The 278,800-nt window shown below is 43.0% G+C and overlaps 7 protein-coding genes across 10 annotated transcripts; 4 read left to right on the top strand and 3 right to left on the bottom strand.

Annotated features, from left to right (window-relative positions):
• The first annotated feature begins 3,336 nt into the window (after positions 1-3,336).
• GOLGA5 (golgin A5) lies at positions 3,337-31,035 on the top strand. Its single transcript, XM_033140791.1, is given in 13 exon segments — positions 3,337-3,388; positions 6,779-7,389; positions 9,637-9,855; positions 10,891-11,110; positions 13,190-13,313; positions 13,965-14,168; positions 18,150-18,320; positions 19,956-20,099; positions 23,176-23,274; positions 23,735-23,960; positions 26,037-26,142; positions 27,426-27,489; positions 30,172-31,035. Coding segments are annotated over 12 exon segments (2,223 nt in total). The 5' UTR covers positions 3,337-3,388; positions 6,779-6,824; the 3' UTR covers positions 30,253-31,035.
• A 4,247-nt stretch (positions 31,036-35,282) lies between these two features.
• LOC117060856 (putative mediator of RNA polymerase II transcription subunit 26) lies at positions 35,283-40,745 on the bottom strand. The gene is made up of 2 exons (XM_033173428.1): positions 39,802-40,745; positions 35,283-36,571 (listed from the first exon to the last, which is right to left on the bottom strand). The coding sequence occupies exons 1-2, from the start codon at positions 40,743-40,745 to the stop codon at positions 35,398-35,400; spliced, it is 2,118 nt and encodes a 705-aa protein (XP_033029319.1). The 3' UTR covers positions 35,283-35,397.
• A 39,843-nt stretch (positions 40,746-80,588) lies between these two features.
• Positions 80,589-106,226, top strand: CHGA (chromogranin A). Of its 2 annotated transcripts, XM_033140770.1 has the most exons (9): positions 80,589-81,005; positions 81,995-82,041; positions 94,309-94,402; positions 94,619-94,687; positions 96,376-96,474; positions 100,031-100,621; positions 101,598-102,052; positions 103,931-104,041; positions 105,604-106,226. In XM_033140770.1, the coding sequence occupies exons 1-9, from the start codon at positions 80,963-80,965 to the stop codon at positions 105,685-105,687; spliced, it is 1,593 nt and encodes a 530-aa protein (XP_032996661.1). In that variant the 5' UTR covers positions 80,589-80,962; the 3' UTR covers positions 105,688-106,226. The 2 variants fall into 2 exon arrangements, with proteins under 2 accessions (XP_032996661.1, XP_032996668.1); XM_033140777.1 differs by lacking the exon at positions 103,931-104,041 and having other exon boundaries at positions 80,592-81,005.
• An 8,169-nt stretch (positions 106,227-114,395) lies between these two features.
• Positions 114,396-227,023, bottom strand: ITPK1 (inositol-tetrakisphosphate 1-kinase). The gene is made up of 10 exons (XM_033140757.1): positions 226,921-227,023; positions 196,664-196,688; positions 157,366-157,491; positions 143,195-143,312; positions 123,040-123,138; positions 122,269-122,309; positions 120,691-120,856; positions 119,904-119,971; positions 117,904-118,066; positions 114,396-115,529 (listed from the first exon to the last, which is right to left on the bottom strand). Exons 1-10 carry the CDS (start codon positions 227,013-227,015, stop codon positions 115,210-115,212), a joined length of 1,221 nt encoding a protein of 406 aa, XP_032996648.1. The 5' UTR covers positions 227,016-227,023; the 3' UTR covers positions 114,396-115,209.
• Positions 227,024-244,350: 17,327 nt separating this feature from the next.
• On the top strand, positions 244,351-253,584 carry TMEM251 (transmembrane protein 251). Its single transcript, XM_033140744.1, has 2 exons — positions 244,351-244,508; positions 252,684-253,584. The coding sequence occupies exons 1-2, from the start codon at positions 244,369-244,371 to the stop codon at positions 253,093-253,095; spliced, it is 552 nt and encodes a 183-aa protein (XP_032996635.1). The 5' UTR covers positions 244,351-244,368; the 3' UTR covers positions 253,096-253,584.
• Positions 253,585-258,495: 4,911 nt separating this feature from the next.
• Positions 258,496-259,951, bottom strand: GON7 (GON7 subunit of KEOPS complex). The gene is made up of 2 exons (XM_033173024.1): positions 259,754-259,951; positions 258,496-258,629 (listed from the first exon to the last, which is right to left on the bottom strand). The coding sequence occupies exons 1-2, from the start codon at positions 259,938-259,940 to the stop codon at positions 258,505-258,507; spliced, it is 312 nt and encodes a 103-aa protein (XP_033028915.1). The 5' UTR covers positions 259,941-259,951; the 3' UTR covers positions 258,496-258,504.
• A 306-nt stretch (positions 259,952-260,257) lies between these two features.
• On the top strand, positions 260,258-273,583 carry UBR7 (ubiquitin protein ligase E3 component n-recognin 7). Of its 3 annotated transcripts, none has more exons than XM_033140732.1 (11): positions 260,258-260,560; positions 262,456-262,589; positions 263,458-263,518; positions 265,760-265,855; positions 266,465-266,518; positions 267,442-267,547; positions 268,869-269,011; positions 270,031-270,162; positions 270,993-271,155; positions 271,900-271,961; positions 272,417-273,583. In XM_033140732.1, exons 1-11 carry the CDS (start codon positions 260,387-260,389, stop codon positions 272,507-272,509), a joined length of 1,218 nt encoding a protein of 405 aa, XP_032996623.1. In that variant the 5' UTR covers positions 260,258-260,386; the 3' UTR covers positions 272,510-273,583. The 3 variants fall into 3 exon arrangements, with proteins under 3 accessions (XP_032996623.1, XP_032996605.1, XP_032996613.1); XM_033140714.1 differs by having other exon boundaries at positions 260,259-260,560; positions 268,839-269,011; XM_033140722.1 differs by having other exon boundaries at positions 260,387-260,560; positions 268,839-269,011; positions 270,034-270,162.
• The last annotated feature ends 5,217 nt before the right edge of the window (positions 273,584-278,800 follow it).

The raw sequence follows: 278,800 nt of genomic DNA, 5'->3' as shown, positions 1-278,800 counted from the left end.
GTAGGATTTTTTCTCTCAGCTTCGCTGGCCTTCGGTATTGTTATGTACCTTGATTGGGAAGTGAGAGGCCAGTTTGCTGTTCTGCCTCAGAGAACAAAATGTCTTTGGACAGGTCTAGAGGGCGATATGGCTCCTACACAAAATACTTCGAAAATATTTGAGAAGTTTCAGTGACCTCTACTGGATGAAAACTGAAATTCCATTTGCTGGAGAAGGAAGTTTCAGTTCAAAACATATTTTTAATCTCTCTTGCGCCAACTTTTCTTCCCAGCTTGGCAACTTGTTAAAGTACTTAAGTCATACTGATTCAGCTTTATAATGTAAGGATGGTCAGTTCATGGGGTACATTAAATAGACTTTCTCCATATTAATAGTTAATAAATGAACTACTGTATGTTGAGGTAAAATATATCCCAACCTATTGTTGCAGCCACAGAACTAATGAACTTAATGCTAATTAATCTCTCTCTTCTGACTGCAGAGATAAATGTTTTGCCCAAAACAGTCCATTCTGAAAAGCAGTGCTATCTTTCTAGAAAAAGAGACACCTTGTCATCTTATTATGACACTGGTGCCAGGACTGAGTTCCTGTGAGCTCCCCCTGGAATAAAATGCCCTGATGAAAAGTAGAAAATGTCTTATACTTTTTTAAAAAATATGGTTTAACTGTTTAGAAACCAAACCAATCAACTGTGCACATTTGAAAAAGGGCACATGTTTTGTAAACCTGAGTGTCTCTGGGCCTCCTTTCCCCAGGGAGTGGGGAGGTAGCCAATGTTAGTCTTGCTGAGTAGACCCATTGAAATTAAACAACATAAGACTAGCTTGCTGGGTTATGCCGACAACCCTTTTGGTCCACCTTCATGTTCTTACAGTCGCTAAGCAAGATGCCTATGGGAAACCAGGGAACAGAACATGAGCACACAAGATCACTCTCCCCTCCTATGGTTTCCAACAGCTGGTATTTTGGAAGCATTGCTGCCTCCAGCTGTAGAGACAGAGCATAGCCATCAAAACATTGATAGCCCCTCCTCCATGAACTGGTCTAATCCTTTTTAAAAGCTATCCACGTTCGTCATCACTCCCTCCTGGGGGAGCGAGTTCCATAGTTTGTTTAAGTGCTTCGTGAAGAAGTAATTTCTTTGACCAGACCTCAAATCTTCCAACATTCAGCTTCATTGCATGTCCATGAGTTCTAATGTTATGGCAGAGGGAGAAAAACTTTTCTCTATCCAATTTCTCCATGCATGCCATGTGTAATTTTATAAACTTCTATCATGTTGCCTCTTACCCGCCTTTTGCTGCCACCTTTCTCCAATCCCCTTAATCATTTTGGTTACCCTTTTCCAAATCTTTTTGTAGTTATTTTCCCAACACCTACAATATCCTTTTTAAGGTGAGGTGACCAGAACTGTACACAGTACTCCAAATATGGTTGCACCATAGATTTTATACAATGGCATTGTGATACTGGGAGTTATATTTTCAATTCCTTTCCTAATTACCCCCTGGCATGAAATTTGCCTTTGTCGTAAATGTACAGCATGCTGTAGGTTGAAGGAAAATTATATGAAAACGATGTATCGTTGCTACCTAACTCCTATTAAATTAGCAGAAATGTATAGAACTGCTACAAATATATGCTGAAAGTATAAAGAGAAAGAAGGCACATTCTACCATATGTGGTGGACGTGCAAGATGATAAAAGCATATTGGGAAATGATTTATAATGAGTTGAAAAAAATGTTTAAAATGACTGTGAAAAAACCAGAAGCTTTTTTATTAGGAATTTTAGGTTCAGAAATGGCAAAGGAGCAGAAAAGACTGTTTATGTATGCCAAGACAGCTGCGTGGATGCTGTTAGTCCAAAGATGGTAGGAAGATAAAGTAACTATAAGAGAAGAATGGCTGATAAAGATGATGAACTATGCCGAAATGGCAAAAATGACTGGGAAGATCAGAGATCAAGAAGATAACAAATTTAATAAAGAATGGGGAAAGTTTATAAGTTACCTAAAAGAACACTGTAAACAAGTAAAAATATTGGCAGGATTCTAGAAAAACATTTGCACTGTAGCGAGAAATATGGTGAAAACTGAGGGTTAAGAAATTGTGGCCTGTTTGTACCCATAACTAAGACCTGCATCCGTACCATACATTTAAAGCACTTTTATACAATTTTGAACAGCTTTCCCCAAAGATTCCTGGAAACTGTGGTTTGTGAAGGGTCCTGAAATTTGTTGTAGACTCCTGTTCCCTTCCCAAAACTAGTTTGGAAGAGTAGCTTGTCAATCTTGCTTCCCAGGGAACCCTGAGAATTTAAACTGAGGATTCAAGAAAAAGGGCCATGCAGCTCATAGTTAAACTCTGGAATTCACTACCACAACATGTAGTAATTTTCACCAACTTTTAAACCTTTAAAGGAGAATTAGGAAACCTCATAAAAGATGAGGCTATTAAATACCTCTTATCATACTTGTTCCCATATGATGAAAACATCATCAATATAATGTTACCCCTAAAGTGATTGCAAAAATGGATTGCAAGAAACAAAAATACATTTAATATCAATGTCCTCTGTAGAGATTAGTTTTCTCAGATAACAGTCAATGTGTGATCTCAGCTTCAGTTTACTTTAAAACATGGTGGCATCATTATCTGCTCACCGTCCACATGAGCAGAGGACACTATCTGCTAGAATTTCACATGTGCAAATACCTGATGCGCTCAATAAAGGCTTTCCCTTCATTTACTTCTGAGTAGTAGAGATCATCCCTGTAGTCAGGGATGATGGGAACTCTAGTCCAAAAACAGCTGGAGACCCAACTTTGGAGAAACCCTGATCTGGCCAGTCTTGAGCATCTGGAGAAAAGGCAGAAGCTCAAATCAAGCTCGTGAGCATTGGAAGTAGGAGTGGGAAACCCCTTCAACTATCAGGATCACTTCCCCATCTAAAGAACTGGGCGGGTTTCCCTCTCCTCAAGGCACTCCCAAGGCAAAGAGGGAGAAAGCAAAAGAAAGTTCGGGTACGTTTCAACTCCACGGGCTACTCTAACCGTGGCCCTATCTCTATACACTTCGAACGACGCTTTTCTCCGTAACGGGGGGCGCGGCCACCGCGGACGTGCGTGCTCGCGTCACTTCCGCACGGGTCAGCCGCCTTGCGAAGGGATCGCTGACGTGAGGCTGATGCCGCTGGGTCCTCGTGCCCGCGGGTTAGTGGCCACGTCTCCCGGAAGATGGATCCGGGGATCCCTGTCTAGACTGCGGCCTGGGCAGTAGCCGCTGCCGCTGTCGGCTTTTGTCCCGCCTCACTCCTTTCCTCGGCGTCGTAGGCCTTGGCTTCGGAGATCTGGGGTGGGAGTCGGCATGAAGTGAGGCCGCGAGGGTAAGCAGAGGCCTACCTGGGAGCGGGGTTTGGACACCTAATAATAATAATAATAGTAATAATAATTGCAATTAGGTTATCTACTGTGGTGTAATTACGCTGTGTCTTGTGGAGCGGCTAGTGCCGCGCGATTGCGATTTTATTTGATGTTTATGATTACACCGGCGTTTATAGTCTTCCTTTTCGCCCAAGGTCGCTCACACGCTTCTCCCCGCTCTCCCATTTCATCCCCACAACAGCCCTGCGAGGTAGGTTAGGCTGAGAGGCTCGAAATCAACCCGTGGGCCTAATGGTTGAGTGGGGATTTGAATCCTGGTCTTCCAGGTCTTAGCCTGGCATCATCATCACCCATCGTTATTATTACTGTTACTACTACTATTATTAATTTATTTAAACCCCATTATTATTGTTGTTGTTGTTGTCGTTGTTATTCATTTCTTTAAAGCCCACCTTTCTCTGAAGGCTTTAACCACTATTTTACACTGGCTCTTCTCTCTCTCCCGCCAATTATTATTATTATTATTGGCGAGAGAGAGAGGATACTCAGTGTAAAACAATAATAATGATATTATTATTATTATTATTATTATTAACAACAACAACAGTTTAATTTATATCCCGTCCATTTTGCTGCGTTTCCCCGGTAACTCTGGACAGCTTACAACATCTATAAAAAAACAACAAAGCATCAAACATTTTTTAAAAAATAATCCTATATGATCAACAAACCAACCAATAAATCAATAGAAACCAATGATAAGTAACACTAATAAAAACAATAAACAGTTTACAGTTATACCCAAGTTAAAATAACCCCCAACCCTCACTAAACATTTAACCAACATCAACCCGACAAAAACAAAACAGAGGAACCAAAATTAGAACCGTTTAAAACATTTTAGCCAGTTGCCCCAACTCAAGAGTTGTTCCAGCAATGTCCCTCTGGCTTCTCAGGAGCTTCTTTTAGAAAGGACACATAGTGGCTCCAAATCAGAAGGTAAGTAACCTGCTAATTGCGTACTAAGTTGAGATTTAGCAGGTGAACCCCACCCGTAGAGAACTGCAGCACAAATAGAGATTCTGCCTTCCAAAAAAAGAGCTTATTGTTGTTCAGCAGGAAAAGGCACAGGAGCCTGGCCAGGCAAAAATTTTAAAAAGGTGGCAAACCTTCTGTGGTGGAATTACTGCCATTATAGAACTGTTCTTTGTTAAGGAGGTGAGGTGGTTTGCATAGAGAGGAATGTGTGGGTCAAATATAGAAAGAAATAGGAGGTAGGAAGAAGAGGGTTGGAAGCATTGTGGAATTTACTGGCTGCAGTGAGGGCATGGGGCAGAAATTAAGTCTGAGGTAATATCTCTGGAAAAAGATGGAGCCTTTGGCAGAGCGGAATCCGATGAGCAAGATTAAAATTTAAAAGGCAAACAAATAGAATAGGAGAAAAGGAGTATTGTTGATTGACTGACTGACTGGAGTTTGAGCAAATAACAATGCACATCTCAGTATTTATACCAACCCCTGGACCCACCCACATGTTGTTTTATTCTTGAAGCATGTCCCTCCTGTTCACTAGAAGAAACACCTACACAATTTAATCTACATAACAGGAAAGGGTTTGCCAAGGTTGTGGCTTTCTTAAAAAAAAAAAAAACAGTTGTAGAGTGCTATATATTTAAAGGTAACTTGGGTGTGTGTGTTTTTTAACAAAATGTGTTGTTTTTTCCTCCAGATGTGCAGTTGCAACCATCCCCAGGCCTGGAATACATTTATGTAAAACATGAGTAGAGCAATCACTGGTATGGCTGGCAGCTGTTTTCATGATGGTAGTGGTTTAAAAATCTGCTGCCATGATCCAAGGATTTGGTGTTGCCTGCCTGTTTCTGTGATTGTTTTCACACATTTGCCTCCTTGGATGAATATCATAGCTTGGGGGAGACTAACCTGGCCCCATCCATTGGGTAGAGGAGCAGCAGTACTCCCCCCCCCACTCTATAAATAATAATAAAATAATTATTATTATTATTACTATTTATTATACCACTCTACTGTGACTTTCTAAATTTTGCTTGCTTCCCTCTTTGTTCTCCATCCTTTTGCCTTTTGTATCATATTTATTGGCTTGTGAACCTGCTGAGAGGGAATCTCTTATGTTTTAATAGCTCTATAACACTTAGAAAGTTTTTGGTTTTTTATAAGTGTTTCCTAGAGAAATGTAACATTTTTTTTGAGGCCAGAATTGCTCATATGAAGAATAAATTATTGTGTGGATGGACCCTAGATGATGTGTGGTAACTCAACCAAACAAATTTATTAATATTTTGGACTGATCTTTATTCGTATTTCTGGTCACATTTTCCAGCAGTGGGGTAGATGAACTTGTTATATATAAATACTTAAACCAGTACTGTTTTGTAACCTTCCTCCTTGTAGAAAACTGGCATTTGAACGGATCTAATATAGAATTCCACTTGGATTTATTGTAACTAAAAAGGCTGATATGTCCAAATTTGTCTCTGGCACAGCTTCCATTGATTTCAGCATGACTTGCACAGAAGAGCTTCACAGTGAATTGTGTCTTGTTGTGTAAATCTGTCTGCCATTTGTCTGCTTTTAATAATTCTCAAAATCCACACATACATCTGCAAGCACCAAATGTTATGTCATTACATCCAATACACATGTTTACAGCCAGATCTTCCATAATCTCATAGAAAATAGTGATTTGTGGAGCAAAAATAGTGTTTTGTGGAGCTAAGGTGTATCTTTCTTCATCTCATAGCTTATGTCCCCATAGTCCAACTCCACCAGAGCAGTCAGGGTCACAAAATTGTAGAGTTGGAAAGGGACCATGTGGATCTTCTAGTCCAACCCCTGCAATGCAGGATTTTTTTTTTTTTTGCCCAATGTGGAACTTGAACCCATGACCCTGAAATTAATAAGAGTCTCATACCAACTAAGGTATACTTCTCCCCCACTCTTCCCTTTTGCTCACTGAATGGGGCATTCTTACTTTCCGTGTGATTGAGTTAGATCTGTTTTGAAACCCATGGATTTGCTCCCATAGCCTATGTCCTGTGGGGCTGCCTCTAGAAGTACTGCTGAATGAAATGAAGATGCTTTCCATAAATGTACCACGTTAGATGGCTTTGCCTTTCTACCTGACACTTTCATTGAGGATATAATTTTAAAGAATAAAAGAAATGTTAACTTGGTGATTTGTTGGGTTCCAGCTCCGGTTTATGTAGTGATGGAGAAACTTCCTCCACCAAGCTCTACAAAATTGACTTTGTGTGGCAACCTGAAAGAAATACCAGCTGAATGCTTTAGTTAAAAAAAAAAATCTATGTGTGATCTAAAAATCCCATTGTTTGACTCTTTTCTTCTCCCACCAGGGCGAATATTGGATCTTCAAATTCCATATAATTTTTTACTTTCATTATGTCTTGGTTTGCTGACTTGGCTGGAAAGGCAGAAGACCTTCTCAACAAGGTGGATCAAGGTGCTGCATCTGCTTTGAGTAAGAAAGAGAGTTCTGGCAATGCAAATTACAGCAATAGTACCTTGGATGATGTCGGCGAGTTCCCCAAAGTGCACCAACAGACTCAGGATCAGCAGTATCAAGGATCATCTAAGTCTGGCTTTGTCTCCTCAGCAGCAGATAATATTAAACATCAAAAGGCAACAATCCTGGCAGGAACCGCCAATGTTAAAGCATCATCCAGGATATCCATGGAATCTTCCCCTTCCACAGAGGCAGCATCCATGCCCAGACTGTCTTCCCAGTTTGTGAGAAGGAAAAAGTCTGAACCCAACGATGAACTCCTTTTTGACTTTCTCAATAGCTCTGAAAAGGAACCAAATGGGAAAATGGACCTTAAACGAGAGAAAAGCAGAGCAGCTGCTTCTCAAAATCACTCTCGGACTTCAAGCATCAGCTCCGTGTCGGCAAGTTGCCAGAGTGTCAAAACCGGTGAAGACACTTCCGTTCGGAGTCAAGGCAATGGTAGTTAAGCATAACTACAGAGGTTAAGGAATATGTTAAAGTGTGGTAGTGGTGAGAGGATTCTGGCCTTTATTATGATGATTACATGTGCAAATTCTGATTTCTGTGTTATTAAAGGATTTTATTTTAGGATTTTTCTGCTTGCCACTTGGGGGGGGGGGAACCCCCTCAAGGTGGTTTCACAATAAAATTAGTAAAACAAATTAAAAAGATACAGTTCAGCTCATGAAAACTAAAACTTAAAATAACTTTCTACAAGCCATCAATAAAACAGTAGCAGCAGTTAAAATTCCGGATTGGAAATATAGACCAGCATCATTATTCAATAAAAAGGGGTTTTCAACAGTCAAACCCTTTTAAAAACAATTACCGGTAAGTGAGGAAGCCAAACAAACACCCCAGAGGAAAGAGTTTTAATATGATGGGGCCCACTGAAAAGGCCCTGTCTCTTGTGTCTTCTAGCCTGTTAGATCTTACCATTGACCCATGTGAGGGGTCTCCACAATTTACCTTAAGGCCTTAGTAAGATCATATAGGTACATCTGCCTTATACCAAGTCAGACCATTGGTCCATCTAGTTTAGTAGTGTCCACACTGACTGGAAGCTGCTCTCCTTTGTCTTAGGAAGGGGGACATTCTCACCCCTACCTGGAGATGCCATGGATTGAACCGGGCACCTTCTGCATACAAAGCAAATGCTATACTACTTCGCTGCAACCCTTCAACCCTTCTTCTTGAAGGTGGCAGGTGATCCTTCAAAGAATGTAGTCCCAAGCTATTCAGAGCTTTTAAATTGGGCCTGGAAATGTGCTGACAACCAGAACAGCACTGGTGCTTTATCCTCTGATTGCCTGACCCCTCACAAGCTGCCAAGCAGCTGCCCAGTGTTGTCTAAAACAGTACATGTTTGACTCTTATGTTCTTAGCATTGCTTCCTTGGTACATGTGTGCTGCAAGTACCATTTCTTTTTGAAATTCCCTGCCATCCCCTGATGTTTGGGTTTTTTGCGAGACTTCAAATATTTGGCCAGTGGCATCGGTCAATCTTTCAACAATGATCAAATCTATAAGGAGTTTTTCTAGTTAACACAATAGCAGCTCTTAATTTTAAAGGTCTTTGTATCTTTGAGAGGAAGGACAGAGTATAAATTAATATGATAGTAATAAATAGTTTATATTTTCTGTGTACTGTATTAGTTAGCTGAAAATTATGAAATGCAAGCTGGCACTTAAAAAGTAGCATCCGTTGTCCATTAGGTTTGGCTCAAGATGTTTGGGTGCCTAGGGAAGAAAAGCATGCTAGTTAGCATGAGTGGCAGAACCCACTGAGTTTTCCTCTGCATGTTTTATTGTAGTGAACAGGAGCTGTTCCTTTGTGTGCTTCCCATTCATTTCATTACACTGGAGTTCTTACTGGGAATTTGCACCCTGTGGGCCTGTTCTCATTTTAATTCTGAGTTGACCACCTCCCCTTTCCTCCTGGTAGGCCCAACCTTCACCATGCATAAGTGTACAAATATTCTGCATGCAGTTTTGCACTTTCATTTGGCTTTCATTTTCTCTCCCATGTTGCATTTCCTACCATGCAGAGAGCTGAATGCAGGAATCGGGGTACCATGTCTTGGCTTTTGCTAGCATCTGTTTACTGTGCCAGTGACAATTAGGTTAGGTTTTGGGCTTTGTTTTGGTTAGCACGTTAGGGGGGAAAAATAGATGGAGCATCCTGTTTCACACGTGTCTCCTGCATGGCGGTGAACATCATTTTGGATTTAAAAAAAAAAATGGCAATGTGCTCCTACGAAGGCATACTGAACAGTCAGTCAGGCTGGTGGGGTGATGAAAATGGTCAATTTTGATGCACATAGTGATCATCAACCAACACCAGTCCTATGCAACTTTTGGCCCACTAAGTCTTGCACACTCCTCCAACAGGGCACAATTGTTAGGACAGGGCCGTTGAAAACAGCTCCACTCCCATCAGGTGATTGGAATTGTGTGAGGCTTGAACACCCAAACAGGGCTATGGAGTAAGGTGGTATCTTTGTATTTGTGGCAGTAATGTAGACATTTAAAAAAAATAAATATCTGGTGTGTCTGACTGCTATGGCAGATAATTGTATTTCATTAGACTACCTGGGAGTCTGTACCTAGGAGCCTCTGTGAGGCTTGTTTCTGAGCAGACAGGCATAGGGTTGCGCTGTTGTATGCAAAGAGATGTGCTTGCTTTAAATGTGGCTTTCTATACAGATACTCTGGATAGTTCCAGTTCTGGACTGGAGACTGATGTGGATGTTAAAAAAGACCCATTGCCAACTGCAGAAGCTAACCCCAGCCTCGCACCTAGTGATGGGAAATTGCACGAGTTGTCCAATCTCCGCCTTGAGAATCAACTTCTGCGGAATGAAGTGCAATCTTTAAATCAAGAAATGGCATCATTAATTCAGCGAGCCAAAGAAACACAAACAGGTAGAGGATTTATAGCTTTGACATTTCATGCTATTAGCACCTTTGGAAATGGTTGAGGGTAATATAGCAAATGATTGGGAATGGTGCTAAGATAATTTATGTAAAGCACTCTGAATACTTGAAACATGCTGTAAAAATTCCAAGTATTATTATTGACATGGGGTTGGATCCAGAGTTCCCATTGGAGGAAATAGCAGGGACATATTATACTGACATATTCTCCCTCCTGAATGTCTTTGTTGGATTCTCCATGCTAGTGAGAACCTTATTTTGTATTTTTACAAGTGTCTTCAGTCCTTAAGACTTTTTTTTTTACACATTTCTATTGTTTTGCTTAATAATAATAATATTTATTTATTTCAGGTATTCATAGGCCCCATTTCCTAACTGTACTTAAGAAATTTGTAACACTGGGTTTCATCCAGGCTTCGCCCTCCACAAACAGAAGGACTACTTCTGTCCATGGATGGCTTTTTGATCCAGCGGAAGGATTGTGGTGAAAGAGGCAGGGCAGTTGGGGGAGGCCGCGTTTGTCCCCAGCACCACCCACTGCACTGTTTCAAAGGGTTCCCCAGTCTTCCGTAGCATATTTTAGAAGACGCTCCAAGGAATGCTCTTCTAAAAGGGAGCTGACAAAAGCATCCTCCTTCTTTTTGTTGGTGGGAGCAAAGTCTGGATACAAGTCGGTGGTATCCAAGAAATGTGTCCTGTTAGTGCAGGGATTTCCACTGGTGCAATGCTGCTTCCCCTCTCCTTTCACCGCACCCTCCCCAGATCTGCTCTGGGGGGCTGGAGAATGTTCAGAACAGATTAAGGAGGAGGAGAAGGGGAGCTCCATTGCACAAGTGGAAATCCTTGTGCTGAAGGGGCATGTTGATTTGAAACTGCCCAGTATATCTGAATTGGGACAATGTGGTCAAACACTGCTTATTTACTTTCATATTTAGTATCCAAATTTCTAATCACTGGCAAAACTGTAACTAGATAAGCAACCTTGTCACTCACATTGATGTCTGGTGACTTAAACTTTTGCAGAATTAAACAGTGCCCGAGCAAGAGTTGAAAAGTGGAATGTCGACCATTCAAACAATGACAGGCTCATTCGAGAACTTCAAGCTCAAGTGGATGATCTGACAGAAGCCGTTGCCGCCAAGGATTCCCAGCTGGCTGTCCTGAAAGTGAGGTTACAGGAAGCCGATCAGCTTCTCAATTCACGTACTAAAGCATTGGAAACAGTGCAGAGTGAAAAATCACGGTACTAATCTATTCCTCTTGCCTTATTATTTTTTAACTACAGCAGGGTTTCCCAAACTTGGGTCTCCAGCTGTTGGACTACAACTCCCATCATTCCTCTTAGCCTGCAGGACCAGTGGTCAGGGATGATGGGAACTGTAGTCCAAAAACAGCTGGAGACCCAAGTTTGAGAAACCCAGAATTAGAGAAATCAAGGTCTTTTAGGCTTGCTGTCTCTTAATGGATCCCTTTTGCTAATAACATTTTTGTATCTCTCAATAACCTGATCATTGGCTTTATCCTCAAAGGCATCAATCAGATTGCTCCAGTGGTGGTACTTCTGTCTATAAATGAGAATGCTCATCATATGCTGTGCTGAGGGCCTGATTCAACTGATAAATTTAGTGGTGTAGAAGCTGCTGCCACAACTACCAGAGTTGCTTCCATGTGGTTTGGCCAGCTTGCATGATTTTGAAACCTAATCTGTGACATCTGCAGGTGTGGTTTCGAACCATGGAATCTGCCCAAACTGTGTGGAAATCTTATGTCCCTTGTGATGTGGGAGCCACCCCAGAACAGTGGCTCATTTAAATAGGGCCTAATTTTCACTGGAATGTGCAGTTCCTCTCTGGAGGTGGAGAATGGGCAGCTCCTGAAAGCCCATTGGCTGAAATGCATCAATCCAGGCTCCTTCAGGGTTTTTAGGGGGGGGGTGATGTGAGCTCATTGCACCTCTTGTTTTTCTCAATAACAGCATCATCATGCAGTGTTGCAAGCTGTTTCTCAAGCTCCCTGAGGTATTAAGGCCCAGCTCATTATGTAGTACTGGTGACGGTTACTTAGAAAGCAGAACAGATGGAAAATCTGTCTGCATTTTCTGCATTGGGAAGTGTTCAGTTTTAAGGTAGCTCTTCCTCCTTCATTTGGTTTGTAGAAACTGGGCTGAATTCAGACAAATTCATAGAGGTTAAGGCTCTCAGTCGTTACTAGTGATAGTGGCAGTACGTTACCTCTAGTGTTAGAGATGACATGCACTGGAGTACTTATTGCCAGGGAACAACAGCAGGAGAGAGCTGTTGTCTTGCTCGTGGGTTTCCCATGTGCATCTGGTTGATTCTCATGGGAGACCAGAGACTTTTAATCTGATCCTGCAGGAGTCTTGTAAAGTTGAGTTTTTCTTCTCTGGAAAAATGAAAGGAATCAAAGAACCCAATGCAGTCACTGTCCTCGTCAAACAAACTTGAAAATGTAGTTGGTAGTTTGTTTGTCTTGAGATTAATTTTCCCTTTATAAACTTTGAAAAAACACAGGGAAAGTATGCAATATAACATTTGGCTCGGTGTTTTGTTTTGTTTTTAATTGAGACTTTTTGTGAAAGCTAGGCACTAAACTAGAAGAATACTGTGGAGAAAATGTTGAATAGGACTGAGTAGAACGAGAGTAAGGAACCTCTTCTCTGCAGGCCAAGTTTGGCCCAGCTCAGGTCCTGATTTGTTCAGTTAGGGCTCTCCCCCCTAAACTGTACCCACCTGCTGGAAGATGTGACGTCAGATGTGGGGCAGGCAGAGATGCAGCTGGATCATTGTGAAAAATAGGATAATGCAGCATGGTTCATGTCACTGCCCATCAGCTGATGTCTGTTGACTCTAAGCCTGCTAGACCTGCTGTGCAACAGACTTCCCTGTGGGGAACATGGTTGCGCAGCTCATCCCTTTGCGCAGCTCATCCCTGCTCAGAAAGCAGCTTTGCCCACCATGTGCTCAGCACTGGCAAGCATAGGGCGGGCAAAGCCCCTTCCACAGTAGTTCCTAAGTGCTTGCGCAAGGGCCTCCCATGGGTGGGTAGGATAACCCACCAGTCAATTGTCTGGCACCATAATGGAATCACGTGATTGGCAGGTGAGTTTTCGCACCCACCTGTCAAAGTTGGCCTGCTGGATCGGGGACAGATAAGGATCTGGTCCACAACACACACAAAAAGGTTCCCCACTCCCAAAGTAGAAGTAATTTTACAATACTGTGGAAAAGATGGCATTACTATGAATTGTGTCTTGATATTCTTCACATCTGTTTCACTAAACCTTTGCTGTCTTCCTCTCCAGAATAATACAGGATAACAGCGAAGGGAACAGCCTGCACAATCAAGCTCTCCAGACTCTTCAAGAGAGATTACATGATGCAGAGTCTGCGCTCAGACGGGAGCAGGAAGGCTACAAACAAATGCAGGTTAGAACAGCAAACTTGGAAGCTGGTGCTTCACTTCAGTGATTGAGGAACTGCAATTGACAGAATGCAGTAAAGTGCCTTCAAATCTTGGCAATGCTTCTCCTCCCTAAGCACCCCTCATGCAGAGTCTGCCCATATGTCCACCTAGGTCAGTATTGTTGACACTGACTGGCAGCAGGTGTCCTGGCTTTCAGACCGGAGTCCATCTCAGGCCTACCTGTATATAGATATTATCTCTTAATTATGGATGGTTTGTGTAACAGGTTTTTTATTATTTGTAAACTGCTTGGAAGCCTATTTTGTTACTAAGAGTTATATAGGCTAATAAGAAACAATAATAAATAATGCCTGGCAACTCCAGGGATTGTACCTTCTGTGTGCTGCCACTGAGCTACAGCCTTTGCATTTGTACATTATAGTTATAATTAGTCACTATGTTGCAGGGTCATCTTTCTTTCTTTCTTTCTTTCTTTCTTTCTTTCTTTCTCACACCCTCCAGAGCCAATTTTCAGTCCGCAGGGGAGAGCTGTGGGGAGAAAGGGGTGGAATCAATTCCACCAACAATGTCCCTTCCAGTTTTCTCATTTTTTCCTCTACGTCTCTTTTTATTGTTTTGAAGTTGTTATAAAAACACTAATCTTTCCTTTGCAGAACGAGTATGTGGCTCGTCTCGGTAAGTTGGAAGCTGAGCGTCAGAACTTGGCTGAAGCAGTCATTGCAGCAGAGAGGAAATCTGCAGAGGAGAAGCGGAGGGCAGATGAATTTCAGCAGCAAGTCAAAATGGCCAAGAGCGGCTTGGAGTCTGCTAGGCAAGAACTGGTAGACTACAAACAAAAGGCTACACGCATACTCCAGGTGAAGCAAATTTATTGGATCAAAATTCATACCGAGTCGTGTGTCCCCCTTTTTATCTCTTTAAAAATAAAAAATAAAATATCCATACAAAGTAACCCAGGCCTTATCCACAAAGATACGTATGCAGTCATGTTTTACTGATAGCTTGGGTTGCTAAGGAAAACCTTCAGGTATTATTATTATTTACTTATGTACTTACTTACTTACTTACTCATTCCACCTTTTCCCCTGACAGGATTCAAGGCATCTTATGGATAAACTTAAGAGTTGCTAAAAACCTGTTGTTGTTGTTCAGGTCGTTCAGTCGTGTCCGACTCTTCGTGACCCCATGGACCAGAGCACGCCAGGCACGCCTATCCTTCACTGCCTCTCGCAGTTTGGCCAAACTCATGTTAGTAGCTTCGAGAACACTGTCCAACCATCTCATCCTCTGTCGTCCCCTTCTCCTTGTGCCCTCCATCTTTCCCAACATCAGGGTCTTTTCAGGGAGTCTTCTCTTCTCATGAGGTGGCCAAAGTACTGGAGCCTCAACTTCAGGATCTGTCCTTCTAGTGAGCACTCAGGGCTGATTTCTTTGAGAATGGATAGGTTTGATCTTCTTGCAGTCCATGGGACTCTCAAGAGTCTCCTCCAGCACCATAATTCAAAAGCATCAATTCTTCGGCGATCAGCCTTCTTGATGTCCAGCTCTCACTTCCGTACATTACTACTGGGAAAACCATAGCTTTAACTATACGGACCTTTGTCGGCAAGGTGATGTCTTGCTTTTTAAGATGCTGTCTAGGTTTGTCATTGCTTTTCTCCCAAGAAGCAGGCGTCTTCTAATTTCGTGACTGCTGTCACCATCTGCAGTGATCGTGGAACCCAAAAAAGTGAAATCTCTCACTGCCTCCATTTCTTCCCCTTCTATTTGCCAGGAGGTGATGGGACCAGTGGCCATGATCTTAGTTTTTTTTGATGTTGAGCTTCAGACCATATTTTGCGCTCTCCTCTTTCACCCTCATTAAAAGGTTCTTTAATTCCTCCTCACTTTCTGCCATCAAGGTAGTGTCATCAGCATATCTGAGGTTGTTGATATTTTTTCCGGCAATCTTAATTCCGGTTTGGGATTCATCCAGTCCAGCCTTTCGCATGATGAATTCTGCATATAAGTTAAATAAGCAGGGAGACAATATACAGCCTTGTCGTACTCCTTTCCCAATTTTGAACCAATCAGTTGTTCCATATCCAGTTCTAACTGTAGCTTCTTGTCCCACATAGAGATTTCTCAGGAGACAAATGAGGTGATCCGGCACTCCCATTTCTTTAAGAACTTGCCATAGTTTGTTGTGGTCGACACAGTCAAATGCTTTTGTGTAGTCAATGAAGCAGAAGTAGATGTTTTTCTGGAACTCTCTAGCTTTCTCCATAATCCAGCGCATGTTTGCAATTTGGTCTCTGGTTCCTCTGCCCCTTCGAAATCCAGCTTGCATTTCTGGGAGTTCTCGGTCCACATACTGATTAAGCCTGCCTTGTAGAATTTTAAGCATAACCTTGCTAGCGTGTGAAATGAGTGCAATTGTGCGGTAGTTGGAGCATTCTTTGGCACTGCCCTTCTTTGGGATTGGGATGTAGACTGATCTTCTCCAATCCTCTGGCCACTGCTGAGTTTTCCAAACTTGCTGGCATATTGAGTGTAGCACCTTAACAGCATCATCTTTTAAAATTTTAAATAGTTCAGCTGGAATATCATCACTTCCACTGGCCTTGTTGTTAGCCAGGCTTTCTAAGGCCCATTTGACTTCACTCTCCAGGATGTCTGGCTCAAGGTCAGCAACCACATTACCTGGGGTGTATGAGACCTCCATATCTTTCTGGTATAATTCCTCTGTGTATTCTTGCCACCTCTTCTTGATTCTTCTGCTTCTGTTAGGTCCTTTCCACTTTGTCCTTAATGGTGGTAATCTTTGTACGAAATCTTCCTTTCATATCTCCAATTTTCTTGAACAAATCTCTGGTTTTCCCATTCTGTTATTTTCCTCTATTTCTTTGCATTGCTCGTTTAGAAAGGCCCTCTTGGTCTCTCCTTGCTATTCTTTGGAAATCTGCATTCAATTTCCTGTATCTTTCACGATCTCCCCTCGCATTTTGCTTGCCTTCTCTCCCCCCGCTATTTGTAAGGCCTCATTGGACAGCCACTTTGCTTTCTTGCATTCTTTTTCATTGGGATGGTTTTCGTTGCTGTCTCCTGTATAATGTTACGAGCCTCCATCCACAGTTCTTCAGGCACTCTATCCACCAAATCTAAATCCTTAAACCTGTTCTTCACTTCAACTGTGTATTCATAAGGGATTTGATTTAGATTGATCTTACTGGCCCAGTGGTTTTTCCTACTTTCTTCAGTTTAAGCTGGAATTTTGCTATAAGAAGCTGGTGATCTGAGCCACAGTCAGCTCCAGGTCTTGTTTTTGCTGAGTGTATAGAGCTTCTCCATCTTTGGCTGCAGAGAATATAATCAATCTGATTTCGATGTTGCCCATCTGGTGATGTCCATGTGTAGAGTCGTCTCTTGTGTTGTTGGAAAAGAGTGTTTGTGATGACCAGCTTGTTCTCTTGACAGAACTCTATTAGCCTTTGCCCTGCTTCATTTTGAACTCCAAGGCCAAACTTGCCAGTTGTTCCTTTTATCTCTTGACTCCCTACTTTAGCATTCCAATCCCCTATAATGAGAAGAACATCCTTCTTTGGGTGTCATTTCTATAAGGTGTTGTAAGTCTTCATAGAACTGATTAATTTCAGTTTCTTCAGCACTGGTAGTTGGTGCATAAACTTGGATTACTGTGATGTTAAAAGGTCTGCCTTGGATTCGTATCGAGATCATTCTATCATTTTTGGAAATTGCATCCCAGTACAGCTTTCGCCACTCTTTTGTTGACTATGAGGGCCACTCCATTTCTTTTACGGGATTCCTGCCCACAGTAGTAGATATGATAGTCATCTGAACTGAATTCGCCCATTCCCGTCCATTTTAGTTCACTGATGCCTAGGATGTCAATGTTTATTCTTGCCATCTCATTTTTTACCACATCCAGCTTTCCAAGGTTCATGGTTCTTACATTCCAGGTTCCTATGCAATACTTTTCTTTACAGCATTGGACTTTCCTTTCACTTCCAGGCATATCAGCAACTGAACGTCCTTTCGGCTTTGGCCCAGCCCGCTTCATCAGCTCTGGATCTACTTGTACTTGTCCTCCGCTCTTCCCCAGTAGCATGTTGACGCCTTCCGACCTGAGGGGCTCATCTTCCAGCGTCATATCTTTATATGCCTGTTGTCTTTGTCCATGGAGTTTTCTTGGCAGGGATACTGGAGTGGCTTGCCAGTTCCTTCTCCAGATGGATCACGTTTGGTCCAAAACTCCTCCACTATGACCTGTCCTTCTTGACCTGTCCATAGCTTCCCTGAGTAATTCAAGCCCCTTCGCCACGACAAGGCAGTGATCCATGAAGGGGATCACTGCTAAAAACCTAGAAAAGCAATAATTAAAAAACAAATAAACAATGACAAAAATTAAACAATACACATATAGAAAATATATTTAAACCATACCGATAATTACAATAAAACTAGCATGGCAGCACCCCTTTCATCGAAAGCAGTTGTTTCCCAGCTGCGAGGGTTTGGTTGGCGAGAACACATAACTAGTTACAGAGTTAGTATCCCTCCATGTAACAGCTGCTGAGGATGACACAACAGGGAGCTGCCTTCACCTTCAAGTCCTGCTATTGCCAAATTCAAAGTGAGCCCTTCTGGGGTAGTAAATGTAAGGGTGTGTTTTTTTAAGAAAAGTGTGTGCAATCAAGCATAGACTCTGGTGATTACTTTGCAATTTCATTAACATTACTTCTATATGTTAGGTTGTTTTATGCATGGCTGTAATGTTCATTTAAAAAACAACAATTAAGCAGCTAATATAAATAGTAAAATTATGTCTTAAATCTCAGTCAAAAGAGAAGTTGATAAACAGCCTGAAAGAAGGGTCTGGCATTGAAGGTCTGGATAGCCAAACCACAAGCATCATGGAGTTGGAGGAACTGAGGCACGAGCACGATATGCAAAGGGAGGAATTGCAAAAACTGCGGGGGCAGATACAGCAACTGAGGACAGAACTGCAGGTATTGTAACATCCGTAGCTTATTATTACTACTATTACTACTACTATTACCACCCTCTTGCTTACTACATAAAATATCTCAAACCAATTACATTAAAAAAAGTTTTAAACAAACACTGAAAAAGAATAAAATGATGGCATTTACTAAAAGTGCTCATCTGCAGTAAAGGACAAAACCCTACCTCACCTACTAAAAAATGAACACCACTACAGGCTCGCATGTGGTCATACTTTTCGATCCCAGTTAGGAACCAAATGCATGGGAAAGGTCTTAACATACTTTCCTGTTGCCTAAAAGTTGGTAGTGATGGTGCCAGGCGCACTTCTCTGTAGGTAGCCTGGGTGGCATCAAGGAACAGACCTGTTCTCCTTTGCACGGGGTCAGAAATGCAGGTTCCAGGTTGGTTAATGTGCACAAGAATCATGAGCAGTGGAAACTGCCTTGCACCAAATCTTGGCCGCTAGTCTGTCTAGTTTAGTATTGTCTACACTGAGTGGCCAGTGGCTCTCCAGGGATTTGGCAAGGCCTCTTTGCCAACACTGCCTAAGATGCCGGAGGTTTAATTTTTTATGACTGAATATGGCTTGGGGAAAGAAAAGAGAACTACCGTGGGGCTCCATTGAGAGGAAGGACAGATATAAATTTAATTTTACAACAAATAATGAGATGGCTGGGGTGTTGCTTTTGGACGCAGGATGTGCCCAGTTCAGCCTTAAAGCTTGCAAAGTGACCCATGAGCAGCCGCCTGAGTCTAACTTTCTTCGCAAGGTGGTTATGTGAGGATAAAATAGGATAAGCATACAAAGGAAGGAAAGTGTTATTACACAAATGTGAGAAATAAAATTCATCTGCCTGCCCCAGTGCTACCTTCTTGTTCATTAAATTAAAGCAACGCTATCTTTGGCCCAGTGCTTTAAGGTGGCCTCACCCATTGGCCACAGGAGCTTCCATTAGAGGATCTTGTGGTGAGGCAGGCAGGATGCATAGAGATAGAGTGTGTGAGAGAATGTGTGTGTGTGTTTGTGTGTTCATCTGCCACCTTTCCCTAGGATACAGGACTGGGCGTCTCCAGCTACTGGGCAGAGAGATTTGAAGCATTGGCCACCATAGATTAAAAGATAGAAGTTCAGAAATACACAGAGCAGTAGAGCTGGAAGAGACTTCAAATGACATCTGGTCCACCCCACTGTCAGTGTAGGAAATTGAGTAGCGGCTATCTAGCTTCTGCTAATCTCTTCAGCAAGAAGTTGGCCTTTTCAGTACTCTAATGAAGCACCACCAGCACATCACTCAGGAGACTGCATGTGCAGTTAGCCACACTTCTCCATAGTCCTCTGGAGTTGCTCCCAGTGGGACTGCCTTGGCGCACAAGCCAAATTGCTGAGGAGGAAATGTTGTGTGTTGCAAGGACACCCTGCAGCTATCGCATGCAACCAGTTGTGGCTGGTGAGGTGATGCGAGTGGGGCACTGTAGCTCTCCCAGTTTCCCAGCAGGGAGTTGCTGGTGCTTACTAAGAGGGATCCTGTGAGAAACTTGGCTCTGTGTGCGTATGAAGATAGGGGCACTTGCTCCTGCTCGTAAGAGTTGCCATTTATGAAATTGCATACATAAGTAACATTTCCTTATAATGCAGGGATATGGAAACCCAGCAGATAACGAAAAGCCGAGTCCACAAGAGAACAGATTCAGATTTGCAGGATCAAATTGCAACACAAAAAGCATCCAGGCAAGAAGTGGAAGCTGAACTAGAGAGACAAAACAGGTAATGTTGGAGAGAGGTTATCGTTTCACCATACTTAATTTCCTGCTACCCAGAACTTGGAAAAACAATTTTGGCTGGTGAACTGCATGTCTTTCTGAGGGGAATTGAGGAAGGTGTGATTAACAGGTGCTTATTGAGCCTACTGAATGAGGTCTATGGAGGCAGGACAGGATTGTAACTTTTATTAAACAGACTTTAAAATTTAAACAAAATAGAAAATTCTTTCCAGTAGCTCCTTAGAGACCAACTGAGTTTGTTCTTGGTATGAGCTTTTGTGTGCATGCACACTTCTTCAGATACACTGAAACAGAAGTCACCAGATCCTTAAATATAGTGAGGGAGTGGGGAGGGGTATTACTCAGAAGGGTGGTGGGAATGGGTGATCAGCTGATAGGTGTGGAAAACCTGTTGACAACTCTTAATGGCTGCAATTAGTTTTGCAGGGAATGGCAAGGGGTGAGATGGCTAAAGATAGCTTTGTTATGTATAATGAGATAAGAATCCAATGTCTTTGTTCAGACCAGGTTTCTCCATGGTTTTAAGTTTGGTGATTAGTTGCAATTCAGAATTGCAACTTCTAGAATTGCAAGGATTTGAGCCTCTCAAATGTAGGTGGTCATTAACTCCCTGAGCCCATAAAATCCCCAGCTACCAAACCGAAATACTGCATGGTTCTGCAGACAGGGACATGGAGTGCTTACCACCACAGCTATGGTGTTCATACATTAATGGAAATCATGGTGTGCTTTTGGACATTATTTTGATGTTATGAACCCTTGACAAGGTCAATGAAGAGCCCTCAAAAAATGTTGTAATCTAACCTAATTCGAAAGGTCCTACCAATGCCCACTTGGAAACAGATCGGTTTCCCTGTATCTCATGAATCTTTCTCATTTGTTTTTTGTTTTCATCATGTGTGTTGTGAGATGAAGACAAAGTCACAGGGAGTGAAAAAGGTTTAATTTGCTTTACCTGGTTGGAACTCTCCATCTTGCAGGATTACTTGTCCTTCCAGAAATTCCATATTAACTAGAGAGTGGCAGGCTGAACTAATGAAAAGGCAAAAGATCTACCTTCGCTCTCGGAAGGCAGCTGCATAATGTTTATTATTATAGTATTATGAAGCCATATGGTGTGCCCTGTTGCAGTTTTATGGACAGTCTGTTTTTAGCTCTGAGGTGGAAACACTTAAATGTACCCTGGCTCATCCATTTGAATTGGCTTGTTTTAGCACATGAGTATTGGGTGTAATTTGCTTCAGCCTTCGTGCTTGTTATTCCTGAGCAATACTTGGGTTAAATAGTTTGAAAATGAGGATGAAATCTGCCAACAGTGTAGTCCTGCTTTATAGTCATTAAAGAGCAATTACTGTACATGTCAGGTAGGTGCCATCGCTCTTGTCCTTTTGGCATCTGTTGAAGACTTTCCTGCTTTAGAATAGAGATCTTGCTATTGGATTTGAAAATGATGTTAATGCATTTTAATGACTTTTGTTCATTTGTATGTGCAAACAAATTTGAATTGGGTTTTTATATATAGAGACTTTTAAGTATGTATATGCATATGTTCATAAATAAAATAATATCGCAGTACTGAACACAAGGGTAGGCAGCCCTTGATCCACTTACTGCATGTGACCAGAGAGGCACTTGTTGCTTAAACACTGCCTTTCTAGCCTGCAGAATAAGTCTGGAATATGTAGTGCAAACTCCCTCGTAAGCAGGCATGGGGAACCCGTGGCCCTTCAGATATTGTTAACTACAGCTCCCCTCAGTCCCCCCCCCCCAGTCATGTTAATTGCATGCAAGGGGGAATGTCAGTTCACTCAGGCCCGTTTCCATAATAGATGTCCTCTCTGCTGCTCAGCAGTCCAGTCCTTGTGAAGTGACAGGCCTTTCAGATAGACTGGCAAGGATCATCTGCCTTTTGGGGACAAAGGAAACACTTTGGAAATCTAAGAAGTGTTGTGAGCACCACCAAATTCTTATTTCACAGATGAAAAACTGGAGCTGTTCAGATTCCCTCTCCTAAGCTGGCAAATCTCCTATACACACACACTCCCAAAGTGCAGGTGGCCACTAAACTCCCACTCTCTCTACCTGACAGAGTGTTAAATTGTACTTCTGGAACCATACAAAATATTTTTGGGCAGTATTAGTATTCCAAGAGGCAGCCCCACATTTGATGTACTGGGTAGCCTGGGGTGGTTCCTGCCAGTTTGGTGGAGGGTGCTTCTGTCCATACTCTTTAAGTGCCAACAATGCCAAAACACTTCTCCACAATCCCCATCCTTAAAACACATCATTATGGATCCCCCAGGCCCATTTCATTCAAAGTCTTCATCCTGTGTCATACTCGTGCTATTTCACAGTGCCCTGAGTTGTAGTTTCCAAGATGAGACATGTTCTGAAAAAGGGCCCCGATCAGGTTCTGCTCATTTGTTTCCATATTCATACCCGGAGGATGTTGCTGACAGGACTGGGAGTCTGTAGGTGTCTTTGTCACCATGCAGAACTCACATAAGATGAAGCCAGTGTGCAAGGAATGCAAAGAAATGAGGCAGGGGAACATCTAGATGTGAACATCAGCTTTTCACCACTAAAGAAAACAAAGCATGTTGGAGCTGTCTCCACTTGTACCATTCTTGTGTGATCAGCCATTCATCTACAGTGGTACCTCGGTTTACAGATGCCTCAGGTACAGACTCTCTAACCCAGAATAGTACCTCGGTAAGAACTTTGCTTCAGGATGAGAACAGAAATTGCGTGGCAGCAGTGGGAGGCCGCATTAGCTAAAGTGGTACCTCAGGTTAAGAACAGTTTCAGGTTAAGAACGGACCTCCAGAACGAATTAAGTTCTTAACCCGAGGTACCACTGTATATGGCTGGCACTGTATTCCATTGTCCTTAATTTATTCAGCCTTGGATAGCATTAACATGCTTTTTCTCAACTCTGGCATACCCTTTCAGCTGTGGATGTGGAAACAACAATCCATTGGTAAAAAGCAAAGGGACCTGGTCAGTGGCATAAGGAAGCAGAGTTTGCTTAACCATCCCATTTTAGCCATCATTGCTGGATACATTTCTTTCCAGGAGCTACGTTACACTGAAGAAGAACTGTACCGGACAAAGAATACTCTGCAGAGTCGGATATCGGACAGAGAAGAGGAAATTCAGAAGCTGAGAAACCAGGTAACTTGAGTAGACTTTAATTCTTCTCATAAGAAGGGGAGAAACGTGTAAACCCTTTGACCTCCTTGGAGGAAAGGTGCAGTGTAAATGTAGCACAACAGAATTATTAGCCAGCGTACTGCTGCTAGATGCTGGAACAACCCAAAAGCTTCCCGTGAAAGCACATAAATGCTTTGGATGTGGGGGATGCTGGCATCACACTGGCCTGGCATCACAGTGGGAATGCTCCAGATGTTGGGTTGGTATTGTTTATTTTTTTAATAAAAAAATGGATTATATTAAATACTGGCATCCTTGTACCTGGGATTGCTCGGGACTTCAAGTTGTGCAGTGAGTGATATTGCTCTGTATCATTGCTTGTGTTCAGGGAGAGCCAAACAGAGAAGTTGATTTAATTCATGCCACTCTTATGTGATAGTCAATATGTTTTCATCTCCTCTATCCCTTTCCCTCTACCTAGCTGACAAACAAAACACTAGGTAGCAGCAGTCAATCAGAGTTGGAGAATCGGCTCCATCAGTTGACGGAGACACTAATTCAGAAACAGACCATGTTGGAGAATCTGAGCACAGAAAAGAACTCCTTAGTCTACCAGCTGGAGCGATTGGAGCAGCAGCTGAAGACTGCCCAAGGTCCTTCAACAAATGGCGCCTCTATTAATATGGTGGGAATCGACGGCGGCGAAGGTAAAAATGAAGGCATGTTGACGACTAACCATTGTGTTCACTAAGGATGTGTGCATTGTAAATAAATCCATGTTAGTACATGGATAGGCTGGGGAAATACCTGATAGCTAAGCAGTTTATGTTGCTTTCCTCCCCTTCAGTTAGAATCCCGTGGGACCCACAACATAGGAGTTGGTCATATACAGCAGTTTTAAGAGAAGCAAGCCAATGACTGCGTAGGGCTTTTCATTGAACTACAGTGGTACCTCGGGTTACGTACGCTTCAAGTTACATACTCCTCTAACCCAGAAACAAAGCTTCAGGTTAAGAACAGAAATCGTGCTCTGGCAGCGCAGTGGCAGCGGGAGGTCCCATTAGCTAAAGTGGTGCTTCAGGTTAAGAACAGTTTCAGGTTAAGAACGCACCTCCGGAACAAATTAAGTACGTAACCAGAGGTACCACTGTATTGTTAAACATTTGTTTACAACCAGTATTGAAAGTTTAATCTGGCCCTTTTGTAGAGGTCGGTGGGCTACAGGAAGACACATTGAGGCAGAGGCGGGGGTGGTGGTGGCAATTTCTTTTCAAGCAATTTTGTTGCCATATACCTGAACTTTTCTGCAACGTAGTCAAAATAAAACCTTCCCTTTTTGAAATGTTTAAGCTTGAAAGGAAGTCCTTCTTTAGCTTTGATTATTTCTTTCATGATTCTATTGTCGTGTATATTTTGCTCAGTCTTTTGAGAAATGATAAATATTCCCCCCACTCCTATTTAGTTGTGGTCAGATGCTTAATGATAGTAAAACTAAAAAACCCTATGCAGTCATTAGCTTGCTTCTCTTAAAATTTCTTTTCACTCCAAAAGTTTCTTTTGATTTGATTTTCTTGTCTTAAAAAAAAACTTCAAAATAATTATGCATGGTTGGGGGCTATCTTTAGCCTGCCCACCCCCTACTACCTCTACTTTGAACCTATTAGAAATTACAAAACATTGTTGTGTGGGACAAGAAGTGTGAGCCAGTCAATTGAGTGTAATTAATCAGTTACTTCATCAATGACACATAAAAATGTGGATTTTAATCACAATTGTCCCCAGTAAGAAATTTCATTACTCGTTATGTTCTGATGTTCTTAATGCAACCAATAAACTCAACAGGACATTCCATCTTATCAAAAGTTATTTTAGCAAGGGAAGTCTTTCATCCTGACAGAGTTGTAGGAGAATTTTCAGAATATAAAGTATTTCAGCACTCTTCTAAGGCAGTAGCAGCCCACCCCCAAGCATCAAACGGTCCAACTCAACAGATTTAATCCCATCATCTGGACTAGGGTACCACAGTCCAGGACTCAGAAACAAACAAGGTGTCTGGTGCCAGAGTTAAAAGAAAACCCACACTGGTTTAGTAAAAGGCTATGGATGACTTGAGCAAGTTGGCTCTGCTTAGCACTATATTTGAAGTACTTTCAAAATGCAGTGCAGCACCAGTTTACTCTGAAATAAGATACACTTTCCATTGAGGCTTACTTCTGAATAACTGCGTCTTTATGATGGCAACCTTAATTCGTCCTTTGGCTGCAATCAAGATAGCTAAAACTCCTTAGTCACTTTCCAGTCCTGCAGAAGTGTTGGGCCTGTGTTGTATATTTTCTTCCCCTTCTTACTACATTTAAGTCGGAGCATTTCCCCCAAAAAGAATGAATCTCATTTATCTGTGTACATGAGCTTAACATGTGCTCCTTCTGCTATCCCAATTGTGTGTGCACATATCTTGGGATTTTTATTCCATTGCAGAGCACTCGGTGTGACTTTCAAAATAGGAGCTTGCTGTTGAAATCAAGTAGCATCTAAGCTGGGTCCTTCAAGTGTTGTGTTTGGGTGGTATCCCAATAGGTTCTACTTAAGAGTAGAATCATTGAAATGAGGGGACCTAACTTAGTCATGTTGGTTAATGTCAATAGGTCTGCTCTTGAGTAGGACTATAGCCCTTTTCACTTTTTGTCACAGTAATGTCAAGCCGTATGTGGATTTTCAGTCTTACCGACTGGTTGATCAATTCTTTTTCTGCTACTAATTTTTTTTAATTGTTTTTAATCTAGGTGCACGCATGCGAAATGTTCCTGTCCTTTTTAGTGATCTTGATGTTAATGCAGCAGGAATGTATGGCAGAGTCCGCAAGGCTGCCAGCAGTATAGATCAGTTTAGGTGAGGAATTGAAGCCATTGTGGTTTTCTGCCTTCCCCTCCCCACCCCACCCGTCTACTTACAGTATCGGCTAGTAATATAAACGTAATTCTGAAAAACCGGTGAGGTGAAGGTTCTGAATCTGGTACGTGGTCATTTTAGAAGTAAAGAGCCCTCCTCGTTCTCTCCTACAAGCCCACTGATCTGCATTCTTCTGCCGTCATTGCTCTGGTGGGGCAGGAATCATTCTCATTGTCCCATTTCTCCTTACTCTTTGAAACCTCAAAAGGTATTCTGTGTTAATCTTGAAAAGTTACATATGTAAGCAAACGAAAGTTGTCTCTGTAAAGAGATAAGGCCTATAGATCAACCACCTCTTATAGGGATTTCAGAATCTATCCCCATCTGTGTGGAGCTGTATGATGCAGGAAACTCTAAAATGCTTTGTTCTTTCATGCCCCATTTGATGGCTTAGAGCTGGGTTGAGGAACTCCCACCCACAGGGTGGATATGAACCACAGCCAAATTTTATCCAGAAAGTTCTCTCCTGCCCATCAGCTATTTAACAGGGAGCATTTGGGATGGAAAGGGTTTGATGTTTTGCAAAGTGTGCCATTACAGATCTTTCTTCTGTAAGAAGTTCTGTTACAAGAAGGTCAAGGAAGAGGGGGAGATGTCTCAGCAGAGAGGTAGACCTTCGTTCTTTGTGAACATGCAAAATGCGTCCATGCATTTTGCTATTGCATGCAAGAATTTTCCAGGATGCAGTTGTATTTAGAAGTTTGAAGCTTTGATTAGCTCTCTGCTGTGAATTGATGCTTTCAGCTTCTTTTGGTAGGATTCTGGAGTTATTTTTGCCTTTCGTGCAATCAGGAAAGATAAACTGCTGGAGAGAGTGGCTTTTTTTTTTTTTACAAAGTTTTTAATGGAGAAAATAGAAAGTGACACTTGAGTTTAGTTACCAAGATTTAAATGTATGTCCATTGTCTGTTATTTTGTGTGGGCCTTGCCCCACCCACTACTGGAATACAACCCCCCCCCCCAAAGCCTCACCTCTGGATACTGCAACCTATTCTCTTGACTGGCAGAATGCTTCTTTCAAGCCTAATTTCAGCAGGGGATGGGAACCTGCCAGGAACATGTCAGGAGTGCCCACAGGCTCCATGTTGCCAGCCCCTGTCTTACCAGGTTGTTGTTGTTTAAAAAATTAACCACTGCTCCAGAAATGATTTCAACAGTAGTTCATGGCTGCAAGCTAATAACCATATATTATTCCCTAATGTTGATATTGCATTTGGTTGCAGCATTCGACTTGGAATCTTTCTACGACGGTATCCCATCGCAAGGGTATTTGTAATCATTTATATGGTGAGTCTGTTTAGCCTACTTTGAAAGCACAGCAGTTTTATTCCTTCTTACATAATAAATAATCTTCATCTGACAGGCATTGAGTGGCATGTACAAGAAAAATGGGATATAATTAACGTTGGCAGCTGAGCATGCTCTGTAAGTAGGTTATGCAAGCTGCATCTTGGAATCATGCAGCACAATAGATGGTGGCTGTTGCCTTTTTAAAAAAGGTCTCGTGCTTCAGTGCAGTTTTACAGTTGGCTCTTAACTTCTAGTAATAATAGTTTGCTCCCTTTAAGTAGCAATGTGCCGTTTCTGGCATTAGTAGTTGCTTTGTTTGACTTAACACTTGCTTTTGGCAGAGCAGCATTTCCAAAATGGAAGCCCTGTGGCGGCGGCTGCAGCACAGGGAGCTAGGAACTTTCAAAGGTTGAAACAGGCACATGGCACCCCTGAAGATAAGCTTTCATGGGAAGATCACTCGGGTTGAACACCTGGGACTGCCTTAAGAAAGGAAACTGAACATCCTGTTCTGTACCCTCACCCCAAGGCCATCACAGCAAACAAGCTGGAGGCTGGTGCCTGTTTGTTTCAGGAAGCTCAGGAGAATGACCACATTATGGTTACAACCCTGGAGCTGTATTGCCATAGTTGTGCCTCTCTTTGTACCTTATCAATGTTTAGACCTACAACAAACTTTAATTTTTAAAAAAAGATTTTAATAATAAAAATTATACTTTTTATCCTAATTCAAACAAAACAAAACAAAATCAGATTCTGCCGCTGTTGCTGCCTGGATCCTTTCTATTTATCTCAGAGCTTCCTTGCAGCTAAAGCATACAGTACCATCCTATAGGTGGAAATCAGAATGCACAGAAATGCCGTTTACCTTCCCACTGCAGCAGTACCTATTTATTCACTTGCACTGCCATGCTTTCAAACTGCTCGGTTGGCAGGAGCTGGGACAGACCAAAGGGAGCTCACCCCATCGTGGGGGTTCAAACCACCGCCCTTCTGATCGGCAAGCCCAACAGGCTCAGTGGTTTAGACCACAGCGCCACCCGCATCGCTACTTGGCCCATTTAGCTCAGCATTGTCTCCACTGACTAGCATAGGAACCATGCAGAATTTCAGCCAAGGGACATTCCCACCCTACCTGGAGGTGCTGAGAATGCATGCAAACCAGATGTTCTATCATCATTGTTTTGCTGCTCTATCATCACCACAGATAAGATTTTTTTTTTGTATGCCATGATTGTCCCAAAAGAATGCATCTGTTTCACCTCTACAGGGGTGAGTTAATTCCCAGCGCGTGTAAAACTCCTGTCCTTTTCCACTAGAGGGAACTTCAGCCTGTGCTTTGTTGTGGTATCTTGCCTTGTTATATAAGCAATCCCTTTTTGAATTTCATCTGTCTTCTTTTGGTCTCTCCACTTGTCGAAAAAATGACTTTCTCGAGAGAGCTTATTACTGAGTGTCTGAGATTTTCATTTTTCTGGCTTCACAATAGTGACGTACTGCAGGGGGCAGAAAAACACTTCAGCTGAACACCTACATGTTGTTCCCCCCCCCATGCCAGTTCCAAATATTAAATCAGATGGGCCATGTTAATTTCCCTCCATCTTTTAAAATTATTCAAGACCCAAAAGTCCACTCCCACTTAACAGTAAAATCTTTAGATTAATATCCAAGCTCAGTTAGCACCTGCAGTTTTTATCAGCGGGGGTTCAGCCTTTCCACAATGTAATCTATAATCTCTTCAGCAGCCATTGTCGCTGCCCACAGGAGACACTCACAAGGTCACTGTAGTATTTGAAAGGCTTTTCATAACGTGTCTGAAACTGCACTTTACTTTGCCATCGCTCAGAGCCCTTGTCGTGACTAATGCAAGCGTGCGCCTTCTTGGTTTGGTGGAAAAGGGGAAAAGTCAGAATTCATTTATTTTGTATTGCTCCAAAAGCTTTTGCTTTAACCGTTTTTGGCATCTTGGGTAGGTAGAGTGCCTGTGTGATGCAACAGATAGAACATTGAGAAAACCTGAGTTCAAATCCTCCATTGGCCAATAAGCTGCCTGGGTTTACTTTAAAGTGGTCTCTTTTCTCTTTCTCTTTCCTCTTTCTCTTTCTCTTTCTCTTTCTCTTTCTCTTTCTGCCTAGCTTACTTCCAGTACATAAGCATCTATGGGGCATTCCTATTTTTCCTTCAAAAAGCAGATGAAAGGATAGCATGGAATGGCCCTGTGTATGCATAGGTGAACTCAGCGGAAGAGCTGATATTCAAATGCAAATGGGTCTCTGTGCTTATGGCATTTCCCCCCAGCCAATGCAAGTTCCCCATCTGCACTTGTGAGATTTTATGGGGAGCACATGTCCCATTGCTGTTTCCTTTGTGGAATTGGATGAAGTTCTCCTAACTGTACATCAGGAGTGGGATCCAACATAGCACTAAGTCTCTCATTCCACCAGAACATTCTTCCCCTCTTGTCTCCCTGCTCACTCCCTAAATCTTTTTTAGGGGTTCCCCCAAAACACCTGGAGCAGATTTGGAAAGGGTGTGTGCATGGGGGGCCCCCCAGAGAGTCCAGTTCTACAAGATGAAATCCATTTGCTGGCGGGATGCGGTAATTGAATACTGCCCAGGGTGTTTGGGCTTCTTACAGTTCATCGTGTTGTGCACTAACTCCTGTTTCTCTCTTGCCAGGCACTGCTTCACCTCTGGGTCATGATTGTTTTGCTCACCTACACCCCAGAAATGCATCATGATCATCCAAGTGGGAAATAAAACCCAATTCTGGAACAGAAACATACTTAGATTGTTTATGTAACCTTCATTGGCCAAGGAGAACCCCCCCCCCCAACAGCTGACTTTTTGCAAGGGAGAGGGGTTTTGGCATTGGGGAAAAACAGGACAGCGGCTGCATTTGTTTCCTTGCTACTTTGGCAAACTTAAATTATTTGGCAGGTGATCTAATTTAAGTATCTTTCACTTCCACGAGACAAAAGCCATATCCCTGGGGGAGAAGGCTATTCAAAGAATTCTAGCCTCTGTTCTGTCTTTCGTCACTCCCTTAGCGTTGCACACACTTATGAAGCCTGTGTAGAGCAACACCATTTTTTGAAACGTATATATATGGATTTGGGGCACACTGTATTTTTGATCCTGCAGGAAATGGGCTCTAATCAGGGAAACTTAACTGTAATTAGAAGCTAAAATGAACTTTCATTCATTATTGCACCTTTTAACTTTGTAAATATACATTTAGCTTTTCTTTAATAAGCTCTCATACCACAGACCTGACAGCTGCTTCTCAGAATTTACCTTATCTGTAAATAGCTTTAAAGAGAAATAAAGAATATATTATGCATTGCTTTAACTTTGGTCCTTCAGAATTTTGGAAATGTGTCATCCATAGTAATGCAGAAAACTGATATTTTTGAACCATATTTTGATAGTCCTGTATAGTCGTGTACATATGCAACTGTTAGATTTGAGTGCCTTTCGTTCTTTGCATCTCTGCCATTGCCCATCGGTTGCCTTATTAAATCTTTCCTGTCTTCAAATTTTCATGGTATCGATCTTAGCATCATGCTCATTTAATAGAACGTATTTATTTATAAATTCAAACACATTCAAAAAACATGTTGGGGATTCATCATTAAAGGGGTTGGCAGCTGGCAATAAAAGCAACCACCAAGCTTGAGCTATTTTTGACCACTGTTGATTTCATGCAATTTGTATATCCTCCTATATCTGTGGTCTATTGATCTGCCAGTACAAATTTCCTGTGATCTTTTGACATGCTTTCCTATTAAGAGACATTTCTTCCTTTTGCTTGTGCAGCTGAGAAACACAACAGTGATTAAGGTTAAGGGAATTGGACCTTTTGGGTGTGAGGAAGGGGTATGGGGCAAGCCATCAGCCCCCTTTGGCTTCCACTGGAATTTATTCCCAGCCTGTTCTGATGATAAAATTAAAGGAGCATCTGAAGCAAGAAATGTAGCAATGGGGTGATTTCACACAGACTGGCTACATATATGTTCCTGTTAAAATTTCTAGATACCCTAAATGACTATGCCCTAAAGCAGTGGTCCTAGGCTGCAACTCCTGTAGCCAAGCTGGTGCCAAGCTTTCCTTTGGGAGACATCAGCGAGGCTGAGATAGGGGTCTTATCATCTGGACAGCCCAGAACCTCCATACACATTGCCCAGGCTTGCGACTTGGGGAGGTCACATTGGTACTTGCTAACACAGCGATTTTGTTTCACCCCTGGAGGTGCACTCCATTGTCTCTTTGAGACAGACTGATGCCAACAATAACAGTTGGACATGGAACCAACCAGAGGGAGGTTGACCCTGGACTTAAGTGGGTTCACACTCAAGTCCAGTTTCCTCAAATACCCATTGGTGTTTTTCCAGGCAATAGGCAAAACGTAATTGTAATTGTGGTTGAACCAATTGGGAGCAGCGACAATAGGAGGAGTTGAGCCCACTCAGGGAGGGGTTCTTCCTGAGGGCATCATGCCCAAGGGTCCTCCAAAAGCTGGAGGCAAGAGTGCTCTCCTTTCCCTTCAACTTAACCCACTACTTAACCCTTCCCCTTAACCCACTACTGTCATCATTCCCTGCCAATCAGATGTTGATTTGTTTTTAGCATCCCTGCATGCGGTCCAGCATGGCTTTCTCGTTCTCCAGCTGCTGAACTACTGCAGGGTCTGGCTTTGAAGCCACACGAGTGCTACCTTCATTTTTCCAGAGAGAAAAAATATCAAGGGGATGGAGCAACTTGCCTATGCAAAAAGGTTGCAGCATTAGTACTTTTTCTTTTAGAGAAAAGGCGACTTAAGAGGTGGCGTGATAAAAATAAATAAATTATGCATTGCATGGAGAAAGTGAATAAAGAAAAGTTTTCCTCCCTCTCATAAACACCAGAGACATCCAGTGAATCTGAATGTTGGAAGATTCAGGACAGGTAAAAGGAAGTATTTTTCCACCAAGCAGATAATTAGACTATGGAACTTGCTTCCATGGGATAGCCACCAACTTGGATGGCTTCAAAAGAGGATTGTACAAATTCCTGGAAGATAAAGCTGTCCAAGGCTGCTTGCCACGATGGCTATATTCTACCTCCACCTTTTGCCTCTACCAATTCCTGGGATTTGCAGGTGGGCCAAGTGCTCTTGTGGGCATCCCACAAGCATCTGGTTGGCCACTGGGAGAACATGATGCTGGACAAGATGGGCCATTGGCCTGATTCAGCACCAGGCTATTTTTACACCCTTGTTTCTTCCTGCAACGTAACTAGAGATCGCCTATTGAATTTCTCATGGAAATAGAATTGGCTTAATTAAGCAGCCAGCTGGAGTATTTTAACCAATGAATGAAATCTAATGTCCACATTTCACTAAAAGTTGATCAGCAGTACCAAACATGGGCTCCTCATTTATTAACACTGAACCTTTTCCAGTAAAGCCTCTAATAAAAAGACCGTATCATACTTAGCTGCTTATCACGTGGAGTTCATCCTGTGATCTCCTAATACCCTTTTAAGCATTCTTTTTATATTACTCTTGTCTTTCCATTAAATCTGCCTTTTGCTCTATCTTGGTCAGCTGTTTCATGAACAGAACTTCACTGATGCAGCACAGCTCTGATATTACAGTTTGCCATGCAGCATGGCTATGTTTTTGAACTCCTTACTCTGCGATTCCAAGGGCTGTGCCTTACGATAAATCACAGCTTTTCTTGGTGATAGATGAGAGGAATGGCCCCTCCAAATGTCCTTTTTGTTAAGCATGCATGATGATTTGTGCTCATGATGGCACTGGGGTGATTCTACGCGGTCCTGCTTGTACCTGCAAAAGTTCTGGGGGGAGTGCACTTTCCCGCAATTGATGTGTGTCCCACAGCTTCCTGTTAAAACCCTCTAACTTCTTACACCGCAAATGTGGGGTAGGATGGGTGTTGTCTCGCCTTTGTTGTGTTAAAATGAAAGGGTGCCCTTCCAGAAGACAGTGATACGCTATCACTGAGGAACTATCACAGAACAATGAAGAAAGCGGGATGATGTGCAGATGCTCCAGTATAAAAACCCAACCACTGGCACACTTCTCGTGCCAATGACATGCTGCAGAATGCAAAAATGAAAACACCTGCCTGGAAGGAACCAAAATAGAATCATAGTAGAGTTGGAGGGGACCACAAGGACCACCTAGTCCAAACCCTTGCATTGCAGGACTCTCTTGAACAACCTTCCTCAGAAAAAATCTCTGTGAGGAAGGTGGCCATGGGAGCGCCTGTTGAAAGTTTCACATTTTAATTTCCTTTTTCAAGTTTCCTGTCTGGCAACCCAGCACAGACCCTCCAAGTGTTCCTATTTTTCAGGGATAGTCAGATGGGCGGATTATTGTTATTATCAGGGCCGTCTTAAGTATATCTGGCGCCGTGGTGCAAAGATCCCTCTGCCCCCCCCCGGCAACTCCAAAACAAGGGAGGGGGCGGTGGAAAATATCCTCTGCCTCCCCCACCGCCCTGATCCCCAGTGTGGTGGCGGCTGTCAAGCAGGAAAACGTGCCCGAGAAGCCAGCCCGGAAAGGCTGTGCGCCGCCTTTCGCCAGGAAGCGGGAGGAGGACAACGACTGGGAGCAGGGCCATGTTTAGCAGGTGCAGAGGCTTGGGAGGGAAGTTGCGCACAGCTTCCTTCCTAAGCCTCTGCGGGGATCGCTCTCCTGCGGAGGCTTGGGAAGGAAGCTGCACGCCTGCCAGCCATATAGTTGGCGGGGTACAGCATGCAGGGAAAGGGCAGGCTGCCACAAAGCCACGCAGCTCCCCCACTCACTAGGGCGCCCCTGAGAGGCTGGTGCGCTGGCACAACAAACCACTAAAACCAATGGGAAAGACGGCGATGATGATGATGATGATTATTATTATTATTATATAGGATGTCCCTGGGAAATGTTGGAGGGTATGATCTAAGTCTTTTAGTTTTGACTGTTAGTACTGAAGTTGGGTCTGGATTGTGTTGGTGTACCACTCACTTAGCCGCCTATCAGTCTTTCCCTCACCAGACTTAATAGTTGTCTCCCCAGCTGTGGGGGAAATAAATTGTTGTTGGCATTGATGGGAGCACTGATTGCAGCAACGGGTGGAATTAGATTTTCCTTGGGATCACAGCTGGGGAGTGAAGAGTTAACCTTCTCCTTCCTGCACACTGTGGTCCCTATGAGAATTTCCCCCCTTCCCAGCACATTTACACTTAAATTCTTAAGTCCTGGTGTGGTTGCTCATCGTGCAATAAAAGTAACATCTAGTTTAGTCAGATGCAACAAGAGACAAATTAGTAACACAATTCTGAGTGCTAGAGCTGCTGTAAAAAAGCCTCAGTCAAACTTCTCTGTGCTAGATCAGCATGAAGGAAATCATGTTAAGTTATGTCCTGGTTTTGAGAATATACATTGAAGATATCTACATACAATATGCTAACAAGCTGGGTGAAAACGAGAGATCTTTGTCGTGATTTGGGAGCTCATCAAGTTGTCCTCACCATAGTCAGGAAATGTGACCATATAAATGATACCTTGAGCCATTTATAGTCGACAAACAAGACAGCAATGCAGATATAAGCAGAAAGCCTTCTTGCAGAAGACTTCTTAGCTAAAGTTTAACAAAGTTAAAGGAACTTTAGCAAATGTTTGGTCAAAATAACGTGAAAGATAGAAGCTTTTACTGAACGATGTTTTCATTTGAATTGGAGTGAGCTGTGTGGCTTTTCAACTACAGTAAGTTGAATGGAACAAACGGCTATTTGCTCTAACAGATATCTCACAGCATTTAATCTGGATAACACTCCCAAGTATTTAAATTGTCCAACTATCAGGAGAAGAAGTGGCATTTGAAAACACAAAAAAAACCAATGGGAACGGTATAGCAATTAGAACTCAAAAGGATCTGGCCAATTAAAGAAGGAGTTCTGATCTTCTGGTTTTTGTGTACTGCCAGGACATAGCGCTTGGTTCCCTGAATGTGGAAGAATTTCTGAAAGTGGCTTTTTTTCCCAGATGCGACTTGTCTGAATCGTACTGTCTCTAATTTTCTTGCCTGTCTTTTGGCTAACCCGAACTGAATCCTCCTCAGCGTTAGCTTCAGTTGTGTTCTGCTGCTCCACCGGTTGCTGCTCCACTGGCTGCTCCTCCACCAATTGCTGCTCCACCGGCTGCTGCTCCCCATGCTGTGAGAGCTCTTCCTCTGCCGGGTGATCTTTTTGCCCCGATTCCTCCTCCGGTGGCGGCTGATCATGTTGGGATCCTGTTTCCTCTGTTTCCGTTCCTGCTGGTGGTTGATCACCGTTCTGAGATTCTTCTGCTATAGGTTGGCAGCCCTCAGTGTGCACAACAACTTCATTTGCGTCCATCGTCTCCCAGTCAATGACTTCGTTTCCCTGAGCTGTTGTCCAAGCAGGACACAAGATCTTCGCAAGAGGTATTTTTTCCCAAACGGAACTTGTCTGCGTTAAGTTGCTGTGCACTTCTTTGCCTGTTCTTGGGTTTATCATAGTTCTGCCATCACTGGAGCTAACTACATTTGTAAGTGGCATGTGAGATTTTACCTGCTGGGATGTGCGGCGGTCAGTGGATGAGGGACTTCTTTGGAAGCTCTGGCTTAAGGACGGCTGCCTTTTGACATGGGACTGTTGCCTGGCAATACTACTTTGGATTCCAGGAACACCCTGGTTTGGGTTCTGAGCCTGTTCCTCAACCTCATTATCTGCAGTTGTTTCCTCTTGGGCTTCTCCCTTTTCTTCTTCACCAGGAACATCTTGCTGCTGGCTTGGGTTCTGAGGCTGTTCCTCAACCTCTATATCTGCAGTTGTTTCCTCTTGGGCTTCTCCCTTTTCTTCTTCACCAGGAACATCTTGCTGCTGGCTTGGGTTCTGAGGCTGTTCCTCAACCTCTATATCTGCAGTTGTTTTCTCTTGGGCTTCTCCCTTTTCTTCTTCACCAGCAACTTCACTTTCCTGAGGTTCATTACTTTCATTGTTACTCTCCTCATTAATTTCACTGTTAGGTTTTTCCTCCTGGACATCAGAGACTTCTTCATTTGTGATGCTGCTCTCAAGAGCTTCCTGATCAACCTGGCCTTCAGAATCCCCCATCCTTCCTATTTGTCTCCAAACTACTACTGTCAGTCAGTCCGCTTGGAACAGATGCTCAACATTTCCTTTTCCTATTAGCTACCTGCAAAGTTAGCACGTCTTTCCCTATTTTCTTCTTCCTTCTCTCTGAAAACAATACATCAAGAATAATTGGGAGGTGTTTTCCCTCTTATTTCAGTATGGCTCCACCTTCATGAAGTCTCATCTGAGTTCAAGCTTGTATGGCTGTTGCATAATGGATCCAGATGGGCTGCAGATGTCTTCTTTCCTATTTTTCCTGAGAGTGAGTTCACATCATGGCATTGATACAAAAGCCATTGATAGGCTGGGAAAGACTTAGGTGGAGTCTTTCTGTTTTTACTGTAGCTGCTACACTGTTCTAGAACCTCTGACTGATTTCTATGACATCACTGTCTGTTCTACACCAATGTGCTCAGGGATAGGCAGGCTTCTAGATTACACCTTCTCCTTTTCTTTCTTTCTTTCCACTAGAAACTCTGTGGTCCACCAATTTGTTTTAAGTTTACAGAGCAAGAGCACATAGTTGGAATGTATTAAGGCACAATTAATTTTTTGTTTAGTGATCTATGTTCTTGCTTCATAACAAAAATGACATGTTGGATGTGAAAAATCACAGTGTTGTGGGAAAAAAATGGAACCAAGGAAGGGACTAGGGGGAAGTCAATTTGTTTTGTTTTAATTCTGTGTTGTTGTTGTTTTTATTTTTGTTACTTTTGGAAAATTAATAATAAAAATGTTATAAAAAGCAAACCAAAACCAAACCAAACCACAGTTTCTTGGCAGTACAGCTTAGGCTGGTACACTAGTTATGATGCTAACTTGCTTCGGTTTCCCATGCTTTGGCAACTTCCAGTTTCGATTCACTCAATATTAATGCAAAACACACAGTACTGATTTTAGTTCAAAGCAGAATAGAAATGCCATTGCCCCTGGAAAAAAACCACAGTGAAAGATGTTGGACATAAGGCCTTCCTTTGCAGGAATGGCTTAAATCCAAACCACGCATGCAAACATGGAAAGAAAGAATGGGTAGGACTCTCCCCGATTCTTTCATTAGCTGGGTATGTTTAGCTTGAAAAGAGGAAACTGAGATATGATAGCCATCATCAAATATCTCAAGGGCTGTCACATGGAGGAGGGAGCATGCTTGCTTTCTCCTGCTCTGGAGCGTAGAACTTGAACCAATGGCATCAAGTTACAAGACAGGAAGTTCCAACTAAACATTAGGGGAAACTTTCTGATTGTAAGACTTCCTCAGGAGGTGGTGGACTCTCCTTCATTTGAGGTTTTTAAGCATAGAATGGATGGACATCTGTCATGGATGATTTAGTTGAGTTTCCTGCATTGCAGGGGCTGGACTAGATTACCACTGGGGTCCCTTCCAACTCTATGATTCTATGAAGTTCAGTCACTGGGTGCATCATGATGTCAGATGATTGACAGGTGGAGGGTCTCACCTGTCGAAATGGCCTGCAGGCAGGACCAGCCCAATCAAGAGGCAAGATGAGGCAGTGACTGCCTCAGGTGGCAGGATCCACTGGGGTGGCAGATCCCAGTGTCAATCTTTCTTTCCCTGCTTGGACCTTCACCCTTTTTTCTCTAGTGGGGGATGGGGCACCATTTGGGTGTTCCCTGCTTGCTGGGGTGGGGAGCATATTAGCCACCCATTTTCTAGACAGGATTTAAATTATATGTGTGGGTAAAGGTAAAGGTAAAGGGGCCCCTGACAGTTAGGTCCAGTCGCAGATGACTCTGGGGTTGTGGCGCTAATCTCGCTTTACTGGCCGAGGGAGCCAGCGTTTGTCCGCAGACAGCTTCCGCGTCATGTGGCATGACTAAGCCGCTTCTGGCGAACCAGAGCAGTCACGGAAACGCCGTTTACCTTCCCGCCAGAGCAGTACCTATTTATCTACTTGCACTTTCACATGCTTTCGAACTGCTAGATTGGCAGGAGCAGGGACCGAGCAACAGGAGCTCACCCCGTCGTGGGGATTCGAACTGCCAACCTTCTGATCGGCAAGCCCTAGGCTCTGTGGTTTAGACCACAGCACCACCTGCGTCCTTTATGTGTGGGTAGGAATTGCATTATTATTATTATTATTATTATTATTATTATTATTATTTTATTATTATTAACTTGTACCCTGCTCAGTCACTCTAAGTGGCTTCCAACAGAATATAAAACAACATAATGAAACACCAGACATTAACACCTTCCTGATACAAGGCTACATTCAGGTGTCTACAGAAAGTAGTATAAATGCTTATCTCTTTGACTACTGATGGGAGGGCATTCCACAGGGCAGGCCCTCTGCCTGGTTCCCTGTGACTTCACTTCTCACAGTGAAGGAACTGCCAAAAGGCCCTCAGAGCTGGACCTCAGTGTCCGGTCTGAATGATGCAGGTAGAGACACTCCTACAGGTATACAGGACCAAGGCTGTTTAGGGTTTTTTAAAGCTCAACACCAACATTTTGAATTGTGCTTGGAAATAATAGACAGGTGCCATCTCTGTTGCATTTTCAACACCTGCTGGAGACCTGCTTTCAACAAACCTTTGAGGTGGAGATCTTTCCCAGCATCTGTGTTCCAGATATTATTTGACGTTTTAATTGTTTTATTTCAGTTGTGTTGCCAACCTGGACTCCTTGGAAGGGGGTGGGATGTAAATTTAATGATTAAGAAACCTGCACTTTTAACTAGGAGCATTGAATTTATTGAACACTATTGCCAGTTTTAAAATTGACCGGTGGGCAAAGTTGATGAGAAGCAACCCCACCCCCAAGATGAGAAATGAAGGTGAGGGGCCCAAGGTCCAAATCAGAACCACAGAAGGTTCCCTTCTCCAAGATAGGATTGACTCATGTCTGCAATTTACTTTTAAAGAGCCAATCATGCAGTTGCTGATCACATGATTCATGGCATTTGAAAGAAGAAGGTCGTACATAATCATCGGGCTCTGGGATGACCTGCGGAACTACGTTCACTAGTTTCTGCTCTCGTAAGAGGAATTGGCATTTTGTCCAGTGGAGGAAAGACATAGTAACTTGGAGAACAGCACAGATACTCTGCCAGTGTTCTTCAACCCCAAAAGAAACTTGTCTGCATAGTACTGCCTACATGTCAGCTTAGCCAAATGGCATCCTCCTCAACATTAATTTACCGGTATTTCGTTTGCTGCAGCTGCTTAGTTGTTTTGCTCTGGAGGTATCTTTGCTCAATTGATTGTTGACTGCTCTGCTGAGATCCCGGATCCGCTAGCTGTTGGTGGCTGCTAGGAAACGCTTGCATCAACTGCTTGATTTCTGGGCCACTTGCCTTTCTGCCTGTAGAATGCAGGTACTCTGAAAGAGTTTTTCCATCCCAAAAGAAAGTTGTTTGAGTAGCACTGCATCTAAGCTCCTTGCCTGTTCGCGGGCAAATCCAAACGGCGCTTTCTTCAGTTTTAGCTTTGTTAGGTTGCTGGAGTGGGTAAGCTCTGTTTCTTTCCGGAGACTGGTTCCTGTACTTGGATTCTGCGACTGCCGATGGTTGACTGCCGCTCTCACAATCCTGCCCCACTAAAAACTGGAAGCTCGGGACCAATTTATACAAGGAAGACTCTTCAGGCTCCGAGCCCCCAGGAGGAGCTGTACCTTCTTTTGCACCTCTCCCATCTCTCTCAGAATCTTTGTTTACCTGCCGTTTGTTACTACAAGGGCTCAGGACTTCTGCAAGAGGTTTCTTTTCCCAATGGGGACTTGTCTGGTTAAAGTTGCTATGCAGTTCTTTGCCTGTTCTTGGGCTTAACAAAGGTTTGGTATCCTTGGTGCTAGCTTCATTTGAAGGAGGCACTTGGAGAGTTTTAGAGCTCTGTAAGCAATGGTGGCCAATGGATGGGTGGCTTCTTGGGAAGCCTTGACTTATTGGCTGCTGGCTGGTGTTATGGGAGTGCTTTCTGACCGATGTTGTATTGTTACCTGCTTTGCTGCCAGGCAGACCTGGTGTTTCCTGGTGTTTGCTCATTTCATTGTTGCTTTCCTCGGGAATTTCACTAGGTGTTCCGACCTTGACACCAGAAATTTGTTCCTTTCCGCTGTTCTGATCAAGACGGCGTTTCGGATCCATACTTCCCTTTTGTCTCCAGACTACTAACGCCAGTCAGTTCCCTTGGGAAAGATGCAGCAAAGTTTCCCGTTTTCTACTAGCCACCAGAGAAACACTTGGGAAGCCTTCCCCAAATGTCCTCCTTCCTTCTCTTTGAAAACTATAAATCAAGAATACTTGGGAAGTGTTTCTTCTCTTATTTTATGCTGATAACAGGTGTCTCCTCCCTGTTCTTCCCATCTCAGCTCCAGCTTGACAGAATGTTGTGTAATCCCATAATGATCCAGACGGGTGGTAAGTTTCCTGTTTCTTTTGAGAGCAAGTTCAAATCATGGTGTATTATCTATATTAAAGCAGTAGCTCTGAGTCTGCTGCAGGTGGATTTCTATGGTATCTTCATGTTTTCACTGGCTCTACCACACTATTCTAGAACTTCCGGTTGATTTCTATGACATCACTTCCTTTTCTACTCCACCCATGAACTGTAATCCCGAGCCTACCAAAGTTTAGTGTGCAGTGCCAGCACCAATCAGGGGAGAAGCTGTGCATGATCAAGCCATCTACCTACTCAACAGCTTCAATCTGAGGAACTGGCACTTACGACAAGTCCCTCATAGTATTCCGCATTTACAAGGGATCATGAGAACATAAGAAGAAGAGAATCGGGTCAATGGCCCATCTAGTCCAGCAACCTGCTCTCACAGTTGTCTACCTGCGGGAAACCCAAATGCAGGATCTGAGCACAAGAGTATTCTTCCCTCCTGAAGTTCCTAACAACAGGTATTCAGAAGCATATTGCTTCTGACCATGGTGGCAGAGCTAATAACCATGGATAACCTCCATTAATTTGATGGCTTTTTAAAAGCCATCAAAGTTGAGGGCCTTCACTGCCTCCAGTGGAGGCACATTCTATAGTTCCACATTTCATTTTATATTTATTGAACTTGTTTGTCTTGCCCAGGGTAACCCAAAGCGACTTACAACCAACCAAACAGACAAACAAACACACACCCCACATCGATTCATTAAAACCAAGACACCTTAGACATTTTCCATAGCTTGGCGGGAGGTTGAGAGGAAGTTGGCTTAGAATTCTTTAGTAGGGTTGAGGGGTAAGGCTTACCTTACTGAAACACAGTAGCTGACAGACCCCTGCCCCTGTCTTTATGGTTTAAAAATGCTTCATCAGCATCACCCACTAAATATGAACGCAACCAGGCAAAAAGGAAAAAGGAAGAGGCGGGACATGTGGCTCCTTCCTGTCTTAACCTGGCAGTGACCTCTCCACCCAGCTGCAGCAAGACGAGATGAGCAGGGCTTCTTCACTGGCACTGCTGAGAGAACAGCTGCATTTGCTGCTCTTCCTCTCTCTGAACTTTTCCATTCCGACAAGCCATGATGAGAAGTCCTGTTTAAGATTCAGAGCCCAAATTTGCTTAACTCCCCCTTCTCTCTAACCCCTCCTCTTTTCCATTTGTGTTGCCTTTTAAATTGGAAACTTGCAGGCAGAGACTGCACAGTTTTTCACCACCTGGGGAGCCTGTTTGGCTGAAGAGGAGGTTAGAAATGCTTTTATTTATTTATTTATTTATTTACAATTCAATCTTTATTGGTTTATAAACAATACATCCAATCCACTTGAAACACCAAAACTCAAAAGCACTACAATTAAATGATTTTGCAGAACTCTGTTGAAAAGCAGGGTGCAACGTTTGGAAAAGCAGAACAAAAACCCCCCGCTTTAAACGAAAAATAAACAATTAAATAAAACTCTAGCTATGAACTGTGTGCGCCAAAGACTCAAATAGCTTTGCTTTTTAAAAGTGTGTGTGTTTTAACTTAGCTTCCTATGTTCCTATTTAACCTTTCTTGTACTTAGTCCAACCATTGGTCCATCTAGCCCAGCACTGTCTACACTGACTGGCAGCAGCTCTCCAGACAAGGGTCCTTACCAGTCTTACCTGGAGATGCTGAGGATTAAACCTGGGACCTGCTGCAAGCAAAACAGATGCTGTTCCGCTGAGCTAAAGCCCTTTCCCCCAGCCTTGCTATAGTAATTAAGAAGCATAAATAAGCTCACAGCCAATAATAATAATAATAATAATTTATTTGTGTCCCGCCCATCTGGCTGGGTCTCCCCAGCCACTCTGGGTGGCTTCCAACAAATATTAAAATACATTAAAATATCACAGATTAAAAACTTCCCTGAACAGGGCTGCCTTCAGATGTCTTCTGAATGTAAGGTAGTTGTTTATCTCTTTGACATGAGATGGGAGGGCGTTCCACAGGGCGGGCGCCACTGCCGAGAAGGCCCTCTGCCTGGTTCCCTGTAGCTTTGCTTCTTGCAGTGAGGGAACCGCCAGAAGGCCCTCGGCGCTGGATCTCAGTGTCCGGGCAGAACGATGGGGGTGGAGACGCTCCTTCAGGTATACTGGACCGAGGCCATTTAGGGCTTTAAAGGTCAGCACCAACACTTTGAATTGTGCTCGGAAACGTACTGGGAGCAATGTAGATCTCTCAGGACCGGTGTTATGTGGTCCCGGTGGCCACTCCCAGTCACCAGTCTAGCTGCCGCATTCTGGATTAATTGCAGTTTCTGCGTCACCTTCAAAGGTAGCTCCACATAAAGTGCATTGCAGTAGTCCAAGCGGGAGATAACTAGAGCATGTACTACTCTGGCGAGACAGTCTGCGGGCAGGTAGGGTCTCAGCCTGCGTACCAGATGGAGCTGGTAAACAGCCGCCCTGGACACAGAATTAACCTGCGCCTCCATGGACAGCTGTGAGTCCAAAATGACTCCCAGGCTGTGCATCTGGTCCTTCAGGGGCACAGGTACCCCATTCAGGACCAGGGAGTCCCCCACACCCGCCCGTCCCCTGGACAGAGAACGTTTATTAGGCCACTGGCAAAATTACCAGCCATTTTGCAGCTGTTGAAGCTTTAAGATTATTTTAGGCCTGCAGATGGGCTCCAGCCCTTGATAATTAACTATGTTATGCTTTAACTAGCCACTAGGTAAGTGTTGCTTTTCTCCCTAGAGTAAGGTACGTGCCCATTTTATCAACTATATTTTTCCTGGTGGTGGAGGTAATTTGGTTACTGTGTTCCCCTTTGCTTTGTACCCTGTCAACAAGGCCATGTGGCAAAACAAACAAGTCTTTATTAAAGCCATCTATTTGCTAGCAGTCAAGCCGGGGAATATTACGAGGAAATGGATGTTCATCTTTTCCGACTAATATCCTTATCTTTTTTAATTATCGCTGCTAATGAGCTGGCAGCTGACATGGCCTGTTATTGACTGGTTCTCTGCGTAAACTTTCATTCGAGAAACTGCAACATAATCACAGAGGAAGGGTGGTTGGAAAATTCTATAGACTCGGGCAACGTTTGTGTTTTTCATTCATTACGTGGGCAAACACAGCCCGGCCCTTTCACACCAAAGCTTTGTTCCCTCCACTTCTTTTACTAGTCAGAAAAGATGACTCAGACCACATCCCAGTGGAGGCAAAGGCAAAGGATTCAGGTATTTGAGTTGCTAACTTCCACTGTTGGTTCATCAGTTTACATTTGGAGCTCAATAGCACAATTGCTTTGGGGAAATACTGAATAATTCCCAGGGCGATTTTTAAATAAGAAAACAATCCAATCTTTTAATTTGATCTCTGTGCTGGAACAGTATTGTTTTATAAAGGAACATGTTACAGCAGGGATAATTTTTTGTCAGCCTGAAAGTGCATGAAGATCCTGCGTGACAAACATTGTGTGTGTGTGTGTGTGTGTGTGTGTAGGCTTTGCCATTTCACAGGTAAGCACAACAGAGTTAGCACAACCCGACCGGAAGCAACAACATCCGGAACAGCTGCTGCTGCTGCTGCTTCCAGGTATCTGGCTGGCCCAGTGGTGGAGCTTCATGCTCCGGCACCAGGGGCAGGAAGCAGGCAGGGGCAGGGCTGGTGCGCGCTGGTGCGCGCTGGTGCGAGATGGAACCCTACCGGGATTGCGCTGCCCAGGGTGCCCCACCCCCTACACCCCGCCCTTCCTACGCCAGTGGGCTTGCCACTGTGGGAAACAGAAGGTTGGACTAAATGGCCTGGTCCAGTGAAGCAGAAGTTGCTTATGCTGTTCACAGACCCTCTAATTGTCCCTATTTTCCAGGTGTCCCTGATTTAGAGAAGCCATCCTGGATTCTGATTTGATCCCGGAATGTCCCACTTTTCCTTAGGATGTCCTTATTTTCATTGTAGAATTGTTGGAGAGTATGGAGTTATCCAACCCCCGAGCCATCGGAAGGCAATCCTGTATAGAGAAGGGTGTTTTTTAAAAAAAATGTTTAATGTTTTATTATGTTTTTATATATGTTGAAAGCTGCCCAGAGTGGCTGGGGCAACCCAGTAAGATGTGTGGGGTATAAATAGTAAAATTATCACTATGGAATGGGACGTCCCTATTTTCATCGGAGAAATGTTGGAGGGTATGTCAGTACCTCTATGCAGTTGACATTTCAAGTAAATGAGCACAGTTCAATTGTCTAGGACACTTTAGTGACAAGCAATAATGAATAGTCAGAAATCTTTTCTGCTTTTTTCTCTCTTGCAGAAGTGGTCTCTTTGCTCTCGACCTCCAATCCCATTTACTGTCTCCCATTTGAAAGCTAACCAAGAGATTAAAAGAAGAGATTACTTTAGAGGTACGTTTCAGGGTTAAGAATCCATTCCAGTTCTATTTTAGCGTTATCCTGTCGAGGTCTTGAAGGACTTTGATTATCAGGGAGCTTTAGAAACCGGATTTTCCAAAAACTTCATCCCATATGACATTTGAACATTGCCTTTTACCCATGTGAGGCCTGAATTGAGGGTGCACATGTTCCCATGTTCATGTGAGGCCTGAATTGAGGGTGCACATGTGTGCATAGAAACCTCTCGCCTTTTTTGTGCTGGGAAAGGACCGTACAAAGGTTGTACAGAGGTAGGGTTGCAAAAGAGAGGACACATTTGTAGGTGGGATGGGGAGGGGTGGAAGAAAAATAGTAGTGATAATATGTGTGCAGGTGGATTGGAATATTTAATGATGGTATTAAAAATGGAAATGACATGCCCTCTAACATTTTGTGAGAAAAATTCGGGGCACCCCCCACCCACCATCCCCAATCTCTGTCACTCTCCCCTTCCTTCCCTCCCCTCTCTTCCCTTTGCTGGCTTCAACCCAGTGGCGGAGGAAGGAGGGGTTGCGGCCTGCCCCTGGTGTCATCACTGGAGGGACAGGGACAAATCGAGTTTTTTTAAAAGGGCTCACGAAACTTTTTAGGAGTGACGTGGTGGCTTGATGATGATGATGATAATAATTTATTATTTGTACCCTGCCCATCCGGCTGGATCTCCCCAGCCACTCTGGGCAGCTTCCAACAAATATTAAAATACATTAGAATATCACAGATTAAAAACTTCCCTAAACCGGGCTGCCTTCAGGTATTTTCTAAATGTCAGGTAGTTGTTTATCTCTTTGACCCCTGAAGGGAGGGCGTTCCACAGGGCGGGCGCCACTACCGAGAAGGCCCTCTGCCTGGTTCCCTGTAGCTTTGCTTCTCACAGTGAGGGAACCGCCCGAAGGCCCTCGGCACTGGATCTCAGTGTCCGGGCTGAACGACGGGGGTGGAGCCTGTAGGTTCTGCGCTGCCTAAAAACGGCAGCGTGGGACTTGCGTCTGCCTATTGCCTCTCCCTCAGCCACCCTACAGCTGCGGGGGAGGCGGCAGAGAGGCTCCAAGCACCGGAGAGGCTCGCCCCGCCCCCATGGACGGATCGCCCCGCCCCCGGCTGCAGGACACGCCCTCACACCAGGCACCCGGGCAGCTGGCTACGCCCGCAAACAGGACTGGATTAACCATGAAGCAAAATGAAGCAGGTGCTTAATGGTCACCAATTGCTCAGCTGAGCGCTATTTTCTCAGTTGGAAAAAACCCCAAGAGAACAACTATGCAAGAAGGCAGGCTGGATGCCTTATCTCTATTAAGTATAGAAGCAGATTTGTTGTGCAAGATTAGTTTTGAGGATCTGATCAAAGACTTCGCAGTTAGAAAAAGCTGGAGAAATATGAACAAAGTGGAAGTATTCCAAAATTAAGCATTATTTTTCCATCTTGCTGTTGGCTTTGTTTGGTTTCAAAAAAAATAACAATTTGTGGTTTATTAATTGTTTAGGTTTTGAATTAGATATATATGGGGGCACGAAAATCTTTTAAGGGCTTAGGGCCTCTAAAGGTTTTTAATTTGGCCCTACAAAGGAAAGCAGCCTTCAGGCTGAAAAAGATTGCCCTTTGCTTGTATTAAGTATTAAGGCCCCATCTGCATTATACATTTAAACCAGTATCGTACCAGAAGTATCAAAGAATCCTGAGGGCTGTAGTCTGTGAAAGGAGCAACAGTGGAATAAACTAGGCACATAAACTAGCAGCCTGCCTGCCAAAACATGCAGTTCTCCGACCAAGTACAGTAATGTCATGCAAAAGTATTAAGTGGAAATAAAAATGCATATATTGGTGAAAACATACAGAAATACATCATATTAGGGAACACAGAATTATGAGTAAAAGTACATTAGGAGAAACGTGCACATTAGGACAAATTTGCACTAAGGTGCTGATTAATTTTCATTCGAAAGCTGATGTGAAAATATGGAGAACTGAAGACTAGGGGGAAGAAAGAGGAATTGAGAGAAACTGAAATTGACTGAATTTGCTCATCCGACTATTATTTTAGAATAGACAAGATTTCCTTAGGCAATCTATTGTTCCAAAATATCAAAAAATAAATTGCTCCCATTGCTTTTGTGTACAATAGCAAAGCGTGATCACAGCCAGTCAGTTCTCTTAAAATTGCCAGCAGCTTAGCATGATTATAATGTATCTGATTTTCCTACCCCATTAATCAAGCAGTAGCCATCTTTAGATCTTTCCAATATTTAGCTGTCAGCCTTTGGGCTCCAGCCAAGAAACTACTGCATGTCAGTTTAAATGTTAGCTGGTCTAAATACAAACAGCACCACACTGTCATATTTGGGTAGACTGGATCAGTGAGATACTGAGAGATCCAGAGATGTAGCCGTGTTTTTTTTTGTCTTGCATGCTTGTAGTAGGAAGCCCCCCAATTCAGCAAACTAACCACTATTGTTCTGCTCTAGGTGCCCCTACTTGACCAACCTTAAAGTCAGCCCCATATACTGTAGAATGGATTAGTCCAGTTTAGGGAGAAGGCTGGAGAAACCTATGTGTATAGAAACACTTGAGTTTTGCATGGCTGAAATGTAACCTTAAGAGTCACAATCCATTGGTTGTCTCACTTTTGCACCTGGCCCCACCTACTGCTGGGATACAGCCCCCTGAAAAAAAGGTTGCCTACATGGGAATGCAGCCTGTGTAGAGTGGGTGGTCTAAACCACTGAGCCTCTTGGGCTTGCTGATCAGAAGGTTGGCAATTCGAATCCCCGTAGAGGGGTGAGCTCTCATTGCTCTGTCTCAGCTTCTGCCAAACTAGCAGTTCGAAAGCACACCAGTGCAAGCAGATAAATAGGTACTGCTGTGGCAGGGAGAGTAAACGGCGTTTCTGTGCACTCTGGCACTCGTCACGGTTTCCCATTGTGCCAGAAGCAGTTTAGTCATGCTGGCCATATGACCAGACAAGCGCCCGCTCCCTTGACCTGAAAGCGAGATGAGCGCCACAACCCCATAGTTGCCTTTAACTGGACTTAACCGTCCAGGGGTCCTATACCATTTTTTTTTTTTTTTTTGCCTTTTTGCAGCCCTTAAGCTGAAAGAGGCTCCCCACCTCTGATTTAGATGTTCATAGAATCATAGAGTTGGAAGGGACCACAAGGGCCATCTAGTTTAACCCCCTGCAATGCAGGAATCTTTTTGCCCAAGGGGGTGCTTGAACCTATTACCCTGAAATGAAGAGTCTCCTGCTCTACCGACTGAGCTATCCCAGCACTCTGTTTGGGTGGATGTGGTTCACTGCAGCACCCTATAGCTCAACTGCCAGGGGACCAAGGTGAAATCCAATGCCCTTTTGAAATGTGTTGGGGAGGGGGGATGTAATTGGTTTATATATATATATATATTGATAATTGAACCGTAATAAAGAATGTGTGTGTGATACTGTGATTTTATGTTGTAACCACCCTGAGACCTGCGGGTATAGGACGGTATACAAATTTAATAAATCATCATCATCATCATCATCACTGAATGTCCTTCCCTAAAACTGGCCCCATAGCTTAAAGAGAGCTGCAGTGCCTCCCCCCCCCCCCAGCCCACCAAGTCAGTGATGCCATGGCCAATAGTATCAAAAGGCCTCTCCTGATAACGTCATCCATCTGAGGCACCATGAAACCAGCTGCGTTTCCCGCACGCCAAATTCTTGGCTTTGCTTCTGCTTCAAGAAGAAATTCATCAGCATACTTGTTTGGCAGATTGCCATCGTGTTGTGTGTTTCATTTACCATTCAGCCTTTGCAAGCTGGTTGCTGCAGGCTTTTAAGTCTTTTGGATCCTTGATTGAACCTTGCTGGGTTTGCAGCCTGTTCAGTGACAGTAACATGCATCCCCTCTAGCAGCGTGCAAATGAGACACGACCTCTTGCAAGCAGGGAAGCAAAACATTTTTATTTAATTTTTGACAGACCTCCCTGGTCTGCTTGTATTCCAAGAAGCAGAGGATCATGGGAGAAAATTAAATGACCAAGATACATGACGGGACAGGGGCAAAGTTTTGTAATGAAAAGTGGTTTGTTTAGAAAAGTTTCTTTTTCTTTTTCCCCAAGCAGGGTTTTGAACCTTGGGAGCACAGCATGAAGGTAGAGAGGGCAGCTCATTAACATAAGCCTGAGCTCGTTAGCAGCTTACTGCTAATTTGTTCGGATAGCTAGAGAGAGTAGATGCTAGTGACCCTGATACGGCTTTGAAGACTTGACATCCACAGTGTGTCTAAAACAATGAGCTCTCATTTCTAGGTACATTCTATGTCACAGCTCGTTTTCACTTCAGTATATCCACACATTCACTCTGGAATAAGGCGATCGAGTCTGAGGAATTGAGGCAAATAGTGGTGATGAGAGACAAAGTTCTAGGTCTAGTAGATCCACCCCCCCCCCCCCAAAAGAAAATCACCAGGCATCCACTCAAATGTGAAATTGCTGCTCTTCTAACAGAAATATGTAGTTCCTCCCCAAGGTTATCCATCATACCTGAAGGCTAGAAAGTGCCCAATGTGACACCATTTTTAACAAGGGATACAGCAAATTACAGCCAGTTAGCTTAACGTCTCTCCCAGGAAAACTGGTTGAAAGTATTGTTAAAGATAAGATCACCAAGCCTATAGAAGAATAAGTCTTGCTGAAGCAGAATCAGCATGGCTTCTGCAAAGGTTAGTCCTGTCTCACTAACCTCTTAGAATACTTTACTGCTGCTACTATTATATCCTGTGCTGCCCCCAAAGAAACTTAAAAACTGTATTTTGACAGTGGCTTTGAAGATAGAAAAAACGACAGATTCTTTCCCCATGGGAAATACTCTGCAAGATGCCACAGGGATCTCCCTCCCCCCCCCCATGTTTGTCAACATATATAAGAAGGCACTGTGAGGATTTGGGGGTAAGGTATGAGCAGAATAGCACCCAACTTTATTTCTCCTTTTCTTTAGAGCCAAGTATGAGGCTGGAGTCCATGAACTGGGGTTAGCAATGGGCTGAATGAGGGTGAACAAGCTTAAACCAAGTCAGTTATTGATGGGAGCAGTCCCAATTGGCTTTAGAGTTGCTGGGTTGCCTGTTTTGGAGGGAATTGCCCCCCACATACACACAAAAAAAGGCTCATGGCTAGGGCGACATTTCTGCATTTTTAGGCGCAGGTGGCATTTGTGGCCAGGAACAGTTGTTGCTGTTCTTTGCGCAGGAAGGGCTGATTGGCAGGTGAATGAGATGGTTGGAGGTGCACCTCAGTAAAGATGGACAGAATCTGTCCTGTTTCATTTTTGCTGGTGCTCAGTCATAGGTCCCATTCTGTCCCACTTTGTGTGGATTTTTGTTTTAAGAATGTGTGAGAATTTTGCATTTAAATTGTGTGCATTATTATATGCGTTTTTGAATGCATTTTGCCAAAATAGGTATTTTCTCGTGTGCTTTCCCATAAAATACATATTATTTATGCACCTTGAATGAGGAAAAAATGTATTTTATGTATGTAAATCAGAAGTTTTCCACTTTTTTGAGTCCATGGCTCCCTTGACTAAATACATTCTTTCTGCAGCACCCCTGTGGGGCTCAGGAGCCCAGTTACGTCACCCTTGCCTGCAGAGATGGCAGCCTCTCACCCTTTTTCAAACAACCTTCCTTGCAGAGGTTTCCCTCAGCCTCCTCTCCCCTCTCCTTGGGAGTCCTCTGGGCAGTTGCTGCTGCCACCCCTGGTCTCTGACCTGCCCCCCCCTTGCCCCAAAGAGAGATGCCTCCTCACACTGCCCCACAGGGGCCTGGGACTTGTCTGTTCATTTCCAACAGCAAGAGCTGGCTGGCTGGGCTCCCTTGCCCACTTGCTTGCATACTCTCAGGCCACCTCAGCTCCTGGCAACCAGCACCCCCTGCAGCGCTTGTAGCCAGGGCTGCTGCAACAAACACCTGTGCAAGCCTCTGGGAGGCAGAGACACAAGAGGACATCAGAGGAGGGAGGGAAGATAAGAGGGACAGAGGCCAGTGTTGCCCATGGCACCCCTGACCATCATTCAAAGTACCCCATGGTGCCATGGCACACTGGTTGTAAACCACTGATGCAAAACTAGAGAAGTGCACAATCCAATCAAGAGTTCAGTTCCCTTCTGTGAGCAAGTTTGTTGCCATTGAATTCAATCAGTCCTTTGCAAAAAGTGGTCCAGACAAATTCCTCCTCCATCTTTCCTCTTCAGTATCAGTACTTGCTCACAGGTGAGAAGATTACCATGGTTGAGTAGCAACCAGGGGCCATGAGCTCCTGATGACAGAATTCCTGCAGTGGTGTCGGCCTTAGCAGTTCTGGGACCATACAACCCCAGGAACCAATCCTGGGGATCAGGATATTTCAGGGCATAGTATATTTCTTATTATCTTTAATCGTTTGTTTAGTTCACCCTAAGACCCTTCTTTCCTCTCTCCTCAGGCTCTTCCAATGCTCTGCTTATGATTTCCGATACAGCCCTGCATGGCTTTTCTAACTGTCCAGACAGGCAATGCTTTTTTTCCTGCCATTTCAGGCAGAGATCTAAACGAGTTACTTCATCGGCCAACACGCTGATGCAGGGAAGTGGTGCTGTTGCTAATACATCCTCTTCGTTAGGCAAGTCAGTGGAGTCTTCTGTCATTTCGTTGTAAAGCACAGCTGCAATTAAGCATGCTACACTTTGCGATGGGATGTGTTAGGCGATGAAAGATGGGCTGTGGATCAAGTGAGACAGAGTTTATAGCAAAGGGGATCATTTTAGATTATTAGCAGCAGGAGAATCTGTACAGAATGAGGAGTAAAAGCAGCCAGAGGTTTTGTTAAGCGTAAGGCGAGTTTCCTTGAGCGGGATTTGCAGGGGGTCAGTTCAAAAACCTTGCCGACAAAGGTCCGTATAGTTAAAGCTATGGTTTTCCCAGTAGTAATGTATGGAAGTGAGAGCTGGACCATAAAGAAGACTGATCGCCGAAGAATTGATGCTTTTGAATTATGGTGCTGGAGGAGACTCTTGAGAGTCCCATGGACTGCAAGAAGATCAAACTTATCCATCCTTAAAGAAATCGGCCCTGAGTGCTCACTGGAAGGGCAGATCCTGAAGTTGAAGCTCCAGTACTTTGGCCACCTCATGAGAAGAGAAGACTCCCTGGAAAAGACCCTGATGTTGGGAAAGATGGAGGGCACAAGGAGAAGGGGACGACAGAGGATGAGGTGGTTGGACAGTGTTCTCGAAGCGACTGGTATGAGTTTGGCCAAACTGCGGGAGGCCGTGGAGGATAGGGGTGCCTGGCGTGCTCTGGTCCATGGGATCACGAAGAGTCGGACACGACTGAATGACTGAACAACAACAAGTTCAAAAACCAGCCAAGTTTTTTTTCTTTTCCAGTACAGCGCAGGTGGGGAATCTGTTGCCTCCAGGCAGGGCCGTCTTTAGCATAAGCGCTGCCAGGGTGCAAAGATCCGCCCAGCGCCCCCAAATTTAGTTTTTTTATTGAGCTTTTTTTGGGAGGGGGGAATTGCTCACCTGTAGCAACGACACAGCGAAAGAAACTGCTTTTGTTTCCTGACTCGCTGGGAATATTTGACGCTACAGAGTAACAGAGTGACGGGGAGGGGGGGGGACTTTCGCTCCATTGCTTTTCACTGCCGCCAATTGAGGGGGACCTTATACAATAGGTATACATTCGGTGCCCTCCCCCAGAATTCAGCGCCCGGGTGCCCCCACACCCCTTGCACCCCCAGGTAAAGACAGCCCTGCCTCCAGGAGATGCTGACTCCAACTAACATTATTCTTGGCCAGTAGCCCTGCTGGCTGAGGCTGATGGGAGCTGTAGTTTAACAACACTGTCTCCCACCTTGCAATACAATGGCAGGAAACAGGTATATAAGTTCTAGGTCAGTGGCAGTCAGAGCCTAAGAAAGGACAGTTGCCACATGATGCTTATTTCATAGGCAGAAAGGTGTATTGGGTTAGAAGGAAATGATTTGATTTCATAGATTTCATAGAATCATAGAGTTGGAAGGGACCCTGAGGATCATCTAGTCCAACCCCCTGCAATGCAGGAAATTGCAGCTGTCCCTTACAGGGATCGAACCTGCAACCTTGGCATTATCTGCACCACGATCTCACCAACTGAGCTATTTATATGTGGGTTGTCGTCCCCTCCCCCCAATAAAGGCAGTATGAAAAGAGGGGAAGGGGGCCAGGTTGTCTGCACTCATTTCAGTTTCATTCTGGTAAACAGGTTGCACAGGTTTTTGCATTGTTTCAAAAACCTGATTGACCAGATGCGTACAGCACAGGAAGCAATGTAAACCACTTCCAGTTTTCTTTAAGAAAGACTTTCTATCCACTGGAAACTGGTTGTTAGTATCAGTTCACTACTGATGTAGGTTTTCTTTCACTTCAAAAGGCAAAAGTGTCTTATCCACACAGACCTGAGCAAAGCCAGCATCCTTGGTACATATTTTGCAGAGCTCCTGGTTCTATGCAGCAGCTGACAATCCCCTGACACTATTGCAAGCAGTGTCATTATGGCTGTCAGCTTTAATTAAATGCATTCCCGTTTCTGTGACAGCCTGAATCCTGTTCCTGCACCAGCTATAATTCAATATGTAGTCGGGTTTCATCAGAAAGGTTCTCTGGATTATTATCAGGGTCGGCCCTGAGGTGAAGAACAAGATGGGGCCCAGCCCCCACCAATTCTTTGTACAGAAGTTAACTAGGCTGTCAGTTGACAGTTTGACATGGAGGGGGGGGGAGGGCAGTGTCCTTCATCTCCAGCTCACCTGAGGGCAGCAGATTTTGGCTCCATCTGCACTACATTTAAATACTTCTTATACCACTTCAAGCAGTCCCATCTTTGTGTAAGTGAGGGGGGTGAAGAGACAATGACAGACCCTCCAAGTGCCCCTATTTTCCAGGGACAGTCGCAGATTTACAGAAGCCATCCTGGTTTCTGATTTGATCCCGGAATGTCCCACTTTTCTTTAGGACGTCCCTATTTTCATCGGAGAATTGTTGGAGAGTACGGAGTTATGCAACCCCCAAGCCAAGGAGATAAGTAACTATACAACCTTTAGAAGACATCTGAAGGCAGCCCTCTAGTCTATCGGAAAGGGTTTCGTTTGTTTGTTTGATATTTAATGTTTAATTACGTTTTTACATCTGTAGAAAGCCACCTAGAGTGGTGGGGACAACCCAGTCAGATGGGTGGGATATAAATAATAAAATTATTATTATTATGGAATAGGACACCCCTATTTTCATAGGAGAAATGTTGGAGGGTATGCAACGATGGGCCTTGGACCTGATACAGCAGGTTTTTATGAGGGGGCTGGAGGAAATGTCTTCTACAGAGGCTCTGGGTGAGTCTCTGATCACCTGGAGGTAATCTCTATTGCAGATGGAGCTACTCCTCTGTTTGAGAGAATTGGAACATCCATCAGTTTCAAGAGAAATATTTTTTAGAAAAATCAGTGGAAAGTTCCAAGCACTTTTATCTGAGGCATAAAACTGATTGTTCTATTGAAGTCTTGTTCCACAAAGAGGCAGGGATGGAGGGAGGGAGGGAGGGAACGAGAGAGAAGCAGGGGAACGTGCTATAACAACTTTTAAAAGAGTGATTAAAATAAAATACCAGAGAGATGTGAACTCCTTCTGATAAGCCATCTACATATTTTTTTTTTGTGCAATTATCCTGCTGTGTGCGAGAAGCTGATTCACGATCCTCTCAAAATACAGCAAAGAGGAGGATAAAGCTGCAACAATATGCCGTGATTTGTTTTTAAGTCTGCCTTGGCAGCCATGTCACTGTAGCAGGAGGAGTGAAGTATCTAGGCAACCAGCCAGCCTTGATGATTAGAAATATGGTGCCTGTAGCCTGATTTAATGAAATCTCTCACAAGGAGACCTGACAGGGCTTGCGCCAAGGAAAAATCACAAGCGGGGGGAAAGAGAAAAGTAAATATGGTATGTTTCTTGTAATCTATCTTCACTGGTGTGACACCCCAAACAAAGTAGGCGTTGTATAGAGAGATGAGGACATAAACAGTCACAGTGCATCTGTTTTAGAGTAAAACTGTGAACAGGATCAATACGGCGGTTGCATTGTGTCAAGAAGAGTCCTGAAGAACTGCTTCTGTCTTTATATGTGAGACGATCTACTTAGGCTGACAGATCCTCTTGCTGCCACGTGATAGAAGACAGGCTTGACTAGCTTAAGTATAGTAAGGAGCAGGTAGTGAACCCTACGTAGAAAGCTGTCAAACCTACTGGTCCATTTAGCTCAGACTTATGTACTTACCGACAGCGGCACTGCAGCGTTTCAGAGAAGGAAGATGCCAGGGACCGAAGCTGGGATCTTCTAAATGCAAAGCAGATGCTCTTGCTACTGAGCTACGGCCCTCCCGCTTCTCTCAGAGCCATCTCACCTTGTATGGTGACAGAGATGTCTGCCGTATTTACAGCGGGGTGTTCTGCTGCAAATGCAACATATCAGCGTGCAGGGGAGGTGACTCCCAAGCACATGTCCGCTGCACGCCCCAAAACTATTTGGAAATATCTGCCTCCCCTTTACACGTTATGTACTCCTTCCAAAGAGTTGCAACCAGGAGGTGCTGCATTTCTCTTCCCCAGGGTTGTGGGAAATGCAGTCGGTTTCTCTTGCTTTATTCCTCTGTTAGTCTCGACACCATTTCATCTGTAGGCATTGTCTACTTTGGGGGGGGGTTTCCTTTTTTCTGTTTTGCTTTATGCTGGTTCTAATGTACCTGCTTCTTACTCATGGATCAAAGCTGTTTTGAGTTGCTACTATTGTTAATTCTGCACTAGCTGCAACTAGGCACAAGGGTCGTCCCCCCCCCCATACAGAGCATTACAGTAGTCTTAAGTGTCAGAGAGACACAGGTGGCGCTGTGGTGTAAACCACTGAGCCTCTTGGGCTTGCCGATTGGAAGGTTGGCGGATCGAATCCCCGCAGTGGGGTGAGCGCCCATTGCTCTGTCCCAGCTTCTGCCAACCTAGCAGTTCAAAAGCATGCCAGTGCAAGTAGATAAATAGGTACCCCTGTGGTGGGAAGGTAAACGGCATTTCCATGAACTCTGGCACCTTTACCTTTACCTTAGTCTAATTGTGATGTTGCTAATGTGTGGACCACCATCCATACACTGATCTTTGACTGGTTCTCCATAGTCTGGAGCCTCTGTGTGTGGTTCCTCATCATCCCCCCACTTTATGTCACTTGCCATAAATCAAAACTTGATAGATCTTTTTGGTCAAGCCAGTGCAATCTGTACCACATTGTCAATGCTTGTTAAGTAAACATTTCTTGATTTAAACCCCAGTTCAAACAGCTCTGGTTACTTTGCCAGCTTATTAAAACCCCGCCGTCCCTATGCAACTTTGCACACATAAGTCAATTAGTTCCATGCATGTTCATAAAGCCAGCTTTAATTGGGTGGCCCTGTTTGTTTAGAGTCATCATATCTTGTTTATATGCAACAGCAGGATATTGAAAGCAGATGTGTGGCTGACAAAGGTCTAGCTTAATATTTCTGGAGAGAGAGACAAAAGCAACCCACTGGGAGATAGTCACTGTTGTGCAACTCCCTTAAATTATAGCCAGGAGGGAATTAAGGTACTGCATTAGCCAATAATAAAAATGGATTCGAACTAAATAAGTATGAGGCTCATCATTATCATGGATCATATGTTTAAAAGGAACAACCATGTTTATTTCAAATAAGTTGTCTGAGTCCTTATCATTAGAAAGAGGAGCCTAGTAATCAGCTCTGAAAGGCAAGGAATCAGGAGGAATCATTATGGTTTTAAGACACACCCACCTTGCTGAAGCCAAGGGCAGTGGGCCAATGCTTGGAGGAGATGCTACCTGAGAATCCAGTGTATTCCATGTTGAGTTCCATGGAAGAAGGAAGACAAGGATATATATGTGCTACATGAGTTATGTTGTTAGTCCTCCAGGAACATAGGAACAAGGTCAGAACTTTGGTCCACCTAGCTCAATATAGTCTACACTGACTGGCAGTGGCTCTACAAGTTTCCAAACAAGAAATATTCCCAGCCCTACCTGGAGAAGCTAGGGATTGAACCTGTGACCTTCTGCAGGCAAAGCAGATGCTCCACCACTGAGCCATGGCCCTAGGAGACTCCTATTCCCTTCACAGAACTACACTTCTCAGGGAAGGAGGACTGACAGACCACTCTGAGAACTGGCATCAGAGTGGGAGAACCAACACATTGGGGAGGGGTGTTGGAGAACACCCCAAAAAGAAGGTTTTTAGATTTGAATATGGCACATAGGTCATGCTTTAGCCATCTCTGGTGTACACAGTACTGAATCAGATTGTCCACTGGCTTGACTTAGTATAAGGCAGCTTCCTGTCTTACTCAAGGTGCTGGTTAATAAGCATTTATGAGTGCAAGTGTTCCTAGCATACAGAAAGGTGAAAAATTCTGAGATATAGATCATGTTGCAGATTTTAATATTGCACAGATTGAAGTGACTGAAAGCATAAGAACTGACTCCTTTTGGAAGTAATCATTGTCCATGCCCATAAAAATATTATTCAAACTTTTACTTGCAGAACTCTTTTAAAAACAAAACATAAGCATCAAAGATACATCAAAAATAGCCACACAATGTCTTGTGCTGTCCAGCATAGGCTCAGCATCTTAGAAAATATGAAATAATCCAAACAGACCCAGAAGCAGAGGTCTGTCTCTCTCTACAGCCTGCTTTCCAGCCTCCATTGACCTTACTTAGACTGTTTACTCTCCCTTCAGGAGGGCTTCATTTACATCCTCACTCCATGGGGTTTGGGAAAGAAAAGACTAAAAGCAACTCCCTTTCAAAATGGGGATTTGCAACTCAATACCTTCATCACATGATAAAAAGTTCACTCTCGGCACAGAGTAGAAAACAACCAACAGTTGTTCATTAACCCACCAAGGAGCTCAGAGTCCTTTACAAAACAACATTGGAAAAAAACCCAATGTTAGCAACCCTTCAGGTATTGATTAATATACAGGCATTTTCATTCCAGTGTCAATTAAATCAATTACACCTAACAGATCATAAAGGTAAAGGGACCCCTGACCATTAGGTCCAGTCGCGGACGACTCTGGTGTTGTGGCTCTCATCTGGCTTTACTGGTCGAGGGAGCCGGCGTTTATCCGCAGACAGCTTCCAGGTCATGTGGCCAGCATGACTAAGCCGCTTCTGGCGAACCAGAGCAGCGCACGGAAACGCCGTTTACCTTCCCGCCGGAGCGGTACCTATTTATCTACTTGCACTTTGACGTGCTTTCGAACTGCTAGGTTGGCAGGAGAACAGATCATAGAGGCAACAATTATCATATTGCCTGCTGTTTGTGTGAACCAGGCCTTCACATATAGATCATGCCCTGGTTGTGGACTTCCCAAAGCATACAGCTGGCCACGTTGGACCTTTTGCCTGACCCAACAAGCCCATGCTGATGTTCTTGTCAGACCGATGCCTGCCTCTCTTGTTGTGTACAGCAGTGGCTTCATGCTGCAATGCCACCTGACATCCCACAGGCAGCTGAGAATACAAATTGAAACTGGTCCAGGAAAACAGCACTGCTTCCTGACGTGTCCTTAGGACAAGATGCTGGAAGGGAGCTTTTGTGGCTGCCTGAGACAATGCCAATGGCTACTTTATACACCTGCCTAGCACTTCCTGTGAGCTTAATTAATGTGATGGACGCAAGAGCAAAGGCTGCAATTAATACAGCAAACAAGCAGGAAGCAGCAGGTATGCTTTGCAATGGCCCTGGCACTGTAGCTTCTCTCAGGAGTTGCTGGTTGCATGCCAGGTCACTTTTTACGTGACATGGAGCGGCAGCCAGAGTTCTGTGTGTTTTGCTTATGTTGCTCTGTAAAGCCCCACTCATTGGCAGAAAGAAAGAACTGATGCCAACGTATCATTCTGCAGAATATTAATAAAAACAAGGGTGTTGCTTGCAGTGATTCATTCCATCAAACTGGTGCATCAAAGCTCCCCAAGGAAGCCTGATTAGACTGGCCTGGCCCAGGAACCATATTACTCATTTGATGGCAAAGGGATAGAGGCCATGAACTTTTCCCCATGGCTCTGCAGTCTTGGCTTTCTCAAGAAGGTCAAGGAGCCCTGATAGGCCCAAGAGTGGACTTAGTTTGTTTTTTTCTATGGTGGTATATGATGTAGGATAGGCGTGCCTGGCGTGCTCTGGTCCATGGGGTCATGAAGAGTCGGACACGACTGAATGACTGAACAATATGATGTAAGACAAGGGTTGAGAGCCTCAGGCCAAATGCAGCCCACCAGGCCCCTGTTTCTGAGCCTGAGAACTCTCCTCAGGCCACAACCCTCACTGATCCACCTTTGGACTTGGGTTTTGTCGGGGTTTTCTGTTGTTGTTTCTTGCTTGTCTGGCTAAAAGAAAGAGATGGGTGCATGAGTGTGTATGGAAACTAGCCTTCTCCCTTCTAGCTGAAGCCAGACAGGTCCCCTCCCTCTTAATGAAGACATTTTTTTTCTTCCAGCAGGCATCTATACTGGTCTGATTTTAAAGTTTTAACTGATTTTTTTTTTACATTTTCTTCATTATATTTTCTGCACACAACTTTGATCCAATTGTAGTCAAGCGGTATATCAATGGTTCCAATAAATAAAAATGAACAAATCCCTACGGCTGCAGGATTGTGTCATTCACTGCCACAAGATGTGCAGGTGAAGGCCACTCGCGTAAATGGCTTTAAAGGAGGAGGAAATGACCAGTGGCTACTAGCCAGGATGGCTATGCTCTGCCTCCACAATCAGAGGCAGCAATGCTTCTGAATAGCACTTGCTGGAAGCCACAGGAGAGGAGAGTGCTGTTGCACTCATGTCCTGCTTGCAGGCTTCCCACGGGCATCTGGTTGGCTGCTCTGAGAACAGGATACAGGACTAGATGGGCCTGATCCAGCAGGACTCATCTTAGGAGTGATATAGAACTGAAGCATTAAGTTTTTTTTTTTTAAACCGTTTATATTTTTATTAAATTTTCACATAATCCATCTTCAGTACACTTCAAGTTATCATTTTTGTTTGAGTGCCCTTATACTGCCCTTGATAAGATGTCAAATCTCTTTACTGCCCGTTTGTTTTATCCCTTGTCCTGTTTTTCCAAGATAGAGTTGAGCTAAGCTGAGGCAGTTTGCATTGTTGCATTTCGTTTTTCCCAAAATCATAGAATCGTAGAGCTGGAAGGGACAACAAGAGTCATTTAATCCAACCCCCTATAGTGGAGAAATCTTTTTTGCCCAACATGGGACTTGAACCCTCAACTCTGAGATTAAGAGTCTCTTGCCTCCCCCTCCCCCAACACACACAACTCAATTTCCAGTGTTCTAAGGCCAGTATGAAAAAGGTGGATTTAAAAAGGCATTTTTACTTGTCAGTTTGCATTTGCACGAATGGCCTCAATTGGCAATATCGATTGACTTTATGCAGCTCATTCTGTTTAGCTCCAGGAAGGCTGGCCGGTCAGCCTAATGACATCGCTGCACGTTCCCATTTGTCTGAGCACTTCGTTAAACTAGAAGGAACCATTTGCTCCTTTATAATAATACACATTGTGCAGCACATAACTCTACTGCAACGGGGAGCCGTTACATCAGGGGTGGCTGCTGTGGCTACAGTTCCCATCATCCCATACCATGTGGCTTGCTTGCTGGGGATGATGGGAGTTGTAGTCCAGCCACATCTGGAAGGCAGCAGGTTAGCCAACAGCATTAGATGCTCAGACAGTGCCCAAACATCACAGCTGGAGAATAGCCACATGACCCCCCCCCCCCTTTCTCATGTGGGCTTTTATGGGAGGCCCATTATCTCCACTCCAGCTCCCTACACCCACCCAGGCTTATGATGCAGCAGCAGCCTATTCACCTGCTGACTTTTAAAGCCCTAAATGGCCTTGGCCCTGTATATCTGAAGGAACGTTTCCACCCACATCATTCAGCTGGGGCACTGAGCTCCAGTTTTGATGCCTTCTGATGGTTCCCTCACTGCCAGAAGTGACAGGGAACCAGGCAGAAGACCTTCTCAGTAGTGGCACCTACCCTGTGAAACACCCTCCCACCAGACGCCAAGGAGATAAGTAACTACACAAGTTTTAGAAGGCATCTGAAGGCAGCCCTGTATCGGGAAGTTTTTAATGTTTGATGTTTTATTATGTTTTTAATGTATGCTGGAGGTCGCCCAGAGTGGTTGGGGCAACCCAGCGAGATGTGTGGAGTATAAATAAAATATTATTTATTTATTTATTTATTTATTTATTTATTTATTTATTTATTTATTTATTTTTTATTATTATTATTATTTGCTCCCGCAAAGAGTATGAGCACACCATAGGCTGTAGATGCAGGAGGAAAATGGGCCTTCCAGCAGAATATACAAATATAATAAAACATCAAATGTTAAAAACTTCCTGATACAGGGCTGCCTTCAGGTGTCTTCTAGAAATTGTGTTGTTTAAAAAGCCACAAATAGTAACGTGCTAAAAATGCTCTATGTTCAGAGTAGCAATCTCAAATAAAGCAAAACAAAAACCAGGGCTGTAATAGTGTGAAAGGCTCCCCCCCCCGCAAAACACACACACACACAGGTGTTTAATAACACTGGCTTAATAGTAGCTCAGAGGAAGCATTTATCTGTGTGGCCTTGCAAGAAAGTGGTTTTGATTAATTAAAAGAAGAAGATGAGATTGCTAAATGGATTTAAGTATTCTGTAGATGTGTTATCAGATCGCCTTCCCAATGGAACACATTGGTTATAATAAATGTAGAGCAGATGGTTTGCTACAGTGGAAGCAGATATGGTGCCTCCCCATAGTTCTCTGCCATCCTCTCCTCTCCTTCCTTAACTTTATTTTCTATCCTAAAACACCTATTTCCAGATTGTTATCTGATACAGGAACAGGCAATTGGTGGCCCAGTCTAGTTCCCAAGATTCATTACACCACCACTAGCACTCAACTTTGCCCCGGTGGCAAGTCTCCCCTTGCTTTCTAGAGCTGTGTTTTACTAAGGCCGCAAGACGCAGGCAAAGAGCTGCTGATTTTCAGTTCCCTCATTTGAACTACTACAGAAGCTTTGTATGAATTCTTCCTTTAATTATGCATTTATTTATTTAAAATATTTATAAGCTGCCTTTTCGGGTCATACCCATGCAGTATAATTGATGAACGATATAACAGTTACAAGTACAGTACCATAGCATAGCATTCATTATTGTATATATTGATCTGGTTTATCCCTAACGCTAAACCAATCCATCGTTTAGCACAGATACTGTATGTGAGCAGCTCCCAGAGAGAATTTTGCAGCTGCATTGCTCCTCTGCGATGAGCCAAGCCATGGTTTGGCTTACCGTGTCATCCGAACGCAGGCTGGTGGTTTGTCTTGCTCCAGGCAAACCATATGCTTTAACCAAGGTTTGTTCTTGGGTTTACAGCTCATGGTTTGCCTGGAGGAGACAAACTATGGGTGTGACCACCAACACACCTAGTCAAACAACCATGGTTTAGTGCATAGCAGAAGGATCAGAGGAGAAGCAAAGTGACCACAATCTCCTCTCTGAGAGCTGCTCACACATCTGTGCTAAACAATAGATTGGCTTGGTGTTATGCATAAACAAGGTCAAAATATGCAATACAGTCAAACCTCAGCTCCCAAACGCCTCTGTTTTGGAATGTTTCGGCTCCCAAACGCCGAAAACCCAGAAGGAAATGCTCCGTTTTTTGAATGTTTTTTGGAAGCCGAACATATGACATGTCTTCCACTTGAGTGCAGGAAGCTCCTGCAACCAATCAGAAGCCGTGCCTCGGTTGTTGAACATTTTGGAAGCTGAACGGGCTTCCGGAATGGATTACAGTACATTTGACAAATGAGATTTGACTGTATTTATGCTATGGTTGTTGTGCTTTTTTTGTCCAAAGTTGTTGAGCTTTTGTAAGTTTTGTCCAAAGTTGTAGAGCTTTTTTGGCAAATTCGCAAAAAAAAGAATTTTTTTTAAAGCTATTTTAAAGGAAAAACGACACTACCGACATGGGTTGCCATACGTCCACCTGGACACTGCTTTATTGGTGTCCATCAATTATACTGCATGGGCATGATCCAGAAAGGCAACTTAGAAGTATTTCAAATACCAAATACATCAAATCGCAGTACACAGATTAACAACATCTTCCTAGCTCTTTTCTTCTAATTATGAATACTGATCTTTAGCCATGCAGCATTTTTATCGATGAGACAAGGCCATTGCTGCTGCTGGGATTGAGGGAATGTTACTGGCAGGGTTGATTTGGGATTGGCTTGCCATATGTAGCTCAGATAACGTTGCCGGAGGCTGTTGCAGACCTAATTGTGAAGAGGTTTGGAATCAAATGCAACTGTAGCTTTGAGGTGCCCAGAATTCTACTCACCAGATTTGGTCTGCCCATCTGAAATATTTGTACAAACTGGGGAATTGTCATCTTCTGCCTCTTTTGGGGTTTACATTTAATTTGTGCATGTATTGATGTGCCTAAAAGCAAAATTGCACTCAAAATGTACTGTAGCCAGTGGAGACCTACCAGTAATTAAACAAGAGCTGCTGTAGAAAACATAGTGACTGCAATTTTTTAATCGTGTTACTGTAGCCAATGTATAGGAAGTAAGAAATTCAATAATGAATTGGATTTAAAAAAAAAAATAATATTAACTTTTTCTTAAAAAAAAACCTGAAGACTTTCTTTTAGGAATTCCAGGTGCTGAAATCCCAATGGAGAAGAAAAGATTATTTATGTATGCGACCACAGCGGCACAAATATTATTGGCCCAGAGATGGAAAGAAGATGAAGTCCCTTACCAGAGAAGAATGGCAGATTAAGTTGATGGATTATGCTGAAATGGCTAAAATGACCAGAAGAATCAGAAATTTTAATTTTAAAAAACCATTGTAAATAGCTAGAATCATTAGTAGGATTGGAATAACACTTGTAGTCGAATGGTGAATTTTGGACATAATGGAGATGTAAAAGATTTGGATTATCATAAAAGATGCAGGAGGAAATGATTAACAATATGACCCACAAAGGGGAGGAGGGAAGTCCAGGAGATTCTTTGGAATCTTGTTTTTATGTTGTATGTTGGATATGTGATTGTAAACCTTTTATCTGAAAAAACAAACAAACAAACAAACAAACAAACAAATAAATAAATATGTATATATATACAGGTGAAACTCAAAAAATTAGAATATTGTGGAAAAGTCCATTTATGTAAGCAATTGTTTTCATTAGCTACTGGAGTTTAATATATGAGATACATGCAAAGCGAGATATGTCAAGCCTTTGCTTGTTATAATTGTGATGATTATGGCATGCAGCTGATGAAAACTCCGAAGTTGAAATTGTTAATTTGGGGTTCTCATCAGCTGTACGCCATAATCATCACAATTATAACAAATAAAGGCTTGACATATCTCACTTTGCATGTCATGAGTCTATCTCATATATTAGTTTCACCTTTTAAGTTGAATTACTGAAAGAAATGAACCTTTCCACAATATTCTAATTTTTTGAGTTTCGTGTGTGTGTGTGTGTGTGTGTGTGTGTGTGTATACATACATACACAGGTGTTGTTCAAAACCCATACTTATCCAAATTTTATTATGCAGTTCTCTAACAAAAAATGTTTGCAAAAATTCATATGTTAGGGGGAAATGTACGAAAAAGGAAAAAACTGACAGCAGGTGCAGCATGCAGATTTTGTTGCAGAACACATACACAGCCATATCCCGTCAAGGAAGTGCACCTTTGCTCATCCAAACAGATCCCCTATGCCACTTAGTTAAATTAAACTGTAACGCATATGGCAGATTTAATGGCAATGTTATCTTGCATCAAGGGACTGGAACCCATTGGTTTTTCTAAACAGAGATATTCAAAGATTTTTCTTCCTCATCCTTAGCGGGATAAAAGATAACAGCCTCATCAGATATACTGTTGAGCGTTGTTTCTTCCAAGCACTCGATACCATATCCCTTCTGGAGGTCCTTTAACCAACACACACAGCATTTGTGGTAATTAAAGTGAGCTCACCCCACCCCACCCCGCTTCAAGGACAATCAAGGCTGCTGTTTATCTCAGTATTCCCACTGTGGATCAAGGTTACTGTATTCTGGGCACAATTTTGTACTGTTAAGATTTAAGGCATCTGCGGCGTTACTTAGCTCCTTGATCTCATTAGTGAAGCTGCTCTCCGATTTTGCAAAACAAGCCACTTTCCTATGAGATCAGAGATAAAGATTCCGCACTCACTGCCAACAAATCAAAAAAATCTGACTCAACTTGAGGGTTCGAAAACCCCTCTCTAGTGAATGCGAAATCTTACAAGGGTAACTGCCGGCAGAGAGAGGCCTTTTAGTGAGTCATATTTTTGGCATCACAGACATCTGCTTCCATTGAGTAGTACAGGTGTATTATTAATAGATGGTGGCCACGGTCCAGAACACAAACTGCAGCACGTGAAAAAGCCCTCAGACCCTACATTAATAATAGCAGGTTACTTAGCAAGACCAGATCCAGTTTGCAGAGAAGTAACTGTGTTAATTGTTTTATTACCTATCCCTGCTGTTGTAAAGGGCCACTGTGCTCATTCGGCACACATTGCAGCTCTAATTGAATTGGCACAGAATTCCTTCTTCCATTTTGTTTCCCTTTTACCTGGCTTATTGCAGTTCTCCTCATTCCACCCCCCAAAAACTCTGGCTTGTCTTGAGGGTGACGATGTTCCTGAGAACCTGGTTGGGGTAGATGTAAGCTAAGAAAGATAAAGGAAATAGAAAGAAGGTTATGAAGTGAAAATTGGGTACCGGTTGATATTGCAGTGAAATAAAGATATATGGGAAGATATGTAGACATGTTGATATACACTCACAAATAAGAGTGAGTCATACGGTTGGGTCTGACAGGAAGTCGGATGGGTGTGGAATATTTGTTGGTATTGTTTTTCTTAATTTTGGGGTGTGGGGGGTGAGTGTATTTCTGTTTCTTTTTTTCTTTCTTGCTGCTTTGTTTATGTTTTGTTTAATGATATGTTTTGTTTGGTATATACTACTCAAATTATTACAGATTCTCTTGTAATAATTTATAGGAGAATAGAATTGGATATTAGTTAAGAAAAATAACCAAACTAAGCGATTACAGTAACTGTAAATGCTTTTTTCAAAGCTTTTATTTTTACTTGTACATGGAACGTTTATTGTACACTTTTGTTAAACAGCGTATAAACGATAAATAAACGATTTAGAAACTTAAAAAAAAACACAAAAAGGATCCCAGTCAAAGGCGACTTTGGGGTGCAGTGCTCATCTCACTTTTCAGGAAGCTGGCGTTTGTCTGCAGACAGCTTTCTGGGTCATTTGCCCCGCATGACTAAACCACTTCTGGTGCAACAGGACACCATGATGAGTGCCAGAGCGCACAGAAACGCCATTTACCTTCCCACCACAGTGGTATCTATTTATCTACTTGCACTGCCATGCTTTTGAACTACTAGGTTGGCAGAAACTGGGACAGAGCAGCGGGAGCTCACCCCATCATGCTCAGTGGTTTAGACCACAGCGCCACCCGCGTCCCTTCATGGTTGGGGACCAGATATGTGGTCATCCCAAAGTCAGGAAAGGACCCTGAATATGTGGACTCCTATCACCCTGCTTCGCTCCTCAGCCAGGACCAGAAACTTTCTACAGCCTTCCTAGCAGCACAGTTTAATAGATATAAATCCACATACATCCATCTGGACCAGGTGGGATTCATAGCAGGCAGACAAATTATGGATTCTATCTGCCACTTCGCTCCCATAATCCCTTAGTTCTCATCATTTTTGATGCCTTCAAGGCATTTGGTTGTCTTGAGGGGCCCTATATTCTATCCCCCCGCCCCATGATGTCACCACCATGCTCCAAGACGTAAGGACTGCCCTCCCTGATGTGATGAAGACCGCTGATACATGGCTATCTAAAGTATCTAACTGTTGGAGATGCAATAAGGATAATGCTTCTCTAAAACATTTGTTTTTTCGTTGTCCTGTATTGAAAGATTTTTGGCAGAAGGTAACTGAAACCACCAAGAGAACTGTATGGAACATCCTTACATTTACAGAGCAAAATATCCTCTTGGATTATATATCCAGCACATGGAACCTTACAACAGGACAATATGAGTGGGCTCTCCGTGCCCTTACCACAGCAAAAAGACTGATACTGATGAATTGGAAAAATAAAAATGCGGCTCCCTTCTACGATTGGATTGAAGACTTTTACAAACCTGCAACGTATGAACAACTTGCATATAATCGCAGACTTGCTAAGGAAAAATTCAATGATATTTGGAATCCGTTCTTACAAATACTGTAATAGGATAAGATCTGGTGAAGTACAATAACAACCTTGTAAAATATACAGTTTGGGGTTCCCCCTCCCCCTCCCCCTTTTTTCCCTTCTGCACGGGTTCTGTTTCTATTTTTCTTTTTCTCTTTTTTGCTTGCGTCTCACCATGTTTGGTGCACATATAGTTATGTACTTTTTGAACTTTCAATAAAGGAGTTTGTTTGTTTGTTTGTTTAAAAAGACCACTGATACATTTGGTACAGAATCAAAATTATAATAAATCTGAATTCCTCTCTGGTTTTTGGAGCATCAGCCCTTGAGTCCAGTTGGATATACCGGTACTTTGACCCTGGAGACAAAGATTTTTTCTGCAGGCTCTATGTTATTTAGGGATCCAAATACTCAGGAATCTGAGTAAACTATAAAACTGGGACGTGCTTTTCCAGGTATTATAGAGATCTTACAAAAACAGCATCCGTCTCCAATATTCCCTTCTCTTAAGGAAACCGATCCTGCAAAAAGAGACCCTGGAACTTTCTAGCACTTGGGAAGGTGGGGACATGATAGAAAGTGCTCTTCTTTTTTTCTGAAGTATGTGCATGGGAGAGGGATGTGTCTTGTGACTATTGGTGAGATTGCGCAAAGTGCATTTGTATTAAACTCCGATCCAGGGGTAGCCAATGTGGTGTCCTCCAGATATTGTGGACTACAATTCCCATCAGCCCCAGCCAGTGTGGCCCATAGCCAGGAATGATGGGAGATGTGGTTCCAAACATCTGGATGTAACCGTATCTTGTTACCCGTGCACTGCAAGTAAAAACAATTCTTGCCAAGAGCAGGGGCCCAGAAACCGGTCATTTAATTTGGTCTTGTCTCCTGGATGCTTTTGATTATGTAACTTCCAGAAGCCCACAATTTGGAGCCTAGTTGTCTGTCTTAAAACCTCATTGGATATTTTGCTCTTGTTATGCGTGCTGTGAAGGCTGGCAAATGAGGACGCTGTCAAATGACATGGTGCAGCAATTGGGGGAAAGAATCCATTTGGTTTTACAGAATATTTCCCTGTTGGTGCAGCCTCCTTCTGCCATCTGTCAACACCCCTATTTCAGCCATTGTGATCACCAAAATGGATCCAACAGCAACAGCAACAGCAACAGCTGTACCTGTTTCCAACCATTTCAACTAAGAGAGCAGACTTTCTGAAAGACAGGCAAATGCGCGCACACCATCTTTCAGGCTGGCTTCTGTCCCCGCAGAGTGGCTGGCAGAAACCAGGATGTGGGATGCTGTCCAGCATTTAATTAATGCAGCAGTGAAAGCATTAGGAAAGGCAACAGAACTTAAAGCCAAGCACAGCCTGAAAACTCCAGTCACGGAGGGGCAACTCCGTAAATAGGCTGCATAAATGCTACAGGATGCGATTTCCTTGCGGCAAGGGAGGCTGTTCTGCTTCTGCTTCAAGGGCTGTTCACACAATGTGCCTGACATGGTGTGGGAGCCTTGGCTTGGATCCACCACTGCAATAGCACCTCCCTTCCTTGGTTACCGGCAGCGATGCCTGGCATTGGGAAGCCAGGTGAGCAACAGCACCCACATGTACTGCCCCACCAGTCTCATGTCGGTTGTCTGTGGACCTGCTGTTTTCCTACAGCCATAGACATCTGCGTAGGAAGAAAGCCCTCTTTGCAGTAGACCCAGAGCCGCTTCACAACACCAGCAGGCCCGCTGCAGGGTCTGTGGTCTGTCTTATGTAAGTTGAAAATAGCCTTGATTCTTTTCTTAGATGTTTTTTCAATATTGAGCTTAAAACAAAGCAAGGATAAGCAGAATAAACTGCCCCTTTCCCCCCAGTCTCTCACACTTTCAATTGCAGATCAATGTCCTTGTTCAGGAAAAACATTTATCCAGAGATGGATCTCTGTAGCAGGCTGATGCTAAATTTTTATCACTAAAAATGATATGAATGGATGCCACCTTTCAATAAAATTGTCCAAGTCCTGGGTGTTATTTAACACGTTTATATACTTAGTCAATATCTCCATCAGGTCTGTCATTCAGACCTTTTGCCTCTGCTGCAAAAGATGGCTCAAAACTATTCCAGCTCTGTGCCATATTGGTTTCTGATTGCATAAGCACATGTACACACAACCGCACATAAGCATCTTCATAAAACACAAAAAGCATGTTTTCTCTTGCATGCTCTGGAATAAACTTCAGCTCCCCTGCCCCCCTGTGCACACCTGCTAATTCTCAGCCATTCCTGGCACACGAATCAACTACCCACATAGTAAATACCATTAAAATGGATGTCTGGCTATGAGCGAATGTACAAAACAGCGCCTGATCTTGGTGCAGCAGCAACCTGTCCCTGTTCACTGTGAAACAGCTCTGGGGAAATCCAGTTCTGGGCAGATCTAGGAACAGCTCTGGCCACAAGAAAAGATCTCTTCATAGTATGCAGAGCAGTGCCGCCACGACACCTCTAAGAAGTCTGGTTCATTCCATATACAGGCAATGGCTCAGAGGGCTGCAATTCAAGTGCATGCAGGGATAATGTGGGGTGCTGCTCCCCCCCCCACCGGTGGGAGATTATCTACAGTGGCATTCCCTAGCCTGCTGCTTTCCAGCTGTTTTGGACTACAACTCCTATCAGCTGTTGGGCACTCAGTTGTTGGAGGCAGCCCTCCAATGTAATTGAAGAGAATGCTGAATAACATTTCCACCAAGCTGGATAGGACTTTGAAAGTTATTCCTGCAACTGACAGTTTTAATAAGTTCTTTGCTGGCAAAAGTCATGTTCGACATTTTAATATGTGACGTAAGGGAATGCCAAGCTTCTCATCCAAAGCAATCTGCACTCCTAATGATCACTGGCTGACCTTTGTGTAGCTGTGGCTTCCTACATGGGTTTTTCCAGGTCCCCTAGATTGTCCATGAAGTTCCTTCTTCTTCTTCTTCTTCTTCTTCTTCCTCTTCTTCTTCTTCTTCTTCTTCTTCTTCTTCTTCTTCTTCTTCTCTTAGATTGTGACAATCATCTCCCAAACAATGCAAATTTGTGCAACCTTCTCAACATCTAGATCAATATTAAGATGCTTAAGAATACTTGACATCTATTTGCAAGATTTATTATGGTAGAAAATGTCCCCCTTATTAGTTGGGAAAGCATAACATGTACAGTAATGAGTTGCATAACTGCCTGGACTTCCTTCCTGTTGCAGATCATTAAAACGATGTCATTTTCATACTTTACGGGTAAGGGGATGTGATGATAGGAGAGATGTGTATCCCCAGCCTCCAGGTAATAGTTCTTGCACATTACTGAAAAGCAAAATGTTTGTTCAGAACCAAATGGGATGTTATGTAATAAAATTAAAATATTTCTTCCCCCAGTTTATGAGCTTGTTGGTAATTGGTTAAACTGCTGTGATATAACAGGATGCTCAGGAATTTTCTAAATGCCAGGGAGCATTTAGCCAATCACAAATTGTTAATAAAGCAGCACAGCATTGGGAAGGGAAGTTTGGTTGGGGGAAAGCCTTACACAGGGCCTAGGGGCAGGAGAAGGTATGTAGTTCTGGTTAGGAATGTGCAGAGATGTTAGATTGTATTTAACTCTGAGTAGGTTGGCTAAGATTTACAAGACAGAATCAGATACGTGTTGGACATGTAAAGATGTGGAGGGAACATTCTTTCACATGTGGTGGATGTGCAAAAAGAGTATTGGGAAATGATTTATAATGAACTGAAAAAATGTTTAAAAATACTTTCCCAAAAAATTCAGAGTCCTTTCTGCTGGAGATAACTTAGACTGAAATCACCAGGTGTCAGAAAAGGTTATTCATGTACGCAACAACTGCAGCCCATGTTTTTTTAGCCCCAAAATGGAAAGTGAATGAGGTCCCAACTAAAGAAGACTGGCAACTCAAGTTGACAGAATATGCACAACTTGCAGATTTAACATATATAATAAGAAGACAAGAAGAACATACGTTTAAAGAAGATTGGAAAATGTTTATTGAGTCTATGGAAAATAACTGTACAGCTGAAAATGCTGGCAGCATTAAGATAAATCCAACAGAGTAAATAATTCTTGATGGATGTAATAGTGGGAAATTGATTTGAATGGTTATTGTAAAATATGCAGGGATGTAAGATATGTAAAATGAACCATGGAAAAAGAAGAAAGGAAGTCATTAGATATTTTAAAGTTTGTAAAATGTTTATTTGAAATTGTAAAAGAGAGAATTTAATAAAAAAAATATTATATAAAAAGGAATGTGCAGAGAGGTAAGAAGGTCTGAATTCAGTTGGTAGAGCAAGAGACTCTTAATTTCAGGGTCATGGGTTCAAGTCCCACATTGGGCAAAAAATTCCTGTATTGCAGGGGGTTGGTGACCCTCATGGTCCCTTCCAACTCTCCAATTTTATGATTCTGTGATTTCACATACCACTCTATGTATAGTGCTGTCTTTGAAGATAGGCTGGCATGAAACTCCAAGTCGTTGTGCAGCTACCAGGGTTTTAAGCGAGGTTTTAGAGGTTGCATCATGTAATGCCAGTTTTGTATCAACTACAATGCCTACTTATCTGTTTCCGGAGATGGTAGGGATTTAAAACCCAGAGTCTTCTGCACGCAAAGCTGATGTTCTACCACTCTACTTGGGTCCCTTAATAACATAAGAGGAGCCTGCTGGATCAGGTCCATCTAGTCCAGGATCCTGTTCTCACAGTGGCCAATCAGATGCCTTTGGGAAATTGACAGACAAGACCTGGAGACAAAAACCCTCTCTCCTCCTGCAGTTTCCAGCAACTGGTATTCAGAAGCATTGCTGCCTCCAACCATGGAGGCAGAGCATAGACACCATGGCTTGTAGCCAATGATAGCCTTGCCCTCCATGAATTTATCTAACCCTCTTTTAAAGCCATCCAAGGTGGTGGCCATCACTGCCTCCTATGGGAATGACTTCCATAGTTAAAGCCATGTGCTGCACAAAGAAGTGCTTTCTTTCTTTTATCTGTCCAACATTCAGGAAAATAAACAGCCATAAGCCTTCCCCCCTTTGATGATAACATCATTCAAATCTTTTCTGCAGGAATCACAAGAGAAGCTAGATTTGTAATTCTGCAATGTGAGTTAGCACAACACAGTAACATTTCTGAAAGCATCATTTAAAAATCCAGATAGATGATGATGATAGATGATAGATAGATAGATAGATAGATAGATAGATAGATAGAGGATAGGTAGGTAGATAGATAGATAGATAGATAGATAGATAGATAGATAGATTATAGATAGATTATAGATAGATAAGATAAGACAAGTTTTTAAATACAATTTCCCAAACCTAGCTTAAAGTGATGCTGACAAGCTATATATCTGGTTTTATTGAAAAATAAGGTCAATTAAAAACTGCAGGTTTTGTTTGCCAGAACAATGAACCACACCAGCTGCTGTAGCAAAATAAGACTTCCCATGCACAGATCTCAGAAGTTGAATATGCATTGTGGGAAAGGCCAATATGTTAAATATATGTGGGAACAAGATATTCCAGGTCATCATTCACCAAACAAAGAATCCATTATATCTAATGGACTCCAGCCTGGCAAAAGATACACACAGAACACAAGTAATCAGCCTCCAAGGTTCTCTGGGAAATCCAGTTGTTTGCTTGAAGTGTTATTACACATTGTTCAGTTGAGAGAATTAGTGAATCAGAGGATCTTCAGCCTCGGCATCAATCCATTTTTGCTAACTGTGAAACCAGTGCCAAGTTCCAGTGCTCTTCTTGGGGTCTTATTTAGGGGAAAGTAGATCATGCACCTGCAAGCACTTGCTAAAACCTGGTGTCTTCCAATGAAGTCGATGTGCAGTAGCTCTGGACAGTCAAAAGAAAATGCTTTGTTACATAATGCACTCCTTTCGAAGGAAGCATGGTTGGCTTCTGTACATGTAATGGGGCAAGGGAGAGGCTGTCCTAGGCCAGCCCTGGGGCTGTTTCCCTCCTTCTCTGCTTGTGGGCTTCGGATTGGTCTCCAAGTGAAACAGGATGCTGGACTAGAAGGAGTATATATATATATATATATATATATATATATATATATATATATATATAATTTTCATTGATATATATTACAACAATTATTAAATTATAATTTTAACATTTCTAACTCTGACTCCCTTCCCCGTCTTTCTGTGGTTCTTTACATTTTTCCCCCATCTAACTGCGTACTCCAAATTATCTCAACATATTCCTTTATATATCTATTCCCATATATATCCCATATATATTTTGAAACCACAGGTTTTTACATTAATCCTACCAATGTCGTAATCTGTTTGTAAATACTCAATAAACCATTTCCATTCCTTTCTATAAAAAAATAGTTATCTTGATTTCTTATTCTCCCTGTAAGTTTCGCCATTTCTGCGCAGTCCATTGTCTTTTGTTTCCATGGAAGGACCTATTCTTCCTTCCATTTTTGGGCAAATAAAATTATTGCAGCTGTGGTTGCATACAAAAATAAATTTCTATTCTGTTTAGGTAGTTCTGATCGCATAATTTCCGAAAGAAAAGCTTCTGGTTTTTTAAAAATAAATATTATCTTAAACATCTTTTTCAGTTCATTACATATCATGTCCAAGTAAGCTTTAACCTTGTTACAAGTCCACCACATATGAAAAAGGTACCTTATTTCTCTTTATATTTCCAGAACACATTTGATTTGGATTTATACATTTTTGCCAATCTACTGGGTGTTGCTGTAGTTGTGTCTGACTCTTTGTAACCCCATGGACCAGAACACACAAGGCACTCCTGTCTTCCACTGCCTCCCGCGGTTTGGTTAAACTCATGCTGGTAGCTTCGAGAACACTGTCCAACCATCTCATCCTCTGTCATCCCCGTCTCCTTGTGCCCTCAACCTTTCCCAACATCAGGGTCGTTTCCAGGGAGTCTTCTCTTCTCATGAGGTGGCCAAAGTATTGGAGCCTCAGCTTCAGGATCTGTCCTTCCAATGAGCACTCAGGGCTGATTTCCTTCTACTAGGTGTTAGATACCATCTATATAACATTTTCATATAGTTTTCTCTTAAACTATAACATGCTGTAAATTTTACACATTCCATAAACGTTCCCATGCATCAATTTCTATATTATGACCAATATCTATTGCTCAGTGTATCAACTGAGGATTTCACTTGTTCATCCTTTGTCTCCCATTCCAATAACAGCTTATACATTTTAGACATCACTTTAACATTACAGTTTATCAGGTCTCTTTCTAGTTGTTATGTGTATTCCCCAAACCCCCACTTCATATCCTTTTTAAATACTTCATTCAGATGATGATATTGTAACCATGTTGTTAACATCTCTGATAAATCCTTACTTTTTTAATTTTAACTCTCCACCTTCTTCTCTTAATAAATTTATTTAAGTTGCCCAATTTCCCATCACATTTTTCTTTTTCATTGCTATGGCTTCCAAGGGTGAAAGTCATAGTGATGTTTTGGTCTCCAACAAGTTTTTATATTTATCCCATACTCTATACATTTTTTCCTAATTATATGGTTTGTAAAACCCTTATGTACTTTCACCTTTTTATACCACAAGTAAGTGGGCCAACCAAAAATATTATCATGACCTTCCAGATCTAAAATATGTGAATTCTTCAATAACAACCATTCCTTCAACCAGCACAGACAAGATGCTTCATAATATAATCTCATATCCAGCAAGGAAAAACCTCCTCTCTCTTTCACATCTATCAATGTTTTATATTTTATTCTTGGTTTTTCCCCTTGCCAGATATATTTAGAAATATATTTTTGCCATTTGTTGAAACAATCTGTCTTGCCGATTACCAGTACTGATTGAAACAAAAATAACATCCTTGGTAATATATTCATTTTAATGGTTGACACCCTACCCAATGATGAAAGTTTCATTCTACTCCATATGGACTAGAAGGAGCTTTGATATGATGCAACAAGACTCTTACATTCTTGTGTTCTTAAACATGCCCTGTGTCTATTGATTTTCCATCTCATGGAGCTGGGCCCAAGAACACTTAGACTGGGCAAATGCAATGAGAGTGAAAATGAAAGAAATTTACTGTCAGAATATGACACTATTTATGTCTCCCTCTCTGTGTATTTTTTTGGCAGCGTGTAAGCGAGATGCTTGGCAATTCATGCAATTAATTCCAGGCTGCTGTAAGTGCAGTCGAGGCAAAGGAAAATCAAAGGGATTCACATCACTTTGCTGCTGACCTAAAAAAATGACAACAAAAGATGAATACCCTTTTGTAGATGGGCGACAGCTTGCTCTTTGAAGCTGTTAAATTTGGGGGGAATATATTATTCTGTTTTGACATGTGAGACATATTTCACTTGCACTATGAAAACAGCCCCGTTCTCAGGGAAACATGAGGCTGAGGAAATATGGGAACGTTATCTGTTCCACTCTCTTGAAGCAGCTGAGCTGGAGTTTATGGGCAGGAAGAGACCAGAGGTCAATGGTAGAGCACATCGTTTATATGCAAGTTTAGCTCTCACACCTGCGGTTGAAGTGTCTCAGGTATCATGAGTGGGAAGGACCCAGTCCTTGGAGTCCTTGGAGAGATGCAACCAGTCAGAATGGACAACTCTGGTACAATACAGTTCTGTCTCAACACATGAAGAGTTTCAGTTGTTTCCATTAGTAACTCAAAGTCAGCTTCCCCATAGAGAGTGGTAAAAATTGGAATCTTTTACAAGGGGCTATATGAGACCTCTTCTGTAAGTAACACTTAAATGCCCACTACTTATAAATGTACAGCATATTCAGTGCTGTTAGATGGACTTCTAATAAATTAGTAAGCTTTGTTGGAGTAACAGGACATGGGAAGGGGTTAATTTCCTTCATGACTGTAAATCACCTCATGGATGAGCTAATCGCAGGTGCAAGGTGAGCCAATCCAGTTGCTATGGTAATGGCCCAGTGCCCCGATATATGTGATTAATGTCAGCTCAATAGTCTATTGCTTGACCGGTGTTACATCTTGAATTGCTGAACTTATTTAACGGAGATACTTTGTATGTCTCTGTCTATATCTGTACCTGCAAGAGCCTACAAGCTGTATATACCTATGTTCAAAACTGTTTTACTGCGTCTTATCTTCTGCAACAGTAAACTATTTGGACTTCAAGCTACTTTCATGTGGTGACTGGTACTAGGAGCAACTTCTTGAGATTCCCAACAAACTTCCCATAGAGTCTGGTAGACTTCCCAGCTACAATTCCACAGGCACAATTCCAGAGCTTCACACAAGCTTCACGGATGAAACTTCCTTGCCACCCCCTGCTTTTTCCTTTAGGATGTTCCTTGCAACCATGGATGATGGTGACACAGCTCAGCAGCCTAGATGAGAATGAAATCTGTGTCTATAGATAAAGAAGTAGCAGATAGTTCTCCAGTAAACCTCTTAGGCAGTGTCTGAAACCACATAAATATGTGGATTGGTGCAATATTGGTTGCATGCTGCTTCTCATCCCACCTAAAACAAACTCACCTTGGTAATTTCATTGTTCATTGGCTACATACTGATGTGCATCTATAGCCAGGATATCTGTTGGTGAAGAACACCCACATCAATTTTTTTAAGAGCAGTCACCATTGCATCTTTCACACTGCAAATAAGAATCACAACACTTTAAACAATTGCAGAAGTGCTCCAGGAATTGGAGAAAGAGATATGTTGCCAATGGCATGGGTGCTAGCCAATAAGCACCCAACACATACAGCTTTTCTCCTCAACAGGCTGAAAACTTGCAGAAAACTTTCTTCCTCTTCAGAGCAAACTCAAGGAAAGAAGAAACTATGTGTATTTTCAGGGCAGCCTTCAAATCACCTTCACCATGTTTGAAATGTTATGCGCATCTTCACCTGAAATGACAGACTTTCTTATCACTGGTGAAGCTGTGCCACTTTCATTGGCCTCCCTAATCAAAATAGGGTCATTTGCCATGCCATTCCTGATCTTCAATGTAATCACACCTAATTGCAAGGTGTAGAAGAAGAAGAGTTTGGATTTGATATCTCGCTTTATCACTACCCGAAGGAATCTCAAAGCGGCTAACAATCTCCTTTCCCTTCCTCCCCCACAACAAACACTCTGTGAGGTGAGTGGGGCTGAGAGACTTCAAAGAAGTGTGACTAGCCCAAGGTCACCCAGCAGCTGCATTTGGAGGAGCGGAGACACGAACCCGGTTCCCCAGATTACAAGTCTACCGCTCTTAACCACTACGCCACACTGGCTCTAAATCCACTTGCGTATGTCTAAATCCACTTGCGTGTCCATTACACATGTTCCTACTTGCAAACTGGTAACAGTTAAGTTTGGCTAGTTAAACACAAATATTAGTATGCTGATCTTTTCTGTTGCTTATAGGGTCAGGATGCTAATTATTCATTCCAGGTCACATCTTAGAGAGGCGCTTGTACTAGGGTCACAGATAGCTCATGAGGTATTATATATTAGGCTCAGCTGCCCTGATGTCATGATCCATAGAAAGAAACCATGTAAAAATCCAGACTAGCACCCATTGTTCCATGCCTGTCCACCAACGTTTTAATGCATTAAGAGCAGAGTCAGCTGGCAGTAGAAAGTACAGTCTTAGAAAATATTTGTGACTCACCTTTGCAGAAAGACAATGGTTCATTTCTTTATTGTGCAGGAGTGAATTTAGAGCACTTCCAGGCAGGTGACTTTCCAAGTGGCCTGGAAAGATTCCTTACATCCTCCTGTTACAGACACCTCCTCACAAAGAGCTGTGTTGAAATGTAAACAGAGTAAGATCTAGAAAACTCTGCTAGTATTGACTGATGTGCCAGGGGAAGAAATGAAGAGGTTATTCTCATGGCAGTTTTTCAGAGTTCCATGGATATTTAGCATAGTAAACATGTGAAGTGTGTAAGGGAGGTGCACCTGTGGCAGACCCATAATGTGCTACAGTTGTCTGGCAGGTGTCCACCGTAGCATTGCCTTTTACCTCACTTCATATTAGAGGAAGCATGCATGTACCTTGCGTACAGGGCCATGGAACCTAGCGCCCTCCAGATGTTGTTAACCCATAACAACCATGACCACAGATGTTCAGCAACATCTAGAGGGTCACAGATTCCCCACTGCAGGCTTTAATAGATCCATATTTAACCACAATGGCTTAACTTCCAGTGCTGAAAGTAGCACAAGAGGTTGGAAGCCTGTTGTGTAAAATGGCTCACCCCTTATTTCCACAACAGTCACCTTGGGTAAGCAATGCTTAGAGACAATGACTGGTCCAAGGTCACCCGGTGAGTTTCATTGCTGAATGGGGATTTGAACCTGGGCTTCCCCAGTCCTAGTCCAGCACTCTAACCACTGTGCCATGTTGGCTCTTGGCCTAATTATTAAGAGAATCCTCTAGGGCCCTGTTTTGCCTCCATCATAAGTAGCCCCACAGGATGGGGGCTTTCTGATGTTCTGATGGTCGACGGCAAGAAATGAAGTTCAGCATCATCACAACACTCCGTATGATGACCAGGTTCCCCCTCCAGCATATTGTCTTTGAGTTTATTGTAGTTTTAGCCTAATTGCATGCATTTTATTGTTTGATATTGTTCTAATTTCCTATCACGTTGTTTGCTACCTTGATTTATTTTTCTTTTATAGGAAAGAAGGAGACAGCTGTTGAAAATAAGTAAAGGAATAAGCAAACATGCATGCCCGAATTAGCTCTTGTCCAATTTCAGCTCCATAGAAGTTTTCTAGTGTGTTTGCATACCTTCACCCCTCCTTCCACTGTAAGAAAAGACTGGTTGACGTATGATAAGACCTGTTTTTCCTGTAAAGTGGCCCTAAAGGTACACAACAGAAGCTTTCTGCCTCCTTGGGAGGAAAAAAAGGAAGCTTTAGGGGGCAATTTGAAGTGGAGAAATTACAGGGGCAGGAGATGGGAGCACTTAACCCTCCTTCCACCTGCTACTTCTCCTCTTCAAACCGCCACCCCATCCCCCGCATCCGAATGAGCTTCTACACCTGTAATGTTCCAGAAGTGAGTTTGAAGATGGAAAGCAGTTAGGATTTTTGTGCTTGTGTACAACATGTAGTTAGGTCCTAAATGTCTGTGAAAACACAATTTAGTGGTTGCAGTTCTGTGTCCCTAATCTAACAGGAGTGCCATTTCAGATGTGGGGGAGGGAGGAAAGATTTTAGGAGGACTCAAGATCCACAGCCAGCTTCAGAGGCGAGCCTTAGGGCAGAGTCAACATTAGATTACCGAAAAGTACTCCCTTGAACTTTTAAGGGTTTATCTGCTGTGGCCATCTCTTTTCTTCTTCTTTTGACATCTTTCAATCACTAGACCTGTAACTGCTCTGAAGAACATGACAGCCCACCATAATTGGTGCCTCTGCACCGCTCCCTCCCTCCCTCTTTGGAGCCTACGCTGCGCCATAGGTTACACCAGCAGTGAGCATTTCGACTGGGCGCATTTGTGCCTTCTTGTCACAGCTTGCAGAGTGTGAAAAGGGAGGAGCTGACATACGCCTCTCTTCCTGGAGCCGAGCGCTGTCCGATAGCAGCAGCAGCAGCAGCAGTGAGCAGGGCTTTTAGTAGGCTAGCCAGGTTCCTGCTCTAAGAGGGAAGCTCAGAAAGAGTAGCTGAGTAGCTTAGCCGCGCGTCGGCTCTGCAATCCCTAGCCAAGGAGATCTGGGACGTACCCTTCCTGGGAGGGAGAGATGGCTTCCTCCTGACGCCGTTTCCGGAGGGGAGGGGGAGAGACAGAAGGGAGGGGATGAGATGGGAGGGGGGCCCTATATAAATGAGGTTGCTGCTGCAGTGCCCCGTCGGGGATCATCAGCATTAGAGAAGGAAGAGGATCTAGGGAAGGGAAGGGGACGGGCTGATTAATCTGCCTCCCGGCTCAGCTCTCGCCCGATGCCAGAGTCCCCTCCTGCCAGCTGCTACCTCTAAAACCCGGCGTCAGCAATAAAGGCAGGAGAGATCTCCTCTAGCCATCCTTCGGCGCTGCAGCCCGTTTTGCCAGCGTCATGACCCGCAAAGTATTGCTTGCTGTTCTCCTCGCAGCGCAAGGTAAGCCTCCGAGGCAGCGGCGGGTGGGCTGGCTCCGTCTTCTGCCCGCAGTTCCTCTGCCTTATGGAACTTGCCTGGGGACCGCTGTCCGCAGCGGCTGTTCATTTCAGCACCAAGGACAGAGGCGCTGTGAGGCGCGGTCTGTGGCTCGCTGGGGCCGTGGCCCCGTCCGGCTACCGTGGACACAAGATGGAGGAGCTGCTCCAGGAGGACGGGGAGTTGCCTTGTTTTTGGAAGAGGGGAGAGTTGGCTTGGGGGTACCACGCAGTTCTCTGAGTCAAGAGACTTCGGTGAACTCCTGCGAGAGCCTCGAGAATCTGACTTGATCCACAAGGTCATTTTAAGCTAGCTAACTTTTTGAAGCCTAGTCGACCCATTTTGCAAAGCATTCGAGTTCCTTTTTGAGTCTGGTTGGTTTCCCCCCCTTCTAAAAATAAAAATTCCGTCCTGCAATTTCTTTGTCTTTTTAACCAAACCCCCCCCCCGTTCTTTCCTCCTCATTTCTCTCCCTAGCTTCCTACCCATACGCTTCCTCTTATCTGTTTGCACCCATGAACAACCTAAACAAACCACCAACCAGCTTACTCAGACTCAGGATGCTGAAAAGAAAGATTCTGCAATCTGCTTCTGAATGATTTGTTGCAGATCCACCCCCCCCACCCCCACCCCCACCCCAGTATGCAATCATTGCTGCAGTCCACTTAGCCTTCACTTTGGATGTCTGTTTAAGCAATTGTGTTCAGGAACCAACCACTTCTCTCTGTTTTTAAGCCCCAAAGTGGAGCAATCTTGCAATGCTGAATTTCATACGCTGTTTTTGTGACTTATTATCCTAGCAGAATATATTTGTGCCAATTGCTCTCTCTTCCCCATCTGGCTTGCATTGGCTGAGTTTTGCATGCCATGGGCCAGTTGGCTGGAACTATTCCAATGAACATGTAATACTGTATTAAGGTATTCTTTCCTTTCTCTCCCTTTATCTCTTGCAGTACTTTCACTTCCAGTAACAAACCCAGCGACTAAAGATGACACAAAGGTGAGTCGCAAAAACAAAATGGTAAAAATAAATAAATCAGGAATATTGTTTAAGCAGAACTATGGGGCAGTGTCCTGTCTTGTCTGTTTAAAAGATTCCACAATATATAGCAGCTTGAAATGAATAAGAAGAAGCAATTAATTGCCTCTTGTGGAGGCCACTTAACATGTTACATTTTTAGCTATATATCCAAGATTCATGTGTGCTTTTTTTGTACCTAAAAAACATGGGGCAAATATTGACTGCAAATCCCCTCTGGGGTAACCCCAGGCATGTTGCTGGGAAATGTAGGAAACAGTCCTTCTAAAAAGTCATTCCTTGCCCTAGTTTCTGCTCCTTCCCACTTTTTGCATGTGATTAAAAGCAAGACAACAAAGACGTGTGTAATTTCATCACTGTTTAATAGCAGCTGTAGGTGCCCCTCTTGAGTATCTGAAAGGTTAGTGAATTAGCTTTCCAATTATATCCTGCATAAGCCCATTGTGGACTAAACTTAACTCCCTGCTGCTAAAGGGCTTAAGTGTTACTGGGTAACATACTTGAAAGTTGTCATTAAGACTGATGGACTGTCTAAAGTGAGGCAAAACCAAACCAAAACGAACATTACACAAGTGTGTTATTATGCCAGGAGCTTAAGAGATCAATATCAAGGCCCAGATAATCAGTGGGTAAGCGTATATGCTGTACAAAGTGGGTTACAACTGAAATATTGTAAATCCACATTTGAAGAAACGGTTGGATGAGGATTTTGCTACAGGACTGCCAATGGGTGGCATGGAAATTATTAAGATCCCTGTGAATTCTACCCAGTACTTGTGTGGCAATATGATTATGGGAAAACAGACAAGAATGGGAATTCATTAATTCCATCAATCCATTCTGTCACCTATCTGTGTAGACACATTTAGCTGTAAAAGTAGTGAGATATAAATTTGATCGGGAGAAATATGGTACAGGAAATGAAAAAAGTACCGTACTGAGGCCACATTACCTTGTACAATATGTACCTTCCTTTATGGCCTACTGTGGTCTGGTTTATGTATCTACAGGACTGGTGGGACTGGGGGGCATCATTTGGGGATAGACTTGATGCCCATTTTATACCTTTATTTTCAAAGTCAGATGCATGCATGGGCTGTGTGTGTGTGCACACAGCCAGAGGACTGAGGGAGTGAGCATGGAAGCACATCTTCAATAGTGCAGGTGGGGAAAGGAATTGGTGGTTCACGTTTGGTGGCCTCCCACAATGTGGATGCACAATGCATTTCTGTATATAGATCTGTACTGGGACAGAGTATTTGTCTATTTTGTGCAGTGGTATTTTACAAACCATTGTAGTTTGTCATGGGTAGAGGGGCAAGTGGTTAAGCCTAAGACTGACTTTGTACATCTTGGGACTAACACAGCAGTCATTGATGTATCTGCTGCCTACTATCCCTATATTTATATTTATTTATACACTTCTACGGCACTTCATCACATGGCCAAAAAGCGGAGCACAAATTATTTTAAAAATGCAGCGACTCATATTTCTAAAATCAATTAAAAGATTCAAAGTGAATTAAGCACAGCATAAACTAATAAATAAGGGGGGGAGCAACAGGTACAATACAAACTGACCTCAACAAATCACACCTCTTTGCATCCAAAAGCTTGGCAGAAGAGGCAAACCTTCGCCCACCTTCTAAAAGAGCACAACTCTAAGGCAAGACACGCCACAGTGGCAAAATCCAAAGTTTTGGAGCTGTCATTGAAAAAGTCTTCCTGCAAACCCCTGCACTGTTGAGCCCTCACAGGCAGTGTTAGAAACTGAAATATGAAAGCTAGAAGCTAAATGGCACCTTAAAGCTAAGTTATGGGTGCCACAACGGAGTGTCTAGGTGTGCTTTTTTAATAACAAGAATACAAAGCTGAAAATGGATGAACTGCAGCTAAAATCATATGTTCATTTTCACATAGTCTAGTCCTTCTCCTGCCCACCCCTCTAATATTCTTAAGAGTGTCTCTTCTGCAGTCTTCGGAGAGTAGCTGGAAGTGGGGAGGCAGAAAAAAGGTCCTCCTTTCCTTCCACTCTGCAGTTTTAATCTGAAATCTTAGGAGCAGTACTACGCCCAGAACTCAGAAACTGCTCACACTAATGATATTCCCTGTTGCAAAATGTGACTAGAACAATGGGAGTTTTGAACGCTGCTCACAGGGGCACCCTAGGAGGGCTGCACTGGCTAATCCTAAAAACTAGAGAGGTTGGTATGGGAAAAGGGATTCTCTCAGGTTTTTAGGTTCCAGGCTGTTCAGGGCTTTGTCTATGTGCCTGCACTCGTATATCTCCTGGAAATCTGCAGTCAAAATTCCCTACTACAATATTTCTTTATGCAACCTTAAAAAAAATGCTGCCCACTTTAAATTTACCTAAATTTTCTTCCCTTGTAAGTGCTAATGGAGTTGAGCTTACACGCCTTACCTCCATCTTTTACTGAAATCTGCTACAAGGGACCTTTCCATTTTTGCATGGATGGGGAAAAAAAGCTTTTTGCCAGCTTCGCTAATTATCCGTAATCTCTCCAGAAAACACAATTACCTTTCAGCCCATGTGCTTTAAGAAATGCTGCACTGTCCCCTCTCTCTGCCAGCTGGGAGATTTTGTTTGGAACACTCTTCATGCCCAGCAGCAGTTTTGGAGGCTTCCAAATATCTTGGGGTAGGGGGTCGATGTAATTTCACTTTTGTCTGGGGCCCCCATGCTGGCTGAAATCACTGCAATTTTGCAACATTTTCATGAGAAAAGAGCACACCAGCACTTTCTGAGGCACCGTGCTGTACAGAATACTTGGCTGCGGCTGTTTGAGAAAACTCTAATAAGCCCACAAATTCCCTCTCCCTACCACCATCCACAAGTGCTTTTATACCTGCAATTATATGAATCTCTGTTGAAAAGTCTTCCTTAAATGTTTGATGGTACCATTTGCACCACAGCACCCCTGAGCTTGGAATTAAAATTCTAGAACTGTAGAACTGGGTGCAAAGACTGGAATGGTGCAGAGAATAATCTAAAGGCCAAGAAGATGGTTCTGTTGCTGAATATAAGGAAGTTTGGGCCCTGATCTGTGTTTGCACAAGAAACTTCCAAGCTTGCAGTCCAGTCAGAATTATGCTCAGTGCTGTCTCAGTTGATATGAACAGGCTTCAGCATATGCATGCTGGATTGAGGACCATATGCAAAGAAATCTCAGCCCCATGGAGGTAGAGCATCTAATAAATATAGGGTACAATCCAGATTAAGTTAGCTGAACTTAGTTCCCATTGATTTGGACTCAGGTTAAGCCATGGCAAACTTGTCCCATTGATTTCAAGGGGATACTAAGTACATCTTGCTTTGCACTGATTCAGCCTATAATAAACAAGTCAATGCTCATTTCAAGATTACCAATGCCCATGTGTCAAACAGGAATAGCAGCAATCCACAACATAAAGATGTTGGGGGGCTGCAGCCATTAAGGCTACAATTCCACACATTGTTACATAGAAGTAAGCCCCATTTAAGGATTTACTTTTGAGTCTTCTTCTTCTTCTTCTTCTTCTTCTTCTTCTTCTTCTTCTTCTTCCTTATTAAATTTATATACTGCCCTTCATCCAAAGATCTCAGGGCGGTTCACAAGATAAAAAATACAGGATAAAAGCTCAATTTAAATAGTTAAAACAAAAGCAAAGCAAAGCAATAACCCCCCTCCATCCATAAGCTGTAAGCCTTGCAAAGCTCTCTGCACAATGAGCATGCTATAAAGTAAGATAAAATAATTACTAATAGCACTGTTCCCCATTAAGCCTCTGCAGAATGGTTTGCTTCCCTCTGCAAGCCACCAAGTCAGAACCGAATTCTGCCGCACCCCCGCACCCACCCCGACCACAGCACCTCCTGCTGACTTCAGCCATCCAGCATTGCTGACAATGTGAGAAGGTCAATGCTGTGAGCTATGTAGTTAGCCTATTTCCATAGCAAAAACTGCCAGCATCACACACATTGATCCCCCCCACTAGAAACCCATCCTATAATTCACCAATCTGCAGCAGATCTCAGAAGGAAGGGTCATTAGTCTTACTCTAGCCTTCTTCTGCATGTATCCTTCAAATAAAACAGGGAAGGGTGCAAATTAGCTCTTCCTTTTAGCTGTGCCAGTGGCTTAAACTGGTCCTGCCAAGGGTGCATCTGAAGAAGTGTGCATGCACACAAAAGCTCATACCAAGAACAAACTAGGTTGGTCTCTAAGGTGCTACTGGAAGGAATTTTTTTATTTTGTTTTGACTATGGCAGACCAACACGGCTACCTACCTGTAACTGGTCCTGCCAATGTCCATCACCTCCCCTTAAAAATCTCTACTTTACTGTTGCTGACTGTACTTCAAAAGGATCCCACTCAGCATCTTTATGTGTTATTCTAAACCTCCTGTGAGTCTGCTTCTTTCTCCTGTATGTTCGGACAACATACCTGGCTTGGATAAAATTAGGAGAAATCACTCTAATGAAATACTTGCTACAGGGAAATGTCATGCCTGACAGCCTTCCAATTGCCTCCATTTGTCACCTGCCCACAAGACGACATGGTATTCTCATTGTCTTCCTGCCTGTTTATATTCCTGAGACTAATCCAGGAATGAAACCCAGCTCCGTATTGTATGGCAGCGATTCTCCAAGAGTCTCAGGCAAGGAGCTGCCTGAGTAGCAGCAGCAGCAGCAGCAGCAGCAGCAGCAGCAGCAGCAGCAGCAGTAGTAGTAGTTTGCATTTATAGCCCACCTTTTCCCAAGGAGCTCAATGTTCTTTCTCCTCCTACTCATTTAATCCCCACAACAACCCTGTGAGGTAGGTTAGGCTAAGAGGCAGGGCCCAAGGTCACCCAGTAAGCTTCGTGGCTTAATGGGGATTTGAACCCAGGCCTCCCAGGACCTAGTTGAGCACTCTAACCACTATGCCACCACTGGTGTAGCCAGACCTGCATAGAGAGATGCTGAGGACTGAGCCTGGGAACCTGGGAAGCAGATGAGCTCTGCTCCTTCCTCTAACCCCAACTGCGTGAGTATGAGACAACAAATCCCAGGTCTCTTGCACTGGCCCCAGATGCCCTGGATCTTCCCCCTCTTTTTAAAAAAGAAAAAGTGTAGCTCAGCCTGCTGCCAATGAAATGCTGGTGGGATCCCAGCGATCCATCATCTTGTGCTCAGAAGCCCAACCTTGCATCTGTACACATCCATTAGCACGTACAGTACAAATTTGTATCAGAGCCTATGACCTGGTTCTTAAGTGCCTAACACCCTCCAGCTGGCTGCACAGACCCTTAGGTGCTTGCAGAAAGGCATACAGCAACATCCCACAAAGCAGGCAGCTCATAATCATAGAGACATCATTTTATGGCTTTCATCTATTTCAGGGTTGAGCTCTAGCATCCACAACATGTTTCTAGGCCGAGCCCCATAGGGCCATAAAAAGGATCCTGCAGGATCAAACCATAGGACTATCTAGGCCAGCATCCTCTCCCACAATGGCCAACCAGATGCCCCTGGGATGCCCACAGTAAGCAAATCCTTCCCACGATACATCCAATGGGTGAACTATGAAGCAGGTCTCCTGTAAAATCCATTATTCTCTGACCCTCAAATCTCCTGCAAAGCTGAAAGCCAATTCAGCCAGAGCGAAGAAAACACAGCCTTAAAAAAAAAAAAAATCTATTCAGCCTCACTGCAACTGAAATTACCCATTCCTTTATTCAGTGCCCCGTGTAGAGTCACCAACGCATTAACTGCCAAGTTGTTGCCCATTAAGACTTATAGCAGGGGTGGTTAACCTTTGCCTTCCATATGTTGCCTCCATCATCCCTGACTATTGACCATAGAATCATAGAATCATAAAGTTGGAAGAGACCACAAGGGTCATCCAGTCCAACCCCCTGCCAAGCAGGAAACACCATCAAAGCATTCCTGACAGATGGCTGTCAAGCCTCCGCTTAAAGACCTCCAAAGAAGGAGACTCCACCACACTCCTTGGCAGCAAATTCCACTGTCGAACAGCTCTCACTGTCAGGAAGTTCTTCCTAATGTTCAGGTGGAATCTTCTTTCTTGTAGTTTGAATCCATTGCCCCGTGTCCGCTTCTCTGGAGCAGCAGAAAACAACCTTTCACCCTCCTCTATATGACATCCTTTGATATATTTGAACATGGCTATCATATCACCCCTTAACCTTCTCTTCTCCAGGCTAAACATACCCAGCTCCCTAACCAGGCTGCCTGTTGGCTGACAATAGTCGGAAGTCCAACAACGCTTGGAAGAATAGAGGTTCCCCTATCACAGTCCTATAAGGTTTAAGTACAGGCAACATTTCTTGTGTTTTAAGGTCCCCTGAGGAGTTCGTCCTCCAGATGCTATTTCCTCCCAGCCCACAATTAGGTTGGACTTCCTAAGTGGTGGCCCCTCGACTGTGAAATAAAATCCCCAATTAGGCTTAGCAGGCTCAAGGATGGTTTTCCTTTATGCAAAGGCTGAAACCTTTCTGTTTTTCCATTCTTTTAACAGTTAACGCTGCTCATTTTTCTTCTTTTGCTTGCTTATGCTTGCTATGACTAAGTGCTGAGGGGTGTATGCCATTTTCATATTTTTAATTAGTTCTATTATTGTTTTGTTCCTTATATAAAACCTCAGGCGCTTGCAGAAAGGCCAGTGATAAATGTGAATAAATAAAGCACTGCTATGAAAACACATCTTTCAAACACCCACTTCTTCAAACGTGCGGATAATGCTCACATACCTGCCCATATACGAACACAAATGCATTATCTTTTGTGTGTCTGTGAACATTTTTATAGCACCAACATTAAGGGGGAAATTGCAGGGTGGTGAACAGCATAAAACCAACAATAAAATGCCATTGATAAAATAAGTATAAAATATATCACAAATCAGTAGATCAGTACACACACACACACGTTGCCCCCCCTCGCCCATGGTTTTATGTGCAGTTGTGCCATGTGCCATCCTAATGTGTCCTTAGCAAATAAAGGCTTGTCAGATTCCCAGCTAGAGCAGTCGAGGACCTCTGGTCTTCTCAGGGTGACAAAAGATATTGCAGATGTAGCTCATCATACCTGTTCCTGTCCTGTTCTTGTTGGACACCTCAACCCCAAGCTGCTGCAATTGATCCAGATATTCCCCACATCTAGCAGGAGTGGGACTAAGGTGTCAGAAATCCTCTCTCCGCAGTGCATTGGATCCAGACGAAGTCACACTTGAATCCCACTGAAATCAATTGGGCTTACGTGAATATGACTTACTCAAATCACATGGATTTCAGTGGGACTAATTTGGTCTAGATCCAATTGTGGGAGTCCCTCTGCACAGCTGTCTTGCCTTTAGCAACTGATGGGGCAGGGTGTAGGACAACCTCTGGCTCTCCAGATGTTGTTGGACTCCCATCAGCCTTAGCCAGCATGACTAATGGTCAGGGATTATGGGACTTGTAGTCTAACAACATCTGAAGGACCACAGGTTCCCCCATCACTGTGGGAGGGTGAGCCTTGAGAGCTGGTATTGACTCAGGGACCAACAGTTGCTTACCCAAAGTGCACAGCAGTTGGTCACATAGCGGATTTCCAAAATGGTGCCCCAAAATTAGAATATTTGCATGCAGGATTGACATTCTTCCCCTGAGCAAGTCTTCCACCAGGCAAGTCACTCTGGGCCCCGAGACAATGTTTTCTCCAACATTGAGGCTGTTGTGCTCTTTAACCTGGAAGAAGGGGATTCATTGTTTGCCTGTGAGATGTGATGCCTATGAAAGCTTATGCATCAATAAATTAGTTAGTCTTTAAAAACTCTGAAGAACGTAAAATCAAAGCATTGGTCTTTAGGAAGAACTACTAGAATAATATGATATGCAGTGCCATGTGAAATGTGCAAAACAAGAACGCAGAACATATTTGTTATGTGTCCCCCTTTATTGATACTGGGATAGTTCAGTTGGTAGAGTATGAAGCTCTTAATCTCAGGGTTGTGGATTCGAGCCCCATGTTGGGCAAAAGATTATTGTGTTTAAGGGGTTGGACTAGATGATCCTAGTGGTCCCTTCAAAATCTACAATTCTAAGTTTCTATGCTCATGCTCTGTGTTACCTTTATCAGGGAGATAAGATCAGCTCATGGGTTGGAGCATGGCCTTTTGTGCAGTAAGACTACAGAATTCATACCCAACAGATCAGTGAAACTTCCCTTTCGGCTTCAGGAAGAAGTATAAAGCACACACCTTTTCTTTTGCTTTGCTAATGGCTTTGGAGAACAATGGTGCTGTCATTAATCTATCTGCTGCTGCTTGAAATTGCTTAAGTGGGGTTTTTTATGAACTGTGATTTTATTTTTATTTTTTACAAATCTATTTTAACGGCCGTAAAAGCCACCTTGAGCAAATGATATAACGAAGTGCTTATTATTTATCAATGAATAAAACATCCACACTGCATGGGGGCGGTTGGCAGTGCTGCAACTGGGAGGAGGAGGCAGGATAGTTAATAAAGCAAGGAGGGGGCCGTCGTTATGTTTTTAGTCCATTTCTTAGGCTGCAAGAGGATGAGGACCAATGTGGTCTCTTTCTCCTTATCCAATGCTCCTGGGCTGATGTGTTTTTTTTCTTCCTGGTTTGGGAGCAGCTCAGGGGTCAGAGACGGCTATGAATCCTTTGAATCCTTGTATTCCCCTGGCCCTTCCCACCACAAGATGCATCCTCTTGGGTACCTTCCCAGGGAGCCATAGGATTGCAGGGTGTCACAGCACTAGCAGGCCCAGAATGCCCAGAGTGCAGAATTAACTCTTCATTGTCAAAAGCACACTTACAAGTTAGGGAATGGCAGGTTCACCAGTCCTACGTCTCTCAGCTACTCCTAGGTATGCACCCGATGAGGCAGTTGCCACAACAGAGAGGCCCCTGGCCTTGGCTTAAGTATCTCCCTGATCTGATCTCCATGCCAGCAAGTGAAGACTCTGCCTGCATGGAACCATCTGCTCCTCCCTCTTCAGTCCTCTTCTGGTTCTGGGAGACAGTGGAGCAAGAGAGGTGGAAGCAGAAGGAGGAAGTATGGAAGCCCTGGGCTCTACCCTAGCCTGGCATCTCCCTCCCTCTACCTGTTCTTCACTTTCCAATCCTGCAGCTTCTCCTGCCTCTGACTCTCAACTCCTGGCTGCTACAGGCTCCCCCAGATCATTGATCCCTTCTTCAAGTTGGTCTCCAACCCCCCTTCTCCCAGTGCCCACTCCTCAGAATCCAGCCACTACCCCTCAGTGTCCTGCCAGGCCCTGACATCAGGTCAGCAGCTGTTCTACAGAAGCTGTTCTACAAAACAATATAAAGAAATAAAACAACACCCAAAGGCAAATGCCAGTAAGATCCAATAAAACAGGCATGGGGAACTTGTGGTTCTCCAGGTGTTTTTGGGCTCCAGCTCTCATTGTCCCTGACCATTGACTATGCTGCTTGGGGCTCATCAATGTTGAAGTCAAACAAGAATTTTTTTTTATTTGTGGGCTGTTTTAAAAGAGGTCCAGGTGGATGAGAAAGATGGGTGTCTCTCTCTGTGTGTGCATGGTTTTAAAAAAATGAAAGTGAGCACTAGGTTTGAAAGATGGAAGACCGTGGGGAGCAAAAGGGTTCCATCCCATGTTGTCATATTTCCAAATTCCTTTTAATCTGAAATGTCAATATGGGGAAAGCAATTTTCTACGGGGATGATAAGGGTTAGTCACTTACAAACCACAAACATTTGGACAAGGCTTGATGAAGGGAAGTTGCTGGCAACTGGGACTCAATTGCCCACACATTTTAATTTAAAGGGTAGCTGTGATTGTCTAGTTTTGTGTTGCAGCAACTTGTGGGAGGTTTAAATTTGGAACACCCTGCTGTTGACGAGGTTTTTTTCTGCTTCTAGAAAAGAACGTTGCTTTGCAACAACTTTAAACCAACACCAATACCACAAACACACCCTGCCGTTTAGATGAGAGCCAATGTGGATTATTGCTTACCGTATGATTAGGAATGCAATCCTATGCCAATATACTTGGGAGTAAGTGCCATTGAGCTCAATGGGACAAGTAAATCTTGCAGCCTAAATCGAGAAATGCTCCTCTGCATAGACTTAAAAAACAGGGCTTAAATATTGCAGTGCTGTTAATCCCTCCTGTGCATGATGGATAAATTGTGATATGAACGCATGGTTTTCAACTTTGGTTTGGAAAGCGTGGTGCTCAACAAGGACAGGATAAAGAGTTCAGGGCTTTTAAACCAATCTTCCCCAACCTGGTGCACATGGGCAGTTTTGGACTCCCATCAGTGTGACTCTTTTGCACTGAAAGGCGGAGTACAATGTTGACATTTATTGCTTTTTTAAATTATTATTAAGGCTGGGTTATCTTGTTAAGTGATGCTAGCAGCAGCTTAGGCTGCTACTAGGGGGTTGGATCCAAAGCAGTTGTATGTATGCATTCTGTCAGCTCAAGGATTTCCCCTTCATTAGGTTATCCATGCCTTTCTCACCCTGCATGTGCCCATGGCGAATGAAGAAGGAAATGGAAATTGCACTGTTGGCAGGCCCAGATTAAGCAACTGGAGTCCCTGAGGCTATGCAAACTTGGGGGGGGGGGGAGCTAAACTTAATAGCATCTAAACACGAGAAACAAAGCTTAGTTCTCTTCTTTACTATTAATAAGCAACTGGGTCTAGATAGTAAAACCTGCCTGTTTAATTTTTATGTTCTGGCAAGAGGTTAAGGACCTGCTCATTTATCAGGCCCTGGGTTGCAGCCTGCACAGCCTGTACATAAGTCTGGGACTGGATCTTGGTGCACAGCCATCCACAACATCATTGTGCAGACATGGGTACACCCATCCACTCCATTGCTGAGACCAGCTCCATCTGGTTTCAAATGGACACACTGGCAGGGGGTGGAGGGGAGAGGGGGCGTGTCATGCAGAGGTGTCATGCAGGGGTAGGCAATCTAAGGCCCATGGGCCACAAGCAGCCCACGGGGGTCGTTTAACCGGCCCACAAGCTGCCCCCGAACATAGCTGTCAACTTTTCCCTTTACTTGCGAGGAATCCTATTCGGAATAAGGGAATTTCCCTTTAAAAAAGGGAAAAGTTGACAGCTATGCCCCCGAACCGAGCCACCCGCTCGGCGAGTCCCCATGCACTGCACTAAACCAGCGCAGAGCGGCGCGGGGACTCGCTTCCGCAGCGCCGGAAATCGCGTCTGTGCATATGCAGATGCCGGAAATCGTGGGCGCATGTTCTCATGCGCATGCGCAATCCGGCCCTCGGAGGGATCTCCGCTGGAGTGAACCAGCCCAGGCAAGTAAACCTTGCTGACCCCTGGCCTAAAGGCACTGAGCTTTGATTTTCAAAATGAAATTAGTTTGTGGGGGAAATGCTTTTCAGGGACACAAAATGTGCTTTAGGTCCAGATTGTGTATGGACTAGGTAGAAGAAACAAGATCTCAGAGAAGAGTGGCAACTTAAGTTGGCAGAATATGCGCAGCTTACAGACTTAACATATAGAATAAGAGAACAAGAAGAACATACGTTTAGAGAAGATTTGAAAACGTTTATTGACTATATGGGAAGTAACTGTGTACAGTTGAAAATGCTGGCAGCATTAAGATAAATTCAACAGTGTGAATAAGTTGCGATGGACGTGTGAATAGTGAATGGTATCGTTTGCGTAAAATATGCAGGGATTTGTGATAAGTAAAATGAAAGAGATGAAGGGAAGTCATTGATACCTTAATGATGTCAAAATGAGTATTTTAAATTGTAAAACAGAAAATTTAATAAAAATTATATAAAAAAGAAAAGAAACAAGATCTCACCATGAGTTGACGGTAGAATATAATGTCATGTGTATGCAGATGGACTAAATGTGGAACCATACAAGTTTCACTGTTCCATATACCTGCAGCCCTCCAGATGTTGTTAAACTACAGTACCCATCATCCCTGACCATTGGCCATGCTGCATGGGGCTGATGGGAGTTGGAGTCCAACAAGATCCAGAGGGACATCACAGGGTCCCTGTGCATAGTTGGAGTGTTGTATTAGTGCTGGGGAGACCTGGGTTCATATCCCCACTCAGCCATGAACCTCTCTGTGAGGATGAAATGTGGGAAGGGAAGGAGAACCATGTCCAGTGTGTCCTGAGTTCATTGGCAGAAGGATGGGATGTAAACAAATATATTTGTGTTTTTCCAGGTGATGAACTGCATCGTCGAGGTCATTTCTGACATAGTGTCAAAGCCAAATCCACTCCCAATTAGCCAGGAATGCCTAGATACTCTTCAAGGAGGTACAGTGTCATTTCCCCCCCCCCCTTACTAATGAAAAGTCCAATGAGTTAATATTATAAAATTAAATTGTGTGTTCTTTTTCAATGGGCTGCCATGATGGATGATTTTTTTAAAAAAACCAAAAAGATAACCTCAACCAGCCCATGTGCTAATGGAGCTATGATGACCTTGCCTTTGGCAGGCTTCCCTGACAAGCTGCTTCTTCTTCTTTGCAGATGAAAGAATCCTTTCCATTCTTCGCCATCAAAACTTACTAAAGGAACTTCAGGAGATTGCAGTCCAAGGTACAGTTTAGCTGGAATCATGGGGAGTGCCCAGTCTTTCACTTAAGAGGCATGCACAGCTCCTTGTATTTTACCCAAATGGAAATCTGAAGAAGTGTGCATGCACACGAAAGCTCATACCAGGAACAAACTCAGTTGGTCTCTAAGGTGCTACTAGAAAGAATTTTCGATTTTGTTTTGCCAAATGGAAATAATTAAGAAAAAGCAAGAGAGTAAATTATGCAGAATAAGGGAGTTGCATTATCTATTCATATCACAGCATTTCATGTTATTTGACACAGGGTTTAGATTGCCCTGGAGTTAGGGCTATTGGTCAGTTTTGTGTGAGGAGTACACACAGTTCTGTCTTCAGACAGCCTTTGCAAAAACGGCTATGCTCCCAATGGCATAAAAAAGCTTTCAGCTAGCTGTTCTGCAGAAGGCACATTTCAGCCCAGGGCTTCCTGATTTGTAGCCCTAGACATTCAATGAAAGCCTGTTGCATTTGTTTTGTGCTCAGGTCCATCTTGCAGGCTTCCCATAAGCATCTGGATGGCAACTGAGAGAATGGGGCTGGATCTAGACACATCAAGGAAGCATTTCAGTTAAACGCATTGCAAGCTTTGTATGAGAAACGGGTTAGCAAAAACAGAACCCCACAGCGCCATCTGGTGCCACAGTGTTAGAATGCATAAACAACGCATATAAAGCACTTTTTCTTTGCCAATGTAGCCGAGACCTGGGATGCTGGACTAGATGGGCCACTGGGCTGAGCCAGCAGGCTCTTCTTATGTTATAATATATGCAAAGCGGGTGGTTCTGTGGTCTGAACCACTGAGCCTCTTGGACGTGCCAATCAGGAGGTCGGCGGTTTGAATCCCTGCAACAGAGTGAGCTCCCATTGCTCTGTCCCAGCTTCTGCAAACCTAGCAATTTGAAAGCACGCCTGTGCAAGTAGATAAATAGGTACCGCTGCAGCGGAAAGGTAAACGCCGTTTCCGTGTGCTATGGCTTACGCCACAGTGTTCCATTGCACCAGAAGCGGTTTAGTCATGCTGGCTACATGACCCGGAAAGTTGTCTGTGGACAAACGCCAGCTCCCTCGGCCTGAAAGCGAGATGAGCACCGCAACCCCATAGTCACCTTTGTCTAGACTTAACTGTCCAGGGGTCCTTTACCTTTTTACCTTTACACACACACACACACACACACACAAAAGCTACCATGGGCAGGAGCATCACAGCTCCAATGGAAATCTGTTCCCCATCCCACTGTTATTTGAAGCTGCTATTGCTATTTGTCTCCTGGTGCAAATAGCAGCTTCAGAGCCATGCTGTGTGTGTGACTGCAAGGAGGAGAATGGTTAAATCTCCCTCCCAATCCATCTCGGCTGCTATTTTGAAAGGGGAAAAAAGATGCCCACTGGCTAACCAAAATATTCCTAAGGCAAGGGGTTGGACTAGATGACCCTCGGAATCCCTTCCAATGCTACAGTTCTATGATTAACGTAACATTGTTCCTTGGGGGGGGGGGGGAGAGTGCTTTTGGACAACAGGTTTTTCCCGTGCCCTTGTTGCGAGGAGAATGAACACACTTGAAATAGTTTGTATTTTAAAAGAGGAGAGGTGCCAAGCGTTGATTTCCTTCTCTCTCTCTTTCCTGTCCCCATCTCCCCATCATCAAAATTTCTGTATGTACAAAAAAAACAGGAGCAAGCGAAAGGACAGAGCAGCAGAAGAAAAGCAGCGGCTTTGAAGATGAGCTTTCTGAGGTCCTTGAAAGCCAAAGCAACAGCAACACGGAAAGAGGTCAGGGACGCGGTTGGCACTGTGGTTTAAACCACTGAGCCTCTTGGGCTTGCTGATTGGAAGGTCGATGATTCAAATCTGCGCAATGGAGTGAGCTCCTGTTGCTCTGTCCCAGCTCCTGCCAACCTAGCAGTTCAAAAGCACACCAGTGCAAGTAGATAAATAGGTACCACTGCGGTGGGAAGCTAAACAGCGTTTCCATGCGCTCTGAATTCTGTCATGGTGTTCCGTTGTGCCAGAAGCGGTTTAGTCATGCTGGCCAGATGACCTGGAAAGCTGTCTGTGGACAAACACTGGCTCCCTTGGCCTGAAAGCGAGATGAGCGCCACAACCCCATAGTCCGCTTTGACTGGACTTAACCGTCTGGGGTTCCCTTACCTTTTAACTTACCATCTTAACCCACACATAAGTCAGTGCAAGCCACGTAAATTGTGGAGGTCGTTTCAAAGGACCTTGGTGTGCACACATCTGCCCCACATCGCAAGGCAGTTTCTGCAGGGATGCAAAACATGTCATCTCCTCATTCCCACAGTGGAGTAGAGGTTAAATAAGTACATGTTCTCTAGGGTTACAATCTGGATATTGGAGGGGATGCCAGAAAACAGGGAATTATCTTCACATGTGGTGGGGTGTAAATATGTACATGGGTTGGGGGCAAAGGGTGTTTAAGGAGATAACAGAAATCACTGGGTTAAAGCTGTCTGAAAGTCCAGAAGTAGCATTATGATCAATTTATGATGCGGGTGGAAGGTTCGCAGGCTAGGAAGGACTTGCTCACAAATTTATTGACACCTGCATGAGTTATTATAGCTAGGAAGTGGAAGGGGCAGGCAGAATATAAAATGGAAGAATGGTATAAAGAGGTTCTTATTCCAGACAATCCCAATACTGGGGGGGGAGGACAAGTTGAAAGAATGGCAGAGGGAAATTGCGAGATATATTTGGCAAGGCCAGAGACCGAGAATTAAACATCTAAATATGATTGACATCAAAACAAGAGGAGGACTGGCCTTGCCGGATATAACCCTGTACTATGATGCCGCCTGTCTTACCTGGCTAGCGGAATGGTGCAGATTAGAAGATCTGGAAATGTTAGATCTAGAAGGATTCAACCTGAGATTTGGATGGCATGCATATCTAAACTATGACAAATATAAGATTCATAAAGGTTTCTCAAACCACATCATAAGAGGCTCCATAATGAAAGTTTGGCTAAAACATAAACATCTATTGGAACAACATATGCCATGGTGGAACTCCCCATTAGAGGCCCAAGAGAGAAGATGCGGTGCTCAAATGACCAAATGGCCAACTTACTTAGACCTGTTGGAAAAAAAAGACAAAAAATTAGAATTAAAACCATACGAAGACTTAAAAAACACAGTTAAGGATTGGTTTACCTACCACCAACTTTTTGAGAGATACAAAGTTGATAATAAAATAGGATTCGAAAAAGAACCGTCGAAATTCTATTTAGAAGTGGTAAACTCCAAAATAAAAACTCTCTCAAAAGCATACAGGATACTGTTGGACTGGATGGTCATGGAGGAACAAATAAAAACCTCAATGACACACTGGGCACAAGACATAGGCCAGAACATTATGTTAACTAGATGGGAAAACCTATGGAAGGTGAACTGGAGCTTCACAGCTTGTAATTCAATCAGGGAAAACATGATTAAAATGTTTTATAGATGGCATATCACTCCCTACAAACTTTCCAAAATGTACGGGAATGCAAGTAAAAACTGCTGGCGGTGTGAAGAAGTGGGGAACTGGTATCATCTATGGTGGGAATGTAAAAAGATAGAGCCATTCTGGAGTGAGATTCATTTAGAAATTGAAACAATATGTAACATCAAATTTAAAAAAACACCGGAAGCCTACCTTATAGGCATAACAACGCCTGAAATTCCAAAGAGGATACGAAATTTCTTTTTATATGCCTCCACAGCGGCTAAAATTTTAATTGGTACAAAATGGAAAAGTGCGATAGTGCCAAACAAAAAAGACTGGATTAATAAAACGCTAGAATATATAGAACTGGCGTACTTAACAGAGAAAATTAAAGACAATCCGAAAGAAAAATTTACAAAAGAGTGGAACGATTTCATACTATATCTAAAGAAAAGGTGCAACACCAATACAGTGGTAATTATAGAATAGCCCCTGCCGTACCATAAAGCGGGGGGAAAAGGAAAAGAAAACGGAAGCAAAAGATTACATTAAAAGAATAGTTTTCGGGCTTAGTCTTAAAAATACACATATTGAAAGTTTATGCTATATTAAATTTAATGAAGAGATAAAATGGGAAGCCAGGAAGAAACTATGAATAATTTCAGCCTTACTGAAGCATTCAGGAGGCTAGAAAAAGATATTATTTTTAAAAGAATGTACTTAATAAAAATTGTTCGGATTAAAATTATATGCAATTATATTCTTTAGTGTAGGTAAGTGTATTGTGTATCGTGTATTTGTATTAAGTGTTTGTATGTATTTGTATTATGTATTTATATGTATTTGTATATGTGTATGTGTATGTATATGTAAGTTTGTAATTTGTTTATTAAAAAAAAAAAAAAAAAGGTGCGGGATATAGATATTAATGATGAATTAACATGTACCATTAAGGTAAGATGAGGAATATGCAGGAGAAATGATTTTGAGGAGATATGGAGGGTGTTTGTAGAATTTGTAGGCCTACTGTTAAAAGGGAAAGGGGTCAAACCATCGCAAGAGGTGTTGAAATTTTGGGAGGTTGGATAGTTACAATGGAATGGTCTTGGTGGTGAGGTGCACATATTCTTATTTATTTATATTATTACTTTGTCAAAATAATAATAATTAATTTAAAAAATCTGGGCCCTTTACTCATGATGTGGCAATCAGTTAATTCAACCTTTGCACAGTTTGCTATTTTCTATACCCATCCACTCACACTCTCCTCTCTATCCTCCTCCATCCATGCAAGTGAGAGTCATTATTAGAGTCCAATGACAGATTCCAACCAGGCAAAAATACTCAGGGTGTGATGCAGTGAGGGGTGTGGCCTGGGGAGAACTCAAAGGGCCAATTAGAGAGACTTGGATGGCCACATTTGGCCCCTGTGTTTGAGGTTCCACACCCCTACACACCTGTTGCCCAGCAATGTTTCTTGGAAGAACTTAGCAGACTCTTTCAGAATCCCTAACAAAAACCATTCCAGCCTGGGAAACTGGATACCATCAAGGTTTGTTTTGTTCAAAGGAAATTGCATAACAAGGTAGATCAGGAGACTTCCTGGGAGTTGGTGAGGATTATGAAGTCTGAATAGAATGCTAGGGTTAAAGAATATTATATAGTTGTTATTGTTAATAAGATGAATGAGTTGTATCAGAGGAAATACGATTTAAAATTATGATCAATGATTTATATGGATAGATAAAGGAAGAATAACTCTACTTGAACAACTTGGAAAATGTTATAGTTAAACAAAAGTCTAAGCAGGAACTGCATGCAGGAACTGCATTTCTAGCACAGCCCATTTCCCGCTTAACTTTACCATTTCGCCTCTCAGATCTGTCAGAGGGGACCCCTGATGAGGAGCCCACAGCCTCCTTTGCCGAGCTGGAGGCAGAGAGAAGTCAGAAGAACAGCGAAAGGGATGTTTCAAAAGAAGAGGAGAGGAACAGCGTAGAAGAAAGGGAGACGAGGGCTAGAGATGTTGACCCTGAAGAGCAAAAGGAGAATGCGGCGGGATTTGACGGCAACGAGGTTGGCGAGACGGAAGGACTGCCCTGGGACAACACAGTAGACAATCACATCCACAATGATGCCCAAGACGATGAGGCCACTCAGCAGAGACGCCAAGAGGCTGAAGAAGATGCAGAGAGAAAGGAAGACGATGAGGTGGTGGGGGAGGAAAAGGGGCACATTTCCAAAAACAGCCAGGAGGAAAGCGAAGAGGAAGGAGAGGACAATGTCAGGGACCAGGCTGAGGATGAAGAGGAGGAGGAGGAGAAGGAGGAAGAGGAAGAGGAGGAGAAGGAGGAGGAAGAGGAGGATGGGGAAGAAAAGGAAGAAGAAGACGACGACGAAGAAGAAAGAGATGCCTCTGAAGAGGAACGTCCTACCAGCTCGGAGGACAAGGATGATCAAAGGGAAGATGGTATGTTTATCAGCTTAAGCCTATGTCCCCTCATTTGACTTACTGTCTGATGTTGCAGTCAACATCACCACTCTGAGCTTCAATACTTGGATGACCTATTTTACTGATGGGCAGTATCCAGGTTAACTTGTTTTATTAGTTACAGGTGGGTAGCCGTGTTGGTCTGCCATAGTCAAAACAAAATCGAAAATTCTTTCTAGTAGCACCTTAGAGACCAACTGAGTTTGTTCCTGGTATGAGCTTTCGTGTGCATGCACACTTCTTCAGATACCTGAAGATATCTGAAGAAGTGTGCATGCACACGAAAGCTCATACCAGGAACAAACTCAGTTGGTCTCTAAGGTGCTACTAGAAAGAATTTTCGATTTTGTTTTGTTTTATTAGGGCAAGGATTTCTGCTCGTGCCATGGGACCTCCCCCATTTCCCTCTCTCCATGCTCCCTAAATCTATCCTGGGGTTTCCCCCCAACCCCCCAGAGTAGATGTGGGGAGAGTGTGGAGAGAGGAAGAAGGGAAAGTTCCATTGCATGAGCTGAAATCCTTGCACTGACGGAATGAGTTGGTTGGATAATGCCCTATATGTTTGGACTGGAGGGAAGCAGGGAAGACTGTTCCCCTGTTCTTCAATCCTAAGTGCACTTAACTGGAAGGAAACACCATTTAATGGAATAGCTGGGCTGTTTGTGCTCTCTGCTCTAGGTCTATATCCGCTCTCGATCCATTCCTTTCAGGCATGTGAAGCAGGGCAGAGCTCCTTCCTTTTCCTACCCTAGGGTGTGCTGGTTGCTAGACATGGAAATGAAGGAGATGAAGGCCAACAGACAACCTTCAGAAAGGTGTTTAGGAAGGCTCCATGATCAGTATAGTCACCATGGCCAGGAGGCATCTATTGCTTTATACTCCTATGTACGACCTGCATTTTGTTTAGCCAAAGCAAACCATTAAACTATGTTCATTTTGCTAAATTTCCTTGTAGATAACCAAGATGCTAAAGAGTTTGATCGGGATGGGCAGCCTTCAGAAGAACAAGAGAAATTCCGTAGTACAAAGGGAGGAAGGCATCACACGTCTCGAGATGAAACAATGCAGAACGAAGACACCTCCCACGCCAGGGATGCTGAAAGTGAGGAAGTGGAAGAGAACCCCTCCAAAGGTTTAGAAGATGCCAAGAGATGGAACAAAATGGATGAGCTGGCTAAACAACTGAGCACTACTAAGAGGGCCGAGGAAAGTGAAAGCAACGAAGACCCAGACAGGTCCATGAAACTGGCTCTCAGATCCCGCAAGCAGGACTTCCATACCTCTGAAGAGGACATGAGTAGAGTGCAGAAACATCATTCCAAAGAGGAGAGCAGCGAAGGAGTCTTCCCACTCGCCGCTCTGCCCGAGGAAAAGAAGGATGAGGAAGGAAGTGCTAACAGGAGAACAGAGGTAAGACTCTCCTATCTGCAATGACCAGTCTGAGAATGGGGCTGCATACACACCATGAGACTGAAGCACATGGCTTGCCCCCAAAGAATCCTGGGAAGTGTCATTTAAGGGTGCTGGGAATTGTAGCTCTGTGGGGGGGATAAATTACAGTTCCCAGAATTTTTGTGTACATGCCGCCTGGGTGTGTTGAGTTCTAGAAGAGGATGGAGTGAGCTTTCTGGGAGAGGAAATGGCTTTTTGCAATAGCTATTTTGTCACACACTCCAGGGGCCTGGGCTTCCTTCTCCTTTGGAGAAGACACTTTCTGGGAGACTCATGGCAGCTCTTACTTTATGTACAAGTATTCATAAGCATTTCTACCTAGGGCTTTTGGTGCCTATGAGCTACCCTGGAGGGTGGCCCTCCGCAATTTAAAATTGTTATGTCATAAAGTACAGTTAAAGATATATTTATCTTTAAAGATATATGAAACATAAAAAGTGCAACAGAAGCAATACTTCACCTTTGCGGTAGTTACTTAGCAGGCAAAAAAGCCAGCCAGAGCAAGAACGTAAGGGCCTGCTGGATTAGGCCAAAGGCTTATTTAGTTCTCAAAGTGGCCAACCAGTTGCCTGTGGGAAACCAACAAACAGGGTCTGAAGCACATGTGATCCCCTGCAACTGGTACTGAGAGGCACATTGTCCCTGACCCTGGAAGTGCCTTCCTCAAACTCCCTATTTCCCAAACCATAGAATCATAGAATCATAGAGTTGGAAGAGACCACAAGGGCCATCCAGTCCAACCCCCTGCCAAGCAGGAAACCATCTCCCTTTGGTCAGAGCTGGATCCCTAGTAGAAGTGGGGGCCTGTTCTCCTTTACCTTCAGCAGTACAGAATTGAGATTTCTGAAAGTGCAACGCTGATCAATTGATCTTAAGCATCTTTGAGAGCCAGTGTGGTGTAGTGGTTAAGAGCAGTAGACTCATAATCTGGTGAACTGGGTTCGCGTCTCCGCTCCTCCACATGCAGCTCCATATGCAGCTGCCGGGTGACCTTGGGCTAGTCACACTTCTCTGAAGTCTCTCAGCCCCACTCACCTCACAGAGTGTTTGTTGTGGGGGAGGAAGGGAAAGGAGAATGTTAGCCGCTTTGAGACTCCTTCGGGTAGTGATAAAGCGGGATATCAAATCCAAACTACTACTCCTCCTCCTCCTCCTCCTCCTCCTCCTCCTCCTCCTCCTCCTCCTCCTCTTCTTCTTCTTCTTCTTCTTCTTCTTCTTCTTCTTCTTCTTTTCAGCCAGAGTAGCTTACAAATGCCAACAATAAGGTAGTCCCTGCACTCAGGTTTACAACCAAAAAGGCATGACTCCAAAGGAAAGGGAGGATGGGAACCCTTGTTAGAGAATTCTTGCAATGACCAAATCTTTGAAGAGGGATCAAGGAGAGGAGGACCCAAAAGTTGCTGGTCTCTTAGCTAAACCCATGCAAAAGCCCTGCGAGCCCCTTTCTGCCTCTACTGTAGCCTGATTGAGTGGCAGGAAGGAGCCTCAGCTGGCGTATCTCATCCTTGCATGGCAAACTGGATCACTAAAATCCGGGATCCCTAATAGCCAGCAGAAACAGGCGGACTTACTTGGCCACCAAACTAAGAGGCTATTCCCTTTCTTCCATCTACAGCAGATGTGGGGAATCTTTGGCCCCTCCCCAGATGTTGCCAAATGGCAACACCCATCACTCCATGCTTGCTGTGTCTGATGTGAGTTGTTGTTCAGCAACATCTGGAAGTTCCAGGTTCCCCATGACTGATCCACAGCTCCACACTGCCTTGTTGTTCGGGATTTCAGTTTGTTCCTTTCGAGTGCATGCACACACACACACAAAAATCGCTGTGTTTTCAGGGAATTGCCAAGACACTGATGAGACACCAGGGAGGCCACCAGAAAACCATGACGACGGTTGCTCAGGTGCCAGTAGCAGAGCAAAAGCCCTCATCGCCAGCTCAGCAAAAAGTAAGGGGGGGGGGACAGCACAGCTGCTCATGTTCATTAGGAGGAGAAAGAAATGTGATACCAGTGAGATTGTTCAAACACATAAGATAAACGTATGTACACACACAGAGATACATTAACACCAGTTACCTTTGCAACTCACAGCAAAACGTTTTGCAACCCTTGATCGTTTTCAGCGATCTCTCCTGTTTTACAATCAGCTGAGACCACATGGCACACATCTCTTTGTTAGGGTAAACTTCTCAGCCTCCTTAGGGGTGGAAGTGGTGTCTGAGATACTGTGAGTGACCTTGGTGTCAAAATACACATTGTGCTTAATGCACAGCATGCGACGACGGCTGTTTTCTCTCTAGGTGTTTGGATTTTCATCAGGACTGCGGGACATTTGGAAGGGAGACTTAGGAGAGATGGAGAAATTTGGCACAGTTCACCTTACACAGCTAACTTTTTGAAATTCACACTTCTTTGAATGTTCTTGCAAAAGAACAGAAAGTGGCCTTTTTGCTCCACAAACAAAGTGTCTCCTGTGATGCTACAAAGTCTTCCTTTCGGTTATATTAACTGGCTGCTCTCCAGGAGATTCTAAGCACTTTCGTTAAATGGGTAGGGTTGAGTTCCTCAGCAGCTAACATATATTTCTAGCCAACTCACTGATATTATACAGAGACACATGACAGCCCTTTAGGGCTTTGTTTTTTTTAAATACCATTGCTGTTGTTCAGGGATGGGGAACCTGTAATCCTCCAATGCTGTTGGACAGGCTTCCTCAAACTCGGCCCTCCAGATGTTTTTGGCCTACAACTCCCATGATCCCTAGCTAGCAGGACCGGTGGTCAGGGATGATGGGAATAGTAGTCTCAAAACATCTGGAGGGCAGAGTTTGAGGAAGCCTGCTGTTGGATAACAATTCCCATCATCCTTGACTATTGGCCATGCTGGGAGGTGGAGTCCAATAACACCTGGAGGGTTGCAAGTTCCCCATTCTTGTTATATCAAGTGCTGATGTGCAGGCACAGCAGCTCATTGGATCAGGCAGGATAAAGATCCTACATAGGCAAGAATGGCATGCAGTATTGGTTCTGCTGATGGCTGACTCCAGGTTTAATTTAATGCTGAATATATCAAAGAGCAGGCCTTCCCTGCTCATTCCCCCTCCCCCCATTTAAAATATTTTTTAATTTTTAAATATTTAAATTAAATTAATGTATTAATTTGTTATAATAAATTATATTATATCAAATATTTAATTTAATTTAATCATTAAGTTAAAATGTTTAATTAAATTAAAATTAAAACAGTCACAAAGTGGTTTATAAAAAGGATACAGACTTAGTAAAAACAAGCAAACTACTTGTGCAATAAGTACATATAAAACCCAAGAATCCAGCAAAAACAAAGGCAGTCCATTGCAAAACACATTCTCCCCCCGCCATTCAAAGTCTTTAGAGCCACTCTAAAAGCAGGTAGTTCTCTCTGCAGAGTTTCACAGCTGTGGATCCATCTCTTCCAGCACTGAAATAACCCTTCATGTGGTGTGTGTCCCCCCCCCTTTTCTTTTATAGGACCAAGAACTGGAGAGTTTGGCAGCAATAGAAGCGGAGCTGGAGAAAGTGGCCCACAAGCTGCATGCCCTGCGAAGGGGTTGACACTTTTATAACACACAACGTAAGCAAGAAGCCAGAAATTTTAACTCACCCTTTAAACACTGCAATTTAATGTCTCTGTGTGTGGTTTTTGTTTGTTTTTTTTTAAAAAAAGATGAAAGTAATAATAATGGAGAAAGTGCATTTTGCATAGGAAGCCAATTATCACTAGAAAAACAACATCGATTTCTCTCTCTATGGTAATGCTTTCCATTCACATTTGCTTGTTGTTTGATTTCACGCTCGCTTTACTGGCTTGTAACTTTTGAATTACAAGATCACAAGCAGTATGGCTTACTCATGTATTTTCTGTTGATTAAAAGGGATCGTTTTGTCATTTCCCACCTTATTTTTTTCCTTTTCCTTTTTGTCCATTTCTTTCTTTCTTTCTTTTTTTAAAGAAAAAGCCATGACAGCTTTCTAGAATGTTTAAATTGTACCATTAGGTTTTACTGGATAAAAGAACTTGCAATAACTTGTTAATCTTTTGATTCAAAGATGAGAATTCTGACTGTAATATATTCTATATAAAAATTAAGGACGAAAATAAACACACAACGTTGGGCTCCTTCCTTCATCTCTCACAGCTGCAATCTAAGAACCCCCCAGAGCAGTGCTTCTCAAGTATGTAGATCTCTGGGGTGGGGGGCAACTTGAGTGAAGTATATTGTACTTGTATTTCTTTTATAAGTAAAAGAAATACAATATAAAAACACAAAAGTATGCTGTGTTTGAAAGCCAAGATCATATGCACATCATCGTGGGGGCAGTTGTTTAGCATTAACAAATTAACAGTGGGGCAAACAAGGCACAGGCACAGAGCCGTCTTTCCCATTGGTCTTAGTGGTCCGTTGCGCCAGAGCGCCGGCCTCTCAGGGGCACCTGGGTGAGTGGGGGAGCTGTGTGACTTTGCCAGCAGCCTTCCCTTTCCCTGCATGCCCACCAGCTGCGCCCCACCAACTATATGGCTGGTGGGCGTGCAGCTTCCTTCCCAAGCCTCCGCAGGAGAGCGATCCCTGTAGAGGATTAGGATGGAAGCTGCCCGCGGCTTCCCTCCCAAGCCTCTGCATTTGCTAAAGACGGCCCTGCTCCCGGTCATCGTCGTCCTCCTCCTGCTTCCTGGCAAAAGGCAGCGCACAGCCTTCTCGGGCTGGCTTCTCGGGCGCCCCGACACCGGAGAGCATGTCTGACAGCATGTTTCCCTGCTTGATCGCCACCACCACGCTGGCGATCGGGGTGGTGGGGGAGGCAGAGGATATTTTCCACCGCCCCTCCCTTGTTTTGGAGTTGCCGGGGGCGCCGCCGCCGGAGGGATCTTTGCACCACGGCGCCGGATATGCTTACGACAGCCCTGCGCAGGCACAGTACACGGTGTGGTGAAGAGTGCTGTTGATTTCCATTAATTTTGATGTCAGATGTACTCCGTGCTATTGCCATTCATCCTCAGTTCAAGGCAGGTTTCTTTTAGCGCGCAAATGCACACACACACACACACACACAAAGTGCAGTTGGAGAAATGGGGAGAAAACTAGACTTGCCATTCCGGCTTCTGATTTTATCCCAGAATGACCCTGTTTCCCCTACCAGTGTTGCTGCTGAGCTTGGGGAGAAGGATGAGCCAGCCCTTGTCCTGAGAGGCAGCAGCATGGGAGCATCTTGTTGCCTCTCCATGGACTCTTCTTCTTCTTCTTCTTCTTCTTCTTCTTCTTCTTCTTCTTCTTCTTCTTCTTCTTCTTCTTCTTCTTCTTCTTCTTCTTCTTCTTCTTCTTCTTCTTCTTCTTCTTCTTCTTCTTCTTCTTCTTTACTGAATTTATATACCGCCCTATACCCAGAGGTCTCAGGGCGGTTCACAGTTGCTGGAGAGCGGGTCAGGAGGAGGAGAGGCTTCACTTCCACCACCAAGGCCCAGCTCTTCGTGATGCACTGAGTCCGAGAGGCATGCAAAAGGAAAGGGGTACTGGAGTGGAAGAAAGATTTGTCCTCCTAATAGGAAATGCTCTTTGGGGTGGGATATCAGGCCGGCCAGGACCTGGAACTCGACAAAGCAGCAGGTTAGAATATGTGCAATTTAAATTGCGCTGGGATTGTAAATCTGGATATGAAAGTTGTTGTTGTTGTTATGTGTTTTTTTTTAAAACCAGCCTTATGGAATAAAACCTCACCCAGGCCCCGAACCCCAACCCAGCTATCTTGAATCATTAAAAAGAGTGCAGGAGAAAGTGGTTTAATAAGGCATTTATTTTAATCATGTGTTTGGAAAAGGACAGTGTTGTACCCAAAGCAGACACAGAAACAACAGGTGATACTTAAGTGCATTTTACTCTCATTTAAAAAAATATATGTCACAGGTGTTTGGCAAATAAAGACAAAAATGGGATAAACTGCTATTGAAATCAACAACATAAGCAAGCTGAGAAGCACCACATTATTATTGAGAAGAATGTCAGACATGCAGTACATGTAAAAAAAAAAAGCCATGGAGCTAATATTTTTGGTTTTTATAGAAGCCCAGATGTTTTTCTTATATCTATCTATCTATCTATCTATCTATCTATCTATCTATCTATCTATCTATCTATCTATCTATCTATCATCTATCTAAACATGTATGTATGTATATATATATATATATAATATATACATATTCAAATTAAATACAAAACCATTTAGTTTTTAATGAAAGTAATTTTGTGAACGGGAACATAACAATCACAACACTCACACTTGCTAACACTACAGAAAGTGGCAGGGAATTATGAATGCTCTTTTGCAACCTTGGAAGGAGGAGGAAGATGGTCCCGAATGAGGCGAGCTTTGAACCGGGAACACTGAATGTCAAGCATGCCTTAAAAAAACCAAAACCCACAACAATTCCTCATTCATCAAACAAAAGATGTGAAATCCCAATTACTGGCAAAGATTAGTCCAGTTTAATGGGGTATTGATTGGGGATCTCACTCGGAAGGGTGCACTTGAGCCACGTTTATAAACACTGAGGAAGGCAGGGATCTAAAGAAATAAATAATTTTTAAAAATACATCCAAGTATAGATTTTTATTTTTACAGCAGACTTTTCTTTTCTTTACAATAGAGATGAAGACCCCTTATTCATATACAGCCTCAAATATAGAAGTCACTATTTTATACTTACATATTTGCAATGTTCAGATACTACACAAATCTCTTCACGCCCTGAAATGTTGTATCAGGAAGTTACTGTGCAAGCAGGGGGAGAGAAACGTGAAATGCTGAAAAGGAAGACGGGGTTCCTCTCCCCACCACACACACCAACACACAGACACACAGAAATTTCACTAGCTTTGTTCATTAGAAATTATGACAAGCCTTTTTGCCGCCTCTTTTTTTTTTTAAACAGCCAGCTATTAAACTGAATTAATAAACACTCAAGAGTTTGATTTTCAAGTCATCCATAGGTCAATTATTCTGTTAAGCCCAGTGTACAAAAAAAACAGCAGATCCAAGGGGGGCGGGGGGAACACACTAGCCTAAGAAAACTTGCACCCCTATATATTTAGTAGTGTTTGAGGTGCCACGAAACAATGTTATTGTTCCTGGACTGTTCCAATTTAGGTGGAAGGAGAGTTTGCTTCACTGAGTGCTCCACCATATGAAAAACAGAATGCTTCCAGGCAGGCAGGGAGGTTGGCAGCGAAAGGGATTTTCACCCAGGCAGCCCCCTAATATTCTAGCTTTCTATGTAGCTACAAACCTGCTGCCTGAAGCAGTCTAGTCCAGAAGAGTTTTAGCGCATGACCTGTCTGCTGCTCTCCCCCAGGGAAAACTGCTCTTTAGCACTCAGTCGGAGCAAATGGCAATTTTGGTCTTCTCCAGATTGATGTTTGCTCCAATTTAGAGTCGGGTTTTCCCTGGGAAAGGAGCGGGGCAAGGGGGAAAACCGTTCAGAGCCATGCCTAGAAAGGGCTGGGCGAGTGGGAAACTTCTTAGATCCATGCTCTCTAGGTATGGGACACAAGCCCTGAGTGAAAGAAGGAAAGTTCATATGGATGTTACTAAGAACAGGAATTGTTGGTCAAACTTGTGCATTTGATCACAGGGGATAAAAAATCAGCAAGACAAGGCTCGGCTGTTTTGAAATAGCGGTGCTCAAGTCCTGTTTCAGGTTGTTATGTAGAAATTTCGTTTCTTTAAAAAGGGAGAGCTCCTCATAAAAGCAGAGTTTTAATATTAGAGCTGCAGGGTTAAATTATTTCCCTGCCCAATGAAATAACATTTTGCTAGACTAAGAAGATACCCCCAATATTTTTAATACAAGCAGTTAAAATTGCAGATTGAAAGCATAGTATTAATAGAAGAATTCATTCTCTTAAGAAATTAGGAATGTCTCGCCTAAACTGATGCCTGATGCACACATGCACGATTAAAAATACTTTTTTGATAGGTAGAATGATAGAATCGTGGAAAGGACCCTGCAGATCATCTAGTCCAACCCCATGCAATGCAGGAAAATGCACCCATATGGGTATCAAACCAATTGCCTTGGCATTATCAGCACCACACTTTTTAAAAAACCTGCAAATTGACTGATTTAATTAAGAACCAATGAACTAAAACTCATGATTAAACCAACCAAGACGGATGACAGACGTAGTTTTTATTGATTAAATGGCCAGCATCCACCATCACTTTACAACATTTTCCAATCACACAAGAACACTTTTGAAATCAGTGTCAACCAGGGTGCGGTGGGTGCGTGTGGGGATAACAGAGGGATAAACTCTTGTAGTTTTAAGTCAGCCACGACAACAATAATAAATCAGGTATATGGATAATGTAGTCCCATGTAACTCCAATGGTTGATTTCTTTAAAGTACAGTTCAGTGCCATGAATAATTTACATAAATAGGCTATAACATTACAGCAGATTCTGAGAAATTATTTACTCTTGACTTATTTTGCACACTACTGGGAGAGCATGGCAGTGCTCATGGCAATGGCATTACATTCACACTGAAGGTGCAAGGTTTTATATACGTTTATTTCTAGAAGGAAGGGCTTTTCAGAACTGGGGGGGGGGAAGCTGAATGGGCTGAGGATTTATGCCCAAGTGCACTCTGAAATCTTTCAATCCATATGTACACAAAACACTAGGCATGAATGTCTTCTTTCTGTTCACACTAGGATGGGCAAAGCACCCGTTTCTGTAATACAAAAAAAGCCTGGTGGCTGCCTTCTGACAGAGCCTTATTTTAAGCGTGATATTGCTAAGTGCACACACACATTAATATTCTCAGGCAGTCCGAGAATTCTTTGCAACTTCTGTTAAAGATGTATCTACTGAACAGCAGCAGCAGTGGTTCAGTTAGCTGTTCTCCTTGCCAAAGGTATATGTGTTAGCCCTTGGTCCTGTCCCACTGGTGGCTGTGATCGCTTTTCATTTTAAATTAAAGCAACATTTATGCGTAAATGCGCAAGTTCCCCAAAATTTACAAATGCTTGAAGAACAGTAGCAAAACGAAAACAATTCCCCCCTTACTCAGTAGCAAGACTGTTCCAGGGCTTGGGTCTCTGCTGCTAGCCAATAGGTAACCAACGCTGGCCTTTCCTTGTTCCAACTGAACAAGGAAAACCTGGAGGATGATAGCCCTATTCAGGTATTAGTTCTCTCCGTGCATAAAGAAACAAGTGACTCAGTGCATGCTGCCAAACTCTACTCCTTCCAAAGCATCACAATTACCATGTTTAGAGCACTCCACAAGCAAAATTTGCAGCAGGGAGCCTCCTCTAACCAGTTATTTTCAGCATTTAGATCCCTGGTTATATGCTGGAGTGGGACGGCACTCGACAGCAAGCTCCCACTCACATTTGTTTATGCATTCAGTAAAAAAAGACAGAAAAATGTACAGCTGTTTTCACCCTGTGTATGACAAGGAATATCATGCATACTTTCAGACTGTTAAGCACACACACAAAACTGGCACTGGAAACTAAAATCTGGAAGCACCTCAAATACGGTTTCAAGAGTTTTGATGCTCCTGTGGCCCATAGATGAAAAGTTCATTTTATAGTGATGTAGCTTTATTTTTTAATAACATTTGCTAATTGCTCTGCAATTTGCAACAGCACACCCTTACTTCCCCAGCACTTATGTGAATTAGTCGCATTCCTTATTCATGCCATATGGAAAGACTGATGCAGAGAAGCTTGAGGAATTCATTTTCTGCGGAATCCACTGCAAACTGGTTATCCTTTGGAGTTCGCATTTCTCCAGATTTTGAGATAGAGATCTCAGCTCAAAAAAACAACAACAACATATGAAAATGCTTTTTAAAAAGTGTATTTTAGTATTATGTAAGTTTAGAAACGCGCACACACACACACACACACACACACACTGATGTAAAAGACATGTTCAAATATGTATTTTGTGATAAAATACATATTTAAAAATAATTCTTGTGTGGTTTAAAACAAAAATCAGATGAATGCGGAAATGTGAACAGGGTCATGAATGAACATGTGTGAAATTGACACAGACCAGAGTTGGACTGATCCACCACCCTTAGTCTGACCCAAGATACTGACAGGCAAATATACTAACAGAACTACAACTTATTTGCTGATCAAGCTAGTTGTTAATACTCTTGCTACAGAATATTTGTAGGATATGAAACTTCAATAAACTTCAGTTATAGCCATGGGAGGAAAGAGGCTGGTAACCTATTTGGCTATGAAACTTAAGTTAGATTCTATTGGTAGTCAAGATTTGGACTGCATTTTTATGTTAGAAATGCAAAGAAATTACAAAATTTACTAAGTAATCATTTGTAAACAAATATTAAAATGCACAATTATATTTCAGTAGTTTATTTTGGAGAAATGAAGCAGTGCAAAATAGGCCAACCACAATTTAGAAGGCAGCCGCGAAAATAATTCCTTGCTTATCATTAAATCTAGCAAACAGCATAAATACACTGTAATTGGAACCAATACTCAGATTCATGTAAACATTGTTAGTTTTGAAATGTTTCCCCATTACTAAACCAGACCGAACAGACTCTTCCTCTAGCTTGCTCACCCCTTAACTCAAATTTAATATTGCCACTTCAATTTTTTAAAAAAGGTGGGGGAAAGTAATAATTTAAAACGCTCCATAAGCCAGTGATGCCACAGTACCACGATATATATCATGGTAGACTGCTTGTTACCTGAGGACATCTGTGGCAAGAACCCAAGACTCTTCCTCCTGCTCACAGCCCATAATGGTAAGTAAAGCAAATTTTGTGGCACTACATCACAGTGCTGGTTCCCTGACTCATGTCAGTGGCAGCCAATGAGGTGGCACAGGGTTTGCAACACTCAACATGATAACATCATAAACCTCGTACTACTGAACATTACGGGCAGAGAAGGAGGAGGAGAATCATTTGCTTTCAGTGATGCTTCTCACCAAGATTAAAAGGATTTCAGAGAAATACGTTCTGTTTGCATTCATTATTTTTTTTACATCACAAACTTTGAAAAGGCTTCCTGCATCAGAAAGAAAATCCATGTTTGACCTACTTTTCACTCCCACCCCAAATGCATGTTTTTAAAAAAACGCACAGGCAAATCCATACAATTTGTTTTGATGCCTCCACAACGGCTGACATGGGAGGAAGATAATTATTTAGGATTGGTGTGGCCTAAATTTCATACAGAAAGCACTAGCAATCTCTCGTGGAAAATAAGTTTACAAAGGTTAGCCTCTTTCAAAGGGTGTGGGGTGGCTAATTAAGTTTATTACTTTTTGTGGCGGTCTATAACAGAGTTTAAAAATGAAACACAAACATATAAAGTTAGCATTCTCCTCCCCCCCATTCACCCCCTGCTGCCCTCTAATACCAACACTTATAAACCTTTCTCCCAAAAACACCCCCTCCCTAATTTTGGGCAAGGTAAACACGTGTCAAGTCTCCAAAATGTGTGAGGTCATTCTCCCACTCTGGCTCTTCCCATGCCCCAAAATTCATCAATGGATCCCCGTTTCTCTTTCTTTACTGCATATCCAAACATTATTGGGACCAATGGGTGGGGGTCCTTAAGGCCAGTCCATATTCTTTTAGCGTTAACAGTACATCAAAGCAATGTGTGACATATGATGCGGCTGGCAGACATGCATGATGGACATGCTCCGTTCCCCTTAAAACCATGTGTGTTGGGAGAGAGAACACATGTACAGCCTGGGCCACAGGCTGGCTTGCATGCACACATATCCTCTTAACATGCACTCACCCTGTGTGAACTGGCCTACGGAGCTACAATCCATGTAAATGTTCAATCGCTCCATTGGTATCTAAGCCTGATATAAGACCTTACTAGCGTTTCCTTAATAAATTGACTTAGTGATTGTTTCAAAAAGGAAAAAGCCCACAATCTCACCAACAATGCCATCTCATCATCCTGGCCAGCTGCATTAATTTTGGTTGAAGATTCAGAACTGGACAAAGGCGGACAAAATTCCTGGCAGGAGATGGTGCATTGAAAGGAATTGTGTGCTGAAAGAGTTTAAGGTGCACTTTTGCTTTGCAATCAGGTCCTAAGGTATAAGCAGGCTGAGAAATCAGTTATAGATTCTATAACATTGCCATAATGACACTATTCCCGAGAGGAGGTGGGGAGAGAAAGAGAGAGACAGCCAAACACAAAGAGTGATTAGGTTGGGTGGGTAGTGTAATGAAAGTTGCCACCCGTTTTTTTTTTGTACAAAGTTCTGCCTGTTGAGCAAAATGAATCATGGGGAGTAGTGGTCACAAAACTAGTTGACCCTTTGCAGTCTTAGGATCAGCAAAGCAGCAGGAAGATTTTAAAAGGCCTGGTTGAAAAGGATTGTCCCAGATTACTCCTGTGCCAAATACAGCAACAGTCATATACGCCAAAGGAACAAATGGCAATGTTGCATCAACCTACGCCAGTAAGAAATGTACCGGGAATACAGACTGTTCACATTTGCCAAAAGTACATAATTTTCTTATGAGAGAAGGGGGAACATTTTGCAACTGGCCCTAACATTAGCGTCCACCAAACCAAAACTAATTCTGGGCATGCAGGTTGTGCCCTAGTCCTGAATCATTTAAGAGCACCCATGGACATTCGTGCTTAACTCTTTGAACTGGTCTGGGAAGGAGTCACGAAGAAGAACTGGCATGTGCAAATTTTCAAATACAATCCTTATCAATTCTGTGAAGTTCAACCTTGAAATTCTGGTCATTAATAATCACAAAGAGGAAAGGAGTGGGGGGACAGAGACCCCACCCTCCAACATTAAGATCTAGTGTTTAAGACACACACACACACACACACACACACACACACATATGTGTAAACTCACTACAAATCTACAATAGGAATCTGATGAAGTGGACCCAGATCACTAATTTTGCTTTTCATTTTCAAAATCACGCCAAACCGAGAGAGATTTGTTTCATTTCGTAGTTGCATTACCAACCATCCTGCTCTAATCCTGGGGCCTATAGAGTTTTTTCTTAGTCCATGGCACTGATTGGGTTATTGAGAGGAAGCTTTCGTTGCCATTGTAGCAACGCAGTGTTGCTGGAAGCTAGGAGACACTGCAGAGTTGCAGCTTAGTCTCTGGTGCTGAAGCTTCACGGAGCTGTTGGTCTCGCTCTCCACAATCCAGGAGTCTTTGCCCGCCATGCTCCGGCAGCCCGTGCTAGCACAGCATGTCCGCTCTCCCGCTAGGCTGTTGCTCTGCTCCATCAGGTGCTTGCTGCGACTTAGCTGTGACACCTCTGGAGATTGCCCCTGCAGGACGGTAGCTATGTGATTCAGGAGGTCTGTGAAGAACTCCGAGACACCCTCATAACCTGAAAAAGGAATGTGAAAGAGGAACAATCAGGCCTGGATGTATTGAACTAACATTCAGAGGAGGGTTGCTGAAATCATAAATGTAGAGAATAAAACTTTAAATAAATAAACCGTAGGCTCCCCTCTCCCCAACCATCTTTTGCACCAAATGAAGTCTTATTCAATAAAGTTTGTTCAAATTCGAACCTTAAAGTCCTTGCAGTTGGTTTGTTCCGCAGTTGTGATTTCATCTCTTCTAGCACGCCCCTGTACTTTAGTCCAAATTAAGCTCTAATTAAAAGGAGAACCTCTGCTTCTTAATGGTGGCGTTGGAGGGTTTTCACCAGGCAAAGTGCTTTTGCACTCAGTGCCTCCCCGCCTCCTGCATTCCAGGCCGGAGCAAGAGCCAGGAATCAAGACGAACTGCGAGTGAAGCCCGTTCCCCCCCGTCTCTGGAGGGAATTTGCAAGGATGACTTGCCCTCAGTCATCCTTGTTTTTCCTTCGCCTATGATCTCCCGCTGCCGTGGGGGCTGCCTCCATTAAGGCAGAACAGAACCTGAAGCCTCCCTCATAAATAATCACTTCTTAAGCTGTTGTCCCTGTGTGTCGCAGGGTGTCAGGCATCAGGGAATCTGACCCCCCACCCCAAAGTAGGCTGCCAGGAATAGAAAGACATGATGCACCCAGAACGACCCAAGCCAAAAGGTCCAAGGTGGGACCATGATTATATTCCCTGCCAGTGTGAGCAAAGGTACCAGTAATCCACTCATTTATTAGGAACTGGCATTTGCAACTATTTTCCTGGGCCAGATCTTGTTCCCTTTCCCTTTCTGTGTTGTGAGAGAAGATGAATTAGTAAAAGGAAGTGTTATGTTGTCTGTGAGAAGTCACACCGGTACATTTGAACACTGACTACCATCTCCCCCTTCCTACCAAGATGGCTTTGTGCTTTCTGAGTTTGAGGAGCATAGGTGCTTCTCTTGCATGGCTCAAGGGTTTAGTTCTCTAGAACTTCCCTCCAGAAGCATGGGAGAAGAAATCAGTTACCTAGGTTAGTTGTCCCTTAACCCATTCCTGATACATTCACTCATGGCACTGAACCGAAGTATTCCTACATCCTTTTCCATTCTCTCAATGAAAGCTCCTGATGAAATGGGGTTTCTAATTCACAAATCAAATCTTTCTTTCTTTCTTTCTTTTATAATTCAGACCTCCTACCGAGTGATGGAGCAGCATTTCACCAGGTCTGCAATTTTAAGCAATCTGAACTATTCCCTACCTTTCAGAGCAAATATATGTACTGGAAAATAATTATTCTTTGGATCTCGCAGTTCTCTGAAATCTGGATATGGTTCTCAGCTTATAAAACTTCCCAAAAGGCATTTTAAATGATAGAATACATTTGAAAATGAGTACAAGGAGTTAAATAGTATGCAATATGGATTTTCATGCAGATTACAACGTGACTGGAGGAGGGGAGAGGAGTGAAGTGTCTTTAGAGCACTTTAAGCACTAAAACATCTTAGCTGGAACAGCCCCCAAGTGTCTGATTGTGGAAGGAAGGGCAAAAAGCACACTTCCTCTCCAGAGGTGATGACATCGTGTGCCATAAAGCAAAGCAAACCCACCATGTTCCTAGCTGCAATATTTTAAAGTGAAATTCTTTTCCAGAGAATGATAAATCCTCATGACAGAATAAAGCAAACATGGGATAAAGTAGGGGAAACCTGGATATTTTTAGGTGCTATACTTAGCAAGAAATGTTAATCTAAATACAGGAAACATATCCTGAAATTGATTTTTGTTGTGGTTAAGAGATTTCAATTCATAACACCAATTTCTCATTATCAATGAAACTCCGGTTTCTAGTTTACTGTTGTCCAAGTTTTCCCTCTCAACCTCCCGCCATCATAGTAGGAACATTGCAGGGAAGGTGAGTGCTGCTCCATTGCTTCCTGCAAAATCACAAAATGCATGGACATTACATGCAAGTATAAGAATGACTGGGGAATCTGATTGGGTTGCTTTCCAGAACCATGTATGCTGGTGTTAAAGAAGTATCTGTACTCACAGGTGATGTCCAACAAAGGCGTCCTGTTGACAAAAGGACTTCTGTTGCGCAACAAAACTTGCCCTCCCTCTCCTCTCGTGCATCCCCCAAATCTGTTCTGGATCCCCCCCCCAACACGTCACAGCAGATTTGGGGTGGGGAGAGGAGAGGAAAGGAAAGTGCCCTTGTGCAGTGGAAGTCCTTGGGCGAATGAGACCCCTGCAATGGGTACAACCCATTATACATTTGCTGCAAAAGGTGGTAGTGAAATCACCAGTATTTTCCACATCCATCGTAATGCTTGTGGATGCTCTCATACGCTATGTAGCAGCCTGCTCTTACCTGGGAATGCATTTATATCGATGACAGCATGCTGACCAGTCTGGTTGTTAATGATGATGTCAATCCCAAAGAGAGAAACACCCAGGGCTTGCCTCAGTGTCTTCGAGATTCCCCGAATGACATCATCATTTGGCCTCTCAAACACACCTTCTATTTTATCTAGCTATAAAGGAGAGAGAGAGAGAGAGAGAGAGAGAAAGTTTAAAAACTGGAGTGTGTGTTTTGTATCCAGGACAGTTTCCTATTTTACTGCAGGCAGATTTTTTTGATTTTTTAATCATTGATTAATGACAGCCATGGAAGAGTGTCTTTTTTTTAATACTCTATGGTAACTTCATTATATATTGCTTTCAGTTATGAGACTTTAGAAGAAGGATGTTATCTGATGCTCATAGGATGACCTCAGAGCCACACACTCATGGAAAAGTTACGATGGACTTGGTTACTCATGTAACTTTTCTAAAGGTTCAGGTGTAGTGCTTTAGGTGGTAAACATGCACCTGGGCTGTTGGCACTTCAAAGGAAAACAACTACTACTGTACTAATACACCCTGTTTTAAATGACTTCTGAGTACTAGATCAACCAACAAGGTGTATGCAACAGATTTCTTCTCTCCTCCCTCCTACAAATTCTTGCACGCCCTAAAAACCTGCCCCAAAACCCCTGCAGATGATTTTGAGGAAGGTGGAGTACCACTGAGCAAGCAATGCCTGTCTTTTTGCACCATGGCAGCAGGGTGTGAGGACGGAAGCGGGTGGCACAGTGGCGGCAAGTCAGGCGGCACATCTCATTTCACCTCAAGTGGCTAAACGGAACATGCCACATGGCTGCCGAACAGAGTAATGATAGACACCAAGTTGCACTCCAGATGTTGTTGGACTCCAACTCTCAGCAGGCTCTGCCAGGACAGCAAAGGTCAGGGAGGCTGGGAGTCGTAGCCAAGTAACATCTGAATGAAGCCACACTGGCTAGCCTTACAACTGGAGTTTAGGGCTGTGGGACCAACTAATTCACTCTTTTGTCCCATTTCCTACTGCGCAGCCAGTGCAAGCCACACCTGATATCTAGGACACGAAAGCGACTAATCAAGAAGGGGTCTTACGAACTAGGAGAAAAACACAAATACAGGGGAACCTCGGTTTTCGAGCATCTCAGAAGCCGAATGATTCGGAACCCGAACGCCGAAAACCCAGAAGTGAATGCTTCTGTTTTCAAACGCGCCTCAGAAGTCGAATGGCTTCTAAGGGGCGTTTCTCCATTTTCTCAATGGAATTTGCCGATCGCCCATTGCGCCTCGGTTGTCGGAGGTTTCGGAAGTCGAATGGTCTTCCAGAACGGATTACGTTTGACAACCGAGGTTCCGCTGTACATTTATCCTCCCATAAGTGACTGCAGAGGGAGTAGACACCTTAAACTCCTCAGAGCCGATGTGCACTGCTCAAATTGCTCCACTGTTTACAGTTTCCTTTTTATTAATTCAAAAGGACTGCATTATTACATCAAGTGTCAGGAAAACATTTTGTTGCACTGTAACCCATTCTCCATTAATCCCCTTCAGTCCACTTCTTAGGAGTGCTGTGGGGAATTACAGTACTACATATTCAGCACCCTGATTTGGGGGGAGGGCAACAACAGTACATGCATCACATGCAGAAAACCCCAATCCGTGGCATTTCCATTTAGTTATAAAAAGGAAGAAGAAATATCAGGGGCTGAAAGGCCTTCGCCCAAGACTCTGGTGGCCACTGCCAGTCACAGCAAACAACAGTCTGACTTGGTATAAAGTAAGTTTCCTACATTTCTGTGACATAAAAGGTGCAATTATAACATTTCAAGAGACTTTCTTGGATGATTTTGACTTGCAACTTTGCTGTAGCAGCAACCCTTCCTAGAATAAACCCGGAAAGAACGGCTTTGGAATGGAGAGATTGTTGCAGAAAGGGGCCTTGAGATATGTTTTGTTGCTTGAGTATTCAGAAATAGGCGTTGTTATACTTACTGCTGTTAGGACTGAAGAGGATTCTGGCTTTGATACGTTGTGGCTGTTGAAAAATATCGATTCTCTATCTGCAGCGTGCAATAGTAAGAAAAGCATAAACGTTAAAACAGAACTCTGGAGCTGGCAATTCCTGTGCTGTACAGGTAGGAGACAACCCTCCCTTCTGCATCCAAATCATCATTCCTGGCTCCTTAAGGGATTTGAATAGACAAAGGCAACACCAGGGGGCAGTGTAACCCAGGAACTCTATGTGTCTTTACCATATTTGCAACTTGTTTAGAAGCCCTGGGACGATTTTACATCATCCCTTCACTTGCATCAATCCAGAACGAGCATTGCAATACTCCATCACAACATAATGGACAGGGAGGTGGTAGCCTTGCTGTAAAAGGGAGGGGACAGGAGCTTTTAAATAATTTGTTGTTGTTTTTGAAAAGAAAAATATCGGGGGGAGGCACTAGCAACGTCACAAGCACCACTAGCAGATGCACGTGGCACTCATGTAGCAGTGCTCCTCACAACACTTGCAAAAGCAATGCATGCGCGCACACACAATACAATGTGTGCTGGAAAAATGTGGTACAGACATCTGGATTCCGTGCAACGGAATGAGAAAAAGCAGAACATGTACTGCAAAAAATAACAACAACAACAACAACGGCAAACATGATTATCCATCATGACCCTAGTCTTGAGAAGGCAGGTTCAGAGAAGTCCTCCCCTTTGGTCACCAAGATTTCTTTCCCGTTCAGGCTTGTGCCAAAAGTGCCATTCTCAAGAGGTTTACCTGAAATGCCTGCTGAGAAGTTCTTCACAGACGGTCTCTTCACCACAGTGTATGACTCTCCAACCACAAAGACTTTGTATAGGACGGCGTTGTGGTTGATGAAGCTTTGGATCACACACGGAGGCTGGATAGCTTTCAGGCCTTCCTGGTTGAATATGATGGCCATCTGAAAAATGGAGAGGGGAAACCACATATTCTTACCTCAACAAGGACTTGCAAGTCAGCGTAATTAACGCAACATTACGTGGCGTACAGGATCACTGTCGTGCCAGTGGCTCCCTGCAGCAGTAACACAGATGCACACATAATGGTTTCTAAGTCTGGAGAAGGTGCGGCTTCCACCTAGCACCTTGGGTGTGTTCGTCATGCAAATTGCCAAGTGGATGAAGAGCCCACTTTGACTGCCTTTACATTTAGTATTCAGATGAGGTTTGAGCCAACGCAGAAAACAGCTTTCTGAATTATTGTATGCAGTGTTTGGCTTGGGGGTGGGGAGTGGGAAGGAGACTGAAAGAAACCAAATATGCTTATCGGAGATCTCATACAAGCAAAAATAGCATTTTAAACCTTGAATGAACAAGTATGGACTGACAATAAAACCTTTTATTTTAGCAGTTTTGCACGACACAGCAATGAACCAATGGTCCGTATCCAGCTTTCTGGGCAGGGACTGTGCGACTTCTGTTGAGCCACAGCTATGGTTTCTTTTGTACTGAGCAGTTGAGGACACTTTGCTGCCCCTGTCTATTCAAGCTGACAGCTAGCTTCTCACCTGCTGCGCTAACTTTAGAATCACGGAATCATAGAGTTGCAAGGGACCCTGAGGATCTGTACTTTAAAAGTACAAAGTATAATTTAACATGAAAACTCTTTAAAAGCAAACCAACAGCCAGCCCACTGCATCTCTGAAGTTGGTGCCACTGCTTTGCTGAAGACTTGGATTCAGAATTTAATTAATGTCTTCTTAAGCTTTATTCCATACTTTTCCATCAGGTAACCCAAGAGCAACAAAGAGCATCCTTTTATCAGTGTGTGCTGCATGTGGATAACATGGGGACCTAAAGAGACATTCCTATCAGTTGCTGCACGGGTACGAAGCTCTCTTTTAACAGATGCCCGTCAATGCAGAGGCTGAATACCTTCCAGGTAGCTAAGGACCTTCTAAATAATTGGCTGGCATTCAGTGGCTGGAATTTTTAAAAATGTCTCTGTACTAAATAGAATTAGGAACTCTCTAATGTTAATTTGGAGAAAAACACTTTAATAATACTATTGCATTAACATGGGGTCACGAAGAGTCAGATACGACTGGACAACTAAACAAGAACTGGATATCAAGTGTTTATTAATTTGGCTTGCGGAATGAGAAAAGAGTTAACAGTGATGCCCAGTATGAATTACGAGACAATTAGCAATGACTTCTGATTTTTATTTTTATTTTTAAGAGAAGAACCTTCCCTACTTCTCCTTCAGATATATAAACAAAACTAGCAATGGGGGCAGTTTCTCTCCTCCTTTTCTACTAGGACTCCCCAACAAAGGCACTTTTTAATTTTTCGTCAGGCAGAAGATACTCACCTCATGTGAGTTGGTTCCATGGGCCACTCTTGTCTTACAGACTACACAAACAAAAAAGGAGAAATGCTAACTTTGAGTAAACAGGGTACAACATAACCAAAACACTCTTCACTGTGACTACCAGAGCCCTGCTGGGGGCAACAGGGTCAGAATTGGTAACAGGCTGTGCTAGTACATTTTGGGGCCTAACGCAAAGGGGTGGTTTTAACCTTTAAAGCACAAAGTTTCTGTTGGTCCAAATTTTCTGTTGGTCTGCCTGCAGCCCGCCCCAACCTGACCACACATTAAGATCAGCTTCACGGGCCTTCCTGGTGTGTCCACCCACATGGTTCGTAAGATGAGTGGCCATGGGAGAAGGGGCTTTCTCTATGGTGGCCACCACAGTTTTGGAATACCGTTCTCTCAATGTCACCAATATAATCAGGGACCCGTCTTTCACAATGACCCTGGAAAATTATTCCATACAATCCGGAAAGAATCAAACAACGGAGAAATCTGTTGCATCACACTGTGATGCTTGGTGAGAGCTTTCCTGCATACTATGTAGTGTACAGCACACACAGTAAATCAAAGACACACACATTAGTCTAGGGGTGGGGGAACGTTTTCCAGCCTAGGGGCCACATTCAGTTCTGGGCAACGTTCCGAGGGCCACAGCCACATACTGTTTTCAATCTTCTTTTCTGAGATGTGCCGATTATCAGAATATATTTCAGGGGATAATACTCTAGTTGCCTATTATTAGGTGAAATGCAAAGTTTGTTGACGTACTGAATGGGAATGCAATTCCATTCTTCTCTATTTGCTGCAACGTGTCACCTCCACAAGCACTTGTCAACTCCATAAATGGTGGAGAACAGATCCTTTCATCTGAAATACAAGTGGGGAGGGAACAGAGAGAGTGGATTGAAGCAGTCTGTCCGCATTGTTCAATTTGTGCCAGTACTGGCTTTCTACGTAACAGTTTTGAACCCAATATTTACAACATTCTCTTCCCTTTCCCCTTATGCCTGAAATCTGGAGGAGCTCACTTCATGCATCTAGTCCATAAAACCTTATGACACAATAGATTCATTAGTCTTTAAGGTGCCTGCCCTGCACATCATGTCAGACTATAACGTTTAACTATGGGCAATGCAAATGCACAACATTTGTTCTTGGCTTACCATTTGTGGTTTGTTTTGAGGAATCACAAGCACAAGTTTGGACGACACAACAAGCCAAAGGCTTGCTGCTTGTTGCTCCCAGCTCAGCAAAGATGCAGAGGAGCAAAGTGGGGACATTTGGGCAGTGAGCACCAATATGCTTCTCACTCACATATAACCACTGCTAACCTCTGACTATGGTTTAATGTAGAGGTGGCAGTAGGCCCAGATTAAAGCAACTGGATGTCCTGGACTATGATACCTTGGGAGGCCCAAATTTAACAGCATATGATCATGAGAAACAAAATCTTGTTCTCTTCTTTATCTATGCAATAAAACGAAACATTGCTGAAACTTTAGCATTGATTAAAATACTATTTTTAAAAATAAATTTATAATTTTGAATAAGTTTACAAAAGTATGGAAGTAATGAAAACATTCACACAGAACATTCATAAGGGAATCACAGCTATGCTGTAACATTATACTTCATACAAAGTCAGAACAGTTTCTCTCAAGTTATTTTGGATGCAAACGTATCAATCATATCATTAAAATCAGTAAGTCACAGTTCATCATTTTCTATGCAGAGCATGCTTAGATCAGACAACCGATTTCAGGACACTGTTGACCGTAAATCATTCTTTATCCTTTTTAGTCTAGAAAATGATCTTTTGCCAGTACAGTTTGTGACCATTAAACAGAGGAACAATCTGAAAATTGTTTCCACATTTGGAAAAGCTGTCCGAATTTTCTCCAGGAATATTATTTGGTACATATCTCGGTGGTGAGCTTGTTTAATGTACAGGTGGAAGTGCAAGAGATCATGGACTAGACTAACCTCAACATCCTTTGGATACTCTTGCATCAACATCTCAACACCATTGTGAATCTGTTCCTTGGCTGTTTGCAGGTTCACCAAAAATGAAAAATTCCCAGCTGCACTCCTATGCACTGTTGCTGGTCTGTCTAGGTTGACTTCAAGGCCATCCAAGACAGTGGTAAAAGAATTTACCCCAAACTTGTCTCTTAGAGAACGTTTGTCTAAGACAGTGATGGTCAAACTTGGGCCTCCAACTGTTTTTGGACTACAACTCCCATCATCCCTAACTAACAGGACAAGTGGTTAGGAATGATGGGAACTGTAGTCCCAAAACAGCTGGAGGGCCAAGTTTGGCAATCACTGGTCTAAGGCTCCGGGTGCTGTCTCATCATTGTTCCCCCGCCCCCGGAACTTACTGCCTTCTTTTCACAGATTCGTACTCTACATCTGGTAGAGTAAATATTGCTTGCTGTTCGATTTCATCAAAATTAGCCTGAATGTTTGATACAGACTGCAATAAGGTAAAGGTAAGAGGACCCCTGACCATTAGGTCCAGTCGCAGACAACTCTGGGGTTGTGGCGCTCATCTCGCTTTATTGGCCGAGGAAGCCGGCGTACAGCCTCCGGGTCATGTGGCCAGCATGACTAAGCCGCTTCTGGCGATCCAGAGCAGTGCACGGAAACACCGTTTACCTTTCCGCCAGAGCAGTACCTATTTATCTACTTGCACTTTGATGTGCTTTCAAACAGCTAGGTTGGCAGGAGCAGGGACCGAGCAATGGGAGCTAACCCCGTCGCGGGGATTCATACTGCTAACCTTCTGATTGGCAAGCCCTAGGCTCAGTGGTTTAGACCACATAGTGAGATGTAAATATCTGCGCATGTGCTCATTTTGCAAACTTGGGAGTGACTTGCTAACCCAAGAGATTGGTCTAGCAAATGCGTCCAAAGGTGAAGGATGAAAATGAATTCAAATTCTTCCATTTTCTGCAGAAGCTTTTCACCCTGTCATCTAGTATCTCCTTTTTCAGTTTCATCACAAGCTTTCTTGTTAAGTTTGTTAACATTGAGTCCATATTATTTTTAGAATTTCCATGGGTTTGAACAAGGTAAGCATGATGCCAATCATCAAATCCAGTAGAAGATAGAGCTATAGTTGAGGTAGTTTGGTTAGAGAAAAGTCTGCACACAAAACAGTAGACTGGGTAGGTTTCTCCATTGACTTTGATGGAGTAGAATAAATTATTTGAGCAGAACCAGGCTGGGTTTTTGAATGCTTGCTTCAAAATGGGGAAAGGTCCACTGCAGTGCTAATATTCCAATGGACCTTTGTCCAGTGATCTGAACGCTTGCATTGCTTAATAGCCTCCATGAACTTTACTAAACAGACTCATACATCATGTGTTTAATGTTACTTAGCAACTGGCCTAGAGAGTAAAATATGCCTTTTTAAAATAAAATGAAAAACAAAACAGGCACGAGGCCAAGGCACCTCTAGACTTTGAGTCTCTGGGCTGCAGCCACTCAGCCCATATGTAAACCCAGCACTGGGTGGCAGCTGCCTATTGGGCACTGTGGCAAGCTGATAGGTGAGCAGGACAACCCACCTATTGATCATCTGACATCGCAATGATGTAAAGTGATTTGAAACTTGCGTTGACCACCACACCTGCCAAAGTTGGCCAGAAATGTTCCCTACCCTTGGGTTTAACATGATATACAAACACGGCCATTGTTTTTGCTGCAATAGACTAACACTGTTACTCCTCCGGAAGTTTTGCTTCTTTTAGTTATTCAGAGGAGGTCTATTTTTGGCTTTCCCTTTGAAATATGGAAGGGCATCCTTGAGCGTCATTATGATGGTCTGAAATGTGGCTAGAGAAAATTATGGCCCATACAACCAGCTGAAAGCACTCCTCTACAAGGTATTTGAAATTTATCACCATTTCCACATTGCATAAGTTTATTTTCAGATATGGGACTGGCACATCTGTGAGTCACACCCTTCGGAGTAACACTCCCTTCCAGAAAAGGGAAAGTGCAGTTCTATTTATTTATCTTATTAACTTACGGCTACTTTTTGCCTACCCTTCATCCTGAAGCAGGGTAGATACATAATAAAAATACACGCAATCACAAAGCACACCATAATAATATACAAACTCATTCAATACGTCAAAACAGGAAGAGCAACTAAAAATACAAAGCAGGCTATCTATTGCCATGGAGGCACAGAGAACAGAGACACCTCCTCATGGCATGGGCAAAATAATACTGGGGCAGGTGCTCCTTTCATTTGTTTAGGTCCCAGGCTGTTTATGGCTTTAAAAATAAGCATTGCCACTTTGCATCTGGCCCAGAAGCAGCTAGTGAGAGAGCCACTGCCATATCATTACAGTGATAGAAACTGAGGCTACTAGAACATGGGTCAGTGGCTGGGCTACCCCTGTTCAGGAAAGGCAAACCAGCTGAAGTTGGTAAAAGACATTCTGGGCCAACAAGGCCTTAAGTGACAGACCTGGATCTAGGAGTACCACCCTAAGTAGGCACCTGCTTCTTCTAGGGGGAGTAGTCCCACCTAGAGCAGACTGTACACCTAATTTTAAGTGGTGTAGCTAGGGGAAGACGGCGTGGCAGCACTTCTCTCCTGCTTGGAGGTGGGGAATGAGTGACTGCTTCCCTGCCTCCCTATTCACCTCTTGACGCTAAGGCTGCCCTGCTTCTTAACATCCATATCCATTCCTTGTGAAGCACGAATAAATTAAATTAGGGGCCGTACATGATTTACTGAAGTTTGCAGAAGCATAAAGTAACGCGACCAATTCTTGTTCTTAACCTGTGGACTAAGATTCAATTCAGATTCAAGTGCATGAATCTAGCTGTAAGTGCTTGTCTAACTTGCATAAGCATATACAATTGGCCCATTGCCCATGCTGGCTGGGTGCTAATAGGACAACATCTGTAGTATCACAGGTTCGCCATCCCTGCCATTAAGCCATTATTTTATTGCAATGCATTGTAGCAGGCAAACAACTTGTAAGAAAGGGAGGATGACAGACAAACTGATGTTTTGAGGTCGCCTTGGATCTAAAAATAACACCTTCCAAACAAAATTAAGTTTTCCTGGCTTCAAAGCTTCCTTCTCCTTGCCATGATGAAACAGGCACCAGCATTTGAAAGTGACAGGACTGCGATACTTTTAAGTTCCTGGGCAGAAGAAAGTTCCTTAACTTCAATTAAGGACTTGCACCTGATTTAACCAAGATACAAGGGACTCTTTCTGGCCTTGATTGTGTCCCCATTCACATGTCTAAAGCTCACAAATATCTACTGGCGCCAGCCATGTAAATTCAAAGAGAAGTCTAGTTCCACCTTTGTTCCCTCAGCTTGCCTTCCATGGAAACTCAAATGGGGGGGGGAACCTACAGAAGATTCATTATGTATGTATGATACCATCACCTATTTTCAGCATTCACTCTGTGTCGCTGCCAAGAGTGTCCCACTCTCCAATGATCTCAAGCATGCGATGAAGGTCAGGGAAACTTTTCCTTGGACGACACAGCCTACTTCACAAAAAGGATGGAAAAAAGGCAATACATGTATACTTACTTACATACCCGTCCCATTAACTCCCAGACATCGTGCTGTTTCAAAGCATGCCACCATATTTTGCACAATGCTCAGGGGAATCACAAAAGATTCAAAAGTGAACCTTGAAGGAATAGGAATAGGAATAGGAATAGGAATAGGAATAGGAATAATTTTATTGGCCAAGTATCAATCATACTTGGAATTTTGCTTCGACTACATTGCAATGTAAAGAAAACGTACCTCATACAAACACTATTCCCCTCACGCTACAACAGCACAACAAAGGAACCCCATATCACCAATTGACCTCCCTTCCGCAAACAACTACAAATTCAACAGTTTGATGGCACAAGGAAAGAAACTATTCCTGTGCCTAGACGTTTTTGTGTATAGAGTCCTGTAACGATGTCCGGATGGAAGTAAATCAAACAGGTAATGACCAGGATGCGAAGGGTCTGCGACAATTCTCTCTGTTCTCTTCCTGGCTCGAGCAGCATAAAGTGTCTCTATTGCAGGCAAACTAACACCAATTACCCTCTCTGCAATTCTTACTGCTCGTTGGAGCTGAAATGAAATATGACCGGAACGTAGTGGAAGATGTAAGGGGACATGCGGGCAACGCACTTTTGTCCCAGTCAAGGTCCACATTCCCATAGGGGCAAATCTTGTTGAAGGTGGGTAAACAAAAGTGTTCTGGGTTCAAGATAATCACGGCTACTTCAGATTGGAATTAATAGTCCTACACAGAAACAAACCTACTGCATTTAATGGTGTTGTTATTGTATAAGCATGTAGAGGATTGTGTGTGTGTGTGTGTGTGTGTGTGTGTGTACAACGCACCTACTGTTTTTTGAAAGTGCATTATTTCTGACTTTAGTGTGCTACACACACACACACACACACACACACACACACGAGTGGCAAGAAAGGGAAGTGAATGAGTAGGTAGGAAGGAACACTAATGGGATGGAAGATAATGGCAGCTTCAGGAACTGGGAACTACATAAAATGAGGTTGGAGCTGCATGAGACCCAATGGCTACAGGTTACCAACCTGTGGCTCAAGGAAGAGGGTAAAATGAGATCAGAGGCACAGGAGAGAGAAAAGGGGCATTAAGTAGGAGGCATTCTGAATCCCCCCAGAACTGGTACACTTTTGACCTTGGGTGATCTTAAAAAGGCAGCTGATACTGCAAATGGGGAACCCAGCAGACGCCACCCTCTTCTAGTGAACAGGCTCTTCCTTCTGAAATGCTGTTTTGAATCAAAGTGAAAGCCTACCATCACACTAGTCAATTACATTCAACATCAAGAGAGAATTAGTAAATGAACAAGCCAGAAAACATCCCTATGAAACTTGAGTAACTGTGTTTAAGGACATCTGGCCTCACAGTCTCCAATGGGAACTAGGTATGCATTTCAGTGAATTGATAAGGCTGTGACCCACAACCTGCACACATTTAAAGCCAAGTCTAAGGTTTAGAACAGATAACGTAAAGCATGAACAAAGTACATCTCCTTCCAAACTGAAATAATTACAGAGATTTCATAGTTTCCTGGTATGTGAGGGCAGAACTCTGTCTTAATTACTTAATTACATGATGGAATTCCCCCCGCCCCCAAATGACTCCTTAGAGCAATTTAATAAGTTTTGAGATGGTAGCAGCTAACCTAAAAGCAGAAATATGCTTGTCTGCTGCTTCCTATTACTGCCACCTTTATCTGCAGCTTGCCAGTGGAAGCATCTCACCTCCTCTGCCTAGGCCCTTTTATCATACAGAGAAAGCTACTGACTTTGGGGAAACAAGAGAGTCAGTATAGAGCGAGAAGCATTTAATAGCAGATTTCACTGTTTCATCTCATCTCCCACAAACAAAATAGATTTGAGACCCAGTTATGTCATACTAATCCAAGGCTTGAGTAAACAACTACTGGTCCAACCCCTCCTCTCCACGAAGGCTATATCGAGAAATCTTAGCTGCATACCAGCGTTAGGTAGCTGCTGTGGTTTCTCAGCAAAGCAAATGGTTTCCATGGGTGATAACCAACAGAAGAATAAAAACAGTAACTAATGTTCATCATTGGCAGGTTAGGACTGGGCAGCACAGAGTGGCCAGCATAAGAACAGGCCATTATTTCTGTGCTGCAACAAAACAACTGCCCTGTTAACAGCACTGGCTCGATTCAGCGTTGGTAGACTGGTAGTCCACCTGACGCAGAGGTGGGAAGAGCTTCGTTGTGTGGAGGAAAACTCAGTTCCCCTCTTTGTTTTTATAGTAAGAATAAAACCAGTCTGTTTAGAACTGTTTCAACATACAATTCCTTTGGAAGGCATAAGGGAACTTAAAATCATCTTCTAAATTCGAAAGATTCTACACGCCCAAGATTACATGGAACGCCAACAAAATATTTACTGCTGTAAGGGAAAAAAATCAAGTCACAAGGGACTCTACAACAAAGAACAGGTTAAGAAGAACAAACACCTACCAAGAATAGAGAGCCAGTGTGGTATAATGGTTAGAGTGTTGGACTAGGACCTGACAGAGCAGGGTTTGAATCCTCACTCAGCCATGAAGCTCACTGGGTGACCTTGGGCCAGTCACCATTTCTTAGCCTAACTTACCTCACAGGGTTGTTTGAGAGGATGAAACGGGGAGGAGGAGAACCATATACACCACCTTGAGATCTTTAGAGGATAATGGGGGGGATATAAATGTAATAAATAAAATGGTTTGTGGGTGGGTGAGGTGGGATCTAAGGGCAATGTAAGGATTCTAATAACATAAGGACACAGCTATATCAGGCAAAAATTCATCTGGTCACAGCATTTATCTCCAACAGTTGGCCAGCCAGATGTCTCATGAATCTTATAAGCAGATGTTTGGCAAATGTAAGCTTGCTCCTCAAAGGGCTACTTGGATTGCAATATCTGTCGGGGAAACTACATCTCCCAAGGGCCATTGGGGTTGTTCTTCCTGGCACGCAACCAGCACACTGAAAGGAGAAGTTTGTTCCCCCTCTTTCTGTGACCACAGTGCCAGCTGTGTGAGTCTCATTTAAAAGGGAAACAGGGAGGGAGTCGGTGTGTGAATGGGAGGAAGGAATGACTTCCGGATTGGTTTAGGAAAAGAAGCCAAGTTTTTATTTTCCAATCAAATCTGATGTGAGCTGAGAGGAAGTCACTCATCTCCACTTGCAGTGAAGTCTGTAGGTTAATTTATGAAGTGTAAACATCTTTCACCCATGTAAACTTGTGGCCACACAAACTTCACTATGGTCCTCAATTAGGAAAAGAGGAGACAAATTGTATGCCTCAATCTCTTGAGACCTAGTATTCAGTCCAGTGCTGGTACTTACACATCTAGGCTTGCACTGTTGGAAGGCAGCTTCTACTTCGACAGCAGAACTAAATCAGAGGGAATTTTCTTTTAAAGAGAGGAGGGTGAAAAAATCCTGAGTTGTTCAGGGCAGCTCTGCACAGTTTATTGTGGACTTGCTGCTGTTTCATGTCTTTTCACAGCATCCACACAAGTTGTCCTTGAAAAAAATGCTACCCCATATTCACCCCTGCACAAACCCCATTTATTTGTGTGTCTTTGTGTGGACACTGCAAAGGACTTGCATGCATTGCATGCTCAAGTACCGAGTCCACAATAAACAGCTGTGAGAAGCGCCCACAATGTACAGGTCAATTCTTGTTTCAGTGGAAGAACATTTTACCTGCAAAATCAGAACTAGAAGATTAAGAGGATACCCTTTGTTATATCAGTTTACCGTTGCAAATGCAAAAATAAGGTTTGTTGTTTTATTTTGCTGAGTAGCGGGTAGGTGCCGTTAATGGAAACACTGTGTGCTTACATCTCTCTCTTGTGGAAAACACAACAAATACATCCAATTCTCCAACATGGCACAGTTCTTGAGACCCTTTGACAGTATAAGCAAGATTTTTTTAAAAAACAAAGAATCAGTGGTGCATAACAATGGTGGCAATGCAGTTACCTGCCCTTCTACTGCTGGCAAGACATATTAAAGCTAGTGTTATCATGCTGTGGAACGCATCCTGTTGTGTTACCATTCTGAGAAGTCAAATCAACATGGCAACAAAAGTCACACCGAACACTACGGTTCTAGAGGTATTCCAGCGCACGGCTGTTAAACCACTTATTGTGGAAGGACGAAAGAGAAGCTATGACCCAAAGAACGATTTCGTAAGTGCCTGAAAGGGACTGGTGTGGTTGGCCTTTCTGTAAAATGCAGCAAACAAATGCTAGTGCTGTTTCATTTCCCATCTCCACTGTCTCTATGGTGGGTCCATCTATGCCACAGCTAGATTCACAAATTTCTGCAGCCCTGCTGTAAGGAACATGCATCTTTCACTGGGGCCGGGAGCACTAACCAGGCCAATCCCTGCCCCCTAACCTCAGAAACAGGGGCTGCCCCTCTAGAGAGAATGAAGATATTCCAGGCATAGTTATCTATACCATGAAAGTCTCTGTGGGTGACAATACTTAAGTGGGAAACGGTTTCTTTCTAAACCGCCATCGCAACAAAATGTTGCGTCACTACTGCATAGCAACAGCCAACATGCGAAGCGTTTTCTTGGCAGCTTTGAACTACCAGCTATGCACTGTGGTTGGCATCTATGTTAACATCAATTAAAAAAAAAAACCACATTAAAGCCTACACACTCAACACCATCAGAAACCCAGTGGGTGATATCTATGTGGAACAGCCTGGAATTGTTTCAGCTGCTATCAAACATATGGTAATTTCATGAAGCCAATTCCTTTTCGGTTCTGCTGGTGGTGGTTACATCAGTGCCCATCTTGGAGGGTTTGTGTATGTGTGTGTATCCCTGTTTTGCACAGTCATTGCACCTTGGGGGAGCAGCATTTCCTAGCAGAACAGCACAGTGGGAAGAGGTCAGACTGGAAGAGCAACAGCTTGAATTCCACTGAAGGGAAACAAGCAACTCCTTTCATGAAAGGATGTTAACAACAAGCCCCTTTCAACCACTGCCCTCGGTCCAACAATGAACTCAACGGACAGTACAATACCTGCTACCTGCTACAAGCTGAGAGGCTTCCTTTAAAGGCAACACACACATACACATATGCAGAGTCCTGACATTATTCACAATCTGCTCAAGACAGACTGTTGCTGCCACAAATAGCAGTTTGCACTCGGAATGCTTCCTAGAAGAAAATCTCTCAACACATTCACTGGTCTTTTAGGAGTAATACCTATGGTTAATGGGATTCTACAGGTGGCCCACAGCAGGTGAAACCTTTGCTAAAACATCTCTTAATGGCTACCCGTATCCAAGCCATCAAGAGTCAAAGCTCCTGTGTTGATAGACAAAGCCCTGAACAATTTGGGCCCAGGATACCTTAAGGATTGCCTGAGACCTTATATCCTAGCCTGATGACTGAAATAATCCAGGAGAGCTCCATTAGTAGTCCCCCATATTACAGATATCCAACTTGCCTCAACCAGAAGTCAGGTATTTAGTGCTGCCAGTTATATGCTATGTATGGAACACTCTTCCAGCAGAGATTTGGTAGGCATCCTTGCTTTTGACTTTCAGGTTTCTTTTGAAGGTGCTTTTTTATGCTGACAGGTCTGTTCAGTTCAAATTTCTTAAGATTAGCTGGCCATTTAAACAATTATTTTATATTGTTTTAAGGGCATTTTATATTTTATTGGCTTTGCTGATATTGTTGTACACTGCCTTGGTAATTTATGTGAGATGGTGGTATAGAAATACTTGTATAAGTAAATAAGGCAGACTAAACAACTAAGATGCCCAGGGAAACAGAAAAAAAGCTTTAATATGGCACTGAAAGGCTAACAGGTTCAGTGGCGCCAGTTGTACTTCGTTGGGGAGGATGTACCACAGTTAGGGTGCTGTAACAGAGAAGACTCTCTCCCTCATTGGCATGACATTGGCAGAAGTACTTTAAGATCACCAACCTCTGGTCCAAGCCTTGATTCTATCAGTGGGGTAGGAGAGCTGGAAAAAGAATTCACATCTGGCAACCAATGTGCCCCTTTGGTTTCCGACAGTACATGGGCAGCCGCGTCAAAAAAGCCTGGGGCACAAATTTTTCATGGCCCGCTAGCAGCTATTTACCAGAAGGCTTAGTCTAGTCAGAACTGAGTATACACTTACAGAATTAATGTTAAATACATTACTTCTGGTAAATGAGGCACCGTAGCTGCTAGAGGGCTATGAAAATTTGTGTCCCAGGCTTTTTAGACTCTTCTACCCATGTACTATCTGAAACCAAAGTGGCACATTGGTTGCCCTGTGTGTGTGTGTGTGTGTGTGTGTGTGTGTGTGTGTAATAGAGACCAGTGTAAAACTAGTCCATAAATGCCACTCTCCAGATGCACAGCTATCAGAAACCTTATGTACAGAATTTTATACTTTTAGTCACCTCAGATATTGGGGGAGGGGGCTCAATGGGCAGGAACAGGCCTAACCCCCTCCTTCAAATTGCAGAGCAGCAAACCTGGAATTTGCTTCATGACAGCTTAATTCATCTGAATTTATGTTGTCCTAACAAGAGACTCTGAATTGCAATATAAGGTAAATCAAAGAGAGAGCTGACATTCTGGCTGCTTTTCAGAGAAGAAACACAGTTAAATTCAACAATCTGGACACTTCTCACCATAGTCCAGTATGGCTTGTATAAAATAGGATTTGATTTATTAGACAATCTATTTCCTTTCTGTCTGAGTTATTTAGTATCCCTTTCTAGACTTCAGTTTGTTTTTCTTTTCAGCTGTTTACAGGCTCAAATTTAGCTTTCAAAAAGTTTGGCTAGACAGAACTTAACACATCACCCCAAACTACCAGAATGGGGTCCTTTTCTATATGCACGTATCTAGAACATTTGCATAAATGTTTGTGTGTTATCCTTCCTTATTTCAACACCGGAACTGGCCTGATTTTATACCAACGACCCCCTGCTTGGGGGGGGGGTAGCAGGAGCACCAAAATTATGTTATTAGCATGTAAAAGCTGCAGTGTTTCTTTTGTGACAGCACTCACTGGTATGGAGCGCCGCCGCCACTTTTTCTGCTTTTTGTGGCAGCCATTTTGTGCTGGCACCTTCAGCACTTTTATCAACATATGAGTACCAGCACCTTATTTCTTGCCAAGAAAAGAAGAAAACACTGAACAGCTGCTGTGCAGTAATACTGCAGTGGAACAAAGGGAATGAGTTCCCTAAATTTTGAATTACATCCTATAACAGTCAAGCATTGATTAAAAACAAACAAACAAACAAACAAACAAACAACAACTTGCATTTTAAAATACCTGGGCAAATAGTTGAGTTTTTAGCCATCCGCGGAACACCAGAATAGTTGGTGCTTCCAAAGGGAGATCATTATACAAAGCGGGTGACACTGCAGATAAAAATCCTACTCTTAGTAGTTAAGAAATGCCATTTACCTTCCCACCGCAGCGGTGCCTATTTATCTACTTGCACTGGTGTGCTTTTGAATTGCTAGGTTGGCAGCAGCTGGGACAGAGCAATGGGAGGGAGCTCACCCCGTCGTGGGGATTTGAACCACTGACCTTCTGATCAGCAAGCCCAAGAGGCTCAGTGGTTTAGACCACAGCGCCACCCGCGTCCCATGCATTCTGAATATAGTACTACGTGATAGTTCTGAACATGTTTAAGGTATTGTTATTGACTTTAAAAGACGTAAACAGCTTGGAATAGGAGTATCTCAGAGGAAGCCTCACACCAGCTCCCCCACCCCCACCTGATCGTCAAAGGGGGCACTTCTGGTGGTTTGATGACTTGTGGAAATCCATTTCCGTGCGCTCTGGTTTCCATCACAGTGTCCTGCTGCACCAGAAGTGGTTTAGTTATGCTGGCCACATGACCCGGAAAGCTGTCTGTGGAAAAACGCCGGCTCCCTCAGCCTGAAAGCAAGATGAGCGCCTCAACCCCATAGTCACCTTTTACTGGACTTAACCATCCGGGGGTCCTTTACCTTTATTCAGAATGCATCTGGGAGAAATTATATTTAAAATATCACCCACAAAATGTCAACAGAGAACTGACCATCCCAATGCACTACGTCCTCCCCCCCCTCCCCCGAGTCTTCAAACATGCCTATAATCAGGCAGAGGTTCTTCCCATTACCTGTTCCCTGATCCTTCCAACTGGAGATGTGAGAGATTGAACCTGGTCTGTGATCTGCAACAGAGCTATGGCCCCTTCACATGTGTAGGCTAGACTTACTCCCAAGACAAAAGTAGCTTTTTGTTGTTGTTGTTGTTGTTTTGTTTACCCTAGGAATTGTTTATTCATGTGGAAATATATTCAGCTTTAAATGACTAGAAAATTCTTAAGTTTATTTATCAGTTGTGTTTTAATCAGGTGAGAGCCCCAAGCTATGTCTCTGCTGAAAGCTTGTTTCGGAATGAAAAAGAGAGATCAGCTCTCTCCTCCCTGCTGCTCCCAATCCTATGTAATAGGATGCATTTATTCCCAGGCAGTTATTTTGTCATTGTTGAAAGAACATCCTGTCTCCAGCACCTGTTTCTTCAGTCTCCATGAATAATGAATTTGCTGCAAATGTGTTTGTCTGCTGGTCAACACTGCTTACTATTTTCTTTAATGTACCAAAGTAGTTTTAGAAGGAGACAAGCTTTCTTTCTTGCTCGGCTTCACAAGAATAAGCACTTTCTATACGGAAAATGGGAGGGATACCCTTTCCGCCCCCCCACCACCACCGCCAACTACTACGTAGTAGGCGAGACAAAGCCATCCTTTTCAGCCAATACCCACTGAACAAGGAACTTGCCTTCTGCTTACATTCCCAAAAAATCGAAGGCTCAAATGTTTGTTTCTGTTTCCCCTACAAAATGGCTGTGTTTATTCCACTGAATGTGCAAAGCTGCCAAGGCTTCTTTTGATGGGCAAATCTTTTCAAGTGGAGAACCTCTGAATGTGACAGACTTTAAAACAACAACAACAACAACAACAACAACAACCACACACACACACACACACCTGGCTCTTTTAGCCATCTGATCAAGTATGTGGCACAAGATCATTTGATTCAGCCATCTGGGTTTCTTTTTGTTCAAAGGAGGAGGAGGAGGAGGAGGAGGAGGAGGAGGAGGAGGAGGAAGAAGAAGAAGAAGAAAAGAAGAAGAAGAAGAAGAAAAGAAGAAGAAGAAGAAGAAGAAGAAGAAAAGAAAAGAAAAGAAGAAGAAGAAGAAGAAGAAAAGAAAAGAAGAAGAAGAAGAAGAAAAGAAGAAGAAGAAGAAGAAGAAGAAGAAGAAGAAGAAGAAGAAAAGAAAAGAAAAGAAAAGAAGAAGAAGAAGAAGAAAAGAAAAGAAGAAGAAAAGAAAAGAAGAAGAAAAGAAAAGAAGAAGAAGAAAAGAAGAAGAAGAAAAGAAAAAGAAGAAGAAGAAAAGAAAAAGAAGAAGAAGAAGAAGAAGAAGAAGAAGAAAAGAAAAGAAGAAGAAAAGAAAAGAAGAAGAAGAAAAGAAAAAGAAGAAGAAGAAGAAGAAGAAGAAGAAAAGAAAGAAGAAGAAAGAAAAGAAGAAGAAAAGAAGAAGAAGAAAGAAAGAAGAAGAAGAAAGAAAGAAGAAGAAGAAGAAAAGAAGAAGAAGAAGAAAAGAAAAAGAAAAAGAAGAAGAAGAAGAAGAAGAGAAAAGAAGAAGAAGAGAAGAAAAGAAGAAGAAGAAGAATATGGTCTAGATTTGGGCCAACTGGTTTTCAACGCCAGAACATAACCCCAGGAGATGTGAAGAAGGACTGGAATAGTAGATCATCCTTTTGATAATGGATGGGCAACTGTTAGTCCTCCAGATGTTGTTTGGACATTAATTTCTATCTTCATCAGTGCCATGCTAGCTGGGGTTCATGAGAGCTGCAGTCTATCATCTGGAGGGCCACGATCCCTATTCTTGAGGGGAAAGTGTGTAAAGAGGATTTGCCTTTGCTATATTGGAAAAGGCTCAAGATATTTGTTACTCGGTAGGTCAAAACCTGCTGCAAACCACCATAATTGATTTTTTTTCTTCCCCAAAATGGCACTTAATTATGAATCGCAATGGAGTGCTTTGAAAACCCAGCTCATATGCTTTTGGCTTCCTGCAAGATCAAAACGAGGAGGATTGAAAATGGTTGGAAATGGCTCAGATAGTGAAAATTGGTTTCAATCAAAGCCTGCCGCTATGAAAGTATGTGCACTTAGTGACAGCGGGAAAGTATGTCTTCACCTTTTTTTTAACCTTGGGAAGGAGCTAAGAAATGAAATGCATGTAGTTCTAAGAAGCCTACACATCTACTAAATTGACCATTTAAGAAATCTGAACCTTTCTCAACATCACAGCCTTACTTCAACGCCTATTTTCCCTGTCTCCTCTACTGTATTATTTCTGGATCACAAGAAACAAGAGGGGGAGGAAGGAGAAAGGAGAAAGGGGTAAAAATAAAGAGGCATACATTTACAGAAAACAACTGCCTTGACACTATCTAGTCAGCCATCTTTTAGAGTTGTGCCTATGGAAACTTTTGGAGTTGGAAAATAAATCAGAATAAGTAGCAAATCTAAAAACAAACCAGCTTTGTTTTGGAAACAAACATGACCTTTCTTGGTCACTCAAGCCAGTAAAGACTTAGTCCCATAAAGCTTGAAAAGTTGAGAGCGTTCTCAGTTTAGAAACGTTATGAAATCAGGCTACCTGCAGTGTAGGAAACCCCGCAATCCCAGAATGTTACAGGGCAGTAAAAATCAAGTTTTCCTTTGCAGGAAATACAGTTACAGGTAGTAAGAGGTTAAAAAAAACCAAACCCAAATATAATAGCATTTCCCAAATTGTGAGTTTGCAGGATCAGCTTTACCATGGAGTAGCTACTTCAAAGTATTCTGTAGGGGTGCCGTTTTACTGCTTTCTCTTTGGATCCCTTCATGCAGTCAATGGACAACGGGGCTGTGCTGTTGGCCCTGACACCCATGCCTACAGGTATAGACAATTACACACATCCAGCTCCCAGGGAAGCCTACACATGCAGGATTTCCCTCTGCAGATGTCCATGCCTAACATGTGGGTGTTAGGGGTGTGGCCAGGAGATGCCGCAGAACCCCGAGGATTTAGCCACTAGTGCAACTCAGAAATAGAGCACACCACTTTGCCTATAGAAACCCGCTCTCCCCCAGGTTTAATACCCTAACTTCATCTGGGGAAAAGGATATCTGATAGAGCCCTTCACTAGCTCTGCTACCTGCTTAAGACCTTGCAGAACTGCTTGCAGTCTCAGTCAAGTGTACTTGGATGATGTAGTATAATTGGTACCCTGTTCCGAAATATATGCCAAGATCCAATTGGAAATATGAAGTGCTCCACATGCATACCAGAGAGCCTTTTAGGACCCCCGCCCCATTACACTGCTAACGACCCCCCCCCCCCCCGGCGGATAAAATCCTGAATGTTGGGGAAACCGGCAAGGCAGCATTTGGCATTCAATATAGTTCAGCGAGCTGCAGCCAGATGGGGAAATTGGCCACAACTCTGGGTGATGGATTCTGCTTTGTCAGAGGGTCAGGATCTCTTTGGATCACAGGCATACTTGGTTGTTAGTTCCATTATTTTGGAGAAACTGTTCCAGCTGCTTTTATTCAGGTGAACCAGCCCTAGTTATCAGAAATAAAAGGAGCCTTTAGAACAGTCAAGAAACCCGATGAGAGAGAGAGAGAGAGAGAGAGAACAACAGTTATCAAAACTGAATCATTCGCAAAGCCTAATTTAACCAGATCCACACTAATAATAATAATAATAATAATAATAATACCCTGTCCATCAGGCTGGGTTGCCCCAGACACAAAGTCAATAATGTGCTGATCTTTGTTGAAGGAAGGGCATTGCAATTAATTTAGAAAGAGTAGCAGCTAGATATTCTCAGTCAGCTGTGAAATATTATTATTATTATTTTAAAAATGTTGCTCTTATTTTGCTTTCCCGAATCACTCGAATGATGAGTGAGTAAGGGAAGCATGCAAAAGAGAACAAGAGGTCAATTCAGGAGGCAATAATTCTTTAATCTGTTTTCCCTTTGCATCGCGAAGCAGCTCTTTCTTTCTTAGATATACAGTAGCCCCAAAATGTAGCTTTGGATTTAATCAACAGGGTGAAAATAGCTACAGGTAGAACGCAGCACTCTGGGTAATTCCATTCATCCTGTACTTGCTTTTCACGAAACAATCCTAGCACAGGAGTGCCAGTTATTGATAGCCCATGGCAGTGACAGGATTATCTAAGAAAGTACTCAATTCATAACTCTGATAAAGCAAGCAATCCTCCTTTGGATAACAGGGCACAACTTAACACAGACCTCACAATCCTCTTGTGTCTACAGTGCAATAAGTGAAACAGAAACAGACAGCACTTCACTGTAACTAGAAGTCTGAACAAGAGCAATGGTTTTAAGACTGTGTTCTAGAGAACTCTGAATTTCGATGGCTTTTTTAAAATAAGAAGGAGGGAAACAAAAGCAGGCCTCCATTGCAAATAATTAAAAAGTTAGTCCCTTGTTGCAGGTTAGTTGTGGGTGTGAAAAACCTGGGGTGTATCAATTCAGTATCTGTTTGGTAGAAGGTCATTTTGTTTTCCAAGAGATGTCAGGCAAGAATCTTAAACTGTACCCGATGCTATTATGTAAAAGAACTGAGTAATACCCCTGGAGTTATGAGGGTTTAGCTCTTTAATCAGGCAGCACAATTCTTTAGATCGTGTTTTGGCAGGAGGAAAAGAATTCTTGTGGCAGCATGTCTCTAAAGTAGCAGCATTCCGAAGCTTAAGTATAATCTCCCACTTGATCAATTTTGGCCGTAGAGTGGACTGAACCCTACCCCACATTCATAAAATCATTATACAAGAAATGTTTACCATAAAGGGTATTTTTCTTCCTCATTTTTTTGTTGCTGTTAAAAAATTTTTTTAAGAGAAAGAGGTGAGATCGTGAGCGGTCAGTCACCTCAAGGAGCTGATACTGAGGGGCAGCAAGCAGACAGAGCTGTGTGTGTCACAAGACCTGCACCCCCTAAGCTACCCTGCTGCCCTCAGATTCGACTGTTGGTCTGGTTGGCTTTTGTAAATGGAATGGAGGTAGACGCCATCTTGTCATTTGCCTCAGGCAGCAAGATGTCTTGGGCTGGCCCTGGGTGGCCATACCTGGCCAACGTTCACTGTAATGCAACACACACATTTTCAATTTAAGTAATCTTATATATCATCTTTTTCAGGGCCAAAGGACCTGTCAGAGCAGTTCACAGTTAAAACAATAAAAAACAACTATTTAAATAAAAAGATATAATACATTTAAACCACCCGATATAACATAGATAAAAACAGCAAGAGTTAAAACATTGTAGACCAACAGCCCCATTCAGTTAAAAGCAGATTGAAATTTATGGTCTGTCTAAACACAACCAGAGAGGGAGTCACATGTATATTCCATGAAAGGGACCTGTCTTTTGCGCTCATCAACCACATGGAACTTACTGGCAGGCTAGATCCTGCTTCATCAGACACATTATAAATGGGCTTTGGCCCATGAAAGCTTATGGCATGTTAGTCTTTAAGATACTACAACACGCTGTCCTACTTCGGTTAAAAAGAACCTTTCAGGAGGATTGCAATTTGTTAATCTCTAGAATAAAATCTACTTACAAATTCATTTTATAAGCATAGTCAACCTTGAACAGATTTTCAGGTAAACACAGATCATGAAAGCTTCCTTTAGTAGAGATACTGGAACAGAATCCTGCCTGCCTGCAAACTTCCTTAGAGTACCTTTATGAAAATACCTTAACATGTATTCAATTTCCTGCCCCAAAGGCATGCACTTTATTTAGGAAGTTCAATAAGCTCATTTGCATAGATAGCAACATGGCCTCATTGAAGAGCAAAGATAAAATTAGCGCAATGGGACAAGATGACATACTTCAAAGAAAACTGTTACTGAGGACGAAAAAGCTCATATTCCTAACTAGATGAAAGACAAAAATTAAAAATGAAATGAAATATGTCAACTCAAGCAGCACTAACCTCAGCAGATTCATCACTTCATGCTTCATTCACCTCTAACCAATCATTCAACCCTTTCTAATAACTCTCAAGAAGAACATACATAGTAATTCATACAATTAACACAACCAGCATACTTGAAAAATGGCCACTGTAAAGATCCTCTCCACACTTTTGTAGCCAAACAGGTAAACTTCACCCCATTTTGCAAGTGAAAAAACATGTAATAAATATGTAGGTAGCAGCTCAAGATCATGGAACAGCAATTCATCTATTAAAATGTGAAATGCTTTCCTTAAAACATTTAAAAAGTGTAAAGGCTGACACACTCTGAGCATGTGTGTGTGTGTAAATATCAATCTATAAAATTTGAGAATAGCCCCTTAAAGATACAATATTTCCAGCCCTGGAGATTCAATGAGCAACCCCACAAAGCTAAATAAGATGCTTCTGCAATATTACTCAAGGTCCTAATTATTTGCTACCGAAATCTCTTCATCTGCCCCAAATAAGAAGAGCCTGCTGTTCTCATAATGGCCAACCAGTGGCCTATGGGAAACCCCAAAGTTGGTTGAGTTCACTTTGTAACTGAGCAATCTGATTGGCAGAGTTGTACTGTTGTCATCCTTCTACCCAGTGCTATTTTTCTAGAAAAAGAGGTTCCGGAACTCACCATGAACACCTCCCTTGCTCTCTTGGAATGGCAATGGCGCCTACCTGAGAGGTGCCAGAACTGAGTTCCGGCTGAAAAAAAGCCCTACTTCTACCCTTCCTCCTCAGATTTGCGCTGCATGGTTTACTTCAGGATAGAGGTCTCTGGTGCCACTTTATACCAAATGTGGTAGTAACAGGAGCTTTCTGAGGCTTCTTCAGGGCAGAGGCCTATACGTAGGTGCAACACCTGTATTAAGATAGCTAGTATAAGGGTTGGAGCTGTGTAGGAAACAGACAGAATAAAGCAAATAATATAGCATTAATATTTTTTTTACTGGTGACATGTGAAGACAATCATTGTCTTAAGTTGTAAATAGACAAAAAAAAGTTCAGTGTGGCTTGATAGATCCAGATATGAATGATGAGCAGTTAGATTTGTCAGTATTAAACTTAGCCATCAATGAATGCAGACTACCTTTCCAACCAGTGTATTCTGTTTCAGTGTATCTGAAGAAGTGTGCATGCACACGAAAGCTCATACCAAGAACAAACTCAGTTGGTCTCTAAGTTGCTACTGGAAAGAATTTTCTGTTTTTTTTCCCACTCTCCTCCACACTCAAATAACCAGTGAAAAATGCTAGCGACTTACCTTGCATGTAGGTCTCTATTTGCCTAATAAGCTCATAAGACTTTGATCTGTCCAGCAGGGTCCTGATAGCAGGAAGGGGGTCCAAAATTATGGTTTCAGGGTGAGCATCAATATACTCCTATGGGAATGAAGAAATATGGCACAAAATGTTACATATGAAGGTAAATGATTTGCTGGAATCTAGATGCATGATGGGAATAGGAGTGCCACAACAGAGGACACTAAAAGTTCAGCTTTCCAGACACTGACAATTCCTGAATTTCATGCTTCACACCAATTTATCTTGCTGTTCTGAAAACAGCAATTTTTTAGGTAAGAGAAGCTATGACTGCCAGCCACAAACCAAAATTGGAGGGCCGAGGTCTATAGCATCTCTTGCACCTCTTACTTTGTGTATTTAAAAATATACATTAAGTTAAAAAAACATTTTTCCTTGAAACATTGGCCACACTGCCCCATGTACTGAACACCAACAGATCAGAGTGATCAGAAATACAAACACACAAACCACACATGGCCATTAGCAAGGGGCATTCAAGGCACCGTAATGACCCATTGCTTTGTAGAGTCTGGCTGAGGAATCAAATGAGGGTGGGATGCAGCCTACATACTTGGGAGAAGAACTGCCAGTATTTTATGAAGGGCACTCCTGGCCAGAGGATACAGTGGAACAGACTCCCTCGGAACGTGATGGACTCTCCTTCATTGGAGGTTTTAAAGCAGAGGTTGGATGGTTATTTGTCCTGGATGTTTTAGATTTCTCAATTCCATTGAGAAAAATGGAGAAACACGCCTCAGAAGCCGTTCAACTTCCGAGGCGCATTCGAAAATGGAAGCATTCACTTCCAGGTTTTCGGCGTTCGAGTTCTGAATCGTTCGACTTCCAAGATGCTCGAAAACCGAAGTTCCACTGTACTGCAAAGTACTTGAGCAGCCTATCAATGAAGAAGAAGAAGAAGAAGAAGAAGAAGCAGAAGAAGAAACCTATCAATGGCTAATAGATTTCACTGGCTGGTCACTGTGGGAAGCAAGAATTTGGACTAGATGGGCTTTTGGTCTGACCCAGCATAGCTCTTCTTAAATCAACGCCATCTGTATAGCTGAATAGAATTGCTATGGACCACACCACGTCTGCTAAAATCAGTATGAGCTTAAAGGCATACAGCGAGTCCTGCTAAGCCCACACTTCAGCGATGGATGCCTGTGGGCCTTTGGATGTTGCTGCACTCAAACCCCCATAAGCTCTAGCCAAAACAACCAATGACAAGGGAGGGTGAGAGTTAGTACAGCCACATCTTCTCCATCCCTGTTCTACCTGAAGCTTTATAGGATACAGGAAGTGCGGCTAATCTAAGGCTCAACAGGATTTCCAGTATATTACATCCTACGATAATGATTAATCCAGAACCATAGTGTTCAGCAAAGTCACAAACCACACTAAGAAAGAAAAAAGGAAATCCACTTATTTTCCTGTATATACTAGGGAAACAAAAATAAAGCCTACAAAAATGTTTAAAAACACTAGATTCCACTGCGCAGACAACTACACATCCCAACCATCTCTCATTGTTTAAGGTGTCAGACTAATGGTCTCTTGATCTCGAAATTAAGCCAGTCCTGTCCTATGATCTTAAAACTTCAACTTTCTTACTTGTTCTGCCTGCCTTAACCAACATTTTCACCACTTCATCTGCCTGTTTTATCAAACATACCAATCATATTGCATGCACCTCCATATAAAACTTATGAAAGGACTGTGCTCTTGGGTTAAGACCAGCCTGACCCAGATGCTGTAGGTGTGTCCCTCTGCCTTTATCTTCTACACACAAGCCAAACCAAAAGAAACACAGACCTAGATTGCCCTTTGTTTGGATTTCAAGGCAGCTGTTTAGTAAGACATATATGAGCAGGCCTATCAGCATGCCAATAAATAATAATAATAATAATAATAATAATAATAATAATAATAATAATAATATATTCATTGCCATTCTAAGAGAAAGAGGGAGGTGTTCGTGGTGAGCTCCAGCACCTCCTTTTCTAGAAACAATACCCATAAAGGCTTTCCCACAGGGTCTCCTCCTCCTCCTGCAATCCAGCTTGAAAGAAGCATTCTATTGTAGTGTATCAAATAGGTTGCAATGTGCACTTGGTTGTGCTGTGGGTGTGTGTATGTGTGTGGTACCCACAACAGCTTTCCCAGTTTGCAAGCAACCCCTCATAAGATATTCTATTTGGCTTTTGTTTAAACTCCTTTTAAAAAGACATATTATTGGTATTGATTTGTCATTCAATCAAAGTATTATTATTTTTTTAAAAAAACTTTTCAAGAATTATTATTTGTGATGCACTGGCACTGGGCACAAAACCAGCTATCCATGTGAATCTTGTTTGGATTATGTTTACATTTAATTCTTTTGCTGAGATATCAAAGAGCCACAAAACAACCCATGTTAACTAGACTTTACAGGAGCACAGCCTGAGATGAAGTGATGATGTCTTGCGATTTTCCGAAAGGTTGCTTAGTCTTAATTGAAGTCCTAGCTTTCCTTTACTACCCATAAAGGGCTGATAAAAACTCTCCATCTCCAGAGTAACCCCCTAATTGCCTAAGTGGAGGAGTTCTAACAAGAGCAAGTACTCCAACGGGAACTGAAGTCTGGAAAACAGACTTAATTCATCAAATCCCTAGATGGGGCTCATACCACAGAAACGCAAGGAAGAGAGGAAAACCAACTGCTCCTGGCAAAAGCAGTAGGTGAGAGTCAAACAAAAGGACGACACTCTCAGCATCACCCCTCCTTCCAAATCCCAAAACAGTAGGCTTAAAATGTTCAGTTGTAAACAAACCAACTTCTAGATGTATAAAGCTAATGAAACTAGCTTTTCAACAGGATGAAAGATAATTCCAAGAAACCAGCTAGGCAGGCACTGGCTTTTAGCCTTCGATTCCTTACGGACAATGACCTGCAACAAAGATAGTTACAAAGAATATTGTACAATTCCAGTTTCAGCTATTAAAAAGTAAAGAACCTGTTGTGGTAGTAGGAACAAGCTTTCTTTTTTATATATGAGGAGAAAGGCCCTAGATTTACAGCCGTCTCGGGATTCTGGCAATTTTGCTATAAATGAGGAGCTGTGTGACCATGTCACTGAGAGAAATATGTAGCTTTTTTAAAAAAATTTTAAAAAGCAGCAAGGAAATGCCCCTTTGAGCAACAGCAAAATAAAATGGCTATATTAAGGCATTACTTATTTTTAGCTTGACCTTGAATTCTTCCAACTCTATATCTCTCCTTCACTTAGGCCTACAGAGTAAAGGCTGGTTCAGAATATGCACCACCTTATGCAGCTAGCTAAATGCTACATCTCTTGGGAGAGTGGCTCAAGTTATTTTCGCATGGGGAATGAAGATTATATAGAGCAATGGTAATCCTACTGCGAATGGGAGTTCACTTATGGGCTGGCTAGCACAGAGGGCATTTCTGCTCATTTTAGAGCAAAGGCTACAGCACTCTCCAAACCTCATTTGGCAGAAAACGTTAAAATGAGTGCCTGTTTCTGAACTAAATAGAAAATTCTTTCCAGTGGCACCTTAGAGACCAACTGAGTTTGTTCTTGGTATGAGCTTTCGTGTACATGTATCTGAAGAAGTGTGCATGCACACGAAAGCTCATACCAAGAACAAACTCAGTTGGTCTCTAAGGTGCTACTGGAAAGAATTTTCTATTTTGTTTCGACTATGGCAGACCAACACGGCTACCCACCTGTAACTGTTTCTGAACTATGAGTGATCTGTAGTGAAATAAAAATATAGGCATGGATTTAGCGACGAACTCCGCTCATGGGGTGCTGCTGCCGGAAGAAAGGGTGATGGTGAATATCTTTCCCAGTTCCTCCTTCCTCTTGAACACCCTTTGAAAAGCCCTTTCTGTATGTGGCAAGGAGAGTCTGGATTGTCTCTTGAAAACAGCATAAAATGGATTTGATTCTATGGTTGTTAGGGTTGTACATAGGTGCCACTGTTCCCAAGCTTTTTACTTAGGGAGCATTACCAGAAGCATTTCCCCCCCCTCTCTCCCTCGCTCTCTCTTTTTCAGAAACCAGTTGCTGGTCCTGTGTCTATTTCCCCATTCCTGTCCTGCACTGTTTTCATTAACCATGCACTGCTTTCTGGTGCCAAGGCCACAGGCTAATGGGAGTGTCTGTTTAGAGAATCAGTTACCGGAGGGTGGCATACTCAGAATTCATGTCCTGTCAACTTTTGATTTAGTTATACTTTAAAGGGGTGGGTGCTTGTACGTTGAAGGGGGGGAAAGGAAATCGATCACACTTGGCCTAGCATAGGCACTTCCTTGATTGCTCACCCAAGGTTGAAAGGGAAGCTGAATCTAAGTCATATACTAAATCATCTGAAATCAGTGGGCATGGCTAGCCTGAGCTTTCCGATTTTAAAGTGTTTATTCTGAGTATGACTTAGTTGCATACCACTGTTTTTTTAAAAAAATGTCTCCAGGGAACCTTTCCATAACCACTTTTCTGCCAAGGACCCCCTGCATGTTGGAGAAAATTATGGGGAACACACTCAATTTGGTGGGGGGGGCAGAGGTGCTAAGCCATGGGTAGGCAAACTAAGGCCCAGGGGCCAGATCCGTCCCAATCGCCTTCTTAATCCAGACCGTCCGCGAATAGAATCAGCGTGTTTTTAAAGGGGTAAAATGTGTCTTTTTATTTAAAATGTATCTCTGGGTTATTTGTGGGGCCTGCCTAGTGTTTTTACATGAGTAGAATGTGTGCTTTTATTTAAAATGTATCTCTGGGTTATTTGTGGGGCATAGGAATGCATTTGTTTGTTTTTCCAAAATATAGTCTGGCCCCCCCACAAGGTCTGAGGGACAGTGGACTGGCCCCCTGCTGAAAAAGTTTGCTGACCCCTGTGCTAAGCAATCCAAATGGGCCTCACCATTTTCTCTGACCTGCAAATGCTGTTATTGCCTTGAGAGGTGGGGGTGGTCATGAAGATTTACATACAGTGGTACCTCCGGTTACGAACTTAATTCGTTCCGGAGGTCCGTTCTTAACCCAAAACTGTTCTTAACCTGAGGCGTGCTTTCACTTATGGTGCCCCCCGTTGCCGCCACGCAACTTCCGCTCCCATCCTGGGCACAGTTCGCTACCAGGAGCGGAGTTCGTAACCCGAAGCATTTGTAAGGACGACGGTACATACCACGAGGTTACACTGTACTGTATGTTACATTTAGGTTATTTTTGCCTCTGTTCTTGGCATGTGAAAGTTTTAGACACACACACACACACACACACACACACACACACACCCCACCAGGCATTTGTATTCCTTTGCTGATAGAAGTTAATCCCGTAAAAGCTTATAATCCATTTGCTGCAAGAGAAAACAATATATAGTTGCGCTATAACAACATTTTCCAGCAGCAGCAGCAGCAGCAATACAGCAAAAATCTTGTGCAAAATAAAAGGAGACATTCCATCGGCTCCACGCATCTATCCATTTGTGAAAAAGCAGCCATCTGGCTTACATCAGCAGGTGGGCCGTAAGAAGCTCAAGGTGAGTTCAGGTTTTCCCTGAGCAGTGGGCTCAAAGACCTTGAATTAAAAACACCAGATAGTTTTGTTTTAGATTTGCAAATAGAATTTTATTTTAAAGACTGGACTTCTTTTGTGGGCTTTCTTTGCGCAAGCTAAGAGAAAGGCAGAATTAATACAAAATCAGTTTCTCCTTCACCTACACTCAGAGGGGCGAATGCAGCATTTTATAATATTGTGCCATCCAGTTGCAAGACACCTTACACAGCAACGTTAGTGGAAGACATGTTCCACAGGACTTACAACCCTTATTTACAATTTTTTTTTGGGGGGGGAGGGAAGAGTGAGAGAGGGTGATTGAGAAAGAGAGAGGAGAAAGTATCAAGCAAATGCAGTTGCCCACACTCAGGCTTTGTTTAAGTGGTGTTTGTGTGTCTGTGTGTGTGTGTGTGTGCATGTACATGCAGACTAAGCGGCTAAAACTTAAAAACTTCATAGAAAAGGTGGCAGAGCCAAGAGGCAGCAGTCTGCAGGTGTTCTGGGAGAGCGTTCCAGCCAAAAATGACAGGAAGGAGGAGTGGCCGTGTCAATACATAACCATTTGTCTTGCTTACTGCCCTTCAATGGAAATGCCCACTTGAGACAAGTGCTTTCACGCAGCACAAAGGCAACATGGGTTGTTCCTAGGCAGCAGAAAGCCTGTGCACGATCAAAGTCCTAAGTTCATTATGCACCAGCCTAACAATAGGTAGGGAATTTGTTCTTGCCCTCTGATAGACAGCAGGAGCTCACGTGCACCGCATGAAGACAGCTCATGGCGCTGGGCAGCACACAAGAGGAATTAGTCACTTTTTAAGCCTTATAACAAGGACACAGTGCACACCAGGCTACATGTTGCACAAAACTCCAGATTGCCCAGTGTGTAACTCTTCCCCAAGCTGTAATCAACTTGCCTTTGTGTTTTTAAATGTTTTTGTTTTATTTTTAAGTGTACTGTTTTTCTGCTTTGTTGTTTGCTGTCCTGGACTCCTTTGGGAGGAAGGGCAAGTGAAATTAATAATAATAATAATAATAATAATAATAATAATGATGATGATGATGATGTATACTCCACTCTGCCATCTTGCAAAGTCTTCTTAATTAGAAGGGGGAGATCTCTTAATTTTCTGCAAACCAGAAAAGAAATTGTACAAAATATTCAGTGCCCGCAACGTGTTTTCTGATAGCGTGTTACGAAGGTGGGAGAGGAAGGGAAACAGAAATCGGTTATACTAAAAATATCAGCTGACTGAACTTAAAGGACACGCATATCCCAGGCAATTAAGTCAGAATTGGATTGTGCAAACACAGAATTGGGTTGTTCAAGTTGTTACACTTTTAAACGAGTTCTCAAAGTCAGTTATCTGAAAGGTAGTAGGCTCTCTCTCACCACCCAGCCTAAGAATCTGGCTAGTTCCCATTCCCTTACGATCAATGTCAGAATGTCAGCATCCCTTCTTATCCTGCCATTCTGCAGAAAGACTAGAGTCTCAGCAGGAGCACATTTTTCAGAAGTGGTGCAATAATGATTAAAATAGGGGTGCAATAAGGGGCAAAGGGTGGTGGGCATTATAATGTTAATCTGGCACTGGCATGGGGGAACTATTAAATGAAATCTATAACTCCTTGCATTGCATGCTATTAGCTTTGTTAAAATCTGTGCAAAAGTGTCGTCTTGAAATTTTTAAAGATGAGATAGCTACCCAGCCTGGCAATAAAATGTCTCGCTAACAAAGCTGGTATGTATGAACTTCTGTCTCCAAGCCTCCCTCTCGTGATCCTTGGCTTGCCTAGAAATACTATAAGGAATATGCCTTCTAAATTAAATTCCTATGTGATTTCATTCTCTCCCCCTTTTTCATATAAAAAAGGATCATGTGGAATTCTTCATAGCAGGCTGATAACTGCAACTCCTTAAAAGCAAGAGAGCTGGTGAACAAGGGCCACTAGTAAACATGGTTTCTGTGGAACATTATTCTCAGTCAACCTACAGCCAAAGCGAGGTCAACCAGACGCAATATGACCCAGCATGCATTTCCACTTAGGGTAACGTGCAAAGGCTAGTGTATTTATCTGTACTTTTACAGCGGATAAATACATTGTTCAAAACAGCTTGTAAGAAAGAGCAGTGACTGTTCAATAAGCTGGACACAAATTTATACATATATATATTTTCTTACATATGCAGTCAAGTTTGATAGCTTCAACAGAAGGCCATGTTATGTCGCTAAAGCCACAGCAAATCGTAAATAAATTAATCATGACAAAGTTAAACGAAAGGCCGTTATGCCTGAGCATCTGAGTGAAAGTGGCATGGAGCACAACACTAGGGCATGAATAGCAAGCGAACTAATGCCGCTGAAGCTGCTCTCCGTAATGTGCATTTTAAGCAAAGATAAAATCAATAGCCTCTATAGAACTGCTCATGGAGCTAAAAGCATTTTTGTAATGATAGTGCATGCAGAGCACCTTCTTGAACATGCCCAAGAGTACAATAAGAATTGCGTACAAGCTGTGCAACGGCCTGGGTGTCACACAAGTGTGCAATTATATCTGGAAACGAAATATGCCATCCTCAGAATCTAATTTAAAATGAGCAAACATCTACTAAGCCTTTTGTGAAGAAAAGCGAACCAGAGAATAGTCAGGCTACAGTGTATGCAGTGGATTTTGGAAAATGTTTTCTTTTTTTCTGAATGAAAGCAATTAAACAGCTTTACAGACCATTTGTATTACTTTGGGTGGGTGGGGGTTCTATTAGTAGTAGTAGTAGTAGTAGTAGTAGTAGTAGTATGCCTCTAATTTTTATACTCTATTTAATAAAATGCAAGATTTATTATTGGTTTCATATATTCAGTTGATCTTCCTATTTGAATCCTATCACAGCATCCCCTGGATTTTGATGCTTTCTTATTTCATTCTTATCTCTCGGGGTTACCATTGCATTTCTTCCTCTATTAAATTTGCACTAGATTGCTGCTGTGCTATTTCTCAATGGCAGGGACTGAGGGACAGCAGCCAGAAATGAGAAGGGCCACAGAGTACGTGGGATGCTTCACCGCCATGGCTCTGGCAAAATATTGGGTACCACTGCAGGAACAGAAGATGAGGGAGGAAACTTTTCCTAATTTCTCTGCTTACCTCATCGACCACCAATCAAATCTGGCCCAGCAGGAGTGGGGAGATAAGAATCTGGCCTACTGACCAGAAAAGTTTCCTTGCCACTGGCTTATCTTGTTTACTTTTTTTACTGAATTGTCTTCTCATTATATTAGCTACCACAAGATTTAGTGATGACCACCAACTTGGATGGCTTTAAAGGGGCTTAGACAAATTCATGGGGAATAAGGCTATGAATGGCTACTAGTCAAAACCACTTAGAGGGTTGTTGTTGTTTACAATTAAGCGGCATACAATTTCTGTTTAATAAAGCAAATAAAACTGAGGTTGTAATATTTCCAATACTACCAGTTGCTAAGGAATACGAGTGGAAGAGTGCTATTGCACTCAGGTTCTGCTCTTTATTTTATTTATTTACTTTCTTACATTTATATCCCACTTTTGCCATCATGAAACCCAGGGCAGAATACGTGTAGTACCGAAGCAGACACTCATCTAGACGCTAACCAGATCCAGCCAAGCATAGCTTCAGCAAGGTGGTGGCCTTGGAAAATTTGTTGGATTTCCATGGGCATCTGGTTGTCCACAATTAGAGAACAAGATGCTCAGCTATATGGTCCTTTGGTTCGTTCCAGCAGAGTTACGTATTATTAAGGTAGAGTAAATATTGCTTGCTGTTCGATTTCATCAAAATTAGCCTGAATGTTTGATACAGACTGCAATAAGGTAAAGGTAAGAGGACCCCTGACCATTGGATCCAGTCGTGTCCGACTCTGGGGTTGCGGCGCTCATCTCGCGTTACTGGCCAAGGGAGCCGGCGTACAGCTTCCGGGTCATGTGGCCAGCATGACAAAGCCGCTTCTGGTGAACCAGAGCAGTGCACTGAAACACCATTTACCTTCCCGCTGGAGTGGTACCTATTCATCTACTTGCACTTTGACATGCTTTCGAACTGCTAGGTGGGCAGGAGCTGGGACCGAGCAACAGGAGCTCACCCTGTCGCGGGGATTCGAACCGCCAACCTTCTGATCAGCAAGCCCTAGGTGTGGCGTTTGTAAGGGGTTAAGTGGCTGACCCTAGGCTGACCAATAAACAGAGGGGGGAGGAGCTAGGGGCAGCTGAAGGAGTCAGTTAGAGAGTGGGGGTTAAGGGCAGTTGATGAAGAGCAGTTGGTTGAAGGAGTTGGTTGGTGGGTGGTTGTTGATTGTGAGGGTTGGTGGTGAGGTAGAGTGGTGAGCGTAGGATTAGGACAGGGTTGTAACCAATATCTTAAGTTGTTGAAGTTTTTAAATAAACACTTATTATTTTGTTTAAAATTGCACCCTGACTGTGAAAGTTATTACCAGGGAGGGGATCCTGGTTGGTGGCAGCGAAGTGCCGTGGTGGCACAGGGATCAATAGTCCGTCAAACGACTGGGGACCCTGTGTGATCGCCACACTAGGCTCTGTGGTTTAACCCACAGCGCCATCCGCCTCCCTTACGTATTATTACCTCAAGCTTAATTTATTCCAAACCGAGCACCCGCCTTCCTATTTCTACATCGGAACCTTCCTTTTCTCTCACTGTGAATAATACTTGTGTTCTTCCTTCTCCTCCAAATGCTGAATTGTGAGTCCTCCAACTCTCCCCCCACCCCCACTCCTTTCATTCAAGCCCCAGCAAAGAAAACCATACTGGTATCAGCCTGAAATGTCTTTTGTCTTCTACTCCTAACAGTGCCTTATTATTTTATTCTTTCATGGCTTGATTGCTCTCTCTTTGTTCTGATTGGCATCTCTCTCACCTTCACCCTGGATCTCCTTTCTCCCACGTTTTCCTTTCGTTAGAGAATTCTATTCATTTGCTTCCATTCCCTTAGCTGATTCAATTTAAGTCGCTGCTGCTTCTTTTTGTTCATTTTTTAAAATCTCTTCACTTCCTTTTATCTATCTCTGCTTCTTTCTCTTCATTTGCCTTCTTGTTTGGTTGAGTCTACTGATAACGTTCCTCTTGGTTAAACCTCAGGTTGCTTCCTCTATTCTCTGTTCCTGCCCCCTTTTCTCTGGAACTTGCACAGTCTGTGCTTCTTCCTCCTTGCATATGTTTCAGCAGCCTCTGAAAACTTAGCTTTGCTACCAAGCCTTTGACACCTGATCTCTGCCTCTCAATCTTCCTTGTACTCAAAGGAACATAGGAAGTTGCCTTGAGTTACCCACTGGTCCACCTAGCTCTGTACTGCTCAAAGCATCTCTGCAGGGATCAAGCAGGAGCTTTCCCCAGCTCTACCTGGAGACACAAGGAATTGAAGCTGAGACTTTCATAGAAGCATAAAATTGTATAGTTGGAAGGGACCACAAGGGTCATTCTAGTCCAACCCCTTGCTATGCAGGAATCTTTTTGCCCAACATGGGGCTCAAGCCCATGATCCTGAGAGTACTATGCAACTGAGCTATCCCATGCAAAGCAGGTGCTGTACCACTGAACCACGGTCTTCCCCTCTCCCCACAAAGGCTCTTCTAAAGAAAAGTTATGGGCAGCGTTTGCTCTTCTTAATATAACTCTTGCACACTACCTAGATTCTAAGGTGCTTCATAAATTATAATTGCTATTGGGTTGCAGGCATCCAGAAGGAAGGAACATCCGCTGCCACTGGAAGGGGAACAGGCAGGAGACTTCTTCTGTATCTTCTATCCCCCTAAAGCGCCTTGCACCTTCTGCAACTGAGTTCTCAGGTGGGGGCAGGTGACAGTGTTAGAAACAGATATATAAGAAACCCCCTCAGGAGATTGTTGGTGCTGACCCTTACACGGCAGGAGGGAGGGGCAATGTTTATTCATGTAGCTGCTAATTAGTACACAGCTTAATTTAATATCCAGAATTGAGCCCAAGGGATACCCAGTTGCATCAAATAACTTCAAGGTCAGATGAATGGTGTTTTTACATTGCCAAGCACTGATGGGGATTTCTTGCTCCTGTTTAGTTACCACAGAAGCTTGCAGCGCTTGGCAGAGGCTTTTCCTCCCAGAACACACAAGGGGTAGGGTATTGCCAGTTATACGCGGCATGGTCCAGAGTCAACTTCTTCTGCACCAACCATTCCAACAGGAAGCCTGCAGAGCTGATTAGGCAGAGGTCAGGTGTGTAAGGGTGTCCCCATGCGATAAGAATGTTGTTGTTGGCATCCATCTGTCTTGAGAGAGAATGGAGTGTGCCTCCAGGGGTGAGCAGCAATGAAATGTTTATGGAGGTCCTGGAATGCCCAGATGACAAGACCCCCCTTCTTGGCCTCACTGATGTGGTCCTTGGCTGCAGGAGTTGCCGGAAGGAGGCGTACAAATTGCCATCCAACCATCTTAGGGACTCAACTCCAGATTTGTGTAGTGTTTACTCTGAATATCAAATGCTGGGAATCACAAGTAGGGAGAACACTGTTGTACTTGGGTCCTGCTTGCGGGCTTCCCATAGGTATCTGGCTGGCCACTGTGAGAACAGGATGATGGACAAGATGGGCCTCTATCCTGATCCAGCAGAGGTTTTCTTATGTTTTCAGTAGGGAGGAGAATGAAGACAACACAAAAGTCCCAGGGCAGACCAACAGTACATCCTCTAAGTCCTCTGTCCTGGGCTATGGAGAACAGAAATACCTTCACTTTTGCACTTGGTTTAAGTAGTCCTGCAAGAAGGTACTTAAACTATATATAGTTTAAAGTGTCTTTCTTAAGAAATCCACTTTAAAAGTACAGCGTAGAATAGTTTCTGTGAACAATAATTCTCTTGCTTTGTTTATTTGAAATATGCTACTTGGCTGCAACCATTGTGCAAAGGTCCTCCTGTATTTATTTTGTTTAAAATGGTGCTTGCCTCTCAATACCGAACAACTGAAAGCTTGTTTCCAGCTAAGCTATTTAATACGCTGAGCTCATCCAGCTGACAGCAAACGTCTTAAAGCTGCAAGAGCATCAGTTGAAAACTTCTGCTTCAAATGCAAAGGCTGGCCAATTAACTGGACCTCTTAATTTAAGAAGGTATCACCTTGAGGTTTTTGTACCCAAGGTAGAAAGAAAGAAAGAAAGAAAGAAAGAAAGAAAGACAATGTCAGCAACATAAAATGCTGCATTCAGGACTTGCAGAAGCAGTAATTCTCAATATCCAGGTCAGGTGTTTTTTGTACCATGTGCACATTCAAAAGGAAATGAAAGGAAAAGCCAAGGGAACAGGTCACATGACATGTACTGAAAGATGCCTGTGTTTAGCTCCTTAACTGCATTCACCACAGCCAGTGTGGTGTAGTGGTTAAGAGCGGTAGACTTGTAATCTGGGGAACCGGATTCGCGTCTCCACTCCTCCACATGCAGCTGCTGGGTGACCTTGGGCTAGTCACACTTCTCTGAAGTCTCTCAGCCCCACTCACCTCGCAGAGTGTTTGTTGTGGGGGAGGAAGGGAAAGGAGAATGTTAGCCGCTTTGAGACTCCTTCGGGTAGTGATAAAGCGGGATATCAAATCCAAACTCTTCTTCTTCTTCCTTCTGCTGCAGACCATGGTGAGAAATCTTTCTGGCCCAGTCCCCACCTCTCACAGGCTAACTTTGACATCACAATGACTTCAGGTGACTCCCCCCCCCCTTCCCTCTCTCCCCGGTCTTCTGAAACTACTGCTACTCTGAAACTACTGCTACTCGGCCAACCGGCTGAGCCTGCAGAAACAGCCTTTCAGCCAAGCCCTGCCCTTACCTGCGCAACACCTGACATCACATATGACACCAGGTGGGTGTGATTTGGCCACAAGGGGAGCCCTGGAAGAACCTAACTGTAGGCAATACAACACTGCACGATTACTGCTGCTAGGTCTAAAGGTGCAACTACAAGGAACATATGGCACAGGAAAACCACAAATAAATCCCTCTCCTCTGTAAGCTCACTTCCTCCCATGCTGAGACAATAATCAAATTGAGCACTTTCTCACAGTTGCCAGCCGGTAACGTTGTGCAAGGTCAGAACATCTACAAGCTATAGGGGTGCTGTTTGTAGCAGCTTCCCAGTTATACATAACATGTAGTTCTGTCCCCAAGACATCAAATTCCCACTCAACCCCCACCCTGAACACAAGACAACTCAGGGCATTTCCTCTTTTGAACAATTTTGCTGGCACAATCACAGGGCTGCAGATGCATACCCTGGCAAGGGAACAGTGCTCACCTATGTGATTTGCATCTCTTCACACATTCAAGCAGACCCAAGTTTACTGATGAGCAAGAGAAGAAAGGAAAATTCACCTTGGGAAAGTGCAATGGACATAGAGGGAAGGGTCACAGAAATTCTGCTGCTTTGCACATCTGAATGCTGTTCTGCAACACAGGCAGAAGGCCATAGGACTGCCATTTGCAGGTGGAGGGATAGCTTAAGATAACTCTTCTTCTTGCCTTTTGCATCTGCCATAAATCACAAGGAGGTTTCCAACTATGTTACTCACCTGAAACCTGTGAACCAGCTCCAGAGATTGGCTGTCATTTTGGTCAGCTTCAATGATGACGTCCGTCAGTTTGTGTATGATCACATCTAATGGACCCTGATCTTCTATCGGTTTGGTAAGGTCAAGCTGGAAAAGTCACAAAAATCAGAAAGTGGGTTTATTCTGTGTGAGATCAAATCTGGGTGTTCAGATGGAAACTCAGCTCCAGATATCAAGATACGGAGAATATTAGACTATCATGCTACATAGTTGAACATGCCAACCTGACCTACTGAGCTGGGACATCTATACACCTGCATCACATTGGCAGTGGCATTCTAAGGGGTGCTCAACTAGTAGCCATGAGCTATCATTTCCCAGAACCACTGCAGTCAGAATACAAAGATGTTTTACACCAATTCAGCTTATTGATCTATCTAGCTCAGTTCTATCTACTCAAGACAGTAGCTCTGCAATATCATCAGGCAGGCCTGTCTTCTGCAGCCCTACAAGATACCTGCAAACTCATTCCTGTTTTCTTCATAATGGTCCGAAGTCTCACAGTATGGTTAAGTTTCCAGCCAAAGCTAAATCTTTTGTAAAATAAAATATCTCCAATGCCACCTTGACCTGTCTTCCTTCTTGTGTCTGTATCCCCCCCCCCCCCGGGCACCAAGATGAATCTTAAGGCACTCTTGTCCACTGTCATGCGCTCAATGTTTGCACCAAGGAACAAATGATCTTACATATCCAATTCTGAGTTGGGAATGACTATGTAGGAAGACATCCAATCTAATGCTTTCCAAAATGGGCCTCCCACCTCACTTCTCACCAGCAAATGAATAAAGCTAGACCATGTTGTGCCACAGGAACAGAGGAGGAACTATGCCAAGGCCACTTCTGTAGCATCTAGCCCAGGGGTTCCCAAACATGTGGCTTGTGGACCATCAGTTGTCTGCAAGCTTTAATCAGATGGTTCATGGTATGTCTGTGGATTTGTAGCTGAAAATGGGAGGTGGCATACCCATTGCACTGAATATTCATATTGATTTTTAATTGTATTTTTAATTACTTCTTCATTTAATAATATAAATAATTTAATAATTTCACTTATTCTAATTATTAAATTTAATTATTATGTAGAAGAGCAAATTTCAGGAAATGTATGTTGCATGACAAACTATAGCAGCTGAAATCCTCTCTTTTTATACATCTGTTGAAGGTCCTCTTTTGCATCTAACCACCTCAGTAGGACAGATCCACTTTTGAACACGCAGGTGGGGCCTGTCATCGTCACTTGCAGTTTGGGCTCCATATTGATTTGGAATTAATTGAGTGCACTGTTATTTAATGTGGCCAAGCAAAGATAAGTGGTTTTTTTTAAAAAAAGAAAGAAAGAGGAAATCCAGAAAAGCTAAGTAGTAGAAACTGCTGCATTTGCCAATGCTAAATCACCACTCTAAAATCCTGGGGGAAAGTGCATGGGTGGAACCTGCCTTTGTCTGTGTGTCCCAATAGCGCAACGACCTTAAATCTACAGGAAGTGCATGAGGCTCGGCAGAAGAACACAAGACTCTAGGGAGGCATTGGCAAGTGACCCTGAAATTTGCAAAATTTAGCATGCGCAGAAGCATCCTTTTAAGTTCACTTATATCATGTGATCAGGTAGACCTGCAGGCAGGTTGCTCACAGCACTTAAAAAAGAAAGAACTGTGTTTGCGTCCGTTTGAACTCAATTCCACCCCCCACAGCCCCCAAGTTCCTCAGAAGACAAGCAGGATGTAACAGAGACAATTAAGTTCTAGTGTCGTTTGCATGCAACGTAGGAGACAGAAAGGCAAACAAAAGTTTCACCACCGCAAAACACGTACTGAATCATGCAGCTGAGCATAAGGCGACAACTGCACATGCAGAGCAAAAGAAGAGACGGAAAGAGCACTTCGGTATTGCAGAGTCACAAAGAACTTTAAACTGTTATAAAGAAGGAACTTGAGACTCAAGGGCTCTCCTGTCCTCCCTTTCCTAGCAGCTGTAGGAAGCGGGACTATAGTTCAACGTCACAGCAGGGAGGCGAGGAGGAAGGGGAAGAAGGAATCCAGCAGTAGCAGTGCAAGAGGCATTATTCCCTCACCCAAAATAGTGTGAATGTAAACAATCCAAATAAGGATGAGGTATAAGAAGCTGTTGTTTTTTAACCATGCAGTTGCTTGGTTTGAGAGCCAGTGTGGTGTAGTGGTTAAGAGCGGTGGACTCGTAATCTGGGGAACCGGGTTCGCTTCCCCGCTCCTCCACAGGCAGCTGCTGGGTGACCTTGGGCTAGTCACACTTCTTTGAAGTCTCTCAGCCCCACTCACCTCACAGAGTGTTTGTTGTGGGGAAGGAAGGGAAAGGAGAATGTTAGCCACTTTGAGACTCCTTCGGGTAGTGATAAAGCGGGATATCAAATCCAAACTCTTTTTCTTCTTCTCTTCTTATTAATGCAAACATGATGCAATTATTTCCCCTGCTACAAATTCCAATGTGTACTAAAAGCTGGGGAGCATCTAATGGAGAGAGGAAGAACCTGTGGCCCTCCAGATGTTGTCGGACCACAAATCCTATCAGTCCCAGCCAGCATGGCCAATGGTCAGGAATTGTGGAAGGACATCTGGAGGTCCACATCATCCATAGGCATAACAATGGATGACGGCAGTTGCAGTTCAGCAACAACTGAAGGGCCAAAGGTTCCTCAGTCATGGTTGAGACCAGTGTTTCCCAAACTTGGGTCTCCAGCTGTTGTTGGATTACAACTCCCATAATTTCTGACTACTGGTCCCACTAGGTAGGGATTATGGGAGTTGTAGTCCAACAGCAGCTGGAGACCCAAGTTTGGGAAACACTGGTCTAGATCAGTTGTGAGGAACCTTTGGCCCTTCAGATGTTGCTGAACTACAAATCCCACCATCCATCGTTATGCTTGCTGAGGCTGATGGGAGCTGAAGTTCAACAACATCTGAATGTTCCAGTTACAGGTGGGTAGCCGTGTTGGTCTGCCATAGTCAAAACAAAATCGAAAATTCTTTCTAGTAGCACCTTAGAGACCAACTGAGTTTGTTCCTGGTATGAGCTTTCGTGTGCATGCACACTTCTTCAGATACACTGAAACAGAAGTCACCAGATCCTTAAATATAGTGGGGGAGTGGGGAGGGGTATTACCCTTCTGAGTAATACCCCTCCCCACTCCCCCACTATATTTAAGGATCTGGTGACTTCTGTTTCAGTGTATCTGAAGAAGTGTGCATGCACACGAAAGCTCATACCAGGAACAAACTCAGTTGGTCTCTAAGGTGCTACTAGAAAGAATTTTCGATTTTGTTTTAACATCTGAATGATTAAGGTAACCCTCACCTGGTCTACTCTACAGCCAAAACTCATGAAAAATATTGGAAGGCAAAAAATTGAGGCTTCGTTTTTTAAAGGGGAGTGGAGTTCACCTCCCTGGTCTAGAGGTATGCCTTCTATGTACTGTATTCCTTGTTATGGGATGTACATTACAGATGAATCAGCTATTTGGCCATCACAACTTAAAAACCCTCCTATTAACCTGTTTACTGCAAGGATTATTCGATTCAGAAATCTTTACCCTAAGAGATGTGAGGGTCAAGCATGCAAAACACCGCACTGCTCATACTTATCCACATAATATGTAAAGTCCCTGCACAACTAACTGCACAACACAAGGTTAATAAGAGAAATAATTAGCCACCCGAAACCGCTTGCACACAAGGAACAAATGCTCAGTATGTTGCTCGAGTTTTCCTCTAAATGCATGGGGAAGATTCTTTTGCCCAAAGTGCTTGAATAGGAGAAAGAGCTGCTCTGTATGGCGTAAGCAGACTTCTAAATGCGGAACAGGTTCTCTAGATCGTGACCCCAAACAGTGAGAACCAACAGCTTCGACCGATATTGCAAAGATTAAGCTGTTTGCAAAGAAGTTCTCCATGTTCTCAGAACAATTCATAGCTGTACAGTAGAAAGTAAACACTTCTAAACTGTGCAAGGTTTGGAGCTTTTCCACCTTTCCTTTGTATACTGGCATGAAAAGTCCTTACATGAAGCCTTTTCAGCAGAAATATCAGCTCCTGTCACAAGTCTGACAAAGTCTAGTGCACATTTCTGATGGCCCTCTGCTGAGCAAAACAACGAGCCAGTGTTTCTCCTTGGCTGGAATTCCAGCCCCTCCTGCTTCCTGGCCTTTGCAGCATCACTCCAAGTTTTCCCTCACATCTGACATGTTCACCCCCCCAAAATGTTAAGGTTTGTTCCAGAGAATTCAGTGCATTGCTCTCACTCTCAAACTCTGGACCCCGCAAATGGGAGACAAAAGCTGCCAAAATAAAAGAAAGGACTCCAGGGCAAGGGACTTTTCAATGCGGGATACAGCGAGGGAGGTGTAACATGGCAAGAAGAGATGGGTGGTTATTCAGTGAAAGGAAATAAAAATCTTAGAAAAGAAAGAATGCCTTAAAGGCTGTAACAATTCATAATTGGCCACTTCATGCATTGAAACTCCAGCTGCCATTTCTCTATGGACATCTACCATTTTTCTCCTGCAATTGCACCCTAGCCACACTTCATAAATGAAACTTTTTATTCCCCATGTGTGCCTAGAATTCTTTTCCACTTTGTGTGTTCCTGTTGTAGAGAATGCTCCCCACTTTCTTTTTTATTTCGGTTATAATACTGACCTGCATTTCTGAAGTTATTTCTAGGGATTACTAAGATAATGTATCTATGAAGCTCTATATAGAGTACTATAAAAATATGAAGGGGTTTTTTTGTTGTTGTTTTGCTCTTACAACAGTTTAGCAGTTTTAGGGAGCGCAACTCAAGAATTCTGCACATGATAGTTAGACAAAACTCTTTTGATTTCTAAACCCAATGTGGTTAACATCTAACCTGCATTGTACTGGTTGGAATTAAAGTTTAACGTTTGGAGGGTGTCAGAATCTAGAGTTCATGACTGCACCTCGTGCTGTAACACCTACAAAGGCAAAAGCATTTCTATGTTGTTTGTACTTCGCTCCAGCATCAGATTTATGGCACTCTAACACATATTTCCATAAATTGTACAATTCAATGCTGGTAATTTCAGTGTTCTCTGGCACCGGGTGAACCTTCTTTTGAACAGAATGTACAGCGCCCGTCTACATTGACCTTGGCCAAATTCTGTATATGGTATTCCTAAGGCAGTTTGTAATAAGTATGATTGCTCACTTAGGGTTACTGAGCCAGAATAGCTTGTTTTTTCTTCTTCCTTTGCTTCAACATTTGAGACTTCAGTTTATCACAGTCCATCAAAACCAAGCAATTTTAGCATGCAGCTTCCTGGGCAATTAAAAAAAGAAGAAGCTTCAATTCATTCTTGCCATATAATCTCTTACCAATATATTCTTATTATTACATTTTTATCCTGCCATTTTTTCCAAACAGCTCAGGGCAGTGTACACTGTTCTCCCACATCCCACCTGTGTTATCCTCACAACCACCCTGCGAGGTAGGTTAGTTTGAGGGATGCCTGGCTGGAAATCGATCATGGAGATGCCTGTCTACATAGCTGTTGTGACTCAGTGCTTGAGCTCACTACCGATACATGAGCTTCCATCATGCAGCCAGGCCTTTAGAAATGCTTCAGTAGACATCAGCCTAAGGAGAAGCAAATTGCCACCACAAAATCTAGTAATATTATTATCATCATCATCATCATCATCATCATCATTATCATCATCATCCTTATCTGAAGGCGAAGAGTCCGCTGTTGTAAGCAAGAGAAATAACATCTTCATCAAAGAAAATTGCCCTGGAGCTGCAGAGCTGAAGGCGACCACACGTTGGTCTCTGCAATCGGCCAGGGAAACAAGAGCCACTGGGAAGCTTCTCCCTCTGACATCCAGAAACAACAACATGGCAAGGTGCAGACCATCGCAGCCCCATCCATTGCCCAATGAAGGAACAGTTGAAGGGAGCTTGCAACCCTCAACCCACCCCCCACCCCCCAGCCAGGAAGAGCACTCTGTTCCGGTTGCCCTGGGATTGCAGAAGAAAGCAGAAAAACAAAACTCTGGCCCCATCCATGGGTCAAAAGACAAAGGGGGCACCAGCTGCTCTCCAAGCCAGAAAAACCAGCAAGAGAAGATCAGCCTGGCCTGAAACAAGAATAAATGCTTGTTAGCTCACCATTAGCACACCATAGGCGTGCCTGGCGTGCTCTGGTCCATGGGGTCACGAAGGGTCGGACATGACTGAACGACTGAACAACAACAACAGCTCACCATTCTGCTATATTTCCATGCCATGTCCTTTTCTATGTTTATCTATGGGTTTTTAGGTTGTTTTTTTTAGCTTGTAAGCCTGAAGACAGGACCTCAATTTTATGATTGATATAAGCCATTTTGGGAGGAAATAATTGTCTGAAAAAGTGGGGTGTAAGCAAGCAAGCAAGCAAGCAAGCAAGCAAACAAACAAATAAATAAATAAAGTTTGTGTGTGTGTGTGTGAGTGAGTGTGAGAGAGAGAGATTATTTTAGAGTAGCCACGTTTGGATTTTAAAATTAGTGCATGTTTTCAAGCTTTGAAAACCTTGCTGAATCCCAATTGCTCAGCCCCAAAGAAGCTTCCATAAAGTGGGATTAGAGGTCTATATAGCTGCAGATGTCATTAAAAAAAATTTCTCAGCTAAATCAGGCCCGAAATCCTTTGCCTGGAAGTGCATGGGTGTGAACCTCTGGCTTAAAGCAGGTGTGCCTAACTGACAGCTGCATGGCAGACACAGACTGAAAGCTGCACCAGCGCACAGCAGTTAGAAAGCCACACATGTATGACTGGGAAATGAAGATAATGGATGTATTAGCAAAAAGTAAAGATATACAGCAGCTAGCCTATCTGACAACAACCAGACAGACTTTAGAGCCATGCTGTGCGTGCCGCTTGTTAAGTCGTTTAATCAACTTTAATGTGTTCCCATATCATTCCTACCCACTTGGAAGAGATCTCTCCCTCCCCTTGCTGCCGCCGCTCCCCCCTCCCTTGTCCAGTTGCCAAAATCAGCTCAGCTATGTTAATACTTGCAGCAGTTAGCATGGAGCCAAAGGGCACCGAGGCAGAACTGGTGGCATGAAAACCTCCCTTTGTGACAGAAGAACTATCCTGATCCCGTGGCAAAGGGCAGACTCAGAACAAACCATTGCAGAATCTAATCAAAGAGTTGAAAAGTTCAACAAATGGGATTTCCATTTATCCCTCCCGCCCTGTTCTTACACACTGCAGTTAAGTCATCTAATTACCCATTCCGGTTCTGCTGAAACAGCAGAGGGTCGAGAAAGGAAATACCGGTACACTTCCATGTGGAATTTTCCCAGTTTTCTCTCCCCCTTCAGTGCCTGCCCAGACAAACATCTTTGCATTGAAGCAGGGAGGAACTTTCACGGTGAAGGAAAGATGTCAAAGCACTAAGCTTCCTATTCTTCACAGAACTGGAAAAACCCAAGATGGAGAATAACTGTCGAATACAGTACAATTTGATTATGAACATCTGGGTGTTAAAATAACTTCTAGTTGCTATTTTTACATAAGCTTGCACCAGGTGGAGATATTCATGAGGATGAGTGTTGCATGTCGATATCCCGATCCCTCCCGTGAAATAAAGACACGAGACACCGTAAAATAAGGTTAAATGGACAATAAAAGGCCACAACTTTATTGGTTCCGGATGTTGAGCGGTATTGGCTTTAGGCATTGGATCTAGCTAGACTATATCCGACTCCAGTACGTCGTGCTGGCAGTCCAGGAAGGGATAACCACTGTTGGATGAGCCCTTGCTGCTGCACATCAGCTAAGGACTCACCCAGTGATCACCGATCTGGGGCGTGCCTTAGGCCCTCACCACCCACGGCTTCGGACACGGACACGCCCCCCGGACTCCTTTACGAAGTACCCTTCAGCGCTTGGGGGGAGGTGTTGGCCCGTCCTCCCCCCCCACATCCTAACCTTCCTGACCTTATCCAATGCCTAACCGCCAAACCAAAGTTGTGACGAGTTGCTACGAGGTAGGCGAAAAAACCACAAGGCGGAGCCAATTTGCCGGGTGGAAAAATTCCTACCCGGCCCCTCAACGGCGACCAACCGTGGTCCATAGCAAGGTCAAGGAAAACCTAACCTAAAGGGAGGGTGGGAAGGGAAAGCTGGGAAGTTCGGGAACCCGGAAGAAAGAGGGCGAGCTCTGGCTGCGGGCCCACTTAAGTGCAGTGGGCACGCCCTAGTCGGCTGCGCCGGTTGGCCAGCCAGCTGGGCACCGCACCCTGAGCTCGCCCAATAGTGCCAGGGGATGCTAGCATCCCCTGCGCACGTGGAGGGCTCGTGCTCCACTGCAACCCCCCCTCCTCTTCTAGGGGCGGAAGGGGCTTTGTTGTTGCTGTTGTTGTTTAGTCATTTAGTCGTGTCCCACTCTTCATAACCCCATGGACCAGCATGAGTGATACTTTTGTACTATTCTGCATATAAAGCATTTGCATTACAGTGGGCATGTGTCCTGCTTTACAGAGCATAGTCCTCTAATTGAAGGCATTCTCTGTTTGGAACGCTGTTGACAGAAGTCACCCATCAAAATGGCACTAAGCAGCAGGCCAAGCTGATACAACAACTGCCCCGGTCAGTCTCTCTCTCTCCATCACAAAATGTATTTCTATTTAAACTAAATTATAGCAATTTCTAAATTTTCATCTATGCATACAGTATAAATTAGCGTGTGCAGATTTTATGACCTTTTTTGAGGGGGGCTAATGCGTTTCCTCTCTCTCTTTGGCAATGCATAAATGGGCAGCCTAATTTGTGTGAATACTACAAAGTACATTCCCCTGCCCTCTCCCTCCCCACCAGGGAGGAGCATTTTCAATAAAAGTTGTATAAGTTGTATACCAATATTCAACTTTCCCCCTGATTTCTACAAAATTTCTATTGATTTCTACTGTGGATAGAGGCAACTAGGGGAAGTATGACCATATGTGAATATGGTGGGGAATCTGTGACGTTCTAGATGATACAAAATAAAAAATAAAAAATTCCTTCCAGTAGCAACTAAGTTTGTTCTTGGTATGAACTTCCGTGTGCATGCATATTTTGTTTTGACTATGGCAGACCAACACGGCTACCTACCTGTTCTAGATGATATTGGAGTTTAGCTCCAGTCAGCATGGTGAATGGTCAAGAATGATGGGATTTGTAGTCCATAACATCTGGAGGGCACCATGCTCACTGTTACCACATTAAGGCAGAAACCTTTCCCAGTCCTTCGATGGTCTTTAGCTAAGTTTTATGCAGAGTAGACCCACTGAAATTAATTTCATGTTCACTAATTTCAATGGGAGGTATTCAAAATTTAATTGCATAGCACCTCTTGCTCCCAATATTCTTCAACTAGAAGTGCAAGGGTAAACTTTAAACAGACTGAAATCATATTGCACTTTTGGAAAATTTAATAAATAGCTAGAGACTATATTTCTGTGGATTCATTGTTGTTCATTCCTCTTATTCTTGCTCTTAAATTCCTAGAACTTAGTCATTCTTTACCATATGGTAATACTAAAGCTTTCCACTTTTGGGGTAACAACATCCTTGCTGCTATGATCATATAAAATGAGAAGTTATATGTGTTTCTTTTTTAAAACTGAAAATAAATAATAACAAAAAGGGATTTAATGGTATATCATATTGTAATGTTCTTAAAATTTGTTCAACTATCATTTTCCAGTATGTTTGAGTATGCCAGCACCACCACTACATATGAAAATATGTTTTCTCTTATGTTAATGTATTTTAACATTTGTTGGAAGCCGCCCAGGGTGGCTGGGGAAGCCCAGCCAGATGAGTGGGGTACAAATAAATTATTATTATTATTATTATTATTATTATTATTATTATATTTGCATTTAATGAGAATTTATGGGCCTTTCTCCAAAGCGTTCCCCAAGTTTCCATCAGAATATAATATCCAATATCTTCTTGCTCCTTTATCGGGCATTCTTTTAACTTGTTCTGGTTCTCAGTCCCATTACAACATCAGGCAATAAATTTTGGATAGTGTCTGTATTTCTATTTTTAATATGTAAGCCACCTTTGGAAGAATACTACTGGGGAAGGTGGCATATAAATGTTTTAAAACAAGAGAGTCCCAACAGGGCATACTGCCCTCTGGTGTGATAAAAGACTCTGTCCCAATGCCAGTGGCCACCTTTTGTACACTGAATGGAGGGGGTGCCATCTTGCCCTTCGCCTCTGGCAGAACAAAGTCTAGGGTCCGCCCCAGTTGCCTGGCATTATCAACTTTATATTTAAAGCTCCATGAGATTCCAGGTTCAATAGTTCAGGGTACATCTGATGTCATGTGAGATACTACCCACAGATACGTGAGTAAGTATCTGTAGGTTTCCCCCTCACACATCAAAAATTATCTTTGTTTCAATGCCAAGGGTATGAATTTTGTTGTTGTTGTTGTTTAGTCATGTCCGACAATTCGTGACCCCATGGACCGGAGCACGCCAGGCTATGAATTAACCAAAAGCAAATTCAGCTGCTCTCATTCTAAAGTATTTCTCTCTAAAGAAGTTGACTTGGCTTTGTTATCTTGAAAAGTTGTCAATACTAACAGAAAAAATAAAAAAGTAACACCACCACATTCTGCCTATGGGTATCCTCTTCCAATGGTAATAATACACAACAATCTTTTGCTTTGCCCCCAACATTTCTCCTTCAATCCTTTTGTGTATGAGAAACACTCAAACAAAAAGACAGCACTGGCCTAGTAAAAACTTAACGGTGACCGCCTGCAAACCACATCCATGAAAATCAGGAGCCAACCCCATCCCCACGTCTCCTTCCTTTCCTTTGTTTACTTTAATGGTATCAGTGTCTCACTGACCTGTAGCTAGGACTCTATTAACTGAAAACAGAGACATTATTATTTACCTTTGTTATCTATGAAAATCTTTCAATAAAATCAATCAGGGGGGAAAAACACAACAGTTTAGCACTGCACCTACAATGATGCGAGTACAAATAAACAAATCCCTCCTTGGCCTTTCATTGCCTTTGGGATTTATTTCTTTGCACTGGCATGGATGCTGGCCACTTTAAATGCTCGCCCATAAGTCACTTAAAGCCCACTTCAAATCCTTGTCGGAAAGCATGGATTTATTTATGAAATTTATATACCGCCGGGGCTTTTTTCAGCTGGAACTCAGCTCCAGAACCTCTCAGGTGGGCACCATTGCCTTTCTAAGAGAACGAGGGAAGCATTTATGGTGAGTTACAGCACCTCTTTTTTCTAGAAAAATAGCACTGCATACCACCCTTCATCTGACAATCACAGGGCAGTTTACAGTATAAAAACACAAAAATACATAACTTGGGGGAAGGGGATGGATTTGCAACCGAAGACAGCAGGGAGCACTGACTGCAAGTCCTGGTTTGCAGTGTGTGTGTGCCGGGTCACTGACTCAATGTGATCGAGGAAGAAGAGAAAACAATACAAACATAAATATTATCTAAGACAGCCAGCAAATATAACACTTTAACACTTTATGAAATCACTTATCCCTGTCAGTTATTTTCATTTAGATCAATGTCATTAGCCTGGCTCTCGGAAAACGCTGAGCCATAGTTTGTTTAGCTAATGCGTGCTTTGTTCAAACTCAGCCCAATTTTTTGCTACACATATAAACCTGAATGCGCACAAGTTAAATGTGCATAAATTGTGGTCTTACTGTACACGGTAGGGTTAAAAATGTGAGCATTTAGTACAGTCAAATATAGCAACCCCTGAAGGTGTATTTATTCCAAGCATAGCCTTTACCCAGGTGCAATTTTAACACACAGCATATTTTATTTGTTATATATTTTCCACCCAAGGGAAGTAGCTAGACTAAGTGCATTTGCTTTAGATGGTCGCTGGGCTGTTTCAACGGTTTAGAATGAGCATACTCGTCGTGATGTTTCAATCATATTTATGATCCTGATTTTTATGATATTCATCAAATTGTGTTTACATAACGATAGGACATTTTACACTTTTTTCTGTTTTAAAGCACATAATTTATGGCACCGTTGATGTATAATGTGATAGCTAGTGAATAAATGTTTAAAAATTTAACGATGGGTTATTACAAAGGAAGCTTCCATGTACACAGTCAGATCACTGGTCCATCTTGCTCAGTATTGTCTACACCCACCTTTCTCAATCTTGATTCCTCAGATATTGTTGGACTACAACTCCCATCATCCTTGACTGCTGGTCCTGCTAGCTAGGGATGATGAAAGTCATAGTCCAACAACACCTGGGGAACCAATGTCGAAAAAGGATGGTCTACACTGATTCACAGTGACTTTTTGGGGTTTCAGGCAGGAGTCTCTCCCAGCCTGGCTAGAGATGCCGGGGACTGAACCTGTGACCTTCCGCACGCAAGTTGGGTGCTCTACCACTGAGCTATGGCTCTTCCCTTACCACTGAGCTACTTGTAACTCAGTATTTATGCAAGGAGCTCAGGGTGACGAACTTGAGTGTTCATTTTCTCATTTTATCCTCAAAAGAACCTATGAGAGAGACCAAACTCTTGCTGGCCCAAATAAATAAATGACGGACCAGATTTATTTATTTATTTTTTTTAAAAAAAACCTGATCTCCCCAGTTCAGCTTTTTAAAATTGAGAAGCAGGATATAAATACAGTCAAGATTATTCCCCAATCCAATGTTACATTCTGACCATACCATGCAGGCCAGCTTAGCATGGATGCTTTTCTCTATACTGCATAAACTCCCAACAGCTTTGACTTCCTAGCTGCCAACACATTACACAGAAAATTTTACTTGAAATTTAAAAGCCTTAAAGAAGGAGCTTGTTTTGCAACAAAACCCTATTCAGTCAGCTCCCTAATTGGCTGCCTATATTTGCTACCAGCCGAAGATTTCGGAAACAAAAATCTACTGAAAGCTTTTGTGTCCCGACACAATCCAACACGAAAGACAGGTTCCAATTTGGAATCCCCCCCCCCCTCCAAGCCTTCTAAATAATGTGCTTTTCTTCTGACAAACATAAGAGAGAAAGCTACTTCTACTTTAAATTCACTGCACTCTCGGAAAGCCAAGCTTGTTACCAGAAAAAGATTGTGAGGACTAATGAGAACTTTTAATGAACTGGATACGGGATTAGGCCTTGGTACGAACCAGTGCCAGATCAATACTTGCTTAGATTTGTTCACACACAGTTATCAAGGAGCCAGGAAGTAGTCCAGAAACTTAGGGAAGCTACAATTACTTAACTCTATTTTGGCCCTTTCAAGATTCAACCATTTCTTACTGTGGGCCGGGGAGGGGGGGGGACCTTGCCCATGGAAAGAAGAAGCAGCCAGATGCCAGAAGTTCTATGAAACTTGTACAGGATGTCAGGGTGTGTCTATTTTACCTTTGAAAACATTACAAGGCGGCCGAGTGGTTTGCATTCTTGCTCTAGCTTTTGTTCACATCTGCTCGCCAGTCTCCAGTGCTACCCTGACTCCCATGAATGCTGAAAGAACTGCAAGAGGACATAACAGTCAGGAGGTCTTCTGGCAGGCATTTCAGGAAGGCTATCTTTTCATTTTGTTGAGGTGTGTGAGAGGTTTTTTTTAAAGTTAAAGTAAGTTTTAAACTACGGGACGCGGGTGGCGCTGTGGGTTGAACCACAGAGCATAGGGCTTGCCAATCAGAAGGTCGGCAGTTCGAATTCCCGCCACGGGGTGAGCTCCCGTTGCTCGGTCCCAGCTCCTGCCAACCTAGCAGTTCAAAAGCACGTCAAAGTGCAAGTAGATAAATAGGGACCGCTCCGGCGGGAAGGTAAATGGCATTTCCGTGTGCTGCTCTGGTTCACCAGAAGCGGCTTAGTCATGCTGGCCACATGACCCGGAAGCTGTACGCCAGCTCCCTCGGCCAGTAAAGCGAGATGAGCGCCGCAACCCCAGAGTTGTCCGTGATCAGGGGTCCCTTTACCTTTACCTTTATGTTTTAAACTAGCAGCACAAGTCCAAGTGCCTGAGCTTCCATTTTCTCTCCTCTCGCCAAATCAGTTTTCCTTTCGTGCTATGTCTTTCAGCTTTTAAGTATGAGCTCAGGGACTGTCATATTATTATTTGTAAGCTGCTGTGGGAGCCTTTTGCTGAAATAAAAATGGTTTTAGTAATAAACGACTCCATGCATCTGAAGTTATAATGTTTACATGTGTATACGAGCTCATTAAAAGTAAATCATCATGACTTTTTGTCCTTCAACAACTAAACTAGGACGGTTTCATACATGGAAGTCCTGCTTACTGAACAGAATGTGTTTACTGGAAATGGTTCGTTAGTTAAGCGTTTGCATAACGAGTCCACATTTTCCACAGATTCCTTTGGGAACATTTCTAATCCATTATTTCTCTCTCCCCTCCTGCCGCCATGGTTTCTTCCTAAAATGGCTGCAGTCAACTAGCAAAAGAGAGACAAAGGGGAAACTGCTTTGTCCGATCTCTCCTGCTCTCTGATTTCTCTCTCGCCTCCCTCTCTCCATGGTTTCTGAATGAAAATGACTGCTGCCGACCAGCAAACCGCAAGAAGTATGGAAGTGAGCAAACCCTAGATGTTTGGATATCTAAATCACCTGTGCATGCAGTGACGTTTGAGCATAACACATTGTGAATCTGTGGATAACAACTGGATGGACAGCAGAACCTTCATGTAGTATGAATGTGTCTTATTTTTATGTTCATTTTTTTCACATGCGACAAAACCGTATAATTTGCAGCAAATATAAAAGTGGGATTTGTGCCCAATTGTGCAGAGCACATGGTGGAGCACTCAGAGAATTACAGAACTCAAAGTTCACAGAGTCAAACACCTATTCCTACCTCAATACGCAGTAAAACTAAATGTCCTTTTCGTTATGAGGGGATTCGGTCTATCAAGTAGATCATAGAATCACAGAATTATAGAGTTGGAAGGGATCCCAAAGGTCATCTGGTCCAACCCCCTACAACGCAAGAATCTCAACTAAAGCATCCATGACAGATGGCCACCCCACCTCTGCTTAAAAACCCCCAAGGAGAGTTCACTTCAAGATCCCAGTGGGTAACCTCTTCCCTGTGGTCCAACGTGAACTGCCTAATTCATCCCCTGCCCCACACCTGCAGCCACGTTCCCTCCCTCTTCCTATGTGTGGATGCAGATGAGGATGCCGGTGCCCTACCATCTCATGTGGCCTCTCAAGGCCAAAGAAGTCGCTGACCTCTGAAGCATAACATTTAGAGGGGGAATTAGGTGTCATTGCTTTCGTTTTATAAAACATCTGGGACAGGCCTACTGTCAGTTGAATTGACATTACATATGAACAGAGAGCCACTTCCTATGACATTCATTCATTCATTCATTCATTCATTACAGCATGGAATACAGAAAGAATGGCAGTACAGAAAGTTGTGTTTCCATGATGCATGCCATATTGTCTGTTTCCTACCAACTGCTAACAAAACAGGAACATGCAAGGTCTGTTGCACCAACTGCACGTCCGGACAAAATAAACATAAAAAAATTCCTTCCAGTAGCACCTTAGAGACCAACTAAGTTTGTTATTGGTATGAGCTTTCGTGTGCATGCACACTTGTGCACATAAAAGCTCATACCAAGAACAAACTTAGTTGGTCTCTAAGGTGCTACCGGAAGGAGTTTTTTTTATTTTTATTTTGTTTCGACTATGGCAGACCAACACGGCTACCTACCTGCATGTCCGGAACAGCTCCCTGCCAGCCAAATGAACCAACCAGGGCTAGTGAAGAAAGTCTGTGGCAGTTCAATTGTTCCCCAGAAATGAAGCCATCTGGGCAAGGGATCAATTCTAGTCAAGTCTTTCTGACCAGCGATTAATGTTTGCAAAAGAAGAAAACCATGAAAGGGCTACAATCTCCTCCTCTCCAACTTCTGATTCAAGATAATGTTATCCATTGTTTATGTGGCCTTCATTAAGTTATCTGAGGCAGGATCAGAGAAATCAGACTTTAATTTTGTTGTTAATAAACTCTAGCTGGACATATTTCCCATTCAAATGAGGAGTGACACTGTTTTACTAGTGTACAAACTTTGCATGCAACAAGCTATAGGGCTGTAGAAAAAAAGAAACGCAGCAAGTTAGATGCATGCAGCTCTCAACCACAGCAGAGGGCAACGTGTTAAGTCCTAGACAGTCACAGTCAAAACTCCGTGGCATAAAAACAGGAAGCCTTAGAGCTACAGAGGAACATACGTGCATGCATAAAGCACAGTTTTAAGTTTATTTAGACATTTTGATTTAGAAAGCAGAAGGACACTTCTTTATGCAACTGTCAGCGGCGAATGGGCCTGGCCAGAAGCTACTTTGACTGATAGTTAGTGGGCAACTTTGCACGCGATAAACCAATAATTCCTTTATATGCATTCTCTTCTGAATTGGTAACCCAAGAACCAAATGGAAACCTCAGGGGATTACATTTAGCTACAAATTCAGGGTGGGCAGATGTCCTATTTTACAAAGGACAGGCCTCTGATTTGAAAGTCTAAGTTCAGGTTCAAATAAAAAATGAAAATCTTGAAGTTGTCCCATCAATAGCACTGGACAGCACAATGAGCTGGCACACAAGTCACCTGGTCACAACATCCCCCTCTATGAGATGTATTGCATTTCTATTTAAATTATTGTAACTGTTTTAAAATTTGCATTTATGCATATGTGCATTTTATACAAATAAGGGCTCTCTTTTTCGAGGATGTGTTTCCTCTTTTTCGCCAGTGTGGCCTCACTATATGAGTTCCTGACTATTAGGCCAGTCAATTAACCAAGTACTATCCACTCTGGTACCATTTTCAGTGGAGAAATGCTGTACATTTGAACCTGCCTTTTATTATTCTGCCACAGCCACAGCAGTAACTGGCACTGAAACACACACAAATTATTTCACTCCTGGCTTTGCAAAATAAAAAAAAGCAAGCCTTTCCTGCACATTGCAAAAAAAGCAACAAGGAAGTAACAAGCTTTTTGCACATGGTGCATTTTTTTTATGTGAAAGAGGACAAAGTGCAATGCATAAAGGTAACACCCTGTACAAATGTCATTGATCTTATTTACTGCCCGATAAGATATTTGAGGTGGCGACCGAGACATTGTATTGACTAAGCAGCTCAGATTGTGGAAGTTGCACCTGCACAGTGCACTATGGCCCCGCTGCCTCAGCGCTTTGGCAGGCTATTTACAGTGAACCACGACCACAGCCTGGGGTTATTGGAACAGCAGTCAGTGGTACACCCAAATCAGGGTTCCAATACACAAACAGGCTATCTAAACAGTCGAGATCTCTGCAGTCATATTGGCCCTGCAAACGTAGAAGATTGCTGGTGATACAATACTGCCCAATCTCATAGCCACTACTTGCAGGCTGGGAGCATCTCATGAGATCATTCAATGGAGTTCTCCTGAGCAGATTCTGCCAGCCCTAATGCTGTAACTTGGTGGAACTTCAATGCACCAAAGCTGGTAGACTCCTACACCTTCTCTTCTCAGGCTTGTAGGGTCTTCCCTCCTTACCTTTGCAGATTCCCCGCTACCTTTTATTTTCTGAGCCAAGCTCAGCTAGCACAATGTTTTTGTTACAGCATTTCTGCCATTGTTAACTGAAACCAAAGTTTGCAAGTCCACTTGTAACCATGGTTGCAAGCTAGGATTTGGAGCTGAACCATAGCTAGCAAAAATAGCATGGCTTTACAATTAGCTCATTTTTAAAAAATGGAGGAGGAGGAAGAAGAAGAAGAAGAAGAAGAAGAAGAGGAGGAGGAGGAGGAGGAGGAGGAGGAGGAGGAGGAGGAGGAGGAGGAATTAAAGTGTGGAGGAATTAGCCTGTGCAGTGCTCCCAATTTCCTAACCTTACCACAACTATTTATTTTATTGGGCCAATTCTTCATGCTTCAAGCTTCAGGTCTTACAAATATTCTAAGCAAAGACTGAATAAAGGACTGTATACCTGTAACTAGTAGTCACCTGAGTGTTTTGAGAACAAATACACACTGTATGCCCTTCCCTTCCCTTATTTTGTTATCCCCTTTGTTGTCTAAATTACAGAATGCAAGTTCCTTGGGCAAGAGCCTTTTTGTTTGTTTGCCTACATTATTGGAAACACACCACATACATTGGTGTTATTATGCAAACAAACGGCAACACCGAATCAACAGCACTTCCATGTACCCTGCCCCAAGAAAGGCATGATGATGCAGCAAGCAAACACACAAAATTACTAGAATAAGCAATTCCTGTTAGGCAAGCAGCTATTGTATTTTCTATGTTACTGGAAAACTTGCTTAATTCAAGGGTCACTGCAGATGTTCAACCCAAGTCCACATCCCCCTCCACCTCTTTTTACTATGGTTACCGGGAGGACCATTGTGAAGTACACAATAGTGCCAAACAACTACCTGAGCATATGCTTAGCATCCTTTTTAAACTTGGACAAAAGGAGAGGGAGGCAGCGGCAGCAGCTGATGCAACCTTCACTAGGTGAAGGATAAATACACCTAGAAGTAAACCATGTGGAATATCTGTGACATCTGTAGTGTCTATGTTACCAGTTCCTCAATGGGAAGCTGTAGGGATCTAGGCAATGCAGAGCTAGGAATCCCTTTGCCTTACCCACTGCAGGAAATGGCGCTCTGATAGGGATAAGCAGCTTTGATGCATTGAAGTTCCACCAAGTCATTAATGCTGGCAGAATCTACTCAAGAGTACTCCACTGAACAATCTATTCTACTAGAATTTTTGAAAAAAAAAATTAGAGGGAGCCAAAGTGTGACTTTTTCAAGAATTTTTGAGCTGTCACCTGACACTGGGCCAAGTTACCAGTAAGTCTTCCCAGAGACCTCCAGACCCTGCATGGGATCAAAGGCGTGAACAGACATGTACACCGTTAGAGAAGCCCCCAGGCATGATCTGTACCCTGGTGGGCCTAAAGACCTCTCAGTGGCCACTATACAGTCTGAGCCAGATTAATACAGAGCTATGCAACAGGTTTTCTGTGCTGGCCCAGCATCAGATCTCCTACTGAATTTTGGATGTTCACAGTATTTTCCAGCAACTATTATTTTATGTACTTATTACATTTATATACAGTACAGTACTGCCCTTCATCCAAAGATCTCAGGGGCAGTTCACAAAATGTGCCTTTAGGAAGAACCCTGTCCTATTGGCAACAAATGACCCAAAAGGTACAGTAACGTCACCGATGTAATAAGTTTGAAGGGCATCTTCAACTATGGAGACAAACTTGAGAAGAAACAACTCAAGCTGCTGCCCAGCTGGTTGCAACAAGCCTACTGTAAAGTTTAGCAACGCTACACATCAAAGCAGAAATCTATGCATAGACAACACAACCTATCAGACGGGTGCTTTGCTAGATCTGGAGGTGGCAAGTTTGTCGGAAACTCTTGAAATTGCCACTACACACAAAAATATTTTCCCTAAACAATGTTCGTGTGGAAGCTGACAGCACTAGTGATACAAACAACTAGCCAGGTGGAGTGTTTGCTGTAAGCAAACTGATACAGATTCTATAGAAAACTAGAGGAAGACTGGATAGTTGAAGCATGATACAGCTCTGTCACTGCCACAACACTGAACTTTTGAGCCTGTCACCTCTGCTACCTATAAATGCATACCTGTTACCTATAACTGTAAATGCAAAGAATCATAGAATTGTAGAGTTGGAAGGGATCCCGAGGATCATCTTGTCCGATCCCCTGCAATATGGGACAACGCAGCTGTCCAATACAGGGATTGAACTTGCAGGACCACGCTCTAACTAAGCTATCCAGGCAGACATGCATCTTACCATGAAAAAAGATTTGCTGCAATGGGCCCTGCTATGCATCTGGGAAGTTACCATAAATGTCTTGGTTTCCTACCTTGTTCAAGTCTTCAGGTGTAGGTTTGGGATCAGTACAACTAAGCAAATAAATCCACAATAATTACTGTCCTATAAAAAACATCTAGTAGCCAATCTGCCCACACACCTCTCTGTTCATTGTTTATGGTTCGCTCACGAGATACAAGAAATATATATATTCCCCTACTTAAAAGCAGATTATTTGCTTTTAAAATGTTCACTCATTCGGTTACTCATAATTCCAGAGGGCCCTTGAATAAAACCCCTAGAACAATCTCTCCAAAATAAGAAGAAATCACTACCCAAGGCAGTTTTATTTATATTCTGCCTTCTACAGAATTCAAGGTAGCACACATAGGTTGCCAGCACATGTAATACTAAGCCATGGTTTAAAGTTACAAGGATCAACTGAAGCAAGCGCCAATTCAAGGCAGCCCGCATATAATGCTAAATCACAGTTTCCAGACGCTTCACAGTTGCACTGAAGAAGGTGGGAAACAGAGAGAGAACATGAACACAAGGTTTGCCACAGCACACTCTTGTAACTTTAACCGTTGTGTATCATGGCATAATAATAAGGCACCGGTGTTCCATCCCTGCACTGGCCAGACACATATCTCTGCTTCAGTAAGGTTGCTCCACATTGGTTTTCAGTTTATGCTCCCGGGGCCAGTGCATTCGGCATGTATTTGGCACAGTGTTGCTCAGAATAGAATGGCAAAATTGAGTGAAACCTCAAAGAGCATTTAGTTCACAGTTTTCTGCAATGTCAGAATTTTTATAACTAAAGATTTCCCCCGGGTGTTTATCCTCTGCCCTCGTTATTACAAAACACCAACCCAAATTCTACAGCTTCCTTGTGGCTTTACTCAACCAAATGTTTCTTCAGTTTTGAACCTTTCATCTTTATAATGAAGCCTCTTACTGCCCATGGTGATAAAACCAACAAAGAATCTTATGATAACATGTCATAAAGGCTAACCTGCTCATTTAGTTTAATTTTTTTATTAAAGTCGTTTATAGCCCAATCCATTTATCTCGGTGCATCCCGGGATCTGTTACGTAATACATAAACTCACAAAAAATAGAAAAAACCCATAGGAACAGTTTGAACAGCTTAAACTATAAAGGTTACAAACAACTATGTACTACCCTAAAACACTATAGGCAACAGTGGTGTTGCTAGGTTTTTTTAAAGACTTAGGACAGGGCCTGAGGACACAAATATTTATAAAATAGGCCTATACTAATTTATATGTAAAGATGCAATTTAAATCAATTTTCAGAGGAAAAACCTCCTTCGGAAGGTTGTTGACCCTCCTTTGTTGGAGGTTTTTAAGCAGAGGTTGAATTGCCATCTGTCATGGATGCTTTCGCTGAGATTCCTGCATTGCAGGGGGCTGGACTAGATGACCCCTTGTGTCCCTTCCAACTCTACAATTCTGTGATTCTATTATTCTATAGTTCACTTGGGCTTGGTGTTGAGGCTTACAGTCTCACTGCCAGACCTTAATTTCCCAGTGATTGAATTAAGGGGGAGGGGAGTGTATCTCACCACTACTGTGCTTTGCAGTGTGGACAGCTGCAATGAAAGCAAAGTAAAAAACTAAAATAAAAAGTTTTTTTTTCTTTTTTTAAGGGGGAAGGGACAGGAAATCTGGGGACCAGTACAAAAAGTCTGAGGCTCAGGCTTCCTGGGCCACCAACTAAAAATGCCCTCGGCTGGGCAAATGAGTAAGTATTTACTTGGTGCTGACATCCTATGGATCCTATGACTTATAACAGGCATCCCCAAACTTGGCCCTCCAGTATGGGTTTCTCAACAATGGGGGGGGGGCAAACCCTAAAGTACAGAAAAAGAAATGATCAGTATTCATTGAATCCTTTTGGGAGTTGTTTTAACCTCCACAAGTGTAACAATCATGCTAGCCTAAGAGTTAAGTTGTGCTTTCAACATAACAGCCCTGGATATAAGCCAATAAATTAGGCAGATGCCCCTTTGAGTTTCCCTCTCTTTGCAAAGAATCATCAAAACCATGCAGGTTGGCTTGAGACTGAAGGCTTGTAGGGGGGAAAATGAATGCAGAAAGGAGCCTGATGCAAGGAAGAGCTACTTCTGGAAAAGTGCCAGATAAAGTTGCTTAGCCTAGGGATTAGTTTTATCAGAATTGAATTTTTGTGTGTGTGTGTGTTTCAATTTTTAATCACTTTCAGATGTTTCACGGGAAGTTTTTCAAAAATTAAATACATAAATAAACAAACAAATATTTCTAGTTGCTCTTGCCTCTTTTGCTTAGTGAGCCATCTGCAGCAGGGCTTCTGTTACCACACTTGTTTCGTTCCACAGGAGACCCCAATGGTAAGTTTTCTGTCTTCAAGATACACATTCCACATTGATTTGCTGCACTCCTGAAGACTCTCACCACTGGGAACTGGGGCTTGTGTAACAATATAGATACAGACATGGGTGGCGCTGTGGTCTAAACCACTGAGTCTCTTGGGCTTGCCAATCAGAAGGTTGATGGTTCGAATCCCTGTGATGGGGTGAGCTCCCCTTGCTCTGTCCCAGCTCCTGCCAACCTAGCAGTTTGAAAGCACACCAGTGCAACTAGATAAATAGGTACCGCTGTGGCGGGAAGGTAAACGGTGTTTCCGTGCGCTCTGGTTTCCATCCCAGTGTTGCGTTGCACCAGAAGTCGTTTAGTCATGCTGGCCACATGACCCGGAAAGCTGTCTGTGGACAAACGCCAGCTCCCTCGGCCTGAAAGCGAGATGAGCGACACAACCCCATAGTCATCTTTGACTGGACTTAACCATACAGGGGTCCTTTACCTTTTACCTTATAGATACAGAACCACAAATACATGGTTATATATAGTCACTGCTACTTTGCAGTTTCTGAAAGCTGTAATAAATATTGTCAGCTCCATATCTATATTATTGGTTCTCAGATATTTATGGAAGATGCCAGATTTTTAAAACTATGGGTCTTAAAAATGTTTTGCTAGACTTTTTAGTAAAGACAACATCAACAGTATTTTGACAATAAATGAGCCCTGCGCTACTGGCTTTGCATTCTTGTCTTTATACTCAATAAAACCAGGATTCCATATTACCCACCATGAGCCACTTCTGTTGCTATCAACACTCCAATCATGGGCAAATATCTTTCCCAGTACTGCTATGCTGGATCACTGAATTGGAATTTAAATCTTGGCCTTTATATAAAGCACATGCTCCAAATGGTGTTTTACTGCTGAACTGTATCCTCTGCTTCCACCAAGCTTTCAATTTCACACTTACTCATCAACGTTGTGAAACCTGACTCCTAGTAAATGTTGCTTCTCAATATGATATAGTTCAGTCCTCATTAAGTCAATCTTAAAAATATATATATCTTTGTCCCACTCCCCGCTCCCCTCCAAAATAAATTATGAAAACTGGGTACATCGATAAAACCAGGACAAAGTAATGAAGGTCTGAGAAGTCATTATATTATTGGAGGAAGAGGCAAAACAATGAAGAGAGATGGACAAGGCTTCTGGCATAATCTTGTTAGCAAGGGACGGTCCAAAGAGTAAGGAGTGGCAATGCAATATTAACAAGAACTTTATGCACTGCCCATTAAAAACAGAGATAAACATATAAAATGGAGCATTACAGCCCTAGATCAAGGCAACTATTTCAATAAGCTTTTGGACACAATGTTCTTTTAGACATAATTTGGGCATAACTGTACTGTATGCATTTTTTCTTCTTCAAACAAAGCCAAAGGAGGTTTGCAATTCAAACAGGGTTGCCGTTTAGTTTTTGCCCTGGTTCTCATTCGCCATGCTTCACAAGGTCGTGGTTATCTACAGCAAAGCCTAAGGTGATTTCTGGAATACCGGTATGTAGAGAGAAAGGTGGTCTTTAAGGTACTCAGATCCTAACCTAGAATATGGGTCAGACTTAAATCAAGACTGTAGGGTAGGGGGGTTTAATGTTGTGGTCCTGATTGTGGGCCCTGCACCTGCAATTTCTATTGCAAAAAACAAAAACAACATTAAAACAAACAGATTTCATTTTTCTTGGTACTGCAAATTGTGAGAGGTCCAAACCAGACAGGGTCCAAAGCAGGGAAGGGTTAAAGGCCTTTTGCTATGATGCAAGGCTCCAAAGTTTGGATTGGACCCCCCAGAAACTGCTATTTGCAAAATGCTATTTGCAAGGGAGTGAATGGGAAATATATCCACAGTGCTAATTGGGGGGGGGGGGGGGTGCTGCTGCTGACCACAACCACTCGTGCCTCCTACCATATGAACCCAACAACCACTCCTGCACCAAAGGGATCTTGGTTTAAAGTGTTGGGAAATACTCTGAGACCTCCAAGGGCCTCTACCAATCAGTATGTAGTTTTATACTCAATAGCATAAAGCAACTTCAAGTGTCTATAACAGAACACAGTTTTAGTAACCTGTTACTGTCTTATTTTTATAAAGGCCAGAAACAGCCACAAATTATCCATGTCTAAAGTTGCTCACAGTGGTACCTCGGGTTACAGACGCTTCAGGTTACAGACTCCGCTAACCCAGAAGTAGTACCTCGGGTTAAGAACTTTACCTCAGGATGAGAACAGAAATCGTGTGGCGGCAACGGGCGGGCCCCATTAACTAAAGTGATACCTCAGGTTAAGAACAGTTTCAGGTTAAGAACGGAACTCCAGAACGAATTAAGTTCTTAACACGAGGTACCACTGTAACTTAGGCAAACTGTTGAATCTCCTTTAAGCAAAAGAGGCTGTTTATGCAATTTATTAAAAAAAAAAAAAAAAACCTTTACCCTTCAATCAAATCATCACTGCAGCTGGCTAAGTATATTCACAGCTTACAGCTGCCATGCTGCTTCCTGCAAGTGACTCCAATTAAGCAGAAATCAGATGGGAACATTCCATGACCAAGCAGCCGCCTTTTCCTCCCCCTGCATTCCCTCATGGTTGACTCAACTTACCTCATCTCATCAATTAATTAGACAGCAAGTTTTCTATTGTTATGTTTGCTATTTCTATTGCACAGCTACAGGTTATAGGCCCAGCTGTAAGAGATCACTCTCTATAAGCCACACAGATCAACAGGCATCAGTCTTCCAACACTCTCTTGCTTGATGCCCCCCCCCCAGCTTGGAAAAAAGTTTCTATATTAACCTTTTATCAAGACTGCTTAAAGCCTGTTCTGTATCCATGACTGCTGCTTATCTCAAGGGACGAACAGCTTCAACATCAGTTCTATAATGCATGCTTTCCACACAATTATTCTATTCTTAAGTAGAAGAGTTAAGCCTTGAAAAGGGGAATCCATCAGCATCTTCCATATTAAGGTCACTCCACAATATGGAGTAATAATATCAGGGAACCTTTGGCTCTCCAATTGTTGCTGGACTCCACCTCCCATCAGCACCAACAAGTGATGAAGTCTAACAACATCTGTACACAAACACACATATTCCCCATTCCCCGTCACCAACACTTTCTAGGATTTACAAAACTGAGGTACCAATAACTGGGGCACAGGATTTCACTGAAAAATTACTGACAAAGTAACTGGTGTTGATTCAATGATAATTCAAGATGCATGACACTGGTAACCTGTCCTTAGATTGATGAAGCTTACGTTTGGCTGAGCTCACTTTTGAGTAATCTGGAGCTATTTTCTCGGGGGGGGGGGATCCACCTCTCTGCTTGCAGCACACAGTGGTTGCACATTAGGGAGCAATTTAGGAGCTAGGCTAGATGGTCCTTCAACCTCTTGCAACTCATTTACTGTAAACTTTTGACATTTTGTTCAGCGTTGATTGATTTGATTGATTGATTGATTTCTTTACCACGATAGATTTTTAAATCTCTAAGGAAAGTGAAGCCACAACAGAAAACTTAAAACAAAATATTACAAAAAATACAGTTGCATATAAAAATGCTACATTAATATAAAGTTACTAATATATATATAAATCTATGTCAATTCATTTTCCTTCTGGCACACCCTCCCTCTCAGCCTCTAGGTTCTCACCCAGGGCCCAAACAAACTCAGCTCACCCACAAAAGTCATACAATGAGAAGAGTTCCTGGAAACAGTGGACATCATCCTGGTCTCTCTCTAAACCTGTTTTTATGGGCAGGCCCAAGGTGGATGGTACTTCCTCAGGTTGCTCGCAGCTGTGTCCCATTCAGCTGTACTCTTCACACTCAGTTCCAGGTACACTAGGTTTGTTCAGTTTCCCAGTGGGTACAAAGGAGGGGGAAAGGACCAACCTCCACTTGAAGCTCTTTATTTACAAAAAAAAGGAGCAAGAACGCCATAGTTGTTTGACTAAAATCCTCTTTATATATAGTATTGCTCTTCAGCCTGACAGTATTTCTCTTCAGCCCATGTAGAGCAGCTGTCATTTTCTCCCACTATTTTCCTTCGCAGAACAAAGTAAGTCCAAGTGGACTTCTGCACCATGTTTATAGGTGTCATTGAAGTCAGAATTATAATAAAACTCACTGCATCATCCAAAAAAGGATGAAGGTCCAACCAAGGACTATGAAACTTTAACCAAAAATCACTCACACAGTTTCATGAAAGATGTGCTGTAAGAACCCCTTGGAAAGACACAGAATAAAAGCGGGACTCCACAAAAATCTGCAAAGTAGGACTAATGAAGTTACATTTGATCACCCTGAATTCATCTACTGTATATTCTGGCGTATAAGACTACTTTTTAATCCAGGAAAATCTTCTCAAAAGTCGGGGGTCGTCTTATACGCCGGGTGGAGAATCTGCAGTCGAGTATATCTCAAACTCTTTATTTTAACTAGAAAAGTTGGGAGTCGTCTTATACGCCGGAAAATATGGTACTTGGAAAATCTTTCAGTGTAGTTAATTGGGCGTCACGGCAAAATTTTGAGGATGCTATCTTGCTAAACCTAAAATTCCATGGTTTTAGAAAATCATTTAGCAATGAATATGCAGAAAGGGAATAATCTGATGGTTTGAGATAGCACTTATGTCAAACCACTTATTTGCATAGCTCAAAATATGAGCCTCCAAACTATAAGCAGCCAAAACATCCAAGTGCCTTATTTCACTGTTGGCCTCTGTTCATCTGCCTGAGGCAATTCCATTAACACAAAATGCTATCTTCATTAATCTAGCAACCCTCTTTAGTAGCCATTCTTCTTCCCATTTCTAAAAGATTGGATTACAAAACCGCACTCCTCTAAAGTTTGGGACCTTTGACATCTTTAAACCCAATTAATGTAACTATATTAAATCACATCTGAACGGTTCCCAAATAGAAGTCAGAAAAGAGCCTTGACTAAAGCGCCATCTCACAGCACTGTGACTTTCAAAGTCAGTTAGCAATTCTATCAGGGTGGTCCAGTTCTCGTTTGTGTCAGAGCAAGAATTTATCCTGGTGGACAAGGTATTCTGAATGAAAGATTGTCACCCTCACATTTGCATTAATGGAAGCTCCCAGGTTTCAGCCATGAAAGCTCCAGCAATCATCCGTCACAGAAAAACTGCTACCATTGATGATGATAGTGGTGATAATAGTGATGATGATGATGATGATGATTATTATTATTATTATTATTATTATTTATTTATACCCCACCCATCGGGCTGGGTCTCCCCAGTCACTCTGAGCGGCTTCCAACAGAATATTAAAATACAATAGTCTATTAAACATTAAAAGCTTCCCTAAACAGGGCTGCCTTCAGATGTCTTCTAAAAGTCTGGTAGTTGTTTTTCTCTTTTGACATCTGGTGGGAGGGCATTTCACAGGACGGGTGCCACTACCGAGAAGGCCCTCTGCCTGGTTCCCTGTAACTTGGCTTCTCGCAGCGAGGGAACCGCCAGAAGGCCCTCGGCACTGGACCTCAGTGTCCGGGCAGAACGACAACAGTGAAGGCAGACAAAGGAAGTCTGAAGTACATGGCCAAGCCTGAAGTACATGGCTGTTGGAGTAACCTGCTCCAACAGGTCATGAAGGTCGTGAGGATTTGGAGGAATTGTAGAAGGTTCAGGGCTGAAGAAGCGATAGGCAGCTAGAGAAGCAAAGGCGGCCGAAGCAGCAGAAGCAGAAGGTGGCCGAAAATAAAAGAGACTGCAGTCAAATCTTGAAGTGCACTCACTGGTAGCAAGCGAGCTCTCCGCCGCCTCAAACAGAGGCAGGGGCTATTTATTAGGTATTCATACAACGTCATCAGCATAACACCAACCAATAACAACTCAGCATAATAAGCCCTTCCGGGTGGGAAACAGCCTCAAGAACCGTTAACCTAGAGGCTTCCTGGTGCGCATTTGCTGGAGCGGAGGGATCCCGACTCCAGCTCTGTGTTCCTGGCTGGATCTTCTTTTTTTGCTTTATTGGAGGAGAGAGGAGGAGAAACAGTCTCCTCAAAGGAGGTAATTGTGCATCCTTTCCTTAAAGGGGACCCAAATATTAAACAACTCACCAAGTGGCAAACATCCCCTTTCTGAGCAAGGTGCTTGAGAGGGTTGTGGCGGCACAGATTCAGGTATGTCTGGATCCATTTCAGTCCAGCTTCAGGCTCAGTTATGGCACTGAAACTGCCTTGGTCAGCCTGACTGATTTGTTGAGAGAGATATGGAAGGAACGCAACCCTGCTTTTTCTCCTTGACTTTTCAGCGGCTTTCAATGCACTTGACCACAACATCTTTCTGGAGTGGCTAAGGGAGGTGTGGGTTCAAGACACTGTACTTCAGTGGTTCCACTACACCCCAGTGACTCCCAAAGTCTCATCTGTGGGAGGTAGGGGGGTGGCCTGTTTTGGAAGGAGCTGCACTCCCCTGGAATGAGCAAGTCTGTAGCTCATCGTCACAGGGTGCCCAGGTGGCCTCTAAACCAAGGAGCACCTATTTCCAGCTTCAAGCCAGCTTCAGGTTATTATAAACAATAAGCATCTACAAAGGAGATACACACACACACACACACACACACACACACAGTTTCCCTAGCTTTGGCTCTTCTGGCATTTTCAAGGGATGAGAGACAGCACTCAGCATGAGACTGCAATCAATTATAGCAGAATGCACAAATACTGAACAGGAAAGATGGTGGCGCTACTTCTGCTCATCATCATGAGGTAACAGGAAAATTTGTTACCATGGTTTCCACCCATAATTTTTTTTTGGGGGGGGATGACCCCTAACTATCACGACACAAAATGAGAGAGAACCTTCCCAGTGGCTGCACCCAGATTATGGAAAACCTTGCCACATGAAATGCAGCTGGCACCCTCTCTCAGTGTCCTTTGCCAGCAATTTAATAGCTTTGTATTCCAACAGGCTTCTATTTTATAAGACTTTAATAATTTTCTACTTGTTGCCCTCTGTCTTTTGTAATATTCTATGTTGTTTTTAATTTCGATATGCTGTAAGCTGCCCCAATGATACATATACACTAGAATGGGAGGGATGGATATATATATATATATATATATAGACACACACACACACACACAATTTTTAAAAAACATAGCAACGGCTGCCAAAATACAGGCTCCTTTAAAATGATCTAACATTCTATCCAAAAAATAATAATAACCCAGGGCAATCATAACAAAGCTAATCTCTATCTGAAAATGGTAGCCAGAGCCCCCAAATGGCTTCCACAGGTGGACAATCAGGATTAAGATCAAGAAAGCAAAGGGTATTGTTTACAATAAATCTATTATAATAAATCTACCGCTGGATTATTATTTTTTATTAGATCCTCTTTGGAAAACATTGTTGTGCTGGAGCAAAGAGAAGAACTAGATCAGCATGCCCTTGGAGACTTTTTATTAATCGTAAACAAAAGTCTTTGGGAACAATCCAACAAAGCTAAGCATGTTCAATAGGCGAGATTAAATGAACTGCTTAAAACTTGCAATCCATAGGTTTCCAACAAAAGAAAGTGTTTCATTTTGGCTGAATTATGTTTTTGTTCATCTATGCTAAGCTGTGCATATACAAACGAACTAATGGTTAGGAGAAAAGGGGGAAAGTCCTGTTATGCATGTGGAACTTCAACTCATGCAACACTAGGAGCAGCCTACTGGACTCGATATTAGGGAAATCATGGCTTGAAACAGGTTTTTCTAACCTACTTGTTCACATGTCTGATGATCTGCCCTTCATTTGACCAAATGTTTTGCCTTAGTAATATTAGTAAGGCTCATCTAAAAACAAAACAAAACATACAAACACCGATTTACAAATGAGCCCTCACACACACACACTCATCAACCCACCCCATGGGTTCCTATAAGAGCTGGCTTGTTGAACAATCTGCTTTGGCTCAATCTCTGCCTAGTATGTCATGCTGGATTTAGTTAAAACCCTGATGATCAAAGCAAGGCCTCCTTGAGGTTGTATACAGCTCTGGCTACTATTGCCCAGTGTTTACACATTGCGACGAAAAGCTTGAAAAATTGTGTTGAAGAGACAGGGAAAATAATAAGCAGACTATAAGAAGTTATGTTTCAATGACATTTGAGGAATACCAAATGCACAACTTTTAAACCCAAGTCAAGCAATTTTTTTTTTTTTACTTTTACTTCAAGTGAATTTTTACTTCTGTTACCTAACTGGAGAAGTTTCTTTATAAGTTTCAGGCTTTCATCATCCACCCTTGTTCTTGCCATGTTGTCCATCATTGCAGCATACCCAGTTGCTATGTCACCAATTGTAAATGCATACACACAAGGCCGCACATAACCTTGAGAAATCGAATAAGGAAAGGCGCCAAAACCTCAATCCACCAGGAGTCAAGGGAAATTAACATTTACAACCTACTATGTTCAATATTGGTTTTAATCAAAATGAAAAGCTTTAGCATAACCCCTCATAAACAGCACTTGACTTTATAGCCTTCCTCTTTGCAGAGATCACGAATGAGAACCAATGCAGAAGACACTGAGATCAGAAGTGTTCATGTGGCTATCAATCTTATGTAATTTTTACAGAAAGGTAAAGGGACCCATGACCGTTACGTCCAGTCATAGACGACGCTGGGGTTGCGGCGCTCGTCTCGCTTTACTGGCTGAGGGAGCCGGCGTACAGCTTCCAGGTCACGTGGCCAGTATGACTAAGCCGCTTCTGGCGAACCAGAGCAGCGCACGGAAGCGCCGTTTACCTTCCCGCCAGAGCAGTACCTATTTATCTACTTGCACTTTGATGTGCTTTCAAACTGCTAGGTTGGCAGGAGCTGGGACTGAGCAACAGGAGCTCACCACATCACCGGGATTCGAACCGCCGACCTTCTGATCAGCAAGCCCTAGGCTCTGCGACTTAACACACAGCGCCACCAGCGTCCTTTTACAGTACTGTTCTTTAAATGGAGCACACCGAGGGTGCACTTCTTGCTTAATTGACTCAAATTCTTAACAGTTTTTTAAAAACTTCTTATGCACCAGCATTGTCCGGAAGACTAGCAGCAACTTCTCATCTTCGATAAACCTGGCATGGGTGATGTTGTCTGAGGGTGCTTAAATTCTTTCTTTATGGGTACTCTGCCAATTAACACCATTCCTTCTGCACAACCCAAAGTTTTAGCAAGGAAGCAGGGCAGGCTACAGTTAGAGAGGAAGTGGTGCAAAACTCAGTGTGAAGCTGACCGAACAGCCATTAAAAAGAACAGCCGAAACTATCAAATAGTGATTCTTGCAGCATAAAAGGTCCACATTGCTGTCTCCACTGTGTCCTCAAGAAGCCACCCAGCAGAGCTCTTTTGGGTGGTGGGAAACCTGGTACTACCTGCCTTGCTTTGTGGGGCACTGTAAGTTTGCTAGGCACTTTGAGGACAAAACTGTCATACTGATCTTGGTGCTGCTACCAATACAGCCTCTGGGGAGATGTCTAGCACACTGTCTTATCCAAATCCATCCATGTTGGTGGCCATCATTACATCTTGCAGGGTCTGTCTTAACTCTTCCAACATTCAGTTTCATTAGATTTGGGTTCTAGTAGCGTGATGGCCCTTCTCCTTGCAAGGCGACACCTACTGGGTACATTAAGAGTTTTCTATAAAATGATTTTATAGCAGCAAACTATTTTGCATGCTTTTAAACCACAAGGCTCCATGCTTCTGTCAACAAGACTTAAAAGCTTTCCTTTATTTGCACAACCAGTCAACGTTCCTCTTTTTGGTTTTCCTTATAATATGATCCTATACCCTATCAGCTCCCCTCAATGATGTCTTTTCTATCCATTCTTCAGTGGATTCTTTCAAAGCCACTATAAATAACTAGCTTCTGTCTGGCATTAGTGTGTTGGTCAATGAGAGGGGAAAGAATTGGGAGTCTCTGCTAACAACTGAAATAATGACTCTTTGGCATACTGGAAGAATGGCCTGAGAATTTCCGGTATGGGGTGAATGAATCCGTTGTGTTTGAACTGAAAGTTATCCAGCTCCGTGATAACTTCCACCTTGGGGATGAGGAAAATAAGGAGAGCAGGAGCTGGTTGCACAAGTAGTACCACTAAGTTCTAACCTGTTTGGAACCATTCAATTTGCAGCACATACATGCAAACTAATGGATTGTATGAAAAAATATTGATAGTATAACTGTCCAGCATCGCCCCTTGGATCAGTCAGTCACCAAGGTGATTTCTCATTTTACAACCACAATGGCATTGGCCCTTTATTATTTCTTCATCTATTTGCTACTGAGAACTTTTAGGGTGGGTCAACCATGGGAGAAAGAGGCATCTATCTGTTCCTTAAAAAGCAAAACCATTGACAGCATTCCTGTTTTCAAGCATGAGGTCTTTTGGGTCTATCTGCATGCTCCCCTTAGCTACTGCAGACCAGATGTTTTGGTGCTGTTTAAAGCAAGGGGCAGATCGCACTTTGGAATTTCTAAGAACTTGTATGAAGAAAAGAACGGTGTGCATCATTTTCATTTTTCACTCTCCATGCCTTGTGGCTGTAGCAACATCTGAAAAATTCAAGGACCATTTTACCATCTTCTGCTTGTACAGAGACTATGGGAGAGAAGGAGCTGTAAGTATTCTGTGTTTAAAAAAATAAAATTCTGCTCCCAGGCAACTCATTCTGCACCAAGGAAAATGAGACTCTGCAACCCGTATACATGAGTAGATTTTGCACACTTCATCCCAAAATGTTTGCTCTTTTGCTTAATTTTTATTATGCAATTTAATTTCTAACCACGGTAAATTTTGTATTGCTACCACTCTGTTTCTTAGATTGAAGATGATAACAAACACATTTTCCAGTATATCCACACAATCCTAAAATGCTATTTTAAGAAACTTTAAAACAAAGCTGAGAATCCAGACTAAGGCACCACCACATTCTATACTCCTAAAGAACCACAACATACAAAGCTCCTGGGATAGCCCTTTTAAAATCACACACACAAACACACACACAATAATTTGCCACATATCCCTAGAGCAACTGTTTTCAAATTCTGATAAATAAGCAAATTAGGAGTTATTGGCTGCATTTTATTTGTTGCTTTCTGCCATTTTATGGCATGCTTGCATTTTTTTTAATCTTCTTGTTAACTGCCACTACAGCATTCATGCTGAAGGTTGTGGGATATAACACATCCCTGTGGGCTTTTGTCTTTGGGAAGATGGATGCGAGGTGGCACAAGAGAGTGAAAAATGGTTGCAGCGACCTTACGCAAAGTTGAGAAGCCTATTCATTTGTTAAAGCCAAGCTTTCTGGGGCACGTATACCATCTACAGGTGTAGACTGTGTCCAATTGAGGCACAGCCACCAAGGGCAGAACAGGGTCAGGCCAGGGAGTCAGGAATGGAATCCCCGCACAAAATGGTTGCCACCTAGATACCCCCAATATGTTTGACAATGGCATGAAAAAGAGAGTTAACATCATCAACCCCCTCCTGTGAGGATTCTGCCATTGAGACAGCTGTCTAGAGAGAAGGACTCTGGCAGGAGCTTATCTGTTCTCCTGACCTGGATGTGTTCACCAGCTCCAGTGTGGTGTAGTGGTTAAGAGCCAGTGTGGTGTAGTGGTTAAGAGTGGTAGACTCGTAATCTGGTGAACCGGGTTCGTGTCTCCGCTCCTCCACATGCAGCTGCTGGGTGACCTTGGGCTAGTCACACTTCTCTGAAGTCTCTCAGCCCCACTCACCTCACAGAGTGTTTGTTGTGGGGGAGGAAGGGAAAGGAGAATGTGAGCCGCTTTGAGACTCCTTCGGGTAGTGAAAAGCGGGATATCAAATCCAAACTCTTCTTCTTCCACTCTCGGATCTGATGGCGGGTTGTTTCTGGGGAAGGACTGCTCTCTATTCAAGAACAACCCACCAAGAATGACCACTGACAATGGTTGTAACTTTAAAATGTGCGTCTGAGATTGCTTTCTCCTCCTCCCTCCCAGTCTTTTTTCCTTGTATGCCCTGCAGGGACTGTCTTAGAATGGAGTTTTGTAAGTCAGTCTAAGAGCCTTTTTGGCTAAAGGGCAGAATATAAATGCTGTTAACTTCATCTTCATCTTCATCATTATTATTAGGCACTGAAGCCAGAGTTGAACTATCCTAGAAAAAAGTGCCTTTTTCTCTTAAGCTACTGGCACGCAGGCAAAGAAAAGTAAACACCATTCCCTTGATCCTAGGGAGACAGTTCACCAACATCCTTCAAACTGCTTGGCTTGGAGGGCTTCCAGGCGAGTCTCTATGTATACGTTATTAGATATGTATTTTATAAGCTCCTTTTCCTTGGATATATTCTGCTGTTCTTTGCTTATTCTACTAATGTTTCACACAAAAGTAAAGCCCTCAACATTTCACAAAAATAACCGTTGCCTGGCAACAATTAGTGCAAACTGTTTTCATCGGTATTTTGACTTTGGCTAAAGATAAACTCACTTCTTCGAAGCTTTCTGATGAATCCAGATGTTTTAAAAGGATGAAGATTTTCACTGTGTTCTTAAAAAAAAAAAAAAACCCAGCAACAGTAAACTGGGTGGCAGCACTGTTTTTAAAAGCATGTCCATAAATCGCCTTGGGACATATTTGTGGAAGGCGATTCAGATATCAGTTCAATGATGGTGATGGATGTGCACAGGGTCATGTGTGGGGGGAAGGTTGAGGGGGAAGAGGAAAAAAACAATCCTCTATGGAGCATCATTCTAATCTTTTTAATTTTAAATTTGTAACAAGTTTATAAACTGGTCATCACCCCTATGGATAGCACAGCGCTATGAAATGGGCATGACTAAACTAGTTATACCATTTCTAAACAGTTAAAGAAATAGAAGCAGCCACTTGGACGGCATAACCAATGCTTAAAAATGTCCAGGCAAACACACACAAATAGAAGTTTCAATCTGGCTCTGAAAGGATTGTAGCGTCAGTGCAAATCATGCATCTACGAGGAGGGTGTTCCACAATCTGGGTGCCACCACTGCTTCTCTGTAGTATATGGGTGGTATGATGCCAGTACAAGCAGATCACACCCTCAATGTTTTGTTTTGTTTTAAACAGGGAGTTTTTATAAGTAAACCTGCATATCAGCAGGACTGCAGAATAGAGGACTGCAGACATACAGAACTGTAAAGGTAAAGGTAAAGGGACCCCTGACCATTAGGTCCAGTCGCGGATGACTCTGGGGTTGCGGCGCTCATCTCGCTTTACTGGCCGAGGGAGCCGGCATACAGCTTCCAGGTCATGTGGCCAGCATGACTAAGCTGCTTCTGGTGAACCAGAGCAGTGCACGGAAACGCCGTTTACCTTCCTGCCGGAGTGGTACCTATTAATCTACTTGCACTTTGACGTGCTTTCGAACTGCTAGGTGGGCAGGAACTGTAGTTGTTGTCAAAAGCAGCAGCAGCAGCAGCCGCCACCGCCGGCTTCTCCTAAGCATAGATCAGGAGGATATAATACTGGAACAAATGCAAGCCTACTGCTTAACACAAATGCACCCCCTATCACTTCACTAAGACTGGGATATCGTAATCTAGAGCCAGGGTACGTGACAGGGTACATGAACCACAGTTAAAGAGTTGACCAATTTCAGAAGTAACTGGTGTGAAAATACCCAATTAAATCCTTTCGGTGCGCTGTACAGCACCTTCCGCATTTCCACCCACAGCATGCCAAACAGTTCTACAGTAGAATGACATCTTCCAATTGTGACCAGCAATTTTGTGTCACAAGCTTAGTAGAGATTTATGAAGCGGTGCCATATCAAGAGAACAATATTTGCACAAGCCAAGCTGAACTATAACCTATTTTGCATTTAAAGTTAATAGAAAGTTTTCATTTGCCAATGCTGCACACAATGGCGGGGTGGAGGGGACTGTTCACAAAGAAGATATCCAATGAAGTTGAATGTTGGAAGACTCAGGAGAGACAAAAGAAAGCAATTAAGCACTTCTTCATACAGCGCATAGTTAACCTCTGGAATTCGCTTCCACAAGTAGTCATGGCTTCCAACTTGGATGGTTTTAAAAGAAGTTGAGACCAATTTAATGGAGGAAATGGCTATCAATGGCTACTAGCCACAATGTCTGAGTTTTGTGTCCACTGTTGGAAGCCTTGTGCCTTTGAATACCAGTAACAACTGGGGAGAGCATTCTGGCACTCAGGTTTGGAATCCCATTGGCAACCAGGTGGCCATGGAGAGAACAGGATGTTGGACTTAGATGGACTTCTGGCCTGATCCAAGCAGGACTGTTTTTAATGATGGAAGGACGTACATTAGAGAGTTGACACATTGGGGAGGACACTATTAGATCAAGCTAGAATTGGAACACAGTTTAAAAGGGCAAATCTGCTAATTTAGCAGGGCAGGAATCCCAAATTAAGACTACAACTGTGGCCAAAAAAAAAGTTGTTCAAATTCATCACCAAAAGCAAGACTATTTTTATGTGCAAGAGCTGTCTTAACAGCACCTGCTTGATAAGAATCTCCCTCTTTGGAATGGCCAGTTAATATTTCTTTATTAGCAGAGAAGGCTATTTAGACTGATCCTCTGCACTTTTTCATGCCTCTGTGATGTTTTTAGTTTGCCTGAGTTATATATGAATTTTGTAAGCTGCCTTGAGGAGAAGCCATAGCTCAGTGGTAGAACACATGCTTTACGTAAGCCTTCCCCAAACTGGTGCCCTCTGGATATTGTTGGAATAAAACTCCCATATTCCCAGCTGTTGGCCATATGGGTGAGGGCTGGTGGGAGCTGCAGTTGGACATTATCTAGAGGGCATCAGCTTGGAAAAGGGCTGCTTTACATGCAAAAGGTCCCCTTTTCAAGCCCTGCCATCTCTACTAGGACTGGAAAACACCCATCTGAAATTAAACAGTGAACCTGCCAATCTGTGTTCAGAGCATTTTGGGTTTAGATAGACAAATACTCTGACTCCTATATGTTCCGATGGTTCATATTTCTGATGGAAGCACAGCATGTTAAGTAAAAACAGACAAATCTTTAAGAATAGTATCTATTAATACATTCCTGTTACAACTTCAAGCTGAGTTGCAAGTTTCAATTTGAATCCATCCTATTTTGATTTCTCAGCATTTTCAGCAAGCTCTTCAAAATGTATTCTTGGTATGTGCATTTACACAGAAACGCCAATCCAAACTGAAAGGTGGAAAAAGCACTTGCCACTTCTGCTCCTAGATTTGAGATTTCATAAATTCATGTTCGAGGGGAACAGTGATCTGCAGTGATAAGGCACCAGCACCGCCTCTCTGAACACATAAAATTGTTCTGCCATGAAATGTTGCAACAGGTTACGAGCAATTTGACAAAAGCAATTCATTTATCCTTATGCAATAATAATCTGAGGATTTGCTATCCATTTTGGGAAAAGAGGACAATCAAGCTCCAGTATGACACACCTGAGCCTAACCCTGAGATGTCTTTTGAGTGAATGAGCACCAAGAAGCTGGCAAGGTGCATAGGCCCCTGTTTGCAGAGTGGGAAGGATGTTCTTCCATGAAAACATACTATAAGTTAAGATTATCATAAAACTAGCCCCTCTGAATTGAAAGCGAGAAAAAGCTTTAGCCATTTCTTCTGGTTATTTTCTGCAAGTAGCATTCTCCAGTTCCACAAACAACTGTAACCATCTCCTCCCTATGCTTTTGTAACTATTACACTAATTCTGAAGTACAAAATTTTGTTCTTGAATAATAATCTTCAAACAGGATTCACTAGCGATAATGGAAGTTGTTGGTTTTTTTTTTTTTTTTTTTACTATGAGGCACTGAAAAAAATATACTCCATCCCTTTACAGCAAAACCTTTGCTTTGCACTAATGTCGCTGGAACGCAGAAGAAAAAAAGAAAAAGAACCGACACCAGTCATTGTACACCATCTCCAGCCAATCAATATTAGTCATGGATCTGGATTCTTCATTCAGTGAGACACTGCTGCCCTATTTTTGAGCTCCAAGAATTAGATGGATGACTGGAGCCAAGGATTACAATTTTTAATTAAAGCAAACTTCAGCGGGTGACTCCTACTGAGTCAGGGCAACGGGTTATAAAGCACTGTAGACCTTCTGACATTAGCCAAGACCAGATGCTTGAAGCCATTTATAACAGCGTATTATTGAGTATTTCATTTTCTGTTCTTTCCACTGGCACATTTTGTGCATTCATTCATAATAGGGTTCCCCCCCCCTTCCCTTAAGTCTTTGGGTGATCTCCAACATCAATCATACTCAGAGTAGACTCATGGAAGTCAATGGACCTCAACAACTTAAATCCACTGATTTCTATGCCTTTGTTCAGAGTATGGCTAACAATGAATATCACCCTTTGGATATAGATAAGGCACTGCCAACAACAGATGGCTTTTCCTGCGACGTTTTGCCTAATCTCTCCTCTTCTCCCCATCACACGTAGTAATAAGACACACAAACCATTGTGTGTTTCATCACCACATTACAAGGGAAAGGCAGGATGGGGGGGGGATAACCATAGTACCTGGATTACAGGGGGGGCAGAGGGAAGCTGCCCCCTTAGACCCTCTTTTTAAAATGCTACTGGAGGGCATGATTTGGCTACAAATAGGTGGAGCCAGAAGGAGGTACTGAGAATTGTACTAGGAGCTCCCTACGTTTGTTCTCATAATTTGAGTGCCAAAAGCGATGCAGTGTGCTCTGGAAACCATGTGGTGGTGTTGCTTTTTGCAATGCCTGCTTCCACCCCATAATCGCAATACTATGATTTAATGAAACCTATCTGTAATCCAGCACTAGAAGTACAAGCCCGCCACCGCAAAGCAAGGAAAACTTGAAAGGCAGTGATGCCAAATATAGATAAAGAGATTTAGAAAGAAAACCCCTTGTACTCACCTGTATGACTTCTATCCCTCTTTTCCTGAAAAAGAAAAGATAGAAAAATACAGTTATTTATTAGGAGATTAAATCAGCTATTGCCTTAGTTTCTTTTTTAAGAAACAGCAAATTCCCTGCTGGGGGGAACTGAACTGTCTACAACCTGACATTACATACAGATGCAGGAGAAAAATCTCATTCTAAACTTTCTAGACATGAATGGCAGAATTTTAGGAGCATGGCCAACCCAGTGAATGGAACTTTTGCAGACTTGAATGTTTCTACTCCAAGTTCAAAAGAAGGAGGACCTCCTATGGTCATTGAAAGGTCTGCTGCAATCCCCAAGGAAATTCATATCCCCACCCCCCACCCCCCATCAGACTGCCCTTTAGTAAAGCTCCAAATATTTATTATTATTATTTTAGTATACATACAGATGTTTTTATGGCTGTCATTTTAAAAAACCATTTTATTCTAGATTATTTTATTGTTGTTGATTGTTTTTGCTGCTATTTTAAATATTGGAATCTTAACATTGGCTTCTTAGCATGACAACTAATCATTAAAATACAGACTAGAAATCTATAAAATAATAACTGCAAATCTCAATACTGAAAGACAGTGAGAGGTATTCTGCTAGGTTGTATCAAACACACAGGAATTAATGAGCAGGGTTAGGTCCATTCATTTCAAGGGTTCCACTCTGACTAAAACATAGCTAAATATCACCCGGTATTTGCTATCAAACCAATCAATCAGTATAAACATACAACCGTGGTTTACATTATCTCTATATTATCTGAAGCATGTCAGGCTATTAGATGTTTATAATAAGCAAGCTGGCAACAAGATGAGGATAGAAATCACCAACCATGAAGTCATTTTTGAAGAGTGACACATGTCCCTAACCACCCCATCACATATTTTTATTATGCTTTCAAATGGAGCAAATAGCAACAAACTGATGGCATATATATTTAATGTGTTTCTGAAAGTTCTTTATAGTGCCAATTAATAAAATGTATTCACTGATTTACTAGTGCATATTCCAGTGCAAAATTTAAAAAAATCAAAGTTCAAATGAAAAAGGCAGGTGCATTCTTGACTGCTTACGTCCACTAATTTCTTAGAATCATAGAATCATACAATTGGAAGAGACCACAAGGGCCATCCAGTCCAACCCCCTGCCAAGCAGGAAACACCATCAAAGCATTCCTGACAGATGGCTGTCAAGCCTCCGCTTAAAGACCTCCAAAGAAGGAGACTCCACCACACTCCTTGGCAGCAAATTCCACTGTTGAACAGCTCTTACACCAAACAGTAAGAAAATGTGGTCATTGTGAAGGTCAACTATTTTGATTTAGTTTCTAAATTATTCACGGCTGCTTAATAACTCTGATGTAGCCTTCTTCTAATTGAAATGCACAAGTTTCACCTTTGAAAACCAAAGGAGGCAAAAAACAAACAAACCACTAATCGGCTTTCTTTGTTAAAAGAAAAATCTGCTGTTGAATTAATTTTAGCAGGGATGGGAACTCCAGCTGTTCTTGGGTCCCAACTCTCACCAATTCCAGTCTGCAGGCGCAACAGTCAGGGGAAGTGGGAGTTGGAATCCAATATCTGGAAGGCTACAGGTTCCCCACCCCTAATTTACAGCTCTAGGGCAGTCATATATCTGCCTTGTCTTTCAGTCATGATTTCCCTCCATCCAGTGTTAGAAATTAGCCAGGCGCCAGTGCGTTTTGCTACTGGCGTGGGTCCAACTGCGACCACGTGGAGATCTCTGGATGCTAGGTTGGTGACTGACATCTCCATCTGGCTGGCCCTTCCAGTTATCTTAAGATAGTAAATAGAAGAGCTTATTAATTGCATTTAAATCCCACCTTTTCCTCCAATGAGTACCTGGTTTACCCCCCCCCCCCCAGCTAATTCCTACAACAACCCTGTGAGGTGGGTTAAGAGGCCCAAGATCACCCAGTGAGCTTCATGACTGGTTGGGAATTTTAACCCTGATCTCCCAGGTCCTAGCCCAACACTGACTAAATATGGGGAAAGCTAAATGTCACTTAGAGGAGGATCTGAAATATTTTGCTTGAAGCTTGAATTTGTTTTATTCTGGATTGTTTTATTTGATGTGTTGCAAACCGCTCTGAGCTTTTTTCTTTAAAATATAAAGCGCTATAGAAATTCATCATCATCATCATCATCTTCTCCACTGGGCGGGGAATGGCACCTGGACATACCATAATCTAGGTTTAAGGTGCCATTTGTCGATTAGTTTATATATCTGAGTTTCTAACCCTGTCTCCTTCCCCTTCATGACTCAAGAGGGAATATGAAAGCTTTGACTCCACATTCTCAGAAAGCAGAACCGTGCATAATGTTAACATACCCTGCCATCGCACTGGATGCAGAAGCGACTGGGGAAGAGCAAATGTCAACAGGAGAATCATATTTTCCTCAAAAAAATGTGTAACACACAGAACAAACATGGTTCCGTACGCTGCATGTTATGGCTACAAAATGACTTAAGCAGAAAACGACAGTAGTTGCGGTTGTCGTATGACTACCAGATATGCTGTCATGGGGGTTGGAAAGGAATTCAAGATATTTCAAGCCTAAAGGCAGATTCTCATTTTACTAGTTTGTTCTTGTATATGCCTATCCTGAATACTAAACACATGCACACCTCATCAAGCATGAAGGGCACACGTGTGTAAGCAGGAAACTGCCTCCTTCATTTTTTTTGGAAATTCACTTTTATTTATATGATGAGCTGTTCAGAGACTGACATGCAAACCAAACAGGGGCTGTAAGTGGCTGGGGGAAGGTCAGGGGGTGTCTTTTAAGTGCAATGAAACAGAAATGAGGCAAAGATGAAGAGGAGGGGCAGGGGAGAGAAAAATAATGCCTCTAGAAAGATATTGGGAGGGAATGTAGCAGATAAATTAAACGAGACAGGGACAAATAAAGCAAGAGAGAACTTGGAAGAACTCTGGGAATGGATTTGGGAGAGCTGCCCCAATAGGTGCAAGGAAAGCATGGGTGGCCATGGGGACAAATGCTCCCCACCCCACCCCAGATGAACCATAACCCCCAGATTCCCACCTTTCATTTTATATAAAAAAGTTACGTTTCTAGCATTTGTAGAACCTGAAGTATAAGTCAAAATGTGCAGACATTTTTTTATTTTTTTGTGAGTAACTAGCTCGCTCCCCCCAACACTGTTTTACTTCACATCCCCCCCCCACACACACACACCGGGGGGAAATGCCTCTGGACACGCATGAAGAAAAAAGCACATGAGAAGAAAACCAGGGTGGTGTGACAAGTAGGAAAATGGTTCTCTTTTGAGGAGGATGCTCTATAATTTGTGAGGCAGCGAGGACGAAAAGTTGAGGGAGCAAAGGAAGGAAGGAAGGAAGGAAGGAAGGAAGGAAGGAAGGAGGAGGAGAGTTTGGATTTGATATCCCGCTTTATCACTACCCGAAGGAGTCTCAAAGCGGCTAACATTCTCCTTTCCCTTCCTCCCCCACAACAAACACTCTGTGAGGTGAGTGGGGCTGAGAGGCTTCAGAGAAGTGTGACTAGCCCAAGGTCACCCAGCAGCTGCATGTGGAGGAGCGGAGACGCGAACCCGGTTCACCAGATTACAAGTCTACCGCTCTTAACCACTACACCATGCTGGAAGGAAGGAAGGAAGGAAGGAAGGAAGGAAGGAAGGGAACTAGGAACGGACCTTGCTTTCTTATGAGGGGACTGTGTCACAGGTGTGTCAAAATATATAGAGAGAGAAATGGAATTATGGGGAGGGGAAATTTCAGATCACTGTGTCAGAAGCCATAAATCGGTGGTAGAAAACATCCCTTGCATGCGGCGTCAGTTTTCATCCCTGGCTAAAGAATTAGGCGTGGGGGAAAGGAACTTTTTCTCAAGCTTCCGAAAGCTGCTGCCAGCCAGTGTCGATAAATACTGGTCCAGATGGCCCAGTTGTCTTGTGCAGTGCAATGGTATTTTCCTAGAATTTTTTATTTATTTATTAGCAAGCACTACACATTTAAATCAATAGAGTTTCTTTAGAACACATTAGATACGTTCAAAAACACCGAGCAGTGCTTTTAAGCGATACGTGCACATAAAAAGCAACTAGGCCCCAGGCGTTCTCCTAGGCACCTCCCTCAGAAGATATTGATAAGATGGTTTGACCCTGACTGGGTCAGAATTTCCTAAGCCACAATAGAGCACCAGGCCTCTCACGTACAGAGGCATTATAATCCTTTTCCTCTTGAACTTATGTTACTTGCAGTCTTCCTGTTTTGGATTAGATTAGAGGGCTTTGACAGTATAGAGTCAGCAGCACAAGGGCTGCCCCGCTGAAACTCTTACGTAAGCTACAAGGCCTTGTTTTTTTTTTTTATAAAAAAACCCTCTGAAAACCTTGCCACATTCTGTTTTAAAAGGCTTCTGACATGCGTGGGGTGCGGTGGGGTGGGGTCAACTATAATCAAGGCGACAGGTTCGTAAAGCAGACCTGTACAGTAATGCTCATACCGGGAAGAGCTGAGTCACGATTCTTGACACTGGGGATTAACTTTGTAAGACTCCTGGGCCACTGCCCCAGCTGGCTAGGAATCAGCTGTTGAGAAAGCACTTATCACCCTTCCTTACATACCAGAGATTGTTCCCTGAAAATGAAACCCCACAATAACTTGTTATAGGTGAATCACACAGATGGAGAAAGAAATAATCTCCGAATGACTGTCCATGTTTTTCAGCGCTGGAATTCTTGGGACACAGAACTGGAGCAATAAACCGTCCATGCGCAACCTCATTTTTGCCATGATAGTCATCGGCAGACAGGAAGATAACAGCATTGCTGTCTCCAGATATACAGCCAATGTGCTCTTGAAGGTATTGAATATACAACTGCAATGGCATCGGTGGACATACCCAATATTCTTACATGCTGATGGATCAACAAAGACATAGTTTACTTCCAAAAACAAAACAAAAAGCGTATTATTGAAATGCAACAAACAGTCGGAACAATAGGCCTGGGGTGACATTAAGTGGCGTGTTATCTTCTGCTCCTGCCTTCCACAGTCCCTTGCATGCCCTCAAAATCTGCTCTGGGTGGTTGGGGGAACTTCTGGAGCAGAGGGGAGGAAAGAAAAGTCCCAGACCCAGTTCATGAGTGGAAGTCTGCTTGAACATCAATGGATATTGCTAAAAATATATTTGCCCAATACTTGACTGGATATTTTATTAGTTTCACATTCAACTGTCAGTTGAAGGGCTTGCTTAAAACAGATAAAGATGTATGTAATATAACCGACATGTTAATGCAATACATCAACAGTTCCTTTATAACTTGCATTTTTTTCTTTCCTGGGTGACAATAAGAACAGGAAACATAAGCTGAAGCAACAGCTTCATTTTTAATCTGGATGTGCTGGCACTAAGACTTTAAAAACTATACTATTTTAATGTTAGTTAGAGAATTAAATTAAAACTAGGTCCCATGTTGCAGATTGCAGTCAAAAGGAAGATCCCGGGTCAGATTTGCGCCATGCAACTGAATGAATTTCCTTGGTGGGAAATTAAACGAGCTTCTTTATATACCCTTTGACACTTTCCGGAACTGCTGATGTGTGCCTGCGTGGGTCTCTAGAGGCTCAGCCCAGACACACTTACCTAGCAAGAAGTCTTAACAAAATGAATTTGTCTGCAAGAAAGTTTCAAATAATAATAGCAATTCCCCAAGCATCTATGTACTGCAAATATTACTCAATAAACAGTGTTAAGGGCTGGTTCTTGACATCCATGCAATGTTGTTTTTTTACTTCCACCTAATATGACCTTCCATCCCAGAGGACTGTAGGTACAACTGTCTGAACGGAACCAAATATAGTAAACACAGTATGTAGAAAATCCTACTGTGCCTTAGGGCTTATCCATGTGTGTATTTTCTTAAAGGTCTGACCCTGTTCCTGTCCCCCAACCCACAAAATGTTCTGTCCAACAGCCTGTGATTATTTAGTGGAGTTTAGGTGTCTATATAAAAAGAGCAGATTGAAGGCTCCAAGTTGTGCCTCTTGCCATCTGCCAGCTTTTGTCTTCTTTCTCTTATTGCAGCAGGATCACTACGCTAAAGAATCATAGGATTATAGAGTTGGAAGGGACCACAAGAGTCATCTAAAAGAGACAAACTCAATCTTCATCAATTTGGGCAGGACTAAGGAGCTACAGTAGTCTTGTGTGAGGAGCTACACAGTGGGTGCTGAAGAAGCTGAGCTCCTTTTGGAAGGGCATCAATTAGGGATTGCCCAAACTACCAAAATGGATGTAGCCAAGGGGGTCTACACCTTCTCAATCCAGCACTGAGTCTTTTCCTTCGTGTTTTGGCTTCATACTCAGAATGTGCAAATTTAAATTCACAAATCAACCCTGCTGATCCTGTGATATAGGATTAGCCTCCATAGGCTGATGATGGGAGTTGTAGTCCCAAAACATCTGGAGGGCCGAGTTTGCCCATGCCTGATATAGTTCAACCCTCAGCAATGCAGGAATCTCAACTAAAGCATCCATGACGGATGACCATCCAAACCTCTGCTTAAAAACCTCCAATGAAGAAGACACATCCCATGTGGAGACCCAGCCAGATGGTCAGGGTACAAATAAATAATAATAATAATAATAATAATAATAATTATTATTATTATTATTATTATTATTATTATTTCATATTTTATTTTTCCATTCACAGTGGTACCTTGGGTTACATAAGCTTCAGGTTACATACATTTCAGGTTACATACTCCACTAACCCAGAAATAATGCTTCAGGTTAAGAACTTTGCTTCAGGATAAGAACAGAAATCATGCTCTGGTGGCGCAGCGGCAGCAGAAGGTCCCATTAGCTAAAGTGGTGCTTCAGGTTAAGAACAGTTTCAGGTTAAGAACGGACCTCCGGAATGAATTAAGTACGTAACCAGAGGTAACACTGTATATCCCACTTTCCCTCTAAGGAGCTCAAGGTGGCATGCATAGTTCTGCTCCTCCCCACTTAATCCCCACAACAACCCTTTGAGGTAGGTTAGGCTGAAAGAGAGTGACAGGTCCAAGGTCACTCAGTGAATTTCATGGCTGCGTAGAGGTTTGAACCCTGGTCTCCCAGGTCTTAATCCAGCACACTAACAACTGTATCACAACTCAGTATAATAAGCTAAATTTCCATGAAGTCTGCTACTATATAGTACACATATGTTTGAAAGGGGAAGACCAAAGAAATGCTGATCTGCCATTAGCTCAGCAAAGTATGGGGTCCAGGCCGTTTTAAGGAACAAAACAAAAAATGACATGTTTGCAAACCACAAGCGCCTTTAAGACTCATGAGCACTCACCTAAAACAAAAACGAAAGTGAATTGTGCTATCCTAAGCTAAAAGAAGTCAAAACAAACCCTAAAGCTGGTGAACCAAAATCTAATTCTAAAAACAACAATACATGTTAAATTGAACAAGAACAAGCTATTAACTTGATCGTGTTTGATTAAACAGAACCTTGTCTCCAGTGGCTCATAATCTTTGTCATTCGTCAGCACAAAAACTTGTGGGATTTCATAGAATTGTAGAGTTGGAAGAGATCCTGGGGGTCATCTAGGCCATTTGCATCAAGATAACCTCTGTTTCATATACAATATATGAGGCTGAGGGGTGGAAGTAGAAGCCAGGTGTGTGTGTGTGTGTGCTTGTAATGCAAAACCAAGCATAAAGCAAAATCATCACAGAAAACAGGTATGAAACATCGAAGCAGAGATTAAAAGCAGGGAGGGCAGAGACATCAGTAGTACATTCCAGACTAACTGTAATCCTAGGTATCTTTTTTTTTAGGCAAAGAGAGAGAGAGAGAGAGAGAGAGAGAGAGAGAGAGAGAGAGAGAGAGCGCTATATATTGGTTCTCTAATCAGTCTGTGGCTAACCTTCCCATAGAGTCCCAAGGGAAAACAAAAAGGTGGATGATTCACTGTGAACTACAAACACCAAATGCTCATGCTCCAACAGGTCAAACAACTCTCGTTCCAAACATTAGAACTGAAAGAGCTTGGAAGGGCCACCATGGACACAGCTGCAGTGGAGACAGAGTGTCCTCAGTTGAAATTTTCCATTATTACAAGGAGAGGCATTGGCAAACCAATTTAATATGAATCACGGTGCCCTATAAAGACAGCCAAAGAAGCGCAGATTGTCCAAAACAAGGCCTTAAACTGCTTGCAGCATTCCACTGTACAAATCGTAAAACATCTTTGCTGCCCCAAGGAAAGTATCAGAAACGTGGATTCGGAACTTCCTGCGATCCAAACGTCATTTTGTTGAGCATTTGGTACATCGAGCTGCCAAATCAAAGCCAAAAAATAAAAATAAAAATTACAGAGCACTTAATGGTGCTTAGAGCCTAGGACAGGGGTAAGCGATGTGGTGCTATCCCAAAATGGGTGGGTGGCATTTTAGATACTTCCTTTCTTCAGAAAATAATTAACTGAGATACTTGTTGGATCAGTTCAACCCAGAGAGGTTTTGCTATATTAAATACTACTTTATCCGGTGTTCAAGACAAAACAGAATGTGTTAAACTTCCATTTGTTCTGGGATTGTTATTATTTTTAAAAAGGGAACAGCAGATATTTCAAAAGAGGATTAAGGTTAGCGTTACAATAACAAGCCTCAGGCTCATGCCCCCTTGCAGCTTTATCTGACACCGCCACACGGAGTGTGGAAACTTTTGCTTTCATTTTAGGTCGGTCACAGCTTAGTGTGTCTAAAGATGTAAAATTTCCTGAAATTCTATAGCTATGGGAAAAGATGGGGTTTTTCCATTGAGAGGTTTGGAAAAAACCAGAAATTTGAGGAGAAATTGAAAAATGTGCCATACTTCAACGGGGGAAGTCCCCTTAATAAGATTTGGAATTAGATTATAATCAATAGTTGGTGTGTTCCTGTTTGTAAGGTATGTATTTGTTTTCTTTTATTTAGTTGATGTTGTTTGTAATATTTGTTTTTTCTTTGTGATTGTTATTATTTGTTGTTGTTTTTTGCTTGGTTGTTCTTGTTTGTTTTCTGGATGTGGAAAACCAATAAATTTTTGTTTAAAAAAAATGAAAAATGTGCCATACTTCAAAGAAAACAAAAAACCCTCACCCTTTACAGATCGAATCACTGTTACTTTAATAATCATGCATGGTACAAATTAAAATTTCCATGGCACCTTCGTTATACATACACCTTTAGGCGCCAGGCGAAAACATTCCTCTTTAACCAGGCCTTTGGTTGATTTTATTTACAAATAGATACAAGCTACTGAACACCAAGGGACCTGTAGCCTCTGGTTTTGCCAATTTATAAGGATCAATTAAAAAAACAGAAGAAGCCACTAAGCCACTAACATTAAAGAAAAATGTTATGTATTCTGAAAATTATTATGCCTCGTTTCCAGCGTAACACTAAGGCAGCATACCATCAGCACAAGGATGTCCACTTATGTGACAGGACTTCTGCTCTCTCCCCCCACCCCCATTTCCCACCTCCCCGGCCTTCCAATTCTAGCTGTGTCATCCAAACCCAAACAGCATTAACCTTATGGTTTGTTGAAGCAAGTCATCTTCAATTCAGAGTTTATGAAGCTGGTTTGTTTCAACAAACCAAATGGACATAGGCAAGGGGGGGCAGGGAGGGGCAGCTGTGTCCCCCCCAATCAATAATGATCAATAAAAATGAAACGACAGGAACATTGTTCCATAGGTGGTGGCTGTGCCCTGAAATGAAGAAATTTTGGACCATGATCCATGAAGAAATACAATTTTTTTTAAAAAATATCACACAATAAAAAAGCAGAGGCTTTTTTAGGAATAGTAAATGGGGATATACCAAAAGAGAAAGTAGACATCTTCTTATATGCGACAGCGGCAGCAAGAATTTTAATAGCCCAACATTGGAAAGGTAATCACGTTCCAGCCAAGAAAGAATGGCAGAGCAAGTTGGCTGAATATCTAGAGTTGGCAAAGCTGACCAATCTGATAAGACAAAAAAATAAAAAAAGAGATTCGAAATCAATGGAAATGTTTCAATGAATACTTAAGTAAACAAGGATCAAATGAGAGGTTTTGGTTATGTTTGGAGTAAAATACTTAAAAGTTGAATTATGGTAATATTAGAATAACGCATGGTGTTAATGGAAAGAATGGCGGAAAATACTTAATTAGAAACAGTTAGTGATATGCAGTGGTGGAAGTCAATCAATGTAATTTTTAAGAATTAATCTTTTTTTATTCTTCTATCTTACTTTTTTTCTTTTTTTCTTTTTCTTTTATGTATGTTTGTATGCTTATGTAAATTAAATGCAATAAAAGTTAATAAAAAATTTAAAAAATAAAAATACATAGCAAACTGAGATTCTGCCCCCCCATAAAAGGCCTGCCCCCCCAAAAAAAATCCTGGCTACGCCCATGACTAACCATAGTTAAAATTAACTTCAATTCAGGATTAAAACGACGAGCTATGTTTTAGAGAAAACAGAAGCAGCAATTTCCATTCTCCTCATAGCCACACCAGAGAAAGAGAAGGACGGGGAGCGCACAAGGCCAACGTTCGTTCTCGTTATGTCAAAATGCAGCCTTTGGCTTATGGGAAAAGGATACACTTATAGCAAATTGTGACCAAATTAGTCACAAGACCATAGTTGTGAGCTGGCCAGAAATGTGACATATATCCGAAACTGATGATCTGGGGGCTGAGGGACAGGGTGGAGGAGATCGTAGAAGGCCATATTTGAACATGTCTCAGTATCTTGATGGTTGCGAAGTTTCAACATGCCAATTGCAAGCTGAAGAATCCCTCAATGCTTCTGGTAAAAGAAATCTCCCACAGACTCTTAAGTAATTCTATGAATTTAACAGAATTAGTCATAAGCTCACAGCTGTGAGCTGTCCAGTTCAAGGATAGCTCCTATTTTCAAACTTGACAAAAGTGCATGAGATGTGGTATGTATGAAAAGTTGATGAGAGGAGCAGGGTTGGGTTTTGGAAAGCCATATTTGAACCTTGATGGTTGCAAAGTTTCAACGTGTAAATTACAAGCTACAGAATCTTTCAATGCTTTTGTGGGGGGGGGGGACTCCCGAAAAGTCTTATGTAATTCTATGAACTTCTTCCTGTTACTGAATTATTCAGAATAATCTTGTTTATGCTTTTGAAAGAGTGCCTTGCAGCAAATAATTCAGCACTGGGCCAGAACAATTCTTGTGGAATTCTGTCGGGACCTGTTCCACGGTTGATCAAGAGATATCTCTGTGTGTAGACAAACTGTCCCTTTTGGCACAAATGTTGTTTAAAACATAAACATTAATGAGAGTTAGTGAGCCAGTTGAGGTTTCGAATATGGCAGGTGTAGGACTATAGGTCTCTAAAACAGCTTATTTATCCAAGACCATCTTGTCCCTGGACTCCTTACTAGATCTGTTAACAACCCCAATCAAGTATTATAAATATCTTAAGTTTGAGAGGGTTAAGAATCTGATAGGGAATTAAGTACGCATTCAACTTGGGCTAACTTTAAATCTCACCACAGCCACTATCTTGAAACTCAGCACTATTAAAGGTATTTTCTTCCACTACCACACAGCAATTTCCGACTTTGGCATTTACAGCTAGCGAGATAAAGTCAAGGGGGGGGGGGGGGATTGCAGTTCTGTGCCACCAAAAAATGGCTTCAGGTCACTATTAAAAGCATTGAAGAAGCCGGGGGGGGGGGAGAGAGAGAGAGAGAGAGAGAGAGAGAGAAATCAGTTTTTGCACCTACTCAATACAACACATAGCTAGCATGCTCATTAATTTCCAGCTCTAGAACAAAACCTTTAATGCAGTTGCTGCTGTGGTGAAAGCTACCTGTTTTGATCACTTCTTACTGACTTAACACACTTGTGACCAGGATGGGGGGCAGTGTTTCCCCCACTACCACCATCAATTTCTGCATTCCTGGCTCACCACTGTATCTGGAGAAACTGTTGTTACTACTCACATTTCTTTTTAGTAGCCAAAAGCCTCTTAGGCCCTCAGCTGTTAGTGAAGATGCAAAGTTCATTGTTGTTTTATGACCCCAGAAGGTCATTAACTTGTGGTGACTAAATCTTCAGCAAGAGTCTAACAGTCACGGTCAAAATCGACCTCACACACCATCTGGAGACGTGTGCAACTGCAGACACGCTTAAGAGCCACAAGGTGTCTGAACACCTTAAATTTCCCAGAGGTATCTGGTAACCCATTTATACCAAGGTGAACAGAAGGTAGCTCCCCTGTGCAAGAGCAAATGCGAATGAAATGAATGATTAGCCGTCAAAAGGTGCAGTTGGAGGCCTCGATAATCTAGCCTATTGGCACTGGGGCCCATGAAAATGGAAGATTCAAAAGCACCCAAAAGATAAAGTTCTAGTGGTCAATAGTCCTAAACTCACTCCATCTGAAGAATGTTAGCTGGCACAAAACCAATAAAAAGTTATTGCAGCACAAACCCTTATCTTATCCATTTTCATTTCACCTGAATGTTGGAGAGGGATTGACTAAACTTCCTTTCATTTAAGACACTGTCGTTCAAAAGTCTCATTATTGAACCTTATCAGAACAATCAGCCAGAGACATTCCGGTATAGTGACGCTTTGCTTCTAGATAAAGGGAAGACGGGCAGCGATTTACAGTGCTGTGGCAACTATATGAAAAAGTTATTGATGTGGCCAGTAAATGAAAAACTTAGTCATAGTTACTCTATGACTAACAGGAACCTCCTGGAAGATTGCAGTGGAGGGGGGGAAAGCTCTGCCTCAGAAACACAAGTTTAGAAAAGTAGAATGTCAGCCTTGAATCATATGGTCCTTCCCCTCTCAAGTGTGAATTCGCCCCAACAGCTTTTATCAACAGGTTTTTTGCTTTTAACTAGGATTGAAGCTGGTTTCAAGTCTTTGGTTGAAATTAAGGTTAGGAGAGGAGGAGGAGGAGGAGGAGGAGGAGGAGGAGGAGGAGGAGCACAAAATGCTGAGAACCTAAGGACATCAATTACAAAATTGGAGTCCTTGGAGAATACAGGAAATAAAGTAGAAAGGTTGCAAGGAATCAGGCCAGGACAGCAATAAACAATGGTTTTCTCTATTTTTGTTGTTGAAAGTATAAAACAAATTCCAGTTACAACGATTGTTAACTCCAGGACAAGGCCCTGTTTCGTTTATTCTTCTTCAGCTATCGTTTCTTAGTTTTATGGTCAAAGTGTACCGAGTGACACCTGCAGATCCTAAGGACATCTGCAGATGTATTCTTAATTGCCTGCACAAGCCTGATGGACCAGGAAAGTTTTCAGCAGGCATTTAAAAGTTGAAACAGAAGATGCCTGCTGAATCTCTGTTGACGGAGTATTCCACAGTACTGGGCTGATGACACTAAAGACTCAGTTTCTTTTTGTCAAATAAGGAACATCAACTCAGGAAACTGCCACAATGTTCCTGCAGATAATATCAGTGATCGAGGTGGAAGATAAGGTTTCAAGTAGTGCCTTAGGCATAAGGGACACATATCTATACCAGGAATTGTTGTTTGCTTCCTCCATGTGCTGGTGGGAAGAAGTAAAACAGGCCAAAAGGACACAATCATGGTATACCATTAACTATGGTTTACTGTCATGTGTGAATGAGGACAATGTCCTCATTTTGAACTTGGATGCCCATAAACCCTCATCAGCTGGGACACAAACTGGGTGAAGCTCACAGGGTTCTGGTGGGAATAAAATGTCGCTCTGAGCTCGAAAGAGGGGAAGATGGCATGGAAAGACAGGGGAGTGGGGAGACTCTATGCCCTAGTACTTAAGCCAAATGCCACCACTGCTTCCTCTACCTACCGGCAATTTCACCATCAGCCTTGGCTCTGTTGTTCCATCTTCAGCACCAATGTGACTAACGCACATCTGGTATATATGGGCTACCAGATATTTTGCAGAGGGCTAGAATACATTTGGGTGATCGCCGAAGAATTGATGCTTTTGAATTATGGTGCTGGAGGAGACTCTTGAGAGTCCCATGGACTGCAAAAAGATCAAACTTATCCATCCTTAAAGAAATCAGCCCTGAGTGCTCACTGGAAGGACAGATCCTGAAGTTGAGGCCCCAGTACTTTGGCCATCTCATGAGAAGAGAAGACTCCTTGGAAAAGACCCTGATGTTGGGAAAGATGGAGGGCACAAGGAGAAGGGGACGACAGAGGATGAGATGGTTGGACAGTGTTCTCGAAGCGACTAGCATGAGTTTGGCCAAACTGTGGGAGGCAGTGAAAGATAGGCGTGCCTGGCATGCTCTGGTCCACGGAGTCACGAAGAGTCAGACACGACTGAACGACTGAACAACATTAACAGAATACATTTTATGATCTAAAATGGCTTCCTTAATCAAGATCTGTATTCTTTCTACCCTATCTAGTAACTTGAATAAAATTATTGTTATTGTTGTTATTATTATTATTATTATTATTATTATTATTATTATTATTATATTATTATTATTATTATTATTATTATTATTATTATTTAAAAAAGTTTCCATCATGGGAAGAGTTACTTCAAACATCAATCACAATTCTCTGGGCGATGGGTAAAGAAGAAATCTTTTAGCTTCTCCAAGACACTGAACCTTTGACTGCCAGAGAGATGGACAGAAGGCAGCAGCAGCAGCAGCAGCAGTATTAAAAAAAGGATCATTTTTTGTGCATGTTAAATTATTATCTCTTCTGTTCAAATGAAATGGGTGACACTCCAAGTAATTTGCGTTACTTAAGTCAGTTTGATCATCTATTTATAAATTCATCATAGGGCAAGCATTCTTTTTTAACTGCCTAGTGAGGAAAATGGGGGAACTTAAAATGAAAACACTTAAACCGCAAATTTTAAAAATGCCAATTCGAGTTTCCAGATGCCTTTCTGGAACTTTTCTAACATAGGTTAGCAGCAATAAATTTGGTTGGGGTTTTTTTTTTTAAGTTTATAACACAGTTACCAGATTTAATCAACTGAACTCAATAAGTTTGCTCACTTCAAAGAGGGGAGGGGAGCAATGGAATAGATGCAGCTCAGGCTAACTCAAGAGCACCATCATCACTGTTGCATCATAAATACTCAAATAATTATCTCCTGCAGGATACTGCTGTCACCCTGACTCTAGAGACACCCACACACAGACATTGCTTCAGATTCTTCAGGAATGAATAACATGCAGTTAGCTGAAAATATCCCCCAGTGCAACATATTAGTACCATTCTTTGGTTTCGGGGTGGGGGTGGGGAGACGAAGCATCCCTCCACCCATGATTGCAATTTAATTATTCTTATGGGTTCTATAAACGCACTGGTTGCATTCTTAGGAACAGATTAGGGGCTTCTAAACTGAAAGCGAGTATTCACAGAATGCAGCGAGTGCAAAAGCCGTTTGTTTTTTTTGCAAAGCAAACGTTTGAAGTGATTTTGCCCGATATTCAATGCCCCGAACAAAAACTAGAATATAACTTCGATTAAATAAAGAGAACCTACATAAATACATTCTCCAACATATACTTTATTTAATGTACTTTTCATTTAATTGCAACAGGCAGGGGGTGAGTATGGAGGAGAGAAAAGAGAAGAGAGTTTTAAGCATTTTGTTTTAAGGACTTGTATACTGTACTTATGGAGGAAACTGTCTATTGGCTCTGGGAAGAAAACCAAGCTTTGGTTTTGATCAAAAGTTAGAAGGGAACATCAGACAAATAACTGGATAGCTCCCAACAGGTCTCTGCTTGCATGGCTGCAGCAAACTGACCTTTGACTATTTGCTGTTGGGCTATGACTGTCAGGAAGTTCTTCCTGATGTTTAGTCAAAATCTCCTTTCTTGTAACTTGAAGCCACTGGTTCGAGTCCTACCCTCCAGAGCAGGAGAAAACAAGCTTGCTCCATCTTCCATGTGACAGCCCTTCAGACATTTGAAGATGGGTATCATATCTCCTCTCAGTCTCCTCTTTTCCAGGCTGAACACACCCAGCTCCTTCAAGCGCTCTTAATAAGGCTTGGTTTCCAGATCCTTGATCATCTCGGTCGCCCTCCTCTGCACACGTTCCAGCTTGTCAATATCCTTCTTAAATTGTGGTGCCCAGAACTGGACATAGTATTCCAGGTGTGGTCTGACCAAGGCAGAATAGAGTAGTACGATTACCCCCCTTGATCTGGACACTGTACTTCCATTGATGCAGCCTAGAATAGCAGTAGTTTTTGTTGCTGCTGCATTACCTATTTCACATGACAGTTAAGGAGCATCCTTGGAAAAGAGATGTAAATAAACCAACAGCCTAGACCTGAACTTTACATTCCTGCCTCCTTGCCCTGCACATTTTCCTGTTTAAATGTTACTTTACCACTCTCCTGTAGATGCCAGAGGTGCACAAAGAAAGGATTTCAACTTGGAACCAAGTGAAACAGAATCCTGCCAAATATACCAACCAAGGGTGATGAAAATGAAGAATATGTTTCATTATCATGTCAGCAACAGACATCATGGTGGGAGTTGGCCAAGCAAATGTGGAGTTATGTTGGCTGTTACTTTTCAACTTCAAGGCAGAAAAGAAAAATATATTACAGGAAAAGGTTCCTGTGCCAACTCTCTCCCACTAAACAATGTCCATTGTGCAAATGTGTACATACAAGGGGACAGGCTAATAAGGAAACAAGCGCTTCAGGGTAAGTAAAAAAGCAATGGAAATAATTGGTGCAATTCCACTAGAGCCTTCTATCCCACAACTTCTTGTTGTGTTAATGCTCAAAGGACTGTGAAGAGCAGATGCTGCCAATGTGGTACCCTCTAAATAGTGTTGGGTGACAACTCCCATCACACTTGACCTTTGGCCTTGCTAGCTGGGGCTGATGGGATTTGGAGTCCAACAACTTCTGGGGGGGTGCCATGTTGACCACTCCTGGTACAGAGAAATTAGAATTGCACCTGTTTGCCTAATAGCAAAAGTATTACTTAAAACCGATTTATTAAATGCATACAACTATCTTGTTTATTATTTATTTAATACAAATAAATAAATAAATACAACTATCAATTTGGATTTTGATACGACTTTGCTCCATTTATTTAGAGCCACAACTATCCTCATTTGAAGACAGGGCAGAGTGTTTGTACAGAGAGTTGAAATTTATATGTTCCAACTTTTTTTATTATTAAATTAAGATTCTAGCTTAATGACTCAGTGAAGTGACCCTCAGGGTAGCAAAAAAACAGTGTTAGAAACTCAGGTATAGAATCTACTTGCCAAATGGCACCTTAAACCTATGATATGGTCTTCACAGTGGAATGTCTAGCCACTGTTTCTTTCCCCAGTGGAATTTATTTTTCACTGTTATCATTATTTATATTATTGTTATTTCATTTCTATACTACTTTATATTTTAAAGAACAAATCTCAATGTGGTTTACAACACTGTGGGAATTGCGCCTGGCTAATTTCTAACACTGCACAAAATGGTGTTAAGTATTATCTACATTTTATAAACCAACAACAAACCATGGCTTACAGCGTTGTTTGTTCATGGTTAATAAACCATAGTTATTCCACTGGGCCAGATTCAGATGATTAATCAGTAAACCATAATTATGAACCATGGGTTAGTGTTACATGCAAACCAGGCTTATGCCTAAAGCCAACTCAATAAACTGTAACAAAGACTCTCTTATATATATCTTAAAATTACAGCAGGTTGATAGACACACATATGGTTTGAGACAAAATCACTCACTCAACAAAGGCTTTTCTAAAACACAATTCTTGCCAATGGAACTTGCTTGATAAGCTTCAACACGTTTAAAGTCTGATCCTACGCAATATTAGGCACACTCAACCCCTTTGAAATCCACAGGTGGAAGATACAAGCCCTTTTAAGAGAACAATAACCCAAAAGCAGAGGGAGGATGAGAAGCTGCAATGGCTGCTACTATTCCTCCTCACCAGTAGGGGGCAGAAGTGGCTGGTAGACTGGCAGTGGGGGGAAATGAGTAACTTGTACAGCAGCCAGTGTGTTCCCTCCCTCCGTTTTCACCAAAAGGTTCAGAGCTCTCACCTGACCAGGGGAGCCATGAGCCTTTGACTTGAAAACAAAAACCCAGCAGGAACATCCAGAGTTGTTCCTTCTCTTTATTATCATGGCAATTTTGAAGTTTCTAGGCACTCAGAATTAGCTTGTGGTACACAAGGCAGTTCCTGTCCACTACAAACTCACCCTTACCAGAAAACTAAATGCCAACTAAGTTATACTCAAAGTAGACCCACTGAAATTGACAGGCCTAAACCAGTCGTGTCTTTTCATTTCAGGGGATCCACTAGATACAGCCCCATGTGACTGATTTACTCAGGTCCTGGTCGCAGGCTTCCTAGAGACATCTGGTTGCCCAATGAAAATCCAGGATATTGGACAAGATCCAACAGAGCTCTTCCTACATGCCTAGTTTGGAGGGTTCCTATTCCACTGATGGAATCACCACCAAATCTTAATTGTTCCTTTTTGTCGGTGGATTTAAACAACAACCTTTTAAGGCTCCAGAGTACAAGATGACTACTTGTGGAGAGCTGACCTGTTACCATCTTGCTTGCAAGCTTCCAATAGCTTCCCCTGGTTGGCCACTGTGAGAACAGACTGCTGGCCTCCAGTCTGGTTAATCAGGGCTCTTATCATGTCTGTAATTCCCAGCATGGTGATAATGTCAAGATTAGATAAAATATAGTCCTATATTACATGCTATTCAAGTACAAGAACTTCATTAACCCTGATGAACTATACTGAACTCGAAGGAAACCAAAGTCGCAATGCCTTATCTGGTTGTGCAATGAAATTTTTTTACCCACATACATGGAAAAGATTAGCATCTTTATACCAGTAAGTAGTAGCTACTCAGATATTTTAAGAGGATTCCTGCAGTTACTTTATCCTAACGCGGAAGGACCAGTTACCATCTATTATTTTTTGCACACAACACTGTATTTCAAAACCTTAAGTGTTCAGGTACTGCAAACCTTCAGTTTGAGTAATGATCTGGATGTCTTTGTTATGGCTGCAGGAACAGCTAAATGATTGCAGGATCACTCGAGTGATTTTGCTCATTCTCAACGGACAAGTCCCAGAGGTTGGTTGCTTCTGATCTCCATGGGACTTTTTCTACAATGCCAGATTCCAAAGAAACAAAAGCCCCATGGAGACTTACTGTATTTCACACAATCCCTTAACCATGCAATAGAGATAGGATTGGAAGGGGGGGGGGAATCACCTTTCCTTTCTCTTATAGACATCTGCTAACCATGGTGTAGCATGGCATTCATGCCAAGTAAAACCTAGACATTAACTTTGATGTAGGGGCAATACTGATGGAACTGTGGTGAGGCATTGAGGAATCCATGCAGGAAAGAGAAGGAGGGAACTTAGAAACACATAAACATTGTCCTGGTTTGCACATACCACTAAGCCAAACTGCGGCTTAGTGTGAATGAGTAAACCAGTGGGTACACCGAGCAAAAATCACAGCTGCTATACTCCTCCCACAGTCCTGCTACAGTACCCAGAGCTAAGCCATGATACGCCTTGCTCCAAACTTGATACGCCTTGCTCCAAACTTGCCATGAGTATAGCCAAGGTTTGTTCTTGACTTATTGCTAATGGTTTGTTTCAAGTGAAACAAACTATAAGCCCAGGCTCACATGGAACACTTAGCTCCAAGGAGAATGGAAACAGCAGGACCAAGAAGAGAATGAAACAGCTGCAATTTTCGCTCTGTATAAAGGTAAAGGTAAAGGGACCCCTGACCATTAGGTCCAGTTGCAGACAACTCTGGGGTTGCGGCGCTCATCTCGCCTTATTGGCCAAGGGAGCCGGCGCACAGCTTCCGGGTCATGTGGCCAGCATGACGAAGCCGCTTCTGGCGAACCAGAGCAGCGCACGGAAACGCTGTTTACCCTCCTGCTGGAGAGGTACCTATTTATCTACTTGCACTTTGACGTGCTTTCAAACTGCTAGGTGGGCAGAAGCTGGGACCGAACAACGGGAGCTCACCCCGTTGCGGGGATTCGAACCGCCGACCTTCTGATCGACAAGCCCTAGGCGCTGTGGTTTAACCCACAGCGCCATCCGCGTCCCTTTCACTCTGTATACACCAAAGCTTATTCACTTGTGCCAAGCCATAGTCTGAGTTAATGCTACATGCAAAATGCACCATGATGTACATACTGTACAGAATGCTATACAGTACTTCTCTTACCTTTTCCCCAAAGCCATGGAACCACTTTCCCCTGCATACTAGACAAACCTGAATTTTAGGAGGAAGGCAAGAACTCTTTATTGTGAGTCATTTCCTGCAGATGAGGCTAAACTGGCAGATGGCCTGGATTTCAACAACAAACACGCCAACCTTACACCAACCACATGGGTGTTTAGATTTAGATTTCAGTGAGGTGGGACAACAGGTCAAAAGTAGACGAAGACTGGACAGCATTTGTGGAGTCCTGTAACGGACAAGAACCCGAGACACCAGGATTCAAATCCCCACTTAGACATGATGCTCACTGGGAGACCTTGGGCCAGTCACTGCCTCTCAGCCTAACCTACCTTAAAGGGTTGTTGTGGGAATTAAACAAGGAGGAGGAGAACCACATACGTCCCCTGGAGCTCCTTGGAGAAAAGGTGGGGTAAAAATGCAATACGTAAATATGTAAATGGGCAGCTACATAAGGTAACTGGGATTCTCCACAAAGGCACAGGCCATGACACACTACGAGAAAGCAATTAAATTCAGCATTTGGGAAAAAATACTCTGCAATGCAAGTTTACTAGCCATGGTGTATATTCCCACTGGATGCATGAAGGTAGCATAATGCAGACACTGTTAGCTCTCTCACCTATCCTTTGTCACATAATTTTTAGAATTTCATATTCAACAGCACACACTTAGTTCTTGGCATTGCATAATGCATAATGCCAACAGCTCACTGTCTGGTTGTTGCATGGTGTAACGCAATATGCTCGTTCCTTCGGGTAGTGAAAAGCGGGATATCAAATCCAAACTCCTCTTCTCTTCTTCTTCTCCTCCAAAAGAGAAACAAAAGGGCTAAGGAACATTATATACTCATGGCATATAAAAGCTATTTGCGGACTTTTATGGGGAGAAAAGGGCAAATCTAAAATATTCCAACCTATCTCTTTGCCTTTACGGACAAACCTGCTCTGTGGCCAAGTTAAGCTAGTTCATTTATACAATGTGGTCTTATATGAAGCAACGGAAGAATATTTAACAATATAGAAAGGAACCTCGGAAGCTACCTTATTCAGGCATCAGACCATTGGTCCATCTAGCTTAGTACTGTTTCCTTAGTACAGCATCAGGATTTGGGGGGGGGGGGTCCTTTCTCAGTCCTATTTGAGACGCCAGTGAACTGAACCTAGAATCTTCCACTTGAAGAAAAGGGCTGCATATACTTATCGTTCAGCAGCAGAGTGTATAGCTTTGCATGCAAATGGATCTGGGTTCAATCCCTGACATCTTCAGGCAGGACTAGGGAAGACCTTGAAGAAATGATGCAAGTTGGTGTTGACAATACCGAGTTAGATGGATCAACGGTCTGATTTGGTATAAGACCGGTTCCTGGGTTTCCTGTGGGAAGCCTGTGCCCTACCCCCGAGCTATGGCAGATGTTTATGCTAACGGAGCGGTCAGCAACTGAGGGCCTATGTCTCAAATCCGGCCAGCTGACCCTATGCTCTCATAATGACTGCAGAGAAAACGTTCCGTTCCAACTAAGCACACAATGGCTGGTTTCAAGAGGAAGGAGGAACAGAGACTCAAGTTTTTTTTCCTTGCAGTTTCCCTCTCACTCTCGGCACAAGCATGACATCAGTCTGTAACTTTCACCCACATCCACCTGCCGGTGATCTGGCTAACCCAGGCAAGAAGAGAAATGGACTGTGCCCTGCAGTGAACTGGCTTCCCATTCAGTCCACATACCAGCCATGGGAAGCTGGATTAAGCCAATATTGTCTATTCTACACTGACTTGCAATGGCCCTCCAGGATTTCACAAAGGGGCCTCTCTCAACTCTATCTGGGAGATGCTGGGGGCTGAACCTAGGACCTTTTGCTTACAAAGAGATGCTCTGCCACTGAGCTGTGTGTGTCCCACCCTCCTCATTCAACCACATCACAACTGTACAGTAGATCGTTTTTCCGCCTGGAATTCAAACACCCTTGCAGCACTTGACGAGAAAACGCATGATCCACTTATTCCTGCGGCAGCGGCAATTCCAGCCATTTTACTGGGAGGGCTGGGCGATATATCAATATACTGTCCAAAACCGGTTTGAAATCCGATATTGTGATATCGATTTCACAATTTTTGTCCTGGAAATATATCAGATGTCAAAGGAAATAAACAACTATCTGACTTTTAGAAGACATCTGAAGGCAGCCCTGTTTAGGGAAGTTTTTAATTTCTGGTGTTTTATCGCATTTTTAATATTCTGTTGGGAGCTGCCCAGAGTGGCTGGGGAAACCCAGTCAGATGGGCGGGGTATACATAATAAATTATTATTATTATTATTATTATTATTAGTCATGGTGTGCGTTAAGGCAGAGTGAAATGTCATCTAAAATGGATTTGAAGTCCATATCGTGATATCAGTTTCATAATTTTTGATCTGGCAATATATCGTGAATTATTTGGGGGGGGGGGGTCCCCTATGCAAAAATCACAATGCAGAAAAAACCGTGAAGCCAGTCAGTGCCTCTACAGTCGTTCCATCCTTATTTCAGACATCGTGATGTATCAGTATGTCACGATGTTTAGCTGGTGATATACCACCATGTTGAAAACTTGAAACCACCCAGCCCTAATTGCTGGTGTTCCGCCCTCCCTCCCATCAACATGCTGCTAAGCCGGGATGGCAATGCACTCCCCTCATAGTCAGAGGCTTCTGAATATCACCTGCTGGAAACTGCAGGAGGTGATGTTATATTGGAAAAGGGGCCCGCAAACTGCTACAGCGAGAGCGCTCTTGTGAACAGGTTTCTCATGGGCACCTGGTTGGCCAGTGTGAGAAAAGGATGCGGGCCTAGGTGGTTCTTTGGTCTGATCCTGCCGGCTCTTCTTTCGCTCCGCTTGCAAACAGATGGCTTTGCCAAATGTTTTCCCACCAAAAGTGCACCAACCCCGGCAGACGTTGAAAGGCTTCGGCCTGCCCATTTGAAAGCTTTCCTTAGAGAGGTGAGGAAAGAGCTGTCCCCGTGTTAAACCTACCGGTATTGTACTTCAGCTCCCAAATTAGACTGTAACGAACCTGTAATAGGTTTCAAAGAGTCATCATCTCTGCTGCAGAGATCTTGCTTTGTCACAATTCAAAAGAACTCCATACAGATCCCCCTTACCTATATATATATATATATATATATATATATATGAATGAAAAGTTACATTTTTGAAATGTTTGGAACAGGGTATTGCCTCCACAGGTATTCTGGGGTCCCCCTACCCTTAGACTCAGCATAACTAATCCCTAACTAACCACATGGTACCAACACACCACCCAACATTAATTCCCTGGCAGGCAATATACAAGTCCCAACCATTTTGGGGAAGCGTATGTTTAAGGGCTGGCGATTAGAAAGGATATTTGTTTTGTTTTGTTTTAAAAATAACATTATTTTGAAAGGGGCAGTGTTTAACAAAGTGCTTCTGCTAGCACAAGAGTTTCTGCTTGCACAGAAGAACTTCGTCTCCCTCTCCTCATGCCCTTCCCAAATCTGTTCCCGAGAGTTTGGGGGGGAGGACCCAGAATAGATGGGGAGTGCGGGGAGAAGAGAGGAAGGGAAAGTTTCGCTCGCACAGCCAAAAGTCGTTGGGATAGAGGAACTACTTCACTGGATACCCCCCCCCCAAAAAAATAAAAATATTTATAGGCTGCATAGCCCTCACATGGCGGTGTATGACAAAATGAGATATATTTGTAATGCTCTTCCATTCTTCCGGGGAAAAAGTCATAACTTTCTGCCGTGTGGGGGAAAAACAACGAACCACAGATGAGATGAGAATAATGACAGGATGACGGTGTTGTCACATGGTTGCCCTGTAAAACGTGAGCAAAGCATGACAATTCCATGCTAACCACTCGGCCTGGAACCCAACTCTCCAAAATCCATTTCCAATTCTCTACCTACGGGTTCTCCCGGATAATTTTGAGCTCAGAAGGCACTAACACCAAGAATTAAAGTCTTAGTATTATGATGCCAGCATTATCAACAAACCTTAGCGCACCAGCATACCAAAACATTTAGTAGCACCATTTCATGCCTACCTTTTAATATAAAACTTGCAAAAATCAAATTAACAGCTAGCACAAGAAACCTCACAGTTCTTAAAACCCGGTTAAGGCTAATACATTTATCCAATCTACAGCTCATACTCGAGTACTGTATTAAAAAGCATCCTAGGGAACAAGAGCCACTGTTCTTAAAGGGGCTTAATTTTTACTTTGGAATAAAAAATAAACTCTTAACTGGCATGTGGCAAGCACCTGACAGAGGAAAAAACAACAACCATCTAGTCTCTGCAAGTTCAGGGTGGAGGGGGAAAGTTAACGAGAATTCCTAGGAGGATATGCAATATTCTTCATAGCTATAAAAAAAAGCTGATTAATGCTGCAGATTGTAATTAGTCCAATTTCTAATGCTTGGCATCTTGTCCCTAGTGTTCTGCACACAGTGTGCAATAATTTCTAATCCAGTTTATATCATATACAAGATTCCAATCAATGTTTAATTAATAATTATTTTTATTTATTTATAAGACTATTAATAAAACGCAACGTCAAGGTGGTATACAGTGAAATCGTGGAACTTTAAAATCGTGAACTTATAGTATTTATTTGTAAAGAGACTTGTATGCCGCAACTTCATTTAAAAAAAAAATCAAACACGTTCATAACCATGCAAATATACAATAAAAGCCACATAGAAAATATTTTAAAAATCATCAGCCTTTTTTTTTTTTTTTACAGAAGATGCTCTCTTAATCATCTGCGTAAACCTGGCAGCATAGAAAGGTTTAAAAGTTAAAACAAATGGTGCCCGATGAATCTCTACTGGGTAATCAATAATATACTGTACAGAACAAATGACCAACACTGAATCAGATCAATTCTCTAAAAACGCTTGGCAAATAAATAAATAAAAATAGAGAGTAGCCTATTAAAAAGCCATGGTGGGAACTTTTCCAGCTGAAAAGTGGGATATAGATGCTTTGGGGGGTGGGGACAGAAGTCCAACTTCTAATAATAATAATAATAATAATAATTTATAAGGAATAGTGATGGGCTGAGAACTTTTTAGCCATCCCTCTTACTTCCACAGGAGGGGGTGAACAGAGTGGCAAAATTCCACCCTTCTCCCATTTTTCCAATTCCAGCAGCATGGAAATGAGCAACCAATCACACACTCCGAGATCCCTATGTGCCTCAAGATGTCTATCATTGTCACTCCAAAAGTACAGCCATCGTCCTCATGGAGCAGTCGGTCAGAGCATCTGGCTGTTTACCAGAAGACTGCTGGTTCAAGCCCATCCAGAGACAGCTGTGGACAGGATGCCTGCATTGCAAGGGAGTTGGACTAGATGACCCCCAGGATCCCTTCCAACTCTACGATTCTATCAAATCAGAACCAGAAGCTGCAATCGACAGGCTGCAAAAAATATTCCTACTGTCTGTTCCCCCTTCTCTGCAAGAAGAGGGCCAAAACACACAATCATCCTCCATATGGTTGGCTGCTCCCCGCATCCCCTCGATTTCTCCTCTCATCCAGTTCATCCAGATTGATTGCCATGACGACAAGTCATGATTTGTGCATGTCAAAGACACTGCAAGCTTGCACTTGGGAATGCAACAGTTGGCTATGCTGCAGTTTTGCAGAGATTATCTATCAAAACACTTTTGTAACGAAACAAAAAAAAAGTGTAGACATGTGCATATTATACTTCCGCAAAGATTTGGAAAGTGTATAGTATTAATCAAAGAGGTTCATACGACCTCGTTTAAAAGTTTCCCCAACTGTGTATCAAAACTGCCTCCATTATTATTTTTTAAAGAGCCTTCTCCGGTAACTTTTCCACGGTATGTTTAAGCTAGTGAGGCTGCTATCGTATTTCCATGACGAGCTAGCTCTCTCTTTGTCCCTAAATTTTCAGGTGCTTGCGGGGGAAACACCAGAGTTGTCAGTAATGTTTTACTTACATAACACTTCCTGGTATGAAGAACTTGACTTTACAGTTCTTATCTCCGATCTTCCCTACTTAAGAGATAAAGAGACTGACAAAGCGGCCTGCTTGTTCCTGAAAATTTCGTGACTTCAGTAGGAATTTCAGGCTGGGCCTCCAACCAGGTCAGGAGGCATATAGCCAATGCTAACATACCTTTCTTAGATTTTCTATTGCACGTGTTTACAGAAACGAGCAAGGCTCAAAAGCACATGTGACACCACGCCTGAAAATGCTCTGCAGATGCAGATCGACAGTTCCTTCACAACCTGCCCTGCTTCTCCTCCATAATGAGATGGAAACCAAAAGCAGCCTGGGAAGAGGAGCTGGTGGTGGCAGAAGTAACAGGGAATAAGGGACCGTAAGAAAGAGCACTAATCAGCTTTGGGGAAGTAAGATGCGATGGAATCAGGAATCCTGCTGAAGATGCAGGTGTTGGGTTATTGGTCAACTTGTATTAAGAAACATGGCTGCCTCTGAAGGTGGAGACAGAACACAGACATTATAGCTAGTAACATACTGTACTCATGACCCTAAAAGAACTGTGTTGATTGGCATTAGACTGTGATTTCAAACCATGATTTGGAACATGGATCTCCAAACCATGGTTTGGGGTGATCCTGGTTAAATCAAGCCATATTTAGCCATAATATACAGGTGAAACTCAAAAAATTAGAATATCGTGGAAAAGTCCATTTATGTAAGCAATTGTTTTCATTAGCTACTGGAGTTTAATATATGAGATAGACTCATGACATGCAAAGCGAGATATGCCAAGCCTTTGTTTGTTATAATTGTGATGATTACGGCGTACAGCTGATGAAAACCCCAAAGTTGAAATTGTTAATTTGGGGTTCTCGTCAGCTGTACGCCAGAATCATCACAATTGTAACAAATAAAGGCTTGACATATCTCACTTTGCGTGTCATGAGTCTACTGTATCTCACATATTAGTTTCACCTTTTAAGTTGAATTACTGAAAGAAATGAACCTTTCCATGATATTCTAATTTTTTGAGTTTCACCTGTATATGTAACACTAAGCTACTGTTACAGTAAACTATGGAAGGGGGGAGAATCATTCATAAGAGGGAAAGAGGGTGTACAAGAATCCACAGTGTGCTGCTCCCTGATCACCAAACCACAGTTTGGAAATTAGGGACTGTGACATCTCAGCTGAGCAAAATAAGGGGCTAGTGTAGTGCAATCACTCTCAATGTACGGTAAGTTACACGAGAACTGCTCAGAGACTGGATAAAACCCTACCTTCACCTTGATGAGATTGTATGCTTTGATACAGGACAAAGAAACATACCGGATAAATTCTAATAAATGGTCAAACTCAACTTATAATATATTCAGCAAGGGGATGGGGCTAGAGGAGGTTTGCTATCTCCTCCAGCTAAAAAGCAGGTGGGAATCGTGGAAGAATTCAGGTGGCCACAATGCGACTTTGCATCAAATCTACCATTAACTAGTGCAGGGGTGCTCCAGCAATGTCTAAACTAGTAAGCTATTTTCTCTGTAACAAAATACAGTATATGCACCCTGCCTATCTTATTAAGTGCAGGATTCCTGTTACTTTGGGTACAAATTCTAAAATTCCACTCTACCACTGCCTCGTTGTCATGCCTGCCCCTTGCTACTGTTTATTAGATGCAACTGGGGTTTAATTGCTTTCCCATGTTACGGGGGCTAAACACATAATGGGAGTTTGCAGCACTCCTTGCAAAGTAATCAGACCCACGGGCCTTGCTATATCCGGAAAGGGACGACTTTCCCCCAGTCTGCTCGCCATCGCTACAGGCCAGTGGGGCTGGATATATACTGTATATACTATTCAAACTTGTCTTGTGTTGCACTTGCTAAAAAGACTAAGCACTATTACAAGCACCAGCCTCAAAGAAATGAAAGAACCAGATGCTAGGTGGACCAAGAGTCTGCCTTGATATAAGGCAGCTTCCGGTGTTTTTAAGTCCACATCATTAAATGTTCACACTTAAAACAAATAAAAAGAAAGGAAAGGGCTCTATTTGAAATCCTGGAGTCCACAGCCTTCCCAATCTGGTGTCATCCAGCTGTCTTAAACTACAACTCCCAAACATCCTTGACGCTGCCCATTCTGGTTGGGGCTGACAAGGGTTGCAATCCAAAACATGCAGAACACTGGGTTGGTGCAGGCTAGCATAGACAGTACCAAACTAGATGGACCAACGGTCTCATTCAGCATAAGGCAAATATTTCTATGTTCTAGGACACTTTGAGTTGCGTAAGTAACCCAAAAGGCTTTCCTTCGACTTGGGCGGATATAAAATTCCTTCAGCATACCCTCATAGGGCACTCTGCTCACACAGCTAGGATCTGCTCAGGTTCCCAGATGATCACATCTACTTGAATATCTTCCCCTCCATAAACTTGTGATGCAGCAGGAGGAGGAACAACTCCAACTACCCCCAGCATTTCGCCAGGGCCTTGCAAAAAGCACTGAGGAAGTTCATGCATTGCATTTTGAGACAAAAGGACTTGGAGATACTGTACTGCTTAGACAGTATAGTCAAACAGATGAAATCTCCCCCCACCCTTTTTTTTTTTTGTTAAAGGAGCAAAGAAAGTACCCTTGGATTAGCAACACGGTCAGAATGTTGTCTGGGTGTTTAAGAATAAAGACTTGATTGTTCTCGCTTGCTTTTAACTTAAAATATTATCTGGAATATTTGATTTGGGGAATTCAGGTCAAGACAAGGGTAATAAGCAGCACAGAGCTGCAGCCACACATAACAGAAGTCATGGAAAACAGCCACCTTTGAAAACAACTTCTTACAACGGGCAAAAAATAAAATAAAATAGTGTTTAACCATTCAAGAAGTCTCCCAAATAGCCGTATGAAACCCCACACTGTCTTCAGCGAGACCACTATATAACTCAACCTTGTGTTATATACCAAGACAATCAGCTCATTCATTTCTTCGGTTCTTAGTAGCATGAACCATTATGTTACCATTTTGGTTCTCAACCCAAAGCAAGGGTCTGTCTTGCTTTCCCCATTAATAAGTCCTAGAAGTCTTTGAACAAGAGCATGCAAATGTAGGTTTAATCAAACTCCCAAACAGCAAAGCAAAGAGAGGTTTCTGCAAAAAGGTTGTTGCAACGTTTAGGCCCATCTTGGCTTAGGAGAGAACCCTTTCACGGCTGCACTTTCCAAGGGAGAAGGGAGATGAGGCTGTCATTGCAAAAAAGATGCTTGGTCCAGGAAGGCAAAATTGAGTGAGGCTGTGTATTAGTTATTCAGATGTATGTGGCTCGCTCTATTAGAGGGCTTACCAACATTCTGTCATTTTTGCCAGTATTTAGGAAACTGCCTTGGTGGACCAGTTTAGCTACGAGAGCATTCACGCCGCAGGAAATTCGCAAGCAACAACAAGCGTGGCTGCAACTTTCCTCAATATGTTATTCAGAAACCTTGCACATGTCTACATAATCCCCCAAAGCCGCACATTATACCCCATCTGTTTTTGGTGAATCAGGAGAGGGGTGTTGGGGGTGGAGGAAGCCAAGCAAATTATAAGCTTTTCACATCATCATGGCTTTGGGCACTTTTCCTTTCCCCCCCCCCCCACCTTGATCAGGGTGTTGTTATGATTTGTAAGACTGGATTTCCCAACTGGCAATTACCGAGGTTCTAAGCCAAGCTGCACTGTGCAACTGCTCCTTCAATTTGCTAACCAGACGATGATTAAGGAGCAAGAGGCCCGTCACATCAACATCCTCGGGAGAAGGGAGGGATGCTCAAGTGCCAAGTTAAAGAAGAGTCCCAGAGAAAAGGGAAAGGAAGGTTCTTTGTCACATACACACACACATAGCATAATAAACCGCCGATCCTCGCTCCTTACCTGCAAAGCTCTGCAAACGCCTGGAAATTCAGCTTCTTGATTTTCTTCTCGCTCAGCCAATAGCCAACCCTTTTCCCTTTCAGAAACGTCTGCATCTTCCCTTCCACTTGCACCCCGGAGCAAGTTATTCTTTTGGGAAAAAAAGAAGAAAAGGAGCAGGAGGAACCCCTTATGCAAAAAGAAAAAAAGATGAAAGATGCAGGCACCCACTTGGAAATCTGCATATATCTCTATATATGCACGCGCGTGTCTGTCTCTACAGGACACCCATTCAGTCTTTCTCGGGTGCCTGGCACTCTGGAGTGGGGGGAGGGAAAGGGCAGGTCTCTAAGCTTCCTGCTTCACATCTATTTGGGATTTCGCTCCTTTTAAGCAGCAGGACCCCTGGAGAGGGAGGCGGGGATGGCCAGGGAGGGAAATCTCTCAGCAGCCATCCGGAAACTTCGCCCTGCCAAAGGGTTTCTTGCAGGGCTCAGATCCTTCAGCAGCAGCAGCAAGTTAGGTGCAACCCTTTTCTGCAGGCCCCTCGGCGGCGAGGCGAATCCCGGAAGGCTCCGAGGCGACGGGAAGAGCCTCTCCGGCTTCTCCTTCCTCCTCTGCCCGTTTTATAATGGAGCAGGCGCCGAGGCGGAGGCGGAGGCTAGCTGCTGCTTGCTTGCTTGCCGCCGCCTCCCGCCTCCCAGGAGCCGCGATGGCCCGAGGCGGCGGGAACCCGGAGCCCGGACGGGAAAGACCCGGGCGAAGCTGGTGAGTCTACGGAGCCTCCTTCGTCCGCGGGTGCTCGCTGCTTGCAAAGCCTTCTCCGCCTGCCCGCTATTCGCCGCCGCCGCCGCCGCCGCCGCTTCCACTTCCTCCCGCGACGCCGGTCTCCTCCTCTCGCCGCCCCCGGCCAGCAGCGAAAGGTTGGGGGGCGCCGGGAGGACACGCCCTCAAGCGGGGGCTCAGCGGGGCCGGAGAGCCCGGGGACGCGGCCGGCCTCCGCAAGGGGAAACCAGCTCGCCTCGCTTCGGATCGACGTCGCCGGAGCCAAAGGGGGAAGGAGAAGGGAAAGGAAGGAAACGGGGCCCGGGAATCGACGGCGCCGGCAGGGGGCAGCGCTGCGCGGACAGCGGCGGCCGCCGCATGCCGTTTCCTCGTATGAAACCCCCGCGGAGGTCACCGGGGGTTGCTCGCCCGGCACGGGCAGACTTTTAAAAGAGGCCCCGGTGCCTCCCCTGGACGCCTCTGCGGAGGGTTACTGTGTTTTGCTTTGCCCCCCTCCCGGTGGCGAGAGTGCCTCTGAGCTCGTGCAGAGCGGCTCTTCTTCTCCCACTGTGGCAGGACATGGACATGGCCAGGATTTATATTATGGGGTCGGGGCAGACTTTATGTTGGGGGGCGAGTTATCTCATACCCTCCCACATTTCTCGGATGAAAATAAGGACGTCCCATTCCATCATCATAATTTTATTATTTATGCCCCAGCCACTCTGGGCAGCGTCCAACATATATAAAAACATATTAAAAAATTAAACATATTTTTTTTTAAAAGCACTTCCCTATACAGGGCTGCCTTCAGACAGCTTGTGGTTCGGATAACTCCATACCCATACATTTCGTCTATAAAAATAGGGCTGGCCTAAGGAAAAGGACATTTCGGGATCAAATCAGAAACTGGGACGGCTTCTGTAAATCGGGGACTGTCCCTGGAAAATAGGAACTCTTGGAGAGTCTGTTATCTGCAACACAATTGGTCAGTAATCAAGTATTTTCATTTATTTACTTGATTTGGGGGACTGCTGTTCCCAAACCCCCACCCCACTTCACCCATGTGACAGGAAGCAAGTTCAGATAGATTACATACACAAACACTCACCCTGAGGGCCGTGAAGTACCATTGACTCCCCCCAATTATAGACAAACCATGCCTTGTGAAAAGAGTAACTGGGGGACAGGGTGCCAACTTGAATAAAATACTGGACAGCCCAGGTAAGCCCTGCCCCACATAATCGCACACACACCATTTGAATGGCAATGTTGATCAACTTGCGGGGAGGGAATGACCAGGCAGAGAGCCTTCTTGGTAGTGGCGCCCGCCCTGTGGAACGCCCTCCCGTTGTTGTCCTACAAAGGAGGTCTGGAAATAATGCTGGTCCTTTTTAGCCAAATAATGACATGCAGTGTCGTGGAAAGAGCAGGCTAAGGTCAATTGTGTATCAGAAATGTGTTCTGTGACAGAGGATGGGAGCATAGCTGTGTGTTTGCTAGGAGTTCTGACATACTTCCTGGGCCAGGACATCCACCTGGGTCCCAGGTCATGACACCCAGGTATCACCATCAGATGTCAAACAGATAAACAACTATTTGACTTTTAGAAGACACCTGAAGGCAGCCCTGTTCAGGGAAGTTTTTAATGGTTGGTGTTTTACTGTGTTTTTAGTATTTTGCTGGGAGCCACCAGAGTGGCTGAGGCAACCCAGTCAGATGGGTGGCATATAAATATTATTATTATTATTATTATTATTATTATTATTATTATTATGGTCCAAAGAGAACTTGGCCTCCAGGATTTGATGCTGAGGAGGTTCATTAAGAGGTCCAAGCACACACACATAACACACCAGTTCCACACTGTGTGACAGCAGCTGCTTCTAAGCATGTGCAGAGTCAGTGTCAGACGCCAGCATCCTCCAGCACCTGCCAAGACCTACACATCAGCAATTGGGGGGGGGGGTCACCAGTCCTTTTACCATTGCTGCCTGCTTGCCTGTCCTTTCCCAGTCGGGGGGGGGGGAGTGCAGTGGAATGAGGGCAACCTGCTCCTACCCACTAATTGCACTGGCTGTCAGTTAGTTTCTGGGCCCAATTCAACATGCTGGTGCTGAACTATCAAGCCTTACACAGCTCAAGACCTCAATACCTTAAGGACTGCCTCTCCCCATACAAAACTGATGTGGGACTCAGCTACATTGGCAAAGAAAAAAACACATTTTTATATGTGTTGTTTATGCATTCTAACACTGTGACACCAGATGGCGCTGTGGAGTTCTGTGTTTTGCTTACCCAATTTCTCATACAAAGTTAGCAACGCGTTTAACTGAAACGCTTCTTTGATGTGTCTAGACCCAGCCCTAGGCCCTGCACTTGCCATCTGAGGTCCTTCTCTATTTCCCCTCGCCCCAATAGGTTCAGAGGGTAGCAACACGAGAACAGGCCTTTTCTATGGTGGCTCCCCATCAATGGAGTGCTCTCCCCAGAGAGGCTTGCCTGGCATCGTCATTACATGTCTGTAGGCGTCAGGAGAAAACATTCCTCTTTACCCAGGTCTTCAGCCATTCTATGACCTGTTCAATGTATGGGGCAGAACCTGTTCTTTTTATTATTGTGGTTTTATTCTTACGCTGCGTAAATTATGTTCTCAATGTTGTACACCATTCTGGGATCTTTAGAGAAAGGGTGGTGTATAAATTCCATAAATAATAACAAAATAATAATAATAATTTGCTCTTTCTCTGACGCAGTGGTAGGGATTGGGCTGAGATGCAGAGGAAGTGCGGCATCAGACACACACACTTAAAAGTAGCATCCGAATCAGGCGTTTAACTTTTTTCAGGTCACATTCTTCCCTTGGCAACCTTGCAGACACCACAAGGCCAGAGGCAAATTTGGGCAATGAATGCGAATTTCACCTTTGTAAAATTCTCTCTCCTGCTTGCTGCTTTACTTCTAGCTTCTAGTTACAGGTAGGTAGCCATGTTGGTCTGCCATAGTCAAAACAAAATAAAAAATAAAAAAATCCTTCCAGTAGCACCTTAGAGACCAACTACCTGTAAGTTTGTTCTTGGTATGAGCTTTCGTGTGCGCATGGATAGACGCAGGAATGTGGTGGACGTAGACTGGGAGAAGGAGAAACAGAGTGAAATTGAAATGGATAGACTTGTCCATAGCTGGGCATGTGCTCCTCTCATTTCCTCCTGCAGCGTGCTATTACACTTCCGGTGGCCCACAGTGCCCTAGCAGGAAACGGATCCAAAGATGCTGAGTTATGTGCTGCTGAGTCACAAAACTGGGTGTGACTCACTAACAGTACTAGCTGACAGTCTCTGGATCCATTTCTTCCAGGAATGAAAGGAGGAAAGTTGGTCGGAGGCAGGTGATGGAACATTGTGATAAGCCTCATGCATGTGGAAGAAGCCCTAGAGGTGCTGTTTGTATTAACGGGAAAGTCAAGGCCCAAATTTTCTATGGAATACAGGACATGAGTGGCAGCAGTTCACACAGAGCTTCGCAAGACAGGAGTGTGAAAATGCCATTGTGCTTTTTCTACACATGGTGCTTGATGGCCAGGCTGCATCCAACTAAATCCCCCTCAAGAGGAGACACATTGAAATCAATGAAACTTAGGCCATATTCACACCATGCCTTTAAAGCAAGCACTCTTGAGCGTCCCATGGACTGCAAGAAGATCAAATCTATCCATTCTTAAGGAAATCAGCCCTGAGTGCTCACTGGAAGGACAGATCCTGAAGCTGAGGCTCCAATACTTTGGCCACCTCATGAAAAGAGAAGACTCCTTGAAAAAAGACCCTGATGTTGGGAACGATTGCAGGCACAAGGAGAAGGGGACAACAGAGGATGAGATGGTTGGACAGTGTTCTCGAAGCTACTAACTTGAGTTTGACCAAACTGCGGGAGGCAGTGGAAGACAGGAGTGCCTGGCGTGCTCTGGTCCATGGGGTCACAAAGAGTCGGACAAGACTAAACGACTAAACAACAACAACAACACTTTGAACAGTCATGGCTTCCCACCCTGTCCCCCTCGCAAAGCGACACTTCTCAAGAGTTCCCTGTGAAGAGAGATCGATTGTTGAACCACTCTAGAAAGGGGAAAGGGGTTCTCCAAATAACTCTCAGCACCATGGCTGACTCAAGACATTTTGGCACCTGAGGCAAACCACAAAATGGTGCTCCTCTCCCTGCCAGGGAAGAAGGGGCAAGTGAAAATCTGCATCATGAATAAGGCAGGAATAAAGATCTGCAACGGGATCTGCTGCCCCTGTGGCTCCTGCTGCCTGAAGCGTTTTCTTCACCTTGCCTCGTGGGTGAGCCGGCGCTGCTCAGCACCCTTAACAAACCACTGGTCCCAGAATTCTTTGGGGGAAGTTATGGCTGTTTAAAGCAACCGCATGGTGCTTTAAATGTAAGGCATGAATGTGGCCTAGTCATCTTCGTTAATTTCAATGGGTCTATTCTGAGTATTATTTGGGTATCATCCAATGAGACTAAAGAGCCTGGTTTCAAGGGTTTGTACTCGTATGTTTATTCTGGTACAGTGTAGAATGAGCAGGCTGGATTTATTGGAAGGTGGGAATTGAGGAGCCGCTCAGAGTGGCTGGGACAACCCAGTCAGATGGGAGGCATATAGAATCATAGAGTTGGAAGAGACCACAAGGGCCATCCAGTCCAACCCCCTGCCAAGCTGGAAACACCATCAAAGCATTCCTGACAGATGGCTGTCAAGCCTCTGCTTAAAGACCTCCAAAGAAGGAGACTCCACCACACTCCTTGGCAGCAAATTCCACTGTCGAACAGCTCTTACTGTCAGGAAGTTCTTCCTAATGTTTAGGTGGAATCTTCTTTCTTGTAGTTTGAATCCATTGCCCCGTGTCCGCTCCTCTGGAGCAGCAGAAAACAACCTTTCTCCCTCCTCTATATGACATCCTTTTATATATTTGAACATGACTATCATATCACCCCTTAACCTTCACTTCTCCAGGCTAAACATACCCAGCTCCCTAAGCCGTTCCTCATAAGGCATCGTTTCCAGGCCTTTGACCATTTTGGTTGCCCTCCTCTGGACACATTCCAGCTTGTCAGTACTGTATCCTTCTTGAACTGTGGTGGCCAGAACTGGACACAGTATTCCAGGTGAGGTCTGACCAGAGCGGAATACAGTGGTACTATTACTTCCCTTGATCTAGATGCTATACTCCTATTGATGCATCCCAGAATTGCATTGGCTTTTTTAGCTGCTGCATCACACTGTTGACTCATGTCAAGTTTATGGTCTACCAAGACTCCTAGATCCTTTTCACATGTACTGCTCTCAAGCCAGGTGTCACCCATCCTGTATTTGTGCCTTTCATATTTTTTTTTGCCCAAGTGTAGTACTTTACATTTATCCCTGTTAAAATTCATCTTGTTTGCTTTGGCCCAGTTCTCTAATCTGTTAAGGTCATTTTGAAGTGTGATCCTGTCCTCTGGTTAGCCACCCCTCCCAATTTGGTGCCATCTGCAGACTTGTTCAGGATGCCCTCAAGCCCATCATCCAAGTCATTGATAAAGATGTTGAGTAAGACTGGGCCCAAGACAGAACCCTGTGTCACCCCACTAGTCACTTCTCTCCAGGATGAAGAGGAGCCATTAATGAGTACCCTTTGGGTTTGGTCAGTCAGCCAGTTACACATCCACTGAATGGTAGCATTGTCTAGCCCGCATTTTACCAGCTTCTTTACAAGAACATCATGGTGCACCTTGTCAAAGGCCTTGCTGAAATCAAGATAGGCTATATCCACAGCATTCCCTTCATCTACCAGGCTTGTAATTCTGTCAAAAAATGAGATCAGATTGGTCTGACATGACTTATTTCTCAGAAACCCATGCTGACTTTTAGTGATGACAGCGTTCCTTTCTAGGTGCTCACAGACCGTTTGCTTAATAAATTGTTGTTGTTGATGATGATGATGATGATGATGATGATAATAATAATAATAATAATAATAATAATAATAATAATACCCTGAGGCATAAAATTCAAATGTCATCTCCCTTACCCATAAATATAGCAATATTTTAAAAACATTAAAAATATAACAATAAATTATGGACAATTTCCTGCCTTTTAACAGCACTCAAAATCTTATCCATATATGCCCACTTGACTGTTCTGATCTGCCAAACTGGCACTGTTACAGATGCCTCATAATACCCGTTTAGCATTTTTAATAAAATGATCTGTTACTTGGGCAGCACCCACAGTCTGGTACACCCCGACTGTTGACATCAGGCAGGTGCCTTCACTGTACTCTTTAAGGCACCTGCTAAAAACGTGTGTAGGCAAGCCTATGTCGAAGACAGACAAGTGTTTTTATCCGGTTTTTAGCTTATCGTTTATTTTTTTAACTTTAAGGTTTTGAATTGTCATTTTTAACTCTCTCTTTTTAACTGAAGATTTCATTGTCTCATTCTTTTTTGCAAACCGCTTTAGAGCGTAGCTGTCAACCTTCCTTTTTCTTGCAGTGGGAAACGGCGCTGGAATAAGGGAATTTCCCACAAAAAAGGAAAAGTTGACAGTTATGCTTTAGAGGTTTCTGTTACAACCAAACAGTATGTACATTTTGTGAAATGAAATAAATAAGTCTGCTCCTGAGCTGGCGAACTTACGCAGCCTACCTCATAATGTGTACGGCTGCTGCTGCTGATGGCCAGGGCCAGCCAAATTTCTTTTTCTGCCAGAGGAAAAGGACAAGATGTCTGTTCCCTGTTGCACGTACAGAAGCTGACTTCAATGCTGATGACACCACAACTTGTCCACTACACTAAGCTAGCTTAAGAGGCAACGGGCAGACTATGCCGTTTGAGGCAGACACCACACACTGCCTCATAGTAAGGTTGTTAGAATACTGAAATATTGTGTCCAGTTCTGAGCACCACAATTTAAGAAGGACATTGATAATCTGGAACATGTGCAGAAGAGGGCAACCAAGATGACCAAGGGTCTGGAAACCAAACTTTATGAGGAATGGTTGAAGGAACTGGGTATATTTAGCCTGGAAAAGAGGAGATATGCTAGGCATCTTCAAATATATTAAGGGCTGTCACATGGAAGAAGGAGCATGCTTGTTTTCTGCTGCTCTTGAGGGTAGGACTCAAGGCAATGGCTTCAAGTTACAAGAAAGGAGATTCCGACTAAATATTTGGGGAAACTTTCTGACAGTCAGAGCTGTTTGGCAGTGGAACAGACTCCCATGAGAGGTGGTGGACTCTCCTTCCTTGGAGGTTTTAAAACAGAGGTTTGATGGCCATCTGTCATGGATGCTTTAGCTGAGATTCCTGCATTGCAGGGGGTTGGACTAGATGACCCTTGGGTCCCTTCCAACTCTAGCATTCTATGATTCTAAAGCAACAACAGCATGTGTCCGAGCATATGTGTCCAGTCTGGCAGGTAGTTTTTTTTTTTTTACGAGATCTGCTACTGATATTGTGGTGATGAGGTCTACACCACATCCTGTGACTGCAATTCTCATTTTTCAGTACACCATTTCCTAGACATTTTCTCTCTCCCATGTGAAAACTTGTACCTAATGAGACCACAAACCTCCTCGCAGTTTGTCTGGACAGAAGTCGCCCCACCTTCCTAGCCATTCTTCTTTTTCCATTGCTGGAGCTGCCTTGTCTCAAAGTCTCATTGTGTTCATGCCATGCAACCCCTTTGACCCCTGCATCCATTCCCTTTTAGCAAAAATCTAAATCTGGTGACTTCACTGTCCCTTTTCCCACATTCTTTTACATTGAGCTGTCTTAAATGCATCAGATAATGTAAGGAGGTGCAGGCGAAACTGGGTAAACAACACACTGTTTAAGGGAACCACACTTGCAATTATGTGTAGAATAAATACTGGTACTTGAATCTGTGAAGGACACCAACGATCTGTGTCAGTGTAACAGCCATGAAGGTGTTCGGTAGGGAAGAGTCAATTGAGATCCTAGAAGGAAGGAGCTGGAGCCTGTTCTTCAACCTGCTACTGTATTTCTGGGCTCTTGTCACCCTGTATAACTCAAATTAAATTCATGCATATGTCAGTGCTATTTTTCTAGAAAAAGAGGTGCTGGAACTCACCTTGATCACCTTAGAATACCAATGGGCCACCTTAGAGGTGTCAGAACTGAGTCCCGGTGAGTCCCAGCTGAAAGAAAAGCCCTGTGTATGGTTAGCTGGAAAGGGAACAGGGAACCATTCTTGTACGTCTGGTTTTATTTGTTTTAAATGTCTTATTTTATTTATTTGAAAGATTTCTACAACTTGCCACTTGCTGGATAAAAGTGGTGTACAGAAAACTAAAGCAACAACAGACAATTAGGACAACCCACCCAATATGAGAAAAATACAGTTACACAGAAAAATATTACACGAATACTAGGCCTGGGCGATATAAGGAGCAGACTGCGATGCCAGTTTCACTCAGTTCCTTCTTCCAGTGGGCGCTGCTAGCAAAGGGACTCAGGAGAGGCGGTGGTTTCATTCAGTGTTATATTGCTGAGTGAAACTGACATCCCACTCTGCCCTCAAAGACAGGGAGAAACAAGCTGTATTGGTGAGGTGCCAATACAGCTTGTTCCTCCCTCTCCATCTTTGAACTGCTCAACTGAGGAGTGTGTAGTTGCCCTTACCTCAGTTGAGCAGTTAAAGCAGCCCCTAGCCTGGCACTGGCTCCAACAAGCTGGCGGCGGGGTGGGGGCTCTCTGAAACTGCTCAGCTAAGGGGAGCGCAGTGGCCACTCCCCGCAGCAAGCAGTTAAAGGAGTCCTGATGTGGTGAGAGCACCGGGGTTGTCTCAGCTGGGCGGCCGGGGGGGGGGAACCTTCCCTCTCCCCAGCTGAGCGGGTCAAACAAGCCACATTGTCCCAGCCTGCAAGCCTGGGTGAAACCGCCTCATCTCTTGAGGTGAGAGCTGGGACAGTCTTACCCAGTGTATCGCAGGCAGAAGCCAATGCATCTTGTTTCTTCAGCATCGTGGTATATCGCCAAACCATGATGTTTGGCTGGCGATAACTTGTTGTTGTTCAGTCATGTCCGACTCTTTGTGACCCCATGGACCAGAGCACGCCAGGCACCCCTATCTTTCACTGCCTCCCGCAGTTTGGCCAAACTCATGCCAGTCGCTTCGAGAACACTGTCCAACCATCTCGTCCTCTGTCGTCCCCTTCTCCTTGTGCCCTCCATCTTTCCCAACATCGGGGTCTTTTCCAGGGAGTCTTCTCTTCTCATGAGGTGGCCAAAGTACTGGAGCCTCAGCTTCAGGATCTGCCCTTCCAGTGAGCACTCAGGGCTGATTTCTTTAAGGATGGATAAGTTTGATCTTTTTGTAGTCCATGGGACCATGGCGATACACAGTGATGTTGAAAAGTTGATATCTCCCAGTCCTAATGAATACAAAGAAATATAAACCTATATCAACTCCTTCTCCTTCTGACACACCTCCCCATTCAGCTTGCACCCAGGACTCAACTCGGGCCCCCAAACAAGCTCACAGGTCTCCCACAATTACAGAGCTGTCTTAAGGGGATCTGCCGCCCTGGCGCGGCTATCCCTCCGGCGCCCCCGCCATGCCGCCTCTCCGCCGCCTCCCTCCCGCGCTTGCCGCCCCTTGGGAGGGGGGTGGGCGAGCGGGGGATGAGGGGCGTGGCGCTGGAGCGGCGCGGGGCTCTGCGTGCCCTTCCAGCGCTTCCGGGACGGGAGGCGAGGGCGGTCGGCTCGCGCTCCCGCGTGCATCCGGATGGCGCGGCGCAGCCGGGCAGCGCGGCTGGGCAGCTTGTGCCCCATCGGGTGGGCGGCCGGCTGCGCGCGGAGCGCGAGCTGCCCGGCTGCGCGCGGGAGCGCGAGCTGCCCGGCTGCGCGCGGGAGCGCAAGCCGGCCGCTCTCGCCTCCCGTCCCGGAAGCGCTGGAAGGGCACGCAGAGCTGTGCTCCTGTGCTCTGCTGGGCAGCCAGAGGGCGTGGCGTGGCCGGCCAGCTCCCTTGCCGGGAGTCAGAGGGCGCTGCCGGCAGGCGCTGCCAGTGGGGCTGGAGGACGGAGGCGCCCTCCAGGCCATTGCGCCCTGGCGCGCCGCGCCACCAGCCCCAATGGATGAGACGGCTCTGCCCACAAACATCGCGCAAAGAGCAGGCTTTCTGGAAAGTGCCGACATCACCCTAGTTGTTCAATCCAGGCTTGCTTTTTATTAGGCAGGTGGACAATGCACCCTCCAGCTACACACAGCTGTGTCCCATTCAGCAGTCAGCTGCATTGTCCACAATATGTTCCAGGTACAGGTTTGATGAGGAAGAGATACCCATCTACCCGCAGTTCCTCATCTAACCTCTTCCTCTCCTCTAGCAGCTACTGTATTAGAATTGCCTAGCAGCTACATCCTTCAAGCTGCAGATCCTAAACCTGCCACTAGCTACGCCTGATCTGCTGCTATGGGACTCAAGCTGTTTGCAAACAAGGAAGTGGCCCCTTGCTGGATTAGAGCAATGTTCGGAGTGGCTGACCGCAAAGTCTGCAAGCAAGAATTGTCTAATTTTCTCTGTGGACTCAAAAGAGGCCGTTCATGTGTTTAAAACAAATAGCTTATGCCTTCAGCTCTTTGGGGGGCTGAATTGTTTTTGTATAGTTATGGTTTCAGCTAAAGGAAATGCGTTCACCTTAACCCCTCGCAAGTTTTGTTCCACCTAATCCCCAGAGGAGCCAGACAGGGAGAGGTTGCCCCAGGACAACTGAAAAATAAAAGCTGAACTGAAAAATAAAAAAGAGTGGCAGTTTAGACACACCCTAGCTGTACTGCTGGTTTATCAGGAGCTCTCTGTATTGGAACCTGTTGTTTGAACAACCTTACAAGGAAAACAATGTTATCAAATAAATGGCATGCCAATATAGTCTCTGAAAAAGGAACAAGTTAGAAGACTTAATGGTTCATGGTCTTTTAAAGCACACAGCTCTCCCACAGGGGGAAACTGCACCGGCTTCTAGGTTGCTACCAAGCTAGCTTTAAAGTTTTGTTGTTAATCTATAAAACCACACACAACCCTAAACTATCATACCCGCAGACTGCCTTCTTTCGTGTAGGCCTGTCTGCAATGAGACTGCCTGATGAACAGAGCGGTTAAATCCTGCTGTTTTACCGGCAGGCACCTGTTCCCTGTTCACCTGATTGACAATGGGGAAATAATTGAGGGGAAATAGCCTCACAGAACAAATTGGATTCCCCGGTTATGTTAAAAACATATTTGTTAGCCCAGGCCTTCCACAGTCATTAGAACTACTGACTGGGCAGAGACATTACTAAAGGTAATCTTGGACATCTAAATTGCTCTCAGGACTGAGGGAAGAAGAATGGCGGATTCCTGGCTTTCCTCTCAGACTTCGTTCAACAGAGATCAGTTCATTCTAAGCAAAGAAGAAACACCAAAGATTAACTGTGGTTTAACTGTGGTTTCTTTAACTGTGCATCCGTAACTGATATGATGTAAGGGTCCAGGATGTGGCTGAAGAAATTCCATGTAATTTTCCATTTGGGGACATGAAAAGAGGCATATTAAGATGGCAGCAGGCTGATTTCTATTGCGTAATGCCTGAGAATCATCTCTTCCCCACCCCTGCACCATACAGAATTTTATACATCTCTACCATCTAGATCAAGGGAAGTAATAGTACCACTGTATTCCGCTCTGGTCAGACCTCACCTGGAATACTGTGTCCAGTTCTGGCCACCACAGTTCAAGGAGGATACTGACAAGCTGGAACGTGTCCAGAGGGGGGGGCAACCAAAATGGTCAAAGGCCTGGAAACGATGCCTTATGAGGAACGGCTTAGGGAGCTGGGTATGTTTAGCCTGGAGAAGAGAAGGTTAAGGGGTGATATGATAGCCATGTTCAAATATATAAAAGGATGTCATATAGAGGAGGGAGAAAGGTTGTTTTCTGCTGCTCCAGAGAAGCGGACACGGAGCAATGGATTCAAACTACAAGAAAGAAGATTCCACCTAAACATTAGGGAGAACTTCCTGACAGTAAGAGCTGTCCGACAGTGGAATTTGCTGCCAAGGAGTGTGGTGGAGTCTCCTTCTTCGGAGGTCTTTAAGCAGAGGCTTGACAGCCATCTGTCAGGAATGCTTTGATGGTGTTTCCTGCTTGGCAGGGGGTTGGACTGGATGGCCCTTGTGGTCTCTTCCAACTCTATGAATCTACCAGGTCTTCTATTACTTGCTTTTAAGAAGCTCCCAGTGCTGCAGCCTTTCCTCATAGGGGAATTACTCGTTGATCATTTCAGTTGCCCTTTTCTGAACCTCTTCCAGCTCTGTGACATCTTTTCCTAGGTGAGGCGACACAGTGTCCCAAGTGTGGTTATGCCATAGATTTGTATATAACCGCTTTATGATATCAGCAGTTTTACTTTTCAGTTCCTTCCCTAATGATTCCTAGCATGGAATTTGCCCCTTTCACGGCTTACTGCACCTTGGGTCAACATCGGGCTCAGTATGTGCCTTTTCCCATATCAGCGAAACCCCTGAGGCATGGGAAGGAGCTGTGTTGCTGATTGCACCCACATGTCCCTAACTCCACATGCTGGTTTATCAATCACTGAAATAAAATTAAAGCAGACATCTGCAGCTAGGTGGAAAGGCAATACAGTCATACCATAGTTCTCAAATGCCTTGTGACTTGAATGTTTTGGCTCCCGAACGCCACAAACCCGGAAGTGAGTATTCCAGTTTGTGGAAGTTTTTCGGAAGCCGAATGTCCAACGCAGCTTCTGATTGAGTGCAGGAAGCTCCTGCAGCAAATCGGAAGTCGAACGGACTTCTGGAATGGATTCCATTCGAGAACCAAGGTACGACTGTATCTATACGCATAAACTAGTCAAGCCAAGAACAATACAATGCACATTTCGATCGAATGCAGAATAAAAACACAGAATTTAAAAAAATGGAAATAAGTAAAACGAAACAGCAAAACAATACCCCCTTGCCACAGTCACATTTAAAAGGCTGTATCATATTAATCAGCCAAAGGCCTGATTGAAGAGGAACATTTTTGCCTAGCGCCTAAAAATATATTGTATTTTAATATTCTGTTGGAAGCTGCCCAGAGTGGCTGGGGAAACCTAGCCAGATGGGCAGGGTATAAATAATAAGTTGTTGTTGTTGTTGTTGTTGTTGTTGTTGTTGTTGTTGTTGTTGTTATATAACTAAGGTGCCAGGCGAACCACCCTAGGGGGAAATTCCAGAAATGTGGAGCCAATACAGAGAAGTCCTGGTCTCATGTCATGTTACTACATTATTCCAATAAACTTAGAGAAAAGGCCTAGACCAGAAAACTCAACTCTAAGTTTGTATCACAAATCTTTTAAAGATGCCACAAGCTCTTTAGGCCTCGTTAAGGAACTTTGACTCTTGTCAAGGTAATGTGCGCCATCTAGTGGGCTTCAGCGGAACTGGGAGAACAGGAGGGAAAACCTTCAGGGTTGGTGCCTTTGCTGCCTGAATGGCTTTCAATGAGCGCAGATTTCTCTTGCTCTCACATAATGTGGCATGCAGAAAGACTGTGTCACCTCCAATGCATATGAGAAGGCCTTTTTGTTATTATGGAGCAGGGGGGGGGTGAGGGACCCTCAACAGATTTTGCCATATCAGGGACTTTCCAGCATTGTCTCTGGTGTTGCTTTCGTTAAGCATCAAAATTTAAGGATGCAATAAGGCACAGCAGAGGCTGTAGTTTTCTTTATGCTATATGGTTTATTTACACATATATTTACAAGCTGAGCCTAATATGGAGGAGTCCAGAGCATTCTTACCCTGAGAGGTTCTGGCTTCTTCCATTGCTTAAGCAGACCCAAGCACTACAGTATTCTCAAACCTTGCTCGTTGCTCTTTGCCCCCACTCCTCCTTCCCTTTCACCCGTGAATCCAACACACTTGGGGCGGAAGGGGGCGGGGCAAGCGGCCGAGAACAAAGGCACCGCGCAGCCAACCCCCACCGCCACTGGAGCGACCCCAGCCCCGAGTGGAGGCTGCTGCGCCCTTCTGGCACCCTCCTAGTCACCTAGCTCCGTTGCTTTGAAAGATACTCGCTGCTGCAGGGCGCCTGTTTGTGCATGTTGTGTTTTCCTGCAGAAGGTTACGCTTCCAAGTTCGCCCCCGCCCCACATCAGTGGGATGGATTCAGGCTTCGCCCCCACAGCTCCCCCCCCCCCAGTTCAGGATGGTAGCGTCAGGAGACGGGCACACAGCGCACTCGGAGCTGAGTGCCGGCACCGAGGAAGCGGCGCGCTCGCCTCCCAGCTGGTTGGCCATTTTGTCACCCCCCCCTCAATGATAACATCCGGGGCGGATCCGTACCCCCACCCCACCCCTTCCTACGCTACTGGAGTCACAAACCATTGCTTCCTAACTCTGTTACTTAACTCTGAATTGCAGTCCATGAACTCTTGGCTTCATCTCTGAGATCAAAGGGGCACCACCTCTTTGCCCTCTATGGCGAGTTCCTTTGATACATTGTTGTGCAAAACACCTCATTACCCCGAGGTAATTAGTCTGAGTTAATTAGCACCAGCTTGGCCCAATTAGCCCTTAACACATGCTAATTTCAGAGGGTTTAAAAACGGTCTAATACACATCTTAAAACACACAGGTCTGGCATCCCGTTTTAACACACAAGCTCTAATTAAATCCTAACGTTTACTGAACCCGGGTATTAAGCGCCCGCAAACCTATAACAATAAGAAGAAATGCTTTTCTTATGTACTTGGGGGGGAAAGCAGGAACAAGGAACTAGATGCAGTCAAGAGGGCCAGATTCAGAACTGGCCCACTCTCCATGGGCAGGTGGTGGGGCATAATATGAGATGAGACAATTCAAATTTAAGCCTGTGGCTGCAATGGAAGACCCAAGAGCATACTCTGCCTCTTCCTTTGCTGCATGCCTTCAGCACTTTTAAAATTTGGCACCTTTTTCTGTTGCCATTCCACCTGACAGCAGTTGACAAATAAGTGGGAGTGATTGGGCTAAGCCACATTGTGCATCAAATGGGGAAGCCTGCAGGTGTAGTTAGGCTGACATAATGAGGTCTAAACAAAATTTTAAAAAAATCATTCCAGTAGCACCTTAGAGACCAACTAAGTTTGTTCTTCGTGTGAGCTTTCGTGTGCATGCCATACCAAGAACAAACTTAGTTGGTCTCTAAGGTGCTACTGGAAGGAATTTTTTTAAAATTTTGTTTCGACTACAGAAGACCAACACAGCTACCTACCTGTAATGAGGTCTGTAAGCTTAATTAGGCTGGAGGTTCCCCTGCAGTGGGAAAGTGGCAAGGAGTTTTCTCTGCTTATATATTTCATAAAATGCACAGCTTGATTTTCTTTTCTTTTTTTAAAAAAACCATCTTGAACATTTTACACAAAAGATAAAACAATAAAATTGTGTGTGATGTTGCAGTCCGTTGGTTGGTAATTTTTTGAGCCAGTTGCTCAAATTGTGATATATGAGCTGAGCTGGGCTCGCTTGGTATGTGATTCAGGTGCTGAGTTTTGGGAGAAGTGTCTCTTGCTGTTTTTGCATTGTAAGAGTAAATGTTGCTGAACCAGATTTTTTTTTTTTTTAATCTATTCATGGCGCCCAGCACATGCTGGTGGTGCAAGCAGGCAAACTTTGTGGCCTGATCATAACTTGGCGGCTTGGCGCTGTTGTGAACCAGCTCGGTAGGTATTTAAAATTGAAAGCTTTCGAATGGTCTCCCACCCTCCTATTCATGGACTGCAAGAAGATCAAACCTATCCATTCTTAAGGAAACCAGGCCTGAGCGCTCACTGGAAGGACAGATCCTGAAGCTGAGGCTCCAATACTTTGGCCACCTCGTGAGAAGACAGGAGTGCCTGGCGTGCTGTGGTCCATGAGGTCACGAAGAGTCGGATACGACTAAACAACAACAACTTTCCCCCCTACATTATGGGATGGGGTGGTAGAGAGTGACTTAAACCCGAGCTTACTGATCTTGCTCAGGAACGTGGGGTGTGTATGTGTGCTTGGATAAAGAGCGAGTCTGTGTCAATGAAGCACTAACGACACTTTTCTTTTCTCAAACGAATGCATGCGTTACAGTGAAGTGAGGCTACGGCTTGCTTTCCCTTCCAGCCTTCCGCTCCTACCCCGCAAATGGCAGCATTCAAACAGAACCCGGAAATAGGATCTGTATTACTATTTACAAATTTCCATTCCATTTATCAGTATGCCTTAGCGAGCAACGGTCCTGCTCTTTGCCTGCAGCAGCCTCTTTGCCTGCTATTCCGGGGGGGGGGGAGATGCTAAGAACGAGAAAACCATACAACAAATTATTTTCCCTCACCCCGCTCTTTGCAGACTTTCTCCTTGGGTGGTTGACAAAAGGGCAGCGTGGGGGGGGGGGCACCGCGGAGGCGGCATCTTCAAAGCGCCTGGATTTGTTTTCCATTGCCTCCCAGCAGCTGCCGCCTCTGCAATAACACACCTGGGAGCGGGGCGGCGAGGGGGGGGGGGGAAACACAAGGATGTCGAAAACATTCCGGAGGACGCGGTGCGTAGACCAAAGGAGCCGCGCCCCTTTGGCGGCGCCTCCGCAGCCCGTAAAAGCGGGAATTCTCGGCCAGGCAATTCGACCCTCCTCACGTGATTGCAGCTATGTCGCGCGGCACCGGAAGCAGAGCTTGGAGGAGGCGGGCCCTGGCTCGGCAGGAGAGGCGGCGGCGGGGTGACGAGGGTCGGGCCGCCTGCTCTCCTTCCTCCTGGCTGCTCGTTCCCGTGTTTCCCGGCGGAGGAAGGTAAGGGCTCGGGAGGCCCGAGGGAGGCTGAAGCGGGGAGGGCCGAAGAGGTGCCGGGGCTCTAGGCTGCTGCTCTGTCACTCCCCAGCGCGCTTTGCCCCGGCTCAGGGACACGCTCGCAACCGCTGGCGGGGCAGCTCAGTCCGTAGAGCGTGAGGCTCTGAACCTCAGACTCGCGGGTTCGAGCCCCACGTTGGGCAAAAGGGCATTGCCTGGAGGTTGAGCTAGATGACCCCCCCCCCGGGGTCCCCTTCCTATTCCACGATTCTGCGGTCCTACTGTGTTCCATAGGTTCAGCCTGCCGAGGAAGACGGAGCGCAGTCCTGTCTCGAGTTCAGTGTGAGAGCATGGGCGTAGCCAAGGGGGGGCACATGCCCCCCAGTGAACAAAAATAAATACAAATCTGAGGCTCTGTCCCCCCCCACAACAAAAGCCTCCCCCCCCCAACAAAAATCCCATTCCCGAGAAAGAGGCCACTTTGCTCACATTTGCTTTGAAGTTCCAGTTCCCTACTGGAAGCTCTTTTCCCCCATTCCAAATTGGGGGGACGACGACGACGACACATGCGCACCCCCCCTCTGTTTAGAAGCAGTTTTGCTTGAGTAATTAAATTCCCATCCTGCCTTTCTCCCACAGGAGCTCAGGGTAGTGAAAGCACAAGCAGCTAAACAATCAAAACATCCAAATGGTTGCATTGCACATGCCCAGAGAGGCACTATTATTTATATCTCAGTCCATACCCGTGCTGGTCAGATTTAAGTTTTGGGGAGTTATGGGGAATAGGAAGGGATCCATTGGGAAAGGATTAGAAGGAAGCATGGGCATGAGGTACTGCCAGCCTTTTGAGGAAGGCAAAATTGGGAGAAGTGACTTGGGGGAGGAATAGAGACGTGCAGACGGTTCCTCTTCTTAATGCTTGGGTTGCATTGTGTTTGTGGTTAGCGGTTTAAAATGTAATTTGGGAATTGAATGAGTGATAATCTACCCATGAGCTTTCTGGAAATGGGTGTGGGATATGAATAATTTTAGGCAGTTAGGTTACATTAAGGAAAATGAGGGTAGGTTACTATCTCAATTTAGGAAGTAGAATCATTTGTTTGGGTTCAACTGAAAAAACGGTTTGACAGACTTGAGAAGAGCTATTTGACAGATAAGACAAAGATGCTACTATATAAAATATAGCTCTAGTTCTTTAGATAAGTATTAGTCCTTCTTCAGTGAGCGTTCATATGGAAAGGTTACTTCAAAATAGGTAGGTTGAAGAATGTGGCTGCTATGGCACTAGTATTACAGAATGCAGTTGCTGTTGACCTGATGGGCAGAGGGGGCACATACCGGTAATATTAGTAAGGTGATACGTTTTATTGTACTAGTGTCAGTGGGCAAGGTGAAAATCAAACTTTTTAAGACTTCTCATTCTCTTACTTTTGCCTGTTACTTGAGCCTTTAAGCTTTGTTAAAAGAATGCAGGTGCATGTGTAATAAAAGTAAAAGACTGCCAAGGCCCCATAACTGATTTTATCATGAATAGATGGGATTGGTTAGGGTAGTGTCAACTGCAGAGCAAGGAAAGTAAAACCAGGATAATTAAGAATGTCATTATTTGTTTCTTCTTGCCTTTCTTTTCTGCATTCTAAAATTCCTTTGACTCCTGGTGTTGTTGATGATACCAGTGTTACAACTTGTTTTGGAGACAAAATGAACTGTACATAAACCCAATTGGGGCAGGAGTTTGTTAAAACGGTGAGCATCCTAAAGGTACTGTATTGCCCAGGGACAAACTGCTCAAGGTATAGATATCCTGTAAAGTCCCAGCAGTGTTGGCCTAACATGTTTGCTTTGTGTTGTGCTGGTGAAATGAGCAGTGTGCTGCCTCCTAAGCATTTGCTTACCATAGGAAATGACGCGAGTTGTAAGATTATGCTATGTATTTTTGATACTGTAAATGTGCCAGTCGTTGCAGGGCTGACACTGACCCTTTCCCCCAGTGCAGAAGTGGGGAGAAGACAATTTTCCACTTGTAGACAGCTGGCCAATTTTCAGTCAGCTTCCTGCTGCTCATGGTTGTTAGGGTTCTTGGGTCTGATCCAGCAAAATACTTACAATCTTAAGGATGAATGCATAGTTCAACTCACTTAATAGATTTGTCACGCCTTAACTGTTGAGTGATCCTGAGTATGTACTCTAAAACACTTCAGTGGAACACAGCTGAATGGATAGGTCTCAGCCATAGGTATCCTTATGTATTTTTAAAAACTCATCTGTTACTTTTGCAAGTGTTCTGTAATTGTTTTGTTACCTTTTGTACATTATCTTGGGACATGCATGGAAGGAGATTAACAAATAACAATAATAGCAAGACAAAGCTTCTAGTAGAGAAAGAAAAGTGTACCATGCAAGGACTGAATCCTGCTCACTTCAGCTCTAGTCAGTGTGGCTAAGTTGAGATTCCAAATTTGGCTGCTGCAGTATACCAGTTCCACACTATGATAAACACATTGCCACAGGTTGCACTAAATAGCATTGTGCACATAAATGAATTTGTCATGGTGAGCTATCTGAAATGCTGCCTTTTAAATGTGTTTCCCATTCCTATAGCAACCTTTGCAGCTGAAAGATGTATTGTATGCTTAGAATTGCTACGCAGATAAAACTGGCATGACCTCCACTGCAACTTATCAGAGTGCCCGAGTTCCCAGTATATTTCTTTAATTAGTTGTGCTTCAGAATTGCCCTTGAAAAAACATTTTATTTTATTTTTTTTGCAAAATTGTAAATGGTCTTTGCAGCTATGCAAGCATAACTGAAAGAGGCTTGATGGACAGGTTTCATAATGTGTTGTCCAGGGGTGGCGACTGCAGAGCAAGGATGGCCAAAGTGAACTTTCACTGGATCATCTTGTGTTAACAGTATTCACTTTGGTAATGAGATCCTTTAGCAGCAGCCGGTTGAAGGTCTAAATAAATAAATAGACACAAACATGGGAAGATAAGTATTGAGCTGTTAGTCATGCTAAGGTTAATCTTGCCCAGCATTCCGTTTCCAAAAGTTGCTGGCTAGATGTCTTTGGGAGTTCAAAACAAGGGGTGGTGGTGGTGGATCTCCTGTCTTGGTCACACACACACACCCCAATTCCATTTAGCATTCATAGCTATACTGCCTCTGTCCATGGGGGGCATCACAGCTATTGTTGCTAATAGCCATTGATAGATCTGCCCTCCCAAGAAATCCAGAACTAAACCTGGCTGCATATTCGTTGCTCCAAGTTCATTGTGGTCATGGTTTGAAAAACAAGGTTGTAAAAAGACGTTTGGTTTTGACATTTGCAAAGATCTGGCAGGGACTTCTCAAATATGTGAATTGACTTTATACTGTAGGCAACAGGCAACCTTTAGCGTGTTGGTAGTTACTCGATCCTGTTGCTTATTCCTAAAGATTTGGGGATGACCAGTGGTTGAGGGGAAGCTTGGTTCTACAGATTATTCTTCTGACTAAAATGTGCTTGTAGATCTCATGATCAGGCAGCAGTGAATGATAATGACAGTCACATGATTATTAGCTGGCAGTTGTATGTCACTGCTGTGGCGAGAGAAGATAGGTGGTGTGGATTATTGGTAAAACAAGTTCTGCAGCTTACAGTTGTTAAAAGATAATTCTTTATTTCAAGTACAGTTGAAAAACTGTTACTTAATGTTCTCTACTTTCCTCAGTGGTCGTAACTGTGTAACTCTGCCCCTGGACTTTAGTTTCCTTTTGATAAGATGGAGCACTGAAGATCTACTGGGCCTTTGTGATATGCACATTTACAAATACAGTGGTACCTCGGTTTACGAACTTAATCTGTTCCGGAAGTCAGTTTTTAAACCAAAACCGTTCTTAAACCGAGGCACGCTTTCCCTTATGAGGCCTCCCGCCGCTGGTGCCCTTCCACCGTTCGGATTCCGTTCTTAGACCGAGGTAAAGTTCGCAAACCAGGACACTACTTTGGGTTTTGCAGAGTTCGTAAACCGAATCGTTCGTAAACAGGTTCTTAAACCGAGGTACCACTGTATACAGGCAGACTCCTAAACTGGCAGCAAAGCTGCTAATCTTGTTTCAGGATTGCCATCATACTGAAGATCAAGAATGAGCTGCACTACAGAGTTTACAGTAGTTTTATTTTGGATTTTAGAGCAATGGATACTTAGGGAGTTTTCATTATTCATGTTAGTTGACAAATATTATAGTTTTGCTATTTTTAGCTTGTTTTAATCAAGAAGTTATTTTATGATGTATTAAATATTTTTCCCTTAAGTGATTGACAGGTAGGGAGTTAAGTTCTAATCATTTTCTGTGGTTTGTGTGTGTTAATATTTTTGTGTCCCCAGCTACATTATGGAATTTCTTGCCTGCTCTGGAGGTTCAACCGTCCCCCTCTTTCATCCCCTTCCATTGGTCGATGAATACCTTTGTATACCTGCAGGGTTTTGTTTGCTGCATTTCCTTAGATGCGGGTCTGTGTTGTGGACTGTTCTCTTCCATGTTTGTGTTTTCTAATTGTGTTTTATTATGATCATGGTTTCGCTTCATGTAAACCGCTTTGAGAAATGTGTTGGCCTGAAAGGCATAGAAGTTTTAAGAGTAATAAAAATTCTGCAGACTGCATGCCAAGTGTGCTTCAGTTTTAGCAAAGCTCGTGGCTCTTTCTGGGTGGTATTCAACTAAGTTTTACCCTTAAGTGGACTCATTGGAATTAGTGAACATCACTAAGTTGGGTCAGTTGATTTCAGTGAGTAAAACTAAGTGGAATACCACCGCATGTCCAAATTGGGAGCTTACACAAATAGTTTCCCTGCTTCTCAGACAGGCGTATCATTCCCCCCTCGCGCCCAAGAATGGTCAGAAGAAACTTCCAGTCATCAAGCAACTGATCATAATGGATGGTTTCCCCTTCCTCTTTCCTCCTCTGCACCCTCAGCCAGTGACTGTCTATTTCAAGCACATGTTATAGTGGGCCTTTTGTTTTTCTTTTCTGATCCAGTCCAGTTCTTTTGTCTAGGTCAGAAGATGAAATTAAATGAGAGAACCTTGCACCAGGGATATCTTCTAGCCACAATAAATACTGCTCGTGTTGCAGGCTTAGGGACCAGCCAGAAGGTCTCCCTGCTACTTGTTTCTCTTTCGGTCAAAAACAAGAAAGGAAAAGTTGCAACTTCATTGATTTTTCATTTTTGCAGAAGACTGGATAAACTTGGAAGTCTAGTGTGGTATTTTGAGAATCAGAAAGCAAGAGGAGGAGGAAGCACACAGCAGAATGGAGAACTGTTTTAAACTTGCTTCTTAACAGTACTTAGCCAAGAAAACAGTTTTTTCTGGGTAACCGCCAGCCTAAAACCATTAAGGTTCAAAGCACTAGCCCAGTACAGTGGTACCTCTGGTTACGTACTTAATTCGTTCCGGAGGTCCGTTCTTAACCTGAAGCACCACTTTAGCTAATGGGACCTTCCACTGCCTCTGTGCCGCCAGAACACGATTTCTGTTCTTATCCTGAAGCAAAGTTCTTAACCTGAAGCATTATTTCTGGGTTAGCAGAGTACAGTCGTACCTCGGGTTACGTACTTAATTGGTTCCGGGTCGCTGTACGTAAACCGAAAAGTACGTAAACCGAAAAACGCGGTTTGCGCATGCTCAAACCGAAAAACCACTTTGCGCATGCACAGACCGTGAAAACACTTCTGCGCATGTGCAAATCGTGCGCGCTTTGGGTTGTGCTTCCAGGTTAGCGGAGTTCGTAACCTGAAAAGTATGCAAACCAAAGCGTATGTAACCCGCGGAACCACGGTAGTCTGTTTCTTCTACATGAGAGCAGCCGCAATACGGGACCAGGCACTTGGGTGTGGAAAGACTGGTGAGAACCACATGCTACAAAGATAGAGTTGCTGTGGTTTTTGTGAATGCAATGATTCAATGATGTGGTGAAAGATTTGCCCTGAGGAGCTCCATGGAACTGTGTTGGCTGGATAGGAACAAGTTTTGCCCTGACTTAAAAAAAACAACCTGTTGATGATGTGTTAGTGTATTAATGCTAGCAATGCCAGTCGTCAGGGATGACGGGAATTGTGGTCCAAAAATTACTGGAGATATGTGTTTGGGAAAAATTGCTCTTCATTCACTTGTAAGCATGCCCATCAGGGTCAGGGAACCTTTTGCAGCCCAAGGACAACATTTCCTTCTGGGCAACCTTTCAAGGGCCACATGCCAGTGGCTGGCAAAGCCAGAAGTAAAAGTGAGCAGAGCAAAAATAAAAATGTAAATCTTAACTCTTGTGTGGTAAGCCAGTTTCTTTGTCCTTGCACACAAGCCACTCCTCTATCCAGAGAAACAAGAAGCAGGAGGAGGTCACACTCCAGCCATGCCAAACACTCGAGGAGGGTGTGGCTTAGGAATACAGAGGGTATATGTGACCCAGGGAGACTTCCAGGGGCCACATAATAAGGCTCTTAAGGGGCATGTGGTTCCCCATCCCTAATGTACATGGATTTTTTGGAGGGGTGCATGCTATTGACTGCAGATGTTTACTGAAAGCCATGTAAGCTAGTCTTAGATCTCATGTGATATTTATACAACTTTGAGATTTATGCAACTCTCATAAAGTGACAGTTAAGGAATACAGCTGCTGTGTCTGTGGTACTCTTCAAAAGGGAGCACACACTCTCGTACATGGTATTATCCACCCCACTCCGTCAGAGCAATGTGCATAAGTTTAGGCTCCAAGTCCCCAGAGATGCGAAGGCCCAGAGGAAAACAGAGAAAAAAATGGGAGTGGGGTGGGGGCATGGCTTCCCCCCCCCCGGTCTTCACATCTCTTCTAGCTCCTCCCGACTAGTGTTAACTGTATGGGCCGAAGGGCCAGTGTTGCAACCTCTGTACACAGAGCCAGTGTGGTGTAGTGGTTAAGAGTGGTAGACTCGTAATCTGGGGAACCGGGTTCGCGTCTCCGCTCCTCCACATGCAGCTGCTGGGTGACCTTGGGCTAGTCACACTCCTTTGAAGTGTCTCAGCCTCACTCACTTCAGAGCGTTTGTTGTGGGGGAGGAAGGGAAAGGAGAATGTTAGCCGCTTTGAGACTCCTTTGGGTAGTGATAAAGCGGGATATCAAATCCAAACTTCTTCTTTTGCTTCCCACTAGGTTTTCTCAAAGGACGCTTACACCAATTCTTACTCCCTTTTCCACTCTGTAAAGAGTGAACAGTGCTCCTGAAACTGTCAAGTTTGTGTTTGGCTGGTAACTCTCAGGTTTTTGGGGAGGGGCTTAGCTCAGGGGTAGGGAATCTGCTCTTCATGCAGTCAGTTCCAGGTTCATTTCCAGCATTTCTAGGTAGGGCTTGGAGAAGTTTCTTCCTGAAACCCTGGAGAACCACTGCTGGCCATTGCCAACTGTGCTTCATATTGTTACATGCCATCCCAATCTCTGAGTGGTGCAAGATTCCATCATTTCCAGGTGCTTACCTGGGGTTTGTGTTTCCTTTCGGAAATGAGGCACAGTGAAGACTCTGTTGTCTTTATGATATATGGTTTATTTACACATATACACATCCTGAGCCTATGATGGAGGGGTCCGCAGCATCAGCACCCCGAGAGGGTCTTGCTTCTCCCATAGCCGCAGCCCTGGTTTTGAACAGAAACCAACCATTGCTCTGCCTCTGTGGCTTTCCAACTTGCTGCTTTGTTCCTCTGCCACATCACCCCTCCCTAACCTCTCTCCTCTAAACCCCAGCTTTATCTGTTGAGGGAGGGGCCCACCAGCCACTTACCATCTTGCACACCCAGCCCCCTTGATTAAACTGGAATGCTGGGGAATAATGTAGCCTAACATGGGATAAAAACCTGATTAATAAGTAAAATTAAATTGGCTGCACTGTAGAATAAATCTTTGAAGATTGCAGCTTATATCCACTTGGGATCAGTCTTCAAAACCAACCATCTCATCATCTCTTTCACTTCTGCTGAAAATTTAACACCCTGTCTTTAGCATTTTGCACATTACATTTCCTACTGGGAGATGTTGGGGGGGGGGAGGAGCAAAAACAGTATTTGCCCAGTAACACTTCCAGCTACACTTAGAAAATCGTATCCTGTAACATGACAAGCTGATATTTCTTTAAGTGCTTTGATTATCTTTTTCCTTTTTTTAAGGTTCAGAGCATGGAGAATGATGAACTTCCGTCAGAGGATGGGATGGATTGGTGTGGGATTATACTTAATAGCAAGTGCGGCAGCCTTTTACTATGTCTTTGAAATCAATGAGACTTACAACAGACTAGCACTGGAGCATATTCAGCAACCTCCTGAAAAACTGAGAGAAGAAACGACCTGGATGCACTCCTTAAAAACACGGCTGCTGTCCGTACCCTTTTGGCTGTGGACTATTATCTTCTTGATCCCTTATTTACAAATGTTCCTGTTCCTTTATTCCTGTACAAGAGCTGATCCCAAAACAGTGGGCTACTGTATTATTCCAATTTGCCTGGCTGTCGTTTGCAATCGGCACCAAACATTTGCGAAGGCCTCCAACCAAATTAGCAGACTGCAGCTGATTGACACTTAAACCCATCTGCGTTTTCCAATGAGCGCTTTTAGATAACCTGAAGGATCTTGGCTGCATCAGTTGAACATACAAACAGAATGTGAAATTCTTTTTCTCCATGTTAACTACTGAATAGAGCATCAACCTATTTTTTTTTTTGAATAAGTTGACTTTCAGTATGGGTGCATTCTATTTGGTGGAATAACTGAGCTTTCTTTGAGACTCAAGGATGACATTCTTCATATTTGCCTTACAATGCAGAATTTCTACACTGCTAAAAGTTTTTGTGGAGAAAACCTATTTCAAACTTTATTTCACTGTGCACTCCCACCTTTTATCTTCAAGCTTCCCTCAGGAGGAGGATCAGTGAAAACGGACTTTTCCTTTGTTATAATGTGTAAAGTTTGGAATGATCATAAACTGACATTTAAGATATTGTGCTTTTTCCTTAAATAATGTTGCACTCAATAAAACAGGGCTTCGTTCACACACATGACTAAAAGAAAATGAGCCCTTTGTTCATTTATTGTTTTTTTTTTACTTCCAGTTCAGTGTAGTTAGACCAGTTCTTCAGAAACTATTTTTCCATATATGGGGAACAAAAATGCAACATGTGCTATATGTCAAATATGAAGGCTGTGTGTGTGAGGGGAAAGAGAGAGAGAGAGAGCTGCTCTCAGTTTTGCTTTAAAATGCATGTGAACTGACATTTGCTGTTGATGTGTTAGAAAATTATGGCACTCACTGAATTCTCCTCCCAGCAGCGCCCAGCAATTAAAACAGTAATTCAATGTTCATTCTATTATGAACATTTCTCTATCTAATAAAACAGCCACCAAACATTAAAACCAACTTCCAAACCACAGTAATAAACCCAGAAACCAACACCAATTTACCAAGTAGAGAATTCTCAGTATTAATACAGAAAGTAGTTTTATAATGTAAGTGCTTCAACGGGAGCCGTTTATCTACATTATTTGCTCAATGTGAGTATAGATACCTGCATGATCTAAGTCTTCTTCCTCTCTCTCCCCCCCCCCCTTTTAGTAAAGTACTTCAGATATACCAGTTGTCCTTCTAATTGCATGGCATCTGAGGGAAAATGCAGTTAACTGCAGATGAGATGATGTACTTTAGCATCCTCCTGTGGCCTGGTTTCTATCTAACCAGAAAAGGTTATTCATTTCATTTGGTATAAATATGAGTATGTTACAAGCAACAACAAGTCCCAAGAGATGTTGGCCCTGCTAAGTCCAAGCACTTTATTTGCTTGACTAATTTAATGACTGCCATAAAATTGTTCTACTCTCTCTTCACGGCATGCTCCTTACTACAAAATCACTAGTAATGGCATAATGGGGGAAAGCAGTGGGGAAAAAATCCTTTGCCTTTTTAAATTTGACGACTTCTCACAGGTTAGTAGAAAGACATTTGCAACCTCCCTATCTACTCGCCCATTATATATATGCACAGTTCACTAGTAAAATCTTGTTTTTGGCTGTCCAGGCAGATCAAATTCTTCTGTCTACAGCTGAACAGGGAAATACTGGATGGCTATATATCTCTGTTGTATCCATTGTGGCTGCTTGAATCAATTATGTACCTAAAGTTCAGTGTAGCTAGGTAAGTAAGCAAGAATGAGGGATTTCCCCCACGTTTTCTACAATTTTAGGGCAAAATTAGGTTAGTATATCGTTTATATGCAGTGCAACTCATTGCACAGTCAGAAATGTATGACATTTTCTGGCTGGTATTTATTAGATATGTGACGCTAAGGATTTCCAAAGTGTTTTCTAAATTGAATTTCATGTGGACCTGATTTGGATGTAACGGGAACAATGTTTTCATTTCTGTGGACTTTGCCCTTTAATATAGCTGCTTCATACAATTCACATGAAATCAGCTCCTCTGAATAGGTTAGAAAATTAAGCCTTCAGTCACTAGATCAGTGTGCTTGTAAGAATTGTTCCATTAAATACAACTCCTCTATGCAGCAGCCAGTTCATCACAAGCATAACTTTTAAAAGGTTCTTGCTCCATCTTTGTTACAGCACCTACATGCTAGTAATACCATCCAAGAATATGGACTGTGTCTGATGAGCGCTGTTTTGTCAGGTGGGCCATCTGAATCTGTTTAATCTTGCTATTGACTTACTGCACATGGCAGTCATACTTGTTTTATGGAACATACAGTAGTCTGGTGACAAAATCCAGGCCGCAGCATCTAATAAACTTGGTTGCTACTTCACTGAGACATAAGAAATACCCAGTAGCCCAAATGGAAGCACTCATGCCTCTTAGAAACAAGGTGTAACTGCAAGGCAACTGGCTCAGCTTTGATTTAAGCAACCTTTCCATGAACACTGACCAGTGCTACCTCTATCGTCCATTGCAGATTCTTGACAGCTTTTGTGATGGATTTGAAGACTGAGTTAAACCAGAGCCTAGGGCTTGCTGATCAAAAGGTCGGCGGTTTGAATCCCCGCGATGGGGTGAGCTCCCATTGCTCCGTCCCTGCTCCTGCCCACCTACCAGTTCGAAAGCACGTCAAAGTGCAAGTAGATAAATGGGTACTGCTCCGGCGGGAAAGTAAACGGCGTTTCCATGCGCTGCTCTGGTTCACCAAAGCGGCTTTGTCATGCTGGCCACATGACCCGGAAGCTGTACGCCAGCTCTCTCGGCCAGTAACGCGAGATGAGTGCCACAACCCCAGTCGGACACGACTGGACCTAATGGTCAGGGGTCCCTTTACCTTTTATTATTTGAGCTATTTATGTATCACTTCTTCACTGAAGTTATTTTATTTCTACACTGAATAATACTAAGCCACCCAAACTATATAATCTGAATTGTGAGAAACACTTTGGGATGGAAGGTTAATTCTCTCCCAGAGCAGATTCCCTTATTAGCCAGGCATCCCTGTAGCCAAGCAGGAGGAAAGGGAAGTCCACCCCTTGGCCTGTTTGAGCCAATTTTTTTTGCTTGTCAATGCAAAAACAAATCCCTTGCTGGAACATTCACACAAGTCTTACAAATTACTGTTCAGATTCTTTTGAACTGCACCAAATCATTACTTTCTTGACTACAAGCCAGTGCCTCGTTAGACAACCGCTCTACTAATTGGTTGCTACAACTCAATAGAGCCATTAGGCTACCAAGGAGCATAAACAATTGACATGCTTTTATACATAATTTTTCTGCTTTTCTATATGTAAGACCCGGTGCCCATGGGTGCCAGGCTGGTGATCCATGTGTTTTGAGGGGAAAGGGCTTTTTCTTAAATGGTAGGTACTTTCTTAACCTGTGGAGGGGCTTTTTGGAATTTGTGGGATAGGGGAATGCTCAAGCATGCTCTGTGTCCATCTTGGATATTTTTCTTGGTACTGGGGAAGACTTCCTGTTACTGCATAGCAACAAAATCATGGCGTTTGTGTGGAATCAATATTGTGTCCCCTCCACAATCGGGACCAGCAGGACAGTTGACTTCTCACAGCAAGCGTGAATTTGGCCAGAATGCGGGGAGTAGCATGACCCCATGGCAGCCATTTTGAGACTGGCACCCGCAGCACTTGCATACTGGTCCAAAATGATTGGCACCCCAATTTAAGGTTATGTCCAAACCATGAACTGTGATTGATTTTAATTATGGTTTATTAAAACAAGATTTTATAAGCCAGGTTGAAGTTGGCTTCTTTCGGTAAATCATAGCTTTGCCTAGGTTCAGACATAATGTTAAACTGTTGTATAGAAACAGAAGCAAAAGCATTTAATCTCATCTTCCAGAGAGGAAGGTGACTGGCATGAAGCATATTTGTGTAATACTAAACAGTAGCTAGCGTTGCATCTGAGTGACAGCAGTTTTAATGCACGTCATGGAAAGTAAACACTTTGACAGCATATAAAATACAGCTCATGATATATTCGACTTTGTTATATTGTGAATGCTTGACGCACACGCCCAGGCACATTTTCTTTGTCTCCAACTCTGTTTATTTACATGGGAAGCATCTTTAAATGTCTTTGATTTAGTCATAGATTACAAGTATAGTCTTTGATACGTTTGTTTGAATTACTTTTGAGTTATTGTTCTGCCCCAGGCTCTTTTAAAGGGATACTTAAACTGACATTTAAAAAAAATTAATCTACCACAGAAAGAACTTAAAAGTATTATTGAAATGTAAAATTCTCATGGTTTTTCATTCTTAGGAGGCTCTCAAAACTTTCTTCTACCAGGGCTCAATTAAAAGGTCACAATTACTGAGGCCCATCAATGACAAATAATAATAATTTATACCCCGCCCATCTGGCCGGGCTTCCCCAGCCACTCTGGCCAGCTCCCAACAAAATATTTAAAACACGATAAAACATCAAACAAAAACTTTCCTAAACAGAGCTGCCAAAATGGAGGTGCAGGGACAGAACCAGTCATATAAGCCTATTGACTATTACACATGTACCATCTTGCTTGTCTTTTCAGCCGCCACTGAATACTTTATTCTTTCAGCAAGCCTTCAGAGATCTTTCTTAGTTGGCACACTTTTGTTGTCACTAGAATTGTTAAGTTTTAATTGTTTTATCACTCCAATGAGAGGATGAGGATATACATAACCACATGCAGACAGTTTAGCAAAATCAGCTGGCAATTGCGAACACCATTTTCTATTGGTATCTAATCCATCTTGGGAAATTGCTAGATTCTTTGCCACAGCAGTTTCCTAGTGGAAATGAATTCTATAGTTCAGTTTTTCTCAAGCTAAGTGCAGCTACTAGAAATGCTGTGATTCAGCTTCCCAATTTTATTAAGAATTTGCTCTAAGTGACTTAAAATAGAAGAGGCTCTTTTCTATTTCCCTTCCCACCCCATGTATTGCAAAGTATTTTTTACTCAATAATTTCTTCTCCCATTCTTTCATATTCATACCTTATTTCCTCTTCCTGCTCCAAAGTGTCATTACTTCCATTCCTCCTGCCTGCTCCTTTTACATTCACTTCTTTCTCTTTTAACAATTTTCCCCCTCTATTACTTCCTTACTTTCTACTCCCCGTTTATTTATGATGATAGTAATGAAAATAAACAACTCTTTCTAATTTATTTCAATACCACTATTGGCCCTTTCCCCTGAGAGATGGGAGATAATTCTTTCTTATACACATGGTATTTTACTTGGTTGCTTCAGTATTTCACATAATACTCCACAAATAAGCTTCCCTTTTGATTTGTGGTAATGGTAAATAATAAAAAGGACAGTGCATTTCTAGTTTAAAAAGTAGCCCATAAGTTTCCTCGGGAGGAAAGTGTCTAGAAAAGAAAACTCAAATTCAGTAGGAAAAAATCTGCAGTTTTCATCAGGACTGTGTTTTAACAAATTGTCCCAGAGGGAAAATGTGTATATGATTAAACTCAAATTCAATAGAAAAATGTAGTTTTCATCAGGACCGTGTTTTTATCCGTTTTAATGGTGGTCCATCAGCACATGCTTTGGCACTGACATGATTTTCTTCATCATCATCCTGTTCATCATCATCATCCTGTTCATCATCATCACCACCACCACCTAAAAGAAAAAGATTTCATATGAGATCTGCTAAGATAACTAAGCTATTTCCCCATGAATACCTACACTCAACTTCTCATTCCATTTGCTGAGTAACTAACATTTTATGAGGCTGGATAGCTCAGTTGGTAGAGCATGAGACTCTTAGTCCCATGGTTGTGGGTTTGAGCCCACATTGGGTGTAAGATTCCTGCATTGCTGAGGGCTGAACTAGATGAGCCTTGTAGCCCTATGCAACTCTAGTTCTATGATTTTCAAATTTCAAATTATTTTTTTTCCATTTTGGTGTTGCTTGAACTGGGTATAATAAGTCAAGAGATACTAGCAGTTAAGTGTACTTTTGCAAGAGGCATGTTCAAGAGTTAGGAATGTATATGCAAAGTGTTCATATACAATGGATGGGAAACTTGTGTGGCCCACCAGATATTGGACTACAACTCTGATCAACCCCACTGATAAGGCAGTTTTCGGAGACTATGGTAACTGTAGTCCAAAGCATTTTGAGGGCTTTAGGTCCTCACCAGATCATACAAGAGGTATACTACCATACACCTGGTCTGCACATGCAGAATTACATGTTGAGAATGGTATAGACTCTGTTGGAGTTCTCAAATGGTATTGAAGTTAAAGCTCAGGATAAACCCAGCGAAATCAATGTACATTAATTAATTATGCCTATTCTACATTTTTATTAGTTTGATTTCACAAAGTCGTAGAATTGTAGAGTTGGAAGGGACCCCGAGGATCATCTCGTCCAAACCCCCTGCAACACGGGAATAGGCAGCTGTCCCATTACAGGGACTGAACCTGCAACCTTGGCCTTATCAGCACCACGCTCCAACCATTGCCCTTTCACTGATTTTATTTATATGCCTCTTTCCCACAAGAAGCTGTGCCCAAATATTCAAAACAGAGGACAAATATACAATTGCAGACATGTCAGTAAATTCAAAATAGCCAAAATAAGAATCGAAAGGCTTTGTTGTGGCATCTGAAGAGGCTCCACCTGCTGCTGATTTCCAAGTACCCAAAGGGGCACTTGGCTAGCTAGGAAGCAGGACGAGGCCTCTTTCCTCTTGGGCGAGGTGGAAACTCTTGGCCGAGTCCGGGGCCTCCCTCCTCACCTCCAGGCCTGACTTGGTCGCCGGCGCCGCTCTCCTGCTGTACCAGCGGGCCAAGCAGCGCGGAGACCTGTTCCCGCAGCTGAGCTAGGCCGCTGAGCAGGCCCCGCAGCTCTCCCGGCGGCTCGCAGCGAACCCGCAGCGGCCGTTTCAACCCGTCGCGGCCCGTCAATTCCGCCCGCAACTCCATCGCTCCGCTTCCTCCCTGCTTTCACCCGCCCTGGAAACAGGCAGCCAATCCCTAACCAAGGAGGCTGCTAACCAACTGCCGCTCTGGCCCCGCCCACTCGGCGCACGCGCCTCACTTAACAGCTTACGAGCCGTTTCATTGTCTTCCCCTCCCGCCTTCGTCTCCTCCCCCTTTTGTGATTGGCTTCTGGAGTTCACGTGGGCTTCGTTGGCGTCGCGTGAACCTCGCTCCGCCCACGCCCTACCTCGCCTTCCTGCTCCTCCCCACCCAGCGCCTTTTATCTTGTAGCGTCTGGGTCGCGGCGGCGCAGGGCAGCGGAGCCTTCGCTTTCCGCTTCCGGCGTGCGCCGGGCGCTCTCTGGTGGCGGCTTGGCGTTTTCCCGCCTTTTCCTCCTCCTCCCCTTCACCGACCAGGGAGGGAAAGGGAGCTGCGTGCGTTAGTTGAGGATGGAGAAAGAGGCGGCGGCGTCTGGCGCCGGCCTACCTGGCGAAGAAGGCGAGAGGAGCGCGGAGGAGCCTGTGGTGTCGCTAGCCGAGGTGCTGGCCGAGAGCGAGGAGCTCGAGAAGGAGGCGCGCGCCGTGCTGGGCGGGAGCGACCACGAGCGCTGCAGCTACTCTCAGGTAAGCCCCCCGGGGGCGAGGAGAGAGGGGCGGGTCCCCGCCAGGTGCGCTTCCTTTTGCGGCCCCTGAGGGGCTGGGGGGGAGGGGCGGCTGAGGTGGTTGGGGGGCGAGGGGAAGCGGGGGCAGAAGGAAAGAGGAATGCCCGGGCTCGGGTGGGCGCTCCTGTTTATTTCGTTAGTCATTATTTGAAGTAACCCCGCTCCTTAATCGTATTATTATTATTATTATTATTTATTTTACTGTTTGTACTCCGCCCATCTGGCCTGGTTTCCCCAGCCACTCTGCTCAGTCTACTAAAAATTCATGGACTTTCCGCTCAAATAAATCCCAAAGTGGCTGACAAACAATTAACAAGAGCCTCGCAATTGCAGCATAAACCTTATAATGCAATTATAAAAACCATCCGTAGAAACGCATCCGCAGTGGTCAACAAGATGGCAACGCGTCAGCCGAGCTCCATTCAACCGCGGCCGAACGTCTTGGTGTTTTGCTCTACAGCTGACCTCGCGCTTTTGTTAGTTTTGCTTGTTCTTTTAAAAAACCACGTTTGGAAAGGTGGGTGGGTGGGATAGGACTCTGTTAACAGATGTGCATGGATTATAAAGTCAAAGAGCATAATGCGCATATGGAAAAGGTAGCTAGGCTTTTACCCACGAAAAAAGGTCAACCCCAGGGATCTTTTCTCCATACTTTGGTTTGTTCTTGTGGTCCCATGGAGATCACACTTTAGTGTGGTTAAACGAAATGAAGGGCATGGAATGGTCACTGAAATCTTATTAATGTCTTCTAAAAGATTACAATACAGTGTAATATCGTAGTTACGAATGCCCCCTTTTGCCTACTCTCTTTTTGCTATGACTTTGACATAACTCCATTCTTACTGCTCCAGGAGTGTATTCTGGCCAGTGATGATCATTCTGAACAAAAAAATAAATTTAAAAAAATCCTTCCAGTAGCACCTTAGAGACCAACTAAGTTTGTTATTGCATACGAAAGCTCATACCAATAACTAACTTAAAATTTTGTTTTGACTATGGCAGACCAACACGGCTACCTACCTGTAACTAGATCATTCTGAAGTTTGTTGAGCATCTGGCTGCATCTCTTGTTTTTTCACATATTGGCATGCAACTGCAAAAAAGTTAGGTGTCACATAGTTTGGTTGCATCTTGCAGTAACCTCAAGCTATTTTGCAATAGCTGAAGCAAGGAGGAGGGTGTGCAGGTGTCTTGGAATGTTTGAAAATAAACTGGGATAGCTTTAGACTAAGGTTCATACACTTACATTGTACAGCAACCCTCATCTGTGCATGGTACTTTTTATATACCTTGTTCATTAGGGAAGAAAACAGCTGAAATATCAAAATACACCGCTTATACATTGCCTGTGAAACAAGGAAGAATTGTGTGAAACAGCAGTGAATGATGGTTGCCCCCTACTGTTTCTTAGGCAAAGGCAGTTTTGTCCCTTTCCTCTTATTTTGTCTGACTTTTTTCCAGATCAGTAGCTTGTTATCTAGATAATGAAAATATGGGATTATTTGGAAGCTTATTTATGTTACAGTGCAATTATACAACACCATGTAACACCCCGGTCCTTTTGCTCCCTTTTCAGAAACAAACTTGGCACTGAGTATACAGCATTTTCTGGCTGCCAGTTATTTTAGCTGCCTAAGTGAAATTTCTAATGTGGACACATATTGTTGGCTGGATCTGGAATAATCAGTCCTAAATTGTAGAACGGGTACTTGAGAACGTGGGAGCCATTATTGAATCACCTTTGAAAATGAAACCTGGATTTGGTTTCTGTACACAGAATTCCATTTTGCTCAACTTCAAATTCCCAGACTGGCATTCCCTAACATCTCCATTTTTATGCTGCTGCCTCTTTTCCAGGGAGCTGTAAAGAGGCAAGCCTTGTATGCCTGCAGTACGTGCACACCGCCAGGAGAAGAACCAGCGGGGATCTGTTTAGCATGCAGTTATGAATGTCATGGCACCCACAAGTTATTTGAGCTGTATACAAAAAGGTAACATTGATTGATTGAATTTATATCCCACTCCCTGAAGGAGCCCAGGGTGATCTACAGTTTTAAAAACCAAAATATTATAAAGCAGTTTAATTTTTTTTTTAAAAAAAACCCAACCAGTTATAGTTAAAACCTTCTAAAATCAGTTATTCCATCCAGTGATCTCAGGGTTGCCAGCAATAGTAAAGTAGTATACCTAAAATCAATTTATTTCCTCTACTGTACAACATTAATGCAGCTAAACTAGAATTGCCATTTTGTTGCCACTGTAACTCTTTTATACAAGCAGTGGCGGAGCTTCGTGCTCCGGCACCGGGGAGCAAAGAGCAGGCAGGGGCGGGGCTTGTGCGTGTCCCCGGGGCGTGATGCACAGCGCCGCTCACAGGGGCATGGCACGTGTCCTGGGTGTGTGGCATGCCCCCTGTGGGGGCGTGGTGCCCAGTGTGCGGGGGGGGGGCAGCCGTGATGGCACCCCACCGGGATCACGCTGCCAGGGGCGGTGCACTCCTCCACACTCTTCCTCTGCCAGTGTATACAAGAACGCTCTGAAACTCAGGATTGTAACTCCTAGAAAAATGTTACTGAGGTTTAGCAGACATAGAAAACTATTGGATATGTTAGGTTTAAAAGAAAAACCTTTGGCTGCAGCTGTTTGTTTATGAGCCACAATGAGACACAACCAAAATAAGTAGTGCTACGGGCTCACCAAAATGACATGCTCTGATCTTGTTCATGATAGTATAATAACCATCAAATTTGTAAATCAAATGTCTGATTTGATAAAAACCTTTTTGGGTGTAGATGTAACTGATATTCCTTAAACTGAAAAAAGCCCTGTCGGAACTCTGGCTCTTTTTTCCCCTCTTAGAAACTTCCGCTGTGATTGTGGAAACAGCAAATTCAAAAATTTGCAATGCAAACTACTTCCAGTAAGTATAATTCTGTCTCCTTTTTGGAGTGTAATTGTAGCTCAACTCTTGTTTCTTTAATGTGAGAACTTTTACTTGTAATTTCTTTTCTCCTCTCTCTCACAAACATGCATTTTAAAAGTGAGATTGAATTGAAATTAGCGAAGTTCTTCATAGCTGTTGGCCCAGGCTAGCGTTATAGTGTCTAGTGATCTTTGTGGGTGAGTTCATTGCAGATGTGGAACCACATCCAGATGCCCCTTCACATCTGGATTGATTATGCATGGAAATGCAGGTTTCATTTGCTGGCTTATAAAGATGGTGTGTACTAGGGCTGTGCTATAAACTGCCGTATTCTTGAATACCGTGTATTGAAATAGCATTGTGATATGTGCTTCAGCAAGGCAGTATACTGGTGAACAAAAGGTGGAGACAGTAACAGCTTCCCAGGTGGTAGCTCAGTTGAACAGATACTTTACAGTTACCTTTCAGATAATTTGCCCTCACTCAAAAGCAGCAAACTCTTTCATCTTCACCTGTATCTTTCCGGTGTAAAGGGATCCCTGACAATTAAGTCCAGTCACAAACGACTCTGGGGTTGCTGCGCTCATCTCGCTTTACAGGCAGAGGGAGTCAGCATTTGTCCGCTTCCGCAGACAGTTTTTCCGGGTCATGTGGCCAGCATGACTAAGCTGCTTCTGGCGAAACCAGAGCAGCGCACGGAAATGCCATTTACCTTCCCGCTAGAGCGATACCTATTTATCCTTGCACTGCGTGCTTTCGAACTACTAGGTTGGCAGGAGCTGGGACTGAACAATGGGATTTGAACCGCTGATCGGCAAGCCTAGGCGACACAGTGGTTTAACCCACAGTGCCACCATGTATTTCCACTTAGAGCTTGGCTAATTATGCAGAGCCTGCTAACAATCCAGGAGGGACCCCCCATGGCTAGACCATCAAAGATCCAGCTGCAAAGTAAACAAAGAAAGTAAACCAAGAACTGGCAAGCACATCTTTCTTTCCTCACACTCCCCCCCCCCCTTGGTGGAAGAGTTTTCATTTTTATTTTTTGGTGGTGTTTATGTTGTTGGTTCTCCCTTAAATATATTTCCTCCATATCAAAAGGAAGGCTTTTTTATTGAAAGGAAACTATCTTTTTGCTTGCTTGCCCTCCCTCTCTGATAAAAAGAGAGAGATTGGTGGGATGAGGGCTTTTGAGGAGGCTCTTCTGTGTGGGGGGTGGAGGTGAGAAGATTTAGCTGGCTGCCTTGTGCTGTGTGCCTTGTGCTGAAATGGGAGGATGATGGGGAGGGTGCTTTTCAGTAAACACTGCAAACACTCACAAGCAAGCTCTACAGAATTCCATGAGGCTTACTCCCAGGAAAGTAGAAGTAAATTCAGTTGAACTCAGTGGGGCTTACGCATCCATAAATTCCACTTAGACCTCTGAGAGGGGAAGCAGATACAACCTGGGTAGTAAATCACTTGAATTAGTTGAAAATTATATGGAAGTATATTTAATATTTTTATTAAATCTACTACTTACTTACCTTTTAAGGCCCTCCACCGCAGCAGGGAGTCTCGTCAAGGCCTTGGCTGCTGTGGGGAAGTGTGGCTCACCCTCCACTGTTGCAGGGAGGTATGGCGGGACCACCTGCCAGCAAGGTCCTCCGCCGTCGCCAATACATGTTGGGATATATCGAGATACCGTGATATTTAGCTGGTGATTTATTGTGATGTTGAAAACCAAATATCGCCCAGCCCTAGTGTGTACACTGTTGTCTGTAAACATGATATTAATGTTCTTTTTATTAACCAGCTGGACTCAAGTTCTTGGAGAAATATGAGTGTGTTTCTTAATGTGGGTCACAGCTTGCAATCCAGAGATGGCATCTGAGTCAGATGGGCACATTGAGTCTTCATTAACTTCACTTGAGGGAACTGTTTTCTTTTCCTTTTATTGTTTGACTCTGCCTTCAAGGAAAAAAACAGTTCATTCTCTTTCTCTTCTGATTACTTCAATTTCTTTCCCTTCCAAAATCTCAAAGTTTTAAAGAGTATATAAAGTTTTCAGGCTTGAAGTGAGATTCAGTAAGGGACATGTGATATGCATTTAATATGACTGGACATAATAGCAAAGTTCAGCTTTTTGGGATGGCTAAAAGCAAGATAAATACCATGATTTAACGGGTTTTTTATTTCTAGAGTATTTGTTTTCCTCTTGTTTTTTTGTTTAAGACATATGTCCTAACTTATTTCTAGGAGAAGGCAATGGTGAATCCAGGAAATAAATATAACGATAACTTCTTTGGATTATATTGTGTTTGTAAAAGACCTTACCCAGATCCTGATGATGAGGTAAGATGCTGATGTCTTGTACATGCAAATATTTTTATATGTGTGCAGTTCTAGTAAGTTTTAGTAACTACTATGTTTTGTTATCCATTTTAAAATGAGCAAAAAGAGATGTTTGACATATGTAGTTGGTGGTAAATAAAGCTACGCAATATGTACAGTGCTACTGATCATGTGCCATGACACAAGAAATTGCACAAACTGGCAACATCAGGGTATTTTTTATGCAGGGTATTTCATCGTGTTCCCTAGGCTAACCCAATGGCAAAATTGACTTTTCATAATATTGGAACTTGGAGCCATCCATTGTCGCTAAATGTTGGAAGTACTACTCACACGGTGTTTAGTTAAATTGTGGAGTTCACTATTACAAAATGTAGTGATGGTAGTGTCCCCTAAGGTAATTGGGGACCCTAACAATTTAAGGCTTTAAAAGTTAAAACCATGGAAATGAATCTGCATGCAGCGCAGATGTTTTAATATAGGTGATTGAGGAGATTGCTATCTCAAGCTTCTCAATAAGCAAATTACAGCACCATTTTGCACTCGTTGAACCATCTTCAAAGGTAGCCTGACAAAGATAATTTTGTAATACTTTGGCTCTATTTTTAGATTCCAGATGAAATGATCCAGTGCATAGTTTGTGAAGACTGGTTTCATGGAAGGGTAAGCCCATGTAATAAAATCACTTCATTAAATGGAAAGGGTTGGAAATGTTAAAGTGATAAATTTAACCTGTCAGACCAGATTTTCTAACTTGTACAGGGCTCGCTTCCTGAGCTTCCTTCATTCAAAATAATTGCATAGATCCCTCAAGCACTACTCTGGAATAATTGAGTTTATGTTGCAAACCTATATACTTAAAACTGTTTACAGTTGGATGGTTAAATCTCCTTATTGGAATAGGCAACATTTAGATGAAGTTTAGCAATTACATGTTCTAGTAAGGATGAAAGATTGTAAAATAAAGTTAACCCTTCATTTACACAAATGCCTGGGTCACACTGTATGCCATGGGCAGAAGTAAGAATATTTGATTCCCAATTTCTAATTAGATTGCTGAATTTCTGGCTTCTAAGCTAAGTTCTTCTTTCTCCCCCATCCCCTCCCAGGGGAAAATTAGGAGTGAATTTTTGTGTGAAAGGACTGTGAACTCAGTTGGTATTAAAACAAACTCCTGAAATGAACATAATATAATATAATAATAATTTATTATTTATACCCCGCCCATCTGGCTGGGTTTCCCCAGCCACTCTGTGCTCAGAGATACCCTGTTACTTACTTTGGAGTGCTACAACTCTCCCAACAGTTTGACTTCACCCCCAGAGGCGCACTCCTCCATTCTTTCCATAGACAGATGAATGCCACCAGTTCACTCCTATGAACTATTTTGCACCCGACTTCATTTCTAATAAAACACCAGCTTCTAAAGATTCCATAAGTCTGGGGTCTGCTCGTACCTAGTTTAGAATATAAAGAAGAAAAAAGATGTGTTCCAGTGCTTGAGGATCACTGGTTTCCCATTTTGTTGTTGAAGAATAATTTGTTGGTAATATGTGTTTCCCATGTGTTCTCATTTCCACCTCCAGCATCTTGGTGCAATCCCTCCAGATAGTGGGGACTTTCACGAAATGGTGTGTCAGGCTTGCATGGATCGTTGCCCTTTCCTATGGGCATATGCCTCACAGATAGCAGGTGAGGAGAATAAGGGCAGCTGTTGTACTAATATTTTTAACCTGGAGCAGCAGCTCAGCCTAGTTAATGCAAGTTTTTGGATTTAACCCATCTTCGTTTCATTAAAATTACTGCAACTTCGACTTGTTTAGGTTGCAGCAGTCTTAATTTTGGCTGATTGAATTGTGCTCTTGCGCTTTGAAGCCAGTGTGGTGTAGTGGTTAAGAGCGGTAGAATTGTAATCTGGGGAACCGGGTTCGTGTCTCCGCTCCTCCACATGCAGCTGCTGGGTGACCTTGGGCTACTCATACTTCTCTGAAGTCTCTCAGCCCCACTCACCTCACTGAGTGTTTGTTGTGGGGGAGTAAGGGAAAGGAGAATGTTAGCCGCTTTGAGACTCCTTCGGTTAGTGATAAAGCAGGATATCAAATCCAAACTCTTCTTCTTCTTTTTTCTTCTTCTCCTTCTTCTTAATGTTACCGTATATACCCGAGTATAAGCCGACCCAAATATAAACCGAGGCACCTAATTTTCCTACAAAAACCTGGGAAAGCTTATTGACTCAAGTATAAGCCGATTCACCTTTGCCGCTGTGGAGGAGGAGGAGGAACGAGCAGCCCAAAAGCAGCCCTTTGGGCTGCTCCTTCCTCTTCCTCCTCTGCCAAGTTTGCATTTATGTGAGCAGTTCAGGAATGGAACAAGCTGCCTGGGGAGAGTAAAGAACCGCTGTTCTTGTACACTTCTTAAGGAATGGTTGACTGGGGAGAGCGGGTGGCAGCACGAGCGAAGAGAAAGGGCTTCTTTCTCGCCGCCCCCACCGCCCGCCTCACTCGAGTATAAGCCGAGGGCAGCTTTTTCAGCACAAAAAATGTGCTGAAAAACTAGGCTTATACTCAAGTATATATGGTATCTTCTTAATACTGTATCACCAGACATTTTGTTGTGGGTAGCCGTTTTGATACTACTACTACTACTAATAATAATTTATTATTTATACCCTGCCCATCTGGCTGGGTTTCCCCAGCCACTCTGGGTGGCTTCCAGAAGAATGTTAAAATACAATAATCTATTAAACATTAAAAGCATTTTTATTTATTTTATTTTAAAGCACCAAACATTAAAAACTTTCCCGATACAGGGCTGCCTTCTAAAAGTTGTTTAGTTCTTTATCTCCTTGACATCTGAAGGGAGGGTGTTCCACAGGGAGGGCGCCACTACCGAGATGGAAATAACATTTCAGGTTTTTGAGACTGAAATAACATTTTGTAGTGCAGGCATGCCAATATTAGGTGTGGGTGTCTGTCTTTTGCAGTTCACACTGTGACCAAAGTTACTCCTGCAGCTGAAGATCAAGTTGTGCTGAATGTTGAAGAAAGTGAAGAAATAAAAAAAGAAAATGGTATAGATTATCAAATAAAGACCGAAGAAGAAAAAGCAGCACACAGTAATGAACCATCCACCAGCTCTGCCTCTGAATGTTCTGAGGTAAGCTTTGCATTTATTCTTTTGTGGTTTATGGTCAAAATCTTTCTTTCTTTAGTTTGTGCTCAGAGCAAGAGAATAATTGTTATTATTTATTTATTTTGTCTAGCTGGTCATTACAAAAGATAAAGTATATAAAATAGAATAAAAATGGAATAAAATGCTTCACACATTGACTTTCTGTTAGGGGACAGGTCCTCCTACAGCTCTGAAAAAGTGGCCTGTTTTGCACCTTACGAAGGCAATTTTGAGGAGAAAAGTTTGTGTCAAAACTACGTGAGCATGTAACTCTTTGTGAAGCATGTAAATTCATGTAATTCAGCTAATTACCTGCCAGACAAACACACCGTTTTGTGTGTATGAGCACCCTAGTGTCCAAGCCATATGGGAACTGCCTGACACCGGTAGCTACATGTGCTACTGGGGTGTGTAACAGGAACCCCAGACTCAAAATAATTATATGTTGTATCCAATGTTCGTAAACCCACTGAAATTGATGGAAGCAACTAACATGGATCTGTTCATTTTAATGGGTCTTCTCTGAGTAGAACTTAGTTAGATACCGTCACAACTGGGACTGAAATGAACAGAAAGATTCATGGCAAATGTGCCTGTAGAGTCAGAAAGCAAGTATTAGAAGGATTTTTTTTCCTGTGCTACAGTGTTCGTGCATTTTTGGCTGAGAAAACAAGAACTGTGAGCTCCTCTTTTGGCAAGATCTATCCAGATGAGGGTTTTTTCAATACAATGTCTAGGGAGAACTTGTCTGGGAACCTCAGGAGGAATAAATGGAGTTAGGCTTGGTGAGATATTTACTACTCTGCTTGCTTTCTTGGTTCCCTAGACCTCAATTCAAGTCTGAGTCTCATGTGCATATTCCATTTTTTAGTTATGATACTACTAACGTCTTACTGCTACCAGATTGTAGATTTGTAATAACTTTGCAGAAAGCTAAGAAATGCACAGCCTAGAATGAACAACACCTATAGATATGGAAGAGAAACTGACCTTTCATTTTGTAGCAGACAGTTAAGAACGAAGAATCCACCTGCAGATTCCAAGAACTTAAAGCCAAGCAGTCTGTACAGAAGAACAGGGCCACCTTTTGGCCACACAACTGGCGAAGTAAATTGTGCACCTGCAAAGAATGTGTGGTATGTATTTTTGAAAATCTCCAATTTTCATGTTTGCTTTAGAACTATCTAGAATGCAGTTCACCTATGAACTTGCAGGTGGCTGAATAAAAATGGAAGGAGTGGGAAAGCGTAAACCTGTGATACTTAACTTGCTTTTGTCTGAAAAAATAGAATGAATTGTATCAGGCAGGTTACGAAAAAGACTGATGCTTGCTTGTAATTTGCCCATTCATTTGGTTCACAATTGGAGTCTCTTTTCTAGTCATCAAATTTCAAAGCTCTATGCATACATGGGGGAAGAGGAAGTAGAGGAGAAATGTCCCGTTTTTGCTTTTCCTCTTCTACCTCTGTTCTTGCCCTTTAATTCTTAATCCTGTGTGGATATGTCTGCTGGTCTTGTATCCCATTGCCTAGGTTTCCTTGCCTGACTCCCATTTGTCACCTCCACCTTTTGTTTGCTTGCGTTGAAACTTGCAAGCTCTGGATGCACATTGTTACCTCTTCCTTTGAGGTATTTGGAAATATTTAAGGTTGTAGTCAAATAAGTTTGAGCATAACTAATTTAGGTTCATGAATTTCAGTGGGTCTAGTCTGAGTAAAACTTAGTTGAATACCACCCTTAGTAACTTTTTTTTCCCAAGAAGGGAAATGTATATTATTGATTGATTGCATTTCTACACCAGAGGTTCCCAGAGTGGCTTGCATAAATGGGTCCAGAAGGGAAGAGTAAAAGAAATGCATCTGGACTGTCATAATAGAATGGCTGCCCTGAGGTGACAGTTGAGGGAGAAGAGGCCATGGTGATCAATTCATTTCTGTATTTAAAATAAACTTTTGTGTTTTTTTAGAAAATGTATTGTGACCTGGAAGTCCCATTTCTAACAGAGGAATGTGATACAGTCTTAGCCTATGAGAATAAAGGGACAAGTGACCAGGAAGCAGACAGAAGAGATCCTCTAATGGACACACTTAGCAGCATGAATAGAGTCCAGCAGGTGGAGCTAATCAGTGGTAAGTCATGGAGCTTTTATACTTTTTACCCAATGAGCAGCTGGTGGGAGGGCACCAGGTTGGGGAATGCTTAGGCAGAATGTAGCAGCTTGGTTTCAGACTGCTGGTCATAGAATCAGTGTTGAAGGGAGCCCCAGGGTCATCTAATCCAACCTCATGCAATGCTGGAATCTGAGCTGATGCATCCATGACAGATGGCCACCCAACCTCTGCTTAAAAACCTCCAAGGAAGAAAAGTCCACCACCTTTTGAGGTACAGTAGTCTGTTCCACTGCCAAACAGCTCTTACCGTCAGAACGCTCTTCCTGATGTTGAGTTGGAATCTTCTTTATTGTAACTTGATTCCATTGGTTCAGTTCAAATCCTACCCTCCGGAGCAGGAGAAAAGAAGCTTGCTCCACCATAAGGCTTGGTTTTCCAGACCCTTGATCATCTTGCTTGCCCTTCTCTGCACACGTTCCAGCTTGTCAACGTCCTCCTTAAATTGTGGTGCACGGAATTCAACACAGTACTCTGTGTAGTCTGGCCAATGCTCAATAGAGTGGTACTGTTACTTCCCTTGAATGGACAATCCATGCTAAACTAAGTTGATACGTTGAGCAAAAAAACAGACCAGAGGAGCAGTATGAGTTAAATGATGCCTTTTTCTTGGACCATATCTCAAATAGTCAGCTAAATGGGAGAAAAACAATCCATTAAGTAAATTTACAACTACACTAAAACAGTGTTTTTTTTTAATTCCAGAATACAATGACTTGAAAACAGAACTGACAGACTATTTGAGAAGATTTGCGAATGACGGAACAGTAAGTATATAACTCCATAGCGATTCTCTTTTGTTGATTTACAGATTAATCATACTCTGTTGTAGCAGGATTGGAAGATAATAAGGCTTTTAGGCTTAGGTCTTCAGTTTCTCAGGTCACTCATAAAGCTCACTGGTGACCTTGGGCCATATCTTCCTCATAGAATTTTTTTAAGGATGTTAATGGAGGTGAGAGGAATTTGTGTATTAGCTGTCATGAGCCCTTAGGAGTAATTAAGCCATTTTTCAGAACAGACTCAGTAATTCATTTTAAAGTGTAATTTCTCAAAATGACCTTTAGTAGTTTGACTTTCAAAACCTTGTTTAGCATCCCAAATAAAATGCCTTGACTTCTGCCCTATTAGCGACCCCCCATGCTTTTCATCCAGGCCTTAACCTACATTTAAAATGTGTCAGTTCCATTATTTTCTTCCACCAACTTTTACTTGCCACCAGGTTGTTAAGAGAGAAGACATTCAGCAGTTTTTTGAAGAATTTCAGTCTCGGAAGAGGAGGAGAACAGACCGGATGCAGTACTACTGTAGCTAGACTGGCCTAGAAATCGAAGGACAAGTTTTTTGCTACCCCTTTTCATTCTTCCCACCTTTCTGATTTAATTCGACTGCCTGTTCACCTTGGCTTTTGTCCTATAAGGCAATGCTTGCTGCTTTACAGCTTAAATGTGCTCTAATTTAATGGCAGCTGTGCTGAAAATTAACAAGATCATGGTTTCATAAAAATGCCAATTAATTTGCGTTGAAGGAATTGGGGATGGGGTTAGAGTCCAAAGGTATATACTTAGAAAAAGATTAACAAGCCTTCTAAACAGCTGTAGGTGATGAATGATTCTTCATTTGGTTAAAAGAAAAACCTAGATCACTGACTAAAGTTTACAGAACCATGTTTATAATCAGGGTACCCCTTTTTCATGCAGATCTGTTTTTAAAATAAGAATTCATACCTGTTCAATTTAAGTACACCCTCTTATTAATTTCTAGTACAAATCATGTTCTGTAGACATTTTGCTTGTTTAAGAGTGTGAATACAGGATCAGAATGTGGATTAATGAACCTCTCATTGAATGAAGTACAAATTCGAGCTAAACTTTGAAATGAACAGACTGACATGCATATTCTAGATATTTCCTTGATAACTCCTACTGTATAGCAGCTTTTTACAATGAAATTACTGTAAATGTTAATTTCCTGCCCCCACAGAATGTAAATACATTGGTTGCTGCAGGATGCTACTAGGTTATCATTTTACTTTTTAGACTGCAAGGAATCTCTGGTTTGGAAGCTTATATAATGTAATTGTTCTAGTTTGTATATGTTTCAGAGGAGTAGCCCACAAAGGTATTTACCCACCTGTAAAATAATGAACTTGTGATCTTTTTGTAATAATTTTAGATAATAAAACCAAGGCAAGAATATTGTAAATAATGTTAAAACCAACATTCAGAAGCAGTTTTCTTATTAGTGCTCAACTTAATGATCTAATTATTCAAGCAGATCTTAAATGTGTGTATTACTCACAACCCTTAAAGCGATGTCTTCTTCAGCCACCATTTGGTTTTTTTAAATCTCAATAAAGCAGTTGGTTGTCATTAGTGATGTTGCTAAATTTTGGAATGATCGTTCCAGCAGCCCGAAGAGGATAGTTCCTACTCAGTCTGGTTTGAGACAAGATAATGGTAGGCTTGCTTCAGAGATTATGGCCTCCGAGAGACATAATGCAAGATTTTCTTATGGCAGAGCAAGCAGGTGTTTGATAGCCACGCTTCTAGTCTCATCAATGTTAGTATGCTATTACTGTATCATCTAGTTTAATGCCAACGTCACTTGTCTTTGCATGTGGCTTCCCTCCCCCCTTTCAAATATGTAGGCAGTAACCTTCCATGGATACCTGTGAAGATAATAGTAAATACCCCACCTATCTGGTTGGGCTTCCCCAGCCACTCTGGGCGGCTCCCTACAGAATATTAATAATAACTAGGGTGCCAGTGTGTTGTTTTCCATATTCCCTCAGCCAAAACTCAGGACTACATGGGTAACTTGCACTGTGGTTGATTTTAATCTTGAAGCTGTTATACTACCTATGATATGCTAAATGAAATACCAGTAAATAACTTCTGTTCAGCAAAGGGTCATTGGATGCACATCTGTACCCAACCACATTGCTATAAACAAGGGAAGTAGTGCAATACATGAGTCAGATCCATCTAGTTTGACACAGATTGTGGTTTTGCATTACGAAAAGCACCATAAGAGGTATTCAGAAAATTGATATACTAAGTATTTAATACACAAAACTCACAGGGTCTGGGTTGGTTCATGTGGGGAAGAGGTGGTCCTCAGCCACATCAGGCTTCGTAGGTCAAAACCAGCATTTTGGAAACTGATATGTATGTAACCAGTGCAGTTGTGCTAGAATTGGTGTTATATGGACTGACTGTCCTACCCAGGTCAACAATCTGGCTGCTGAATTCTGCATCACCTGCAGATATTGAACCTTCAAAGGACACCCCATGTATAGCACATGTACAACTAGGTTACCAGAACCAAGACAACAGAAGTAAGGCTGGGCCCACCAGATGGAACTGACAGAAGGCATTCCTCTCAACCAGGGTTACTTGGGCCTTGAGCAACAGCAATGAATCCAGAAGTGCCCCCAAGCTACATACTTGCTGCTTCAGAGTGGGTACAACCCCATCCTTCCAGTCTTGGCTGGATTAAGCTGCAGGTGGCTGTTACCCAGTCTTGTTACTGAGGCTGAAGACAGAGCCCAACACACTTTCAGTGTAGGTTAGCTATGGCATATCCAACAGTAATTGGGTTTAAGAATATTGTTAAACCAATTGATGTAGCCATGCTAGTTCGTTAGTGGAAAAAAATCTTAAAAATACAGCAGTGACAGCCTTATTAGAATCAAGTAAAATGTATCCAACTACTGTGCAAACTTCGGCATAACCTGAAACCTGTGGGATAACCAGCCTCAGATAACCAACATGCTTAAGTCTCATTAATGAATGAAGTGGTTAATGCCATAAAGTAAGCTGTCCTGCCAGGCTTAGGTCACTCCCACTCACCTTGGGAGTAATCAAGCCTATTGTACCTCAGTCTACCTGAGCAGCTCAGTGCAAAGAGGTCTGAGCTGATTCCTCCAAGCTCACACCACATGGCTCTAACAAGTCTTTCTTCTGTTCCTATACCAGTCACCTAGGAACTTTCATCACTGTAACTAAGCAAAGTTTTACTGCCTGTGTTTTATGACTGATGCATAGAAAAATCACATAAACCTGACCTTTGGAGAGTTTGTAAGTAAACCATTTTTAACCTACCAAATGTGAGGGAAGAAGGAAGTTTTGGAACTCACAAGGGCATATTTTAAAGGGTTAACAACATAGACTTCCACACTTTAGTTTGCTGGGATTCTCTCACCAAAGACTACTTGCCCCAAACTGGAACCTTGGCATCCAGGAATTCTCCTTTTATATACCAATCTTTTCCCTGTCACCAATAAAACCTGTATTGTATCTACCAGTCTAATTCTGCAAAGCACCTCCTGTATTCCATCTTTTATAAACTCCATTCCTATCCTTTCCAGCCTTTTCTAACTTTCCTGCCTGCCCCTTTGTTTCTTTTTTATACCTAAGCTGAAGAAGAGCTCCAAAGCTACTTTGCAACATTTTAGTTCCTAATAAAAGTTATTGCCTTGTAGCCTTGAGATTTTATTGACAAGTTGGTACTTCTTTCAAGACAGGAAATTAATATAATCGGAAGGAGTATGCTTGGCAGCTGTGCACAGTAATGTGTTTTCGTCTCAGACAGGAGGAAAAAATGTTGCTATACGTTAGCATGCTGCATGTAGAAGTTGTCTTTTATCGTGACTGAATCAAATAAATTTTACACAGGATTTTTCTAGACAAGCCATTTATTTGAAATGCCAACTATATGTAGGATAAAGTCAGTGTTAACATGCTTCTCAGCAACAGTAGAAAAATAGAACCAGTGAAAACCTTTTTACAACTGTAATGGTACTCAAAAGAGAAATGTATTGTTTTACAATGCATCACACAAGACTAGAATTCAATTCTAGAGGTACCTAAATAAAAATACTATATTTTCTTAAAAAACCAATATGTACAATTGAAGCGTAAACAAGTTTTACAAAGTACTGGTTATGCAGGTTGTAGAAAAAACACTTGCATAGGACATGAAGTTGTTGTAAGAAAATTTCTGAGCCTTTAGTATTGAAGGCACTTGACTTTATACCAGTAACAGCACAAAAACAATGCAACATCATGGACACTTAACACCTTCCAGAAATACAAACAAGTACAGAAATAGCATCCCCTCCCCCTCCAGCTTCCTCTAGCATTCCACACACAGCCCCCCACCATTTAAAAGCACAGACATTGGGAGAAGCTAGAATAATGGTTCCATCCATAGCCCATTTCAAAATAAGTTACATAAGAGATGAAAATATGGTTTGGAATAACAAGCAAGAGCCAGTCTCTTCATTTTCTCTCTTTTTAAAGGCAGAAAAAAGAGATCAAAGACAGGAATTAAAACATGAAACGTAGATGGTCACTGTATGGTAGTCTTGCAGGATAACAAGGATAATTGAAGAATTGACTCTTAACAGTATACTTTCAGAAGACTTATTGTAAACACATTGGTTGGGATACAAAGTGGCATGTCTACATGGTGGTTTTTCCACTTCCTTCTCCTGGCAGGAGAACCCTTGTCACTTCCCAACCCACACAGCCCTTTGCACCTCTGGAAGTTAAAAAAGAACCCATGCAAGGTAGATGCATGGAAACACAATGTGTTTGTGTGCGCACACACACACTTTTAGTTCCCAATCATGGATTAGAACACACAGTTTTTCCTAGCAGGATGGATACCAAACCAGTTTTGGACACGACTCTTCTGTTGCAGCAGAAATAACCAAGATTATAGTTTTAAATTTCCATACTGAAGCATATTTCATCATTTACCAATTGTTCAGTAAGCAATTATTTCTCTTTCAAAGCCACAGCTGTATGGTTACTGAATACTTAGAATTTCCTAAAATGTATTCAAAAGTGCTTCATGCAAACAAAAGATTATTTATTTAAGCTGCTAAAACTGTATTGTGCATTGAAGATGCCAAACACACAGCATAGTTTTCAATTACTGAAACACTGAATAGCTGGGATTTGCTCATGAGTCCTGATTTTTTGGAGGACAAAGGGACCAAGCGGTTGAAGTTCTGAGTAAATCATCTGCCCAGCAGAATATAAAACATAATTTCAATTATGGCACAATACATGTTTGATCAATTGTTTGCCGGGCCAAGTTAACACCCAGACAAAACCGCTGCATTGTACTGTTCCTTTTTGGAACAGTGGGGTCATTTCAAATTTTGGGAGAGTGCTGGTGGCTCGAGTCACAAAGTGCCTCCTAAGGTGGGGGTCATGGCAGAACACAAAATTAGACAAGCACCCTGACAACCTTATGCCTACCACAGTCAGCTATGCCCTGATCATGGAGATCACACTACTAATCACACGTGCACTGGTGCTGTTGCTGTCTAATAACAGGGAGCATTCGTCAGTGTCAAAAATATACAAGGTGGTCACGTCACATTTACTCTCATTTCACAGAAATCACTTAGAAGGTACCAGCACATTTTGCCCCATAACTAAAGACTTGCCTCTTTTAAAAAAAGAAAGCTTGGAGTCTGGGGATCCTGCCCAGGGGCACAAACAAAAGCCTTTGTGGGCAACACGGTGCCCAATGTTGCCAGGTTGGCGACTCCTGCTCTATCAAATCATGGATATTAAAGTTTGGCTTTAGTTGGCCAGTTGCTCATACGCCGTTTACAAAACATAGATATCAAAATACGTGTTTTCCTAAGGAAGTGCAAGAGGAGTAGAATGACACTGGATCAATAAATGAGCTACCTAGAGGTCCTGCTAAAACCGCACCAAACTGATCAAACCCAATCTGACCACTGGTGGGAAACGGATCTAGTTAAGTAAGCCAAAGAATCCGAGAAGTGTTTTGTTGACACATCAGAAACAGCAAGTTCTTAATTAAAGCCATAGAGGTAAAGAAGCCAGTTTCTTGCCATCTCAAAAAATTATCTGGGAACATTTGCCTTTCTGACTTAATGCAAGTTTGTCTAAATAACTCTGTTATCTTAAGGTATGATACAAAATTCTGTCTCTTACCAGGATTTGCTTTCATCTAGAACACTGTCCCATGGTCTGAAATCGCAACTACCTGACTTCAAAAGCGGTACGTTTTGTTTGCTGGGAGCCAATATGCACCTAAATAGCTTCTCACAAAGCTTATTCCACAGTAAAAACCATATGTAAACTAAACCTGGGTGGATTATTTCAGCCAACTCTATAGCCACTATTGAGATCAAGAATTTACCCCTCGGGTAACTCACGAACAGAGCTAGGCACACATTACACTACTAACATACTGAAGCAAACAGGCCTACTTGAAATAAGAGAACACCTAAAACCTAGAATATGGACGTAGGTGTTTCTGTGTGCTCTTGTTTGGGAGAGTGGGTTTAAAGATATATTCAGTGTGCATGAGTAAGTGGGAACTACTAGAACAAAGATAAGTCTTGTCCCAAAGTTCTCTGCAAGGCAAAGCCAGTCTCACAAACTTCTCCTACACCAAGAAAGACAGCTAAAAAGCACCGGACAAGATGATGTAGAAGTTTCTCATCTTCTCTTGTCCCCAAAATTAAAAAGGCAGAGGACAGGATATTTTATGCTTTGTGAAGACCATTTGCACCATTGTAGCAAAGTTATTGTAGTGTGAAAATTTTGGA

The sequence above is a fragment of the Lacerta agilis genome, chromosome 1 (genome assembly GCF_009819535.1).
Source record: "Lacerta agilis isolate rLacAgi1 chromosome 1, rLacAgi1.pri, whole genome shotgun sequence".
NCBI classification, from domain to species: Eukaryota; Metazoa; Chordata; class Lepidosauria; order Squamata; family Lacertidae; genus Lacerta; species Lacerta agilis.
The sequence above is the reverse complement of the archived record's forward strand: the minus strand, read 5'-3'. Positions and strand labels throughout refer to the sequence as shown.

Bases quoted from the DNA above. Each gene is read 5' to 3' on its own strand.
- UBR7 (XM_033140714.1), top strand. From the start codon at position 260,387: ATGGAGAAAGAGGCGGCGGCGTCTGGCGCCGGCCTACCTGGCGAAGAA. The intron at 263,519-265,759 runs GTAAGTATAATT...ACTTATTTCTAG, and splicing joins TGCAATGCAAACTACTTCCA to GAGAAGGCAATGGTGAATCC. The intron at 265,856-266,464 runs GTAAGATGCTGA...CTCTATTTTTAG, and splicing joins ACCCAGATCCTGATGATGAG to ATTCCAGATGAAATGATCCA.
- GON7 (XM_033173024.1), bottom strand. From the start codon at position 259,940: ATGGAGTTGCGGGCGGAATTGACGGGCCGCGACGGGTTGAAACGGCCG. The intron at 258,630-259,753 runs GTGAGGAGGGAG...TTTTTCTTTTAG, and splicing joins CGACCAAGTCAGGCCTGGAG to GTGGTGGTGGTGATGATGAT.
- ITPK1 (XM_033140757.1), bottom strand. From the start codon at position 227,015: ATGCAGACGTTTCTGAAAGGGAAAAGGGTTGGCTATTGGCTGAGCGAG. The intron at 196,689-226,920 runs GTAAGGAGCGAG...TTTCTTTTTCAG, and splicing joins GCGTTTGCAGAGCTTTGCAG to GAAAAGAGGGATAGAAGTCA. The intron at 115,530-117,903 runs GTAAGAGCAGGC...TTCCTTTTTCAG, and splicing joins CGATATAAATGCATTCCCAG to GTTATGAGGGTGTCTCGGAG.
- TMEM251 (XM_033140744.1), top strand. From the start codon at position 244,369: ATGTCGCGCGGCACCGGAAGCAGAGCTTGGAGGAGGCGGGCCCTGGCT. The intron at 244,509-252,683 runs GTAAGGGCTCGG...CCTTTTTTTAAG, and splicing joins GTGTTTCCCGGCGGAGGAAG to GTTCAGAGCATGGAGAATGA.
- LOC117060856 (XM_033173428.1), bottom strand. From the start codon at position 40,745: ATGGATCCGAAACGCCGTCTTGATCAGAACAGCGGAAAGGAACAAATT. The intron at 36,572-39,801 runs GTAAATTAATGT...TCTTGAGAGCAG, and splicing joins CTGCAGCAAACGAAATACCG to CATCACAAATGAAGAAGTCT.
- CHGA (XM_033140770.1), top strand. From the start codon at position 80,963: ATGACCCGCAAAGTATTGCTTGCTGTTCTCCTCGCAGCGCAAG. The intron at 81,006-81,994 runs GTAAGCCTCCGA...TATCTCTTGCAG, and splicing joins TGTTCTCCTCGCAGCGCAAG to TACTTTCACTTCCAGTAACA. The intron at 104,042-105,603 runs GTAAGGGGGGGG...TTTCTTTTATAG, and splicing joins CATCGCCAGCTCAGCAAAAA to GACCAAGAACTGGAGAGTTT.